This window comes from Pan paniscus, chromosome 12 (genome assembly GCF_029289425.2).
Source record: "Pan paniscus chromosome 12, NHGRI_mPanPan1-v2.0_pri, whole genome shotgun sequence".
NCBI classification, from domain to species: Eukaryota; Metazoa; Chordata; class Mammalia; order Primates; family Hominidae; genus Pan; species Pan paniscus.
In genome coordinates this window covers 63702940-63991297 of record NC_073261.2, presented here as the reverse complement: position 1 = coordinate 63991297, position 288358 = coordinate 63702940, and the positions used below count along the sequence as shown (strand labels likewise).

Genomic DNA, 288358 nt, shown 5'->3' with positions numbered 1-288358 from the left:
ACTGGTATAAACTATTTCTGGTTAATGGCTACATTAACCAGAAAAACATGGTGCTGATACAAAAACAGACATATAGGCCAATGGAACAGAATAGAGAGCCCAGAAATAAGGCCACACACCTACAACCATCTGATCTTCAACAAAACCAACAAAAGCAACAAGGAAAGGATTTCCTATTCAATAAATGGTGCTGGGATAACTGGTTAGCCATATGCAGAAGATTAAAACTGGCCCCTTCCTTACACCGCATACAAGAATCAACTCAATATCGATTAAAGACTTAAATGTAAAACCCAAAACTATAAAAACCCTGGAAGACAACCTAGGCAATGCCATTCTGGACACAGGAACAGGTAAAGATTTCATGACAAAGATGCCAAAAGCAATCACGACAAAAGCAAAAATCGATGAATCTAATTAAATTGACGATCTAATTAAATGTAAGAGCTTCCGCACAGCAAAAGAAACTGTCAGCAGAGTAAACGGACAACCTACAGAATAAGAGAAAATTTTTGCCAACTATGCCTCCCACAAAGGTCTAATATCCAGCATCTATAAGGAACTTAAACAAATTTACAAGAAAAAAAAAAACCTCATTAAAAAGTAGGCAAAGGACATTAACAGACACTTTTCAAAGGAAGACATACATGGGGCCAACAAGCATGTGAAAAAAAAGTTCAGTATTACTGATCATTAGAGAAATGCAAATAAAAACGACAATGAGATACCATCTTACACCAGTCAGAATGGCTGTTATTAAAAAGTTAATGCTGGGCACAGTGGCTCACGCCTGTAATCCCAGTATTTTGGGAGGCCAAGGCGGGTGGATCATGAGGTCAGGAGATCGAGACCATCCTGGCTCACATGGTGAAACCCCATCTCTACTAAAAATACAAAAAATTAGCTGGGCGTGGTGGCAAGTGCCTGTAGTCCCAGCTACTTGGGAGGCTGAGGCAGGAGAATAGCTTGAACCTGGGAGGCGGAGGTTGCAGTGAGCTGAGATCTCACCACTGAACTCCAGCCTGGGCAACAGAGCAAGACTCCGTCTCAAAAAAAAAAAAAAAGCAAAAAACGGTTAAAAAATAACAAATGCTGTTGAGGTTATGGAGAAAAAGGAACAGTTATACACTGTTAATGGGAATGTAAATTAGTTCAACCATTGTGGAAAGCAGTGTGGTGATTCCACAAAGAGCTAAAAACAGAACTATCATTCGACCCAGCAATCCCATTATTGGGTATACACCCAAAGGAATATAAATGCCCCTACCATAAAGAGACATGCATGCATATGTTCATTGCAGCACCATTCACAATAGCAAAGACATGGAATCAACCTAAATGCTCATTAATGGTAGACTCAATAAAGAAAATGTGGTACATATGCATCATGGAATACTACATAGCCACAAAAAAGAACAAGATCATGTTCTTTGGAGAAACATGGATGGAGCAGGAGGCCATCCTCTTTAGCAAACTAATGCAGGAGCAGAAAACCAAATACTGCATGTTCTCACTTATAAGTGGGAGCTAAATGATGAGAACACGTGGACACATAGAGGGGAACAATACACACTGGGGTCTGTCTACTTGAGGGTGAAGGGTGGAGGAGGGAGAGGAACAGAAAAAATAACTATTGGGTACTAGGCTTAGTGCCTGGGTGACAAAATAATCTGTACAGCAAAGCCCCATGACATGAGTTTACCTATATGACAAACTTGCACATGTACCCCTGAACCTAAAATAAAAAGTTTTTAAAAAAGAAAATTCTTGTGCCATGTTTTCTTTCCTTTGGCACTTTAAAAATGTGGGTCCTCTGTCTTTTGGCATTGTGAAAAAACCTGAGGAAATTTGATCTGGTTTTTCCTTCGGTAAATGCTTTTCTACATGGTTAACCACATGAGATTTTCTTTGTCCTTGGTGTTTCATAACTGCAGCAGGATATATCTTGATGTTGAACAGTCTATGTCAATTTTTCTTGGAACATCTATGCCCTTTTCATCAGCAGATTAAAATCATCCTTATTTCAAGAAAGTTCTATTATTTTTGAAATAATTTACACTTAATTTCTTTTATTCTCTTTTTTTCTGGAAGTGTTTATTCTCTGTCAGAAATGCTGGAGATCTCTTTTTTTTTTTTGAGACGGAATCTCGCTCTGTCGCCCAGGCTGGAGTGCAGTGGCGTGATCTCAGCTCACTGCAAGCTGCTGGAGATCTCTTTTACCAGGCTCCCATAAGAATAGTAATTTTCTCTAGAATCATTAACAAGTCTTGAGATTTAGCTGTTGTTGTTTTTTTTGTTTTTTTTGTTTTTTTGTTTTTTTGTTTTTTGTTTTTTGTTTTTGAGACAGGGTCTTGCCCTGCTACCTAGGCTGGAGTGCAGTAGGATTGACTCCCAAGTAGCTGGGACCACAGGCGTGTGCCTCCATACCCAGCTATTCATTTCGTTTTGTGTGATTTCCTGGTTTCTGCCCACCAGATATTGAACTAGAGTCAGTTTTTTTTTTTTTTATTTGACAGTGTTTTGCTCTTGTTGCCCAGGCTGGAGTGCAATAGTGCCATCTCAGCTCACTGCAACCTCAGCCTCCTAGGTTCAAGCAATTCTCCTGCCTCAGCCTCCCGAGTAGCTGGGATTACAGGCATGTGTCACCACACCCGCTAATTTTGTATTTTTAGTAGAGACAGGGTTTCTCCATGTTGGTCAGGCTGGTCTCGAACTCCCAACCTCAAGTGATCTGCCCACCTTGGCTTCCCAAAGTGCTGGGATTACAGGCGTAAGCCACTGCACCTGCTGTCAGTTTTTTTAAATGGTTTTTTTTTTTTTTTGGCTTCTAATGTAGCTTCCATCTCTTGTCATATTTTATTCTTCCATTTTTATCCTGAATTTATTAGCTTGCTTTTTATTTTCTGTCATTTTAGAATCTCTTCTTTGAATTCTTATGTCTTGTCTTTGCAGGCTTTTTCTAGAAATAGTGTTGTCTGAAATTTCTTTGAGAACATGGAGAATTTATCTGAACATATTTTCTGTTTCCTTGGGTAATTATTCTTGCGGTGTTTATTTTTTTATCAGCCTTTTGCGTATATTTCCTTCCTCTGCAATTTCTATGTGTAAGTCCAATATGGTTCCCTGTTGGTTATTGTTTGTCTTTGAATGGGATCCACTACTGGCTGAGTAGCAGTATGAGGAGTGGAGAAAGAGCTAGGGGTGTTGGAGAGAATCTAGGATCCTTCAGCTTCAATAGGTTTTGTTATCTCAAACACCCTTTCAGTTACTTCCTTTTTCTTGGGGGTCATCTCCCCACAGCTTTTGGTGTTCAGGAAGTCCATGTGACCTAGACTTACAGGTCCATGGGTGCAACCTGGTGGTCCCACCTCCACATCCTCCTTCCCCACTCATCCTTCCCCATGACTGCCTTTCTGGAGGCGAGGTTAGCAAGGTAGTTCCTGCAGGCCCCCCTTCCCTGCCATTCTGCAGTGCCTGTCAGCTCTCTACAGGACTTCCCCAGTCTCTGGGGACCAGCCTGTGCTACCATATTGCTGAGATATTAATAGATTCCAAGCATTATCAGCCAAGCTTCTATCACAGATTTTTGGAGTAATCTGTGTCCTACCCTGGGTCCAAGGAGGCACCTGGCATCTCTTTCCTGTTACAGTTCCCATCTTACAGTAACAGCAGGTTTGCTTCATGGGCTCTGGTTTGGTGCTGTAGTTATTTGTCTCATTGAAAATGGAGGCCTTGGCCAGGTGCAGTGGCTCATGCCTGTAATCCCAGCACTTTGGGAGGTCGAGGTGGGTGGATCACGAGGTCAGGAGTTCGAGACCAGCCTGGCCAGCATGGTGAAATCCTGTCTCTACTAAAAATACAAAAAATTAGCCGGGCATAGTGATGCACGCCTGTAGTCCCAGCTACTCGGGAGGCTGAGGCAGGAGAATTACTTGAACCCAGCAGGCGGAGGTTGCAGTGAGCCGAGGTCACGCCACTACACTCCAGCCTGGGTGCCAGAGCGAGACTCCATCTCAAAAAAAAAAAAAAAAGAAAAAGAAAGAAAACGAGGCCTCTTCCCCTATTTTTCATTTGTAGTGCTGTGATCAGTAGGCTTCATAATGGGAGAGTGGAGTAAATATTTTAACAGGAAGTCTTTTGTTTTGAAAGGCTAATTGATATTAATTAATCTATTTATGGCCTGGGAATATTTACATTTGTTATGTTTTTATGTGAATATACTATAAATTATAAATAGGAACATTATTTTTGTGCTTGTTTATATTCTATTTCTCCTACTTTCTTTCTTTTTTTGTTTTTTTTTGAGATGGAGTTTTGCTCTTGTTGCCCAGGCTGGAATACAACGGCGCAATCTTGGCTCACTACAACCTCTGCCTCCTGGGTTCAAGCGATTCTCCTACCTCATCCTCCTGAGTAGCTGGGATTACAAGCATGCGCCACCATGCCCAGCTAATTTTGTATTTTTAGTAGTGACGGGGTTTTTCCATGTTGGTCAGGCTGGTCTCAAACTCCCAACCTCAGGTGATCCGCTCACCTCAGCCTCCCAAAGTGCTGGGATTACAGGCATGAGCTACCGCACCCAGCCTTCTACTTTAGTTTTAAAAGTGTAGTTGGTCATGAACTGCACTCCTTAGTTTCTGTTTGTTTCTTTTCAAAATAAGAATGTCTTCATAACTTTTTATTTATTTATTTATTTATTTTTTTATTTAGTTTTTGAGACAGGGTCTCACTCTGTCACCCAAGCTGGAGTGCAGTGGCGCGATCTCGGCTCACTGCAACCTCTGCCTCCTGGATTCAAGCGATCCTGCCACCTCAGCCTCCCAAGTAGCTGGGATTACAGGTGCATCCCACCACATCTGGCTAATTTTTGTATGTTTTGGTAGAGACGGGTTTCACCATGTTGGCCACGCTGGTCTTGAACTCTTGACCTCAGGTAATCTGCCTGCCTCCCTAGAATGCTGGGATTATAGGCGTGAGGCATCACCCCTGGCCATAACTTTTTTATTATAAAAATAACACATGCTCATTATAAAACACTGAGCAACACTGAAAAGAAAAATCACAGTGAAAGCCATTGAAATGCCACCATCTGTACATAATTGCTATTAAGTTTGTGTGATAATCTTTTGAGACATTTTCTATGTATACATCAATGTGTCAATAATTTGAGAAAATGAAATCATATATGCTTCTTTGTAAAGGTTTTGTTTTATTATATAAGTACTACATGAACACATTAGCACTGAAAAAAATTCAAAGGAGGCAGACAAGCTCTCGCTTACTTTCCCTTCATCCTCTTTCCTTTCTTTGGGAAAATCACTTGTCTCAGATTTCCAGGCCTTTTTTCTATTCATTTACATACACATTTGTAAACACATAGAAACATATACAATTTTTTAAAAAAATTTTTGAGACACAGTCTTGCTTTGTCACTCAGGCTGGAGTGCAGTGGCACAATCATGGTTCACCGCTGCCTTGACCTCCCAGGCTTAAGTGATCCTCCCACTTCCGCCTCCTAAGTAACTGGGATCACAGGCACACACCACCATGCCTAGCTAATTTTTAAATTTTTTGTAGAAACAAGGGTTTCACTATGTTACCCAGGGTGGTCTTGAAGTCCTGGGATCAATGTTCCTCCTGCCTAGGCCTCTGAAAGAGCTGGGATTACAGGCATGAGCTACTGTGCCTAACCACATATACAGTTTTTTAAAAAAACATATATTAGATCACTGAATATGATTGAATTTCTTATTCAGTATATTTTTGGTTACTATTGAGAAGGGGATCTAATTTTATTTATTTATTTTTGAGACAGAGTCTCGGTCTGTCGCCCAGGCTGGAGTGCAATGGTACAATCTCTGCTCACTGCAACCTCCGCCTCTCGGGCTCAAGTGATTCTCCTGACTGAGCCTCCCAAGTGTCTGGGATTACAGGCACATGCCACCACACCCAGCTAATTTTTTTTGTATTTTTAGTAGAGATGGGGTTTCACCATGTTGGCCAGTCAGGTCTCAATCTCCTGACTTCAGGTGATCCACCCGCCTCGGCCTCCCAAAGTGCTGGGATTACAGGCATGAGCCACTGGGCCCAGCAGGGATCTTATTTTTAATTAAAATTTCTAATCATTTTAAAGGAATTGAATTGTGTTTTGAGTATACACTATCTTATATTCATCTACTTTGCTCAACTGTTTTATTAATTCATATGAATTACAACCTCTGCCTTGGATTTTTAAAGTTCCCAATTATGCTTTTAATACTGATATTTCTTGCATATTTTGTTCTAATATTTATTTTCCAGCACCATATTTAAGTAACAGGGGTGATGTAGAGATGTGATTTTCAACTTTAAGATGTGAGTGCATCAAACTCACCTGGAGAGCTGGTTTGGGATAAACTTGACCAAAGATGGGCAAGACCTGTACATTGAAAACTACAAAACATTGCTGAGAGAAATTAAAGAACCAATATGTGAAAAGATACTATGAATTCATGGATCAAAAGACTCAGTATTGTTATGATGTCAGTTGTCTCCATATTCATCTGGTGTTTCAGTGCAATCCCAATCAAAATCCCAGAAGTTTCTTTGTAGAAACTGAAAAACTGATGCTAACATTTGTCCGTAAATTCAAAGAACCTGGAATAGCCAAAACAACTTTGGAAAAAAAAAAGTTGGAGGACTAACACTACCTGATTTCAGACTAAAAATCAAGCTACAGAAATCAAGACAGTGTTGTATTGCTGTAAAAACTGACAAATAGATACCACAACAGAACAGAACAGAGTCCAAAAATAGACTCATACATATATGGTCAATTGATTTTCAACAAAGTTGTCAAGGCAATTCAATGAGAAAAAGGATAATTTTTTTAAACAAATGGTGCCAGAAAAATTGAAGAGATATATGCAAAAAACAAATCTCAATCTTTACCCTACACTATACATAAAAATTAAGATGAAAGACAGGATAGACTGGGGAACTGATTGAAGAAGACTAAGGAGACACAGCAGTGGATGCAATATGAGATCCTGGATTGGCTCTTGGAACAGAAAAGTACATTGTGGGGAAACTGGCAAAATTTAAATTAAGTCTGTAGCTTAGTTAATAAATGTTGATTTCTCGGTTTTGATAATTGTACTATGGTTATATAAGTTGTTAACATTAGGGGAAGCAGGATGAAGGGTATATGTGAATACTTGGTACTGTATTTGTGGCTTCTTTTCAAAGCTAAATTTATTTCAACATAAAGCTTCTTAAAAATTAATTTTAAGGCTGGGCACAGTAGCTCTCACCCATAATCCCAGCATATTGGGAGACCAAAGTGGGTGGATCACCTGAGCTCAGGAGTTCGAGACCAGCCTGGGCAACATGGCAAGACCCTGTCTCTACAAAAAATACAAAAAATTAGCTGAGCATAGTGGCATGTGCCTGTGGTCCCAGCTACTTGAGAGGCTGAGGAGGGAGGACTGCTTGAGCTTGGGAGACAGAGGTGGCAGTGAGCCACGATTGCACCACTGCGCTCCAGCCTGGGTGACAGAGCAAGACCCCATCTCAAAAAAAATAATAATAATTAATTTTAAGTGGAAAATAGACCTAAATTCAAAAATTAAAATTTCTAAAATAAAATTTAGTAGAAAATCTTAGTAGCCTTGAGTTTGGCAAGACTTCTTAAATATGATGTACAAGAGGCATAAATTACAAAATAGACAAACTGGACTTCATCAAAATTTAAGACTTTTGCTCTTCAAAACACATGGCTACAAAAATAAAAAGGCAAGCCAATGACTGGGAGAAAATATTTGCCAAATATATATCTGACAAAAGACTAGAATATTTGAAGAGCTAGAACATATGTATTTTGTTTGGCTCAGGCAGTATTTAAAGATTATTTTGAAAAGATTATGAGCTTTCTCTTTTTAAGGATAAGAGCTTTAGCTTTTTATTTTTTATTTATTTAATTAATTAATTTATTTTTATTTTTAAAATTTTTTTGTATGTATGTATTTATTTATTCCTGAGATGGGGTCTCCCTTTGTCACCCAGGCTAGCATCTTGGCTCACTGCAACACTTGCCCCCAGGGCTCAAGCAGTCCTCCCACCTCAGCCTCCCAAGTAGCTGGGATTATAGGCTTGTGCCACCATACCTGGCTAAGTTTTGCATTTTTTGTAGAGATGGAGTTTCGCCCAGGCTGGTCTCAAACTTCTGGACTTAAGCAATCCACCCACCCCAGCCTCCCAAAGTGCTGGGATTGCAGGTGTGAGCCACCACACCTGGCCTATTTATTTATTTTTTTGAGGCAGGGTCTTGCTCTGTTGTCCAGGCTGGAGTGTACTGGTATGATCATGACTCACTGCAGCCTCCACCTCCTGGGCTGAAACAATCCTTCCACCTCAGCCTCCTAAGTAACTAGGCCTACAGGTGTATGCCACTCACCCAGCTAATAGTTTTATTTTTATTTTGTAGAAATGGAGTCTCACTATGTTGCCCAGGCTGGCTTTAGCTTTTTAGATCCAAATATGAATGTACAGGAAATACAGAAGACAGGAGAGCATGTTAAATGTCACCAGCAAAATCCAGACCGTGGAAAACTCTGTAGGACAAAAGGCCTAGCTTCTTTAACAAATACATTGCAAGGGAAAAAATGGTGGGAGCACAGACCTACAGATTAAAGAAGACTTAAAAATATACCAGTCACTCTCAAGGTGTGGGCTGGGTTTAGATCCTGTTTCAGACACACTATACAAAGTAAAATAATATTAAATAAACATTTTTTGAGAAAATTATAAATTTTAACACTACAGGCTATTTGATGGTAAGAAATTATTGAAATTTTATTTAGTTATTATATGTGTCATGGTTAGAAATAAGAGTTCTATGCTGGGTGTGGTGGCTCACGCCTGTAATCCCAGCACTTTGGGAGGCTGAGGCGGGTGGATCACCTGAGGTCAGGAGTTTGAGACCAGCCTGGCCAATGTGGTGAAACCCCATCTCTACTAAAAATACAAAAATTAGCTGGGTGTGATGGTGGGTGCCTGTAATCCCAGCTACTCAGGAGGCTGAGGTAGGAGAATTGCTTGAACCCAGGAGGCAGAGGTTGCAGTGAGCCGAGATTGTGCTACCACACTTATGCCTGGACGACAGAGCAAGACTCCATCTCAAAAAAAAAAAAAAAAAAAAAAAAGATAAAGAAAAAGAAAGAAAAGAAAAGAAAGAAGAGTTCTTTAGCTGGGCATGGTGGCTTGTGGCTCACGTCTGTAAACCCAGCACTTTGGGAGGCCAAGGTGGGCAGATCATGAGGTCAGGAGATTGAGACCATCCTGGCCAACATGGTGAAACTCCATCTCTACTAAAAATGCAAAAATTAGCTGGGAGTGGTGGTGCGTGCCTGTAATCCCAGCTACTCAGGAGGCTGAGGCAGGAGAATCACGTGAACCCGGGAGGCGGAGGTTGCAGTGAGCTGAGACCACACCATTGCACTCCAGCCTGGCAACAGAGAGAGAGACTCCATCTCAAAAAAAAAAAAAAAAAAGGAAAAAGAAAAAAATATGAGTTCTTATCTTTATAAGAAAATGATGAATTGGATTTACTTCAACATAATTCTGAATGAAGGGAAGTAGGTGGGGTTGTAGATGAAACAAAATCGGCCATAGTTGACAACTGTTGAAACTTGGTGGTGGATACACGGGGATTCATTATATTCTTTTCCTTATTTTTAAATATGTTTGAAGTTTTCATTAATTTTGTTTTTTGTAAGCCTTTAGCAGCTAATAGTAACTTATTTTTTAAGGGGAACTTCCTCAAAAAAATTCTGATTTTAGATTCTCTTGAAAAAAATGGAAAGATGTGGTAACACTAGGCCAGCTTCCACAGTGCAACAACCAGCCAGAGTTGAAAAGGATCACGAGGAAGGCCTGATGCAGCCACAATCCAGACCACTCCCGGGGGCACTTCCACCTGGCCTACTCCTGTGTCTACACTACCCACCTCAGCCTTTAAGTGTTGGGGTCCCAATCCTGATATGGACTGCCTCACATTCCTCCTAGCACTCTCCTAAACCCAGCCCAAGCCCTGTTGTTCAAGTGGGGCTGGCACAAGGAGGGTTGCCTGCTCTTCCTCAATTTTTCATGTTTTTTCCCAAATCTTTTTTTCTGTGCCATGGATCCTTTTTGGTCCCCCAAGAATCTAGGGTTTTAAAACTCAAAAGCCAGAAAGAAACACTTCTCTCTCCTGCCTCCTGCTTTCTGCCATTATGTCCCTTCCCTGAGGGAGTGAGAACAGAACAGGCTGACACTTTGGGGAAACAGGCAGAGATGGGAAGGAAAACCAGGAGAATGTGGTTAAGATGTAGCTGTAGAGCTTATACCTATCAGATTGGCAAATATTAAAAACTTGGATAATATCAAGTACTGCCAAAGGTGAAGGAAAACAGAAACCCTCTGGGAATGTCATCCAGTATAACCTTTCTGGGAAGAAGTTTAGAAATAGTAAGAGAAACTAAATACAGACAGATCTTCCCACCCAGCAGTTCCATCCACTCCTAGATGCTGAGCCCAGAGAAACTCTTACAAAACATGTAAGAGGATGTCCGTTGCAGAATTGTTTGTAATAGGGACGATTTGAAAATACCTAGAAATTTACTAATAGGAAAATAGATAAAATGTGTTATATGCAAATGATGATAATAATTCAGCAGATAAAAGGAATGCTCTGGCCACACCCACTTATATCAACTTGGATCAATCTCAAAAACATAACTTTGACTGGAAAAGGGTGAGAAGCAGAATGAGATGTATACCAAAGACCACTTACACATATTTTTATTTATTTTATTTATTTTATTTTTATTTTTTTGAGACGGAGTCTCGCTCTGTCACCCAGGCTGGAGTGCAGTGGTGCGATCTTGGCTCACTGCAACCTCTGCCTCCCAGGTTCAAGCGATTCTCCTGCCTCAGCCTCCCGAGTAGCTGGGATTACAGACGTGTGTCACCACGCCTGGCTAATTTTTTGTATTTTTAGTAGAGACGGGGTTTCACCATTTTAGCCAGGATGGTCTCGATCTCCTGACCTCGTGATCTGCCCGCTTTGGCCTCCCAAAGTGCTGGGATTACAGGCATGAGCCACGGTGCCCGGCCCACATATTTTTAAAATATGCACAAAATAACACCAATCTCAGACCTGCGTGCAAATCAAACTACGGATTGGGAGGGAAGACACACAAAAATCACAGGAATGGTCCTGTGGTAAGAGGAGAAAAACGAGATTGGGGATGGGCTGAAGGGGGCCAAAAAATAAGGTTAACTAAAATACAATTGAGTCCAGCATATACCAACAAAGATGCCATGCCTTGAACCAAGAAGTATGGCTAATTCATTTTGGGCACATGAAGTCTTCGCAAGCAGAAAAAACTAAACCAAAACAATACATCAGTTAATGTTTAACAGAAGTGGAAACAGAACTCAAGGGAGTGGCCGTGGCTACCCAGAGGTCTAATATGCACCCAGAGGTGGCAGAGGTTGGTCACTGTGAGGTTTGGATAGTGAGGGCAGAGGGTGGCCTCAGGCAACTCCAGGGGAAATCAGGTGACCTGGAACCTTCAGTCCCTGGTGATTACTTCTAAAAGACTGATCTCATTCTGGGGTGACCCCATGTCATGGCCTTGAGTCACTTTACTCACAGAAATTCAGTCTTCCTGAGGCACTGCTGACTGCTTTCAGGGAACTTGATGGTCACAAGATTTTCCCACAAAGATTGTTACCATGGGGTGCTTTCCATCTGTTATTAACCTCAGGCTTCTCCAGCAAAGTCAGCATATCCTGGGAACACAGACTCCTCCCGTCCACTTTTGTTGCCTGCTTTCAGTAACCAAAAGCTGTTTCTCAAACGGCATGTTATAGAACTCAGACTAGGACTGTGCAGCTTATTTTTCACATGGCGGGGACGGGGGAAGTGGTTCTAGCTAACAGCTCTGGTAATGCTTGAAGTCCCACTCTTGGGGAATGAAGGGGAGAAAGATAGATGATGAGTTATTTTCTGTCTCCTGAATCCATCCTTCTCTTCCTTCCTCTTCTCCCTCCTTTCCTTCTCAAACATATATTTACTGCTGAGTACACAACAGGCACTGTGCTAGGCACCATGTGATTTGAGTCTGACATTATCACCTGCCCTCAAGGAGGTTAAAATCTAGTGGGGAGGAAGCAATAATATCAAGCATGATGGAAGCGTAAGGATGCTTTGAGACACGGAGGCAGACAGCTGCATCTGATGGGAAGGTGTCAGAGACAGCTTGGAGGTGGAGCACCTTGAGCTGAGTCTGGAGGAACATAATGGAGTCAAGAAGAATGGGAGGAACCGGGAGAGGTATTCCTGCTGGAGAGGACAGCGTGGGCACTGGCTGGGAGCATGAAACAGCGTGAATCACTGGGAGGCTGACTGTAGTTCATCATGTCTGGATTTGGTGCTCAGGACTGAACTCAGGCCCTATCTTCTCCCTGAAGCCTGCAGCAGGTGCCCCACCCCATCAAGTTCCAGCCCCCACCGCCCCCCAGCTCCACTTACTGACAGTCGCTTGTTTCCCTTCTGTTCTCTCTCTTATGAATTTTTTTGGTGTGAAGTCTTCCTTTCCCAGTCTTAGAGAGGGTCCCAAGAGGCCAATGCTTCTCCCACCCAGTGCTCAGAGCTCTTATTCCACCATGGGGATGTCTTGCCCGATTCTGAGTGGGTACAGTGTTCACCGAGGAGGCAGGCTGAGGCAGTTGGTAGCAGCACTGAATCCCACCCCAGCCCATTGGGTTTTCAGTCTGAGGGGCTTCTCCAGTGTGTGCCTGAGCCTGGCTGACACCTGGGCCAGTAGGCAGGTGAACATTCTTCTGGGAGGGGAACTGAAAGCCTGTTGTAGCCAGTTTCTCAGTGATCCTGATCTCCTGGTTTTCAGGCCCTCGAATGGTCTCCTGCCACATTGTATCAGGGTCGGTCTGCATGACCCACAAGTACAGCAGAAGTGATGGCATATGCCTTCGAGGCTAGCTTAAGAAAGACACTGTGATTAGCCTGCATTAGTTTCTGCCTTGGGCTGCTCACTATGGAAGCCAGCTGCTGTGTTGTAAGGATATTCATGCAGCCCTCTCAGAGGTCCCAGAGGTGAGGAACTGACGCCTCCTGCCAACAGCCATGTGAGGACCCATCTTGGACGTGAATCCTCCCGCCTCACATCAAGCGCTCACGTGACAGCAGCTCTGTTTAATATCTTGACCGCAACCTCATGAGAGACCCTGAACCAGAACAACTCACCTTAGTCGCGTCCAAATTCCTGACTCTAAGTTACCATTAGAGATGACACGTGTTTTGCTGTTGAGGCTGCTGTTTCAGGGCAATTTGTTACATAGCAATAGATAACTCATGCAAAGCACTTGGCAACTCTAGGTGGTTTTTCCCACTGCGTGTTTGGGGAGGCTTCTGGACTGGGGTTTTGCCTCCTCTGCCAGACAGGAAATATTAGGGTTCCCAAAAGATCACAGCAACTCACTCAACAGCTCCTTCCCTCGCTCCTTCTCTCTTCCCAGCAAATTGAAGGTACTTCCCTTTAAGCAACCAAAATCCAACAACAGATGCTTCAACAATAGATGCAAAAAGAAATCTGAATTGGGGGAGGGTGAGAAAAGAAAAATAAGAAAAAAGGGAAGAAAAAGATCCATCCCTGTGAGGTCTGAGAATAAAAGAAGGAAAAGGAAAAAAAAAAAAAAAAAAAAAAGAAATCACCACTGAACCCCTATCTGGCTAAAACAGAGTTTTCTCCTCATCTCCACCCCCAGAGGTCTCCAGTCAGGCAGGTGACTGGCCTTGGGCACTGGTACATTCCCAAACACTATGTAAACAAGCCCCATCAGACCCTTCCAGCCTCCGAAGCTGTCATTGCCTCCCTTTTGCTAAGTTGGTATTTAAACCTTTACCTCTGGCTGTACAGCAAGGTACTTATTACTGAGTGCTCCCACATATGAATAGACCTCGTCTTTTTTCCCGTTCGTATGTCTATTGTGAGTCATTTCACAAACCCCCCCCTCAAACCTAAGTTGGTAGAGGAAAAGACTTTTCTCCCAGCACCCTCAAGTCAAAGAAATTCCCAGGGGCTGTCAAGTGAGAAGTTCTGGAGCCCATTGCACTGAGTATTCTCTCTGGTCAAAATGAACTTTCCTAAGAACAACCACCTCCAATAGGGGAGATGCTGCAGGGACCCCAGATACACCCACCACACCCAGATACAAATGGCCAGAGGCCCTTGGAAACACAGCTCCTGGACCTTAGGTCATAGCTGAGGCACCCTCTGTCATACACAACGCTGCATCATCGCCTGGTCTGCAGCAGCTTCTTTTTGGGTTTTGGCTTCTTTAACAAACACTTAGTGCTTGCTATGAGTCAGGCTCTCTTCTAAGTATTTTAGAAATATGAAGTCATTTAATCCTCACAACAACCTGCCTAGGAAGGTATTTTTACAGATAAGGATCCTGGGGCACAGAGAGGTGAAACAATTTGCCCAAGGCCACACAGTGCATGAGTGGCAGGGCCACCCTGGCTCCATGCTCTGCCCTGAGATGAGAATGGACCCAGGGTCCATTTAGTGAGCATTCTGTGCCACCAGGGCACTGTTTCTTGGCCAGCACTCCTGGGGCTGGACAGGGTTGTGTATGTTGGTTTGGGCTGGGGGGAATCCAGGGGTCCATGTCCAAGCAGGGCATCAGCTCTTGAGGAAGCAAGGCCATGGCCTTACTAGAGAGAACTTTGTCTTCCAGGGCCAATCTCCACAGTCAGCTGAGGGTCTGCCTGAGCCCTGCCCAGGGTAGGAGGGGCTCTTGTGCGCAGGCTCATACCTGCCTCCTCACCCCTGCCAGGTTTGCCCCTATGTTTCCCACCTTCCTGGACCAGTGCCTCTCAACTAAGGGCAGTTTTGTCCCCCAGAAGACATCTGACAATGTCTAAAGGCATTTTTGATAGTCATGACTAGAAGGCTGCTACTGGCATCTAGTGAACAGAGGCCAGAGATGCTGCGAAACAGCCTACAATGCACAGAACAAAGCCTCACCACAAAGAATGGTCTGTCAGTAGTGCCGCGGTGAGAAGCCATGATCTAGGCCCACCTCACGGCATCCTTAAGGCTGAGAACCCCTCCCGTGTGATCTGTGTCTTGTTACAGCAGGGGCCCAGCGTCCTGGGAGGGCCACACCCATCCTCACTTTGGCGTCTCCCAGAGGCTACAACAGAAAGTGAAGGACTCAGTTTGTACTGCAGCCTCAAGTTCTTGGAAATAAAATAAGGATGTTGAGGTCCTGGTAAATGTGGTGGCCATTATTTTGCATCAGGCTCTGTGCTGAGCACTTTATATATTTTATCTTATGTCATTCTCATAAGCCAGTCTGTGATGCTATTATTATCCTTCTTTTATAGATTGGGAAACTGAGGCTTTAAAAAAGTAGCTTGCTCAAGGTCACACAGCTAATAAAACTGGTGACAGTCTGCTTTCTAGCCTAACCAGGCCCTGATATACATACTTAGGAAAGTAAACATGGTGAATGCCCAGGGAGAGCCCACTCTTGGCCCGGCTTATGTCTTCCCCTGGGATCAGCACCCCTCACTCCACAGCACAGTTGCAGCTGAAGCTCTCAGGGCCAGCTAATTCTCTTCCCCTCTCTGGTTCTTACAGAAGGAAGGGGAAGAGTACAGAGAAGCAAGAGTAGGGTTAATTTTTGTGCAGGGACAGTTAAGACAGAGAGGAAGGGGCAGGGAAGAGATGGACAAGGGAGGGAGGCCTGGGAGCTTTTTATTATTTATTATAGCAGGGGAAAGAATGGGAGGTTTGTTTCTAAGCCATAAATACTCTCCTTTGATCCCTGTGTCTATCAGAGATAAATTAGTCACTCTTAGGCCTCAGAAATTAATGACTGTCCTAATGATCACCCTAAGTGACCTTGCAGCATTCCTAATTCTCACCACTCCCTGCAAAGTAGCAAAGTGTCAGGGTTTGACAAGGTTTGGGGATGAGGCAGGACTGAGCGGGATGAAGGTGTAATTTCATTCCTCAGCCCCAGCCTCACTTTGCAGAGATGAAATTGGCCTCTACTCCTAAGGCCAGAGAACAGTCAGAACCAGATCCCAACTTCGGGCTCTGCCCTCCCTGGCTTTGCTTCAAGCGCAGGGATGGGGAGCACTGCCTAAGGAAGCTTCAGGGCCCTGTGGAATTCTGACCTGGGAGAGGGCGGATCCCCTAGGGGTGTGCAGGCCTGCGAGGGGCACCTGAAAGCAAGAGGGCATTTGGATCAAGTTAACATCTGACCTCTCAGCAGGCCCTGCCCATTCAGACTGGGGAAGAGCTTTGAAGTTTCCTTTGTGTGATGTTTTCATGGCCCTGATCCTACTGTACTGGAATTAGCCCGAGGCCCTGCCCCTTCCCTGGAGATTTGTTCCCCAACTGCAAAAGTCTTAGAAAAATACCGCAAGCTCCACCCACCATCCCCACACCACTGAATGCTTTTTCCTTAGGCTAAAATACCAGGGAGGAAAAGGCCTCAGAACCCCCACCAGGAGACATTCTGTGCATGTTTACAGTTTCTCAAGTGGAAAGCAAGGACCCCTGGAACCAGATCTGAGGGCAGGTGCTTCCCAGATAAGCATGTTATGGGGTGGGGAGGATGGAGTAAGGGAGGGAGAAGCAAGATTGTCCCTGGAGGCTTCCCAAGCCACGGGCCAGGTCCAGAACAGCAAGGCTATGGGTTCTGGCCAGAGAGAAGAGAAAGCTGGTGAACCCAGGCCTTCCGGCCGTGCTCAATGAGCAAACCATTGTGCCTAGTGTGGCCAAATATCCATCTCGGGGATCTCTCTCTGAGCACCAATGGCTCCTCCTATACTATTGCTCAAGTCCACCATAAAAGCAGTGTTTAAAAACGAAGGGAGCGGAAGACAAAAGAGAGGAAAGCGGAGAGAGAAACGGGAGGAGACGGAGAGAAGCAAGGAATCCCAAACTAGACTGCTAGATTCTGCTAGATTCGGCTTTTCAGAGTAAAGACCCTGAGCAATAGTGCCATCTTGTGGCTATGAGTAGGAATTACAATTAGTTCTCTCTCTCTCTCTCTCTCTCTCTCTCTCTCTCTCTCTCTCTCTCTCTCTCTCTCTCTCTCTCTCTCTCTCTCTCTCTCTCTCTCTCTCTCTCCCTCCCTCTCCCTCTCCCTCCCTCCCTCCCTCCCTCTCTCTGTCGTCTACTCATAGTGTTTGCAACTGCAGGGGCACAAGCCATGGATTTTGTTTCCACCCGAGACAATTGCCTCTCCCCCAACATCTACACCCCAAACTACTCCAGACTCTGCACCCTCTTCCACACACCTCTGGGGTGAGTCCACATTTGCCCAGTAGAAATACCTGCTATCTGATGTTTGACTCAACTCTAAGACTCATTCAACAAATATTTATTGTGCTTTTATTATGTGCCAGGCACTGTCCTAAGATCTGCGGACCTGACTATAAATAAAAATGTCTCCTTTCATGCACTTTACATTTTAACTAGGGAGGCAAATATTAAACACATACATGTAAAATATAATGGGATGTAGTAACAAGTGCAATAAAGGAAAATAAGGCAGGGGATTCAGGGCTATTTCAGATAGGGTAATTGATGAGCTACAACTTTTTTTTTTTTTTTTTTTCAGAGATAAGGTCTTGCTGTGTTGCCCAGGCTGGTCTTGAACCCCTAGCCTTAAGCAATCCTCCTGCCTCAGCCTTCCAAAGTGCTGGGATTACAGGTGTGAGCCACTGTGCCTGGTGCAGTTGCAACTTTTATCAGCACAGATATCTGCTAATATCTGTGCAAAGGCATAGATGAGGTGAGGGAGTAGGGCAGGTGAGTATCTGAGGGAAAAAGGACCTACAAACACAAAGACCAAAGCCGTCTGTCTGGATCTTCCCTGAGATGTGACTCCAGAGTAGCAGCCAAAGAATATGACACTCAGGAAGTCATCTAGGGTTCGAGGTGCTAAAGCCAACTTTTTTCTTTTTCCTTTTTTGAGACAAGGTCTTTCTCTGTTACCCAGGCTGGAATGCAGTGGCGCAAACACGGCTCACTGCAGCCTTGATCTCACGGACTCAACTGATCCTCCCACCTCAGCCTCCCCAGTAGCTGGGACTACAGGTGGGTGACCCCATGCCCGACTAATTTTTGTATTTTTTGTAGAGATGAGATTTTGCCATGTTGCCCAGCCTGGTCTTGAATTCCTGGACTCAAGTGATTCACCTGCCTTGGCCTCCCAAAGTGCTGGGATTGCAGGTGTGAGCCACCATACCCAGCCTAGAGCCAACATTTCTCTTTTTTTCTATGCTTAGCATCCAAAGCTATCTTTTTCAAAATCCACCTGCTAAAGCCCCAGCTAGGACAGCATGTGGGGAGGCTCTAGGCCATTCTGGATTCAGGACCTTCTGGCTCCATTCTGAATACAAAAGCTGACTTTTGACATGAGAAATCTGACACACTCTTCACTCTCTGAGCCCGGGATTTTCTTTCCCAAATAGCTGGGCTTCTTTCTGTAGCCAGTGGTGATCCCACAAGCTTGCCTTTGCTTATATCAAAGACTCCAGATCTCCAGTTGAATGTCTCCACCAAGACATCAGAGTTGAAATTAAAAAGAGCATTTCTTTCAGAGAATAAGCCCAAGCTTTGGAGATCTGGTTTGTAGCCAGTCCCTGTTCCAGGCCAGCCTGCTCTGTCCCTTGCTCATTCAATTTTCTAGGTTAACAAACAGAGCAAAGTTTCCAGGTGTGCTTGCAGAATATCACCTGGAACATTATTTGGAGGAGAGAGGCAGGGTGCTGAGCTTTTTCTGAAGCTTTTTCTGAAGGCTTATATTCTGTAGGTCAGGGAGCCAGTTACTTACAAGTAAAACTGTCCCCAACAAGATTGCTCTATCAGGGCCCATTTGGGGTTGGCTTTTCTAGCATATGAGTCAACATATGAATCAGGCCAGGTGTGGTGGCTCACACCGGTAATCCTAGTGCTTAGGGAGGCTAAAGGGAGACAGTTGCTTGAGACCAGGGGTTTGAGATCAGCCTGGTCAACATAGTGAGACTCCATTGCTACAAAAAATTAAAAAATCACCCAGGCATGGTGGCACGTGCCTGTAGTCCTAGCTAATTGGGAGGCTGAGGCAGGAGGATTGCTTGAGCCCAGTAGTTCGAGGTTGCAGTGAGCCGTGATTGTGCCACTGTACTCCAGCCTGGGTGACAGAATGAGACCCTGTCTGTAAAAAAAATTTAAAAATTAAAAAAAAAGTATGAATCAAGTATAGCCTGAGTGGACTCTGGGTGGACAAGGGGACTGGTTTCATCTGGTTACTTGACTCAGAAAGTCAAAAATAGGCTGGGCATGGTGGCTCACGCCTGTAATCCCAGCACTTTGGGAAGTCAGGGTGGATGGATCACTTGAGGTCAGGAGTTCAAGGCCAGCCTGGCCAACATGGTGAAACCCCATCTCTACTGGAAATACAAAAATTAGCTGGGTGTGGTGGCACGCCCCTGTAATCCCAGCTACTCAGGAGGCTGATGTGGGAGAATTGCTTGAACCTGGGAGGCAGAGGTCACAGTGAGCCTAGATTGTGCCATTGCACTACAGCTTGGGTGACAGATTGAGACCCTGTCTCAAAAAAAAAAAAAAAAAAAAGTCAAAGATACCCGAGGTCTTTTCTTCAGTGTCTGCATTCTCAATGTTCATTTCATACCCGAGAAGCAAAGCCAGGCAAGGCAGCCTGGTAAATGGGCCCGGATCTTTTCCCAGAGAGCACTTTGTAAACTTGATAACAAGACTCAAATGACCTCTATCAAAATCAAAAACAAAACTAACAAAAGCCCATTTGAATGTTAGAAAACATCTTCACAATGAATCTAGTCTTTCTGTTTTTGTGGTTTCGGCAGCTGCTTTATTTGGGTGTGTTCTTGACAGTCATGGTTTCAGAGGGTTCTTCTATCCAAGAGGAAGTCAGTCCTCTGAAGACCAAATTTGCGTACTGGACAATTTGAGCTGACAGCAGCTGCCAACTCATGCTCGGCTCTTCACGGTGGACTGTCTCTTGTGCAGGTCAGCTTGTCCTGGCAGATGCTATCCATGGCAGTGCTTCCCTGCCTGGGCCTGGGGAGAGGCCCTCCTGGGAGATTCCTCTTCTGGCTGAGCCTGTACCTGGGCCTGTGTGCAGGTAAGGAAGGCAGGTCATTGCTGCCTTGAAACTAATCCAGTGGATGTACCTGGATCAGAAGACAAAATGAACTCACCAAATGTCAAATCATTGTTAACCAGGGCAAAGGCTTACTTGTCCTCTCCCTGCCATGAGAAACAGCTCTGCCAACCACTGTCACATCTCCAGTGAGGGCTCTCATGGTATTTGCAGTGTGTGTGGTTGTTGTTTTTTGGAAGATGGGATCTAGAGAGTAAGAGGGTGTAGGGGTATAGGACTGGCAGCACTGGCAAGGGCTTAGAGCAAGGACATTTGGTAGCTGCCCGTGGGAGTGTAAACATTTCAGGAGGCCAATCTGGCAATGTGTGTCACGCCCAGAACAGTCCTGGCTTATTGTTATTTATTAATTACTATGGATTTTTAATATTATCTTTTTTCACTCTCAAAGAATCCTGCTTTGTAGAATAAATGATATAATCACCCAACCTTTGGTGTGCCTTTAGGGAATGTATCCTAAGAATATGTACAAAGATGTAGATTTAGGGATGTTTACCACAGGGGTACCAGGCTTAAAGAAAAGCTAGAGATAAGTTATGTGGTTAATAACAGAGAATTAACTAAATTAGTTAAATAAATTATAGTACATTCCACACAGTAGAATGCTAGATAGCCATTAAAATGAAATGTGGAAAAATATATAGTTCCATGGGAATATATGCATATTATTAAGGAAAATTACTAAACATTTTTTATATATAACACTATTATATATAGTGTTTAGTAATATATATAGTGTTTAGTAATTTAATATTAAATACTATATATATTTGGTAATTCACTATATATAGTAATTTAACATTAATGATTATATATATATTATCATACAAACCTAGTTTACAAAGAAAAAAACATATGCACTGAACAAAAGACTTGAAGAATATACACTAAGCCATCATCAGTGGTTATCTCCGGGAAGTGGAATTAGAAGTGTCATGTACTTTCTTTTATGCCTTTTCTGTATTCCTACATTTTCTACAAGGAATGTGTATGTTGTAGGCAGAATAATAACATCAAAGATGTCCACCTCGTAATCCTCAGAACCTGTGAATATGCTAGCTTACATGGCAAAAGGGAACTACGTCTACAGATAGAATGAAGGTTGCTGATCAGCTGCCTTTGAGAAGGGGAGTGTATCCTGGATCATCCAGGGGAGTCCAATGCAATGTCAAAGGTCCTTAAAACAGGGAAGAGGGGCCTGGCATGGTGGCTCACGCCTATAATCCCAGTACTTTGGGAGGCCGAGGCGGGCAGATCACGAGGTCAGGAGATCGAGACAATCCTGGCTAACACGATGAGACCCCGTCTCTACTAAAAATACAAAAAAAAAAAAAAAAAAAAAAATTAGCTGGATGTGTTGGTGGGCGCTTGTGGTCCCAGCTACTCAGGAGGATAAGGCAGGAGAATGGCGTGAATCTGGGAGGTGGAGCTTGCAGTGAGCTGAGATCGCGCCACTGCACTCCAGCCTGGGTGACAGAGCAAGACTTTGTCTCAAAATAAATACATAAATAAATAAAATGGGGAAGAGGGAGGCAGAAGAGTGAATATCAGAGTGATGTGATATGATGTGAGGAAGGCTTGACCAGCCATGGCTGGCTTTGAAGAAGGGGCCATGAGCCAAGGCATGTGGAAGCCTCTAGGAGGTGCAAAAGGTGAATGGATTCCAAAAGGAATACAGTCCTGTTGCACCTTGATTTTAGCCCAGAGAGACCCATTTTGGACTTCTGACCTCCAGAACTATGAGATAATAAATCTGTGCTGTTTTAAGCCACTAAGTGTATGATAATTTGTTATAGCAGCAATAGGAAACTAACACAGGCAATTTCCTTTTTAGTCAGAAAAAAAGATAATAAGAAAAGTCATTTTTAAAGAGAGGATTGGGCTGGGCTCGGTGGCTCATGTCTGTAATCCCAGCACTTCGGGAGGCCGAGGCAGATGGATCACTTGAGGTCAGAAGTTTGAGGCCAGTCTGGGCAACATAGCAAGGCCCTGTCTCTACAAAAAAATGAAAAAATTAGCCAGGCATGGTGGAGTGCACCTGTAGTCTCAGCTACTTGGGAAGCTGAGGCAGGAGGATTGCCTGAGCCCAGGAGTTTGAGGCTACAGTGAGCTGTAATGGCACCACTGCACTCCAACCTGTGTGATAGAGCAGTATCTTGTCTCAAAATAATAATAATAATAATAATAATAATAATAATAATAAAATAGAGGATTAGAAATCATTCTTTGTAATCTAACCCAACAGCCATCCAGGGAGGAGGCCTATAATCTGCATGAGGAGCTTCTAGAACTAGCTGGCTGTTGTTTTGTTATTAGCAGAAAACAATAATATTGTCAATAAGTAAATAATCAAGAACCCCAAGCAGATTTAACCCAAAGAAGACTACCTTAAGGCATTTAATAATCAAACTCCCAAAAGTCAAGGATAAAAAAAAGACTCTAAAAGCAGCAAGAGAAAAGAAACAAATAACATGCAATGGAGCCCAAATATATCTGGCAGCAGGCTTTTCAGTAGAAAACTTTACAGGCCAAGAAAGAGTGGCATGACATATTAAAAATAGTGAAGGAAACAAAACTACCCTGGAATAGTATATCTGGTAAAATATCCTTCAAACATGAAGAAGAAATAAAGACTTTCCCAGACAAACAAAAGCTGAAGGATTTAATCAACTCCAGACCTATCCTACCAGAAATGCTAAAGGGAGACTTCAATTGGAAAGAAAAGGACATTAATGAGCAATAAGAAATTATCTGAAGGTACAAAGCTCACTGCCAATAGTAAATACACAGAAAAACACAGAATATGATAACACTGTAACTGTAGTTTGTAAACTACTTTTATCCTAAGTAGAAAGAATAAACGATGAACCAGTCAAAAATAATAACTACAACAACCTTTCAAGACATAGTCAGTAAAATAAGATAAAAATAGGCCAGGTGCAGTGGCACACACATGTAACCCCAGCACTTTGGGAGGCTGAGGCGGGTGGATCACTTGAGGTCAGGAGTTCAAGACCAGCCTGGCCAACATGGTGAAATCCTGTCTCTAGTAAAAATACAAAAATTAGCTGGGTGTGGTGGTGTATTCCTGTAATCCCAGCTACTCAGGAGGCAAGGCAGGAGAATTGCTTTAAGATCATGCCACTGTACTCCAGCCTAGGTGATAGAGCGAGACTCTGTCTCAAAAAAAAAAAAAAAAAAAAAAGATATATAAATAGAAACAACAAAAATTTAAAAAGCTGGGGGATGAAGTTAAGCCATAGAGATTTTATTAGTTTTCTTTTTGCTTGTTTGTTTATGCAGAGTGTTAAGTTGTTATCTGGTTAAAATAATGTGTTATGGCCAGGCGCGGTGGCTCACGCCTGTAATCCCAGCACTTTGGGAGGCCAAGGCAGGCAGATCATGAGGTCAGGAGATGGAGACCATCTTGGCTAACACAGTGAAACTCCGTCTCTACTAAATATACAAAAAATTAGCCGGGCGTGGTGGCAGGAGCCCGTAGTCCCAGCTACTCAGGAGGCTGAACCAGGAGAATGGCATGAACCCAGGAGGCGGAGCTTGCAGTGAGCCGAGATCATGCCACTGCACTCCATCCTGGGGGACAGAGCGAGACTCCATCTCAAAAAAAAATGTGCTATAAGATAGCATTTGCAAGCCTCATGGTAACCTCATACAATTAATACACAAAAAATAAAAAGCAAGAAACTAAATCATATCACCAGAGGAAACCATTTTCACTAAAGGGAAACAGGAAGGAGACAAAAAAGACCAGAAAATAAATAACAAAATGGCAGGAGTAAGTCCTTACTTATCAATAATAACATTGAATGTAAATGGACTAAATTCTCCAATCAAAAGACATAGAATGACTGGCTGAATGGATGAAAAAATAAGACCTATTGATCTGTTGCCTACAAGAAACACACTTCACCTATAAAGACACATATACACTGAAAATAAAGGGATGGAAAAAGATATTCCATGCCAACAGAAACCAAAAAAGAGCAGGAGTAGCTATGCTTATATCAGACAAAATATATTTTGAAACAAAAACCTATAAGAAGAGACAAAGATCACTATATAATGATAAAGGGGTCAATTCAGCAAAAGGATATAACAATGTTAAATATATATGTACCCAACACTGGAATACCCAGATATATAAAGCAAATATTAATTAGAGATAAGGAGAGAGATAGGCCCCAGTGCAATAACAGCTGGAGACTTCAACACCGCACCTTCGGCATTGGACAGATCTTCCAGACAGAAAATCAACAAAGAAACATCAGATTAATCTGCACTATAGGCCAAATGGATCTAATTGGTATTTACAGAACATTTCATCCAATGGCTGCAGAATACACATTCCTTTCCTCAGCACATGGCTCGTTCTCAAGGATAGACCATGTTAGGTCACAAAACAGGTCTTAAAACATCCAAAAAAATCAAAATAATATCCAGCATCTTCTCTGACCACAATGGAATAAAACTAGAAATTAATAACAAGAGGAATTTTGGGAACTATACAAATACATAGAAATTAATATGTTCCTGAATGACCAATGAGTCAATGAAGAAATTGAGAGGGAATTTGAAAAATTTCTTGACATGGATGACAATGGAAACACAACATGCCAAAACCCATGGAATACAGCAAAAGCAGTACTCAGAGGGACATTTATAGCTTTAAGTGCCTACAACAAAAAAGAGGAAAAACTTCAAATAAACAATCAATGATGCGTCTTAAAGAACTAGAAAAGCAAGAGCAAACCAAAACCAAAATTAGTAGAAGAAAAAAAAAATAAAGATCAGAGAAAAAATAAATGACATTGAAATGAAAAAAATTATATAAAAGATCAACAAGACAAAAAGTTAGTGTTTTGAAAAGTTAAACAAAATTGACAAACCTTTAGCCAGACTAAGAAAAAAAGAGAGAAGATCCAAATAAATAAAATCAGAAATGAAAAAGGAGATATTACAACTGATACTGAAGAAATGCAAAGAATCATTAGTAGCTACTATAAGCAATTATATGCCAATAAATTGGAAAATCTAGAAGAAATGGACAAATTCCTAGACACATACAACCTACCAAGATTGAACCATGATGAAATCCAAAACTTGGACAGACCAATAACAAGTAATGAGATTAAAGCTGTAATAAAAAGCCTTCCACTAAAGAAAACCCTGGGACCCTATGACTTCACTGCTAAATTCTACCAAACATTTAAAGAAGAACTAATACCAATCCTAGTCAAACTATTCCAAAAAGTAGAGGAAGAGGGAATACTTCCAAACTCATTCTACAAGGCCAGTACTACCCTGATACCAAAACCAAAGACACATCCGAAAAAGAAAACTACAGGCCAATATCTCTGATTGAAGCAAAAATCAACAACAAAATACTAGCAAACTGAATTCAGTAATACATTAGAAAGACCATTCATCATGACCAAGTGGGATTTATCTCTGGGATGCAAGGATAGTTTAACATACATAAATCAATCAATGTGATACATCGTATCAACAGAATGAAGGATAAAAACCATATAATCATTTCAATTGATGCTGAAAAAGCATTTGATAAAATTCAACATCTTTTCATGATAAAATCCCTAAAAAAACTGGGTATAGAGGGAACATACCTCAACATAATAAAAGCCATATACAACAGACCCACAACCAGTATCATACTGAATGGGGAAAAACTAAAAGCCTCTCCTCTAAGATCTGGACAAGGATGCCCAGTGTCACCACTGTTATTCAACATAGTACTGGAAGTCCTAGCTAGAGCAATCAGACAAGAGAAAGATATAAAGGGCATCCAAATTGGAAAGGAAGAAGTCAAATTATCTTTGTTTGCAGATGACGTGATCTTATATTTGGAAAAACCTAATGACTCCGCCAGAAAACTGTTAGAACTGATAAACAAATTCAGCAAATTTGCAGGATACCAAGTCAGCATACAAAAATCAGTAGCATTTCTATATGCCAACAGTGAACAATGTGAAAAAGAAATTTAGCAAGTAATCCCATTTATAATAGCCACACAAAAATACCTAGGAATTAGCTTAACCAAAGAAGTGAAATATTTGTATAATGAACACTATAAAACACTGATGAAAGATTGAAGATGAAAGATGAAAGATTGAAGAGGACATCAAAAATTGAAAAATATTTTGTGTTTATGAATTGGAAGAATTAATATTGATAACATGTCCATACTACTCAAAGCAATCTACAGATTCAGTGCAATCCTTACCAAAATACCAATGACATTCTTCACAGAAATAGAAAAAACTACCCCCAGATTTATATGAAACTACAAAAGGCCCAATTGCCAAAGCTATCCTCAGCAAAAAGAACAAAACTGGAGGAATCCACATTACCTGACTTCGAATTATATTACAGAGCTACAGCAACCAAAACAGCATGGTACTGGCATAAAAACAGACACATAGACCAATGGAACAGAATAGAGAACCCAGAAACAAATCCACACAGCTCCAGTGAACTTATTTTCAACAAAGGTGCCAAGAATATACAGTGGGGAAAAGATGGTCTTCAATAAATGCTGCTGGGAAAACTGGATATTCATATGCAAAAGAATGAAGCTAGGCTGCTACCTCTCATCATATACAAAATTCAAATAAAAATGGCTTAAAGATGTAAGTCTAAGACCTCAAACTATGAAACTACTTCAAGAGAACATTGGGGAAAATCTCCAGGACATTGGTCTGGACAAAAATTTCATGAGCAGTACCCCACAAGCACAGGCAACCTAAGCAAAAATGAACAAATGGAATCATATCAAGTTAAAAGGCTGCTGCACAGCAAAGGATACAGTCAACAAAGTGAAGACACAACCCACAGAATGGGAGAAAATATTTGCAAACTACCCATCTGACAAGGGATTAATCACCAGAATATATAAGGAGCTGAAACAACTATATAGGGAAAAAATAAAATAATCCAATCAAAAAATGAGCAAAAGATTTGAATTGACATTTCTCAAAAGAAGACCTATGGCACACAGGCATATGAGATGGTACTTAACATTATCAATCATCAGAGAAATGCAAATCAAAAGTACAATGAGATATCATCTCACCCCAGTTAAAATGGCTTTTATCCAAAAGACAAACAATAACAAATGCTGGCCAGGATGTAGAGAAAAGGGAAGCCTTGTACACTGTTGGTGGGAATGTAAATTAGGACAACCACTATGGAGAATAGTTTGGAGGTTCCTCAAAAAACTAAAAATTGAGCTACCCTATGATTCAGCAATTCTACTGGTAGGTATACACCCTAAAGAAAGGAAATCATAGGATATCTGCACTCCTATGTTTGTTGCAGCACTGTTTACAATAGCTAAAATTTGGAAGCAACCTAACTGTCCATTAACAGATGACTGGATAAAGAAAATATGGTACCTATACACAATAGAGTAGTATTCAGCCATAAAAAGAATGATGTTTAGTCATTTGCAACAACATGGATGGAACTGGAGATCATTATATGAAGTGAAATAAGCCAGGCACAGAAAGACAAACATCACATGTTCTCACTAATTTGTGGGATCTAAAAATCAAAACAATTGAACACATGGACATAGAGAGTAGAAAGATGGTTATCAGAGGCTGGGAAGAGTAGTGGGGGGTTGGGGGAATGCCTAATGGGTACAAAATTAGAAAGAATAAGACCCACTATTTGATGGCAGAACATTATGACTATAGTCAATAATAACTTAATTACACCTTTAAAAATAACTTACAAGAGTGTATTGGATTGTTTGTAACTGAAAGGATAAATACTCAAGGGAATGGATTAAAAAATATACAAGTAAATAACCAGAATGGCCCACAGCTGAGAACTGTCCTAAAGCCAGGCACAGTTAATGGGGTGAAAGCAACATGCGCTATGTGACCAGAAGAGGGAGAACAAGGAGAGTGGCTGCTTTTGAGAGTTCTGGGACTAGGCAAGGACAAGAACCCTTTTCAAGTGAGTGGAAATTACCAGGTCGTCCTACTGGTTTGTGCTGGCGAATCTTGTTCTGGCATCAACAAGTAGAAGGGTGACAAGCACACCCGTGGGGAACTTTCCAACCCCACACAGGGGCATGGAGCTGAGCATGTTTGGAGTCTTTACCTTTCCGGATTGCTCGTTAAAACAACATGTTCAGGGTGGAAAGTTGCAGGAGATTCTCTCAAAATTCTTTTTTATTTGTTTTGAAGGAACTCTTAGGGAAACCTTAGACCCTTAGCATTGGCTGCAGTGAACAAGTTATCTGCAAATGGAAACAGCAGTTTCTTTGCTAGTGGGTCTAAAACTACCTCCTGTTTGGTTTAATCTGTTGTAAGACTCCCCTTCCACAGGATCCAGGGCTCTCTGGAAGCAGGTGCTGAGATGGAGTTTGGTGTGGATGGTATTAATTAGGGGTAAACACCTATGAAGGTCAGGCAGCCGCAGTAGGACTGGGCAGAGAGAGGGGCCACACTGTGATTCAAGCTGGATAAAGCCCATCCCATAGGCATGTATGGCCCATTGGTGTTGTTTATGGGTGGGCAGAAGTGTCCAGGCATTTAGATGCCCTTCCCATGATCAGTCACTGGATGTGGGCATGGTCTTGGTGAGGCAGCTCTCAGCCAACCCTGAGGGAGCTGGAGGTTGTCCGCTGGCTGTGGCAAGTCCTTCTTTGAGGGGCAGCTGAGTTGGCATATCTCTGTGTCTACCACACTATCCCCCTAGTGGACCTTGTCCCACTTGCTGGCTTGGACCCACAGACCTGCTAATGTGGTGTGTGCAAGAGGGACTTGGCTCATTTTGCACTGCCCCTGAGAGCAGACATGTGACCATCAGGGAAATGCGCCAAGGAGGCCAACCTCAGCTCAGAACAAAAGGCTTAATCATAAATGTCTCTTTACAATGGGACAGAGCGATAGCAACCAAAACAGCATGGTACTGGCATAAAAACAGACACTTAGACCAATGGAACAGAATAGAGAACCCAGGAACAAATCCACACAGCTACAGTGAACTTATTTTCACTTATATTTTCACTTATTTCACCTTATAAAAAGAGGTGCAGACGTCCTGCACCACTGGAATACTCAAACAGAGCTTGGGGACCTGTGTGACAAGATGGAGAAGGGATTTCTACATTGAGCCTGAGAGTGGACTGGTGCCTTCTGGGGCTCCTTATGTCTCTGAGAGTGTGTGGCTAATGGGGCCATCTCAGGCTGTACTTCCAGGTGGCTACTCTTGGCCTCTGGGGCTCTGTCTGCTGTTGTCACCTCTAGAGGTGATGTCCATTTCAGGTGAGTCCATTGGCTACTTCCAGCATCTTGCCACAGGCCAGGTCCCACTTAGCCCAGACAAGGTCCAAATCTGGTTCAGATAATTCTACAGGCTGTCCCCGTCAGATACCCCACCTCAGAGAATTCTACAGGCATCCCTGTCAGATGCCCCACCCATCACACCACTTGCCTGGCTGCCAGTCTTGGTTCCCCTTCCCATTTGGCCACTTTTGGATTTACCAGCTCCAGCATGGGCCCACACACCCCACGGGACACTGCCCCCACTGGCTGGCCCTCAGCCCTCTGCCTGAAGCCTTGGGCGTGCCACACTGTACTTCCTCTCCCGGGCAGGTCCTGGTGACTTCACCAGCTGGTGATGGCACCTCCTGCCCATCCCTGTCCTGGAGGCAAGAACAGACAGTAACGAGTCCTGAACGTTCATAATCCCCTTGGTACATGAGGTTGCCTTTTATTTGCTCAAGCTGTACTTACACAAATTCCAGAGGTTGCCGCCTTTTCCTTGTATTTCAGAAATTGATAAACAGTCATGTTTATTTTATTCATGCTGCTCATTATTTCATATACATGTTTTAAAATCTTAGTGTATCCTACACATAAAATGATATGCGTTATGTACGTGTTACCATGTCTGAGCACCTACCGTCTGGTGTAAGACATGGAAATTTATCAGTACTTTTGAAATTCCCTGCAGTCTTTTCTCTCCCAGAAGTAGAAGGGGGGCCTGTCCTGAATTTCAGGCGCATCATTCCTTTGCCTTCCTTTACAGCTTACCTCCTATAGCATATGCGATTTGCTTTTGCTAATTTAAAAAATTTATATAAATGGATTCTACTATATTATTCTTTGTGATGCGTTTTTCCCTCCTACTCAGTCGTATGTGTTTGAGACCCAGCCATGCTATAGGGGAATGTGGTTTGTGATTTTATACTTCAGTCAGGCACCTCCTTAGTCTTCCTCTTTCCCATGATCCTGTGGGTTGGAGGGTCCTGGGCTTTCGGCTCATCTTTGTACAACAGTCCCGCAGGAGATCGCCTTTCTTTCTTTGCCTCTTTCTTATTATTCCCCTCTTGTCTCCTTTGCATCTTCCACTATAACCTCCTTCAAGTGCTAGACTATCCCTCCCTCACCACACACATGCACATATGCACAGGATTTCTGGAGACAAATATAAAACCATGGAGTTCATATGGACGTTGAGGATTGCAAATCTTTTACTTTGCTGAAATCTGGACCCTGGGACAGAAATGAGTTCTCTCTTCCTGCTTTAGCAGAGTGAAGCACGTTGCCTTACTGCAACTGGACTGGGCAGGCAATGTTTTGCAAACTTTAGTGAGCACCAGAATTCCTGGGTCTGGGGCCGAGGGCTTGTTAATTAGGCAGATCATGGGACCCCCTTCCCCAGAGGCTCAGAAACAGAAGACGTGGGGTGGGGCCCAGGAATATGCATTTTAACGGATATACTCCATCCAGCGATTCTGATGCAGACCGTCCTCCGGCCACTCTTTTAGCAGACACCGGCCTCTGCCTGGGCCAGAACAAGAGGCACCTGACCTGAAATGTGGTCAATCTCCAAGCATGTCTCTTGGCCAGACATTAAATGAAAGCCTGTCCCCTGAGCTTTCAACACTAAGTCTGAGTAAAAATAAATCTTCACGGAGGCTTGAAGTCCTGGCAATGACTGTACCCCCGGAGAGAAAGGTCAGGCAGCCTTCAGACCTGGTGCTCTAAAACTTGGCCACTCTGTCCACGGTTGAGTGGAGTGGAGTGGAGCTTGCTACCTTTCCACACACACAGCTGGGAGAAGGAGCGGATGCTTGCTGCAGGTGCATGAAATGGCTAAGCCCCCAGGCTGACGCCAGCAGTCCACGGGGCTGGCTCATGACTGGGGGAGCCATAGCAGCAGCAGCAACTGCTGGAGGCACAGAGCCTGGCCCACAGGCACCTGGGAGCCCTCAGATGTGAGTAGGCCCGCTCTGGCGGCAGGCCTTCCTCAGGCATTTTGCAGGCTGGCCAACTTGGTTTGGCTGGGGAGAAGAATTAGCACTAGACATCTTTAGCAGGATCTACTGACGTGGGCACCTGTCTGCACTGCCCCCGTGGGACAAAGATCTTAGTGGTCACACTGGGGTCACCAGTCACTGGGGCCACTGGGGCATGTTGGCAGCGATACCCAGGGAAGCAGCTAAACCATTCTTTTTCAGCCTAATGGAATGAAAAACAAACATTTTGAGCCAAGGGCAGTGGAGAGGCACTGGGTGGTACAGGGGAGCCTGGGACATCTGTTCATCCGTGGTCGATGGGGCTGGGGGAGACATGGGGGCATCATTCAGTGAGTGAGCCTGGCTCTACATGGTGCTGGCACCTCAGTGATGAACAAGAGACGGGGTCCCTGGCCTCACTGAGCTTTGTCTAGGTCAGTGATCATCACAGATGTTTACAAACTGAAGTATCTGCTAGGTCAGTGGGGACACAAAGAGGAGAGATGAACTTGATTTTAGTAGTCAAGGAATGCTCCACAGAGGAAGAGACGGTTACGCCGGGCCCTAAAGGCGGGGTGGGAATCAGAAAGTTAGGAGAGGGCACTCCAGGCAGAGAAAACGTCAAGGACAAAGGCCTGGAGATGGGATTCAGCGGGTCGCAAACATTGCTTCTGAGAATTCTCCTAGAATGCACGTTAAGGTGCCTGGGCTCAGGTGCGGCATGGAGTGGGCTCTTTGGAGAACTGTGGGGAGTTCAGTGCAGCTGGGACCCGGTGGAGGGGGCCTGAGACACAGACCTGGGAAAAGGGCGGTGGGCCGTGAGCCAGGCTTTTCATGCCAGGCTAGGGAGTGAGAAAGAAAAGAAACTTTTCAATCTGAGGAACGTCAGCCCCTTTAAAATACTCGGCCCAGAGAGACATTTAAAATGCGGCTGTAGTCATGTCTCACTCCCTGCATGAGATCAATAATTCCCTCTTGAAGCCACTTGCCATGTGGGCTCTAGACTAACTGACACTCAGTAGCCATAAAATGCCACACTCTGGACACCATAACTCATACCCTATAGTTTAACAATGGTCAACAATGTATAGCCAATCACTAATCAGTGTTATTTCTGAAAACCAATGAGAACTGTCAAAGAACTTCATATCATCCCACTCCTTGTTCCCTTTTGCCTTTGAAAACTTGCTTGTAACAAAGGTGGAACGGAACACTCCCCAGGGCAACTTGGAAGTATGTCCTGGGCAGCTGCCCTCACTTTGGCTCAAATAAACTCTTTAAGGCCAGGCATAGTGGCTCATCCTTGTAATCCCAACACTTTGGGTAGGCCAAGGCAGGAGGACTGCTTGAGGTCAGGAGTTCAAGACCAGCTCTGGGCAACATTGCAAGAACCTGTCTCTGCAACAACAACAAAAAATACATAAAAATTTAAAAATCAAGTAAACTCTTTAAAATGGTGTTTCATGCCTTCTTCCTCTAGGTCAATAGGACCTTGGCAGTGGCAGCCAGGGGAGGGTTTAGTAGGGTGTGCCCTTTTCTTGCATCTTGGGAAGATCACATAGGAGCCCTGTGGAGGGGGCAAGGCCAGAATCAGGGTGCTTCTTAGGAGCCTGTCAGTCTCTAAAGATATGTGGTCCTGAGAGCCTGAAGAGAGAAGAATTTTTTTAAAAGTTCTTCAGAGATAGAAAGAGAAGATATTGACATTATCTATACAACCAGAGAGTGATGAGGCCCCAGGCTGTACTCTGATTTGAAAACTGAATAATGATGTGATACACATCAAAAGAAGGTGAGCCACCTCCTTTAACTTACAACAACCCTGAAATGAAAGATAAAAAACGGGTAGGGGATCCTTTCAGAGTTACCCACAAGAATCTATTCAGAGCCTGGCCAAAATCTGGTCCATAGATGACTGAGAAGCAATTTTCCCCTAAGTAAAGTGTTTCCAAACTTCCACAGTGATAAGATAAAACTGGGGCTGTTAGGCCAGGCGTGGTGGCTCACGCCTGTAATCCCAGCACTTTGGGAGGCTGAGGTAGGCGGATCATGAGGTCAGGAGATCAAGACCATCCTGATTAACATGGTGAAACCCCATCTCTACTAAACATACAAAAAAAATTAGCTGGGCATGGTGGTGGGCGCCTGTAGTCCCAGTTACTGGGGAGACGGAGGCAGGAGAATGGCGTGAACCTGGGAGGTGGAGCTTGTAGTGAGCCGAGATGGCACCACTACACTCCAGTCTGGGCGACAGAGCAAGACTCCTTCTCAAAAAAACAAAACAAAACAAAACAACAACAACAACAACAAAAATCTGGGGCTGTTATAATCATGCAGATTACCTGGTCTTTTTCCTGGAAATGCAGATTCAGGGAATGTATGGCCTAGGAATCTGTGTATTTGACAAATGCCCAGGTGGTTCTTATTTTCTGGTAAGTCTGGAAAACTCTCCTCTCTGGGAAAACATCTTTAGGCCCATGAAAATTAAAGATTAAGTACAGTATAGAAATTAGAAAGTATTTCAAATACATTGGATAGTACTAATTCTTTTTTTTTTTTTTTTTTTTTTTGAGATGGAGTCTTGCTCTGTCACCCAGTCTGGAGTGCAGTGGTGCGATCTCGGCTCACTGCAACCTCTACCTCCCGGGTTCAAGCAATTCTTCTGCCTCAGCCTCCCGAGTAGCTGGGACTACAGGCATGTGTTACCATGCCCAGCTAATTTTTGTATTTTTAGTAGAGGCGGGGTTTTGGCATATTGGCCAGGCTGGTCTCGAACTCCTGACTTCGTGATCTGCCCACCTTGGCCTCCCAAAGTGCTGAGATTACAGGTGTGAGCCACCGCGCCTGGCCAGTATTAATTCTTTTGTTTTAGGAATACTCTACACATAGTTGGCATTTTAAGTACTTATGATGTTTAAGAGAATTTGGTCTATGAGAGGAACAGCTGAGGCTTATAATTTGAATTTTTTTTTTTTTTGAGATAGGGTCTTGCTCTGCCACTCAGGCTGGAGTGCAGCCCCCCAGGTTCAAACAATTCTCCTACCTCAGCCTCCTGGGTAGGTACAGACATGCATCACTACACCTGGTTAATCTTTTTGTGTTTTTTGTAGAAATGGGGTTTCTCCATGTTGCCCAGGCTGGTTTCAAATTCCGGGACTCAAATGATCTGCCTACCTCGGCCTCCCAAAGTGCTGGGATTACAGGCGTGAGCCACTGTGCCAGGCCTATAATTTGAATTTAAAAGTGTAATTGAAGAAGTTAGACTTGTGATTTTAAGTTGAAAGTTTAATAAATTTCTGTGTTGGAAGACTTAGAATAATTTAAGTATTGCTATATTTATCAGTTTATTATATTTACATTTTCAAAAAGTTATTAAGATTTTGTTTAAGTCAGATAATTGAGGTATTTAAAAAGAAATTGCATATATTAAATTTATAAAAGTAGTTTAAAATGTTTGAATGTATATACATAAGCTTATAAATAGGACCAAATATTAACCAACAGCATTCTAAAGATGTTTGCTATAATTTGCTACAGTTATAAATGGGGGGAAAATCTTTCAAAGAACTTAAAATCTAAAGGAAGGTTTTTTACAGATGAATGGATAAACAAAATGTGGTATAACCATACAGTGGAATATTATGCATCCTTAAAAAGGAAGAAAATTCTGTCAAATGCTTCAACATGGATGAACCTGGAGGACACTATGCTAAGTGAAATAAGCCAGTCATGAAATAACAAATACAATATGATTTTACCTATGTAAGGTTAGAATAGTCAAATTCATAAAGACAGAAGCAGGATGGTGGTGCCAGGGGCTGGGGCAGGGGAAGGAGAATGGGGAGTTAGTGTTTAATGTGTACCGAGTTTCAGTTTTGCAGATGAAAAGAATTCTGTGGATGGATGTTAGCAGCGGTAGAACAACATGAATATACTTAATGTCACTGAACAATGTGCCACTTAAAAATGGTTAAGATGGTAAAAAAATATGTATATATATAAATATGTATATCGAGGGAGAGAGAGAGACAGAGAAATGACACCTGAAAGTGCTCAATGCTTAGAACTTTAAAAGCTCTACTTACTGAAAATGTTGCCCAGTAAAGTATAATTATAATTATTGGTGATACAGTCAACAAATGTATGCCTAGTTAATTCTTTATAGTAAATTATTACTGTTGGAAAAAAAGCTAAAGGAAGATTTTTTAAATTGATCATGCCAAAAACTTATATTGTTTTTTTTAAAAAACCAAAGTTATCTTTAATCTTTTCCATGCAGAAAAACCACCTACAAGGACTCCTCAAACTCACAATAAACATAGACTATTCTCATAGGTAAGTGAGGGTTCTAGGGCTCTAACCAAGGAAGTGGAATGATGGATGGAGAGGAGAGGGGCTTATGCGGCAGGTGTCACCCAAGTAGAATGGTACCACTGATGAAGCTATGGAAGAAGGAGCAGATGGCATCTGGGGAAGGGGACACCACATGTTCAGGTAGAAACTGAGCATTCAGTAGCCAGCCTGATCCCAAGGCAGGGCACTCAGAGACACCGGGTAGAGGTAAGGATTTGAGGGCATCGGGAATGGGTGGTGGTAGAAGTCCTGTGTGCTGCAGAGAGGACCCGAGAGAAGTGTGGAGGGACCTTGGCCAAGGACATAACTCTGAGGAGTGCCAACACTTTCGGAGTGGCGGGGCCTGAGATGGCAAGATTCACTTAAATGGTCTAATTTCAGGACCCAGAATTCCTCTGCATCCCTCCTCCACCCCATATCTCTTCCAGGGCTTTGCCATGCCTGGAGTTCTTCAACCCAGGAAAAGTGGCTACAAGACCTTGATGTTCCACTCAGAGGACCAGGGATTATGGTGGGAGAGATGACATAAGGACTGAAATCACACAAAGGTGCAAATGACTAATGCCAGTAGGTTTCTGGAAGCAGGTTCCGTAGACTTGAGGGTGCACTCCGAGGAAAGCTGAGTGATGAGGAAGCACCAGGAAGGAAGTGCTCAGAAAAGGGGAGGCCGGTGGCTGGAGTGGCTCCTGGTCTAGCAGTTCTTCATGTCCATCTTGTTTTCTTTCCAAGGGAATTTCAGCCTTACCTTTGCCCAGGTTTGGGTGGCAATGATAGGGACAGGAAAAGGGAAATTCTGGGCAGAACTGGGCGGGTCTCCAGCAAGGGCCTCACCCTCAAGCCTAAAACTATGGCCCAAAGTGAGAACATTCCTGTTTTCCTGCTTGACTGTTGCCTTTTCCAAAACCACCCATGGCCCGCCCCACTCCTAACCTGTGCCCAAGAAAGCCCCAGGCTCCGCTAGCAGAGAGAGAAGAGAAGAAGCAGCTGGATGTCAGAGACTATGGTTGAATGTCGGAGAGAAGGGGCTTGACTTCAGAGGGACAGTTTGATGGCATAGCTTTGGAGAGGAGTCTGGCCAGGGATGGCCAGACTCCGGGGGAAGATTACCTACCCACTCCCTCCCCTTCTCAGCATCCCTTCTCACTGAGAGCCACTTTCATCAGCAATAAAATCCCCTGCATTTATCATCTCCAATTTGTTTGTGTGACCTCATTCCTCCTAGACCTCAGATAAGAATTTGAGTGTGGGTGCAAAGGGCTGTCACACTGACCCTCCAATGAGCTGTTAACACTTAAGCCATCTGCAGATGGCAAAGCTAAAAGAGCGTTGACTGAAACACTCCTTCTGGGGCTTTAGGGGTTGTGGGCACCCCCCTAGACACTGCTGCAGGGCCAGTACGGAGTTTGTTCCTGCTGGCACCCAAAAGCGCTCTCTCTGGCTCCTGCACCCGCTCACCTGCATGCTCCATCCCTGGAGGGGTTGAGTGTGGTGGATTCCAGTGAGTGGGGTTTGCCCCTGCTAGCACTGAAGTAGCTAGTTCAAACACCCACACTCCAGTTCCCACCCACAAGGGGTCAGGGAAATTTCCTGCTTCAGCAAGATTCCCTGAGAAATAAGTGAGGCGGAATCTCTTTCAGCCTCTGGTGAGGGCTGGTGGGGTGGAGGTGGGGGGTGAGTGGGAAGAAGCCACTCCATCAGCTTTGTCTTGGCCTTTGGTGTTTTTTGATCTTTAATTCCCCCAGTATTGGTTCCATCCCAGCTGTGGTTGGGCATCCCTGCTTCACTGGTTAATGAAGAACAGGTGCATCATTAGTTAATTACATCCTCAGGCCTCAGAGCTGCCCAAAAGGAGGAGGGAGTGGAAGCTTTGTCCCACCTCAGACCACTGCTGCTGGAAGAGGGAAGGGAGCTGTGGTCAGAATGGGGCCCCTGCTCTCCACGAGGCTTTTCTTCCTCCTGGTCTCCTTCTCTTGCCTGATGGCTGGAATGGAAGCTCCCTGAGGGCCAGGCCCAGGCCTACCTCCATGACTAGGTTGCAGGCCTAGCCCCAAGCCTGGCTTGGCTCTCAGGCCCTAAGCCAAAGAGGTGAGTATTCAGGGACTGCCCAGGCTCCATGCAGAGAGTGCCTGGCCTGCCACCCCGTTGCTCTTGGGGAGCCCTGGGTTGAGGGGACCTTCCAGGAGTGGGTGGTGCATGGCTGTGCCCATGTGGGAAGTGAGCTGTCCTCAGGCCCCCAAATTGCATATCAGCATATTATTCGAGCCCCTTTGGATGCCCTCGGGCAAGGGGGAGATGTAGAGGGGTAGCTCCTGGGGCCATTTGCTAGATAAATTAGACGGGCGGTAGTTGAGAAAAGGCCTCTGTGCACAACAGGCACCTCCTATTCCTAGAAGGAAGCACGTTTTTTGCCAGACATCAGGTGGACATTGGGATATCGGGCCCTGAGGTAGTGATGAGTGACGTTCTTGACAACTCCCCCAAGGTGAGCTTTAGCTACCTGCTGCCCACTGTGCCCTTAATCACATTTAATTCTCAAGAGAGCCTGCCCAGGGGGAAGAACAGCTTCCTCTTCTACAAATGTGGCCTCCCATATTTTCTACCAACCAATCAATGCTTTTGGAACCCCTGCATGGGGGCAACCACAGGAGATAGAGACCCATAAAGCTTAGCTCCTGACCTCGGGAAATCCGTCATCTTGGGGGATGCCAGGCAAACACCTCAGGCCCAGAAACCCAGTGACCCAGGCAGAGGAGCTCTTGAAGAGGTGGATGACACTGTAGGGACACAGACAAGTCAGGTACTCATGTTTGTAAAACGGGTAAAAAATCTGCATTATTATCAACATTTTGGGACTTTGGCCTTTGAGGAAATGAGTGAGGAGGGCGTCATCAAATTGTGACACCTCTAAAACCAGGACTACTAATTCTATTCTGGCGTCTTCTTCTTCTTCTTTTTTTTTTTTGAAATGGAGTCTTGCTCTGTTGCCCAGGCTGGAGTACAGTGGTGCAATCTCAGCTCACTGCAAGCTCCGCCTCCTGGGTTCATTCAAGCAATTCTGCCTCAGCCTCTCGAGTAGCTGCGACTGCAGGTGCCTGCCACCACGCTCGGCTAATTTTTTGTATTTTAGTAGAGATGGGGTTTCACCGTGTTGCCCAGGCTGGTCTCGAACTACTGAGCTCAGGCAATCCGCCCGCCTTAGCCTCCCAAAGTGCTGGGATTATAGGTGTGAGCCACTGTGCCCGGCCATCTGGTGTCATCTTCTATGTTTACTCCAAAACTCCGGAAAATCGAGAGGAAATAGAAGTCAGAGTGCTGCAGGCACTGAAGCTGATTGCTCTGTCCTGAGAGGGGCTCTTGCCAGCTTCCCACAATGTTGCCTCCATCCAGACAATGAGACCAGGGTTATGGCTGAGAGGCACCGCCTTTGTAGGAACTCAAAACTGACAACACTATTAAGTGGAGAGATGTAACCTTGAGGTTGGGCCTATGGAGAAGGCTTTGCTCTGGCATTTGATTCTGTTTAAGCGTTTCTTGTCCCTGTATGAGGTTATGTCTCAGAGCTGAGTGATATGCAACAGCCAAGAACCAGGATCATCCTAAGGGCCAGAATGAATGATCCACTAAGGTGGACAACACTGCCAAGTCTACACTGGCATTTCTGAGGGCCTGTTAGAAAAAAAAAACAAAGCAGCTTTTCTCAATTTTGGCTGAACATGAAAATTAACTGAAGATCTTTTAAAATTGTGAGGCCTGAGTCCCACCCCTAGAGAGTCTGACTTAATTGGTTTTGAGTGGAACCCGGCCGTCTGGATGTTTACAAGCTTCCCAGCCAGTTCCAATATGCAGCCGGTGCTGAATACCACCACAGTAACACCTGCGTGGGCACCTGGAGTCTCCATGTGGGGCTGAACCCTGTCTGTGCAGGAGTCTAGAGCAGGCTGTGCTTTTGACATCTGTTGTATTGGTCAGAGGAGAAGGGACGAAGGAGAAGTCTCCTCCTGGTGTGTTTCTGAGTGGTGTATTTCTGTCAGGCCTGGATTTAGATGCTTTGGAGGTGAAGAATGAATTGAATGAATTTTCTACTATTGTTTCCTCCTGTATCCACCTGTATCTGGTGTGTGTGTGTGTGTGTGTGTGTGTGTGTGTGTGAGAGAGAGAGAGAAAGAAAGAAAGTCTTGCTCTGTCACTCAGGCTGGAGCATGGTGGTGCAATCACAGCTCACTGCAGCCTTGCCCTCCCAGGCTCAAGTGATCTTCCCACCTCAGCCTCCTGAGTAGCTGGGACCACAGGTGCACGTCACCACACCCAACTGATGTTTAAATTTTTTTGTGGAGATGGAGTCTATGTTGCCCTAGCTGGTCTCAAACTCCTGGGCTCAAGTGATCCTTCTTCCTTGGCCTCCCAAAGTGCTGGGATTACAGGCATCATGGACTAGTGCAGGCAGGGAATGCTCCATAAGGGAGGAAATACTTGATTTTTGGAAGAATTTAGGTAAGAGGGTTTTTCCCTGAAGGTTAGTGACATGAGGATAACAATAGTAAAGATCAGCTATTAGATCCATGTGATATTTGAAGGCCAACATGCCCATACTCCTTCTGAGTCTACTCCCTGGGTTTCTGTCAATGGAAAGGTGATTATATAGTCCAAACTTCTATAACAAATGGCTCTCCAAGTGAGGTCCTCAGACCAATATCGCCCCATCCCTGGGAACTTGTTAGACATGCATAGGCCCCACATAGACCTAAGGAATCAGAAATTCTGAGCCCAGCAGTTCCTATTTTTGACAAGTCCTCTCTGTGGTTCTGATGCTCACTCAAGTATGAGAACCACTGTCCTGCTTTGCATCCACGTCTGCTAAGTAGACTCTAGTTATTAGGAACAAGAGACATGTTTGTTCTCAGTTACATTTAACTTATATTGGGTTGAAACCTCTCCCTCTAACTACCCCCACTGGTCCTGTGGCCTTATTACTGGACTTATGATTATTTACGTCCATCCAAGTGACACAGTGTCAAATAGTTGACAGGCTCTTATGTGTTCAGCCAACATTTACCGAGCAGCTCTCATTTGCTAGGTACTATACTAAGCCCTGGGAATGTAGCAATGAACAAAATCAAAGTATGTTCTTCCATGCAGCATATGTTCTAGTGGGGGAGATGGTCCATTGATAGAACTACCATATTTTTATGTTTAGGTGATAGGAAGGAAAACATAAGGTTGGGAGGCTATTTTTGATAGTGTTAGAGGAGGCTTCTTTGAGGTGATGTTTGAGTAGAAAGCTGGTTGAAATGAGAAAGCCAAATGAAGGGAGCGTATCCTGGGAAGTGGGAACAGTAGTTTCACATCCTAAGGTAGGAATGAGCTTCACATATTCTTAAGAACAGAAAGGAAGTTAGTATAGCCAGAAGGGAATGAGCAAGGAAGAGAGATGCAGGAAGTAAGGTCCAGGAGGCAGTGGCCAGATCAAGAGAAGCCTTAGAGGTCCTGCATAGGTGTTTAGGGGAAGATAATTTTTTTTTCTACCCTTTTAGGTTCTCCAGCTGGTGTCCTGTAAATGAGACTGGCCAGAGAGACATTAACAGAAGAAAAATAGTTTCCTAACATGTGCATCACACATGCACATATAAGAGCACTCAGTGATAAGTAACCCAAAGGGGTACTTAGAACTTGGGTTTAAATACCTGTCAACTCAAGAATCATGAGGTCCATACATTTGGAAAAGAGAGCTTTATTTCTTATAAAGGGTTGCAGCCTGCAGGCTGGCCACCCTCAGGCTGGGGCGTACTTCGAAGGAGGAAAGGTGAAATGAGAATTTATGCTGAAGGGTTAGCTAAGTATACATATTCAACAGGTTATAGGAGGAGCTATGAACATTCAGAAGGGGGATGTATACATACATACTAAGCAAACATGCATGTTACATACATCCCATGTTCACTCTGGGGGTGGAGACTGAACACTTAAATGCATTAGAATCAGGCTCTCTATCAAAGGGTGAAACAGAGGTCACAGAGGCATCCTGTGCATAGCCTCTGTAAACCAGCCACCACCAGTTCCTGGCTGGTGGCCCCCTATCAGGAGGGAATACTGGCTAGTATTTGTATCAAACTGCAAAAGGGGAGAGGAGTCCTGCTAAAATCAGTGGTGGAGCAAGTCTTTTGAAAGGGATGGCTTTGGTCAAGGTTGGTAGCCCATGCCTGTAATCCCAGCACTTTGGGAGGCTAAGGGAGGAGGATCACTTGAGGCCAGCAGTTCAAGACCAGTCTGGGCAACATTGTGAGACCTTGTCTCTACTTAAAAAAGAGCTAGTTTCTGTTTAGCCCTTAGGAAACTAAGCCTAATGGCAATTAGGGAGGGAAGAGTATAATGGGGTCTGTCTGACCTCCCATCTGGTCATGGTGGGGAACTCAGTTTTTAAGTTTCCTCTGGGGTATGCTTGGCAAAGAGGGGGTCCATCCAGTCAGTTGGGAGGCTTAAGATTTTAGTTTTATTTCTCTTAACAACAACAACAACAACAACAACAACAACAACAACAGGGTTTTAGGCTCTTAGAGAAGGCAGGTTATGGGAAGACGATCCTGAAAAGTACCGTAAGCAAGGGTTGTGTATCAAGGTTTGTTACACAGATTGATGCCTTCTCCATTGAGAAGAGTTAAGAATCCTTCCTTTCCTGGAGGGGGAAACACCTCTACGATGGGAAATTTCCTTTATAAATATAAATTTTCTTTACGATATAAAAACTTGTTTTTAGAGCTTTTTCTGAATCTGCTCGTTCTCAATGACGTTTAGCTGAAAATAATTTATATGCCAATGGTGCACATTTTGGGGTGGCATATTCTGGTACCCCTCAGGTGTCAGTATGGTTTTATGTCACTTTATGACAGGAATATGTTCTGAGCAATGCATCACGTGATTTCTTTCTTGTGTGCATATCATAGACCTACATAAACCTACATGGTACAGACTACTAGGCACCTCAGCTGTATGGTACAGCCTCTTGTTCCTAGGCTACAAACTTGTATAGCATGTTACTATACTGAATGCTGTGGGCAACTGTAACACATTGTTCAGTACTTATGTATCAAAGCATACCTAAACATAGAAGAGGTACAGTAAAAATATAGTATAAAAAATTAAAATGGTACACTTGTATAGTGCACTTACCATGAATGAATCTTGTAGGACTAGAAGTTATTCTGGGTGAGGCAGTGAGTGGTGAGTGAATTTGAAGCCCTAGGACATTACTGTACACTACTGTAGGCTTTATAAACACTGTACACTTAGGCTACACTACATTTAAAATTTTGTTTTCTTCAATTACTAACTTTAGCTTACTAGAACTTTTTTACTTTATAAATTTTTTAGTTTTCTTTTTGATTTTTTGTAATAATACTTAGTTTAAAACAAGTACATACAGCTGTACCAAAATAGCTTGTTTTTTAGAGACAGGTCTTGCTTTGTCACTCAGGCTAGAGTGCAGTGGTGCAATCTAGTCTCACTGCAGCCTTGACATCCTGGGCTCAGGTGATCCTCATGCCTCAGCCTCCTGAGTAGGACAACGGGTGTGTGCCACTATGCCTTTTTTTTTTTTTCTTTTTGGTAGAGATGGGGCCCAAGCAATCCTCTTGCCTTGGCCTCATAAAGTGTTGGGATTACAGGCATAAGCCCCCACACCCAGCCAATGTTTTCCTTATATTCTTCTATAAGCCTTTTTCTATTAATTTTTGTTTTTTTTTACTTTGTAAACTTTTTTTGTTGGAAATGTGGACACAAACATATTTGTCTAGGCCTACACGAGGCTAGTTCATCAAGACTTCACTAGGTGATGGGAATCTTTTAGCTCCATTATAATTTTATGGGACTACCATTGTGTATGCGGTTCATCGTTGACCAAGATGTCATTATGACATGCAAGAGTGTATTTCATTTTGAATGATGGGCCAGCTACTAAAAGGTATTGATATGAGCAGGGTGGTATCTATCTTTGAACAAAAATCACTCTATATAATGGACCATTCCATGAGTATAAGCAGGGAGATGAGTTAGGGAGATGCCAAGTGTGAGACATGGCAGTATGGAGGTAAGGGTGAAAACTAGTTGGATTCTAGATACTCTGGAGGAGGAGTCAACAGGACATGCTCATGGATTAGTCTGGGGTGGAGAAGAGTTAAGCAACTGACTGGAGCCTTTTTTTTTGTAGTCTAAAGTCTTCCCCAAGGCCCCACATCAATAGAGAGGATAGGAACAACATGGAGGGATTCACAGAATCTCTCCCATCCTCTGAGTGCCTCCACTGGCCATCATAGGCTGGCTTGTGTACTTCTCCACAAACATGATTTTGTCCATAACTGGACCATGTCCTCAAGGGCCATATCTTAGGCTTTTCTGAATCTTCCACCCCTACCCACTCCCAATAGAATAAAAACAGTTGTGAGAACATAGGAAAGCATGCTATGGACTAAACCTGGGCTAAAACCCTTCCAGGTAGTGATGACAGCCTTAGAGATGAGGAAACAGACTTGGGGAGTAAAGGTACTTTCCTGATAGTAGCGACCATTTGAGACAACTTCCTGCCTGCCCAACATTGTGCTGGGAATTTGGGCGGCAAATGGCTGATCTGGGTGTTACACCAGCAGCTTCTCAATTTATGTTGCTGCTGAGCAAATGATACCTCATTGTGATCTGTCTGCTGAAGGAGTTCAGAAAATGCCACCCCAAAATATGCTTTGGTGTGCTGATTGCTTTGAACTGAGGGCATTTTGAGAGACAGTAGATGAAGGCAGAGGCTAGCTTTGAGCTCACCTTATCTGCCTAAAGACAATCCTCCAAAAGGAACTCAACTGTCAAGACTTCCCCAGGAACCTCGTCAACCAAGACCAACTCATAACACAGGAGAGGAGACTGAGGTTTGACTCCGTGCCCAGACAGACTTCGTCATAGGCTGTCACCTTTTCTTCTGAGGGCCCACTCATCTTTCCCAGCATCAAATGAAGAATCACGAGGTTCGTACATTTGGAAAGGAGGGTACCACGACCTGCAGGCAGGATGTGGAGCTACTAGCTGAAACTGAAAAGCAAGTGCTCTGAGGGAAAGAAGGATGAGATGGGAATTTATGCTGAAGGGCTAAATACACATATTCAACAGGTTATGGGAGGAGCTATAAATATTAATGAGGGGAGTGAGTGCATGTGTAGTAGGCTAACATGTATGTAACGTGCATTCCATGTTCGCTTTGGGGTAAAGACTTAACATTCAGTTAGACTGTACAACAAAAAGTGAAGTAAAGGACAGGAAGGCCCTCAGTGCACAGCTTCTGTAGACTGACCAGAATCACTTCATGATTGGTGGTCTCTATTAGGAAAGAATGCTGGTCTGTTGCTGTGTCAAAACAGCAAAAGGGAGGGACGGCATTAGGTGATTGGTTGAAATTGGTGAAGAGAGTCTGTGGAAAGCTGGTTTCTGTTTAACCCTTAGGGAAGAAGGCCTAATGGGGGTTGGGTGAAGGAAGGGGTAGATGACAAGACCTATCTAACCTCCCAGCCCATCATGGCCTGGAACTCAGGTTTGTTTTTTGGTTCCCTTGGCGAGAGGGGGTCTATTCACACCAAAACTCATTTACAGTTCCCTAAGTTGCTTACATCACCCTCCAGCCTCCCCTATGAAGAGAGTAAATATGCTTCTAGATCTCACCAGGTTTTGGGGGATATACACTTTTCTTTTATGTGATGTCCCCATGCATGTAATAAATTTGTATTCTTATTTTTACTGTGAATCTGTCTACTGTCAGTTTGTTTCATAGACTCAGCCATCAAAGCCTCAGAGGACAGAGGGAAAGCTCTCCCTCCCCATACTATTCTCAGCAGGTGCCAGAGCTACCTTTTCAATGGCTTCCATGAAGATGACTTCCCTCTGTGAGTGACTTCAGGTGGTTGGACACTAAAATATGCCACCACAAAAATATGACTGAAAAGTTACAATTTTAAGAGAAAGTTATATTAATAAAGGAAGTCTCTGCCTGTAAGAGTGTCTCCCTCTCTGTCCCAGGAGGAGGAGGATGGCTAAATCACCAGACACTTAATGGAGGAGGCATGACTTAAACCTGCAGAACAACCTTACCTTTGTCTAAGGTGCTTTTCCTGGTCTTCTGGTCTTAACAGGGTCTTTCCCCATACTCTTCTTTCTTTATTTCAGAGAACTGATGGTATTTAAACCTCAAGTTTAAACTTTTTCTTTGAAATCTCATTTCTCTGGGTTATCTCCCATATATACAGGAGATATACACATTATCAAACTTCTTTTTGTGTTTTTGCTTGTTAACCTGTCTTTGTTACAGGGAGTCCTGGTTAAGAATTATGAAGGGTAGAAAAGATTATTTTTCTTCCCCTACAAGGTCCTACCCCATTCCCCCCACTCTTTTGAGGGAGCCGGTCCTAGATGTCAGCTGAAGGGAATACCATATCCTATGAATCACTTGTTATGTCTTTTTGCTCTTATTCTTTAAGCCTCTTTCTTCATACCTTCCCCTCAACAACTTGAACGTGCTTGTTTTCTGCCCCAGGCATAGGAAATGTATGCAAAGGGCAAAACAGAAGCTTTGCTGTTGACAGCACTCATATAAACAGATTTTCTTCCCAGTGCCTCCACCTAGTTCTTTCCTTCCTACAGGACTCAGACTCTCTTGGACAGAAATCTTCGTCCCCGTGAAATGCTGCCATGTCCTGAGAGACAAGGTGGGTGAGTTCTCTAACCTGATGATGTGAAGTTGGTTTCCTCTGAACATCTGGTACAAGGGGACCATCTGGGCCGGCCCCCAAAGCCACGTTGTTATTTATGCCCGTGGCCTTAGGGCCACAGGAATCAATGATTATGAGGCAAACCCTGACAAGATCATGTTTCAGGGTGTCTCCCCTGTGATAGAAAGAACATGACCCCATGTTCTTTCCATGCCTGTTGGAACAAGAGAGTACACGTTTCTGCCACCCAGGCTCTGGCTGTGCATGTGGTCTTGCTAGCTGAGGACTATGCTTGACACCGGAGATAAAGCACTGCAGGGGAAGTATCGTGTCTTCTGGGATCCTAGAGCAGATTCAAGGGAAAAGATCATGAAGTCCTGTATTACAAAGTCTCCCGTTCCATTTCAAAGAACCTCCTCCAAACCTGTTAAAAGCATCACTGGTCCAAAAACTGAAATGGAGAAGAGACTTGGGATCTCAGGAACTTCGGTGCCCCACGTGGTTCAGCCAATCTCTCATGTTATTCAGCAAGCATGCACAGAGAGCATCCTGGCCACCAAGTTGCCAGAGACAAGTGAGAAGGATCTTTTGAAAATAGCCTGTTCTTCAACCTCTGTAGAAACATCAGTCTTTGATACAAGGTGGTCAGAAAACTCAGAAAAGAGTACTTTTGCCTGGGCCTCAGCAGAGAGGTCCCTTCCAGCATTGCAAGTTCCATGGTGACCACCAAACTGGCAGCTTGGTCCTCACTTGTAGGATGGAGAAGGCAGGAGAACACTTCAGAAGATGGGCCAGCCTCTGTGGACTCACCAGGCGTGATGGCAGGTACCTATAATTCTAATTCTAATTCAATTAACCACTCAGATTTGGGCTTATGGGAAAGAATGACATCTTGGGAAAGGGAGCTGCTTTCTCTCAGCCCCTCTCAGGAAGTGGAATGCTTCCCAGAAGGTAAAAGCAGCTTCCTGTACAGACAAGCGTCTTGCCTGGTGACACGCCATGTTTCCTATGGGGAGAGCCTGGGGCAGGCTTGGCCACTGAGGCCTGATTGTCTCTGGAAGGCAGGCCAGATCCTATTTCTGTTACCACACAGCCTTCTCTTATCTCCAGTTCTGCTCTTCCTGTGTTCCCAGCTGAGTGCTTTCTGACTGACTTGGCTTTGGTGAATTCCTACAGACATCCCAAATTCTACCATCAAGGGGCTTGCTTGCTCAAGAGCCAAGCTCATCTGCAGTGAGGCAAGAGTCACCTTGGCAGATGCATCTCTGGGTGGCAAAGTGTTAATACCTCTTGCTCTCTCCCATGGCCTTTGAGTGGCTACCTCTGAGGCGAAGTCATATCTTCTCCCTTGGATGGCCTTATCCTCAGCCTTCCCTGAGCCAGGACAGACAGCTAGCCTGCCCCGTGGTGTGATCTCAGAGGGTGTCTCCTCAAAGCACCATAGGAATTTTACAAGAAGAGACTCAATACACACTTCTTGGAGTCCAAAGGGGCTGGCCACAGAATTGCTGGAGAACCTGGCCAGGGTGATGCTGACAATGGCCCCTCAACAAGCTCCTGTAGCCACAACTGCCCCCCAATATGTTTCCCAACCTACACTGGTGTTCCCACCCTCTGCCTACCACAGAGAACCCAGAACACTAGAGGGGGGACCATGGGAATGTCTACAATAGCTTCGTGGTTGCTGTCAGGTTCACAGTTGCTTTCGGATGTCCTATCTGAGACTAGAAGGGAGGTAGATCCCTCCCTCAGCTCTTTAAGTCCAGCCATGCCCCAGGGCTTGTTCAGTCAAGGAGAGAGAGAGGCTGCTGGCAGCTTTTCTGCTGAACTCCTTGGGAGCTGCGATCCAAGCTTTCTGCAGACTGACATGGAGTGCCTTCTGCAGAGCTCAGTGGCTTCTCTGGCTCACTCCCAAAGCCAGGGTGAAATGGAGCTGGCATCTAGAAGTCTAGTGAGTACTTCCTGCCCTGGGCCCAAGGAAGCTGTTCCTAGTGGGACAATAGCTGGTCCTCACTACTTGAGGTCAAGTGGGAAACTGTTCCCAGCTACTTCATACAGCAGAGGCAGCACAGAAGGAGCAGCCTCCTTGAAGGAGGAAGATTGGGTGATGCACTGCATCCCTTTGCTCCTGGGCTAGTTTCTGGGTTCTGGCTTTCTCACACTCCGGCACCCTCCCCTGGATGTGAAGCTCCTTCAGGGCCAAAGACATGTGCGACCGCATGTGGCTGCTGCATTGGTCTTGGAGCTGCAAACTAGCTGGGCAGTGACCTCCTCTGGAGAGTCCCTTGAAGAGCGTACTGACGTGGCCATTCACCCTCCAAAGGGGTTGCTCTAAAGGAAGCTAAGATCTGGAAATCCACCCACTCCCTGGAACAGGTATGGAGAGACTTCACCTGGGATCTGCCAGGTTCCCTTCCTAGCTTTCCAGAGAACCCCCCCTGGCAAAAGGACCCAGGGTGTGGGGGCTTCTGCTATTCCACCCACCCGTCCCCTGGGAAGAGAGTGAATCCTCTCTGGAGACTGTGACACCCCAGAACTACACTGGTGGGTACTGCTTTTTTTCTTATCTGTAAAGAAAGCTTAGTATTTTATTTGTCCACATCCTTCTCTGTATTTCAAGCCATCCTTCTCTAAATGAACTTTAGAAGTTTCATTACAGTTTCTTGAAGGCAGACTCTGATTTTATTTATCTAGTATCTTTCACCCTCTTTCATGACAATTTGTTTCGTTTTGTTTTTTTGAGACAGTCTCACTCTGTCACGCAGGCTGGAGTGCAGTGGCACCATTTCGGCTTACTGCAACCTCCACCTCCTGGGTTCAAGCAATTCTCCTGCCTCAGCTTCCCGAGTAACTAGAATTACAGGTACCTGCCATCATGCTGGCTAATTTTTGTATTTTTAGTAGAGACAGGGTTTTGCCATGTTGACCAGGCTGATCTTGAACTCCTGACCTCAGGTGATCCAACTGCCTTGGCCTCCTAAAGTGTTGGGATTACAGGCATGAACCACCGCACCTAGCCTCATTATAACTGTATTGGGTACATGATTCTAAGTTGAAAACTTTTTCTCTCAACATCTGCCAGAAATTATTCCACTGTCTCTTGTTTCTATTGTGGCTATGGAATCTAACTGACATTTCTTCAAGGTGATCAATCCTGTCTCTGACTTTATTTTAAGATCTTTTTGTCTTTAAAGTTTTGCAATTTCATTATGTCTGTGTCAATTCCTTTTTTATTTTAAATTTTGCTTGAGCATACTAAGTTCTAGGTATTTGTTGGATAGCAAACTGCCCCAAAACTTAGTGGCTTAAAGAAATAACCATTTTATTACCTCCTTTGTGGCTCAGAAATTTAAGCAAGTATCAGCTGGGCAATTCTTCCACCCCACACGAGATTGGCCGCAGTATCTTTGCGGTGTTTAGCTGAAATCTGGGCTGGTCTGGAAGGTCCAAAATAGCTTTGCTCACATGCGTTTACAACATGAACATCAGTGGGGACAGCTGGGAGGCTGGACTCAGATGTGTCCCTCTTCCTTTTTCAAAGTCTTGAGATTTATCTATTCAGATTTCTTACAAGGCCTCTGGCTTTGTAAGAAACAAGAGACAAAGATGGAAACTAAGGCTGGTTCTGACTTAGCTTTGGGAGTCTTAAAGCGTGACTTTTAGGTCCTATTTATTAAGCAAGTTGCTGAGGCCATCCCAGATACAAGGGGAGAAGGATTAGACACTACCCCGCAAGGGGTGGTGTAGGGAAATTTTTATGGCCATCTTTAATGACTACATTGTACATCCTGGACCTGTGAATTCATGTTGTTCGTCAGTTCTGGAAAACTTGTAGCCATCAGATGTTGCTCTTTCTTCCATTTTTCTGCTTTTTCTCTCTGGGACTTCAGTTAGATATCTAAGACTTTCTGATTTGAGCCTTCAAATCTCTTCTTTCATGTTTTTATCCCTTGTCTTTGTGTTAAATTATGAGTGAGTTTGTTGGTTCATGAGTTTTTCTTTTCTCTGACATTTTACCACAAAATTTCAAATGTATGGCTAAGTTGAAAGACCTTTACAATGAACAACCAATATCTACTACCTACATTCTACCATTAATATTTTACTATACTTTGTATCTATATATTCATCTTATTTTTGATGTATTTCAAGTAAATTGCTGACATCAGTATCCATTGGGCTTTATTTCAATTTCGCATTTCTAGAAGTTCATTTATTTTCTAATCTGCCTATTCCTAGTAGTGTTTTTTATTTTGATTATGTTCTTTATTTCTTTAAACATTTCCCACATAACCATCTTCTTTATCTTAAAATTCTGGTAAGTTCTTGGATATAAATTGTTTTTTGTTTTTTGCTAAAAATGCTTTGCTTTTGATCTTAATGTATACTGCACTGTGTGTTTGGGAGATATAAAGGAAGAGAGTGAGAGAGAGGAGGGAACTTAGTGGTTTCTGAGAGCACAGTCGTCAAGGTTGTAAAATCGCATCATTATTGTTAGTCCTTATACTGTCTACTAGCTATTTAAACGAGAATAGAAATAAAGTTAGAAATTCAGTTTCTCAGTTGCACTAGCCACATATCGTGTTCTCAGTAGCCACATGTGTCTAGTGGCTACTGTATTGAGCAGGGCAGATTAGAGTAACTTCCATCATTTATATACACAGCATGACTATATTTAAATAAAACTGTAGTTCCAAAAAACAGGCAGCAGCTGGATTTGTTTCATGAGATATAGTTTGCAGATCCCAGCTCTAGGCCTAAACTGTCATACTTTCCTTTGCAGAGGACTTGCTTTTGCTTGTAGCTTGGTGAGCACCAACCTAGAAGCATACCAGCCCTCCAGGGCTCTCCTCAGGACGAGAGTCCCAGACTTGTTTCCTAATTTTCCTGCTGTCCCAGGGCTTAGTGTCTGCAAGTACCCTCAGGGCAACGGGGCTGTTAGCAAGTTTTTGCTGTTCTAATCCTATCCTGGTTTTCTCTGGAGGGTAAGGTGGGGAGAGGGTCCATAGAGACCTCTTATTTGCAAATAAAACATTTTGGGTACCAGAGGTAAATGTTCTCTCTTACTTTATTTTCCTTCTCACCTCTGGTTAAACTTGGCAATTATGACTTCTACAGGGGAACTGAATAAAACTTTCAGTCTCTTTAGGAAGTTAAAGCTGTGGGCAGCTTTCTTCATGGTGTTCCAATTCAGCACTGTATCTGATGTCTGGGGATTCCTTCATGGAGTGTTGAGATCTGTAATCACTGGAGGGCAGAGATGAGATCATACAGAGCCTAGATGTGGGCCTTGCCTGTTCTCTCCAAGCTGCCGATGCCAGGATTAGTAGCACTGAAAGCCAAGGTGAGAGGCTTCAGAGAACTCAGATGGGGAAGGGTTAAGAAGGATGGCAAATGATAGATGGATGAGGGGGTCTCTATTGACCCACATGCCACCCTCTGAGAGCTCTGCATCAGGATGGCAGAAGGCCCCTTAAGAGCCTGTTGGGGACCCTGCCATGTGTTCCAAGTGTCATTCATTTTCCTGCTTGCTGACAAGCCATGAGTTGGATTAGCCTTCTCCTCTTATCACCTTCCCAGGTCTGGGTCAGTGAAGGAAATGAGATCTTGGCCCTGAGATCTCTGCCCCTGTGTTCTAGAGCAGAGGCTGGAGATGCTGTAAGATCACTTCCCATCCAGCAGGCACTTGAAAGTGCTTGTTGGCAAGTGGGAGACAAGAGCCGGTCCCTGCCATCAAGAAGTGGAGGGTTAGAGACAAATCAATGACAGCCAAATGTAGCATGACTAATGCCATGTGTGACAACAGTCAGCATACAAGTATTTGCAGGGTACTGAGGGCAATCAGAGAAGGGAGGAATTATGGGGAAGTAGAAGAGAAGCTTCTAGGGCTGGTGACATGAGCTGAGAGCCTTCTGAGAAGCCAGTAGCTCTGTTCCATAAGTGTAACTTAAGGCGAGTCTTATGCTAACTTGGGGTTGAATAGGTGGCATTTATAATGCCCTTCTATGACTCAGCTGAGTCTTGTACTAACCTGGTTCCTTCATCTTTCTCCTGTCTGTTCCATCCTTCACCCACAGAGGTGAGACAAAACCTCAGGGTAGTGTATATTCCAATCAGAAGGTGCCGTGTGGTTTTGAAGGATCCATTAGAGGAGCTCTCGCTGCCACAGAATCTATCCAGCCACCTGCCAAACATCTGGTACAACTGGGTCATCTGAGATGGGCCGAGAAACATATTGTCATTTATATCCAAGGGTTTGGTGGCCATAAGGACTGTGCCAAGAGCTCATCTTCCATGGGGTTTCCCCGACTGTGGAGAGGAAGGTCTCACATGCATGTGGACACTTGGGAATCAGGTGTTTGCTGCAGGGCCACTGGCTGGCAACGTGGTGCTGCTTTCCAGGAGATTGACCCCAAGACCCACCAGTGCTGCATTCCAAGGCCAGTACTATGCCTTTGCTGAGCCCAAGAGAGAATCCCCCATGAGCTTTGGTATAAGCAGTTTCTCTCTGCTCTGGCCCCACAGTTTCCATTAGGAACCATCTCAGATCCAAGTGTCGTCCATGTGGGAAACAGAAGGGCAGAGGCTGGGGGGCCCTCTCAAATGGGAAATGAGGAAGCCTCAGAGGATAGAGGGGAGGCCCCCAGCATATGATCCCTCTCTTCCTTCTACCCACTGGAAAAGAAGATCCTTTGTTAATGGATGAAACCTTAGTAGCCCCAAGGCTGCAGCTAAGCAAGACATGGGATGGAGTACAAGGTCTAACAAAATCCCTGTTCGCTACTACTTTCCCCAGACTGAAGGCTAAACCTATGCAGGATGGCTTGGTGAACCATCTGCTGCCAGCCCCTTCAGAATGGCCCTCCATGTCCTCTCTGCTCTTTACACATAAACAGGAGAGAGTGCTGGGGTCCAGAGTTGCCCTTGAAGAGAGGGATGGAAAAGTGGCTCAGACACGGGAAGGGGTGACCAAAAGAGAAAGCCTGGACTCCTCAACTGCCCCGTGGGACATCAGTTCTCTCCAAGAGGAGCCCCTGGATTTGGAAAGTGCTCAGGAAGGCAGGATTGAGCACCAGACTGCCCAGAACCCTCCACCTGCTGGCAGCAGCTAGGCCAAACTCTTGGGTTTGAAGAGTGAGAGTGCTGAGCATTAGGCTGCTCTCTGGCTTTGGAGCCAACCCACTGGGCCACAGATAATCCCTCAGCAGGTACTGTTGGAGACCATACCCTTGTCCCAGCACCAGAGCTCCAGGAACACCAGGACATGAGACATAAATCCACGGTGCTTCATCTCTCTACTGGGGCACTGAAGATCACGACCATTCATCTCAACCTCAGGTCTCAACCTCAGGTATGGGCAATGGCCAGTGGGAAGGCCTGGACACAAGGAGCTGGCATTCTGTTAAGCATGAATGTGGAAAGGTTACCCAAGTGCATAAGGCTGTTCTTGTGTTGCTATAAAGAAATACATGTCTGGGCACAGTGGCTCACACCTGTAATCCCAGCACTTTGGGAGGCTGAGACAGGAGGATCTTCTGAGAACAGGAGTTCAAGACCAGCCTGGGCAACATAGACTGTCTCTACAAAAAATACAAAAAAGTTAGCCAAGCGTGGTGGCGCATGCCTTTAGTCTCAGTTACTCAGGAGGCTGAGGCAGGAGAGGATCACTTGAGCCCAGAAGTTCAAGGCTGCAGTGAGCTATGATTGTGCCACTGCACTCCAGCCTGGATGACAGAGAGAGACACTGTCTCTTAAAAAACAAACAAAAACACTCCCTGTGCTAAACCTGCATGTGAAAAGTCAGCTTTTTTTCTACAGAGATGAACTAAGAAATTACTTGATGGAAAAGAATCCTGAATTTAAGTAAGCTAAATTAATGAACGCAATAGTCCACAATATAGTTTCCTAACTTTACTGTCTAATCTCAGAATCTTTAAAAACAATGTAACATTTCTCTACCAAGTGGTGTTTAGATTGTTTTCTTCTCCTCCCTTTCAAAACATTCCTAGAAAAGATGCTTGTTTTTTTCTCCTCCCTTCCTAAACATTCCTAGAAAAGACGCTGTGAATGTCACGTATGCTTCCTGGCTACACTCAAGTTCTCAAGGAATGGATGTGCCTGATCCCCTGTCTTACCAGATAAGGGCCCTCACTAAGGATGCTCTAGGAACCCACAAGGTGAAGAAGAGGTGCCCCTTCCTTGAAGGTATGGATAGGTCTCTTGGCTGCTGGTGACCAATGGCACGTGCCACACTTGGATTAGGCATGATTCAGCCAGGATCAAGTTGAACTAGGCAAAGTCTCCCGATGCTAGGCCATGTCATTTCCCATGGAGAGCAGACCCTTTCTCAGTCTGCATCATGGGAATGTTATGCTTGTCCCCCAACCCGAGGAAGAATTGGCTATTAATTCATCCATGTATGCAATATATTGTATTGCATTTTACTATGGGTTAGGCATTGTTTGGGACACTGGGGATTCAATAGCAAACCTAAAAGGCAAATCCCTTCCCTCGTGTACTTCACAGTCTAATCAGGAGATAGACCAGATAAACTACAGAGTATCTGAGTTGATATGCTCTATGAATAACAATCAGATAAAGGGGATAAATAGGGCTTTGTGTATGCACATGTATGTGATAAGGCTTCAAAAGGTGGTGAAGGAAGGCCTCCTTGAGAAGATGATGAGGGACAGCCATGTAGCCCTCGAGGGAACAGGCTTCTGGATGGTGCTGAGGCCCTGCAGCAGGGTTGTGTGTGGTATGTTCAAGGAACAGGTGGAGGTCAGCAACAGAGGGGAAGAGCCGCAGAGGAGCCTTTGGGACACCCTGGGAGACTGTCCAGAACAGCCTATTTCTTCTGTCTTTAGATGTGAATGAGTGTGAGACAGGCCTAAAGCTCTGTGGTGATCCTCGCTGCCAAGAGGACTGAAGTCCATGCCCCCACGCAGCCTGGCATGCTGTATGTGCATGCTCCCTGCCCAGGTATCGGTTGCCCAGGCACCCTGCCACTGGCTGTGTTTATCAACTGCTGGGATCTCCTGGAAACCCTGTACCCTGAGCAGGTCAGGGTGGAGCTCTTATTCTCATGCCTTTGGCCACAAATACCAAAGAAAACATTTTCCGAAGGATACGGACAAAGTCCAGGAACTGTTCTAGAACTTGGAACATGTTATAAGGTCGTTTACTATGAGGATGTTCATTGTACTGATTTTTCTTTTGCAACTTTGCCTTTGGAATACTTCCATAGGATGCTATTCCTGACTCTGATCAAAGTAGATGTGAGTAGGAATTAACTTGAACATCCAGTTGTTTCCCCAAGGCTCCTTCGTGACCCTTGCTTTTGTCTTGCTTTTTTTCTTCTTATCAAAGATTATATTGGGCAGGGACTTGCACCGGAAAATCGATGTGAGCTCCTTGTGAGCGGGTCCAGCATAGAGCAGTTGGTAATGAATTAACAGATGCCCTTAGCCTTTTTAAGGACTTACTGCTGGTGATGGTAATTCATTTGGTACAGTTACCTCTGAAATAATGTAACCTGCCTGTGCTGCCACAGGCAGATCAATAGACATGATTTTTATTTCCCATCTTGCTAACTTGCTGTGTGACCTTGGTGCTCAGGTCTTGCATATCCCTGTGAAACAAAGGATTAGACTAGATGTCGAAGGCTTTGTTTAGATCTTTGAATGTTAGATGCTGAAATCCCAGCAAAGATGCCATTTAGCACAATCTTTTTCCACTGAACTCTAAGGGCAGGTAGGTAATCTTGCCATGCTATTTGCAAGTTTTTTTCTTGAGGTGGGGGTTTCTTAGTTCGTATATGTCAAGAGAAGATTGAGTTTGGCATAAAATAGAAGCTCAGTATATAGTAATTCAATTTCTTATGGCTAGAAATCTACATGTAACTGACTATTTAAAATATTTCCATGTTTTTTTTCTTCCCTTGCCCTCCCAAGTGTCCAGATAAGACACTTGACAAGAGTTAAGTTGGAACAGGGTCTGTGAGGCAGTCATCTGGAGGTTGCAGTCATCTAGCTTCTGTGGATTTTGCTTTAAAGATAGTTTCTAGTTCTTTGCATCCATATAAGCTATCTGATGGTAGAATACATTCTGAAATACGACTGGCCTTGTGCTTCTCTGGGTACATGGTCTCAAATGTAACAGAATCTTTTTAAAAATAAACAATTTTTGATATGCATAAAATGAAAAATAATTATCAGCTCTCAGGCAATTTAGATTCAGCATCACAAAGGGATGTTAGGCGTTTTCCAAAGTCAACTCTGTGTGCATGCATAGGGTTCTTGAGGGAGCTATAGAGCAAAAATAGGTGGCGAGCCCTTATATTACCAGGTTCATTTGTTCCAAGTCTGGCTTTGGCTTTTAATCAAATGTTAGCATTTGTTTATTTTCTCAAAAAATACTTACCTGTGATGTGCCTGACAATATGCTAGGGATAGGTATAAGAGCATAAATCTCTGAAGGTGCTTTTGAGAGCCCATTAGGAAGGGGTGTGTTACTTAGTTCCCTTTAAAAAAAAATTCCTTTGTGTTTCAGGAGTTGGATTATCCTTTAACTACCTGGGCCTGCTGATTGGAGTTGCTGTGCTTACTGCAATCTTGCATATGTTAGTATTGGTCTTGTGTGACTCGTAACTAGAACGTACGTGAGGAAGGCAAATTCTCTGGGTCAGAACACAGCATCACTGGAGTGCCCACCTACAGCACCTACTTTTGACCTGAGGAATTTCTTTTTTTCTCTCTCTCTGAGACAGCATCTCGTTCTGTTGCCCAGGCTGGAGTGCAGTGGCAAGACCTCAGCTCACTGCAACCTCCGCCTCCTGGGTTCAAGTGATTCTCCTGCCTCAGCCTTCTGAGTAGCTGGGACTGCAGGTACGCACCACCACACCGGCTAATTTTTTGTATTTTTAGTAGAGATGGGGTTTCGCCATGTTGGCCAGGCTGGTCTGGAACTCCTGACGTCAGGTGATCCACCTGCCTGGGCCTCCCAAAGTGCTGGGATTCCAGGCATGAGTCAGTATGCCCGGCTGACTTGAGGAACTTCTGTAAGCTCCCTCCCTTCACCTCCTGCCAACCTAAGCTGCATGCCAAGGTTCCAGATGGTGCTCAGGGCAAGAAGGTTCATCAGAGCTGGGAACCACAGGTGTGGAGGGAGCAATCAGAGGCCTGCTGCCTCCCTGATGCCTGTCTATAAAGCAGGGTGGGAGAGAGGACCACCTTGTCTCCTGTTGGAGGTGCCATCACGTCACATAGATTCTCTGTGAACTTAGGAAGAAGCAGCTTGAGTCCCATCCTGTGCATCATCCTTGTTGTCTGTGATGTAAATTATGCTGGGCTCCTGACTCTTTCCCTGGGAGAAGGCCTGTATGCTGTATGTTCTGCATCAAGACCCAGCCTGTAGTCCCAACAATGGGCTGAGGTAGACCTCTGGTGACTCAGATACTCCGGTGATGAGTGTGGTCTGCAGGAGGTGTCCAGGGGAGCAGGAGGCACACGGCACCAACTTGGAAAGTTAATGAATGAGTTTAGTGATGGACACACAAGGAACTGTTAACATGTTTTAGAAAACTTACTTGGCCTCAGCACTTTCTTCTCCTTTTAGGCTGGGTGCGGGGTGAGACCTCCTCCTCCTTTTTCCTTCAGCCTCAGTTGTATTTTATTGGATTACAAGTTTGTATTTATTTTGTATTACAAGATCCTGTCTTCTGTTCCTGTTTTGGCCACTGTCTATGCCAGGCTGCTATTAGAGCCTGACAGCTTCACCCTAAATAAAAGAAAACCTTTTATGTGTAGTTTAAAAAAATAAACAAAAACCTCTGTAGATCTTTTTAAAATCTACCAGCAATGTTTGACTCCTTTACTCTTAAAAGTGGGGCTATTCCCATTCCTCTGTTTTAGGCCTACACTTGTCATTTTGCAGGGGAGACCATTGGAGAGGATGCTAGAGGTCTTAAATATGGTTCTCACCCACGGTTTGCTTGCTTTTATTAGACTGAGCTAAAGGGTGGGGGAATTCACATGCCATGAGAGAATAGATACTTGCATGTGCTTGCATCTCATGGAGGTAAGAGTGGGAGAAATTTGTAAAGTAGATCAAGAAGAAAAACTTTGAGTTAGGCAGGGTGGGTCCTGAGTTTCTGGAAGCAGGGCCACATTCTCTGCAGTGCCAGGCATGGGCCTGTTTTCTAGAAGGAACTCTTTTACTTAAAGGAAAGCTTCAGGATGAGGGGTGCCTGTAAGCTGGCCTTAGCGTTTTGAGAGATGCAGAGCTAAATGGGATTGGCAGCTCTGATCTTGCTGCAGCAGCCTCCTGGGCCAGCTCCCACATCTTAACCTCCCTGGAGAGCAGCCTAGTCGGCAGAGTGGAGCTGGGGAGAGCTGGATGGGATGAGGTGCAGGAGGACCCTACTGAGAGGAGGGGAATGCAGTGTCTCCACAGACCCAGCTCTGGGGGTGGGAGGAGCAGATTCCACGCCTGCCTCGTGGAAAGCAGAGGCATCAGGCACGGGGTGCTTTTGTGTGAATCGTGGCTGCATGAAGCATGTACTGGCTTCCATGTTGAGCCCTGGTGAAGGTATGAGGCAAACAGTGTGCAGCTCTGTTCCCACTGCTCCCCAGAATGTAAAAGGTGGCACAATATAGCTGCGGTACAGGGTGGTAGGGCTGCTCACTGGGATGATCCAGAGAAGTGCTGGGCCATAGTCCCCAGGTGTGGTCTGTCACCAGGCTTTCCATCATACTGTAGGTTTTGAAATCTTTAAGGTCCCTCTCTTAAAATGCAAATACTCCTGTGAGGTTTGAGGTTTTATTATCCTATATCCTAGATTTGCCTTTAATAAAACAAAAAACCCAGCTTTATTTATTTATGTATTTATTTATTTATTTATTTTGAGATGGAGTCTCACTCTGTCGCCCAGGCTGGAGTGCAGTGGCGCGACCTCGGCTCACTGCAAGCTCTGCCTCCTGGGTTCACGCCATTCTCCTGCCTCAGCCTCCCGACTAGCTGGGACTACAGGCGCCTGCCACCACGCCTGGATAATTTTTTTGTATTTTTAATGGAGATGGGGTTTCGCTGTGTTAGCCAGGATGGTCTCGATCTCCTGACCTAGTAATCTGCCCACCTTGGCCTTCCAAAGTGCTGGGATTACAGGCGTGAGCCACTGCGCCCAGCCAAAACCCAGCTTTATTGAAGGTCTAATGTGTATATCATAAAATTCATTTTGAGTTGTGCCACCATCACAATCCAACCTTAAAATGCTATCACTCCAGTGATACTCCTACTTGTAGCATTCCCATTCCCATTCCCACCCCGTCCCTGTCCCAGGCAACCACTAATCTTTCTGTCTCTATGGATTTGCCTCTTGACACTTCATATAAATAATACAATATGTGGTCTTCTGTGTCTTGCTTCTTTTGCTTAGTGTAATGTTCTTGAGACTCCTCCATATTGTAGCATAACAGTAATCTGTTCCTTTATATTGCTGAGTAATATTCCACTGCAAATACCACATTTTCATTCACTGATGGTGAACATTTATTTCTAGGTTTGGGCAGCTATGAATAATGCAGCTATGAACATTCATAGCTTCTGTTCTTATATGCACATATATTTGGAGTATGTGCTTATTTTGGGTAAATTACTTTTAAAAACTGGCCGGGCACAGTGGCTCACGCCTGTAATCCCAGCACTTTGGGAGGCCAAGGCAGGTGGATCACCAGAGGTCAGGAGTTCAAGACCAGCCTGGCCAACATTGTGAAACCCTGTCTTTACTAAAAATACAAAAATTAGCTGGGTGTGGTGGTGGGTGCCTGTAATCCCAGCTACTCGGGAGGCTGAGGCAGGAGAATTGCTTGAACCTGAAAGGCAGAGGTTGCAGTGAGCCGAAATTGCACCACTGCATGCCAGCCTGGCTGACAGAGCAAAACTCCGTCTCAAAAAACCAAACAAACTACCAAACTATTTTCCAAGTTAGTTGTACCATGTTACAACCCCATCAGCAATATAAGAAAATTATAGTTCTTCCACACTTTTGACATTTGTTATTGTCTTTTATTATAGCCATCCTAGTGAGTATGAAGTGATATCTCATTGTGGTTTTAATTTTCATTGCCCTAATGCTAATGATTTTGTGCATTTTCTTTTCATGTGTTTTTTGACCATTCATATATCTTTGATAAAATGTCTACGTGGCTGTTCCTTTTTAAAATCCAGAGACAGAGAGATGGTCAATTTCCCTGGGAGGTGTAGAGGTTTATCGGGTTCGCTGTTTGATCCCAAGTGCTGAGTACAAGAGTCAGAGAGTAGAGGGTCATGTATTAGCGTCCCGTGGCTGCTGTAACAAATTGCCACAAACTTGTGTGGCTGAAAGCAACACACATTTATTCTCTTTCAGTTCTGCAGATCAGAAGTCTGAAATCAGTTTCACTGGGCCAAAATTAAGGGGTCAGCAGAGCCTGCAGGGGCTCTACATTTCCTTGCCCTTTGTAGCATCCAGAGCTGCAGTGTTTGCATTCTTTGGCTCTTGGCCTCTTACCCATCTTCAAAGCCAGCAGTATAGCATTTCCAAATCTCTCTCTCTCTGCTTCCTTTGTCATATGGCTTTGTTTGTCTTCTGTAGTAAAATCTTCCTCTGCCTCTCTTTTAGAAGGACCCTTGTGACTACATTTAAGATCCATCTGAATAATCCAGGATAATCTCCCCACTCAAGGGCTTTCAGTCACACCAGCAAAGTCCGTTTTGCCATGTAGGGGTAATATTCACAGGCTCCAGGGGTTAGGACCTGGCTGTCTTTGGGGGCCATCATTCAGCCCACCCAGTCAGTAACCTGTGAAATGCACGCGGCCCCATCAGCTCATGGTTCGGGGTTGGCTGGTCTTGAGGAAGACATGAGGCTGAAGGAAGTCTTCTGCAGGTAGGCCCTGGAGGGAGACCAGAGCCAGTCATGCTAGAGACCTCTCACCTCTTTCTTCTGACTCATCTCCTTTCTAGAAACTATGATATGAGGCGTTTGATAGCACGTGTGAGCCGGGAGGTGCTGAGGCAGCTAGCACTGTTACCAGGGTGGCGGCGGGGACAGGACCAGAACTTGGGGCCTCGCGCCCAGGTCCTCCCGTCCTTGCCTTCTCCCAGCTCCCCTCCAGGCTAACCACCTCCACGCGGGGGCCGGGGGCTGCTGCTGCCCTGAGAGCTCAGCCCCTTCCCGGGGCGGGCACCGCTTCCCGGTCCCGGGCCTCTCTGCTCTCCCGAGGCGATAGCCACCCTGCGATCTCTCGCGCGGCCAGCAGGGGCCAGCATCCCCCGCGGAAAGGGTCGCTGGGCTGGGCTGGCCGATAGCCGGGGATCGGCGACCCCGGGCGCCGCTGCCAAAGCCCCCTGCCGTGCGGGCTGCTGCTTCGCCTTCCCAGCCCCGCAGCCTTTTGTGTCTTTCCACTTCTCCCCTGGCCCGCTGCGCTCTCGCTCTAGAGAAGGCAGAGGCTGCCTTGGGTGTGGCAGCCAGGAGTGGACGGTTGCGGGCTGGGAGGCTGGCCGGGTGTCCTCCCCATCGCGGGCCTGGAGGAAGGGCTGGGTGCGGCGGGTAGGCCCGGGAGGGAGAGCTGAGCCTGGGTTGGTAGCATGGTGAGGAATAGCGGCCTCAGGGGCAGAGATGTCCGTTTCTTTGTGCACCGAAAGCTCTGAGAAGGACATCCCGATACCAGTGAACTTCTAGATTTGGAATGAGCTTCTTACCGAGCATCTCAGATTCCAAAGTGCATCTGATTTGGAAGTCCTCGTGGTTCTACCTTCGGAAGGTGGGGGTGGGGTGGGCTGCCTGGGTGCAGAGGGCTGAGCCAGGCTGGTGGGAACTCCTCAGCGTCCAGCACCTGTGGGGCTGCAGCAAGCTTTTGCTGCTAGGCTCTGAACGAAGCCTGTAATTAAGGCCTTAGTTTAATTGGGTGCGCTCTCACTTTTATCTGTGGCCTGGCCTGAGCGGTTGCCTCCAGCAGCCTCAGCTACCCTCACTGCTTTGCGCTGAACCCAGGAACGGCTATTCCACTGCAAGGGAGCTAAGACCTTCATTTGTCGCACCAACGTTTTCCTCATGGCTTATTTCTCTAGCCTCAGAGAAATCAGAGATTAGAGCCCAGATCTGGGGTCAGAAAAAGACCTGGGTGTTAGATCTGACTTTGCTACTAGCTGGGTGGCAGAAGATGGGGGAACACTTCGCTCCTTTCTACCTGTTTCCTCCCCTTGTTAAATGGGGAGGCTAATGACACTTACTGCAGATGGGGAAGCTAACAGCACTTACTGCAGAGGGTGTTGTGAGGAATCACTCAGCAAATTCTTGTAAAGGGCCAAGGTTAGAACTCAAGCCTTTTAAAATCCCATCTCTTAGTCTGGGCGGATCCCAGGAAGGTGTCAAGTCCAGCTGATGGGCATGGGTGTGGCCGTGAGGCGAGCCTGCTCTTGATGGAGCACGACAGGAAATGCAGCCTGGCCCAGCTGACAGACCTGTCTACAGCGCATGTCCTCACAGGACCAGACCCTCCTGCTCCCCTTGGCTCCAGCTCCGAGATCATTCTCAGCAGTTCATTCCATGTGTAAGTGCACGCCCTCAGTTACTGTAGGAGCCAGACCACGTGGGTTCAATGTCAGCCCAAGATCCACCAGCCATGAGGCTTTGGGAAAGTCACTTCACCTCTGTAGGGACTGATTTCCCCATCTGCAAAATGGGCAGAGCATGACCCATCTCGAAGCATTGTGGTAACGCATGGGGTGCTGCTGAATGGGACTCATTGCACTCTGCAACCTGGCTCTGGCGATCCAGACCATGAATGCTTGGATTTTGATAGTAAGGCCAGAAAATGTTTAAAGGAGAGAACCCAGGATAATTTGGGCCTTCTGGTGAGGTTCTTGCTGCTCCTGGACAGCGTGCCCATCTCTGTAGCAACTCAGGGCGAGGCAATGCTCTGGGGTTCCCAGACATCTGTGAGCGTGACAGCTGGTCCAAAGCTGTCTTGGATGTGTTTGTCCTCTCTAATCAAAAGAGTCCCTCGTGATGCCAAGATGGAACTCTGCAGACAGTTTGAGGAGAAACTAAATTCTGGTTTTGAAGTAAACTTGGCCTCAGTCTTTAAGGCAGATTCAAAATCTATTATGAATAAAGCTGCTAGGAACATTTGTGTACGACTTCATATGGACATATGTTTTCACTTCTCTTGGATAAATATCCAGGAGTATAATTTTTGGGTCATGTGGTTTCTTTGCTTGTAGAATTTCTGACTGAAAATTGTAAGATAGTTGGATAATTGTTCCCTGGAGGGAGACATTTCAGATATGACAGGGAGAATGCCACAGGTATTGGGAGTCAGAGGTGGTTTTCGTGAATATCAGGCAGCATTTCTGTAGTTGAGGGGTCTGCCTTCCACCTTGACTCAGCTCTTGAGGGCAGCAGCTGCAGCTGCAAAGAGGCAGGCCTTGTTGTGACCCTCAGGGGCCCCTTACTTACGTCACTGAAATCCACATCACTTGTTTCTTCGGAATGTCCTGATTATCAGCATGGTTCAAGGAATAGTTGAGGCCTTTGTCCTCAGGTTGGCCTGCGTCATGGTGGCTTGCTGCTCAGGCAGGGCCCATGTTTCTGACCTCCTGACCAAGTTTCTTGACCAACTGATTTGATAGAGCATCAGAATTTTCATTAACTCACTTTCCTGGCTGTCACAACAAGGGATTTTATAAGAAGCTTAACCAGGGCTAATGCTTTTAATCACTACAAACTAACTTATTTTACACACTAACTTATTTTACAAAACAAACTGTAATACTTAATTTTCATGTAGTCTGCATAAGCTCCTAACCTGAGAGAAAAAGAGAATGCATACAATCAACCCAAATGCCATTGTATATTGTTTTGAAATATTGTTTTGCTATAATCATTTTAAATGAATTTATATTTATTCTGTAAAAATAGAGATGGGGACTTGCTATGTTGCCCAGGCTGGAGTATGGTTGCTATTCACAGGTTTGATCATAGCACACCGTAGCCTCTAACTCCTGGACTCAGCTGATCCTCCCACCTTGGCCTCCAAGTAGCTGGGACTGCAGGTGGGCACTTATAATCATTTTTGAATACTAGATTTTTCTCAGGTCCTGATGAAATGGTTTTCCTTATGCAAGCAAAGTAAGGTAAACGTTTCATAAAACCAGAACATAATGAAAATAGGGGAGAGTGGGGCTCATGCCTGTTACTGTGAGTAACTGAATAGTGCCTCTGTCTTCTACATCAGCCTGTAGATAGTTACATATAATTAATCAGGCCAAGGTACTGTGTACTCTGGTCTCAGGAAAAGCATCTACCAGCCCTGCTGTGACCTTATTTAATCCTCACAACAAACCAATGGGTAGGAATGACAGCTGCACACATTTTACAGATGATGGAATTGAGGCTCCATGAGTTGATCAGTTTTCCCTCCTCCCTTTGCAGCAGTTGAGTAGCTGAGATGAGCCATCATAGGGAGCCATGGAGCGCCATGCCCACCCAAGCGTGGCTGCTGGGTCTTTGTCTCAGTCATTGAGCTTCTAGTTTTCTTTCTGCCACGGTGCTCCCACGTTTTTGTCATAAATGTCTCAGGGCCATTAGTTACTCTCACCCACAAACCTTTTACTCCCTTTTTAAAATTCAACATTTCACCATTATGTTCCCTCTCCTGGAAGCCAGTTATCAGAGCTGGGCATCCACCTGAATAGCAGACCATATTTGTATTTTTAAAAAAAATTTTATCCACTGTATGCATAAAAGGTTGCTCAGAGGCTATCCCATAAACTTAAGAACAGGCATTTTAGTCCTGAAGGTCACATTTTTTCCCAGTCATTATTTTTATAAATAGTGAAATAAACTCTGAGATAAAATCCTTTTAATATGGGCTGCACATGTCCCCTCCTTAGCACTTTTGTCTCCAGACAAAACCTTTTGAACTGGAACCCTTGCCTCATTCAATGCTATTTTCGATTTGATGAACACCTGCTGTGTGCCAGGCACTCCGGAGAACAAAGGTGGAACAGCCCCTACTTCTGTCTAGTGCAGGAGATGGACATTCAAATGGCTGGCTAACAAGGTTGTAGAGGAAAAAGCAGGTGATTGTGGCTGGGGAGATGAGGACAGATTTTGGAGGAAGGAACCCTTGAAAGATGGGGATTTGGAAGGCCCATACCCAGTGAGACAGACTGGGACCCAGAGCTATAACTTACAGAGTGTGTGCCTTCCCACAGAGGAACCGAGTCCTGGGCTCTCTGGCCAGCCTCTTGGGCTCCTGTGACGTTTCTTCAACTTGTCCATCTTCTGGAATTTGAGAAAACACAAAGTGCTTTTAGGGTTCAGGTCCTGAACTCTGCTCCCTGATTACCAATATGTTCAAATGAGCTTTGGCTTGGTTGGGATTTAAGGTAAACAGGCCAGGCCAAGGAACGGGGGTTGGAGATGAGTGGGACCTCAGAGACCTAAACAGATAGTGCGGCTTGCCCTCAGCCGCAGGCTCTGCACCTCCAGTTCAGTCCCCCCAGTCTTGACTGCCAGGGCTGGTTTTCTGGTTCCCTGCTAGTGTCCTGCTTGGCCATTCCTGCCTGGTCAGTGGAGGATGCCCAGTCTCTTCTCCCACTGGCCCATCCCACACTGACTGGCAGGGGGTACCAGGAAAATAGCTGTCTTCCTCTCCTTGGCCCAAGGTACCTGGTTTTTTGCAGGGAAACTTAAGAGACCCCGGAGATGGCCAAGTTCCTGTTGGTTAAAATATGGCCCAGGACTAAGGATGGCCCAGAACCCTCTGGGGGCATCAGTTAACAAGGCATGTCCCTGAGCCTCATTCCAGACCCCCTGAACCTGATCTCAGGTGGGCCTGGAATTTACCATCTCATTAGCTGTCCCGGTGATTCAGACTGAAAACCTCGGAAGCAGCCCCACACCTTCATTTTGCATCCAGTGAGTAAACCAGAGCCTGACAGGTGAAGATGCTGCCTGTAATGGCCGAGCTGGGCTGAGAGCCCAGGATCACTGCCAATCCAGAGTTAGTCACTCCACTCAACACTGCTGCCCTGCTCTCTTTCCTCTGACTGTGCAGACCAAAGTCTAGGTCCTGGGCATTCGGCCCTGGCAGTCAGGCCAGTGGGCTGGCATTACTGTAGAAGAGGTGAATTCAGGAATTGGAAACTGAAGTCTGCAGCTGGCCCCTGGAGGCTGTTTCTCAGTGTTTTCAGCCTGTGGCTTCCTTGTGAACAATTCTCTCCTCCATCCAGTACCCCTCTGGTAGGCCTAGCTGTCACCCTTAGCCCTGGTCCCAGCCCGCGCCCCAGCCCTGCACTCAAGTGCATCTCCATAAACACCCACATCACACTCTCTGACCTCCCTTTGCCACCATAGGGGTCTCAGGCCACCCCACCCTCCACTCCCTGCATCAAAAAGTAAGTAAAGATGAATGAGGAACATGTTTGAGCACAGGAAGAGCCCTGAAACCAGCACTGCAGGACCCAAGTTCCAGCCTTGTGTGACTTTGAACAAGTCACTGACCCTCTCTGGACTGTGCACTTGTCCCTTTGGCTTCTCATTCTGGCTTGGTCTACCCCACCCATAGGCCGCAGGGAAGACAGATGAGAAGAAAAATCCACCCCTCCCCACTGGGCTAAGGTGACCTCTGCTTTTGCTTACAATTTCATTCCCAGTACAGTGCTACCCCATGGAAGGTACTCAGTATTTGAATTATAGATAAATGTGAATTTAGAGACACAGAAACACTGGTAATCAGGGGAAGCACTTGAGCTGAAAAGGCCTGTCGAGGCTACATTTCCTACCAATGAGTTGCAGTGAACTCCTTCCCTGAATACTTTCAATAAACCCTACTTTGCACTTGAGGGTCTGATTATAATCAATAAAGCCCTAGAACGTGGTCTTGGCCTCCTCACCTGTAAAATGATAAACTAGATAAGATGGTCCCTCCTGCTTTCTCTACCTTTTCTCTGAAACTTTCTCCCACCCATTCCCACTCGTTATCCAGCTGGTATCTGCCCTCCTGAGCCCTCTGCCCCTCTGTGGAGGCCCTGCCCACATTTTTCCTCTGTCCGGACTTGGGTATGTCCCCACCTCTTTCCTTGTGACCTTGTGGGCTGGGAAAAAGGAAAGAAGCTGGATATTCTTTAGTTTCTACCTCCTCCTCTCAACACAGGTGGCCTTTTCAATCCTTCCAGCTACCAGTCAGTCCACAAGCACTTATGGGACACCAGACCTTGCCTGGAGCAGCCTTGGGGAATCAAATAGGAGCCAGTCCCTGCCCTCCAGAAACTGTGTGCCTGGGGGAGAAGATCACACACAGGAAAATCAAGTGGTGACAAGAGGTGCCATGAGACAGTATATAGTTCACTTCCCCACCGCAAGAGTAAAGGGCTTAGGGTCGGAGGCTTTGGTGCCTGAGTTCTGACTCTGCCAATTATTAGCATTGGGACCTCAGGTAAGTTACAGATCTGAGCTGTAGTATCTTGTCTATCAAGTGGGGAAAACAGGGACCCTCGTAAAATACAAAATCACCATTAGACCAACATTATAGTAATAACTACTGCAGGCAAGATCTGCTGGTGGATCTAAATTCAGTGGACAGGAGTTAGAGAAGAAATAGGCTATTCATAGTCTCAAAGAATCTCCCTCAGGGTGCTTACCAGTTATGAAAAGAAAAACAATAATTTTACTATGGAGAATCCTACCAGATACCACCTTAATCAAGTGATCAAGGTTGACACAACCTGTAGTAAGACAAATCAGCATGAGGTACTTGCTAGTGATAGGGACAGGAGGCAGAGAAATCCTAGGCAGAAAAGAGCGGGTCCCAGCGAAAACCCCACCCTCAAGCTGAAAAGCCTGAAACCATGGCCCAAAGTGAGAATTTCTATTCCTGTTTTCCCACTCAAATGTTGCGTTTTCCTAAATCACCCATGGCCCTGCCCCACCCCATCCTGTGCCTATAAAAACTCCAGACTCAGCTGGCAGAGAGGAGAAGCAGCGGGACATCAGGACTATGGCTGGACGTCAGAGAGAAGCAGCTTAACTTCAGAGGTGCAGCTTGACGGTGTAACTTAGGAGAAGAATCTGACTGGAGACGGCCAGACTTCAGAAGAAGATGACCTACCCCCCCATCCCCTTTTCAGCTTCCCTTCCCGCTGAGAGCCACTTTTATTGGCAATAAAATCCTCCACATTTACCACCTTTCAATTTGTTCATGTGACTTCATTATTCCTGGACACCGGACAAGAGCTCAGGGGCCACAGGTGTGGATATGAAAGGCTGCCACACTGGCCCTTTGCCCTCACTGGTGGAGGGCAGCTGCCCCATGCGACGAGGTAAAGGGCCCACTGAGCTGTTAAAACTTAAGCTGTCCATGGACAGCAGAGCTAAAAGAGCACTGTAACACGCCCTGTGGGGCTTTTGGGGGTCACAGCCCCCATCTGGATGCTGCTGCAGGGCCCTCATACTGGCACCAAAGCAGCCGGCAGTTCCAGCACTCATGCACTCCAGTTCCCACCGCATTCACTTGTGTGCTACCTCCTGTGAGGAGTTGAGCGCAGCGGGCTGAGTAAACGAGGCACCCCTGTCATGAGTCCCACAAAGGGGTCAGGGAAGTATCCTGCTTCATCAATATGACATACCGAGAAAGACAAAACTTCACTTCTGTGGTATTCTTGCCAAAAGTGCATAACCTCCATCTAACTGTAACCGCCCAATGGGTTCACCTTGCCTGCTGCCTAGACAGAGCCAATTTATCAAGACAGGGAAATTGCAACAGACAAAGTGTAGTTCACGTACAGCCGGCTGTGTGGGAGACTGAAGTTTTATTATTATTCAAATCCGTCTCCCGGAGCATTCAGGGATCGGAGTTTTTAAGGATAATTTGGTGGACAGGGGTCAGTGAGTCAGGAGTGTTAATTGGTTGGGCCAGAGATGAAATCATAGGGAGTTGAAGCTATGTTCTTGTGCTGAGTCAGTTCCTGAGTGGGGTAGATCAAGTGAGCCAGTTTATTGATCTGGGTGGTGCCAGCTCATCCATCAAGGGCAGGGTCTGCAAAATATCTCAAGCACTGATCTTAGGTTTTACAATAGATATGTTATCCCTATGAACAATTTGGGGAAGGTCAGAATCTTGTAGCCTCCAGCTGAATGACTCTTAAGCCATAATTTCTAATCTTTTGGCTAATTTGTTAGTCCTACAAGGGCAGTCTAGTCCCCAGGCAGGGAGGGGATTTGTTTTGGGAAAGGGCTGTTATGGGTCTTTGTTTCAGAGTTAAACTATAAACTAAGTTCCTCCCAAAGTCGGTGAGGCCTACAATTAGGAATGAACAAGGACAGCTTGGAAGTGAGAAGCAAGATGGAGTTGGTTAGGTCAGATCTCTTTCACTGCCTCAGTTATAATTTTGCAATGGCAGTTTCATAATCATGAGAAAAACATCAGAAATTTGTGGAGGTATGAGTTAATAGTATTGTACCAATATTAATTTCCTGGTGTTGATAATTGTGCTATATTTGTGTAAGATGTTAACATTAGGGGAATGGTACACAGAACTCTGTACTATTTTTCCAACTTTTCTGTAAGTCTAAAACTTCAAAATGAAAAGTATCTTAAAAAGTGACTCAGCAGCCGGGTACAGTAGCTCAGGCCTGTAATCCTAGCACTTTGGGAGGCTGAGACAGGAGGATCGCTTGAGCTCAGGATGGGCAGCATAGTGAGACCTTGTCTATATTAAAAAAAAAAAAGACTCAGCATTTTGTGAGGAGTAAAAGAGATGACACATATAAATAAGGTGCTTAGTACTGACACAGTAAGTGCTCAAGAAGTTTGTTTTAAAGCCCCATAAATGCTCAAGAAGTTTGACCCTCTATTATTTTTGTTATTTGACTTGAAAAATACTAAGGGTGGCAGGTAAAGTAAAGGGCAATCCATTCAAAAACAGGAGGACTAGCAACAGCAGATACTTAGATGTGGAAAGGTACCCGGTACGTTTAGGTGGGTAGGGGGCGTAAGTTGACCAGACAGGCAAAAGCAGAAGTCTTTTAATTTTTTTAAAATAGGGAAATAATGGGACATGAGGCAGGAAAGGCCTCAAATGCCAAACTGGAGAGCCAGTTTTAGTTGGAGAAAGGCAGTAGGAAGTACCTTTGTTCAAAAGGGACAACAGAACTCAAGAAGTTCCTGCCTTTCAGAAAGGCCCAAATCAGGAGGGGTCCCCACTGCCCTGCAGAGCTCCCTTGTCATTGATAAAGGACAAAGGATCTGAGAGAGAGGAAACCTTCTGAAAAGTTTTCTAGGAGTTTGGAATGTAAAGTTCTTCACCAATGAGTGAAGGATAAACTCCAGCCAGTAGGGTTTGATTCTGCAGGGTGGTAGTGGTGGGGGAGGGGGTCTGTGGCTGGTGCTCTGGGGTGGGAGGCAGTGAAAGCGGAACCTTCCTGCAGGGGCCCCTGGAAGCTGAGCATCCTTGGTGGAAATCCAAGCTCAGCCTGCTTCCTGCCTGCTGGTCCCAGACGCTGAAGCGCAAAAGGGAGAAAATGGATGTTGGGAAACAGTCTAGGAACATTCAGCGTCGGCTGGGAAGTTAAACCAAATGCCATGTGAGTGTGACTTGCTGTGTTCAGAGAGGTGGGAGGCCTACTTGGCCACATGAGGAGACAGAAAATGAGGCTAAGTTCAAGCTCACCATATGGGGGAGAGGGACTGGTCCTGTCTGGAACTTTCTGGAGGTGCAGATGCCACCCTCCCTGAGCTGGCACACTTGGCCCTGGAAGCCTTAGGTAGCAGCCTATTTGAGGGTTCCACCTTTCCAGGCAGAATAGACCAACTGGAGGACCTGGGACTGCAGCCTGGCAGGGCTTTGCGCTGACCCCGCCCATCATCTCCCCTCTGAGAGGAGGAGCTACAGCAGTAGAAGGTCAAAGCAAGTGGGACCTGAATTTGACTTGCTATGTTTGGTGGAAGGTGTGGGTGGCTCAATTGCTCAGTTGCATGCGGGGCCATGGAGAGTGTTTCGTCCAACATTCTCAATCCTGGCTGCATATTGGCATCACCTGGGGACTCCTTTTTCGAAACACCAATTCCATGGCCCCGAGCCCTTAGACATTCCATTTTATTTTATTTATTTATTTATTTGAGATGGAGTCTCGCTCTGTTGCCCAGGTTAATAGGTTCCAGGTGAGACCCAGGAATCAGTGGTTTGGTTTTTCTTTTTTTAAAACTTTTTATTCTGAAAAACAGGGAATGGAATGACCCCACCCTCTTACCCCCAATTTACGTATTATCCCATTTAAACAATTTCAACACTTAGCCAGACCTGTTGCAGCATTTCCCCCCGCCCACGCCTCCCCACCCCTGCACCTGCCCCTTGTTTACTTTGAAGCTATCACAGACATTCCCTGCCCATGATTGCAGGATCCCCAGGTGGTTCTCTTGTGCAGACAGGATTGAGACCCACGGATCTAGTCCAATCCCTTCATTGTGTAGATAAGCAGACTGCAGCCCAGAAAGGAGAAAGGACTTGCGAAAGTCCCACAAAAAGTCCCTTCCTACTTTAACATTCGATGAACATGTGAACTTGGAAGCACTATAGAGACTTCTGAAGTGTCTTTGTCAAAACACTTCTGGGAAAGTTCACCCAGGAGCCAAGGCCTCATAGAGATAGAGTGGGCTCTGCCTCAGGTGCCAACTGAGCACTTGTCTCTTCTGGTTCAGTCCTGCTTTGTTCTGCTTAGTCTCATTGAAAGACTGACCAGTAATGACCCTGTTTGAATCCTCCCAAACTGCGTGTCCCTTTGGTTGAAAGTCAGTGGCTCTGTTTTCTGGCTGCAGGGCCAGGTGGAGCTGTGATGATTCAGGGCTGGGAAAGTCAGGGTTTCTGGCCTAAGGAGCTCCTCTAAGCTCCAGAGACATGGAGGCCAAGTAGTCTCAGAGGTTCACACAGTCTGCAAAGGCCAGGTGGCAGGGCCTGGGGTGGTGGGTGAGCTTCCCTGCAGGAGCATGTGGGCATGCCATCTCTCCTTTTTTTTTTTCTAATCAGACAACAGATGCGAATTGTGAAACCAAGTGTTTGTTGACTCAGGACTCAGGACGTCTTTCAGAGGAAGCAAATCCTCGGGGTACTCAGCATGACCTCTGCTGGGTCTGGTTAGGAAGGCTTGGGGTTGAGGAGTTGTTAGTGGTATAACAGTAGCCCCAGAGTTTGATGTGGCTTTGGCAAATGTGCAGGGGGCTGGAGTGATTCCCTTTCCCTCCTTTAGGAAAGCCCCTTTCCACTTCACCCCTGCTGGGTGAGCCCTGTCCTGGTGCTCTTCCACGTGACTCAACAGAGGCAGCCAGCAGCCTTACTGGCTGGCTCTTAAAGAGGCTGCGGTTTGGCCCAGGGCTGAGCAAAGAGAGAAGGCCGTGTGTGCTCTAGCCTCAGGAGGGCTGGGGGCAGGGTATGCCAGCACATCCCTGGACTAGCCTACACCCTGTCAGGTTTTCAAAGCATGGAAAAGACCCTAAAAATTAGAAGATTGGGACCCCACATCTTCATTTGACATTTAGCCTGAAGTCCAAGGGACAGTCATGTTTGGCCCCTTAAAATATCAGTGACTTCCAGTGGAATTACAGTTGGGGTCCTGACTTGAGCTGTTGATGTTTTTGTCACATCTACGTTTAACCTCTAGATTGCTAGATAGAACTGTGTGTATGTGGGTGCATGTGGGTGTTGGGGGAGAGGGTTGTCACAGTGGACTGAGTGTTCACCACAGAGAGAACTTGGAGACACAGGGGAGAACCAAAGAGTAAAGTCCCAGACTGCAAGACCCTTATGGTTCAGCTGATAAGCAGACAGTCCCATATATGTGCAAGAAACCAAGGATGCTTGTATTTGTGTTTGCCAGCAAGGCCGATTCAGGGGGCTGAAGCCCATCAAGTGTGGCTGTCAGAGAACTGGGGGATGGCTCAGAGGTGGGAGGGGACTAGCTAGAGGCATGGTAGCTAGAGCTAGCAGAGTTTGACAGAGCCAAGTGTTGTCCTTGGAACAAGAACCAAAGGTAACCTAGAAGCCCACATACCCCATTTCTGAATGCAGACCATGGGGTCAATTAGGGTCTATGTCATGTCAGGCCCAGCAATGGCAGCCACCCACCTCTTTTACCCTCTGTCATTGCATCCCCAGATGGCCAAGCCAAACAATACCTTTACTGTTCCAGGAAATGTACAAATGCATTTTATGATATTTCAGGTACACATTTAATTTTTAGTTAGCATAAATGTGTATACTATACAGGCAACCCTTAGTACAGAAGAAGCTACATACCTAAATTGGCTAGTGGCATATTCCAACCTCAGGTTTAGGCCAAATAGAACTGGTTGGGCTTGTGGAGATTGCTAACCTCTTCCCTCAAAGAGGACCCAGGATGGGATCAGGGTGGGATGGGACATGTTATGCAAGGCTGGGAGGTCACCTGACCCCGTCACATGTGTGATCTTGGGGAAGTACAAACTTTGCTGAGACTTTTTACCTTCATTTTCAAACTGCATGGGCTCATTTAGCTTCTTGCCAAGATCTTTTCAGCTCATTCTTTTCTTTTTTCTTTAATTAAAAATCCAGAGATTGAATTGCCCTAGAAAATGCAAACATTCAATGGTGTTGCCAAATTAGGATTTCTTCTCCTCACTTTCAGAGCTCTTTCCAAGGAATTTTATTTAAAGAAAACAAACATTTACAGTTGTTGGTTCATCAGTCTGCCTGTTGCCTGTTGCCAGGTGTTGGGAGGCAAACAGCAGTTTGAAGACTATCTGGCTGTTCTTCTGAGTATAGTTGCTGAGGTCAGGAAGATAGAAGGACAGAAGGAGGCACACTCTTGGCTCCTGAGCATAGGAAAGTGTGCAAGGAGGCCCAGGTGGCTTTTCTGTTGGCTGACACTTTGCAGTCTTTGAGAAGACGCAGTGTCTGGTGCTCTAGAAGCAGGCTGTCTCCTGGCCATCGGCTGCCTGGGCAGCCTGGGTCCTGCTGGCTGGCTGCAAGTTTGTCTCAGGTTGTCTGATCTCTTTCCTTTCTGCAGTCCCTGAGAGAGTCCATCCCCACTCCAGTCCCAGGGCCTCTGCCTTTGTATCCCCATGTTCCCCGGGCCTTGATCCACATGTCCAGCATGTCCTCTCATTTTCCTGGCCCCTAAAGAAAAGTTCACCCCTGAGCCAGCAAGCTGCTCCTTCCTTCAGGTCTTGGAGCTCTAGGAAGACACCCATTAGTTGGTTTGTTTCCCTTTGGCATAATTACATCTTGATTAGTCTGCTTCCTCCACTACACTGATTAATCCTTGGCTGGGGGCACCTTTCCTCTGTATTATGAGCACTTCTCTCTCAATCTCTCCACCCCTAGGGTATAATTCCAAGGTCCTAAAGTTCCTCTTCCAAATCACAGGATCCTGGGGCTGGCTCTGGAGAGAGTTAAATGGGACATTGCACTCAAAGACAAATCTACTGTAAGGTTCTGATCTGAATCCCGAAATCTACATGTTCCCATGCAGAGTTCTCAATTCCTGCTTCCTCAGTTCCCCTGCCTGGTGTGGCTGCCCTCAGAGGGATAAACATTCATGAGCAGATTTGGGCTCATGCCACAGCCTGTAGTATTTCAGGTGAGTGCAGTGTCGATAGATGAACATTTTCACAAGCACAGCTGCCTTCAGCTGGATGACAACCAGCCCTCACCTCCTTGGCCAGAGGCCCAGGCACACAGGGTCCTTAGTCACTCACTGTGGCTGGCCCACCACTGGGGGTGGGGTCCACCTTGAAGCAGCCTGCACAATCCCACCAGCTTCTCTTCACCTTCTTGCATTCTCCCAGCAAGACCACAGCCCCTCACAAACAGCTCCCAAAGAACGGTCCAGGGGAAAATTCAGCTGTCTTTATTATCTCCTGTTCTCCAAATGGCTCATGGGAAAGAGATCAGGTCAACTTCATTTTCTCTGAGGAGGAACACTGCAACCAACACCCTTATTTAACTTAACCACTCCAGTTCCAAGGGCTGCTTACTTGAGCCTGTCTTGAGAACAGAGCCTTTGGAGCAAGCAAAGCCTGTTTGCAAACAGTGAGATGTAGGTCCTCTCCTGGGGGCTACAGGCTGCTGCTTCTCAAAAAGAGGCCACACCAAGGGAATGTGAGCAATGGAGAGGAAGCTCAGCCTCTCTCCAGATGCAGGGTCTGGACTGCGGGTTCCAGGTAGTGCCCTTGGGCCCCGTGACCTGAGGAGCTGAGAGAGGCCCACAAGCAATCAGCAAGCCACTAGTCTTTATTAGGCACTTAATGCATGTGGAGGGTTGGCAGAAAGGCTGTAGGTGGGGAAGCTAAAATGTCCTGGCCCCTCTTGGGAAGCTTAGAACCAATTGGGGAAGTAAGACCAACACAGAGAGCAGTTAGAGTACATAAGGGCTAGTAGCTCACTCTGTGACTCTGGGCAATGCTCTTAACCTCTCAGAGGCTCCATTAACTCGTCTGTAAGTTGGGGATAATATTAACAATAGCCAAGCCAAGGCTGGACCAATCACGTGAATTTTTTGAGCTTCCTTCTGTTTCTAAGACTGATGACTCTGTGAGATCTACACTGTACTTCAAACTTCTTGTTCAAAGGAGTTCGAAGAAGGGTAGCACTTGTGGGCTAAAATGGTCAGAGATTGCTTCCTAGATTGGGAACTCCTTGCAGGTAGGGCTGGGGAGTTTAATCTTTGTATCTCAATCCCTAGTCCACTCCTGGAATTCAGCAGGTGCTCAATAAATGCACCTATCCTGAAGGAGTGCTGGGGAGGGGGAGGAGCTTGGTCTGAATCTTGAAAGATTAGAATTTGTCCGGTGCCTAGGAGAAGGGAGGGCCTTTTGGGCAGGGGGCAAGGCTGAGGCTGGAAGCCAGGGTAGAAACATGGCATGGATAGTGGCTGTAGGCTGGTGTGCCTTGCTGTTTGTTGACAACTTCTGCACAGCAAAGCATTTAATGTCTAAACTCTTCTCCACGGGCTGCTGACTATAGTCGTCTATGGTGTTTCAGCCCATCTGGCAGAGGGACTCTTGGCCCCATTAACGTGCCTTTATCTATATTGGAACAGAGCAAGAACTCAGATGCGGAGTCAAGGACCCTGGCTGGAATGGGGAGCAGCCCAAAGCCCCAGGAGCAGTAGTGCTGAAGCCAACCTTGGCGGGGTTTCAGCCTCGGCAGCAGGTTGCTGAGAGTGTGGGTGGGAATACAGATATTTTGTTCAGGGAAGTGGGAGGAATTTCAAGTTCTTTTTGGAAAATAGGATAGGTTAGCTCATTTATTACTCATCCAGTCTTTTAAAGGATAACACAGACTTAATGCTAATCTAAAAGCATTTTCCAACAAAAGCTCTGAAATGTGAGAGGGACACAAGAAATGTCACAAACAGCTCCCTTTCCAGCAAAAGAAGGGTGGGCATGAAGAACCATAGCAGAGTCTTGGGGCTTTCCCTGCAGCCTGGAATGAGAAGCCCTTCATGGTCCATGTCTATTTGATTACTGCAGACTCTAGGCTTTCCATGCACCACTGAGGAAGTAAAATCGAGGGAGAGAAGGATATTTATTTATTGGCTCTGGCTGGCGTCTCCCCTGTCCGTCTCCCAAATGAAGCTATTTGGGCTCACTCCAAACCTTAGGGAGTGGACAGAGGCTAGTCTGCTGGGGATGGAAGTTTTGCTGGCTGTCATTCCACTCTCCCAACTACCCAAAATCCAAAACAGATGTATTTTCCAACCTTCCTGATCCAGACTCAGATGCTCAAGGTCAAGGGGGTCTCCTCAGTATTATTTCTGGTCTCATGGACACTGGGCAATGGGGTGGTAGATTGCTTTTGGGTTCTCCCAGGTTTTAATGTGTCTCTCAACCAATACCTAGAACTATGTTAGGCATAGTTGGGAGATAAAGAAAATGCACAAGACAGAATTGCTTGCCTCAGGAAGCACATGGAGGTTTAAGATATCAAGATCAACACATTCAAAACAATTAGAAGTAGACTGTGTCAAGGTGGCTATTAAAGGCAACTTTCTTAGAGCTCAGCCATGGCTGGCCTATTTTGGAGACACAACACACACAGAAAGAAACTCAGGAGTGTCTGGGCTGAGAGATTATTCAGGAGGCCAGAACTGCCTCTAGCAATAAGAACCAAACTCAGAGATGGGAAAACTTCAGGATGCAGGAATCACAAAAATCAGGTGGCTTCTCACCTAGAGATGATTTACTATCCCCTCCCTCTCCTCCATTAAGAGAATGTTAAATAATAGCCAACATTTATTATGCATCAGGCACTGTTCTAATTGCTTTAACAGAAGTAGGTCAATTGATCCTCTGAATACCAGTGAAGTAGGTACTATTATTAACCCCTATTTCTGGATAAGAAAACTAAGGTACTGGGAGGACCCAACCACACTGCCAGAACCCAGAATCCAGAGTAAGGTTCCTGATCCCAGGCTCAGCTGCTCCCTGTGGGCCAAGCTGAGGATTTGGCCAGAACTTAGGAGGTGAGAACGTAGTAGAGACTGCAGCAGAGATGGTAGCCTGAAGCAGAGATGGCCCCTTGGAAGTTCTGGAGGGATGCAGAGATGTCCTTTCCTGGGAAAGTAGCCACATCAAAGAACACCCACCCAAGGGCTCTTGGCTGCAGAACCAGCTGTACCCCTCCTCCCCACTCCCTGCTTCAGCTGCTGGGAGTGAGGGAAGCAGCAGAGGATTGCAGCTTCCCCAGGCTTCTTGCTGATGAAATATCTCATCTACACACTTTTCTACTGTTTACACATCATGGTGAGCAGGTGGGGAGACCACAGCCATGCAGATTTTCAGACAGCCTCAGGAATACCAGGACTGGGGCTGGTAGGCAGAGACTGTATCAGCAAAGGACATGTTGGTGGAACTAATGACCTGGTAATTTCCACAAGGGATCACAGAGGGATGCTGGACAATGTGGCAGAGACTCTGCTTGCTTTGGAAACTTTCAGAAGAGAAAGGAGGAAGTAGGTCTTCTTGGAGGATCCCAAGCTTGAACTGATCATTGCAGAAAGAGTGGAAGTAAGAGGGGCTGGGTGTGAGCCTCCTGAACAGAGACGAGAAGGACTCTGCACAGCCACAGGACCATCCATGCAGGGACCCAGGGAGGCCACACTGAGGATGGGGAGGGGCCAGAGTGGTGGGGTGGAGAGGCCTTCACTGTGAGCTTCGGGAGGGCCTGCTTGTCAGGCTTTGGGAGTCCTCAAAGAGCCTAAGAAGGGAGCTGCTGCGTTCTCCACAAACACTTATTTTACTTGTTTTGAATAAAACTGCAGCAAAAAAGGAGAGAGAATCCTGATTTTCCTTTTATAAGAGACAAAACTTCCAAAATAGTTCATTTTTGCAGTCCAGTTGCTTTGATAGGAAAATTGTGTGGAGAGGGATATTTAAATGAGATCTATATCTGTGGTGAGAATAGCTCCATTTCCCTGAAATGTTTGCAGCCACAGCATTCCATGTCCACAGGCTTGCAAATCTCTCCCAAAGCTCAGCCCACAACCTGCTCTTCAACCCACGCTGAAGCTGCGTCTGTCTCTAGAACAAATAATACTATGTCTTTCTCCAGGCCATGAAAGCCCGGTAACATTCCTACATAAAATAGCAGCAGCTAAGGGGCCTTTGTTGAATTAAACAGGAGGCAGCAAATTCAGGACTAGATAATGAACACCTACTGTATGGCAGCTACTGGGGAATACAAACATGAATAAGACGTTACCCCTTGAAGAGGCTCAGAGGGCCGGTGAACCCATGGGAGACACAGCCCAGGGTGCCCTGGGGGCTGGTAGCATGACAGACTTTTCTAGTTTTGGCTCTGAAAATTCCACATCCCAGGAAAACTACCCTAAACCTATATCCCCAGTCCCAGTTAAACTGGGGCTATTATTCATCTTCCGAGGGTCTCTGACTGTTGGAATCTGTTTCCTCATCTCGTTCCTTGCCTCTATCCCACCCCTGCAAACAGGCTTTTGAAATAAGCCAGCATTTAACTTCAGATAATAATAATGATTGATAATGAAACTAAAAACAGCAACAGCAATCTACCCTTGATGATGGTTCACCACCCCGGCTGCCTATTGGAATCACTTGGGAAGCTTTTTAAAAAGATCAGCACGCAGGTCCTATCCTAGAACAATTAAACCTGATGTTCTCCAGGTGCTTTCCATGTGCAAGCAGCAGGAGAAACACTGCCTAGGGTTTAGGATGCCGCAGGAGAAGCCGCAGGAGAAGCCGCAGGAAGGGGGCTGCCCAACCCTGGTGTATTTCCTGGGGTGTTTTCAGCTTCTGAGCCAGACCAGGGCCACTCAAGGATGGTGAGGACAGACCCGGCAGGTCCTAGCACAGATGCTAATTTGGGAAGCAGCCTCTGAGCCGCACCACAGGCACTCCACTGTGTCTGTCCTGTCTTGGGGCACAGCGGCAGAGGCATGCCCACGCAGCCGTGCTCAGCTCCTCTTCGAGAGGGACCGCTGAGTTCGGCTGTCCTCTCCAGTGGGCCCGGGAACCTACGAGAGTCCCTGCCCACCCATTTCCAGCCCCCTGGCCTTGCTTCAACAAGTCACGCCTGGGCTGTTTTCTAGGCTGCTGCTCCCTGGCGGTTCTGGGTTTCCCATTTGTCACCTCCGTGAGAGAAATTAACAGTTTTGCCAGACCCCATATAAACAGGAAGGCAAGCTGTTAACAAGAGCCTCCTGCCCTGCTGCCAAGCCCAGAGCTCACGTTTCCTTTCTCAGAGCCTGTCAATTGTAAAGAGGAGAAAAGAAAAGAATGGGCTCTCTCTGGGCACTGTATGGGTTCTCTTGCGGCCACTTGAATGCCAGTGTCGGGCTCGCTGACAGCTGGGTCTGCAGCTGGCTGGTTTTGTCTGTTTTTTGAGGGACAGTCAGGGATAGCCACTGATTAAATCAGGAACAAAACATGACTACACTTGCGGCTGTGCAGACCAATGCTGCTGAACAGCAGAGAACAATTAATTGCCATGTTGTGGAATGTGTGGATGGGGGCGGGGAGGCAGTTGGCAAATGTAAGAATGTGCAGGAAAATGTCAAGCCAATGCTCGTGTTCATTAGAAGCTGAGGGAGAGGGAGCCAGCTCAATGTGTTCCCAGGACCTACCACGGTGTCAGAGCTCTGGCCACTGCCTGCGTGCCCAGCAAGCAGCCTTCCCACTGGGGGCGGTCAGCCCACTGATGTGCTGCAAGGGGGTCATGCTTTGTCAAATAAGATAGGGAGCCCCTCAGCTCTTGGGGTGGCAGTTGTATCCATTTTCTTGAATATAGGGCACAAAAATGCCCATTTTCTATGTATGTTGTTGCAGAAAAAGGCTGGCTCCCTGCAGGTTTGCTGTGGGCTTCACTCTAAGCACTATGCAGCATCTACTGTGATGCTCTGGAAGCTTGCAGCCTGACTCTTATCCAAAAACCAGACAGGGAGGGCATTGGTGGGAGGCAGCAGTCCCTCAGCCTTCCACTACCACCAGGTAAGAAGATGGCTGCTCTTCAGTGATGCAGATTCACAACAGCTTCTGCAGAAAGACAGGAGCAGGAGGCTATGTGGATACAGGCACTCTTCAGCTTATGATGGAGCTACACCCTGATAAACCCATTGTAAGTAAAAAATATTGAAGTAAAAAATGCATCTGATACCCTGATAAACCCATTGTAAAGTTGAAAAATCCTAAGTTGCACCATCATAAATCAGGGACTATCTGTATGTATTTAAGCTAGGGAAGTGAAATGCATTCATATATTAAAAGAGATGGAAAAGAAGAAGAGCAAGAATGGTATCCAAAGGGGTCTGGAATAGCTGTGAGATGGTTTGGGGCCTGGACAAGGGGAATTTAGAAATTGTTGGATGCTTTTTGACATATCTCTATGAATGTTAAAGACTGAAATTCCTTTTTATAAAAGCTTTATTGCTTGCTGAGCTGTGTATTGGACTTCCTGCTGAGACTGAGCCCCACAAGGCCCTGGCATTTATTGGGGTTACAGAAGAATGTTATCTTTCCTATCCTGTGTCCTCCCTGGAGAGTTGAGCCCCAGATAAGGGATGGTGTGCAGGTGGTTTATTTGGAAGTTCTTTGGGAGGTGATCCTAGGGGGCAGAAGTGAGGGACTGGGGAGAGAGAGGGAAGGAGGGATAGTCAACATACGGTGTGTTATTGAGGCCATTGCTGAGCAACTGCAGCTTAATCCCTCCCAGGACCTTCTCTCACAGCCGGGAGCAGTGGCTCACGTCTGTAATCCCAGCACTTTGGGAGGCTGAGGCGGGAAGATCACCTGAGGTCGGGAGTTTGAGACCAGCCTGGCCAACATAGTGAAACCCCATCTCTACTAAAAATACAAAAATTAGCCTGGCGTAGTGGCAGGCACCTGTAATCCCAGCTACTTGAGAGGCTGAGGCAGGAGAATTGCTTGAACCCAGGAGGCGGAGGTTGCAGTGAGCTAGGATCACACCACTGTACTCCAGCCTGGGCGACAGAGCGAGACTCCGTCTCAAAACAAACAAAAAAATCTCTCAGGGTTGTCTATCTGATGGTCAACCAGAAGAGGCATTCATCTGCAGCTCCCACTGGCCCCTGTTTGAGGGTTACACTGGAGCCATTAACTCCCTCACAGTCAGAGCTGTACATATGCGAGTGCTAAGTGGGCTCCCATTAGTGTCCACAGCATTGTAGAAATCCCAAAATAGAGAAAGCAAAATACATGGGCTGGCTCTTAAGGCAAGAGGCTGTCAGGATGAGGCCAGCATAGACTGCAGTTAGAATCAGGGGTGAGGCTGAGATGGGAGGCAGAACACCAGAGGTATCTGATCTATTATCACACAGAATGTGGGCCAGGCCCCTTCCTGACTTGACCCTTGGAATGACTGAGATACAAACACAGGAAGGGTACGTGGCCTTAGGCCAAGCTGTGGCAGAGAAAACTTCAGAGCATCTCTACATTCCTTTATCTGCTGTCTCCTACCTTGAGGGGCCCCCTGACCTGCAAACTTTAAGGCACTCATGTAGTGGCAGCTCCTGGAACTCCCACTGCTTCACCGCCTTTCTGTGGGGCTCCCCTGCCCTACTGCCTGGATCCTACAGCTCCCCAGTAGTCCCACCAATTGCCATTAAACCTCCCAATCTTTACTGGGAGGATCTCTACTTACTGTTTCAAGGCAAAAAGATGATTAAACTATCTCACATGGTTGTAATTTGGGCCTAAAATAAATGACTCTAGTGGTAGCATTTCATGTAGGCAGGTCCAAGGAAGACAGATTTGTAGACAGAGTTGGGAAAAGGGTCAAAGCGCCAATGAGTCTCCCTATCCTGAGGGATGCCTTGACGGAGCCACAACATGAACTCATGTTTTCCTGAATCCATCTCAGTTCATGTGACAGGATGGAAATGCTTCCTTTCTTAGCCAGTGTTGCTTGTAACGAGTTCCCTGCAGCTCAGGGAAGGGAGCAACATGTACTGCTTTGTTGCTTCCTGTATAGAGAAGGCAGGAATGAGGAAGTTCAGAGAACACTGTCCTGAGCAGCTGCCACAGGAGACCCAGCCCAAGCTCTGCATGCAGAAAGGCACATGGCAAGAAATACCCATCCTGCACACGTGGATGTGATGGACACCCTCACTCCTTAAATTTTGAGGCAACTAGACTGAAAAGGGCTCTTGCTTGATTTAAACAATTGAACTCTTCCTTTTGGCTCAGGCATCTTGTTGCTTCTTGCACTGGCTTTGCCACTGACCTTGGGTAAGTCTGAGCCAATGCTGGATGAATAACAGAAGATGCTGGTCCCATTTATTTCATGTACTATGCTTCTGGTAGGTTGTGGTTAGTGCTGTGGTATTTTTATTTTTCTAGCTTTCTTTATTTAAAAAAAATTAAAAGATAAGTTTTAAAAATTATTATTTTGAAGTTTACCGTAACTATTAGCTCTAGTTCTATCCTAATTTATGCTTCCTTTGAAACAATTCCCAAAGGGTCTTCTTTCCCAAAAAGGAGCCCAAAAGGGAGATTGGGGGGAGTTTAGAAAACTTAGATTCTGGGCTTTTAAAAAATTGACATATAATGATTATACATATTTCTGGGGTACATAGTGATGTTTTGATACATATAATGTATAGTGATCAGGGTAATTAGCATATGCGTCATCTCAAACATGTATCATTTCTTCGTGTTGGGAACATTCGCTATTCTCCTTCTAGCTGTTTGAAACTATATATTATTGTTAACTATAGTCATTCTGCACTGGCAGAGAACACTAGAACTTAGTCCTCCTATCTAGCTGTAATTTTGTATCCTTTAACAAATCTCTGCTTATCACTGTCTTTCCCCTACCCTTCTCAGCCTCTGGTATCCTTCCTTCCACTTTTTACTTCTATGAGATCAACTTTTTCTTAGCTTCCAATATGAAGGGGGACATGCAGGGAGAGTGTTTAACTTTCTGTGCCTGGCTTATTCACTAAACATAATGTCCTCCAGTTCCATCCATGTTGCTGTGAATGACAGAATTTCATTCTTTTTTTTATAGCTAACTAGTATTCCTGATGTATATATACCACATTTTCTTTACCCATTCATCCGTTGTTGGACACCTAGGTTGATTCCATATCTTCATATCTTGGCTATTGTGAATAGTGCTGCAATAAACATGGGGGTGTGGATGTCTCTGATATACTGATTTCCTTTCCTTTGTATAAATTCCCAGTAGTGGGGCTGGGCACAGTGGCTCATGCCTGTAATCCCTGCAGTTTGGGAGGCCGAGGCCAGCAGATTGCTTGAGCCCAGGAGTTTGAGACCAGCCTGGGCAACATGGCAAAACCCCATCTCTACAAAAAATAAAAATAATTAGCCATGTGTGGTGGCACATGCCTATAATTCCAGCTACTTGGGAAGCTGAGGTAGGAGTATCGCTTGAGCACAGGCTGTTGAGGCTGTAGTGAGCTGAGGTCATGCCACTGCACTCCACCGTGAGTTAGTGACAGAGTGAGACCCTGTCTCAAAAAAAAAAAAAAAAAAAAAAGATAAATTTCCAGTAATGGGATGGGATTGCTGGATCATATGATAGTTTTATTTGTAGTTTTTTGAGGAATCTCCATACTATTCTGCATAGTAGTTTTATTAGTTTACCCACTGACAGTGTATAAGGGTTCTCTTTTCTCTGCATCTTTGCCAGCATTTGCTATTTTTTGTCTTTTTGATAATAGCCACTCTAACCGGAGTGAGATGATATCTCATTGTGGTTTTGATTTTTATTTCCCTGATGATTAGTGACGTTGAACATTTTTTTCATGTCTTTCTTTGTTGGCTATTTGTAAGTCTTCTTTTGAGAAATGTCTACTCAGATCATTTGCCCATTTTTTAATCAAAAAAAATTTTTTTTTTTCCGTTGAGATATTTGAGTTTCTTGTGTATTCTGGATATTACTTCTCCTCCATTGTGAATAGTTTGGAAATATTTTCTCCCATTCTTTAGATTGTCCTTTCAGTCTGTCGTTTTCTTTGCTGTACAGAAGCCTTTTCAACTTGATGTGATCCCATTTGTTACTTTTTACTTTGGTTATCTGTTCTTTTTGAGGTTTTACTTAAGAAATATTTGCCCAGATCAATGTTCTAAGTTGTTTCCTCTATGTTTTCTTCTAGTAGTTTTATAGTTTCAGGTTTTAGATTTAGGTCTCAGATCCACTTTTTGATTAAGGGTGAGATGTAGGGGTCTAGTTTCATTCTTCTGCATATGGATATCTGGTTTTACCAGCACCTTTTATTGAAAAGACTGTCCTTTCCCCAGTAAGTGTTCTTGGCCCCTTCGTAAAAAAAATCTACTGGCTATAGATACATGGACTCATTTCTAGGTTCTCTATTCTGTGCCATGGATCTATGTGTCTGTTTTTATGCCAATACCATTCTGTTTTGGTTACTACAGCTTTGAATATTTGCAGGACTGGTAGTATTATGCTTCCAGCTTTGTTCTTTTTGTTGAGGATTACTTTTCCCTGAGGAGGCTATTCAGGGTTTTTTGTGGCTCCATACAAATTGTAAGATTTTTTTTTTCCATTTCTGTGGAGTATGTCATTGGTATTTTGATAGGGATTGCATTGAATCTATAGGTTGCTTGGAGTAGTATGGTCATTTTAACAGTATTAATTCCAATATTCTTCTAAACCATGATCATGAGATGTCTTTTGATTTTTTATTTTTTTGTATTCTCTTTATTTCGTCAGTTTTGTAGTTTTCCCTGTAGAAGTCTTTTGCCTCCTTGGTTAACTTTATTCCCAGGTTTTGTGTTTTTTTGTTGTTGTTTTTTGTTTTGTAACTATTGTAAATGGATTGCTTTCCTGATTTCTTTTTCAGCTTGTTCATTGCATATAGAAACATTACTGATTTTTGAATATTTATTTTGTACCCTGCAACTTTACTGAATTATTTCATCAGTTCTGAGAGGTTTTTGGCAGAGTCTACAGGTTTTTCTATATGTAAGATCACGTTGTCTGCAACTGACTTCCTCCTCTCTAATTTGGATGCCCTTTATTTTTTTTTTTCTCTTGACTAATTGCTCAGCTAGGACTTCCAGTACTATGTTGAATAAGAGTGGTGAGAGTAGGCATCCTTGTCTTGTTCTAGTTCTTAGCAAAAAAACTTGCCGCTATTCCTGGTTCAATATAATGTTAGCTGTGGGTTTGTCACACATGGCCTTTATTGTGTTGAGGCACTTTCCCTCTATACATAATTTACGGAGAGTTTCTGTCATGAAGGGATGGGTCTGGTTTTATTAGTCAGAGTCTAATGAGAAAAACAGAACCCCTTAAAGGGGTGTGTGTGTGTGTGTGTGTGTGTGTGTGTGTGTAAGGGGGGAGCATTTAGCCTTCTACAATTATGGGAGCTGGTTAAAGAGTCTGTGAGGCTATCGTCTTTGTGTCTAGTGATGGAGTTTGAAGTCCTTGGAAAAGATAGTTGGCAAGTGCAGGTGAGAAAAAGGACAAGCTGGAACCTACAAGCGTAAAGTGGAACCTATGAGGAAGGATAGAAATCAGTGTCAGTTCCACCACTGCTGACTGGATGGTTTGTGTGTCCTTCAGAAAAGCTGGCATCCTCTGTCATGGAACTAAACACACATTTAGCCTGGAAGTTGGAGAAGCTGAAGAAGGACCCAGGGGAAGGTAGAACTGCTGTAGACTTGACCACTACTCCTTACCAACAAAGTGAACCAGTGGATAAAGGATAACCTTTGTGAGTGACAAAATGGCTGCTGCTTAACTTCCAAATCTCACACACGAGTTTCTCAATTGGCACAGCCTAACCAGAAACATATAGGAAAGGGAATTCTGTGAAATGTAGTTCAGCCTAGCCAAGCTGACATATTACAAAGCCACCACATGTCCTAAACAAAATAATAGTAAATTATTGTTCGGCAAAATATTAGCTACCATCATTTGAGCAGTGTTCCAGATGCCTTTATATAAGTTATTTAATCTCATCCTCATCCTGTGAGAAAAGTATTCTATCCCTGTTTGACAGGTGAGGAAATGGAGACTGGGAAGTTGTAGTGAGCATGTTGTTATGTACCATCTGGAACCCAAAACCGCTTTCCTGTGGGGAACTCATCCAGTGCAGTTTAAATTATTCAGTCTACCCTTAGTCAGAGGGATGAACATGTATCCAGGCTTGGTCAGTCAGAACATCTTATTCTGTTGGTCACAATGAATGGTCCATCGATAGGCCTTGACCCAGGCTGGGTCAAACAGAAACTTCCCTAGAGCTTTTCTACCAGGGAAGATGTGATCCTTGTCTCCTGAAAGTTGTGAGGTAAGTCTGGGGCTTCTGGTGGTCACCATTCTCAACATGTTGAGCACGCTCATCTGAAGGGTAGAAAAAAAAGATTATTTAGGCCCCTTGATGCAGCCATGCCTGAAGTTTTCTGTGCTCTTGAATCACCCAGGTTGCATAAGCCTATAAACTTTATATTTGCTGAAGCTAGATTGGGTTGGAGTTTCGTCAGTTGCTAAAAAGAGACTAATAAACAAATTGGTATCAGAAGAGGAGTATTGTAAGGGATCCCAAAATGTAGATTCCGTATGCATGGGGAGCAGACCCCTTGGGTTTTCCAAGTACATAAACCAATCAACTTTCAATTCTTCTGAAGAAAATGTAACTTGAAATCAAGAGAGTTATGTCTAATACGAAGGTTAAGTGACTTGCCCAAGGTTACCCAGCTAGTTAAGAGGAAGTACTGGAACTCAAATCCAGGGCTGTCTGATTCCAAAGTGTAGGCTCTTAACTGCTGCATCATGCCATAACCATGCTAATTTAGTCAGCACATCTGGGCTTACAGCAGGCTCTGTCTCTGGAGCTTCTCAATAAAGATGGAAAAAGCTGCTTGAAGGAAAGTTTGAGGGGAGCTTTTCTAATTCCCTTTGGAAACAAAGGAAATTGTGGGGTGAAGCAAAAGTGGCTAGATTTTGAGGTCAAGAGTGAAGGCTTTGTTTTGGGATTACAGGCTCTGTAGGAAAAGGCAAGCAAAGCAAAAACCTCTGGGATTCATGCAGCAGTCCTTCCTTATTTATGCCTGTTATTTGCATTCTCCGTATGGAGGCCTTGAACAGACAAAGCAAATAGATGATTAAGGTGAAGTTCATTCTAGTCAGTCCCCCAAATCCTAAACCCTAGATGTTAAGTTGCTACCTTATTTTTATGTATTTCCCAGGATACTTTTTTTTTTTTTTTTGAGACAAGTTCACTCTTGTCACCCAGGCTGGAATGCAATGGCAGGATCTCAGCTCACTGCAACCTCCGCCTCCTGGGTTCAAGTAATTTTCCTGCCTCAGCCTCCCGAGTAGCTCGGATTACAGGCACGTGCCACCGTGCCCGGCTAATTTTTGTATTTTTAGGAGAGACGGGGGTTTCACCATGTTGGCCAGGCTGGTCTTGATCTCCTGACCTCAGATGATCCACCTGCCTCGGCCTCCCAAAGCACTGGGATTACAGGTGTGAGCCACCACACCCGGCCTACGATACAGATTTGAAAGTGTTCCTTCCCATTCCAGCATCCAGTCACCTCACAAGGAAAGGAGAGTTTCTCTATGACTAAGTTAAAATTTCCTGCCTTAGCTCTTCAAACAAGCGGAAAACATCTGGTCTTCACTCAACAGTTATCACCATTTTAAAGCCTAAAGCCACTCTTCACCATTTTCCCTTCAAAGCTTAAGAAAGTTAATTTCACTTTTATTGCATTTTTCAAAGTTTCATTTCCCAATGATTTGGTTGGTGTCTTTCCAGACCATCTGCAGGGCCCTCTTTCTCTAGAGTAGCACCATCCATTAGAACTTTCCGCAATGGTGGGAACCTATATCTGCGCTTTCCTGTTCCAGGGGTTAGGGGATGTTCCCATTGAACAGTTGGGATGCATATGAGCCTCCTGTCATTTTTAGCATGGGCCCCTTCTCAGGGTTCCTGGGAGCAGCTCCGATTCCAGCTATGCCACACTCTGGTTGGCTGCCATGTTCCTGCTGGACCTACTGTCTTGCTGTCTTTCTCTTATCAGCCACTATCAGCCACAGGAGACTGCTGAGCATTTGAAAGGTGATGTGTGTGACCAAGGAACTGAATTTATACTTTTATTTACATTTAATTAATTTTTAAATTAAAAATGGTCACATGGAGCTAGCAGCTAACTTCCCCAATTACATGCAGTGCACCCATGTTCTGGTCTTGTTTCTAGCCTCCCAAGGATTATCCTTGCTCTTCTAAGACCTGCTGACTTTCGTTCAGTTTGTGGCCCACTAAGACCCTTTATGTTATGTAAACTCTTCATGGTTTCCAGCTTCTATTTGAGGGTTTTGATATGTTCTCATGGCTTCAAGTCTGTATTTGTCACTACTGAAATCCTGTTTTTACTCCTGTTTTCCATATTGTTTGGAATAGTTCAGCTTTGACCAAAATGGATGGTCATACTATAGAGTGAGCTGGTGGAGAATTACATAAAAATTCCTCAGACAAGCAGAATGAGATATAAATGAAGAGCAGTCATGGCTTTCCCAACTAATTCATAATTTTTTTTGTTTTTTGAGACAGGGTTTCACCTGTCACCCAGGCTGGAGAGCAATGGCATGATCTCAGCTTACTGCAACCTCCGCCCCCCAGGCTCAAGGAGTCCTCCCACCCTAGCCTCCTGAGTAGCTGGGACTACAGGTGTGTGCCACCACGCCCGGCTAATTTTTTGGGTATTTTTTGTAGAGATGGGGTTTCACCATGTTGCGCAGGCTGGTCTTGAACTCCTGGCTCAAGTGATCCTCCTGCCTTGGCCTCCCAAAGTGCTAGGATTATAGGCGTAAGCTACCACGCCCAGCTTGATTCATAATGTCTATTGCATCAGAGGATGCCACTGCTGTAAAAGTGGGGAAATGATAACATTGATTAGACTTCTACATTCCCTTATTTCTTCCCCCACTTCTTTCTCCCGAAAACCTACTTCCCTGATTGTCCTGCTTGTATATGTATTATCTTACTCTAGTCTTTGGAAATAATATCTCAAACTGGCCTTTCTAATTCTCAGAGGAGATGATAAAACTTCAACAAAAATATTCATGAAATGGAAGTAGCTCAAAAGGTCTAATAATGAGTATATTTTCCACCACGACTTTACCCTTTTATAGTCTTATTGGCCTGTGCTTTTGACCTTGCTTTATACAACAGAAGAGTGGGACGCAGCTTTTAATATAAGATACAGGTTCTAAGACCCAAGAGATCAGGAAGTATACCTTTAATTTGATTAACACAATGTATCCTTTTAGCAGTTTTACTGCTCAAACTTAGTAAAATGTGAAAACCTACTGAAAGTTGATTTTGGAGACACCAACAGAAGACAACTGGTTATTTGCTGTCATTCTTTGGCACCGCTGAATTATGCTTGTCTCATGTTCAGTGTCTGCCCCAATCAGTGAACGGTGCTCCTGAACAGCCCCAAGAATCCTAGTCCCTCCACCCTCTTGTACAGAGCCAGTGCCTGTGTCATTTCAAGAAGATTTGCACGGAATTGACCTTACAAAGTGAATGTTTAATTTTAAAAACTGTGCTTTTTTTTCCCCCATTTCCATTTTAGTAAGCAGACCAGATGCGTTGCCAAATTTACCCTCAGCTAATTGCATAGTTCAATGTCCTGAAATGTGCCCTTGTTTGCTTAAAACCTGCTGATTTGCAAAAGAAATCGTTCCAGGAATGTGGGTCAGAGTGGACGCTCCTGTGGAAGCTAAATTGACCAGGAAAGAATGGTTCAGGCCTGGATGGGGTGCTGGGTGCCTGTAAATCTGCAGGAATAGGGGACCCTCCAGGGCAGGATTTTCATTCTAATGATAAGGCTGCTGGAGGTGAGGGAGAACTGGGGCCTGAAGATGTGGACAAAAATCAGTTTGGCTCTGATCCACCTTTGGAATTCCCCTCAAGCTTTATATCTTGAGCAGGCTTTGGGTCAAGACTGAAATAGAATGTTAATGCACAGCCAGAGGAAAATAATTTTAAAATCTGGCATTTGCTCTGCCTCTGTCCCTGGAGGCCCTCTGATGAGATGTATGTGAAGTAGGAATGATCTTCCAGCAAGAATAGAGTAAGAATGAAGTTGCTCAGTTACTTTTCCCTGTTTGTGAATCTGGAACCTGACTCACAGAGGTGTTCCTGGGAATTTGGCCCTAGGGGATTTGGTAGACTCTTGGCTAGCTCCAACTCCAGCTAACAGGGAAATTAGTTTGGAGAAGCCTGGAGGAGACTGAAAATAGAGGGAATGAAAAGAGACAAAGTGGATGCTGTTCTAGTGGAAGGGACAGGATGCAAGGATCATCTGCCTACTTTGGTAACAGTGGTGGTGTTCCCATCGAATATATGGGACAGATATGAGCTTCCTGTCATTTTTAGCATGGGCCCTTACTCAGGTATCCCAGGGACAGCTCCAATCCCAGCTACATCACTCTCAGGTTGGCTGCTGTGCTCCTGCCGGACCTGCTGTCTTTCTCTTGTGGATGCGCTTTGCTGACCTACAAGGCAGACACTGGGGGGTAAAGGGGGTGATGTGGGGTCAGGGAGCTGCTCAGTGTATTTCACTCAGCTCTCAGAATCCATCTAGAACTTGTTTCAGTCCTTGGCAGTTCAATCATCTTAATAATTGTGTTACTTTCCAATGGCTATGTAACAAATTACCACAAACTTAGTGGCTTAAAACCATGCATATTTATTATCTTATAGTCCTGGAAGTCAGAAGAACAAAATGGATCTCACTGGTCTAAAATCAAGGTGTCAGCAGGGCTGTGCATCTTTCTGGAGGCTCAAGGAGAATCCATTTTCTTACCTTTTGCCACCACATTCCTTGTTTCATGGCCTGTTCCTTCTTCAAAGCCAGTCATAGCTGGTCGGGCCTTTCTCACATCACATCACTCTGACATTCACTCTTCTGCCTCCCTCTTCCTCATTTCAGTCCTCTTGTGATTGCATCGGATAATCCAAGATACTCTCCTTATTTTAAAGTCAGCTGAATGGCAAGCTCAGTTCCATCTGCAAACTAGATTCCCTTTTGCATGTAACCTATTCATAGTTTCTAGGGATTAGGATGTAGACATCTCTGGGGGATCATTATTCTGCCCACCATGATAGTAAGCCCTCACTTTTTTAAAAGCCCTTTTAAATACCTCATTTGACCCTAAAAATGCCTGTGAAACAGGCGAATGGGTGGGATTATCCCCTTTAATGGATAAAGAAGCTAAAGTATGAGTCAAAAAAATTAAAATAAAAAAATAAAACTTGCACAGGCCCCACTCCAAGTTTACTTTGTTTGTTCGAGACAAAGTCTCGCTCTGTTGCCCAGGCTGGAGTGCAGTGGTGCAATCTCGGCTCACTGCAACCTCCACCTCCCAGGTTCAAGCAATCCTCCTGGCTCAGCCTCTGAATAGCTGAGATTACAGGCTCATGCCACCATGCCCGGCTAATTTTTGTATTTTTAGTAGAGACGGAGGTTTCACCATGTTGGCCAGGCTGGTCTCGAACTCCTGACCTGAGGTGATCCGCCTGCCTTGGCCTCCCAAAGTGCTGGGATTACAGGTGTCAGCCACCATTCCTAGCCCAAGTTTACTTTGAAATAGAGGGTGGAACGGAGTTAAGCTATGGGCCGCGGTGTTCAGTCTATTTCGAGGCTATTGCTCTAGATGACAATGCCTATCAAAGAGGAGGGATGTGGGGAAAGTATGACTTTGTATGGCCAGCTGTCAGACCTGGATTCAGATTGTATGTTCACACAAACTTGATCTACCTTTGGAATTTGTCTCAAGCTTTGTCATTTCCTCTTCTTGAGTCTGTGAGTCCTTGTTTTTGCCTTCCTGGGTGGCTTTGAAAGTGATCAATATGATAATTTTAACACAGATAGCTACTGTAGATAGGTATGACCCAAATGCAAAGTTACTTATATTTATTAAAATGAATGTCATAGAAAGATGCTGAATGGAGAATAAAAACCATGGCCCTGATACTGACATTGTTGAATTTTCCATGAAGGAGGAGTAGACAATTTGTAACAAGCAAGCAATATATGGACAAACTTTTTTTTTAAATAAAGGATGAGTTTTGAAAAAAAAAAAAACTTAGAGAACCTATGATACTTAGGACAATCCTAAAAGCAACTAATAAAGAGGAATTCTGACAGCTGTTATGACTGCCATCCAAACATATAGGACCCAACTATGTGGTTCTCCCAATAAGCTTAATTCCCTCTGCAACTCGACTAGGAAGCTTAGGAATTGGATCTTGAATCTACGGAAATAAAGGAATAAAGAAACAAAAATCTCTAACCTACAAAGAGGCTGGATTTAAAAGGTTTACACTGAGCTGCTGTTTGCTAGCACTTCCTCTCTGTTTTATTCTACTTTTTTTTTTTTTTTGGAGTATAATTAAAAACTTCTCCAACCTTAGCACAGCTTCTCTGCTTAGGGGTCAGATTTTAAAAAAAAGCAAAACAAGACACACACAGGAACACCCTATTGGGGTACTTGATTGACTTTTAGTCAATAATACAGGGATGTAGGCTTTTAAGCCAGGAATTAAACTTGAAAACAATGGTGCCTTCCACGGACACCCTTACCAGGTGACTCAAGGTTGGCAGAACACATCACATATATCCCCTCAGGTATGAAAATGGTAAATGTATCCTGGAGTGGCCCAGCATCTCAGAAAGCAATTATAATAAAATATTCCTAGGATGTGTTTTCCCTGAGGATGAGTGATGACTTTGACTCTTCATCTTCTAACTCCAAAGCACTGCTGTCTCAAATAGTCAAAATGACAAGGGAAGGAATGTTTTCGTTGGAGAGTCTCAACGCTGTTTCCAGCACATTTTTCCATTTGCCTGACTGCTCTTGGCCCTGAATGGAGTCGGAGGTGGAGTTCTTTCTACTGAAATCATAAAAGTCTCTTTATTGGCATGTGTGCATTCAGATATGCTCTTGGTATTGCTCATGTTGTTAGCTGCAGCTGGGTTTGCTGTGAGTGAATTGTTTTTGTCTTTAGTTAGGATCACATGTTGACTCATGACTGCCTGTATCCTGCGATTGGAGTAGGCATTTTAGTAAGGGGCTTAATTATTCTTGTATTTTTGTTTTGTCTTTTTCACTCTTCAATCCATATGCTTATTTGGGCTTGCTTGCAAAAGGAAGAAATATTTGGTTCATTCCATTTTATGCAATAAAGGCAAGAGCTTACTGGGGGCTTGGGAACTGTTTTTATAACATAGGGGGCTGTTTTCATGACCTAGCAGACTGAAGTTTTCAAAATAAATTTGGCAAGCCTTAGGCGTTACTAAAATGTTGTGAGATAAGGAGTGCACTTGTGCCCCAATTTGAACTCTGTTAAAAAATTTTTTAAAAATCAAAAATAAAACAAAAACCTTGCATCAAAGTGTTAATATGTAAACCTGTACATTTGAGCTCCACAGTCTTTACACATATTAAATCAAGAATCAGTCAGCTGGGCGTGGTGGCTGAGGCCTGTAATCTCAGCACTTTGGGAGGTCAAGGTGGGTGGATCACTTGAGGTTAGAAGTTCAAGACTAGCCTAGCCAACACAGTGAAACCCTGTCTCTAGTAAAAATACAAAAAATTAGCTGGGTGTGGTAGTACTTGCCTGTAATCTCAGCTACTCAGGAGGCTAAGGCACAAGAATCACTTGAACCTGGGAGGCAGAGGTTGCAGTGAGCTGAGATGGTGCCACTGCACTCCAGCCTGGGTGACAGAGTGAGATTCTGTCTCAAAAGAAAGAAAAATAATCAATGAGTTCCTTATTATTTCTGTAGGACCAAAAATTGATTTCAGAAAATTAAAGTCTGATGCATGTGTGTATTATTATTATTATTATTTTGCAAGGTCTCGTTTTGTCACCCAGGCTGGAGTGCAGTGGCACAATCCTGGCTGACTGCAGCCTCAACCACCCAGGCTCAAGAGATCCTCCCACCTAAACCTCCCGAATAGCTAGAACTACCAGCATGAGCCACCATGACTGGTTAATATTTTTATTTTTTGTAGACACAGGGTCTCACTATGTTGCCAGGCTGGTCTCTAACTCCTGAAGTCAGGAGATCCTTTCACTTTGGCCTCCCAAAGTGCTGGGATTACAGGCATGAGCAACAAGTCTGATATCTTTTAAAGCCTTATTATAAATACTGAAGTATAAATATGGTAATTTCTCATATTTCGAAGCTTAAAATTTTAAAACACTTTGGATCATAGATTCAGAGGGCTGTGAAGGAGTCAAGAAGTTACAAGTTTGTGGCAATGGTTTTCTTACTTTTTAATTTTAATAAACAGGCCCCTTACTAGAGAAACAGAAAAGTATGTGGGTATCTTAACTGGTATAGAGTGAGCAGAGATTCAAATGGTGTGGTGGCTCACGCCTGTAATCCTGTCACTTTGGGAGGCCAAGATGGGCGGATCACCTGAGGCCAGGAGTTTGAGACCAGCCTGACCCACATGGTGAGACCCTGTCTCTACTAAAAATGCAAAAAAATTAGCTGGGCGCAGTGGTGTGTGCCTGTAATCCCAGCTACTAGGGAGGCTGAGGCAGGAGAATTGCTTGTACCCAGGAGGCGGAGGTTGCAGTGAGCTGAGATGGCGCCACTGCACTCCAGCCTGGGCAACAGAGCCAGACTCCGTCTCAAAAAAAAAAAAAAAAAAAAAAAAAAAAAACCTCTTCAGTGCAGGAACAGTATCTTACTCATCATAGAATCCTGTGCCTGCCACGCAATAGAACCTCAATTAGCTGGGCGTGCTGGAGTGTGCCTGTAGTCCCAGCCACTCAGGAGGCTGAGGCAGGAGGATCACTTGAGCCCGGGAGTTCTGGGGCTGTAGTGCACTATGCTAATCTGGTGTCCACACTAAGTTCGGCATCAATATGTTGACCTTCTGGGAGTGGGAGACCACCAGGTTGCCTAAGGAGAGGTGAACCAGCCCAGGTTGGAAATGGAGCAGGTCAAAAACTCCCATGCTGATCAGCAGTGGGATCACACTGCATGCACTCCAGCCCGGGCAACATAGCGAGACCCTGTCTCTATTTAAAAAACAAACAAACAAACAACAACAACAACAAAAAACCCTCAGTTAATTTGTAGAACTGAGCTGTGTAGGAAAGCTTTGGAATTAGACATGCCTCAATTTGAATCCCAGTTCTGCCAATTACCAGCTAGGTGATCTTGGTTAACTTATTAGAATACTCTGTTTTTCTCATTTTCAAAATGGGAAATGGTATTATAATTATAAAGTTAATATAATATACAAGTGTTATAATACCTTAGAGGAGTAAATAAGATAGCACATGAAAGCACGTAGCATTTCACAAGGACCTACTTCAGCAAATGACAATCTTTTAAATTACTCTACCAAAGGGTTTTCCCATTTAAAAAAATTAATCAAATATACATCTCTTTAACTTTCAGTCAGCTTTGACCAACATGAAATGACTGAGGATAATGCTCTGAGTTAGTGAAATTCCAACCAAAGGCAAAACAAACAAACAAACAAAAACTCCAAAAAACAAAAAACAGACTTTTTAGTTAGCTTGCTAAGCCTTTCTATAGGTAAACGTATTATTAGATTTTTAAAAAACAATGAGAGTAGCTTCTGGACCCCTTTTTGCCACTTTCCTTGGCCCCTAGAAGTCGGAGGGTCCAAGGCTGAGCAATGTTCCTGCTTTGGCTTCTAGATCGGACAGGTCTAAATCAACCTTAATATATCTTTGGAGCATGTGTTTAGAGAGAGGGAGCACTGCAGAGTGAAAAAGCATGATCTTTGGAACCAGACAAGGTTAGGTCTAAATTCTGTCTTCTGTTTACTTGCTGTGTGACCCCGAGCAAGTTCCTTAACTTCTCCTGAGTTTTAGTTTTAGCTTCTGTAAAATGGGAATAAGATCTGCCTTACAGAGTTGTCATGAGAATTGAATGAGATATTGATAAAGTCCCAGCACACCGCCTGGCACATTGCAGGCATCCAATTAAATGGTGGTTGTTATTTCCATGAGTTTTGGGGATCCAGCAAAATTTGAGCATTTATCTTAACATAAAAGTGGTTATTGGTTTTAAGATTAGGTTTCATTTTCATGCCACAAAGATTCAAATATGAGTAAATGTGGCATTTCTATTTTGTAGAAAGTTTATGAAAAAAAGCTGCTATGTATTAAGAACAGGAGGCAGGAGCTCTGAGTCCTAACAACTTGCTTATTCCTTCATCTGTGCATTCAGTCAACATTACTAAGTACATAAGCACTGTCATATGCAGTGGAGATATCATGAATAAGAGTGGTCCCTGTCCCCAAGATGCTCAGTGACTGTAGGACTGTGGGAGGAACAAATATTCAGAATTCCATAGAAGATGTGACAGTTGAGCCAGGCATTAAAAAATAAGTAGAGTTTCACCACATAGATAAGATTACTACTTCAGGCAGACAGAGCAGTTTGGAGGGAAAGTCTGCAGGTAAAACCCAGAATGGTGCACGGGAAGAACTGCAGCTTGAAGGAGTGGGGAGGAGCAAGATGAAGTCAGGCAGGTGGAAAGAGGCCTAATATGCCAGGCTAGGGAGTCTGGGTGTTATCCTGCAGGAAATGAGAGTCCTTCGTTTGTTTGTTTTGTTTTTGATACAGGGTCTTACTCTTGCCCAGGCTGGAGTGCAGTGGTGTGATCACAGCTCACTGTAGTCTCAACTTCCTGGGCTCAAGCAATCCTTCCACCTCAGCCTCCAGAGTGGCTGGGACTAGGGGCACAAACTATGCCTAGCTATTTTTTTCTATTTTTTGTAGAGACAGGGCACCACTATGTTGCCCAGGCTGGTCTCAAACTCCTGGGCTCAAGCAATCCTCCTGCCTTGGCCTTGCAAAGTGCTAAGATTACAGGCATGAGCCACGATGCCCAGCCTGGAAATGAGAGTCTTAACAAATTTTAAGGAGAGTAGTGTCATGATCAGATTTGGTTTTAGATTTCCTGATAAACACAATCATAGGGCTGGTATGGTAAAGTTGAGGAGACATTACTACAACAAGAAAGCGCACAGTGAGATTGCTATCCTACTTGATCTGGTCATTACATTTCTATTAATATGTGCTTATCGTCTCCTAGGACCACCCAGATGTTTTTCCTTGAAAAATAGCACAGAATTATATACTAGTGAACTTTTTGAAAAGTACATGTTGGAGAAGGGTGTGTGTGCGCATGTGTAAAATGTATTTGGATCTGGCATTTCAGCTTGTTAGGAGATTCTTTTGAAATGTGATTGTATCATCAATCAAATTAGCTCTCCCTCTCAGCTTTCTATCATTTTCAAATGTGGCAACAATGACTTATAATGCTGTTTAAATATAGATAGACCATTCATCGCCTACAGCATGAAGTTCAAACTCTTTATAATAATCTATTATTTAAAAGACTGATAACTTCTGACGCCAGTCTTTTCAGCTCATCTCAACCCCTTCTCTTCTACACACCTTATATTTTAATGACACAAAACTACTTTTGGTTCTGTTCAGGCCTTATATTTTTAAATGTCTATATCTTTACCCATGCTGTTCCATCTGTTGAAAGCCTATCCTACCCTCTAGGCAGGATTCATCACCTATTTTCATCTTTTACATAGCTGTATTACAGTCTTATCATAAGGAATTGTGGTTACCTTAAATTTGTCTCCTCTGCTAGATGGCTGGAAGGGCAAGGACTTAATCTTATTTATCTTTTTCGTCCTGGAGTGTCAAAGCATAATGGATGACATATTGTTGTAGCTAATTAAATTGTTGACTTTACAGAACAAAATCATAGCGTACTAAAAATACAGAGCGTATCTTCTGCTGCTCTGCTTTGTAAAGTACTGAACAATCAACAGTTAAATCTCCAGCCTTCTTTAGCAAGGGCTTATTGACCACTGGGAGCAATAGTTTTTAGGATAGCAAAAATTTTGACTCTTAATAAGCTCTCATTCTTTTTAGGAAAACTATTGAAGCAAAGTCCTAAAACTTCTACTTTCTCGAGTGGTCATTTTAGTATTTGTAGGTATTAATGAATCAAGCATTTAAAAATAATTTTTAAATGTGCATATAACTTTAATATCAAATATTTTTCTCTTTTAGGCTATAATATTGAGCAGTGTCTCTAATGTACTTTGAATTAGAATATAAATAACTCAAGATCAGGAACTAAAAACCTTTAAAAATGAATCAATAATACTTTTCTGCCAGCCAAATATAGTGCTATTAGAGTTCTGAAAAATTAAAGACAAAGCCATTCTTGGTTGATTATTGTTTTTAAAAGTCTACATTTTTGGCCGGACGCAGTGGCTCACACCTGTAATCCCAGCACTTTGGGAGGCCAAGGCGGGCAGATCATGAGGTCAGGAGATCGAGACCATCCTGGCTAACACAGTGAAACCCCGTCTCTACTAAACACACACACACACAAAAAGAAAAATTAACCAGGCATGGTGGCGGGCGCCTGTAGTCCCAGCTACCGGGAGGCTGAGGCAAGAGAATGGTGTGAACCTGGGGGGCAGAGCTTGCAGTGAGCCGAGATCGCGCCACTGCACTCTAGCCTGGGTGACAGAGCGAGACTCCATCTCAAAAAAAAAAAAAAAAAAAAAAGTCTACATTTTTAATGTAGCTGAGTGCTAAACATTTAGGTCTGTGGAACAATATATACATTGTGATTGTACACCTTACTAGATTAAAAAGCTCTTTTCAGACAAGAATGTTCAGCTGTGGAATATGTTTAGATAATGCATGTTGATAAGATAAATTTCCAAATGTCTTTGGCTTTTCATAGAATATATGTTCCATGCTGTCCTACGATTTGTATCTTGTTTTCAGGAGTTCCAGCCTGTCTTGACTTGGGTTAAGATGATGACACGCTGATGCCTAGCCTCACTTTCAGAAAGATATAAATCTGTCAGAATACATTTAAATGTTGAGGTTAAACTTATATTTAAACACATTTTTCTAGGACTTGAATATTTTTAAGTGCGTAAACACTGGGGAAAAAAGATTTTTAGAATGATTCTTAGAATGGCCTCATAACTATTTAGTTTTGCTTTTTGATTTAAAACCCCCAAATTAACAGTCTCTTAAAACTAGAATAAAGATATATACCCATAACAAGTTAGTGTTAATTACACTTATAAAATACAGTAGTTCAGTCTCCTGATACATCTTTTCTATGACCAAAATCTAACATATTACATGCTAACCAATTTACAAGGTAAACTCTTCTGTTTGCCGCTTTGTTTTCTGCCTCCATGCCTACTTTGCTATGCAAAAGCTCCATGTCAATTTACTTTTTGAGCCGTTTAAGACCAAACCAAATTATTCCTTCAGCACATTTTAAACAATCCCTTAAAGACCTCTTTTTCTTGGCTATGTTTCCAATCTTGGCTTATCACTATAATATTTCATGCTCCATGCTTCTGAAAAAATTCAATATTCAAGAACAAAGTAATCCAGAGCTTTACTTCATTTCAGTCTTTTTATGTCCTAGGGCTGTCCCAACTCAATGACCCAGTTTTTATTGTGTCACATCTCACTGTCTGTTGCTGACTGCGACCAGCTTGCCTAATCCTTTTCCCGTCCCTTATCAGTTTTCCCTTAATTCAAAAATCTTTTTTTTTATTCTTTCCAGTTCTCCTTTCACAGCTTTTAGATTTTTTTTCTTTCTCTTGAGACTCAGTATTCCTGTGGTAACTACTCAGAAATATCCAAAGACAAATGGGTAACTAAAGTCCACAAATCTGTCCTTGTCAAAATATTCATTGTACTATTTTTAGAATTGTGCGTGGTGAATAGTAGAAAGTGGATGTTTTAATTTGGCAATATGCCCTTAAAAATGTCCATACTCTAGGACCCAGCAATTTCACTTCCAGGAATCTGGCTTATTAATTAAAAGGAATCATCTAACATATGGAAAAAGCTATATGCATGAGATGTTCATTACAATGTTATGTATAAAAGAAAAAGGAAATAACACAAATATCTAATGATAGGAGAGAAGTTAAATAAATTATGGCCCATCTACTTGATGAAATAACACACAATCATTTAAGATGATGATTGTGTAACTATGTAGAAACATAGGTAAATACTTTTAATGTTTTCAGAAAAGCAGGGTGCACAATTATAAGTGCTTATGATCACAATTGTGTTTTTAAAAAGCTATTTGCAAAGTAAAAACATCAAAGAAACATATTTGCTAATAGTTGTTATTTTAAGATGGTGGAATTGTAGATTTTTCTTTACTCTCAAATCTTGTGATCCTATTCCTTTAGAGTTTTTAAAAACTATAATCTTAATTCAAGTAAAGAATCATTAGGTAGGTTATGTCAAATAAAACTTAGATTATTTCAGATAGAGCTCTATTTAAGTCTAATAATCTAATGGCTGGGTGTGGTGGCTCACGCCTGTAATCCCAGTACCTTAGGAGGCTGAGGCGGAATGATCACTTGAGGCTAGGAGTTCAAGACCTATGATTGTGCCACTGCACTCCAGCCTTCGTGACAGAGCAAGACCCAGTCTCTAAAAGACAACAAAAAAATAATAATCTAATAACTGTGGGTGTGGGGGAGATAAGAAAGGCAGTGAGTATTTCATTTTGTTTACTCTTATAGGTCATCTCTGAAAAGATGAATTAGAAAAAAGACCCTCCTAATATCTGTTTTAAAATACAAATTATCTTTAAAACACTATAGTAGGTTCTATTCAAGTTTATTTTATTGCCACTGACTTTATCCAGGCCAGCTTGTTCTCGCCTAACTTACTTAATCACATTCCTCCTGGTATCTCTGCCTCTGGTCCAAACCTTTCAATCCATTTTTCACATTGTCTTCAAAGAGATCTTTCTGAAACCTAATTCTGATTGTGATACTCCACTGTTTAAACGGTTCAGGGATTCAGAATAGAGTTCTGAAAAATTAAAGACAGAATATATTCAAAGCTTTAGCCAGGCTTGCTAGCACCTTCCAAGTTTCTCTGCCTTATTCTGCACCATTTCTTCTCATGTACCCTTCCCACTAGCCTCAACAAACTAGTTGTAGTAGTTGAAACAGAACTCACAGTCACTATTTTTTGTTCTTAACACTGAACTTAATACCCACTCATTCTTTAAATCTCAAGTGTCACTTTCTTTGGGAAGGCTTTCCAGATTCGTCATTCATTTAGATGTCTCTTCTCTGTAATCCTACAGGGCCCCACCACACTGCTATCACTGATTTGCTTATCTGCCTTTTCTACCAGACAGTGAACTTCTTGTTTGCATAGGCAAGTGGGATTGAGTGCGTATTCATTTAACCTGAATACCGCCTACCCCCCTCAGACAATGTGGAGCACAGTGAATGCTAAATGGTGTTGATGTAGGGTTAATGCGCTAATCCTGGGATACTAAGTGCTAGGAACAAAGAGGGAAGATGCGCTGGAAGCCAAGGGCCTGTTACCTGTCAGGTACTTAGCAGGTAGAAACTCAGTGAAACTCATTCAACACACTTCCCTCATAAAGTTACGCTTTTTTACTTTGTCTTAAGGTTGTACAAATGTTTTACCTCCCACATCATATCCCTGAGAACTAGGAGCATGTCTTGTCTATGAACCTTTGACTACTCCTTACATATACTAGTCATTCAAGTGTATGTTAAAGTAATAAGTTTCAATGTTTTAAAACAATTTTGATTTAGGTCAGACTTGGTGGCTCACGCCTGTAATCCCAGCACTTTGGGAGGCTGAGGCGGGTGGATCACTTCAGGTCAGGAATTCAAAACCAGCCTGGCCAACATGGTGAAACCCTGCCTCTACTAAAAATACAAAAAAATTAGCCAGGAATGGTGGCAGGTGCCTGTAATCCCCGCTACTCTGGAGGCTGAGGCAGGAGGATCACTTGAACCCAGGAGGCAGAGGCTGCAGTGAGCCGAGATCACGCCACTGCACTCCAGCCTGGGCAACAGAGCAAAACTCCGTCTCAAGAAAAAAGAAAAAAAAAACAGAAATAAATAAAAATAAAATAATTTTGATTTATACAAAAAATATGTAAAGGACAAAATGTTTGTGAAGTTCAACATTTTAATTAAAAAATTTTCAGTACAGTGTTGTAAATCCTTAGAAGGATATAATATAAATTAAGGATGGATAAATATATTCAAATAAAATGAAAGACTGCCTAACCCCCAAATGTGCTGACATGTTAATATCTCCTCTACCTTGATTTTCATATACTTATATAGGGAACCAGGTATATTCCAATAGAAAATATTGGTTCAGCCTAACACAAAAAACCATGGTTTTATTGTTCAGATGAAAAACAAACAAATGACTTGGTCATGGTCTCAATTTACTATCTTTTTTCCCCCACTGTTACTATATCTGCATTTTAAGCAATATGTTTATTACAGCAAAATTACTTGAAATTTTTGATAAATCAATTTTCTCAAACTTTTTACAGTTTAAAAATTTTTTTATGATTATGACTGACATTTTGTTATTAATCTCTTAATTTTAAAGTTTAAATGTACCAGAAGTTCTGCTATTTAAAATAAAACTCTGGAAACAATCTTGAAATAGAAAAGTCTCCATCATCCCCTAATTTATCTGCTTTGTAGATTTAATTTTATTTTATATTTTCTTATAGAATCACCTACCTAGTCCTATCTGGTAAACAAATGCAAACAAATATGTTTTAGACAACTATTCAACAGAATTCTATTTTAAATTCCAAATTATTAAGAGTAAAACTGGTGACTACTTTGGCATGAGAAAGATTAATCAGCCACTGCATGGAGGGAGAAATATTTGGCTGAACTTTATATATAATCATAAAGAGCAGAAATAATAAAATTAGCATAGTTTGGTCAGGAAGAATCAAGAATGAGTGGGAAGTAAAGACATTTTTTGAAGTTCAGCCAAACAACAATGAATAAGGCAAAACCTGGGAATCCTAAGATAAGCATGAATTGTAGAAAAAGAAAATTGAAAAGAGCAGTTTTTAATGCAGCTACAACTGTCCCTCAGTAAAATACATTATGAAGGCCCATTTCCCTATAGAAAAAAAGAAAACCTGTAATGAACATATCATATCCTTTAAGACAGTCCAACAGTCACTTAAATATAATGTTCAGATACACCCAAGCAACTTTGTTCTTAACCAATTCTCCTGAAATAGATTTCTCCTATTAGCAAGGGAGCATGCTCATTTAGGATCATGAGTATAGTCCCTTTGGCCATCTTAGCTCTCATATGTATTAAGAGGCGCTCTGGTTTCCAAATCAAGCCTCACGTGAATTTAATGGGTATGAAGCAGTTCTTTGGTGAACAAGAACCTAGTAGATGCAATCACAAGTGCTAATTTAAAATGCCTACTACAGTGCCCACTACATAGAAAGTTCTCTAGGATTTGTTTTCCTTCCTTCTCTTGCAACTCTGTAATAAAAAACACAAATCTATAGCCCAAAAGAATTGCACAAGACAAGGATGATTTGGTGCTGATACCTTAAATATTTAATAATTTATTGTAAAAGCATTTTGTATACCACCATTACAAATACTGAATATGGTTTTATGAAAGTTATAATTTTATAACAAAAATATTTCCTAAATACCAAGGCAATCCACCTGTTTTCTTCTTCATCTCAGTATAACAGCTAATATTAGGGTTAGAATTTAACCCTAGCAGACATGAAAATTTGGTCTCTTGTTTTATTTTTTATTTATTTATTTTTTTGAGATGGAGTCTTGCTCTGTCACCCAGGATGGAGTACAGTGGCTTGATCTCGGCTCACTGCAAGCTCTGCCTCCTGGGTTCACACCATTCTCCTGCCTCAGCCTCCCAAGTAGCTGGGACTACAGGTGCCTGCAACCACGCCTAGCTAATTTTTTTTTTTTTTGTATTTTTAGTAGAGGCTGGGTTTCACCGTGTTAGCCAGGATGGTCTCGATCTTCTGACCTCATGATCTGCCCACCTCGGCCTCCCAAAGTGCTGGGATTACAGGCGTGAGCCACCACACCCAGCCGGTCTCTTGGTTTATAAATATAGACAAATACATAGGAACACTGACTGGTATTTCCATGTCAAGAAACATGGTCATATGTACAGACAAGACATGGATAACCAACAAGTTTTAAAGAAATGTATACATCTCTAGTTACAGATTCTAACCAGAAATGCTACAAGAGAGCTGGCAAATGACAACCACCAATACATAGATTTCTACACTCCTGAAAAAGACAACAACATCAAAAAAATTAAGAAATTTGGCATCAGGTGGACAACATCTAGGTTTTAGGGTTAATATACTGTTTCATATACTGTACAAAGTTTCATCATTGCCCCCAACCTTGGAATTTCAGAGTGAGAGCATATACAATTCAAAACACTTGCTTTGTCCCTTTTCTCAGAGCTCTGATATTTTCCTAACTCTTACAGTCTCTAGAATGATCTGTCAGATTTTCACTCAACAACACTGGATCAGATCTCTTCTATACATGACCTCATCCTTCTCATGTCTCCTCTCTTTGCAGAGAGCCGGTCAAAGTCTTGGAGGTGGAAACGAACTGCCAACTGATTAACCATTTTCCTTAAGGTAAGAAATGCTGCAACAACTTGGAAAGCAAGGAAGAGAGTGAAGATGATATGTATCGCTTTTTCCAAGGGCAGATTTGTTAGGCCTTCATTAAAGAGCAAGAAAAGAATTAAAGGTAACTGCAATAGAAGGCTCAAAAGCCAAAAGCCAGCCAACTCAGGAACCTGCAATGACACATATCAAGAGTAATAAAAATCAGTAAAATACAGTTTCTGTTTATACAGATAAACAAGTACTTATCACTACCGTGAACCTACATTATGGGCTCTGTGAGTGATTCCGAAGGAGGATGACATGGTCCTTGTCCTCAGAGAACTTACAGTCTAGATGAGAAAACTAATTTATGTAAAACAATCCTAGAATACTACACTTTAGTGAACAATTAAGTGCAATATTTAGAAGTACAGACTAAATGCTACAAGAAATAAGGGAGTGATTAGGGTAGGTGAAAGAAAGACCTCAGGGAGGTAGGCTTTTTAAGTTGTGGAGAAGAAGGAAGAGGCAAAAAGGTAAGTAAGCAAACACGTGAAATTAGCATGATTGGGAATCAGCACATCAGCCTGGAATGGATGGCTGAGTGAGAAAACAGCAAAACCTACAGTAAGACAGGCTGGGTGTGGGGCCTTATTATGAAGGGCCTAGAAAACCACAGGAATCTTTAGGCATTATCCCTATACTCTGGTAACCACAAATGCTTAGGCAGCATGATGATGCAGAAAACATGGGCCTGGCATAGGAAATGAATTCATAATTTTCCCCCATTTTCTTATTCAGGATCCAAATACACATGTTTAAGTAACCATGTATTTTTAAGACTGATAAGAAGAGGGAAAATATCAATTTTAAGTGTTTACTACATTCATATACTTTACATAAATCATTTCACTTAATCACAACAAACCTGTGAAGTAAATATTATTTTCCTCATTTTATATATGAGGAAACCAGGGCTCAAGAGATTAAGCAAACAGACCACAGTGACAGAAGTGGTAAAGCTGGAGTCAGGCTTTAAATTCAGACCTGTGCTCTTTCTGCCACACCTCACTGCCTTTTACTTGTTATGAAAACTGATTTCATTTATATCTATCACTGAGAGAAAGGAAAAAAGAGCTTACCTTCTCCTGTAGGTTACCCACGTAGCCCAGATACAACCGGATGGCTTCAATTAAGGTTATTAGGATGATAACAGTGATCACAATGAATTTGTAGTAGTCAGGCAAGATTGAATACTAAAAGAAAAGCCAAAACATGTTTGTAAAATCTCATGTATAGTAACATTGATTTAAGATAGAAAAAAATTATTAAGAACTTGAATTTTATTGACATTCTAACAACGTCAGGGCAGCAAAAGTATTAAAGCTTAGATTTTACCTTCATGTGAAGCATCATAATGCTGCTCACCCACCACAGTGGGAAATAGTAGGTATTAAAATAAAGTGACATCTGCAGTGCCAAACTGGAGACCATTTCATTTTCTACAGAAGGAACAGAAAAGGAACAAATGATGAATCTTGGGTTTATGCCCTATATATATATCCTATTCCCTAGAATTAATAACTATAATATTGGCTCAGTAAAACACCAAATTTTAAGCCTACTTATAATCATTGACAGTAAAAGGAATATTCATCCTAATACCAGTTAGGTCAAATATTGGCTATTTGGGGGTATGTTTCATATTTTTCAATTATTTTACCATTTTGCCATTACAGTCTTCTGACTTTTTGGCATATACTACTGGTATAGATTTAATGTAGAATATCAATATAAATCCTATTCAACAGATAATTGTCATTGCCTCTTTTGTAGAATTCTATGTAAATAGCATATAAAATTAATGCATAAAATAAATAAAAATGAATCTCCCACAGATAAACTAATCTTATACAAAAACGGATTACCAAGGTTATAATTAGACACATCTCTCTTTTCAGCATACCCTAATCTTAGCCATTCTTTAAAGTCCAATTCAGTGTCGTCTTTTCCATCAATACTTCCTTCATCAGTTCCCCCACCCCAGCAGAAATACCTTTCCCCTTTAGGTACTTATCACTCTAAACTGTCAATAAGAAGTGCTAGCAAAGAACCACACTCCCCTCCCCAAAAAACAGTCTGGTGTACTGAACAGATCATGGGCTTCAGAGTTCAAGCAAATCCGAGCTCCCCAAACCTCTGTGACCCTGGATGTCAGACTTGACATGAATTATTTAAACTCTTTGAGCTTCTATTTCTTCATCTGTAAAATAGTGAAATTAAAACTTCCTCACAGGCTGTTTGTGAGAATTAGAGCCAATATAAATTATTTCATCCTAGCACTGTGCCTGGCACACTTAGTAGGCACTCAACAAATATTAGTCCTCTTTCCTTCTTCTCTTCTACTTATCTACAGGCTCATTGCAAGCACACACCATGTCCTACCCTAATTTGAGACCCTCATAGAATCTAGCATCTTGCTTTCCACGCAGTGAATATCAAATACACCTAAGAATGAATTAATGAAAGCATACTGTCATAAGGACATTACTAGCATAGCCATTTGTGATACATGAGTTCCATTTACCTAATGTTGATTCCATAACACTTTCTGCTTTTATGTAAGAGAGCAGGGTCCTAAATTAAGAATTTGATTTTTAAAATTGAGCCCTACAAAATACATCCTAAATTTGACTAAATTCTTAAGAGCAGACACATATATTGAAATCAGTTGCTGTACACGTAAGATTTTAAAGGGTCTAAAATAAATGTCTTAAAAACATTATTTTCTCCTTTTCTCCATAGCTGAGTGTTTTTATCTGTCACTTAATAATTTTAAAATATAAGAAATAGTCATGGTCTGTCACAGCAAAATAGTTTCTTTTAGCTCCAAGAATATGCCTGATGATTATGATCTACTTTTACTTGCAACTGTTTATTAAATTACCACTGATAAAGGAATGAATTCTTAAAATCTGTTAAATCTGAAGACAACTCACCAGCCTAGGATCTTTTCGATAGCAACAGTACAAAGCTGCGGACATGGTAATGACATAAACTTGTTATTACAGTACAAATAATCAAACCTACTTCCGATCCACAAAGAAGAAAATTTGGGAAAGAATAATAGATTGGGCAAGCTGAACATTTCAGTACCTTTGAGAAGAAACTGTAGTCAAATTTTGCAAAGAATGGTTTTCATGTTAGAAGTATTGTGTGTTAACATCTTAAAGGTTATGCTATGTCCATATTTCAGCAGATCAAACTTATAATCATGGAAATGAAAATCAAGTTAATATGTAAATGAACCTTAAAAGCGTAAGATATAAACTTACTAAATTTTGCAAAAGTTCAAGTTGAGTTCTGTAAATGGAATTTAAATTAAAACATACAATATAAATCAGGGATAGGTAAACAACTGGCCAGCTGCCTGTTTTTGTACAGTCAATGAGCTAAAAATGTTTTTTCACGTTTAAATGGTTAAAAAAGTAATATTTTTTCCACACGTGAAATCCATATGAAATACAAATTTCAGTGTCCATAAAGTTTTATTGGAACACAGCCCTGCCTATTCAATAACTATTGTCAATGGCTGCCGTGGAGACCATATGGCCTACAAAGTCTAAAATATTTACTATCTGGTCCTTTTCAGAAAACGTCTTTTTACCTTGTATTATCAGACGTTAGTGCTCATTAAGCCTCATCCTTGGAACCAGAAACGTGAAAACCTATTTTTTTCACATTTTTCTCTGTACATCCTAAATCATAAAGGCCTACATTTGGGAAATAGGCAAGTGATCAAGGTGACAAAATGCAGCTTTGGGAACTGCCTTTACTTTTCTCTGTCCCTTTTAAAAATTCTCTTAAACCAAGCAGAGGAAAAGATTGATATTTCCCAGCAGAGTTGAATGATGAAAACCACATGGGTTTGGTTGACAGTGTGTTGTCTACCATCATGATGTAGGAGGAGGAAACTGTTCTGGAGGAAACTGTGTTATCACTTGACATCAAGTTAAAGGACGCAGAAGCATCATGGTATTTTGTTACCTTATGATAAGTGTTACATATAGGGGAGGAGGAGAAGGCAGGGAAGGGGTGAGTTTTGTTGAACGCCCGGCTAGTATGGCACATGCCAGTGGGAGTGGATGGTGGTTTGAAAGGACTCATTAACTTTTTTTTTAATCTCTTCTACGAGAAAATGGCCTTGCTTAGGAACATACTTGTTCTGCTAGGAAAAAGGAAAAGGCAAATTTGTTCCCTGGGGTGGGGGTGGGGACGGGGGAGGTGGGATTGCTTGGGCTATTCCTCGCCATCCTGGACAGAAAAGCCGGGGGCGGGCGCCGCAGAGGAAAAACAACTTGGGCCTTCGCTCTCGCGGCGCGCAGGGGACCAGCCTGTGCAGCAAGGGCGGCTTTTATCTTTTTATTTTGGGGGTTTCTCCGGGACAACGATGGGCCTTGCGCGGCACAGAGATCGGCCCCACGTCAGCCGCCGCGCTTGCAACAAGCTGGCCAGGCAGCACCACGCGGAGACCAGGCCCGGCCGGGGGCGGGAGGCCGCCAGCGCCTCAGCTCCCTGTCCGGCCCGGCCCCTCCTCCAAGGCGCTCTCCCGCACTGCGGAGAACTGGCTGAAGGCGACATCGCCATTTTAGGTACGGGCAAATTCTGGACGCTCCAAAATCCACGCCAAGCCCTCGGCAGGCCACACCCCCTGCACCGGGCCTCGGTCACTCACCCGGACCCTCATTGGACTCTGGACCGGTCCGATTGGAATCACTGAACACGGCCCGGCTGAAGTTTCCCAGCCGCTGGCGCACCGGATCCGGCAGCTCCATGCCTGGGCCTCAGTATCCCTCACCCCCTCAGACACAGGCTAGTCTGCGGGCGCTCCGAGGCTCCGTGGTTCCCACGGCAACCGGGCGGCGCGAGGCCGGCGGGACCCGGGAGCGCGCGGGGCTGCCCGGCTGGGCTGTGTCTCGTCCGGAGCCCGCGCAACCTGGAAGGGACCGGCGCGCTCAGAGCCCATTCCAGGCCCAGGGAGCCGCGCGCCTCGGCCGTGTACAAAACGGCAGATCCCTTAGTTCTGCTTTGAGCTCGACCATCCTAAAAACAAACCTAACTAAGAAATGAGCTGGGGTTGGACTGCGATACAAGGAACCCTCACATTTGCCAGTGGAACTGTAAATCGGTACAACCTTTCTGGAGAGAAATAGAGAACGAATGCAGAGCTTAAAGAATGTCTAGAGGTGTAGGGGTGTGTGTGTGAGAGAGAGAGATCGTGTGACTGATTATTTTTTAATAAGAAAACAGCAATGGGCAACTGATTAAATGTACTGGAGCACATACATTCAATGGAGTATGTTTCAGCTGCTTATAAAATGCTTGCAAAGAATATTGAATGGTATAGTTTAACTTTATGTAAAAATACAGCAGAAATAAAACTAAATGAGAATGAACCTAATTTAGCAAAATTTATGTGTATGAGTGGAGGGGAGGAGAGAGCGTGTGCACACTGGCTTGAAAAAAAGAACTGGAAAAAAGTCCAAAATGTTAACAGTCGTTTTCACTGGATAGTGGGATTGTAGGTGATTCAAAAATTTTTAAACGTCTTATTTTCTAGCTTTCTCTCAAGATATATTACTTAAAAAAAACTAAGTGTAATACACACACAGAAAAATTGTACACCTTTTGTAAGTAATATATATTACTTAAAAATAAGTGTAATATATATACATCGACTGAAATCTGTATGTGTAATCAGCACCCTGTTCAAGAAACTTTACAATATTCCCAGAAACTCCCCCTTCCTATTTCCTTTCAGTCACTAAACCCACTCCTCACTCATAACTGACCTTTCCTGAATTCTAACAGCAAAGGAGAGTTTTGCCTTTTTTTTTTTTAAATCAGAACATTTATTGTGTGACTAATATAAATTTTTTTTTTTTTTAGACAGAATCTTGCTCTGTCACCCAGGCTGGAGTACAATGGCACAATCTCGGCTCACTGCAACCTCCGCCTCCTGGGTTCAAGTGATTCTCCTGCCTTAGCCTACCAAGTGGCTGGGATTACAGGTGCTCGCCACCACACTCGGCTAATTATTGTATTTTTAGTAGAGACAGGGTTTCGCCATGTTGGCCAGGCTGGTCTCGAACTCCTGACCTCAAGTGATCCACCCGCCTCGGCCTCCCAAAGTGCTGGGATTACAGGTGTGAGCCACCGTACCTGGCCTGAAATTCTTAAGATGAACTGGATGCCGCAGCAGCTGTCCTCTTGGGTTTAGGTGGCATTCCTTCACAAAATCCATGCCTTAACCTGCTGTACACAATTTTTAAGTGCCTCATTCGACCAGTCCCACTGGTATATTGTTTTTTAGCCTCGGCACTCCAATTATACTTTATCTTGGCTTGGGAGGGTAGCCGCGTTTGCCACAGGCGGACTTTTGAAGGAGTTAGAGTCACAGGGCAGCACTAGCTGTGCATCTTATCGCACCACTTTCTAGATGATGACACTCCCTTTGTCATCTTGCTTCTGTTTTGCATATTTATATAAAAGCAATCATACTGTAAGTACTTTTTTAAAAAACTGGCTTTGTCTTCAACATTACTTTCATGAAATTCCTTCATGTCATTGAGTGTAGATTCTTTTGCCTTGCTCTTTGTGATCATACCACAATAAGCTTACTCATTCTACTGTTGATGAGTGTCTGTATTTTCTAGTTTGGAGCTGTTGTGTATAGTGCTGCTTTGGGGAAAAGATGCCTCTTGGTGAACATATGCATGCATTTTTGTTGAGTGTATATCGAGAGTGGAATTGCCGTGTCATAGGATACAAAAGACCCAGCTTTAGTAGAGGCTGCCTACAGTTTTCCAAAGTGATCAAACCAATTTCTGCTGCCTCCAGCAATGTGTGAATATTTCCATTACTCCATATACTTCACCAACACTTGTTATTTCTTATCCTTTCCTTTTAGCCCTTCTGATGGGTGTGTGGTAAAAGTATTATTTTTACAATCAAAAGGAAAATTACACATTTATATAAATGCAAGAAGAAGATATGAGTGGAAATAAGTTCATGACTAGAATTTTAAAATAATTACACAAACGTTTATTGCATTCCTACTGCTTATTTGGATATCGTGCTAGGCTAATTAGGGATATGGTCCCTCCTCATCAAGAAGCACAGCTCAGTGAAAGAGTGAGAGACATGGAAACAAGTAAGTGCAAACGCTGTTATTAGACGTGCTCTATTAAAGGACCACTGATGAAGAAGCAATTAATTCGGGTTGAGGATGTCAGGGAAAAGCTGGTGAAATTCTGCTTCATTTCAAGATGGAGTTCAGACCTGAGAATCTCCAAAAAGGCTTCTAGGACCTTCCTGAAATAGCTTAGGTGCTCTCTTCTGTGTTTCCCAAAGCATCTTCCTCTTGTTTCTTTGGTCACAGTGCTGGTCACTCTATACTAAAATTGTCTGTTTATGTGTCTGTGTCTCTTGCTAGTCCTTAAGCTCTTAGAGGTCAAGAATGGACTTTCATCTTTATATCCCCAACACTAGCACAGTGTGGTACCTGGCCATGAGTAGGAGCTGGATGACTGTTGAGTGAGTAAAAGGAAGAAAAAGCCTAATGACCACTCTCTTGTCTTCCCCTTCTAGTTCAAGGACTTAGCTGGCCCTTTAAAAGGTTCACTTTGTAAAATGGTGAATTGGTGTATTAAAACATAGTGAATCATAACAATTTAAAAAACCTTAGCAACAGAGAATCACTTTTCATTTATCAAATGAACCGAGATTTTTTTATAAACGGAACAGTGAAGCAGGAGGCCTCAGGCTCAGCTGTTGAATTATAATTTGGCCAACTGCATTGAGACAAGCAATCGGCAATGTATAGAAATAGCCTTTAAAACCTTCCTGCCTCCTTTAACACAATAAAATCTTAAGACCCTATTTGAGGAAAATAATCATAGAAACAAAGTTTTATACACCAAATGCTTCTCCAACATTATTGATAATTGTTTAGAAAAGAGGGGAATGGGCATTTGAAGTGCCCAACCACAGGGCCTCATTAAGCAGATTACGATATTTATGGCAAGGTGTTGGGCTGCAGTAGAAAGAATGTCCTTGGAAGCTGAGAGGGCAGGGTTCAAATACCCTAAAATTCTCGATGTACCACTTAACAGCTGTGTGACTGATTTCAGATACTCGTTTTGTAAAGTAAAAATAATGATATCTTACTGTTGTGGTTGATGTGAATATTATATCATTAAGGCTCTCTATACATGATAGCTACCATTTACACATCAATTAAAATGAAGTTTGTGAAGAAACAACACCTAGAGTGGAGTCAAATAATGCTTGTATTTTGTAAATTCAACTGGACCTGCTAGGTAATACCTCTGTTGCTTTCCTAATAAAGACAGTGGAGGCAGTTAAGCATTAAAGCACTCCATTATGTTAACCAAAAACCTATGTGAATTCTTATCAAAAACCTAAGTGAATTATTTTAAAGATATTTTCCCCCGGCATTGAAAAAAGATGCAAGATACCTTCTTCAGATTGTAATTATGTTATCAAAATCCTGGAGGAAAAAAAGTGATAGAATTATGGGTATTTTTCCTTCTAATTTTATTATTCAAATTTCCTATATGAGCGTACATTTTCTAGTTAGAAAAAAATCTTGTTAAAAATAAATTGAGAGGAAGAGGCAATGATGATGCAAAAACATTAGAGAAGATAATTTGAGAGGAAAAAAAATGTGGTTTGGAATGAGTCCTGCCATTATTGATGTATCATAAATGGTCCAAGGGGCTCAAAAAAACTTTCCAAATGTTATCTTATTAGTTGATACTCCCAATATTTATAGGCAATTACATTAGAAATACTAAAGGAGATCCTTCAGTGTTTCACTAATGTGATTGCCTATACAGGTGGGCATCCACATTCATGAAAAATGAAGAATTGTATGATTTGGGTTTCCCATCTTATAGACCTACTACTTACTTAGGATCTAAAGAAAGAAGTATGGGCCAGGCACGGTGGCTCACACCTGTAATCCCAACACTTTGGGAGGCCAAGGCGGGCTGATCACAAGGTCAGGAGTTCGAAACTAACCTGCCCAGTATGGTGAAACCCCGTGTATACTAAAAATACAAAAATTAGCTGGGTGTGGTGGCGGGCCCCTGCAGTCCCAGCTACTTGGGAGGCTGAGGCAGGAGAATTGCTTGAACCTGGGAGGCAGAGGTTGCAGTGAGCTGAGATCGTGCCACTGTACTCCAGCCTGGGCGACAGAGTGAGACTCCGTCTCAAGAAAAAAAAAAAAAGAAGTACGGAATCTCTGTACTTAAAATCACGGGAATCATTTTGGGTTAATGAATAGTCCCATAAAGTTTAAACTGCTTAGTTCTTATACCAGTGTTGATGTTCAGAGTAATAGCTGTTTCTGCAATAGTTGTTTAATGTATTTCTTGGGGCTTAATTACATTTATTGTTTGCTTATTTGTTTTCACAAACATTTGGAGACTGATGCAATGATTAGCTTCCCTTTGATAAGGGACCATGTTGTCTGGTAATAATGTATTACCTTATATGACAAGAAACTGATTTGGGGAGTTGTTTATTTATTGAGATAGGGTCTCACTCTGCTGCCCAGGCTGGAGTGTAGTGATGCAATCATAGCTCACTGTAGCCTCAATCTCCTGGGCTCAAGTGATCCATCCACTTCAGTCTCTCTAATAGCTGGGACTACCGGGGTATACCACTGCACCCAGCTAACTTTTTTTTATTTTGTAGTGACAAGGTCTCCCTATGTTGCCTAGGCTGGTCTCCAACTCCTGGGCTCAAATGATCCTCCCACTTTGGCCTCCCAAAGTGCCAGGATTACAGGCATGAGCCACCACACCTGACCTCAGTTATTTAAATTACTCCTTGGCATAAAAAAAAATTCTTTCCACTTGATACTAATAAAGAGTTTAGAAATATTTTTAAGTATGTCATTCAGTTTATTGCTTTAAAATGAACTGAGAGACATTTCTCAGAATCTAGATAAATTTAAAAGATAAATTATATATTTGGGTATAATATATAATTATGATAATGATATGATTCCACATTGGCATCCACATTAAAAAAATCTTACTCTATATTACCTGAAATGTAATCTTAGAATCCTCAAATTGTTAATGGATAATCAAAGATTTTTTGATACAAGTCCCTGGTACAATATATTCTATTCACAGCACTTCTCAAAGGTTTATAAGAAAGAATCAGGCTGTGAATTATACAGAAAGCAAAATCTCATGAAAGGAATTTTTATACTATATTAAGTGATATTTCAAGGCTGCCTTTAATATTTTGTCTTCAGAGACGTCTCCATTGAGAATTTTTATTAGAAAATTCTTTCCCCTTTAAAATACTGTTTATATAATAGTTTTTTGGTTCGGTGGCGTTTCTTTGTGTTGGTCTACCACACTGCTCACCTGCTATATCAAGCAGCTGCTCCATGCGTCAACCATGTGGGAGATGGGAACGTCAAGCCGAGGGAAGAAAATCAGGAAAGCAAAAACCCGCTTAAGGAAACCTCAGATCTGTCAAGTGAATTATGATACTGATTAGAAGCAGGTGGTCATTTTACTGAATAAGTAACATGTTCCATTTTTAGTAGTGATGTCTTACTAAACTAAAAATATTTTATATATCACACTGTGTAAAGTATAAATTATGTTCCCCTTTCTGGAAGAAAATTGACCTGTTATTGACTGTAATAAAATATTGCTTTCCCCACAGTAAATATTGATACGTTGTTCACTGTTCCCTCTGCCTTACTTTAAATTGTGGTTCTGTGCTTTTAACAAATAATATGCTTTGTTTTCAACAGTATACTTTGCATTGCTTAGCTATGTTCAATTTTGATCCTCAATCACATCAAGATTGTAAGAGTAGAAATGTTATAAATAGACAAGTTAGTACTAAAATGAAAGGTGTACACACAGGTAAAGAGTTCAAATACATTTGAATTATTTATTATACTTAGGTAGCTGAATAATAAAATTCTCCAAATTTTCTTGAAGGTGTTTGCTTTGCAAAATAGAAAATCATTGCCATTATTCTTGTATCCCATTTCCTTTCCCACTGCATTATTAGTTACTACAGAATTGTTCTTATTTTTTTTTCCAACACATGGTGTGAAGATTAATAGACGTTCAAGGTGATTGGAGACAAGTGTAATAAGATGTCAACAGGGATGTTCTCTGATCCCTGACTAAGGTTCAAAGCTGTGCACAGAACGGGGTAAGTTCACATATTCTAAGTTGAGAAACCACCTATAGTTAGGCCAGCCTACTAAGAAATGTTGATACAGGGAAACAGTCCTACCACAAACGTTTCCCAAACTACCCCATTTGTACTCATGGAAGTATAAGGAAAGGGTGGGTAGAGAGGAGGTTAGCCTTTTGTGAAGTACAATGTTCATAAGGATAATCTCTTCCCTTCCTTCACCCCATTCTCACTGTAAGGGAGAAGATGGAAGCACTTTTTCCCCTCAAAGTCTAGCAAGGAGCCCTCAGGAAAATTACCTATAACATTTAGAAATGCCCAACCATCCCCGCTCTACAAGGTGGGAGATTGGTGATCATCTCATCTCTGACCTCTTCTGGACCAGCTGACTGCTCCGTGCTTGCAGGGCAAGGAGAGGGGACAGAGAGAGACAGCCTAGCTAAGAGAGGAGGCACCACAATAGCCCATATTCCTACCTCCAAGAGAGGCTGCTAGCTGGACCCCTCACGGGAGAGGTCAAGTAGGTGCAAGGTATATATCTCAAGGAACTGGACAGTGGAGAGGACCCCCAATGACCTTTGCCAATGAGGGAGCCAGTACTTGGATTCCCTCCAGTATAGAAGACATTGAAAGTCTGACAGGACTAACTAAAGAAGCAGGAACATCCTACAGAGAAGAAATTGCAACCTTTCTGGGAAGCCATATGAAATATCTACTTCCCTATTCTTGCCCTAATATCAGAAGGGAAGCAACCGAAAGAAAGAGAGGGAAGGATATAAAGAGCAGAGCACCTGCCACTCCACCTTCACACACACATGCACTCCAAGCCACTAGCAGTAGAAGTCGACTTTTGGACAAGTCTGGAGGTAAAGGAGGAAAAGGAAGGGAGGAAAAAACAGTTTTAAATCCTATTTGAAGCTTAACTTGAACAAAACGGAGCTTTACATGCTGGAATGAGATGATCCTAATAACTTGAAGAGGTTAATAAATGGAATCAAGCCAGGGTGTGATTAAAAGAGTTGACACCCAGAAAAAAAAAAAAATGAGGGTGGCATATAGTGGGTGGATTTTTTTTTTTTTTTTTTTTGAGATGGAGTCTCGCTCTGTTGCCCAGGCTGGAGTGCAGTGGCACGATCTCGGCTCACTGCAAGCTCTGCCTCCCGGGTTCATGCTCTCCTGCCTCAGCCTCCGGAGTAGCTGGGACTACAGGTGCCCGCCACCACGCCTGGCTAATTTTTTTGTATTTTCGGTAGAGACAGGGTTTCACCGTGTTAGGCAGGATGGTCTCGATCTCCTGACCTCATGATCCGCCCACCTCGGCCTCCCAAAGTGCTGGGACTACAGGCGTGAGCCACCGCACCCGACCCATGGTGGGTGGGTTTTAAGAAAATAAAGCTATTTCATATTTATGCCCCCAATGAATTGAGAATCCTCAAGAAAATAGTTACATAATCCATCAGAGTTCTGATTTTTAGAGGGGGATGGCATGATCAATTCTGAGTAACAGACAGATGAGATGGATATCAATTCAAGCAAGGAAATAGAATGGTTTTATTTTTTAAGAAAACATTTTTTTCTTTTAATTGAAGTAAGACATGCAAACAAAAAAGTGCAGAGATCAGAACTGTAGACGTCCATGAATTTTGCTCAAGCGAACCCACCTGTGTAACCAGCACCCAGATCAGGAAATAGAACACTACCAACGCCTCCAAACCCCCTGCTTATGTTGCCTCTTAGTCATCAGCCCTCTCGCACTCCCAAAGTCATAATATCTTGATTTCTATACCTGTAGATTAATTTTGCCTGATTCTATTTTTCTGTAAATGAAGTCCTACATTATTTGCCTTTCGTGTTTGCTTCTTCCACTCAACATTACATTTGTGAGATTCATCCATGCTGTTATGTGTTGCAGTAGCCTGTTTGTTCCATTGCAGCACAATATTCTGTTTGAATATACCATGCATTTTATTTATACAAATGGTAATGGAAAAAAATTGTATCCAGTTTGGGCTACTGCAGAGAGTGCTATTGGACTTGCTTGCTTATATTTTACTTATGACTGTCAGGTTACATTCATGAGAGAGACTGACCTGTAATTTTTCTTCCTTGTGATATTCTTGCCAGCTTTGGGCATCAGGGTTGTACTGATCTCATAAAATTGTTGGAAATGATCCCTCTTTTTCTGTTCTCTGGAAGAGTTTGTGGTAAGGTTGATGTTTTTCTTTGTAATGTGTCTAGAAGAATTCACCAGAGAAGCCATCGGTGCCTGGAGCTTCCTTTGTGGGAAGGTTATGAATTTAATTTTTGTTTATAGGTATATAGCTTCAGATTTTTTTTACCTTTTTTTCCCCCGATCTGATAAATTGTATGTTTCTAAGAATTCATCCATTTCGGCCGGGTGTGATGGCTCACGCCTGTAATCCCAGCACCTTGGGAGGCCAAGGTGGGCGGATCACTTGAGGTCAGGAGTATGAGACCAGCCTGGCCAATATGGTGAAACCCTGTTTCTACGAAAATACAAAAATTAGCTGGGTGTGGTGTTGGGCGCCTGTAGTCCCAGCTACTCAGGAGGCTGAGGCAGGAGAATTGCTTGAATCCGGGAGGTGGAGGTTGTAGTGAGCTGAGATCGTGCCATTGCACTCCAGCCTGGGTGACAGAGTGAGACCCTGTCTCAAAAAAAAAAAAAATTATTCATTTCACTGGCATGCAGTTGCTTGTAATTTCTTATTGTTATATTCTTAATGCTGATAGGATCTATATTGAGGGCTCCCCTTTCCTTCCTGAAATTGGTTATTTGTACCTTCTCTCTCTCTCTCTCTTTTTTTTTTTTCCCTTGGTCAGTGTTGACAGAAGTTTCTCAATTGTATTAGTTTTTTCAAAAAACCAATATTAGGCTTCTTGGTTTTCTCTATTGTATATTTGCTTTCCATTTCATTAATTTCTTTTTTTTAAATTATACTTTAAGTTCTAGGGTACATGTGTACAATATGTAGGTTTGTTACTTATGTATACATGTGCCATGTTGGTGTGCTGCACCCATTAACTCGTCATTTACATTAGGTATATCTCCTAATGCTATCCCTCCCCCGTGCCCCCACCCCATGACAGGCCCTGGTGTGTGATGTTCCCCACCCTGTGTCCAAGTGTTCTCATTGTTCAATTCCCACCTGTGAGTGAGAACATGCGGTGTTTGGTTTTCTATCCTTGCAATTGTTTGCTGAGAATGATGGTTTCCAGCTTCATCCATGTCCCAGAAAGGACATGAACTCATCCTTTTTTTATGGCTGCATAGTATTCCATGGGGTATATGTGCCACATTTTCTTAATCCAGTCTATCATTTATGGACATTTGGGTTGGTTCCAAGTCTTTGCTATTGTGAATAGTGCCACAATAAACATACGTGTGCATGTGTCTTTATAGCAGCATGATTTATAATCCTTTTGGTATATACCCAGTAACGGGATGGCTGGGTCAAATGGTATTTCTTGTTCTAGATCCTTGAGGAATCCCCACACTGTCTTCCACAATGGTTAAACTAGTTTACAGTCCCACCAACAGTGTAAAAGTGTTCCTATTTCTCCACATCCTCTCCAGCACCTGTTGTTTCCTGACTTTTTAATGATTGCCATTCTAACTGGTGTGAGATGGTATCTCATTGTGGTTTTGATTTGCATTTCTCTGATGGCCAGTGATAATGAGCATTTTTTCATGTGTCTGTTGGCTGCATAAATGTCTTCTTTTGAGAAGTGTCTGTTCATATCCTTTGCCCACTTTTTGATGGGGTTGTTTGATTTTTTTCTTGTAAATTTGTTTAAGTTCTTTGTAGATTCTGGATATTAGTCCTTTGTCAGATGGGTAGATTGAAAAGTTTTCTCCCATTCTGTAGGTTGCCTGTTCACTCTGATGGTAGTTTCATTTGCTATGCAGAAGCTCTTTAGTTTAATTAGATCCCATTTGTCAATTTTGGCTTTGTTGCCATTGCTTTTGGTGTTTTAGTCATGAAGTCCTTGCACATGCCTATGTCCTGAATGGTATGGCTTAGGTTTTCTTCTAGGGTTTTTATGGTTTTAGGTCTAACATTTAAGTCTTTAATCCATCTTGAATTAATTTTTGTATAAAGTGTAAGGAAGGGATCCAGTTTGAGCTTTCTACATATAGCTAGTCAGTTTTCCCAGCACCATTTATTAAATAGGGAATCCTTTCCCCAGTTCTTGTTTTTCTCAGGTTTGTCAAAGATCAGTTGGTTGTAGATGTGTGATATTATTTCTGAGGGCTCTGTTCTGTTCCATTGGTCTGTATCTCTGTTTTGGTAACAGTACCATGCTGTTTTGGTTACTGTAGCCTTGTAGTATAGTTTGAAGTCAGGTAGCGTGATGCCTCCATCTTTGTTCTTTTGGCTTAGGGTTGTCTTGGCAATGCCAGCTCTTTTTTGGTTCCATATGAACTTTAAAGTAGTTTTTTCCAATTCTGTGAAGAAAGTCATTGGTAGCTTGATGGGGATGGCATTGAATCTATAAATTACCTTGGGCAGTATGGCCATTTTCACGATATTCATTCTTCCTATCCATGAGCATGGAATGTTCTTCCATTTGTTTGTGCCCTCTTTTATTTCACTGAGCAGTGGTTTGTAGTTCTCCTTGAAGAGGTCCTTCACATCCTTTGTAAGTTGGATTCCTAGGTATTTTATTCTCTTTGAAGCAATTGTGAATGGGAGTTCACTCATGACTTGGCTCTCTGTTTGTCTGTTACTGGTGTATAGGAATGCTTGTGATTTTTGCACATTGATTTTGTATCCTGAGATTTTGCTGAAGTAGCTTATGAGCTTAAGGAGATTTTGGGCTGAGACTGTGGGATTTTCTAAATATACAATCATGTCATCTGCAAACAGGGAAAACTTGACTTCATCTTTTCCTAATTGAATACACTTTCTTTCTTTCTCCTGCCTGATTGCCCTGGCCAGAACTTCCAACACTATGTTGAATAGGAGTGGTGAGAGAGGGCATCCCTGTCTTGTGCCAGTTTTCAAAGGGAATGCTTCTAGTTTTTGCCCATTTAGTATGATATTAGCTGTGGGTTTGTCATACAGCTCTTATTATTTTGAGATACGTCCCATCAATACCTAGTTTATTTAGTGTTTTTAACATGAAGTGCTGTTGAATTTTGTCAAAGGCCTTTTCTGCATCTATTGAGTTAATCATGTGGTTTTTGTCTTTGGTTCTGTTTATATGATGGATTACGTTTATTGATTTGCATATGTTGAACCAGCCTTGCATCCCAGGGATGAAGCCCACTTGATCATGGTGGATAAGCTTTTTGATGTGCTACTGGATTTAGTTTGCCAGTATTTTATTGAGGATTTTTGCATCGATGTTCATCAGGGATATTGGTCTAAAATTCTCTTTTTTTGTTGTGTCTCTGCCAGGCTTTGGTATCAGGATGATACTGGTCTCATAAAATGAGTTAGGAGAGATTCCCTCTTTTTCTATTGATTGGAATAGTTTCAGAAGGAATGGTACCAGCTCCTCTTTGTATCTCCGGTAGAATTTGGCTGTGAATCCATCTGGTCCTGGACTTTTTTTGGTTGGTAGGCTCTGAATTATTGCCTCAATTTCAGAGCCTGTTATTAGTCTATTCAGGGATTCAACTTCTTCCTGGTTTAGTCTTGGGATGGTGTACATGTCCAGGAATTCATCCATTTCTTCTAGATTTTCTAGTTTATTTGTGTAGAGGTGTTTATAGTATTCTCTGATGGTAGTTTGTATTTCTGTGGGATCAGTAGTGATATCCCCTTTATCATTTTTTATTGCGTCTATTTGATTCTTCTCTCTTTTCTTCTTTATTGGTCTTGCTAGCAGTCTATCAATTTTGTTGATCTTTTCAAAAAACCAGCTCCTGGATTTACTGATTTTTTGAAGGGTTTTTTTGCGTCCCATCTCCTTCAGTTCTGCTCTGATCTTTGTTATTTCTTGCCTTCTGCTAGCTTTTGCATGTGTTTGCTCTTGCTTCTCTAGTTCTTTTAATTGTGATGTTAGGGTGTCAATTTTAGATCTTTCCTGCTTTCTCTTGTGGGCATTCAGTGCTTTAAATTTCCCTCTACACACTGCTTTAAATGTGTCCCAGAGATTCTGGTATGTTGTGTCTTTGTTCTCATCGATTTCATAGAACATCTTTATTTCTGCCTTCATTTCATTATGTACCCAGTAGTCATTCAGGAGCAGGTTGTTCCAGTTTCCACGTAGTTGAGTGGTTTTGAGTGAGTTTCTTAATCCTGAGTTCTAGTTTGATTGCACTGTGGACTGAGAGACAGTTTGTTATAATTTCTGTTCTTTTGCATTTGCTGAGTAGTGCTTTACTTCCAACTATGTGGTCAGTTTTGGAATAAGTGCGATTGGTGCTGAGAAGAATGTATATTCTGTTGATTTGGGGTGGAGAGTTCTGTAGATGTCTGTTAGGTTCACTTGGTGTAGAGCTGTGTTCAGGTCCTGGATATCCTTGTTAACTTTCTGTCTTGTTGATCTGTCTAATGTTGACAGTGGGGTGTTGAAGTCTCCCATTATTATTGTGTGGGAGTCTCAGTCTCTTTGTAGGCCTCTAAGGACTTGTTTTATGAATCTGGGTGCTCCTGTATTGGGTGCATATATATTTCGGATAGTTAGCTCTTCTTGTTGAATCGATCCCTTTACCATTATGTAATGGCCTTCTTTGACTCTTTTGATCATTGTTGGTTTAAAGTCTGTTTTATCAGAGACTAGGATTGCAACCCCTGCTTTTTCTTGTTTTCCATTTGCTTGGTAGATCTTCCCCTATCCCTTTATTTTGAGCCTATGTGTGTGTCTGAAAGTGAGATGGGTCTCCTGAATACAGCACACTGATGAGTCTTGACTCTTTATCTAATTTGCCAGTCTGTGTCTTTTAATTGGAGCATTTAGCCCATTTACATTTAAGGTTAATATTGTTATGTGTGAATTTGATCCTGTCATTATGATGTTAGCTGGTTATTTTGCTTGTTAGTTGATGCAGTTTCTTCCTAGCATCGGTGGTCTTTACAATTTGGCATGTTTTTGCAATGGCTGGTACCAGTTGTTCCTTTCCATGCTTAGTGCTTCCTTCAGGAGCTCTTGTAAGGCAGGCCTGGTGGTGACGAAATCTCTCAGCATTTGCTTGTCTGTAAAGTATTTTATTTCTCCTTCACTTATGAAGCTTAGTTTGGCTGGATTTGAAATTCAGGGTTGAACATTCTTTTCTTTAAGGATGTTGAATATTGGCCCCCACTCTCTTATGGCTTGTAGAGTTTGTGCTGAGAGATCAGCTGTTAGTCTGATGGGCTTCCCTTTATGGGTAACCTGACCTTTCTCTCTGGCTGCCCTTAACATTTTTTCCTTCATTTCAACTTTGGTGAATCTGATAATTATGTGTCTTGGAGTTGCTCTTCTCGAGGAGTATCTTTATGGCATTCTCTGTATTTCCTGAATTTGAATGTTGGCCTGCCTTGCTAGGTTGGGGAAGTTCTCCTGGATAATATCCTGCAGAGTGTTTTCCAAGTGGGTTCCATTCTCCGTGTCACTTTCAGGTACACCAATCAGACGTAGATTTGGTCTTTTCACATAGTCCCATATTTCTTGAAGGCTTTGTTTATTTCTTTTTACTCTTTTTTCTCTAAACTTCTCTTCTCTCTGTATTTCATTCATTTGATCTTCAATCACTGATACCCTTTCTTCCACTTGATCAAATCGGCTACTGAAGCTTGTGCATTCGTCATGTAGTTCTTGTGCCATGGTTTTCAGCTCCATCAGGTCATTTAAGGTCTTCTCTAGGCTGTTTATTCTAGTTAGCCATTCGTCTAATCTTTTTTAAGGTTTTTAGCTTCTTTGTGATGGGTTCGAACATCCTCCTTTAGCTCGGAGAAGTTTGTTATTACTGATCGTCTGAAGCCTTCTTCTCTCAACTCGTCAAAGTTATTCGCCATCCAGCTTTGTTCCATTGCTGGTGAGGAGCTGCATTCCTTTGGAGGAGAAGAGGTGCTCCGGTTTTTAGAATTTTCAGCTTTTCTGCTCTGGTTTCTCCCCATCTTTGTGGTTTTATCTACCTTTGGTCTTTGATGATGGTGATGTACAGATGGGGTTTTGGTGTGGATGTCCTTTCTGTTTGTTAGTTTTCCTTCTAACAGTCAGGACCCTCAGCTGCAGGTGTGTTGGAGTTTGCTGGAGGTCCACTCCAGACCCTGTTTGCCTGGGTATCACCAGCGGAGGCTGCAGAACAGCAAATATTGCAGAATGGCAAATGTTGCTGCCTGATCCTTCCTCTGGAAGCTTCGTCTCAGAGGGGCACCCAGCTGTATGAGGTCAGCCCCTACTGGGAGGTGTCTCCCAGTTTGGCTACTCGGGGGGCAGGGACCCACTTGAGGAGGCAGTCTGTCTGTTCTAAGATTTCATACTCCATGCTGGGAGAACCACTACTCTCTTCAAAGCCGTCAGACAGGGACGTTTAAGTCTGCAGAAGTTTCTGCTGCCTTTTGTTCAGCTATTCCCTGCCCCCAGAGTTGGAGTCTGCAAAGGGAGGCAGGCCTCCTTGAGCTGTGGTGGGCTCCACCCAGTTCGAGCTTCCTGGCTGCTTTGTTTACCTACTCAAGCCTCAGCTATGGCGGATGCCCCTCCCCAGCCTTGCTGCCACCTTCGGTTGGATTTCAGACTGCTGTGCTAGCAGTGAGTGAGGCTCCATGGGCATTGGACCCTCGGAGCCAAGCATGGGATATAATCTCCTGTTGTGCCATTTGCTAAGACCGTTGGAAAAGCGCAGTATTAGGGTGGGAGTGACCCGATTTTCCCGGTACTGTCTGTCATGGCTTCCCTTCGCTGGGAAGGGAATTCCGCGACCCCTTGTGCTTCCCGGGTGAGGCAATGCCCTGCCCTGCTTCAGCTCACACTCTGTGCACTGTACCCATTGTCCAATAAGCCCCAGTGAGATGAACCTGGTACCTCAGTTGGAAATGCAGAAATCACCATCTTCTGCATCGCTCACTCTGGGAGCTATAGACTGGAGCTGTTCCTATTCAGCCATCTTGGAACATCTATTTTCTTTTCTAATCTTTATTATTTCCTTATTCTTGCCTTCTGTGGGTTTAATTTTCTGTCCCCCCCACCTTTGGATATGACTTTTTATATTTTATTTTATTTTATTTTATTTTTGAGACGGGGTCTCACTTTGTCACCTGGGCTGGAGTGCAGTTGCTCAATCTCAGCTAACCACAACCTTGATCTCCCAGGTTCAAGTGATCCTCCTGCCTCAGCCCCCCAAGTAGCTGGGGCTACAGCCATGTGCTTCCATGCTTGCCTAATTTTTCTATTTCTTGTAGAGACAGTGTTTCACCATGTTGGCCAGGCTAATCTCAAACTCCTGAGCTCAAGCGATCTGCCTGCTTTGGCCTCCCAAAGTGCTGGGATTACAGGAGTGAGCCACTGTGCCTGGCTGGATATGGCTTTTTAGGTAGATATTATGAATCATTAGTTTTTAGATTTTCTTTTTTAAATATATGCATTAAAGATTATAAATTTTCCTTTAAGTTTGGCTTGTTCTTACACTCCATACATTTTAATATGTAGTATTTTCATTATCATTTTGTTTAAAATATGTTTCAATTTCTATTGAGATATCTTCTTTGACTCACAGATTATTTGGAAATGTATTGTTTTTATTTCCAAACACTAGGAAATTTCTAGTTATCTTTTTTGTAATTGATTTCTAACTTAACTCCATTATGGTTGGATAACATACTCTGCATTATTTCAATCCTTTGATATTTGTTGAAACTTTTTGTTGGCCCAGCATTTGATCAATTTTGATAAATGTCCAGGTACACTTGAAAAGAATGTGTTTTCTTCATTTTTTGGGTGTAATTTCTATGTAAGTTCAATGGGCGATGCATGTTATGTTGTTCAAATCATCTATGGCCTGATTTTTTTTTGTCTACTTGTTGTCAAAGATGTCAGAGATGTGTTAAAATCTTCCATTCTGATTGTTAATTTGTTCATTTCTTTTTTTAGTTCTTTATGATATTTTGAAATTATGTTATTAGGAGCTCGGAAATTTAGAATTGTCATATCTTCCTAGTGAATTGACCCTTTTATAATTATGAAATACACTGCTTTATCTCTAGAAATACTTTAAAGTGTGCTCTGGTTTTTAGCTTTAATAAATATTGATAGTATATATATATATTCCCATCTTTTTACTTTCAAATTCTGTGTGTTCTTAAGATGTGTATCTTATAAGTGTCAAATAGCTTTTTTTCCAATTATTCTGAAAAATCTTTGTCTTTTAATTGGATATTTTAGTCCATTTACATTTTTAATAATTATTGAAATTGCAGGGTTTAAGTCTATTATTTTGCTACTAGTTTTCTATTTGTCCTACTTTTTCTATATTCCCTTTGCTCTCCTTTCTTGGCTCCCCTTTCTTGCTTTCTTAGGATTTATTTTTAATTATCTTATACCCCATTCTGTTGGCTTGTGAATTATACATTATTGTGTTATTCTTTTTGTAGTTATTCTGGAGATAAAATGCCTCCTTGAATCTAATACAGACTAATCTTATGCTACTTCCAAGACAATGTAAGGACTCTGCTTGCCCCTGTTCTGCCTGTTAGTGTTAATGTTGTCACATATTTTAATTCTGCATGCAGTTGAAACCCCACAATATGTTGTTATTATTATTGTTTTACATAGTTAGTATTCATTAGATTTATCCAGATCTTTATACTTTCTGTTGTTCTTTATTCCTTCCTGCACCTCTGTGCTTCTCTCTGGGATTATATCTCTTTGTTTCAGTATCAGTCTACTAACAATAGACCCTCTTGGGTTTGTTTGGGGTTTTACTGTTGTTGTTATTGGTCTGAAATATCTTTATTTTGCTTTTGTTTTTGAAAGCTGTTTATTTTTGAAAGCTGTTTCACTGGGTATCGAATCCTAGGAGGACAATTATTTCCTTTCACCTCTTTAAAGATGACATATATGAAAAGTCAGTTGTCAGTCTTATTCTTTTTTCTTTGAAGGTAATGTGTCCTTCCCTCTGGCTACTTTGAAAATTTTACTTTGTCTTTGGTTTAAAGTGTTTGACTGTGATATGCCTAAGGTGTGAATTTTAATTTTTTTAAATGCAAATTTCTTGAGGTACATAGCACTTCTTGTGGCTTCATATATTTTGGAATTTTGGAAAATCTTGGCGATTGTCTATTCAAATATTGCTTCTTCTCCCATTTTCTCTTTTTCTCTCTCTTCATTTCTGAAACTCCAGTTACATCTAAAAGTAGACTTCTTTACATTTGTATTATGTATGTCTCTTATGGTTTTAAAATGTATTTTTTCTTTTTCTTTTTGAGACAGAGTCTGGCTCTGTTGCCTAGGTTGGAGTGTAGTGGTGCAATCTTGGCTCACTGCAACCTCCACTTCCTGGGCTCAAGCCATCCTCCCACCTCAGCCCCCCAAATAGCTGGGACTACAGGCACACGGTACCACACCTGGCTAAGTTTTTTTTTTTTTTTTTTTTTTTTTTGGAGAGATGGTGTTTCACCATGTTGCCCAGGCTCAAACTCCTGGCTGGCCTCAAAAGAGATCTGCCCACCTTGATGTCCCAAAGTGTTGGGATTATAGGCGTGAGCCACTGCACCCAGCCTTTAAAATCTATTTCCTTTTTTCTCCCCATGCTTTGATCCATGAGTATATTTAGAAGCAAAATTGGTGATTATTAGGCAGACTGTGTTTACTACGAGCAAATTATATCATTCTAACCTCACTTTTTTCTTTGCTAGAATTACCAGATAATGCCTATCATACCCAGTGTTTCTTTCCAGATGAAAATGCCTCATCCACAGCCCTCTGTTCATGGAAGTAGAGTTGGGATATTCCCTGCACAGCAGTGGCCAGTCAGATTAGCTCTCTCTGTGATTTGGAATAGGGCAGTGTAGGAGGGACTGGTGAGTCAGTAACAAAAACAACAAAATAACAAAATAAGATCCTAAAACAGAAGCAGATACTTGAAGGAGGTACCATGTAGGCAATAAACCAGAGATGCAGAGTAGATTTTGTCCAGAACTGCCTTGGCTCCTGGGAGCTATTTAATTCTAGGTATAGTACGTGTAATCTTATGAAAAAAGCCCATTTCTTGAGGTGACCTGAATGAACCTCTCTTCCTTGCAATCAGAAGGGACTAATCTATCCAGGAAATGTGAAAAAAAATGTGCATCTGGGCTTCAGCAAAGTATTTCACTAAGACGTGCAATATCTTATGGACAAAATTCAAAAATTTTCATTAAATGTGAATATATTTAATAAATCAGTTAATTAGAAACTTGTTAAGTGAACATACCCAAAGGATACTAATTAATGAATTGCTTCAGCCTGTAGGGAGGATTTTGTTGTTGTTGTTTTAAATATAAGGTTCTTGCCTTGACCCTGTTCTATTAAACACTGTTATCACCTTTGTTGAAAACAGGCGCTTATCAAATTCACTAATGGAAAGCATATTATTTAATAGGCGCTTACAAGCTGGAACAATGGCTACTTCTTTTTTTGTTGTTGTTGAGACGGAGTCTCACTCTTTGGGCCAGGCTGGAGTGCAGTGGCAAGATCTCGGCTCACTGCAAGCTCCACCTGCCGGGTTCATGCCATTCTCCTGCCTCAGCCTCCCCAGTAGCTGGAACTACAGGCACCTGCCACCACGCCTGGCTAATTTTTTGTATTTTTGGTAGAGATGGGGTTCACCATGTTAACCAGGATGGTCTTGATCTCCTGACCTCGTGATCCGCCTGCCTCGGCCTCCCAAAGTGCTGGGATTACAGGCGTGAGCCACCGTGCCCGGCTGAACAATGGCTACTTCTAACAAGAACACATTTAAAAAACAATTTTGATTATAAAAATAACATATTCTTATTGCCAAATATTGATAAAATTGAGAAAATTGTTTTTATGTCATAGACATCCTCAAATTCTATATCTTCTATAATATAATATTTAATATAAATAGATTAAAGACCAGCTCTTAGGTTCAGGATACCAGTTAGATAACCTCTAGATGGAAGAGTTTTGAGGTTGCCAGCTTCAGTGTGCTTTGGCTGCTGAAAAACTACTGGGATTTTGGGCAACATTAATAAAGGTTAAGTTCCAGAACCAGAGAGGCTACAGTCCTACAGTACTGTCAAAGGGACCAGGCTTCACAGTATGTTTGATTTAGATATGCTTGAGATTATTTATTTTATTGGTTAATATTTGAACAATTGTTGGGCAGAGAGTCTGTGTAATAAAAATAGTCCCTCATCCTCAAGATATGGCTGAGACAAATTTTCTTAGTGATCAAGGCAGATAAAAAGTACAGCTTCAACTGTTCATTTTTATTTAGACTCCTAAATTTGCTTGAGGTTGTCTGATACAAATATCACAGGCATTAAAGTTAAACATTTCTCAGGAAACTTTTGTGCTCTTAAAACCACACCTCCATTTCCAATGGACATAGTCCAAGTTTAGCTAGAATTTGCTTGACATAAAGTAGAGCTTGCTGACACAAAATTCAATGTTAGAAGCATTCTTTTTAAAATCAAGAAGACAAGGCTGTCTACTACTGCTCCTTTCTTTTACTCAGTACTGAACCAGGCAAGAAAAAAAAAAATAAAAGGTATAAAGATTGGAAATGAAGATATAAAAACTCATTATCTAGAGTTGAATTTCATGTGCTTTTAACTTTTTAGTAGCTTCCTAGGCTGTTTCACAGCTACATGTATCACACTTATTCCACATGTTGTGAGGAAATAACTAAAAGAGATTTGCAGGAAAATAACTGTGGTGGCAATGAGGGGACTTTAAAAACCATGGTACATGAAGAAAAGATTTGGGAATATTTCACTTGGGGGAAAAAAGACTCACAGGAGGGAAAAAAAGAGTCGAATTAGTTTGCCTTCAACTATTTAAAAGAAGAATTGTTATTTGAAACAGGGATTATCTACACCCTCCCCCACCCCCCCACCCCAACCCGCCAACCCCAAGGCCCCGGGAACCAGTGTCAACAGACAGGCAAGAGGAAGAGAGATATAAACTCTGGCAGAACTTTAAGAGTCAGAGTAATTCAAAACTGTGATGGGGTGCCTTAAGAGGTGGACAGTTCTTTGTCACTAGAGGTTTTCAGCTAAAGGCTAAGTAACCATGTGGTAGGAATGCTGTAGAATCCTCTAAGGCTTTAGGAACTAAAGAGCTCATTGTTCTTTGTTTGTTTGTTTTGAGACAGGGTCTTGCTCTGTCACCCAGGCTGGAGTACAGTGGTGTGATCATGGCTCACTGTAGCCCTGACCTTCTGGGCTCAAGCAATCTTCCTGCCTCACCCTCGTGTAACTAGGATTACAGGCATGCACCTCCATGCCTGGCTATTTTTTTTTTTTTAAGTTTTTATTGTAGAGACGAGTCTTGCTATATTGTCCAGGCTGGTTTCAAACTCCTGGCCTCAAATAATCCTCCCACCTCTTCCTCCCAAAGCATTAGGATTACAGATGTGAGCCACCATGCCCAGCCACGAGCTCATATTTCTGAACCATGCACTGTCTCATTTAATCATGGCAATCCAATGAGGGACATTATTTCATCCCATTTATCAAATGAAGCAGAATGTTTGACAAAAAGAGTTGTCTGGTATAACATCGCGGATAAGTATGAAAACCTGAGTTCAGGCCCGTGCAGTCTGTTTCCAGAGCTTTGACTCTTAACAGAATTTATTGCACTAAATTGTCTGGAAAGAGTGGCTGGTTTCAATAATCTTCAAGCTTTCTTCAAACCCTGAGACTGTATAATTGTATGGGGGAAAAAGTCATGCCTAAAGGGGTTTGCATTAAAGATAAATTTTGTTGGCAGTGATGTCAGTTCTTGTTTTAGTATCTAAGCTTTAAGTTATGAATAAAATAAAAGTTACTGAAAATCCAATTAATCTAAATTAAAAAAACTATTGGATATTCATACGTCTACCAAGGCACAAATAAGTTGGTAGACAATGGCTGGGATCCCAGTAGATGCTCTTGGGGCTCTGGCAATAAGACTAAGCCTATAAATACCAGATGTAGTATGTCTTACAAAACCAAATATCAGCAGTTTTGAAACATCATGGTACTGGGTTTTTCTTCTAAAGCCAGCAGTTGATGTTAGGCTACTTTTATATCATCTCTAAACAAAGTTGTTTTATTTGGCATTTTTGAATGTTTTATCACTGAGCTATAGATTATATCATACCATCACAGTCACAGAATGTCGTTTAAAATTTGTAGTTAGGTGCATTCTTCTGTATACATATGCAACTCCTTCAAATATAAAAACTAGATAAATATATATAGAAGTAATGTGTGTGCAAGAGATAAGTACAGAGATTGGCCATTTGCCATTGTTATTAGGAAGAAAGGCATGCACACTGAGAGTTTTAACAAATTACAAATGCCAGGAAGAAAATAATATGGCTGTGTTTGAAAAGATCATGCTATTTACTTGACAGGCTCTGCCAGGGCAAAGTTACAGCTGTGGCCCTGCTTTGCAGATCATTTAAACAGGCTTTTCTTTATGTCACTGGCACTTTGGTCACATCCACAGAGCTTTGCCATCAGTAAATAATAATTATTATGTGTGAGAAGATAGCCGACAAGCAGCTCCAGTGTCAACACCACCATAAATGAATCAACAGACGCACACATTCGTTTCAATGGGTTTTGTTTAGTTTTTAATTTATGAACACTATCAGCCTTGTTAGAAGAGAAATAGAAGAAAAATCTATAGATTATAAGTTTGAAAAATTATAGTGATGTATATTACACATATATATATTTGAGTGTGTGTATATTCTAAAAAATCAAGACTGTCTTTTAATGTATTCTATCTAATCCTCTTTTTAATCTTTCTATATTCTTTATATTTGAATGTTTCTCATATTAACATTCCTTATGTCATATCGTCTTTATATTCATCTACCTAGGCAAACACGGGATAGTGAAAAGAGTTGGACAGCCTGATTTTAAACGTCACTACTTCCTAGCTGAGTTACTTGAATTCAGACTCAATTTCTCAATCGAAAATAATACCTACTGAGCAGATGAAAGGAAATTATGAACACAAAGATGTTCTGTAAGCTATGAAGAAAGTATCACACCAAAGTCAGGTCCAAAGGTCCATTTCCTCTAGTTTTGTCTTAGGTGGAAACTCAAAAGATCTATAAACCATTTTTTAAGTAGCTAATGATGGAAATAAGCATGGATATGAATCATGGTACAGCACAATGGAAATATTTCACTGAACTCTTTTCTATTTATCCTTATTTTAGCTGTCATGGTGAACTATGAAGGCTACTGGTTACTGTTATTGTAGTAAAAGTTCCTGTAGTTGTTATTGTAGTCATTTTTCTACTGTTATAAGAAATACTATAATAGAAGCAAATTGTAGTCAGCTAAGAGAAGAAGGGGACAACCTGTGTAGATGTGGTTGGCATTTAATAAACATTATTTAGTTAACACATGCAAATGTACCCAACATTTCCATCTTATGTTAATCTTTGGAAATTTAAGGGAATGAAAAATGGCTTGGCAATTGTTTTGAGGCTTCATTTCTCAGAGCTTATTTGGCATTTTGGCCCTATAGGAGTAGGTGGGGCAGCAAATCCCAGATTGAATTTCTGAAGCATTCTTCTGCCTGAGCGTTTTGGAAAGTCACACAAGGCATTAGTAGGAGGCTCCTGTGGAAAAAAGCTCTCTTAACTTTTTTCAGGATGTGACTAGAATTTCAAATTTCTTTGCTTATAGCAAGTTAGTTGGGTATTCCTTACTTTGCTTTGTACTTAAATAAAGGACACATTGATCCTTTAAAAGCTTTGGGGAAGGACAGAGTTTTTTATTTAACAGTCTGCCACTGGGGTGAGAGACGGGTTCAGGTTTGAATGGTACAGTGCTGTCAGGATTTTTCCAGTCTGAAAACTCTAAGGCGAGAGATGTCATCCCGAGTGGCAGACAGTGATCCCTGCAAGATGCCGGGGAGGCCGGCAGTACATAATGTATAAGGATGGAGGGGGCAAAAGAGGAGGCTGGAGAAAGAGTGGCTTCATTCCTAGTCATGGGGTGGATTGTTCACTTTGTGTTACTCTTCTGTGATGACCAAAATGCTTCTTTAACTCAGCAAGAAGCCTATGATTTTTAGGGAAAAGAAGTGCTTCCAATTTTAACCACACAGATTTGTATGAGGAAAGCATTAGTGCTGTTTGGTTTGTGTGTATTATATGGGTTTGGATTACAATAATTCCTCCCTTTTGTATAATGTTTTGCAGTTTTTAAAGCACTTCATGCTCTAAATCATTACCATAAACACTGATAGGAGGGTACAGATGGCTCTTCACTCACAATGGCTCCAATTTAGACCCCTACTTTTATGACCTTTTTTATTGCAAATATGATCCTCCCAGTTTTGGCTAAATCTCACCACGGTGCTTGCTTATGACTCTCACTTTAGGTGACAGGAAAAATAAAGCTGCTCTTATGTTGATTGGCTCTAGGAGTAAAGTGGAAAAACTTGATTTTATGGATGCAGCTGTAGATGAAGCAAACCTATATGCACTTGAATTAGGCAACACTCTTGCAAAGCCATTGTCTATCTGTATCTATCTTTCAAAGAGCTGCCCCAAGACATCAAAGGCGGAAATTTTTACTGCAAGCAAAAGCTTTTTAGAGCACTTCTGGAAGATGGCAAAACATTAGCTGTTCAGGGAAGAAGCCATAAGAACCAACAGAGTGGCATCAAATAATTTGCCCACAAAGTCTGCTAAAGATGAAGGCTATTGTATGCTATGAGTATTCAGTAATAATAAAATTGGGTGCAGAGATGGGAAGAGGATGAGGAGTAGTGACAGAAGGAGAAAAGGAAGAGGACACAGCAACATGGAAAACTTGAACATTCAAAGAAATGTCTACCCACTGAATTTATGGATAGAAATTTTGGACAGATGGCCCTAATTTTGATCACAGTTTGAAAGCCCTTAGAGCACTGAAGCATTTACTTGCTCTGGGGAGATTTATCCGAAAAATAAAATATCGTTAGTTGGAATTTCTTTGGATTTGTGTTTTTGAAAGCGTCAGCCAGTTAGTTGATAAAGAAGTATCTTCCAAAAGATCATGTACAACGTTGACTTTTTCTTTTTAAACTTAGAAAATCATTGTAAAAGCATATCTTTGTTTTTGCATGATTGATTTTGGTATTTTATAGTGTAAAACGGGTCTCCAGGAATACTATCTTCACTAATAACCTTAGAGATAATAAAGGTTTAACTTATGGAAGCTTAGCTTGTGACCAATATCTAGGAATAAATTAGAGCTTAGGTACCCATCATATTAGCCCCAGTTTATAAATGAGAAACAGATCACGAAGAAGTAAAACAATTTACTGACTTCCCCTAAAAAGGCAGACGAGGTCATGTAATGCCACATTACCAGGCTGAAATGTAATAATGTTTCCCTTTATCTCCCTACCTGAGAAACATGTTTTTCAGACCATGAAGCAAATACTCATATGACATTTGAAGGACTCCAATTTTCATATGTTGGCAACATCAAGTACATTAGTTGATGAACATATTATACTTGTTATCAACTATTACCAATGTTTAAATACCATTAAATTCTAACAGATAAAGACAATTTAGAGCAAGGTAAGTATAAGCATACAGTTGAAGCGGGAAAAGTTCCCTTGTCCCCCTCGCAGGGCGTGAGATGAGGGTGTGACTTGCTTCTTCAGTGCCCCGCTGCACAAGCCTGTAGGGGAGTCTACAGACGGGCAGGGAGCCCCATGGCAGTGTCTAGGGGTGAATGTTTACAGCTCCTGAAGCCCCAATGGGCGTGTGTTACACGGTGCTCTTTTAGTTTAGCCATCCATAGGCCGCTTGTGTTAGTTTAATTAAACCCCTGCCTTATCACAAGGGCAGAGGGCTTTCTGTATCCTGGGGTTCTTGGGTTGGTGTACCGGAAGAATCGGATCACACATAGGCTCAGAGAATGAGTGCAAAGTTTTATTGCGTTGAAGTAGCTCTCAGCAGATGGGGGAGCCGGAAGGGAGATGGTTTTCCCCTGGAACTCAGCAGCCTGGGCTCTCCTCAGACTGCCCCAGCCAAACTCCGTGTCATTCTGCAGGAGTGGTCTGTGGCCTGCTGCAGTGGTTGGTGGCCTGCCGGCGTGCTGGTACTTGTCGGTGCATTCCTCTCTACGTCCAGCTGCCCATGTGTTCTTCTGCTGATGCACTCCTCTTGTTGTCCAGCTGCCTGGATGTCTGCCTGCTAGGGTCTGGGGTTTTTATAGGCACAGGATGGGAGCGTGGCAGGCCAGGGTGGTCTTGGGAAATGCAACATTTGGGCAGGAAAACAAAAATGCCTGTCCTCACCTAGGTCCATGGGCAGAGGCCATGGGGTAAAGCCCTAGCCAGGGATCATGCACTCCTCCCTTCCGTATCATTTAAAGGGACCACACTTCCTTTCCCAGCATTTCCTTTCATGTATCACAGTAATGCTTTGGAATTAACCACCTACTCATCTTGAAAATAAGTAAGTAACCACTTTATTGTTTCAGTGGAAGGCATGTCCCTTCTTCAGACTCAATCTAATCTACCTGGAATCCATCCTTTCCTGCCTTTTCCAGGAAATCGTTATTGTTCCTCACTCTCCCCTACCTTCAACCTCTTTCTCTGTCTACTGGTGTTTATGAGCCTAAATGGTCAGAAAAGGCTCAAGCCTCTCCCACTTTTACACACACACACACACACACACACACACATATACACATACATACACACACCTCATTCAACCAGCTATCTCTTTATCTTTCTTTTACCTCTTAAAACCAAGCTTCCTAAAAGTGTTTCCCATAGTCACTCACTGTCTTTATATCTCTTTTCCCACTAAACACTCAACTCACTGTAACCTAGTTTTTGCTACTTCATTCTTTTTTTTTTTTTTTTTTAACAGTCCAGAGGTCCTTTATTTTCCTTTTTAACACCTATTATGCCATGAATTCATAGGGAATAGATTCCAGCAGCTCAGGCTCCTTCCCATTGGTTCTCACAAAGTGTGCTTCTCTGGGTGGAGCAGGCTGGTGCTTTAGTTGAACCCAGGTACCTTTCTCTTTGGCTTCTTTCTTTTTCTGATCATTTTCCTTCATGCGTTTCAGGAAGCTATCTCGGCTCTTAGAGTGCTTAATATACTCAATACGTACATTAATTCTCTTGGCAAGAATCTTGCCCTTAACTTGTTTGTTTACAACAATGCCAACAGTCAACAATGGGTAACATTGTAGACTCTTCCAGTTTTGCCATGGTAACACTTGTGGGGCATTCCTTTTTGAACAGTACCCATTCCCTTGATGTCTACAATATCACCTTTCTTATAGATTCGCATATACGTGGCCAAAGAACAACTCCATGTTTTCTAAAAGGCCTAGAGAACATATATTGGGTACCTCTCCTCTTTCCCTTTGTGTTTGTCATTTTGGCAAATTACTGGAAGATGGCGGTTCTGGCCGAAAGGTACTTCATTCTTTTACAGTCCTTTTCTCCAAGTCATAAACTACCTTTATATGCTACATCTGATGCCTACTTCTTTATACTTTCTTTTACTTTTCAGTAACATTTGACACTATCAATCATTCCCTCCCTTCCTTTCTCTCTCTTTTTTTTTTGAGACAGGGGGTCTCACTCTGTCACCCAGGCTGGAGTGCAGTGGTACAATGTCAACCTCTGCTTCCTGGGCTCAAGTGATCCTCCCACCTCGGCCTCAGCCCCCAAGTAGCTGGGACTACAGGTGTGCACCATCATGCATGGCTAACTTTTGTATTTTTAATAGAGACAGGGTCTCACGATGTTGCCCAGGCTGGTCTAGAACTCCTGAACTCAAGCAATCCGCCTTGACCTCCCAAAATGCTGGGATTACAGGCTTGAGCAACCATTCCCAGCTTCTTTCTCTTTTTTTCCTCCCTTCCTCCTTCTCACCTATCGGGGAACCTGCCCCGATAGTCACATAGGTTCTTTTCTATTTTCCCTAAGCGTCGGCCGGTTTGATAAATAAAGGGACAGAGTACAAAAGAGAGAAATTTTAAAGCTGGGTGTCTTGGGGAGACATCACATGTCGGTAGGTTCCGTAATGCCCTCCAAGCCACAAAACCAGCAAGTTTTTATTAGGGATTTTCAAAAGGGGAGGGAGTGTGCGAATAGATATGGGTCACAGACATCAAGTACTTTACAAGGTAATAGAATATCACAAGGCAAGTGGAGGCAGGGTGAGATTACAGGACCACAGGACCAGGGCGAAATTAAAATTGCTAATGAAGTTTCGGGCACCATTGTCATTGATAACATCTTATCAGGAAACAGGATTTTGAGAGCAACCAGTCTGACCAAAATTATTAGGTGGGAATTTCCTCTTCCTAATAAGCCTGGGAGCGCTATGGGAGACTGGGGTCTATTTCACCCCTACAGCCTTGACCATAAAAGACGGCCACGCCCAAGGGAGCCAGTTTAGAGACCCACCCCCAGGCGTGTATTCTCTTTCCCAGGGATGTTCCATGCTGAGAAAAAGAATTCAGTGATATTTCTCCCATTTGCCTTTGAAAGGAGAGAAATATGGCTCTGTTGCACCCGGCTCACCGGCGGTCAGAGTTTAAGGTTATCTCTCTTATTCCCTGAACAATTGCTATTATCCTGTTCTTTTTTCAAGGTGCCCAGATTTCATACTGCTCAAACATACATGCTGTACAATTTGTGCATTAATGCAATTATTACAGGGTCCTGAGGTGACATACATCCTCCTCAGCTGACAGGATTAGGAGATTAAAGTAAAGACAGGCATAGGAAATCACAAGGGTATTGATTGGGGAAGTCATAAGTGTCCATGAAATCTGTACAATTTATGTTTAGAGATTGCAGTAAAGACAGGCATAAGAAATTATAAAAGTATTAATTTGAGGAACTAATAAATGTCCATGAAATCTTCACAATCTACGTTCTTCTGCCATGGCTTCAACTGGTCCCTCCATTTGGGGTCCCTGTCTTCCCGCAACACTCACCCACCCTCCCTCTTTTCCCCCCTTCTTTCTCTCTTTTTAAGTATCTTTTACTGGCTGAATAACAATTCCTTTCGTTTTCTTTTTCTCTCCCTCACTTTCATCTACTCCCACTTTCTCTCTCCCTTCCTTCCTTTTTTCCCCCTCTTTCTCTCTTTAAGTATCATTTACTGGCTGAGTAACAATTTCTTTCTTTTTCAGAAGAAAACCCTAAACATACATTTACAGGGGATATTGTAAAGGGTCAATAACAGTAAAGTCTCATTGCTTCCCACACATAAAATAAATGTTGATCATCCTTGGATGCTCCTCCAGACTTTTCCTGTGAAGTTCCTCACTCCCATCTGAGTTTCTTCCCCTGCTAACAAATTTCCTGCTGAACTGGCTGCCACTCCCAATTCTCTTCCCCAGTCTTAGGAAAAGGACATGTGTCACCCAGGCTTCAGGGAGAACTTGCCTTCAACTCTGAGGAGAAGGAATGTATTGCCACTAGCTTTTAAGTCCACTTGTTAAAAGAACTGTGAAATCAATCTAGACTTATCCTTTGCATTGAAGTTTATGGCTGGGCTGAGACTAAAGGGGCCATGAGTGACACTGGAAGATCTTCAGACATTGGAGGCTTGCAGAGCAAGCTGTGGGACAGGGAAGGCCACGTGGCAGCAGGGAAAGGATTTGAATGGGGGGGCTCCTTGGACAAATTTGGGGCCAGAAGCTAGAGCAAAGGATGGTTGGGGGTAAAAGGCATGGGCATGGGCAACTTACTGGGGTGATGCCTCTCCATGCCTCAGGAAATGGGGTATCCCACGTCAGGGTGTGTCTGGAGTTGGTTCCTTCTGGTGGGTTCTTGGTCTCGCTGACTTCAAGAATGGAGCTGCGGACTTTTGTGATGAGTGTTACAGCTCTTAAAGATGTCACGGACCCAGAGAGTTAGCACCAGCAAGATTTATTGTGAAGAGCTAAAGAACAAAGCTTCCACACCATGGAAGGGAACCCAAGCAGGTTGCTGCTGCTGGCTGGGGTGGCCAGGTGTTATTCTTTTATTTGTCCCCACCCACATCCTGCTGATTGGTCCATTTTACAGAGTGCAGATTGGTCCATTTTACAGAGTGCTGATTGGTCCATTTTACAGAGCACTGATTGGTCCATTTTACAAACCTCTAGCTAGCCACAGAACACTGACTGGTGCATTTTACAATCCTAGCTACAGAGTGCTGATTGGTGCATTTTATAATCCTCTTGTAAGACAGAAAAGTTCTCCAAGTCGCCACCCGACCCAGAAGTCCAGCTGGCTTCACCTCTCAAAGGGGGTTCACAGAGGCCATCCCCAGTTTCCCAGAGCCAGGGCAGGGCTGTAAAGGATAAGGGATTCTCATGGACCTAAAGGCTGATGGAGCTGGGAGGAAGCCCAGCTGCCTCAGCTGCCCTGGGGTCTCTGCCAAAGACCCCCACTCCGTGGTCTCAAATGTTGCTGCTGTTGCTGCCACCATCAGGCAGTCACATCCCCGGGGATGTCCACCACAGGATCCACCGTCCCCACACTGGTGGGGGCTGTGGATGCTTGAGAGGCTCCTCGGCTGCAAGATCCGGGAACTGGCTCTGGCTCCAGTGCTGCTCGAGGACAGAGGCCCACCCTAGCTGCTGCTGGGATAGATTCACCCGCTCTTTCTTGAAACTTCCTCCTCCCTGGCTTTCCATGTTGCAAACTTTCTTTGTTCTTCTACCTCTCTTGTCGTTTCTGTCTCCTTGACTCTTCTTCTGCCTGTGCCAGAAATGTTGTTGTTCCTCATGGTTCCTCATAGACCCCTTTCTTCTATGACTGGAAAATTTCATCTACTTCTATGTTGTCAGCTCCCATTAGGAAGAAAACATAAGTTTATACTTCTACCCCAAATCTCTTCTGAAAGTCTAACTTGGATCTTTACTTTGAAGTCCTACAGACACTTACTTTAGTTTGGATTCCCCTACCCTCAAGTAGAGCCTAGGACTATGGCTTACCTGAATGAAGTTTTTCTGGGAAGGTAATTCCAGGAAGCAGGAGTGAGGGAGCAGGAATAGTGACATATGGAAGGAGGAAAAGCCAGTAAAGGGTACATTGCTGAGCTGATAATCACTGTGGGCATAGACTGGTTATCATCATCCATGTCACTCAGAATTGTTTCTCTGGAGGCTGGGGGGCTGGGGTGTTGTTCACCAATTCCCAGCACCCATTGGTTGAGGACTGCCACCAGGAAATGGTAGCTGAGGCACATTTGAGCTATACTTTTGCCAGGTTGAGGGATTTCCCAATTCTGGAGAAAGCTGTGAGGAGAAAAGCAAAAGTGATGGTGTCAGAGTGCAGGGACATGTTCCCCACCGCTGCACTGGCATCAGAGGTGAGCCAACAGGGTAGAAAGCAGGGCACAAAGTGCATTGCTGTACAACATTCCAAAACAGAACCAGCTCCCCAGCATCTGGTTCTCTTTTTGTCACCCTATCTCAAGGGCTGGCACGTCCCCTCAAAACCCTTCAGTGGCCCTCCTTTGTACTTAGAATGGCCAGCTTCTGACTATGGCCTTCTGATAGTTGCAGGAGGCAGATAAGGGTAGGGATTGGTCAGTTAGCGGGGGAAGGTGGTCCCCGGACAATCTCTGACCCACGCCACAAGTGTTTACATCAGATGCTTTTGTGCAGATAAGGGAACCTGTCCAGAGTTTTGTCTGTGCATGCCCGCAACAGACTGGTGACCCACCTGCACACTGAGAGACTGGGGTGGAGCCACAGGAATTTCGCACCTTGTGCAGCGGGGAGGAGCCTGGCCGCTTCAGCCCATGTGTGGTGGCCTGGTATTCAATCAGTGAGGTGGGAGACAGTTAGCATACCCCCTTCTTTTTTCACTGAGAGCTTTCTTTTAATAAATTTCCCTCTCCTCATCTTTCAGTTTATCTGTGTTCCTAATATTTCCTGGTCGTGTTACAAGAACCTGGTTTTAGCTGAACTAAGGAGCAAAAAATACTGTATCACTTCTACCCCCTGCTTACCTCACCATCCTCATCTCTCAACATTCCCCACCCCACTGTCTCCATTCCAGCCTTGCTGATCATTCAGTTCTGTGGGTACATTGTGCTTTCTCTCATATCTAGGTTTTTACACACGTTGTCCCTCATCCTGGAACATTCTCTCTCCAGCCCTCTTTTCCCTTAATTCTTATTTGCCACCTGTTTTCAGATTAGCTGCAACTTCTTGATGATCGTCCATATCTAGATTAGGTGCCCCTCTGTCTCTTCCTATACCATCTTATGCTTTCCTGTCAGAACACTTGCATGATATTATAACAGCCTGTTCACTTGTCTGGAGCCCTCTCTAGACTATGAGCCCTGTGAGGAAAAGATCTGTCTGCCTCCTGTTCACCATTTCATGCCCAATGCTTACCATAGAGTCCTAGACATAGCTGACCCTCAGTAAATGATTGAATCAATATCTCGAGTGTTAATAGAGCATTAATTCTAACTGTGTGGCAGGGTCTCCCAACACGTCTCAGAAAACTTAAGCATTCAGCTGCGTCTTGAAGAGATGTAAAAGCGCTGAGGCTGGATTGTTCAGGATACGATAAAGTTTGGTCGCCTAGAACACACAGTACTCAGTAGAGCATGGCAAAGATGAGACTGGTCTCTCACTTTATGGCCAGATTGCAAAGGGCCTTGAATGATCTTGGATTTTATGGAGTAGACAGCGGTAGAACCATTGAGGGAGTTTTAAGAAGACAGTACTTAGTCATTTGGGTTGTAGAAAGATAGCTGGGTGTGGCTCATACCTGTAATCTGAGCACTTTGGGAGGCCAAGGCAGGCAGATCACTTGAGCTCAGGAGTTCAAGACCAGCCTGGGCAATATGGAAAAACCTTGTCACTGCAAAAAATAAGAAAAAAAACTTCAGCTGGGTGTGGTGGTGCATGCCTGTAGTCCCAGCTACTCGGTGGGCTGAGGTGGGAGGATGGCTTGAGCCCAGGAAGTCGAGGCTGCAGTGACCTGAGATTGCACCACTGCACTCCAGCCTGGGTGACAAAGTGAGACCCTGTCTCAAAAAAAAAGGATAACTCAAGGCAACAGGTTAATGGCCATAGAAAAACAGAGGTAAGAAATTCAGTTAGGTCACAATTATAGTAGATAACAAGATCTGGAAAGCAGTAGCAGTGGGAATAAGGAAGAGGACTGGATTTGAGACCTTTTAGAGGTAGATTAGATAAGGACTCAGTGACTGTTTGGAGACAAAGGGTGAAAAAAGAAGCAGTATATACTGACTTTGCATTTGGATGCTTGGGAAGATGGTGATGTCACTAACAGCTGGTGAATATAGTTCAGTTTTAGATAAAAGTGAGTTTAAAGCGCCTGGGTAATGAGAAAAGTTGAGAAAGAAACTGAAAGTTTGAGTCTGCAGCTAAGGATTGGAGGTTGTAGTAGGCTGAATAATGGCCCCCAAACATACCCAGATTCTAATCCCTGGGACCTGTGGATGTTACCTTACATGGCAAAAGAAACTTTACACATGTGATTAAGTTAGGGAATGTTTTTTTTTTTTTTTTGAGATGGGAGTGCAGTGGTGCAAACACAGCTCAATGCAGCTTCAACTTCCTGAGCTCAAGCAATCCTCCTGCCTCAGCCTCCTGAGTAGCTTGGACTACAGGCGTGCACCACCACGCCTGGCTAATTTTTTATTTTTTGTAGAGACAGGGTCTCATTATGTTGTCCAGGCTGGTCTCAAACTCCTGAGCTCAAGCAATTCTCCCACCTAGGCCTCCCAAGGTGCTGGCATTACAGGGATGAGCTACCACACCCAGCCAAGTAAGGCATCTTGAGATAGGGAGATGATCCTGGAGATCCAGGTAGACCCTAAATATAGTCTCAAGTGTCCTCATAAAAGAGAGACAGAGGGAGATTTGACTACAGAAGAGGGAGTAATAGATGTAACAATGGAAGCAAGAGGAAGGAATGATGTGAGAAGGAATCACAATCCAAGGAAAGCAATAATCTCCCAGAAGCTGGAAGAGGCAGAGAAGGGATTCTCTTCTAGAGCCTCCAGGAGAAACCAGCCCTGCTGATACATTGACTTTAGCCTGTTGGAACTGACTTCAGACTTCTGGCCTTTAGAACTATAAGATAGTACATGGTATTTTTTAACCACCAGATTTGTGATAAAGTTGTTTCAACAGCTATAGAAAACACACAGAGGTATAGGTCAAGGACTAATTGGTAAGGAGCACCAAAGTAGTGGGAATGAGTAAAACTGTCTAGAGGGAGAGGGCCTGTAGAATGAGAAGAGGGGAGGACCAAGGAAGAAACCCTTGAAATTGACTTTTAAGACTCAGGCAGCAGCAGAGGGACTTCCATGTCTGGCAGTATGACAGACTACATACCTTGAATGATAGCTCACTGAAAACAACTACAAATAATTAACAAAGTATTTTTTAATCTTTTGAAGTGCATGTTTATGCTGGCAGAAGTAAGGAATACTCAGAGGTCAAGTATTATATGCAAGTGGAAACCCAGGAGAGATTTCCACAGGAGAGGTTTCCATAGGAGAGGTTTCCACAGGAGAAGTTTCCACTTGGAGACGTTTCTTGGGTTTCCACTTGCATCTAATACTTGACCTCTGAGTATTCCTTACTCCTGAGTATAAGCAGAAACCTGGAGAGGTTTTTGCCTTGAGAGTATCTGCCAAATTCACATGAGTGAATAAGTGAATACAGTGGTCAACGTGTACACAGAGTGAGTCTAATTGTAGTCCCTTCCACTTCTGCTTAGAGCTGGGTCCACAAAAGATTACACTGTTTGTGTAAGGATGGGTTACAAATTAACTTACTGCCTTTCCCCAAGCCCCAGAGTATTGTAAGGAAAATTGCCTGCCTTGAGACTTGACTCTAAATGGAGGGAGAAAAAAACATCTCCCCTGAGAACTCATAACATAGCCAGCACTCACACAGTCTTGCAGCTCTGACTGCACTGTTCTTTAGAGTCCAAAAAATTCAAGTCAAGAATTAAGTTCACAGTAAACCTTATTTTGTAGTTTCCAGGCAACTGACAGAAACAAATGCAAATCTATTCTAGAAGTACCCATCTTCAACACAGGCCTCGATGGCTTCTCATCAATAAATTCTAAAAAAAATACAAGCTCATGGTCAAAATCACAAAATGCAAAAGGAAATAATTGCTCTAGTCAGTTTTGTGTTGCTATAACAGAATACCTGAAACTGGGTGATTTAGAAAGAAAAGAAGTTTATTTGGCTGACAATTCTGGTGGCTGGAAAGTCCAGGTTTGAACATCTATATCTGGCAAGGGCCTCAGGCTGTTTCCACTATGGCAGACAGCAGAAGGGGAGGGGATACCTGCAAAGAGATCCCATGGCAAGAGAAGAAGCCAGACATTAACAACCTGGTCTCTCCGAAATAATTCATTCTCACAAAAGCAAAAATTCACCCCAGCAGGAGGGCATTAATCTATGAATGAAGAATCCACCCCCATAATCTATTAATGAGGACCCAAACACCTCCCACTAGGCTCCCACTCCCAACACTACCACATTGGGAATGAAATTTCAACATGAGTTTTGGCAGGGACAAACCAAACCATAGCAATAATGTAGCATGAGCAAAGGCCAGCATAAACATGAATAACAGAATCAGACTGCAAAGCTTTAGCTATTGAAATTACTAAACACAGAACATAAAATAAGCCTATTAAATATATTAAAAGAAATAGAAAAAAATGAAAATATGCATAAAACATGACCAGAAGATTTGAAGAAGACCTGAAAGAACTACTAGAAGTTTAACAGGTAATATTTCAAATTAAAAATACAATAGACAGGTTTAACAGCAGAATAATCACAACTGGAGAATAGATTCAGATGGATAGATCCAAGAAAATTTCCAGAATGTAGCCCTAAGAGACAGAAAATATGAATGAAAGGTTATAAAACATGAAGACAGTCTTGTGAAAAATATAACAATTATCTAATTGGAGTTCCAGACAGACAGGAGAGAAGGAGAGGGGCAAAGGTAATAACTGAAGAGGTAATGGCTGAGGATTTTTTAGAAATGACAAACCACAGTTTTTAAAAGCCCAACAATCCCAATAAGGATAAATAAAAGGACATTCACACTTAGACATCATGTAGTTGAACTACAGAATACCATAAACAAAGAAAAAAAATTGAAAAGCAGCCAGAGAAAGATAAGACAGATTGGCGTACTTTCAACAGGGCAATTAGACTTCTTAACAATTATAGAAGCCAGAAAAAGTTGAACATTTTCAATGTGTTGAAAGAAAATTACTGTCAACCAGAATTTGAATATTATCTTTCAAAAACAATGACAAAGTCAGACACCTTCAAAGAAACAAAAACAGAGTTTGCCATCAATAGACCCTCACTAAAGGAGATTCTAAAGGCTGCTATTTAGGCAGGAAGAAAGGGAACAAGGAAGGTCAGAGATGAGTAAAAGAATGAGGAGCAAGGAGAGTGCTGAATATGTGCTTAATTGTTAATAAATATTGGCTACAAAGATCAATAATTTTTTTAAAAAATATCTTTTTAAAAAATAATATCTTAAGGGGCTGAAAAAACAAGATAGAAATGAAATACACAGCTGTCAATAGCATGTAACTGGGAGGGGAGGATCAGAATTAAAGTGTTTATTCTGTGGTAGGATGGTAAAGATATTAAGTTTCCAAGTTAAAATTTCTAGCATAACTACCAAGAATATATAACTTTTTAACTATAAAGGGAAAAAGTGGAAAGAGAAGAATAATACAAAGTAGATGAGAATAGAGGAAAAAACAAAATATTGAAGGTTCAAGATACATAAAAAGCACAATATAAGATGGTGAAAATAAATCCAAATGTATCAATAAGTAAAATAGATTACTCAATTTATAAGCAAAGACTGGTGGTATATATTGTGTTTTAAAGAATGCAGGTATATTCTCTTAAGTCACATTTAAAACATAAGGATTCAAAAATGTTAAGAATAAGAGCGTGAAAAAAATTGTATCATGCAGACACTAACCAAGAGGATGTTAGTGTTGCTATATTAGTATCAGACAAAATAACCCTTAAGGCAAAAACCTTCACGAAAGATAAAGAGAACATTTCATAAAGAGTTTCATAAATAAAAAAGGTTCAGGCCGGGCGTGGTGGCTCATGCCTGTAATCCCTGCACTTTGGGAAGCCAAGGCGGGTGGATCACCTGAGGCCAGGAGTTGGAGATCAGCCTGGCCAACGTGGTGAAACCCTGTATCTACTAAAAATGCAAAAGATAGCCAGGCGTGGTGGTGTGCCACTGTAATCCCAGCTACTCGAGAGGCTGAGGTGGGAGAATTGCTTGAACCCAGGAGGTGGAAGGTTCAGTGAGCAGAGATTCCGCCCCTGCACTCCAGCCTGGGTGACAGAGCGAGACCTTGTCTCAAAAAATAATAAAAGTAATAAGAAAAAAAAATAAAAAAATAAAAAAGGTTCGGTCTTCCAAGAAGATGTAAGAATTCTAAGCTGTTAAATACCTAGATAAAGTTGACCAAATCAGTAAGGAGAAAGATTAGAACAACATAATTAACAAGCCGGTGCTAATTAAGTACAGTACATAGAACACTGCACCTAACAGCTGCACAATATAGATTCTTTTCAACCAACATGGAGTATTTTTGAAAACTGATCACATTGCTAGGTTAGAATACAAATCTCAACAATTTCAAATTGGAATCATACAGACCACAGTTTCTGAACCTAATGCAATTAAATTAGAAATCAATAACAAAGGGATAACTAGGAAAGCCCATATTTGAGAAATTAAGATATCCTCTTCTAAATAACATGTGGGCAAAAGAAGAAATTATGATGGAAATTAGAAAATACAATGTGTGAACACAAAGACCCTATAATAAAAATATATTTAATGTAGATAAAGTAAGATCTAGTGAGAAATTACAGCCTTACATGCTTTTATTAGAAGAGATGAAAGACTAACAGTAAGTTAAGAAGTTAGAAAAATAATAATGAAATAAAAATAAGTAAGAGAGTAGAAATAATAAAGATAGTAGAAATTAATAATATGGAAAATAAAAATACAACAGAAAGGATTCACAAGGCCAAAAATTATTTCTTTGGAAAGCCTTTTATAGGTAAATATTAGACCAAAAGAGAGGTTATAATTACAGTTGATGGACACATTAAATGGTTAATTAGGAGGATAATGTACGGCAGGGCTATAAGTTGGAGAACTTAGGAAAATGGATAAGTTCATAGAAAAAATAGAATTTACTAAAACTTCCTCAAGAGGAAATAGAAAATAATATTCCAAAACATAGTCAAGAAAATGAATTGGTTTAAAATTGACCTACAAAGTAAATACCAAAACCAGGTAGTTTTTTGTTTTCTTTTAAAATTTTTTTAATTATAGAAATTTTAATCATGCACAAAAGTAGAGAAAATTGTAAAATGAACTATGTACCCACCATTCAGCTTCAATGATTGTCAGCACTTGCCTTTCCTTTTTATTCAATCTCCACCCTCATTTTAAAAAAATTGTTTGCTTTGAAATAATTTTAATCTTACAGAAAAGTTCAATAAATAGTACCAAGCATTCACATATATCATTCATCCAGTTTCCCCTGTTGTTAACACTTTACATACCTATAGTACAATTAATCATACAGATTTTGATTCTCTCCTAATTGATCCATGGATTTAATGAAGAAGCAAGCACATATACAATTTTACTTATATGAAGTTAACAAAAAAAGTCTTATTTTATTTTATTTTTTTAATGAGACAAGGTCTCACTATGTTGCCCAGGCTGGTCTCAAACTCCTGAGTTCAGGTGATTCTCCCGCCTCAACCTCCCAATAGCTGGAATTATAGGCATGCCCCACGATGCCCAGCAATGTTGTTTTTTTAAAAAAGAACACAAATATATGTGGTAAAAAAATAAAAATAAGGAACATTTTTATTTCCTTTTATTTGTCTCAGAGAGAAATCCATTTATCTCTGAGTGTGAAGGGCTAGGGCTGGGATCAGGAAGGGGCTTACAGAGAACTTAGAAGTGTTTATTTTCCTAAACTAGATAGTTCTTGCTATATCTCTCTTGTGCTGGACATTCTGGGCCTCTGCCCTGGGCCCCAGGCTTTGGAGTGCCTTCCTTGGAATGTTCTAAGTCTCTCTCTGGTGCATGAGATCAGCTGGGGAGTGCAGATCAGTCCTGCACCTGAGCCCAAACCTGATCTCACCTGGGTCCCAGTCCTCAGAAGCGCTTTTCTCAAAAGTTGGTGAGTACTCCAGTGACTAGGACCGTTGTGGACTGGGCGTGCTATCTGGGCAATGTACCCAATACTCAGAATGGGACTCATGGTCCTGGACCTCCATTTCTCCCCAGGGCACATTTCTCCTTTGGGGCATTCTCCGACTCTCTACCAACCCACCTCTTCACCACCATGAGGTCAACCAGATGCCCAGAGGAGCTTTGAGACTCTCCCCTATGAGATGGTTCCTGGGTTCTGGAGGGTGGCCTGGTGAGTAGATCACTCCCACTGGCCAGTGAGATATTTCTTTTGCAGGATTGCTGAGCCACCAGAAAGGTGAAGACACGCTGATTTGGAGTGATTCTCATTCGTGCTGGACTAAAGACAAAGTTAGGCCTTTGGAGTACCCATGTTCACGGGTGTTCCCACTGCAGTGTCACTTCCAGCAAACAGCACCCGAGGGCAGCAGGGATGGCAGTGAGCATCCTGTACCCTATGCACATCCCACCCCTCACTGGCACCCAGGATGGTCCGCAGGCTCTAGGCCACATGTCAGACCATCCCTGTGGGTGGCCTTGCCTGACTCCTTGAGGGATTTAGATGCTGTTGCTCCTCAATGCCAATGGGCCTTTCCTATAAATAACATCATGGTCTCTCAGGTCTATCTTAAGCCTTTCGGGACAAGGATCTGACCTTTTTGTGCAAATGGGACCGATTTTCGGTCTCTGCCCTGGCCCCCGACTTATCATCCCTGCTGGTGGTGGGGTTTGGAAGGTAGAGGTGTGGTCAAGATAGAAAGAGATCACATTGTAGGAATGCAGGAATCACAGAAAATGAGAGATTAAATTGGAAGATATTTTCTAAGTTTTCACCATACATTTCCTATCAGTAAATTTAACATGATTGGAAAACAAATTACAGTTCACATTTTCCTGTATGTGAACTGTAGCCCAGAACAATCTTTGAGTGTTTGGCAGGCCTGCAGCATAATGCATGAGACAGAGTCATGAGTAATGATATCATCGGTATTAAATAAATTATAATCAGGGAATTTCAGAGGTAAGAAGATCTACATTGTTTAAATACAAGCAGGTTTAAAGAGCCGTGACATTGTGAGAATTAAGAGCAGTGCAACTTTTTTTCTGATGTGAAAGATATGAAATTAACCAGGAACAGTTCTTTCAATAAGGAACTTGAAGAGATGGTTCCTGAATCTGAGTAAGAAGAGATGGTGCCTGGACTCTACGAAGAATCTTCATCTGTGCCGATTGAACAATAAACAAAGAATGTCTTTTCTATTAGTTACTTTAAATCTTCATGCATAAATCACCATTCCTCACATTGGCCCATAAATTTTGTAGGGCAATTTTAACATCAAATTGTTCATGTAGACAGGGACCTCACAAAAAAATATTTACTTGTGGCCCCACACACCCTAGGGGCAGCAGTGGATACTTGGATGTTTTTGCATTCTTCATTCATTATCTGTATCTTAGAAATGTTGTTTTATATCTACTCAATATTTAATAAAAACTTCTTTCTAAAATAAGAGACACAAGTAGAGGAAGTGGAGCTAGCAAAGAAGGCACAGAATGAGTAGTTAGAGAGATCAGAAGGGAACTGTGGTACCTAGAGGAATATAATAAATGTTTCTAAATTAATAATGGATTCATGAACCAGGAGAAAGTTGAGAGAAGTTTTGGGCAAGAGATGTGGCCATATTTGTAACTCAGTTTGTCAAAGCATGTCATATTGGTTATCCACAATATGAAATCTGAACTCATTTAGAAAATCCTGCCCCCTTGGACCCAAAGCATCTAACACCATCTATAATACCAATCCAAGGTGTTATATTCCAAACTATAATGTTCTATAATCTGTTTTAAAAGTGAATTTCTGTGTAAAATAAAGGGCTTATTAAATGTAGGGTAATGAAGAAGTCTAGGGGGACCCTGTTCCATAACATCTCCATCATTTAGGAACTATATACATTTGCATTTACCTTAATGGCTTTTCTTTTGAAATTTTTGTCCTAATTTAAGTGACATCATAAAAACAAAAAAATGATGTCTATATAATATTGCTTCCTTTACTTAGCTATTTCACTTTTGTGGTTGACTGTTAAATTGTCTGCTTATGGAAATACTTAATGAATAATTCTGATTATTCTCTCTCTTCAGTAGATTACTAACCCTACTCATCTTTTCTTAAAATGCAAAGAATGCTTAAATGAATTATTTCCTTCATTTACTCCTTGTTATTAGTTCAGGATTTGTTTTTAAGCTTTGCCAAGGGTTGTTTCCACTACAAAATCCTGGTCTCTCCTATATGAGGGGACCCTCAATACCACTATAATCTTTTTGCATGCTCAATAATCTCCTCCTTCATTATCTTCAGTGGCTGTTTCAAACTTGAAGCTCTCTTCCCCATTAAGTCATTCCTTTCTCCCCTTTACTCACAGTAAATCAGTTTTCCTCCCCCTCTTCCCACTACTAATATTACTATTACACAAACACACACACACACACACACCCCTTCCTGATAAATCCCCACTCTTTACCATCAAATTGTCTTCTCCCTTGCTTTCTTCCCATTTCACTGTAATTAGTGTTCTTCATTCTATTCATGATTAAATACTCCAGTGTATGTTGATCAAACCCCTTCTATTCAGAAACCTCATGCTCTCAACCATTCTCTCCCTCTTCCTCTCTCTCTCATGTACACATATGCACACACATACCTCTACAACTTCCTCCTCTCTAACTTTTTCCTACCAGTATACAATCAAGTTAAATCTTACTTAATACTAAACAAATGAACAAACAGCTTTTCCTTAACTCAGTGTCCCTCTTAAAATTAGGCTATCCCTCCTGTTGTGAACTGCATGTCCCAGCAGGCAGCATTCACAGAATCAACACAGTGAATAAAATCCCCTAGGATTGACCATTACACACCTGAGCATCCACATGCAGTGGGCCTCCTCAAATTACCCATTTGTCTCCTTCCCGTTATAGTTACTGGGGAAAAAACTTATGCTTGTCTCTTTTTTCTTACTCATTCCTTAGCTGACTACAGTTGGTGTCTACACCACTAGCTTGATGTAATATCTGGGGCTAAGGTCAATAGTTCCTTATTGCCAAGTCTGAATATTTGTCTGCCTTTATCTTACCCAACTGTTATTTGAAGTTATAGACCAAACGGTTCTCAAAACTCCTCTTTTAACTTCCTTCTTCTTCTGAGGTTCCTTCCTCCTACCTCACTGGATAATTCTCTACAGATTCCTTTAAGGACTTTGGTCCTCCAGGCCCTCCTTAGATGTGGTGTTCTCTGAAGTTGCGTCATAGACTCTCTATCCTCTTGACTTTTTCCAGGTTGTTTAGATGACGTTGCTGAAATACTTGGCATTAGCTATATTGGGATCAAATTTTGAGACAGAGGGTTTTGGGAGTGGGGATGGACAGGAAGGTTGTAAAGTCAAGGGGGCAAAGTATAATATAATCTACCCTTGGAAATCCTTTGAATAGCCCATGGACACAGAATAGCACTTTCTCCTAATAAGTCTGCACAGTTTTCCTCCAGTGTTAGAAGAAAGTATTGAACTTCAGCTAAGCACCAGGTTACATGACTTGACTTAGGTTTAGAACCATGGAATTTTAAGGGGAAAAACAAGCACAGTATCAGCATCATTATTATTATGATGATAATTTTTAGAGACAGAGTCTCATTATGTTGCCCAGGCTGGAGTGCAGTGGCTATTCACAGGAGTAATCATAGCGCCCTGCAGCCTTGAACTCCTGGGCTCAAGCAGTCCTCCCACCTCAACCTCTTGTGTAGCTGGGACTGCAGAACCACTGAGCTTGGCTTGGCACAGCATCTTTAAGCACGAGACCAACACCCAGCATAGGGAGATGTTCAGCCCAGGGAATCTGAAACCTGCCTCTCTTCTCATGTTCATTTGGGGACAGACACTGAGAGGAATGGTGGGAAAAAATCATCACATCATTTTAACTATTGATTTTCTTTCTCCCTATATTATTTCTTTGTTTTGACAAAAACAAAGATGTGTACTTGGATTTGCATAAGCTAAATGTACACGTGCCCTATACTACCTGTATGTAAATAACTCTCCTGTGTCTCCAGTCTGGTCTCCCTTCTGAGACCAGGCCCACATGTTGGAAATCCCTTTTCTAGGCTGATCATCCCTTCATATCAACACTCTGTAGACTAATCTCATCATTTCCCCCTACCTTTATCCCCAGAACTACTCCCCTTCTCCAGTCCGGCCTGGAAGAATGATACCTTTGTTCAATCACCCAAGCCAAATACCTGAGAATCATTCCTGGATCTCCTTTCTGTGAGCATCCACATTCCATCAATAGCTAAATCATATTCATTCTACTCTCTTCAAATTGCTCAAATTCATCTCCTTCTCTACCTCTCCATCCCACTTCTATTGCCTTCACACTCTTGCCATCTGCCATCTCTCCCTAAAATTATTACAGTGACTTTTAACTGGTCTTCCTGCTTCTGTCTTCTTTTTTTTTCTTTTTTTCAGACAGAGTCTCAATCTGTCACCCAGGCTGCAGTGCAGCAATGGCGCCATCTCGGCTCATGGCAACGTCTGCCTCCTGGGTTCAAGTGATTCTCCTGCCTCAGTCTCCCAAGTAGCTGGGATTACAGGTGCACACCATAACTCCTGGCTAGTTTTTGTATTTTTAGTGGAGACAGGGTTTCACCATGTTGACCAGGCTGGTCTTGAATTCCTGACCTCAAGTGATCCATCCAACTCGACCTTCCAAAGTGCTGGGATTACAGGTGTGAGCCACTGCCCCTGGCCTGTCTTATTCTTGCTGCATTCCACAGTTAAGAATACGTGTACAACACTTAGAAATAAGGCCAAGACAGTACAGTAGGTAGGTCCTTTCAATGTGGTGCTGAAGCATTATTAAATAGATCTACTCAATAACAATTTAAAATTGTTAATGTATCTCCATTGAAGTTATTACTGTTGTTATTATTGGAATTTATAAATTAAGGGCTCACACTAGGCAGTTAGTTACATGTTAACTTGTAGATTTTTGCATGGTAGAGATGCAAAGTTTTTTTCGGATAGAAGAGGTAATCCCAATGTTTTATTTATTTTGTTTATTTTATTTTTATTTCAATAGTTTTGCAAGAACAGGTGGTGTTTCGTTGTATGGAAAAGTTCTTTAATGGTGATTTCTGAGATTTTGGTGCACCCATCACCTGAGCAGTGTACACGGTACTACTCACTGTGTAGTCTTCCCAATGTTTTACTGCTCTAACACTAGCCACCAGATCTGTCACTAACTTAAAAAAAATTAAAAGCTGACATTGGGTCCTCTCTTGATGGTGTATATAAACACCCATTCCTTAAGTCTCTTAGCACCAGCTTAACCAAATTACTAGTTTCTGCACTATTTAATGAATTCAATAAAATCTTTGACAATTCTCCATTTTTAAAAAGTTTTATTCTTAATTGATGAATAATAATTGTGTATTTTTATGGGATACAATGTGATGTTTTGATACATGTTTGTACTATGGAATGACCAAATCAGGCTAATGAACGTATCCATCACTGCAAATGCTTTTCATTTCTTTGTGATGAGAAACGACAAAATCCACTCTTTTAGCTATTTTGAAAGATATGATACATTGTTATTAACTATAGTCATCATGCTATGCAGTAGGTCACCAGAATCCATTCCTCCTCTCTAACTGAGACTTTATACCCTTTGGCCAAAGGCTTCACTTTTCTCCTCTGCCCTTATCTCCACCATTCTACTCTCTACTTCTTTGGAATTCACCTTTTTAAGATTTTGCACGTAAGTGAGATCATGCAGTACTTTTTTTTTTTTTCTGTGCTTGGCTTATTTCCCTTAGCATAATGTCCTCTAGGTTCATCCATGTTGTCACAAATGACAGAATTTCCTGCTTTTTAAAGGCTGAATAGTATTCCATTGTGTATGTATACTTTTTTTTTTTTTATCCATTCATCTGTTGTATTTTCTTTTAAAGATGTTCTGGGACTTTCATGTTCTTCACATGTTCTACATAAAATATTGACAATAGATAAACAATAAAGGAAAAGACTTTTAAGCAAAAATCTTCCAGAACTCACAGTACTACTCTGGCCACCACAAAGAAAACAGTCAAGTAAACAAAGGATACTGGAGTTTAACAGTGATTTTTAGATTAATGGTACACTTAAAAAACAAAGAACAAGTCAACCAATCAATTTTCTCTTCGCTATTGAAAGGAAAATAAAAGTGAATCATGGAACTAGATCTTTTGTGTGAAGCAGCTTAAAAAGGGGGGTGGGGGATGCAGAAGAGGAGAACAACTGTTGCTAATGTAGTGCTGTAATGTGCAAGGTCAAGGATTCTAACACATTTCTGAAAGTCTCTAGATATATTACTGAGTATTATTAGAAAATAAATGCATAGGCCGGGTGCAGTGGCTCACGCCTGTAATCCCAGCACTTTGGGAGGCTGAGGCAGGCGGATCATGAGGTCAGGGGATTGAGACCATCCTGGCTCACACAGTGAAACCCCATCTCTACTAAAAATACAAAAAATCAGCTGGGTGTGGTGGTGTGCACCTGTAATCCCAGCTACTCGGGAGGCTGAGGCAGGAGAATCACTTGAACCTGGGAGGTAGAGGTTGCAGTGAGCTGAGATTGCACCACTGCACTCCAGCCTGGCAACAGAGCGGGACTCTGTCTCAAAAAAAAAAGAAAGAAAAAAATGCATAGAAACATAAACTATATGGCATTGAAACATACCCTGCTATATAAACATACAGTATGTCACTTTTATCTCTTTATGCATATAACTGTATAAAGAAATATCAACAGTTTGACCTTTTGCCTGAAACTCTTAAATACTCACGAAATGGTCAATTTGATCTTAATTATTAGCTGAAGAACCCAGGAGACTCCACTGCTATCTAGATTCTAGAATCTAGATTCACACCTAGAGGGCCCCACCCATTAACTAAGCTGTGTGTTCCTGTGCCTCCAGACACAATTAACTGTAACTTGCATAATTAAGTCAATAGGCAAGTTTGAATACTGAGACCTAGCTAGAAAAAGTAGCAGCAAAGACAAACTAAGCTGGAATTCGTTAGACAAGCAACAGGAAGATGTGAAAATTCTTCCAGTTCAAGTTGGAATTAAGGTGGCTGTTAATTTCCACCGACTTTCCCAAACTAGTGATATTTTGCTGTTCTCTGAAAAAAGAATCTATCATAAGCACATTCATTCGAGAAAAATAGCATGTTTAAGTTTTCATACCTATTCCCAAGTTACTTTTAATTTTGTACATTGTTCAAGGGCAGAATATATATTGGTTAGGATGTATTCATTGCTGGTTCATCTCCAAAATACTTTTTATGAGGGCTGCCAGCTTCTGAACATCTTCACTCTTGATGGTACTGTACAGAGAGGAGATCTGTGCTCTTCCAAGGAGAGCATATTGAGTTCAAGAGCTTTTTCAAGAAATCTTTTTTTTATAAAGCACCATCTCCTTTGACATTGCCAGTATGGAATGGACTATTCATCTTTCTCATAATGGAATATTATGAGGCTCTACTGGATGTTCATAGAATCCTTAAGAATTATTAAAAATATCATAAATTATTATTTTAGATTTGATGGAGCTAAGCTTCTCCATCACTGCTGCAGTGCCATCATTCTTAATCTACACCAGGAACAAGCCCATGACATAGTTGCTGAAATACTGTCGCATGTTGTACAAGAAGTTGTTTCCAACATGCACTTTGTATTCCAGGATGGAGGGCCATTATCTGAGGGTGACCCCAGCAGTCATTGCAGATGATCACTACTGTCATCCCAAAACAACCAACATGCTTCTGGGCACCAGCAAAAATCACACCAAACCTGGAAGCATCCACTGCCTTCGATAGAAAGTTTGAGGATATGTGGCAAACCAGTAGTGCTTCCTGAGATCAGATATAAAGTCAGACGCCACTCTGTGCCAGTCATTTGTGCAACATTACACATAGAAGCTGTAAGGGTGAGGTTCCAGGTGTTGAATCTGGAATTTTCATATAACTCCCAAGTTTAGGGTAGCTGATATTCACGATCTCAAACTTCTTGGATGCTTCTGCAGCTTTAGCTGACCAAGCTCCTGTCACCACATAGTTGGCACACCTTCCTGCTTTCAGGCACTTTGGGTTTAAGGGGACAGCACTGAACTGGCCAGACCCACCTTCTTGCACAAAAATGACCTTGTACAGTAGTTGTTTGGAATGGCTAACAATTCCCATACCAGATTCTCTGTGGTATTAATAATTTTAGTGAAATCGGATGGCCTGTTGTTCATTTCAAGAACACTAATGCCAATTCCTTTGTGGTCTAATAATTATTGTTCTATCTCTAACAACACTGAGCTCAGCACCTTGGTGGGCCCAGGGCCGAAGTTGACCACCTGCCTTCATGGTGTGATGGAGGGTAGGGAATCAGCTGGGGGGGGGGACCTATCGTGTGGGCAGCATGCATCCCCCCACCTGCAGTGGCAGGAGCCTGTTGACCAGTGTCCATTCTCTATTAATATGTGACTCATGTTTTTAAACTCTTTGGAAATTATACTTTGACATCATACTGCTACTAATGAATTGTTTCTAACATGCTTATCTGATCATATTATTTCTCTGCTTAAATTCCTTAATGGCTGCGGGTAGCCTTAATAACTGATGCTCATACTCCTTAGTTTGACACTTACATGTCCTTCATGCCTACTTTTCTAGCCAAATCTCTTCCTATCCCCACACAAACACTATATTCCAACCACACGGCACTATTAAATAAGCAATGTGTTTTTCTTTTTGTACCTGCTGCCTTCTTCATCTAGACCTCCTCCTCCCATTCCCACTGCCCTTTTCCTCCTTTCCCTCCTTTCTATCTTATTTATCCTTCAAGATTCAGCCCAGGTGTCATCTCCTCTGGAAGCCTCCCCAGATCACCCTTGCTGGATTAAGGTGTTTCTTTCCTCTGCTCTCCTTGTACTTACACACATCCTGCTTTCTCCAATTCTTCATTTACTTGCCTGTTTCCGAGACTAAAAGCTAGAGTATAAGCTCTTGAGCTAGGAACTGAATTGACCATCTCTGAAGTACTTATATCCTGAATTTACTGTTACAAAAATGAACTATTTGCCTCATCTGTCTCTGTAAATAATCAATTTATATAGTAAAATTATGTTAAGTGTATTGACTGCCAGCGATGTACTAAACATAAGCAGAGGTACATGTAGCCTCTTCCCAATGGCCCTAGCTCCTAAATTTAACCATTATTAGTTAGGCTGTTTTCCTTGATGCATTCTTAATGTTATAGTCAATGAAAAAAAATAAAATTTCAATCATGCTGTTGTCTAATAGAGGTTGTTCCATCCTTCCCCATCAGATAGTCATTAATATTCTCAGAATTTTAACCATACTTAAAACTTGGCCTACAGTCAAACAGTATTTATGAACATAAAAGTATTCCCATTTTCCCCAAGAAATATAAAGAAAATTATCACTTGCTGGATTTAAGCTAAGTCATCCCCTGGTAGATTAAGTGTTCATGGCCCTCTGATAATAGCATGTGCCACAGCCTCACCCAGTGTATTGTGTGGGCCCTTGACTGTACTTTCCTATCAACTACTTCCAACTGTGGGTCATCCACTCAACAGACATTTCATTGTGTGATTTCCTATTGACAAATGTCTTTCTTGTGCTTTTTGTAATGCTGTTCTGTTTGGAGCAAGTTTGTTCCCTTTGGCAGAAAACACTATTCATGAGAAAAATTTTCTCATGAAAAAAATCCTAGACTTTGGTGCTGAGTATCAGCAGCATAAGGAAAAGCACAACTGTGTGAGGATTAGAACTTTATATGTGTAATTGACTTCAGGCTCCAACCAAAGACAGCATCAGGATAAATCCTCTTATGCTTTTACTTGCTCTGAACCACCTCTCAGATGTCCAGGTTCATGGTAAAATGTGTTTCATCTATGCCTGAAGTATCTTGAGGCTCTAAATCTTTGCAAGAGTATTTTATTCCCTCATCCATGTTAGAAAAACCTCACCAGGAAGGCAAACATAGTTACCTGATGGTCTCATGTTAGACTTTTTGTTTATTTAGGTAAGCACCTCTTCCTACTAGTGGACTCATCTCAGAAGATTTCAAAAACAAAAGTCTCAAGTGACGCGGATATTTCCACCTGGTTGTAGTGGGATAGGCTGGATTGATGATTTTTCACACTAAGCTCTGAGTGTTCCAATGAGTTCCTTGGAAGTCTCTCAGGATCAACAGGGGTGAGTGGAAGGGGCTCCCCACTCCAGTTTCAATATGAGATACTCTATTTTTATCCATTTTATATAAGTTGATCTCTAATCTGAATTTCATTTGAAAAAAGTGTTCCACTGCTTAAAGGTAAGTTTAAAAAGAGAACAGAACTAGAATACTTTTTTAAAAATTCAGTAGTTAGCTTACATTGCATACAAATAAAGTAGGCATGGGATATTGATATTGCTGTTAATTCAAAGCAGTAACACATTTAAAAATTCATTTATTCTACAAACATCTATTGAGTTATGATTGCTGCTAAATATGTTCAGTTTGAGATTCTACCCAGTATGATGGGATAGTGTTTTTCACAAGGTACATGGCTCTTTGCAGATGTCCAACACTCTATAAACTACATAGCTGGAAGGGAACCCGGGAATTATCCAGTCTACCATCTTCCTTTTTAGTCAAAGAAACTAGAGTAGAAAGAAATTAAGTAAGTTGAACAATGATACTTCAGGCACCAAGTGGGCAGCTGAAGTAAATCCACATGCAGCCTGCCCTGTGTGTATAAAAATAATGCATCTTGGGGATGACAGAGGAAACTAAAATATGTTCTGTCTTATTTTATATTACAAGACTAACTCTGTTCATGTCAAGTTGCTAAACCATTAATACATAAAATTAAGAAAAAAAGGTACTTTTGTATGTTTGAGAAACATTGTGAGAACCAGTCTCTAAATATGAATTCTTGTCTTCCCTGTTTCACTGCACTATGTGCAAAAATTTGTTTCCAAAGAGATCAAGGAGGCATACACACTGATTTATCCTATGGTTGTTATGAAATTCTGCCTAACCTCAATCTTGCTCCAAGGTCCTTTCCACTGCAGCAGTCAAGCTCATCTACTATCCCAGTCCCACTAGTGCCAATACCTTGACCTTCCCATGAGATGTTAGGAATCTTTGTGGCTGCTGGGATAGGACTGGCAATGGAACAGGGAAAGACTGAGCCAGGCAAGACCATTAAATCCAGCTGTCCCTGGGCCAGGTTCGTGTAAGAAGAGAAATGGCTTTCTGTGGACAGATGCAAAGCTGAGCTGCCAAGAAGTTTGATGGGATGGTAGAGGAGGTAGTTCTGTAAATATTGGAAATCCCAAGCCTGTGGAAGGTGATGGCACATAAGGAAAGACCTCACACTTTGGAGCCGATGGACTTGGCTTTAGAATCCCAGCTACACCTCTTACTGGCAATGAGACTTTGCAAATTTATTTTAATTTCTCTAAGCCCCCAGTTTCCATCTCTGTAAAATATGGTTGTAAAAATGCCATGAAATAATGTATGTAAGGAAATTCATTAGCACAGTGCCTAATAAATTTTAGTTTCTCTTTTCTTTGCCTTAAATTCCTTAGTTTTCTCCCATCTCAGGCTCTCTCTCTCTACGTCTCTATGAAACAGCTCTGCTAAAGAAAGATGCAAACTTTTGATAATCTACCCTTGAAGAAAAGCTCCTTGGAATTTGGACCTACAGTTTGAAAATTTGGCATGCTACACCAACACTACAGTGACAAGGGAAAAAATTGTTTGTGACAGAGAAAAATTACCTGCAATTTACAATACCCAGCTGCCTCCAAAGGAGGTTCTTTGCTGAACAGAGTGATGGGTATGAGGATGCAGGGTTAAGAGAGTTCACCAAATTGTTCTGCATTAGAAAAATCCTGTTTATTCATTTATTGTAGGAGGTAGGCAGGGGTGAGTCAGGGTGAATGGAAAATGAATGAGATCCAGAAGAACCAGGGAAAATGTGGAGCCTATGTGTGGCAAGATTGAAGGGTGGGAAAGTGGCTAAGGGGAACTTTCTGAGGAGACCCCAGATGTTAAACAGGAATTTTTATTAAAATTTGCTATGTGGTGCTCCATATAATCCTTTCATGCCTTTCTCCATAAAACCTACAATAATGTCTATATTTCTTATCACTATTTTGAAGGAAAATGAGTTTGTTCTTGGTGAGAAGTACAAGAACAAATTGAAGCGTTAAGTCCCACTTCAAGGTGTTTGTGACCCCAGGACAGGGCTGCCTACGAGGCCCAGGAACATCTGGGTCCCATTACTTAAAAATCAGCAACCTCTCCTCTGGCTGAAGATATGCATTATTTTTAAAAAGCAGAAAGAAAGAACAAACACCTAGAAACCATTGTCTTGGGGCCTAGGACAATACGGCTCAGCTCTGAAGGATAAAGGTAGAGTTTTACCAGCCAAAGGTACACAAAGTCCAAAAGACTGGCCTTAACTCAGTGATGTAGTTTGGATATTTGTCCCTGCCCAACTCTCATGTTGAATTCTAATTCCCAGTGCTGGAGGTGGGGCCTGGTGGGAGGTATTTGGGTCATGGGGGTGGATTCCTCATGGCTTGGTTCTGTCTTCATGATAGTGAATGGGTTCGCAAGATATCTGGTCATTTAAAAGTGTGCGGCACTCCCCTACTCTTTCTTTTGCTCTTGCTCTGGCCATGTGACATGGCTGCTCCCCCTTCACCTTCCACCATGATTGTAAGCTTCCTGTGGCCTCTCTAGAAGTCGAGTCGATGCCAGCACCATGCTTCCTGTACAGCCTGTAGAACTGTGAGCAATTAAACCTCTTTTCTTTATAAATTGTCCACTCTCAGATATTTCTTTATAGCAACGCAAGAATGGCCTAACACACTCAGAACTTCTCTATGTACCTCACAAAATGGTTATAAGGCCCTCAACTCTTAAACTTTCTGTTGTAAACATTGTTGATATTGAGAATATTTACCTGATGCTGCAAAATTTGTGTGAAAAGTCAAAGAATAAAAGTGTTTAATAAATCCCAAGCCTGAGACTTTCATTTGACTGAGAACTCTTTCCATGGCCGGAGAATCAACAGCAGCAGCTTTCTGAGCTCATCTGTGAAGTAATGGGATAATGGATTAGATTTTCAGAGCTTCCAGCAGAGCTTGTGGTCACATTTAGCTCCATTGCTCTACTTCCCTCGTGATTCTCTTTGCTTTTTCACAGTGGAACAGGGCCTATTAGCAAGCAAGAAGTAGCTTTTAAGAAAAAGGTCACATTAAAAAAAAAAGAAAAGAAAAAGGTCACAGAAAAACACATACCTTGAAAAACTGATAGGAGTAGAAATTGGATATGGAGAAAGATGACAGAGTCCAAGAGAGCATCCAGGAAGCTTTTAAGGTTTGAGAGTGTTACATAGTACACTACTTTGAAATAATAGCTATTCAAATGAATAAAGCTAAGGGAATTTGTTGTGGAAGCTTAACTGCTTCAAGTCATTGGTGAAACATCCAGAACAGCAACCATTTTAACTGGAAAATTGGTTTCTACAAAATGATCAACAGGTACAAATGAATGGATGATGCTCTATTGCAAGGACAACATGAAGATAGCCCTGAACATGCTACAGTGAGCTGCCACATAAACCAGCTCTGAGAATTGAGTATCATAATGTAGAGGAAAAAGTGTAAGATTTAGAATTAGATGGCCTAGATGAAAACCCAAGCTCTAATACTTGCTACTTGCCAAATACTTCTGAACCTCAATATCATCTTCTATAAAGAGAGGTGTTGTACCTCACGTGGTTGTTAAAAGTTCCAGTGAAGAAAAATGCAGATGAAAGCACTTTTCCATTTTTTTCTCATGATGAAAGTAATATATGTTCAATGCAAGCAACTTACAAAGCAGAAAAATGCTAAGAAAAATGCCAAAGAAGAACCCATAATCTTACCAATCAAGGAGAACAGATAGTATTTCAATGTCTTCTCAATTATTTTATATGTATGGGTGTGTGCACACACACACACACATACACACACAAATACACTTCTTTTTAAACAAAAATAGCATCTTGAATGTGCATACTATTTTTGTAGCCTGCATTTCTACTTAGCAATAATATACTGCAAAATATTTCCCATGCCAATATTCTTCTACCAAGTGTTTAGGAAAACACTTAAAACTGTAAATGGCCATTCAAATATCAGTAGTTATTATGAAAATATTAATGAATGAATATTCTCATTTTTCCCTCAATACACACCAAACCTGAAGCACCCAAAAAGTCCCCCTGCATCATTTTATTGGCAGTTTTCTAAATAAGCTATAAGGTGAACAGAATCCTTTTCTTCTATCTTTTTTTGTTTCTTTCATGATCTTTTCTTTTTGATAACTAGGAAGAAAAAAGCTACAAAATGAGATTGCATGCCAGCATATTTTACTTTAAATGCCTTTGATTTATTATCTTCAAATTTGCTTTTCCAACGATGCATGGATTCTGTTGAGATGTGCTACGTGTGCACCCTCATGCTTTCCATTAACATAAGTTACAAATAATTACCCTGAAGTCTGGACCCACTGCCCTTTTGTTTTCCATATCCAAGGTCTTTTGCTCTCATGAAGAATATATACACTTTTTCTATTTACACAAGTAGAAAGTAAATTGCAGCTCTGATTTGGGAGTGGCACAAAAATGATGAGTGGGCAAGTTAATTTGGTATGAGGATGTTTTGCCCATCTCAACTGACCTGGATTGAGATTTGGAGATGTGGGAACTCATTCCGACTCTCATTATTCATGCATCTTGAGCAAACCACTCACCTTTCCTCAACCTTGGTTTCTTCATCTGTAAAATGTCAGGAATAGAGTAGATAATCTCTGAACTTCTAAGATTTTAAGGCCACATTTGGAAAGTCAGGTGTGCATTCTGATGGAACACAGGAGATACAGTGGACAGATATGCCCCAGAAGAGCTCTAACCAGCTGCTTAAACAGTGAAAACTGTGCCACTTTTTTAAAAAACCTTTTAAATGGCTTTATGTGCAAATAGTGAACAGATGTTGTACCCATAAATTCTACTTTCCAAAAACAGGAGCTTTTTAAAAGAAAACCACATAATAACTTTTAAAAGGTGCTGGGATTCCTCCACTTCTAGATCATTGCTAGGCTAGAAAAATAAAGTTTGTTCTATCAGGAATCACAAGTTAGAACTGAGTATTCTCCAAAGTGGAAATTCTAGAGTGTAGTGTCACTCCAGGCAAAGATTATTCAGTTCTCATCCCCAACATCCACAGCTACCTATCAGAAGGGTTAAACCAGGTCAAAACAGTCCAGCATAATTAGGCTTCATCCAACAATGTCATTATGCTCTTCTAAGATACAAATAAACCAAAACAGGAAATACTAAAATTAAAATAATATTTGACACTGTCATACAAATTGTTATTTCCTTGTTGTATCCCCCACTTCTATAACATTAATAAAGGGAATATTTTACTGCAAAGAATATTTTATTTTATACATCACTGGCCATGAATTTTTGCCATTAGTTATTATACAAATGCTGCCTAGTGCCATTATCCAAATGGCATAACCATTTTATGTCCACAATTCACTTCTATAGTTATAAGTAGAATTTTCATGATTTACATAAGTACATCTATCAGTGAAGATTTAACACTGAGATGCAATCTAATGTCCGTAATATGTGACGTTTCGTAGATGGCAATGTAGGAAAGATATATTTTAATCACTTTTCATTTAAGTGACCTTATGTAAAAAGTAAAGTAATAATTTACTAGTTCCATGTCTCCAGAGGGCATTTTCAAATGTACATAAAAGAAATGGTTACAGAGATTTTTTTTTTAAGAAGCATCTTCCATGTCCACATCCTCTTGTAACTGCTGTACCATTTTCTCTTACAACTGCTTTCCTTTGCCTGCAAGAGGGGCTAGGATAAGATGGATGTTTTGCTTGACTTCTTTGAAGTTTCTGTAGCGCTTTATTTTTCTTCAATCTGTTCACTACAAATTTAGCTTGGCGTTTCTGTTTGATCTCTTCAACACTCTTTATTGCCTCAATAGTTTTATTCCATAGCTCTCACTGGTATTTGATAGGTTCATTTCTACGTTTTTCAAATTCAAATGAATTATCCACTGTAAGCTCTTTATCAGCTGCTTTCCAGAATGCTTTGGTCCACCCAACTTTGCGAGGATTGCGCTTCTTTTTAAAGTTTTTATGATATTTAGAGTTACAAAATCTGAACACCTTGCAATTGTTCTGGACAAACATCATGCTGTGGCCAGCGTAGATGGACCCCGAACAGAAATAACACTTCTCGATACACATGTTGAACCCACCAAACAAACGCCAAGCTTGAGAGCCCTGTGCCACTTATTAAATGTACCCCTATTGGAGCTTCCCAAGTGCTCTCACTTCCTAATCCCTCCCCCTTCAACTTCCCTGGCTTTCCCCCTGTATCCCCCATTTGTCTAAACTCCAGCGACTTTTCCAGCTGTCATCCATACTGGTTGGTCAGTGCCCAACTATTTAACGGTTTTAAAATATTTTGAATATCACCCCGGATATAAGAAACTCTTTTGCGTCTCCACTGCACAATACATACCTGCTCACCATAGAAGCTAAATCCTTGTGACTGAATCCTCTGGGGCTCACAAAGTTGGAGACTATGTTTAAAACTGGCCATTTTTATGGAGGTTGCAGTGAACCAAGATTGCGCAACTGCACTCCAGCCTGGGTGACAAAAGCAAAACTCCATCTCAAAAAAAAAAAATAAATAAATTGGCCATTTTTACATGTAATAGGTGAAAGTAAAATGAAAACCTTAACTGGACTGTATGAGTTTTATCAACAAGTGTAAATCAGATATATTTATTTTTCTATGTGTACAGGTGTTTTATTGTTTTAAAAAATAAAGGGAATTTTTGAAAAAACTTTAGTTCTAGACTTTAAAATAACAGAACATACAAATGTGTTCTCTTTTTAAAGCATCTTTATGGAGGTATAAGTCACATACCATAAAATTCATCCATTTAAAACATGCAATTCAATGATATTCAAAGAATTTTACAACTATCATTGCAATCTAATTTTAGAATATTTTTATCCACTCCAAAACCTTAGCAGCCACTCCCTATTCCCTTCTGCCCTCAGCCTCTGGAAACCTCTAATCTACTTTCTGTCTCTATGGATTTGCCTACTCTGTGTATTTCATACAAATGGTGTCATAGAATATGTCAATTTTGTGATTGGTTTCTTTCACTTACCATATTGTATCAAGGTTATGAGTGCATTTTTGACATCTGAATCAAGTTGAAACCAGAAGCAATCCTGGGCAAAATTTGAAGGACACAGTAGTAACATTTGGTTTTGGTATCCTCTGACCTCTTCTTCTAGATCCAGCTCTACCTTACCCCCCAGGCCTTTCCTCCCCACGCAGTTTCCCAATTTTGGTATTATCTCCTTCCCTACAAACGAATCTCTTGTGAAATACCTGGACCTATGGAGATCTGTTTTATCTTAAAACTCCCTGAAAGTAAGGAAACATGAGCAGTAAGGACTCAATGTACTACTCTGCCCAATGGTAATTGCCTTTAGAGGATAATTCCTTAATAGCAATAATAGTTTTCATTTTGGAACCCTAACTAATGGCTGGGTTCTGCACTAAACACTTTGTAATACCTCATTCTTGGTAACTAGGAATTAGGTAATAGGTCATTCTTGCTAACCAGGCAGGAGTGTACTAGTATTTTCATTTTACAGGGAAGACGGTATGGATTCAGAGAAGTTACCCACCCAAAGCAACCCATCTATTAAATGGCAGAAGCAGGATGTCCATCTGGTGTATTTGATTTCATGGTTCATGCTCTTCATTGCTTCATTCACATAGCCCAAGACACGGGTTTTTCACATTTTAGTATCTCTGAAATTGGGATGTTTCTTATAATTGATGATGTCTTATTATACTAGGCCTTGGTTTTTCTTTCTTAGTGGCATATAAAACAGTGATGCATCTTACAGAGGTTTATATCTTTGATTTTGATAAAAGCTGGTACCAAACAATATTGACTTTCTAAAGGAATTAGCCTTTAATAATGGAGTTTTAGGCATTAGTGACAGAGGTAAAGAGAGAAGGAGTTGGGTTTTGAGGGGAAGCTCCTTCCTCAATGTAGCAATGTCTCACATATACAGATGCCTATCTGCTTCTTCTGTGGATAAAAGTGACCCGGTAAGTGCTAACCTCATGATGCCTTAATCACAAACACTGCTCCTTTGAAATATCTAAGTTTTTACATTTCGGTATAGACAGGTGATGGTCTTGCAACATCAGTTTACCATTGGAGTTATTCAAACAAATTGATTTTAATTGAATTTAATTTTGAAAACATCATGACATTCTTAAATGAGAGGGAGAGAAAAGGACTATCATTCACTTGCAATTATTTTTCTCATCCTTATTTTCTCTGTTTCTAATAGCACATATAGATGATAAAGTTCCAACTCTAAAAAAGTTGAGGAATCACTGACCTACAGCAAAGTGACATTAAAATAGATTCATATTTGCAATGCCTCATATGTTTCTCCTCATGTATTTTCTTCTCACACTTTCTGCCCACATTTTTGAGAAAACGATTATAAATAAATACAAATTTTTGTGCCCAAATAGTTCCCCTCCTCACATTTTGCTTTCTGCTTTCTAGCGGAGGCATTTGAAGTGTCCTCGCAAGAGCAGAAAGTGAAGTAGAAGGAGGCAGGAGGAAGCAGGTATGTAAGTATTCACTTGTAGTTTGGTCAGGTTGCACTCACTTGTGAAGGAAAGAACAGGTGAGTACAACCTGACCAAGCTATAAATCACAGGACTGTTGGTTTTCCTGTTCTATATGGACATTCATCCACCTGAGCTGGAGTCAGGGCTTTCTTTTTCTGGAGCGATTCCAAATAGAAACTGAAAAGGAGGCCAGGCATGGTGGCTCATGCCTATAATCCCAGCTATTTGGGAGGCGAAGGCAGGTGGATCACCTGAGGTCAGGAGTTCCAGACAAGCCTGGCAATATGGTGAAACCCTGTCTCTACTAAAAATACAAAAATGAGCTGGGCATGGTGGCATGTGCCTGTAGTCCCAGCTACTGAGGCAGGAGAATCGCTTGGACTTGGGAGGCGGAGGTTGCAGTGAGCCAAGATAGCGCCACTGCACTCCAGCCTGTATGACAGAGAGAGACTCCATCTCAAAAGAAGAAAAAGAAACTTAAAAAGAGAGACAGAGAGAAAAAGAGGGGCAGGGGGGAAGGGAGATTGAGGAGAAGAGGAGAAGGAGGAAAAGGAGAGGGAATGAGAGAGAAAAGAACTATGATTCACTTGCAATTATTTTTCTCATTCTTATTTTCTCTGTCTCTAAAAACATATGTAGTTCATTCAACAGGCATATTTTCAGTGCTAAGGGTCAGGCATTATGCTGAAATCAGGTAACTCAAAGGAGACAGGGCGGATCCAGTTCTGCTCTCTTGGCACTTTCAGTTTAGTGGAGACGACAGACACCAGAAAAATGATTGTACAAATATATCATTACAAAATGTGACAAGTTCTATGAAGATAAGAACATAAGCATGAGCATAAATAATAAGGGGACCCAAAATAGCCTGGGAAGGCCTGCCTTCTCTGAGAAAGTGATATGTTGGGCTGAAAGTGAAGGATGCGAAGATACAGTCCTCTCTCCATGGGGAGAGAGGAATCGAGGAAGACCTTGGAGTGGGAGAGGTGGGTCCTGTTCAAGGAACCAGAGCCCAGAAGGGTCTTGGGAGGGCAAGGATGTTCTGAGAGGAGCTGGAGAACTGGGTCAGACCTGCAGGGCCTTGCAGGCCACATGAATGATTCCTCCCTCTATCTTGTGAGCATTGGAAAGCCACTGAAGGGTTCTAAATGGAGATGGGGAGGGGGCTGGGGGTAACATGATCACACAGTACTTCTAACAGCTCCCTGTGGTTGCTGTCTGAGAGCAGATTGAAGGATTGTTCATGAAGGTAAGGATGAGACGTGGATTCTTGCCCCACTTGCCCAGACACGGGATGACTGAGGCAATGGATTGATGTTCTCTAGTTCTTGGTTTCCTAATGAGGTTAATTGTGTCTGTTATAGCCAGCTTACATGATTGCTGTGAGATTCAGATAAAATGGTGGATAGGTGTTTTGAAGAAGCTCAAAGTGAGACACAAATACAAAAATTAATTTAGAATGGCAAAGCCCCACATAGCGAAGCTTCTGTGGTAATAATTACAACAAAACAGCTACCACTTATTAAACACATATTTTGCAGTTAGTCCTCACAGTAACAATATGAGAAAGGTATTACTGGGCCTAATTTAGAGCTGAGCAAACAGACTTAGTAAGTTAAACAATTTTCCCAAGGTCGCAGCTGCCTAGCATTAGAACTAGGATTCAAACCCAGCTGCGGCTGACTCTTAAACCACATCTCAAATCACTCTTCTTACATCTTCAATGTTTTTCTCTTAATTGATCACATTTATTGTGAGAACTACAGAAAGAATAAGTGCTTAAAATGGTAACTCATTTTGCCCTCACATCCTGTTTATGAATATTCCTTAGCTGGACAACTGGAACGATAGCAGATAAGAGCTGAATGTCAACAAGTAAGCAAGTCAAGCTCTTCCCTAGACTTGAGAGAGACTGGATAATACTTTAGGAGTGAAACAGCTGGTTATGATTATTCTGTGTTATTTACGTGGCACCAAGTAAGTTTGATTAAATAAAAAATTTGTTTCATTTGAATGTTTTGGCAAAAATGCTGTCATCCAGACAAGCAGAATAGGACAGATACCCACACACATACACACATACACACACACACACACACACACACATTCACAATGGAATTAGTATATACATTATAAATACTAGTTTGGAGAGATATATATATATATATCCACAGTGGAACTTGGCCTGGTATATATATATCCGCAATGGAATTGGGTCTGGTTTCTGAGCTTTGGACTATTCATGAGCTTAAATTTACAGCGAAGGGTCAAATATCAGAAATTCTAAGTTGTCATATACTCCTGCTTCCTTACACCAAACTAAGCCAGTTTTGATGAAAAAAAAATTGTATGATGTGGAGTATAGATAAAAGAGCAAACAGACTTCTTTTAATAACATGAGATTTAGGAATTAAACATAGCAGGCAGAAGATCCTGTAGGAATTTCAAGTGATATTTTACGATGGTTCACTAAAGGATGTTTTAAGCCTTGGTTTACATAGCATGCTACTTTATATAGCACTCTTTATTCTTGGGATCCCTGCAAGAGGAGATATTGTATTGATATAGATAATCATCTCTGCTTCCTTCCTATCTGGCCACGTGGGAAGGGAATAAACAAAAATAATATCTAGCTTATAGGAGAAGTAGGAAAGAAGTTTTAGAAGAGTATAAAGGCCAATATAAAAAAGAAATGTGAGGTAGTGAATATTTTGAGTAGGACAATCTTATATTATGGATCTCCTAAAAGATAAATACAAGTTGAAAATGTATCTGAATGTTTTAACAGAACTTACTAAGAATTACTAATGTTATGGCCTTTTCAAGGAAATATCTACCACATTTTATAAAATACCCAAGGGTCTTATATTCATTTATCATTTACTCTTCTTTTAATTATATAATTAGTGGTTGTTCTATTCATTACACATTTATGAAGCATATGCCAGAGACTTTGGGCATTTAAAAGCTACAAAAAGACAGAATTCTTGCCCTTGGCTGCTTAACATTTGGTTGGAGGGGCCAGATATCTAATATGATTACAGGACAAAAGCAATACAACAGCTCAAAAACAAATCCCAGCCTCCTCTGAACAAGGAGGTATAATGGTTTAGAGTTTGTTGTAACCAGATCACTTGCTCTCTAACTTTTTAAATGTTTGTTTCTACTTGAGAGGAAGTACTGATATATATACAGCAGGAGGAATTAGTAACAAAACAAACACCATCTCGTCCTGCTAAAATATAGTCTAAAGCTATTCTGTTATTTAACACTACTTGTATTAATGAAAAAAAAGGGTTTGTTTTTTTTTTTTCCATTTAGTAAGACAGGTGCTATGAAGATATTGGCCATATGACGTTGAGGCCACAAGCTGGGGAGAGCTGAACTGCAACATTTCATAGAGTAAATAATTTGAAGTTCTTGGTTCAATCCAGAATAGAGTGGGTGAAGATAAAGAACAGAAGGAGAGAAGAGCCAGTGAGGTAAAAGGGAGCTGGTGTTAGACTAAGGCCCCTATGATGCTTACATGCCATCTTGAAATAGTTTGCATCCTTGTGACTCAAATTCTTCTTTCTCTCACTCTTCCCCAGGTGCTGTCTGTAGTATTTTACTCTTTTGAAGGATGCTTTGTGCAGAGGAGTAGTTTGTTGTTGTTGTTATTATTGTTTGTGTGCGTAGAAGGAGCTGAGTTTTATATAATGGATCTTAAAGAGGGCACCTAAGGAAGCAGGAGGGAGAGGAGGCCCTGAGAACCTATGGCTCAGAGGAGCTCCCAGAAATGTTAGAGGATCATGACTATGAAATTTTATCCAGGTCTCAGAGGAAAGGAGGAGCAGCTGACATCCAGTTTATACAAATAAAGAAGATATGATCCACATTGATGGTGTGTATGCGTGTGTGTGTGTGCACGCATGCATGTGGTGAGGAGGGAGGCTTAGAGAAGAGGCATTTTCATCTAAACCTTGGAGGAAATGGTGTTTTGGGATTGGCTTCAGGATGGCAGGTGGGCAATAGAGAGAGGCCTAGCATGAATGAGAACATCTGCAGACACACACACACTCTCACACACAGTGTATAAATGAGAATATTTTGACTGCAGCTGGAGATTCACTGTTTTAAGATCTCTTCTTTGCCTTGAAGAGGCATTTTTAATTCTTAATTTTTAATTCTTCTTCAATTTGCTGATGGTTCAATAAGAAATAAGGCCCGAGATCTGTGATATTCAAACTTGTTTTTAAGCAACAGAATCTTATCTTCAAACAAAATCTTATTCCAAACTGCAACATGTAAAACAGATCAACTCAGTTGCCGTGGTTAAGAGGTGAAGGTCTTGTCCTTTTGTACTCCCTCACACCCAACCCTCAGCATTCCTGGGGCTCTATGGAGCACAGCCCCAAAACCACCACCCTAGAACCAGAAAAATGAGACTCTCTCATTGGTCTCCTTTCGTGATTAAAATATGTTGATCTTGCCAGGAGAAATTCCATCCAGAAGTTTGTGCCAGAAAATGAAAAATGTCGATGATATCTAGTGCTGGCAAGGGAATGGGAAAATGGGCACACTCAGACACTCTTGGTGAGAGTATGAATTCATGCAGTCATTTTGAAGACAATACATCAAAATTTAAAATACATGAGTGATATGATCTTGTAGTTCCACTTCTAGGGACTGATGGCATAGACATACTTCTACAAAAAAGTATATGTACAAGCATATTCATTGTATATGACTGTAAAATCAGAAACAAATAGAAGAATGGTTAAATAGATTATGCTACCTCCTTATAATGGAATACTGTAGTCATTAAAATGGAAGAGATTCATATAGGGAGATAGAGAAGGATGTCTTTGATACACCATAAAGTGAAAATGCAAGTTACAAAGAATATAGTTAATATGATCCTTTTTTTTAAGCAAGCAAATAAAACCCAAATTCTATGGAAACTGTGTAAGTAGTTTTAATTTCACAGAAAAAAACCCCTCTAGAAATAAATGGTCAGTCTCCGGGGGTAGGCTTTACTTCTGGAAAAGGGGAATAGAGGTATATAGGTAAAGGGGACATACACTTTTTACCCTATAGATATTTGTATTATTTGGATTTTTTACAAAGGACACACAATAACTTTATAATTTAAAAAGCAGTGATGAGAAAGATTAAAAATAGCATCATAAAATAATTTACTTGTTTTCAAAAATGGATAGGTTTCTTCTTTTCTGTCAGTAAAGTGCAAATAATGTACCCCGTTTCCCTTATTGCCTTGGCTGCCAGGAAATCCAGAGTCAACTTTGAAACCTGAACCTCTCAGTGGCATTGACCTTTAGATCTAGAATATTCACATTCCTTTTTTTTTTTTGGTCCTACTTTTCTATTCCCAGTTAACCAACTTTTTTTCCAAAGCTTTCCAGGCTCTTTTTCCAGAAGAGATAGGTTATAGAGAAAGAAATGAACTCTGAACACTTTACTCTCAGCAGCCTACATTTTTCTGTGAGTACCAAACTCTCCAGGGTCAAGTGTGAGCTAAGTAGTCAAGGATTTACTATTTATACTTCATACTGTGGTTATTCTCACATAGGATTTGAGGTGCCTGAGGGCAAGAATCTGTGCTCTTGTAGCGATAGCAAACAGTTGGCTCTACTTTTGGGTTTCACTTTGCCTATACTCCAAATTTAAGAGCTACAAAGACAGGCAGGAGCCTCATGTGACAAGTCTTATCTTCACCCTGTAGATGGTAGGAAACCACTGAGGGTTTTTAATTAAAGGAGTAACTGGATCTGAATCATGTTTGAAAAAACAAAAACTGGCAGAGGAGAAAGTAGACTGGCGCATGGAAAGGCAGAGATGCTCATTAAATACCTGTAAAGTGGTTGGATAATTGATGGTTAAATGACCAAGGTAATTTAAAAGTCTGCATTTACTGGAAGGGCGTGTGCAGCATTTGTCAGTACTACCCGGGTGGATCACTTGGTCTGAATATAGGCTAGTAAGGCCTATATCATAAGGCCGGTAAGATTCAAAAAAGGTAAAAAAAAAAAAAAACATCTAGTTTCGCAGACTGCAATCTTAAATACAGCAAGCCATTTCATAAAGGAGAGTGTAAACGGCTCAGAGCATAAGACATATTGTGGTTTGAAAAGAAGTGAAGGCAGCAGCTTCCTAGGTAACTTGGCAGGTCGCATCTTTATTTATATAGACAGGGGCCAGTTCTCTTTGCTAAAAGTGATGAAGACACATCTGCCTCACCTCTGACGGAAATGTGGCACCAACAAAGGACACCAGCTTGGGGTCAGCCTGCTTCGGGCCCTGATTCTTTCACTTATTAACTACATGACCTTGAACAACCCCTCAGAGCCAGTTTCTTCATTTGTAAATGGAAGGTGGGAGGGTAAAACTTCCACGGGTGAGAGGGTAAAACAAAGAGAGCATGTTAATCCTCAGGGACAAGTTGACTTATTTTTTATCTTATTTAAAAAAAAAAATAGACTTTGTAACCTCCCTTCCCCTCCCCACCCCCCATTTAAGAATGCGGTTTTTGTTATTTATTAACTCAAATAGCCTGCGGGGGGTGTTTTGGGTCTTCCGCACACTGAACAGCTTGCAGAATTAATAGCTGGTCTGGTTCTCCCTTTAGATCTGGGGGTGGGGGTCAGGCACAGAGACGATAATCACCTGTCCTGGAACTCATACCTCGCAGGGAGTGGGGACATCCCCTTTATTGTCACTGCCCAGCCCAGCCCCTGACTCTTGCCGCGGTCCACAGCTCTGAACCTACCCCCAAAGCATTTGAGGTTGCAGGCCTGGTACCCCTCCCCGCTCCGCCCTGCTCACTCCTGGCCAGCCTTCCTGGGCTGTTGTTGCGGGTAATTCTTGTGCGCTCCGCGGGGGCGGGTCCCCATCCGCCGCTTCAGGCCTGCGGGCTCTGAGGGTCCTGCCCACTGCGGAGCAGGTGTTGCAGGAATCAGTGACTCAAAAAATGTCGCCAAGTTAATATTGATATTATGTATGGATTATATTTTAAATGCATATGAATCAGGGACTTCATGGTTAAAACAAAGTCCATGTTAAACCTCCCTCCACAATGCCTAACAAATATGGGGGTTCTCAGCTCCTTGCTGTCCCTGAGCAGCCCTAGAAGCCCCTTGGCTGGGCGTGGCAAGATGGAGAAGGGAGAAATAATCCAGGTTCTAGTGAAAAATCTTGTCCTTGCGACTGGTAGGTACAGTCGCTGTCAACCCACAGTTCTCCCAAAAGGCGAGGTCCTTCCTTCGGCTCAGCCTGCTCCCTCTCTCCTCGCCTCCCCATCTCTGGGACGCGGGAGGTGGGAGCCACTGCGCTCCCGGAGACGCCGCCCGTGCCGTGTCAGGTTGTCCCCGAGTGCGCTTGCCGTGAGTTTCTGCCGCGTGACTCACCCGTGTCCCTCGCTCTCGGCCATCGGAACAGCAGAAGCGGGTCGGGGAGAGCGCGCTGCCCTGACACCTGCACCCCATCCCCACCTCCAACTCCATCTCCAGAATTTAGCCTTCGCGGAGCCCAGCGGCTCTAGCCAGTCTCTTTACTTGGCGGCAGGTGGTGTGGGGGTGCGAAGGAAGGGGAGATGCGGTGAAATCAAAGTACTTTTTGTAAAGTGTGGTTGTGTGAGTACATATACACACACGCATTTTTCTGGGGCGAGTGTCAAAAGGACCAGTGACTCAAAAATGTTAATAAATTAATATGAATATTATGTGTGAGTTCTATTTCAAATGCATTGAGATCAGGGACTTGATAGTTAAAATAAACATGCCCATCCCCCCACCAAAAAGAAAGAAAGAAAGAAAAAAGTTCATTTAAACCTCTTTCTGGTGGGGTGTGGTGGGTCATGCTTGTAATCCTGGCACTTTGGGAGGCTAAGGCGGGCAGATCACCTGAGGTCAGGAGTTGGAGACCAGCCTGGCCAATATGGTGAAATCCCGTCTCTACTAAAAATACAAAAAATTAGCTGGGCATGATGGTGGGCGCCTGTAATCCCAACTACTCAGGAGGCTGAGGCAGGAGAATCGCTTGAACCCAGGAGGCAGAGGTTGCAGTGAGCCGAGATCAGGCCACTGCACTCCAGCCCAGGCTACACGGCGAGACTCCGTCTCAAAACAAAACAAAACAAAACAAAACAACCTCTTTTCACCATGCCTGACAAATATGGGGGTTCTCAGCTACTTTTCCCTTTTCAAATATAAATCTGTAAGGAGTACCCTTCTCAAAGATCCCCGAGGCCTGTAATAGGTCAACTTTGCCTTTGCTGATGTGTCCTGCTTTAACATTCCTGGGAATACGTATTTGCTGTACACAACAAACTCTATTATCTTATTGCTTTCACTAGCAGATGGGGAAAATGGGGAAGAATGTATATTTATAGGGTTCAACCACATGCCAGGCACATTGTACAGTATCTTTTTTCATCTCTGTATCTTCAATCCCTATTTCACATATGAAGAAATGGAGGCAAAAGAGATCAAATAACCTGCCCCAAGTCACAGTATTTGAATCTGGACCTCAAAACCCTTTGGAGCCAAAGTCAATACCTTTTTTATTCTGCCAAGAGTTCCCTGAGGGGAAAATTTTAATTACTTGTAAAATTCACATTTTAATACTAAAACGTTTTAAGCCCCTCCCCTTTAAAAAGGGTATGTACTGTCTCATAATTCATCAGTATATAGGAGATGGGATCTCGGTACTTCCACTTAAACCCTCTGGTCTCTGGTCTTGCCTCTTCTGGAGATGCCCCTCTTCAGTGGAGCCTGTTCCATGCCAAAGATATGAGACTTGAAGGGTTTTCTACCGCTGCAGGCTGCAGTGGTGGAAAGCAAAGCAGTTTGACATCTCACAGTACCCAGATTAACCTCGTCTAGCGTATCCCCTTGCATGTATGCTTAAGTAGCATTATTAAAGGTCCCCTTCTGTCACTTTAGCCTTGACATATGCCAAGTCTCTGGAACGGGATAGTGGTAAAACAAAATTTGTTTTTGTCAAGTATTTTTTGAAGGAGTGTATGGATATGAGAAAATGGATATAGTGGGAGAGGATGTCCTAACTTTAATCCAAACTCAGAAGCTGGAATTTAGATTTATGTGATGAACTGGTTACGTTGGGTATCTATCCTCATGTGGGAAAAGGGGGTCCTGAGGAAGCCTTTAAGAGATAACATATCTTGAATAAAGAGTGATGCAGGCAAACTTGATCCAGTAACAAAATTTGAGTTGCAGGAAGGGAGGAGAATGTACATCTTAGCATTTGCCACCAGGAGGGACTCCCCTGATGGTCAGTTTGGTTAATATCCAAGAATCTCAGAGAAGAGAGTCATGTCCACCTTGGGTAATAGCTGTCCTACACCAATCAACTCTGACCAAAATATAGGATCATGTAAGAACGTGTCAGCCGTGAGGTGGGCCATGCTGAGGGGCTTCTGGAGAAGAGGAGGAAGTGCTGAGCAGGCAATCTCATAGATGTTTCCCACATTAAGCCCCTAGCAGAAGTCATGCCTGGATCTGAAGGTTAGCTGTCATTGCCATGCCAATGCACTGACTTCATCAGCAGCACATTTGAATAAGTATAAAAGAGGTACAGTTGATTCTAAAAAGGCTGTCTAAAAAAGTTAACAGCGTTCTCAGTTAAGATAGTGAATTGAAGGTATGTACAGTAGTCCCCTCTTATCTGCAGTTTTGCTTTTTGTGGTTTTTGTTACCCCAGTTAACCGCAATTTGAAAATATTAAATGGAACATTCCAGAAATAAACAATCATAAGTTTTAAATTGCATGCCTTTCTGAGCAGCATAATGAAATCTTGTGCCATTTCATTCTGTCCAGCATGGAATGTGAATTATCTGTTTGCCCAGCATATCCATGCCATATATGCTACCTGCCTGTTAGTCCTCAACACCCTCTGCTCCTGACATCCAACCATCAACATCTTCATGACTTAATGATCTAGAATCACCTGAAGCAGATGATTCTCCTTCCTACTGTCAGAAGGTCAATAGCAGCCTAATGCTACATCACAATGCCTACATCAGTCACCTCACTTCATCTCATCATGTAGGCTTTTTTTCATCTAGCATCAAAAGAAGGGTGACTACAGTACAATAAGATGTTTTGAGAGAGACATTCACATAACTTTTATAATAGTATATTATTGCAATTATTCTTAGATATTTCTATTAATCTCCTACCTAACTTATAAATTAAACTTTATCATAGGTATGTATGTATAGGAAAAAATATAGTTCATATAGGGTTTAATACTATCTGCTGGTTTCAGGCATCCACCATGGCTCTTGGAACATATGTCCTACAGATAAGGGAGGACTACTGTATCTAATTTCACTTTCTTCTGACATAACTAAAACCACATTAAATAAATTTTTACAAAAGACAAACATACCAGTATAGGAAAGATGATAAGGAGCAACAAAATTTTGGAAGCTGGAAAGCAGGTGGACAAGCCAAAAAAGCTGAGTCCTAAGCTGGCTTCAAACCACAGAATCTTCAAAAAGCTCAGTAATTGGCAGCATCAGGTATACCTGTGACTTAAATAAGGAAGAAAAAACAACTTGAGAAGCAATTGGATTCCTAGCTGCCTATTTACTCTTTATGGTGCCAGGTGACTTCTTCCCCTGTCCCAGCAGAAGTCTGGAGTTTTTGTGTTTATAGGTATGGCTGACAGCAGGACTTCCTACTGAGGGGAAAAACGAGTTCATATATTCTGACTCCCCACCCCTTTTCTTTCACCTGTTTCTCAGTCAAGCCCTCATCTACCAGGCAGGAGATCAGAAAATTCTCTGGGGAATCTGACCAGAACAAGGGGGGAAAAAAAAAGACACTCACTTCAGGGGTCTGCCAAGAAACTGTACATCTGGATTATCTTTAAGTTCAAAGTCAACAAGCCCTGCCCACTTGTCTAGTGCTTTTAATCAGCTTTTTTAGTGCAGAAAACCAAGGATTACTAGATGATATGGTTTGGCTGTGTCCCCACCCAAATCTTATGTTGAATTGTAATTCCCATAATCCCCACGTGTGGTGGAAGGGACCAGGTGGAGATAATTGAATCACAGGAGCAGTTTCTCCCATTCTGTTCTCATGATAATATGTTAGTTCTCACGAGATCTGATGGTTTTATAAGGGGCTTCCCCCACTTCACTGGGCATTTATTCTTCTCCTTTCTGCCTCTGTGTTTGTTTCTCCTTCCGCCATGATTGTAAGTTTCCTGAGGCCTTTCCAGCCCTGCGGAACAGTGAGTCAATTAATCCTCTTTCCTTTATAAATTACCCGGTCTCGGCTATATCCTATAGCAGCAGAAGAATGGACTAATACACCAGATATCTGAGGACAGTCCCCAGTGAAAAAGATAGAGACCTAAATAAGTACAAAAAAAAAAAAAAAGCAACATGAAGCAATGGAGACTATGCAGGGAGAAGAAAACAAACAAGATTTCTCATATCCTCAGATAATAGACAAATGCTGCATACATGAAAGAAGAATAGGAGTAGAATAGTATATAAAAGGTCATTTAGAGAACAAAAAGAGCTCTTAGAAATTAAAAAAAATTAAAAGACTAGGATGTAAGATTAAAAATTTTCTCAAAGTAGAAGGTTAAGGATTTTTCTCAAAAAGTAGAACGAAGAGTAGACAGAGGAGAGAAAGGGTAAGGAAATGAGAGGTCTGTTCTAGAAGGTTTATTATCCAAATTCTAAGAGCTCCAGAAAACATAAATGGAGCAGAGAAAATTATCAATGAAATAATTCAATAAAATTTCTCAGAACTGATGAACATGAATTGCTAGAACAAAAGGGCCTGTATGGATGAAAACAGACCCTCACAAAGGCATGTTGTAAATTTTTAGAACTCTGGGGAAAAAAGAAAATTATGTAAGCTTCTAGAAAGGCATAAACAAGTCACACAAAGTTAAGAATCCAAATAATTTCAGACTCTCAACAATGTACTATAAACAAGACAAGGGAGCAATACCTTTAAAATACTGAAGGAAAATTATTTCAAAGCTAGAACTTTATACCCAGCCAAACCATCAATCAAACAGGGCTACTGAATTGTACAATTCCAGGGAGCAATATTCAGAATGCAGTGTTAAACAATAAAGTGGCTCACATTCAAGAAAGAGGACAGAACAATGACATTTTCAGACATTTAAGTCTCAAAAACTTATTTCACATGCACCCTTTCTCAAACTACTGGGGAATGTGTTCCACCAAAAAAAGTAAACTAGGAAAGAGGGAGACATGAGATATAGACAGGGCTGACTTTGTGGATATCACCCCATATACTCACACAGGATACTGCACATAGAAGGACCCCATACTTGGTTTAATGCTCTGCTGTTGTCATCTTGAAATTCTTATAATTTTTTAACAAGGGACCCCAGGTTTTCATTTTGCACTGGGCCCCACAAATTGTGTGGTCTGATCTTGGATACAATAAGTACATGATCCATCCCAGGTGAAAGGCAAAAGGAATCCTCATAAGGACATTGAAGAGAGATTCCAGGACAGCTATCAACAGACAGAGGGCAACTGTTTCAGAGAGGAGCATGAGACTCAAGAGACAGACACGTTGGTGACCTTCATAGCCAAGTTTTCACTGCTATTTTACTCTCTTTTTCAACCCCAGGATAGAATGCTTGAGTGAGCTTGTCCAGATTCTTACTGTGTCATGACCTTTTGCTGAAAAAGCTCCAGCTCTCTATTCCATACCCTGCTGCTTGCATCAGTTGAGGACATTCATTGCATCTCACCAAAGATTGTGCTTAAACCTACATCTGAGAGCTGGAGGTGAGTTAGAAAATAGCATCCCCTACCCTCTGACTTTATCTCTGCCTGACTTCAATACCAGGCTCACCTAAGAACATTGCCAGGTGCTCAGACTGCATGGAGCCCTGTGTTTCCTAGGACTGGTGTATGACCTTGGCCACTAACTTCCCCAGAAAGGGCTCCTGTAACTGCTTAAAGAAGCTGATGCCGAGAAATTCTGTTGCATTCATGCCTGAAGTTTCAACTAATAGAACTTTGATATTTTTTTACACATCTACTAAAGAATATATTTTCAAAACTAAAGAATATATTGTTTAGGTATGTAAACATAGGTGGTAAAACCATAAAGCAGGGAATGATTAACGTGAAAGTGCCAATTTTTAAAAAGTGCAAATTAATATTAGCCTCTGGATAACCATGGGTGGGAAGTGAACAGAGGAGAGGTTTTGGGGGCAGGTGCATGGGACTCGTTAATGTTTTATTCTTAAACTAGGTTAGGTAGTGAGTACGTGGGTATGGGGTTTTACAATTTTTTGTTTTTTGGGTTCTTTGTTTGTTTGTTTTTGTTGTTTTTTTTTGATGAGGTCTCACTCTGTCACCCAGCTTGGAGTGCAGTGGTGTGATCTCAGCTCACTTCAGCCTCCACCTTCTGGGCTTAAGTGATCCTCCCACCTCAGCCTTCCAAGTAGCTGGGATCACAGGCATGCACCACCATGCTTGGCTAACTTTTTGTGTGTGTTTTTGGTAGAGACAGGGTTTTGCCATGTTGTCCAGGCTGATCTCAAACTCCTGAGCTCAAGCAGTCCACCCACCTCGGCCTCCCAAAGTGCTGGGATTGCAGCCGTGAGCCACCATGCCTGGCCAGTATTGGGCTTTTAATTCTTCTTTAAATTGTACCTATATTTTAATAAACTCTTCTAAGGGCAGTGAAAAGTAAAATAATGAATTTCAATGCCATTATCATAGGAAAAATTTCATCAACAGCCAATTTGGCCCTTGAGCCACATCAGTCTATATAGTCCTTTTATCATGGAATTTTGAATAAAAGACCTTAGACCAGCCAGTCCAAACTCCTTTTTATTTGTAACCATTATTATTTTAACTGACTTTTGGTATATGCTCTTACTGTATAAGTTGCAATATAAATTTATAAGTTCATGTTGTTTTAGATGTGTGGTGAGTTATTAGACTCTCCTTGTTTCCTGGTGGTGTTTCTGTATTTTTCCTTCATCTGAGTCCTTTAACTTTTCTAAAGGTATGCTCAAGACTTTCTTCATTGGCCTTGATAATTTCATTCCACTTAAATATGGGGGTGGGACTGTGGAGGTGGAGACTGAAGGAGCCAACTCTGTCTTTTACCACCACAGTTCTCCTTCCTTTACTTCTCCCCCAGAATGTATTCATTTGGGTTTACTCAGTTCAATGCAAAGAGTTTGGGAGCCCAGGATCTTTTTGCCAAATTGGATATGAGCTGACTCACTGACATATTTCTCAAGTGACCCATTGGTTCAATGAGTAACATCCTGGAAGAAACATGAGTTATTGTTAATCATAATTATTCCTTCACCTTTCCTGGAATGCCTTTGAAGGCACCAGGCATCAGCAATATCTGTCATCAAAAGCTCTTTTGTCTGCAGTTTCTGTGATTGCATTCAGCTTGTTCACAGCAGAGAGAGGTTTTTTTCCTAAGATGATGGCTTCCCTTCTCTAAAAGGTATCCAATATTTAGCCCGCCTGCAGAAAGGAAGTTGGCACAAGTTCTGAAGAACCAATCAATTCTTTAGCTGTTCTTCTTGAACAAGTGACCCTTTCTTGGTAGCTCTAGAATTTCACCACAATTGCGGAAGCTGAGTAACTTGTCAGCTGGTCATTTGTAACCAATAAACTGAAAAGATTATCCACCTTACATTTTGGGTAAATAGACAAAATTTGTAATTCTGGAATTGTGTCTTCAGGGCTGACTGTACTGTGGAATCACATCTGGACAAGATTTTGCTGTAGTTCTTGGCATTCCTGAACAGAATAAAAGCATGAAGGAATTAGAAATCTAAGCCAGAACCCATGCCTATTAATGTAGTTGTCTTCGTGTTAAAATGAGTAAAACATAAACTGAAGCACTGAGGTAAGAGGAATATTAGTTGTAACTTCTTTTGGCTGCAAAGGACAGAAACTGTGTACAGGCTTAATAGGAAAGGGACTTATAGGGATGCAAGAGAGTCATAGAAGCCAAGGAGAGAAATGTGGTTTGCCCTCAAGATGAGGTTGGAACCAGGAATGAGAAGGACCCAGGGACTCTTTCTTAACTCTGCTCCCCTTTGTGCATGTACATCATCTTTATTCCTCTTTGTAAATCAACTTTTCTTTGCTTCTCAGTGCAACACAGCCACTCCTGTGTTTGTTTTGTTAGTCATGATAGTCTAGGTTATGTTGAAATAAGAAATAAATCCTGGCTGGGTGTGATGGCTCACACCTGTAATCCCAGCGCTTTGGGAGGCTGAAGCTGGCGGATCAATTGAGGTCAAGAGTTTGAGACCAGCCTGGCCAACATGGTGACACCCCATCTAAAAATTAGCCAGGCATGGTGGAGCATGCCTGTAATTTCAGCTACTTGGGAGGCTGAGGCATGAGAATTGCATGAACCCAGGAAGAAGAGGTTGCAGTGAGCTGAGATCATGCCACTGCACTCAAGCTTGGGTGACGGAGTAAGACTCTGTCTCAAAGGAAAAAAGAAATCCTAAACCATGAAGATGTTCTTCCTAACTCGTGTCACAATTTTCCATGGGCTGAGCAGCACTTCTCCATCCTATCACTATACCATTTGGAACATGTGGCCTCCGAGGTCACTGTGGCAGGGAAACAGAAAGTGAAAAGAGATGAGAAATATTTTCAACAGTTAGGCCTAAAATGATCTCATAATCACTTCTGTCTATTTCCCATTGGCCAGAACTTAGTCACATGGCCTCAACCTAACTGCAAGGAAAACTGGGAAATGAGATGAGCATTGGGAAGTTAGTGAGCACTAACAATCTCAGTCACATCTCCAATCAGCAGAAAACCCAGACCAATTAGTCCAAACTACTTATTTCCTGAGGTTGTTTCTATAGGTTCAAACTCTGAATTCCTAGGGAAGAGACTCTTGCCCAGCCTTGGTCAGACTCCTGCCCAGCTCTGATCCAATCTGCTCTGTCTTAGAGGCAGGATCATGTTGCACAGAATGTCTGCCAGGATCCCATCACTTTTAACATATGGTTCAAATGTGGAGGAGAAGGACAGTACTCAGAAGGGGTAGGCTTCTCAGACAATCGTTAGTGTCCACTACATAGAAGCATGTTTTATTTCTGGAGCCTCTGAGAATCAATCTTACACTATTTATGCTGTTTCTCAATAATGGTTTCTGTGTTTTAGGGAAAACCTTATTTTAAACATGCAAAAATTATAGTGAACCTATTTAGAAGAGTTAGGACTTACTGCTTTTCCCTCTAGAAAACTATTCACAGACCTACCTTTGGAAATAAGGTACCTGACTTGTGAGGATGGTTACCAGACACACAAATGTGGAAGCCGTTTTTCCTGATCTCAGTTGAGAGCTGCTACTAGAACACAAAGATGGCACTGGAGTCCTCCCAAATGGACACCCCCCTACTGTGGTAGTCATTAGGGTTTTTCCAAAGAGTCTCATTCTTTTCTCCTTCTGGATATAAGATTGCACACCTCTGTCCCCTTTGTAATTAGATGTGGGGATATGACTTACTTTGGCCAATGAAATGGAAACAGAAGGGACATGTGTCACTGGTAGGCAGAGGCTTGAAGAGCCCCTTCATGATTCATCATACTTTCTTCTCCCTGCTTAGGTGATTGTAGAGGCGTATATTGATATGGAATAGCTCGGCCTGGATCTCCCTGCCTACTCATGCTGGACATCTAGCATGAGCAAACAGTGAACTTTTCGTTGTGTTGAACCACTGAGACTGGGGCTGTTTGTTACTGTAGATAACCTGATCCATTCCAACCACTATATCATCATATGCAGCCATCCATACCACAAGGGACCCCCACCAACATACACAACCATCTGTGGCAATCTTGCTCAATGTAGAGTGCCCTTCCTTCTCTACGCTATCCCTTGGAGGACCAGTTATATGGTTTACACCAGCTTGGCAGTAATTGTCACACTTGAGTTCATTTGCATGGCCCCTTATTGCAAAAGCCATAGGAATGATAGGGCCATTGATATTTTATTTTTTTATATTTCTTATATATATATATATTTTATTTAAGTTCTAGGGTACATGTGCACAACGTGCAGGTTTGTTACATATGTATACATGTGCCATGCTGGTGTGCTGCACCCATTAACTCGTCATTTAACGTTAGGTATATCTCCTAATGCTATCCCTCCCCCCTCCCACCACCCCACAACAGGCCCCAGTGTGTGATGTTCCCCTTCCTGTGTCCATGTGTTCTCATTGTTCAATTCCCACCTATGAGTGAGAACATGTGGTGTTTGGTTTTTTTGTCCTTGAGATAGCGATAGTTTGCTGAGAATGATGGTTTCCACCTTCATCCATGTCCCTACAAAGGACATGAACTCGTCCTTTTTTATGGCTGCATAGTATTCCATGGTGTATATGTGCCACATTTTCTTAATCCAGTCTATCATTGTTGGACATTTGGCTTGGTTCCAAGTCTTTGCTATTGTGAATAGTGCTGCAATAAATATACGTGTGCATGTGTCTTTATAGCAGCATGATTTATAATCCTTTGGGTATATACTCAGTAACGGGATTGCTGGGTCAAATGGTATTTCTAGTTCTAGATCCCTGAGGAATGGCCATACTATCTTCCACAATGGTTGAACTAGTTGACAGTCCCACCAACAGTGTAAAAGTGTTCCTATTTCTCCACATCCTCTCCAGCACCTGTTGTTTCCTGACTTTTTAATGATCACCATTCTGACTGGTGCGAGATGGTCTCTCATTGTGGTTTTGATTTGCATTTCTCTGATGGCCAGTGATGATGAACATTTTTTCATGTGTCTTTTGGCTACATAAATGTCTTCTTTTGAGAAGTGTCTGTTCATATACTTTGTCCACTTGTTGACGGGGTTTTTTCTTGTAAATTTGTTTAAGTTCTTTGTAGATTCTGGATATTAGCCCTTTGTCAGATGAGTAGATTGCAAAAATTTTCTCCCATTCTGTAGGTTGCCTGTTCACTCTGATGGTAGTTTCTTTTACTGTGCAGAAGCTCTTTAGTTTAATTAGATCCCATTTGTCAATTTTGGCTTTTGTTGCCATTGCTTTTGGTGTTTTAAACATGAAGTCCTTGCCCATGCCTATGTCCTGAATGGTATTGCCTAGGTTTTCTTCTAGGGTTTTTATGGTTTCAGGTCTCACATGTAAGTCTTTAATCCATCTTGAATTAATTTTTGTATACTGTGTAAGGAAGGGATCCAGTTTCAGCTTTCTACATATGGCTAGCCAGTTTTCCAAGCACCACTTGTTAAAAAAGGAATCCTTTCACCATTTCTTGTTTTTGTCAGGTTTGTCAAAGATCAGATAGTTGTAGAAGTGTGGTATTATTTCTGAGGGCTCTGTTCTGTTCCATTGGTCTATATGTCTGTTTTGGTACCAGTACCATGCGGTTTTGGTTACTGTAGCCTTACAGTATAATTTGAAGTCAGGTAGCGTGATGCCTCCATCTTTGTTCTTTTGGCTTAGGATTGACTTGGCAATGCGGGCTCTTTTCTGGTTCCATATGAACTTTAAAGTAGTTTTTTCCAATTCTGTGAAGAAAGTCATTGGTAGCTTGATGGGGATGGCATGGAATCTATAAATTACCTCGGGCAGTATGGCCATTTTCACGATATTAATTCTTCCTATCCATGAGCATGGACTGTTCTTCCATTTGTTTGTGTCCTCTTTTATTTTGCTGAGCAGCGATTTGTAGTTCTCCTTGAAGAGGTCCTTCACATCCCTTGTAAGTTGGATTCCTAGCTATTTTATTCTCTTTGAAGCAATTGTGAATGGGAGTTCCCTCATGATTTGGCTCTCTGTTTGTCTGTTATTGGTGTATAAGAATGCTTGTGATTTTTGCACATTGATTTTGTATCCTGAGACGGCTGAAGTTGCTTATCAGTTTAAGGAGATTTTGGGCTGAGACGATGGGATTTTCTAGATATACAGTCATGTCATCTGCAAACAGGGACAATTTGACTTCCTCTTTTCCTAATTGAATACCTTTTATTTCTTTCTCCTGCCTAATTGCCCTGGCCAGAACTTCCAACACTACGTTGAATAGGAGTGGTGAGAGAGGGCATCCCTGTCTTGTGCCAGTTTTCAAAGGGAATGCTTCCAGTTTTTGCCCATTCAGTATGATATTGGCTGTGGGTTTGTCATAAATAGCTCTTATTATTTTGAGATACGTCCCATCAATACCTAATTTGAGCGTTTTTAGCATGAAGGGTTGTTGAATTTTGTCAAAGGCCTTTTCTGCATCTATTGGGAGAATCATGCGGTTTTTATCATTGGTTATGTTTATATGCTGGATTATGTTTATTGATTTGCATATGTTGAACCAGCCTTGCATCCCAGGGATAAGGCCCACTTGATCATGGTGGATAAGCTTTTTGATGTGCTGCTGGATTCGGTTTGCCAGTATTTTATTGAGGATTTTTGCATCAATGTTCATCACGGATATTGGTCTAAAATTCTCTTTTTTTTTGTTGTGTCTCTGCTAGGCTTTGGTATCAGGATGATGGTGGCCTCATAAAATGAGTTAGGGAGGATTCCCTCTTTTTCTATTGATTGGAATAGTTTCAGAAGGAATGGTACCAGCTCCTCCTTATACCTCTGGTAGAATTTGGCTGTGAATCAGTCTTGTCCTGGACTTTTTTTGGTTGGTAAGCTATTAATTATTCCCTCAATTTCATAGCCTGTCATTGATCTATTCAGAGATTCAACTTCTTCCTGATTTAGTCTTTGGAGGGTATATGTGTCCAGGAATGTATCCATTTCTTCTAGATTTTCTAGTTTATTTGTGTAGAGGTGTTTATAGTATTCTCTGATGGTAGTTTGTATTTCTGTGGGATCAGTGGTGATATCCCCTTTATCATTTTTTATTGCGTCTATTTGATTCTTCTGTCTTTTCTTCTTTATTGGTCTTGCTAGCAGTCTATCAATTTTGTTGATCTTTTCAAAAAACCAGCTCCTGGATTCATTGATTTTTGGAAGGGTTGTTTGTGTCTCTATTTCCTTCAGTTCTGCTCTGATCTTGGTTATTTCTTGTCTTCTGCTAGCTTTTGAATGTGTTTGCTCTTGCTTCTCTAGTTCTTCTAATTGTGATGTTAGGGTGTCAGTTTTAGATCTTTCCTGCTTTCTCTTGTGGGCATTTAGTGCTATAAATTTCCCTCTACACACTGCTTTGAATGTGTCCCAGAGATTCTGGTACGTTGTGTCTTTGTTCTCGTTGGTTTCAAAGAACATCTTTATTTCTGCCTTCATTTCGTTATGTACCCAGCAGTCATTCAGGAGCAGGTTGTTCAGTTTCCATGTAGTTGAGCGGTTTTGAGTGAGTTTCTTAATCCTGAGTTCTAGTTTGATTGCACTGTGGTCTGAGAGACAGTTTGTTATAATTTGTGTTCTTTTACATTTGCTGAGAAGTGCTTTACTTCCAACTATGTGGTCAATTTTGGAATAAGTGTGGTGTGGTGCTGAGAAGAATGTATATTCTGTTGATTTGGGATGGAGAGTTCTGTAGATGTCTATTAGGTCCACTTGGTGCAGAGCTGAGTTCAATTCCTGCATATCCTTGTTAACTTTCTGTCTCATTCATCTGTCTAATGTTGACAGTGGGGTGTTGAAGTCTCCCATTATTATTGTGTGGGAGTCTAAGTCTCTTTCTAGGTCTCTAGGGACTTGCTTTATGAACCTGGGTGCTCCTGTACTGGGTGCATATACATTTAGGATAGTTAGCACTTCTTGTTGAATTGATCTCTTTACCATTATGTAATGGCCTTCTTTGTCTCTTTTGGTCTTTGTTGGTTTAAAGTCTGTTTTATCAGAGACTAGGATTGCAACCCCTGCGTTTTTTTCTTTTCCATTTGCTTGGTAGATCTTCCTCCATCCCTTTATTTTGAGCCTATGTGTGTCTCTGCATGTGAGATGGGTCTCCTGAATGCAGCACACTGATGGGTCTTGACTTTTTATCAAATTTGCCAGTCTGTGTCTTTTATTTGGAGCATTTAGCCCATTTACATTTAAGGTTAATATTGTTATGTGTGAATTTGATCCTGTTATTATGATGTTAGCTGGTTATTTTGCTCGTTAGTTGATGCAGTTTCTTCCTAGCATCGATGGTCTTTATAATTTGGCATGTTTTTTCAGTGGCTGGTACCGGTTGTTCCTTTCCATGTTTAGTGCTTCCTTCAGGAGCTCTTGCAGGGCAGGCCTGGTAGTGACAAAGTCTCTCAGCATTTGCTTGTCTGTAAAATATTTTATTTCTCCTTCACTTATGAAGCTTATTTTGGCTGGATATGAAATTCTGTGTTGAAAATTCTTTCTTTAAGAATGTTGAATATTGGCCCCCACTCTCTTCTGGCTTGTAGAGTTTCTGCCTAGAGATCCGCTGTTAATCTGATGGGCTTCCCTTTGTGTGTAACCCGACCTTTCTCTGTGGTTGCCCTTAACATTTTTTCCTTCATTTCAACTTTGGTGAATCTGACAATTATGTGTCTTGGAGTTGCTCTTCTCGAGGAGTATTTTTGTGGCATTCTCTGTTTTTCCTGAATTTGAATGTTGGCCTGCCTTTCTAGGTTGGGGAAATTCTCCTGGATAATATCTTGCAGAGTGTTTTCCAACTTGGTTCCATTCTCCCCGTCACTTTCAGGTACACCAATCAGATGTAGATTTGGCCTTTTCACATAGTCCCATATTTCTTGGAGGCTTTGTTCGTTTCTTTTTATTCTTTTTTCTCTAAACTTCTCTTTTCACTTCATTTCATTCATTTGATCTTCCATCACTGATACCCTTTCTTCCAGTTGATTGAATCGGCTACTGAGGCTTGTGCATTCGTCACATAGTTCTAGTGCCATGGTTTTCAGCTCCATCAGGTCCTTTAAGGACTTCTCTGCATTGGTTATTCTAGTTAGCCATTCATTTAATCTTTTTTCAAGGTTTTTAACTTCTTTGCTATGGGTTCGAACATCCTCCTTTAGCTCGGAGAAGTTTGATCATCTGAAGCCTTCTTCTCTCAACTCATCAAAGTCGTTCTCCTTCCAGCTTTGTGCCGTTGCTGATGAGGAGCTGCATTCCTTTGGAGGAGGAGAGGCGCTCTGATTTTTAGAATTTTCAGTTTTTCTGCTCTGTTTTTTCCCCATCTTTGTGGTTTTATCTACCTTTGGTCTTTAATGATGGTGACATACAGATGGGGTTTTGGTGTGGATGTCCTTTCTGTTTGTTAGTTTTCCTTCTAACAGACAGGACCCTCAGCTGCAGGTCTGTTGGAATTTGCTGGAGGTCCACTCCAGACCCTGTTTGCCTGGGTATCAGCAGCAGAGGCTGCAGAACAGCGAATATTGCTGAACAGCAAATGTTGCTGCCTGATCGTTCCTCTGGAAGCTTCGTTTCAGAGGCGTACCCGGCTGTTGAGGTGTCAGTCAGCCCCTACTGGGAGGTGCCTCCCAGATAGGCTACTCGGGGGTAGGGACCCACTTGAGGAGGCAGTCTGTCTGTTCTCAGATCTCAGACTCCATGCTGGGAGAACCACTACTCTCTTCAAAGCTGTCAGACAGGGACATTTAAGTCTTTAGAGGTTTCTGCTGCCTTTTGTTTGGCTATGCCCTGCCCCCAGAGGTGGAGTCTACAGAGGCAGGCAGGCCTCCTTGAGCTGTGGTGGGCTCCACCCAGTTCGAGCTTCTTGGCTGCTTTGTTTGTCTACTTAAGCCTCAGCAATGGTGGGTGCCCCTCCCCCAGCCTCGCTGCCACCTTGCAGTTCGATCTCAGACTGCTGTGCTAGTAGTGAGCGAGGCTCCGTGGGCATGGGTCCCTCTGAGCCAGGCATGAGATATAATCTCCTGGTGTGCCATTGGCTAAGACCATTGGAAAAGCACAGTATTAGGGTGGGAGTGAGCTGATTTTCCAGGTGCCGTCTGTCACAGCTTTGCTTGGCTAGTAAAGGGAATTCCCTGACCCCTTGCACTTCTGGGGTGAGGTGATGCCTTGCCCTGCTTCGGCTCACGCTCGGTGTGCTACACCCACTGTCCTGCACCCACTGTCCGACCCGCCCCAGTGAGATGAACCTGGTACCTCAGTTGGAAATGCAGAAATCACCCATCTTCTGTGTCACTCACACTGGGAGCTGTAGACTGGAGCTGTTCCTATTCGGCCATCTTGGAACCGCCCCCCTGGCCATGGATATTTTAAATTGGAAAATCTTTGAATGTGGAGGACTACAGGATAGATTATATTTGAAATAAATATTTAGACATTCCTCACTGCTGTCACCTTCCAGAAGGGTAGGCTGATTCACTATGCTTACCACAGACTGCCTGCCACAGACCATGCTTTGTTAGAGATTAGATGAAGATGAAGTGCTAAATAGAGAACAAGGAAGAGCATGAGACATTGCTGTGGTTCAATGCAAACAAAGCCTGCTTGTCTATCTCCAGCAACTGTAACATCCTTCACAGGCTCCAGACTAAAGAGCCACGCTTTAACTCACTTTCTAACAAGCTTTGCTTAAGATGTTCTCAGGTCAAATCAAGAAACAGGTAAGTATGATTACCTGTTTATTATGATTATTAAAGGACCAAATTTTACTTTAGTCACTAAAGATAAGAGACTTAAAGAGATGTATAGCAATAAAGAGGAAATTCTAAGGGTTCCTTCAATACAAGTAGGATGTAGCATATGAACAGACAGAATTTCTAAAAATCTTAGGTAAAGTATTAATGGCACAAGCCAAGGAGTGCTTTGAAGATACCAGAGGTGAAGGCATGCAGTGAAAACTGCCTGAGAGCAGCAAAAAAGCAGCCCTTTGACTGAAGTCCTAAACCTACACACTTGATTATACATCTCCTTCTCAGCATTCCCCATAACGCTTATTCCCCAGCTTGGCTTTAAGACCCCCAAATGATGATATTGGCACTTCTCCAGGAAGGCTTAGGATCTTCTTTGTGCATGCTGTTCCTAACTCTGGCCATCTGTCTCTGGGATCAGCAGCAGGCCTGTCTTCAGCTCAGGGCTCCGGACAACCCATAGCCTGTGTACAAGTGAGAATGGATATCCCATCTTCCTTGCAGATGCAGCCATGAGTCAAGGTGTTCATTCTGGAGAATGGAACACAGACCAGACTTTAGACTCCATTTACCCTCGTGGCCTGACCTTGAGGTACAGGGTCCAACCCAAGTTACAGAGCCCATCCTGCACACCTATACCCAGAAGGCTTGCTCGTTTGCCTGCTACCTTTGAATTCTTTCATTGCTAAGCCTAAGAGTTGCAGCGTACAATAGTTTGGAACTTGGCACACAGTTTCCCAAAAATGCTTTGATGATGAGGAGGAGGAGGGGGAAAAGAAGAATGATAATAAAAATTGTTATAATTATTGTTAATCGTTAGTAATATTATTAATCACTATTGCAATTAGGTTTCTAGCATATTCCGTGAAAGGCCAATTTAATGAATAATATTGATGAACTCTCATACTAATAATATAAGTTTAAATTTTTATTCCTGGGTACAAGGGCTGTAAGCTCAAAACTAAAATGGAAAGAGAAGGAGATGAGGAGGAAGAGCGGGCAAGAGGGCAAAATGTTAACGATCTCTTGCTTGGGCCACATGTTAAAATTAGGGATGTTTGCTTTGGGCATTTTTCTACCTCCTTTCTACACCTTTCCTAGGATGTCCTGTGCTCTGATTGTAAACACATACACACACACACACACACACACACACACACACACACACACCACCCCTCTTCTAGAAGTATGCCATGCTCTAGAATTATCTACTTTTCTTTCCCCAGCAAACAAAATTCTATCTTCTTGGTACAGCTGGTTTGTAAGAAGGAAAGCAATCGTGCTGAACAAAAACCATATTAAGATGAGAATGACTGATGATCACATTGCTCTCCTGGAGGTTTTTTCTTCCTTGTTTTTATGTTTTCTTTGTTGTTTGTTTGATTTCAAGGGGATGCTTACCAAAAAGAAGGCCCATTCCTACCTGGATATTTGCTCCCGAAAACAGCTCCCCAGAGCTCTTCCTGCTTCCTATAATTTCTTTCCTTTCTTCCCTTATGAACTTCTGATTTTCTCAAGCCTCTTAATTTTTTTCTATAATAATTCCCTTACAGGAGAAGCAGGGACCCTGGTGGTGGGGTGATCTTAGGGAGGGAGAAATGGAATTGAGGTTGTGCTCATTTTTTAGTTAGGGACTACACATACTAGGTATAAGGCAGGTTCTGAGGCCAGCTAGGAGGCCTTTGTGTTTATCATACATCCATACCTGACAGCAGAACACACTCCAGGGGCTCAAAATCCTGGCCAAAAAGGGGTGTTTTCTGTAGTAAGTGGGACATGCGTGATTAGATTCAAGTCAAACATGAATCCATGCAGAAAATGAGAGCAGTACAGCGTGCATAATATTACCATCAGTGTATCATTCAACTGACATTGAATTGCCTGAAATTTTACATGAAGGGAAATTAGCTTTCTCATTAAATGACTTTGAGGTGAATAGCATTGTTCTATAGTGAACACTAAGTGAGCTAATGATGTCCCACTTTAAAACAAAGGATGATGTGGGAAGAGAAAGTTGTATTTTAATGGATCCCAATTATGCCTGAGTCACTATTACCAGAGGTTAATAAAGACAGACTCATTCTTAGAATATTGATCCCACAGTTTACAGAAAGCACAAAGATTATGATCCGAAATGTGAGACAAAAGTGAATACATGATTTTAATTCATATTTCAGGACTTCAGTAGGAAATCATTCAAATTACATATCAAAAGACATTTGCTAGATTTTCCCCAGCAACTTGCCTCCCCTTCATTTGCACAAACATAAAAGGAATGTGCTGTTCTTTTTCTTTTTGGTTTAAAAACAGAAATTGGAAGAACTTGTTGAGATTATATGAGACGAGAAAGCTCAAGAACAGTTAGAGGAATTGTCTCCATGAAACCAAGTTTAGTATGGGGAAGGGCTTACTCAGCGAGTCCTGCCACCCCGGGTCCTCAGTGCTCTCCAGAGAGACCAATATCTGCAGGCTGCTCAGTGGGAAGGGTGAGCAATGTCACTGGTCTCCAAGTCCAAACAAAGGAGCCCTTCAGTGGCTATTTTGTTTTCTGCTTTGCCAATTAACAAGGCTAAAGAATATGCTACTCATGATTAATTCTGGAGAAAAAAATTTCATGCAACTAGAATTTTTTCCAAGATTTAAAACAAAACAAACAATATTTTCAACCCATATTCAAAATCTTCTTAGGACAGCTGATATTGTGCAGTGTGGAGAGTGCTTAGGAGAATGTACTATTTGTTTTCACCCTTTTCCAGGCCTAGTCATCATGGCCAACAAAAGACAAATGCGGAGGCGAGGCTGCCCCTGGACAAAATGTGAGTGGGCAGCCCAGAGTGGAACACAGAGGGAGCTGAGGGGTGAAGGAGGCAGCTCATCACTTGTGAGCTATGGGATTCTGGACCAGTAGCTTAACCTTGTGGAGCTCAGTCTCTTTATTTGTAAAATGGGAGACTGGACTAGATTAGGGGTCTCACCCTTCCCCATCAGGAAAGGTAATCAGCCTTTCCTGATTACCCCATTTATTGTTCTACTTCCCTGTCAACACTCCATCTTTTACTCCCTAGCCATGACTTTTTATTGGGCATAATTCTTATTCAATACTTACAGGTTTACATTTTATCAGTAACTGTAGAATTTCTGTCCTGGCATGTGTACATTGCAGATCATTCCTTCTGTGGATAGCTGAGGGGAGAAAAAAGAAATGGAGGTTAAAAATAGAAAAGGAACTAAAACAGAGATGAAGAGATTTTTGAAATGAAAACTTGGGCAGGACCAAGGAAGACAAGCAGTAATAATCCTGGACTTTGAAAGTATTTTCAGTGGCATCTGTGAGGAGGAAAAGGGAGAGATGCATGTTCCTGGCATAGAGTTACCAAAGGCAGATGCAAGCTGCAAAACTCTGGGTATCAGAGGAGATCAATTCTCAGAGGCTTTTCCATCTCAGGCCTCCAACATATCCCTCAGACACAGATATTTAGGAAGCAAGGCCCAGAAGGTGGGAGTCAAAGTGTCTTAGAATGGGGTTCCCCAACATGCAGACTTAAGGATTTTAATGTGAGTATTTTATTTAGACATAATACAAAGAAATAAATGCAGAGTATTAACGCATCATTGCTGTGGTCAACCGGGGCTCAGTCCCTCTAGAGACCCCTGGAACACTGTGAAGCATTCTCTACTGAGTTGGTCCACCTGAGGGGTGAGAGCTGGTACATCCATCCACCAACTCTTTTTTGCTCCTGAAGACATTAACTGTCCAGTGCTTCTAGCCTGTTCCTGACCAAATTTGCTCCTGCAGCTGGAAAAAAAGCCTTTAGGCAGAGTCACAGACACTTGCAGTGAGAGGCCCTTCATGTATAAGGGATATGGGCAGGACAATGGTGTGTCTGATGGAAAGCACCAAGTCATAAAATAAGAAAGACCATGAATGTTCAGAGGAAGACCAATCTCATCAAGAACTCTTCTCACTGTGGATATTTTCAGCAATCCTACAGAATCATTTATACATCTCTTATTGACACTATGGAAAAGAAGGTCCTGAAAAGTACCTTTCTAGTGAGTATGAAATGGTAAAGGGTTGAATATCCATGTTGTAGTCATAATTACTGGTTTAAGATGTATGAAACTCATATTTAGTATAAGAAAACACATTTCTAATGGTTTTCAGAAGTGTACTCCAAACATTATTTCCCCTAAGCTGATTCTCACCATATGAGTTTAAATTCTTGAACCACAAATCCCTGGCCTCAGAGTTCTTAAGAACATGATCTCCATAGTTGAAGAGCACTATTGTATAGCCTTTTGTTATTTCGTTTTTTACTTATATTGTTCAACCCCATTAGAGACTGAATTCTTTCTCTATAATGCTGCGGTTCTCTGTCCCCCTCATAGCACCCAGAACAATGCCTTATACATACTAGTTTTTCAATATGCTTGTTGATGCCATCCTAAATTTTTTCAATAGTTGCACAGTTGTATTTCCACAACTATTAAGGAATGAAATACATTTATAGGAAAAATATATTTTGACAAATAGCCAAAGATACGAACAATCCACACAAGAGGAGGAGGTTCACATAAGAGTAGAAAACAGGCCGAGCACAGTGGCTCACGCCTGTAATTCCAGCACTTTGGGAGGCCGAGGCAGGAGTGGATCACAAGGTCAGGAGATTGAGACCATCCTGGCTAACACAGTGAAACCTTGTCTCTATTAAAAATACAAAAAATCAGCGGGGTGTTGTGGCACATGCCTGTAGTCCCAGGTACTCAGGAGGCTGAGGCAGGAGAATGGCTTGAACCCAGGAGGCAGAGATTGCAGTGAGCTGAGATTGATCCACTGCACTCCAGCCTGGGTGACAGAGCAAGACTTTGTCTCAAAAAAAAAGAAAAACAAAAGACGGAAAACATACCAAGCCTCTCTAATGTTGATAATTTGATTTGGTGGAATCTATTGTTTGGTCTGTTCAGAGCTTGAGACCAGCCTGGCCAACATGGTGAAACCCCGTCTCTACTGAAAATACAAAAATTAGCCAGGCGTGGTGGTGGGCATCTGTAATCCCAGCAACTTGGGAGGCTGAGGCAGGAGAATCGCTTGAACCCGGGAGGTGGAGGTTGCAGTGAGCCGAGACTGCGCCATTGCACTCCAGCCTGGGTGACAAGAGCAAAATTCTGTCTCAAAAAAAAAAAAAAGGGTCTCACTTTGTTACCCAGGCTGGAGTGCATTGGTACAATCACAACTTAACTGCAGCCTCGACCTTCAGGGCTCAAGGCAATCCTCCCACCTCAGCCTATTGGGTAGCTGGGATCCACAAGTGCATGCCATCATACCTGACTAATTTTTTGATTTATTTTGTAGAGACGACGTCTTGCTATGTTGCCCAGGCTGGTCTTGAACTCCTAGGCTCAAGCAATCCTCTCTCCTCAGTCTCCCAAAGTGCTGGGATTACAGGCATAAGCCACCGCACTCAGTCTTATTGAGTTCTAGAATGTAATAAATGCTAAGACCTTTATGTAATAGTAGCTTACATTATTGAATGCTTACCATGTGTTATGCCAGTTCTAAGAGTTTACATATAATTAATTCTCATAATCATATGAGGTGGGTACTATTATTCCTATTTTTTAGAGAGGAAACCATGCCACAGAGGTGGTAACTTTCTGAAGTTCACATGGATGATAAGTGGCAGAGTCAGGATTTAAACACAGCCAGTCTGCCGGAGCTCACACTCTTAGCCATACATTATGTATTACCTCATTAAACTTTGGAAAATGTAACATAAACCAAGCAGATAATTCAAAGGAAAGAAAAGACACATGGATATGTATAGAAGCACTCATTAGTATTACTAAAAACTAGAAAAAGCTCACATTCACGCCTATAGAAAAATAGTTAGACAGCAAGTATGATACATTGATACAATAAAACATTATATTGCTGGTAACTTATGGGACTATAGAAAACAATAGCAGATGAGAAAAAGTACAATTTAGAATGATAAAATATTGGTTCATAACAACTGTGCAATTGTTTTTTATGCAAGCAGTAGAATTGAAGAAGTCTTTAGGGTTTGTGAAAACATAGGAATTTGAGGGTTTTTTTTTTAGTACATGTTGCTATTGCTATTTAGATTTTTTTCCATTGTAAAGTTGATTAAATACCCAATTAAAAGTAAATTTATTAAATATTTAATATTAAAGGAAGAGAGGCTTGTGAGGTTAAAACAGATTTTTTATTAGGAAAGTTTCATTTGAAGACCATAAATAAAAATAATAAGGTACTGCAGTGATGGTTAATTTTGGATGTCAACTTGACTGGGTTAAGGAATACCCAGATAGCTGGTAAAACATTATTTCTGGGTATGTCTGTGAGAGTGTGCCCAAAAGAGATTAGCATTTGATTCAGTAGATGGAATTCAGAAGATCCGCTCTTAACAGTGTAGGTGGGCACAATTCAATTCATTGAGGGCCCAGATAGAACAAAAATGTGGAGGAAGGGTGAATTCACTCTCTTTTTGAGCCGGGACGTCCATTTTCTCCTGTCCTCAGACACTGGAGTTCCTGCATCTCAGGCCTTCCTACTCCAGGACTTAGACCCAGCACAATCCTCCACCCTACCTGGTTCTCAGGACTTTGGCCTCTGATTGAGAGTTACAACATTGCTTCTCTAGTTCTTAGGCCTTTGGGCTGAATTATACCACCAGCTTCCCTAGTTTTTCAGCATGCAGACAGCATACGATGGGCCTTCTCAGTCTTTATAATCCTGTGAGCCAATTTCCATAATAAATCCCCTCTTGTATGTCTATACATATCCTTTTGGCTCTGTTTCTCTGGAAAGCCCTGACTAATACATGTACTAATAAGAGAAAAATTATAAATGAAGAAGGTAAACTCACATTTGCTCACGTGTCCCTGATCTGTTGTAATCCTGCCTGCCCCCTAAAGCCTTGCTCCAGTGCCACCATCCTGAAGCTGTCGACCAGAAGCTTCCTCTGGGCCAATGTGATACTTAATCTGTTTCTCTCTCTCAAGGCACTTGCCTGTTTTCACCTTGTTTTATAGCTGTCTGTGTATTTGGCCTCCTCTTAACCATAAGCCCTGTAAAGGTAGCTACCATGTGTCTTCATTTTTTATTTTTTTACTGTATTCATTCTGAGGCAGACTCTCTGTTGCCCAGGCTGGAGTGCAGTGGGCCAAGATGGCGCCACCTCCCGAGTTCATGCAATCCTTGTGCCTCGGCCTCCCAAGTAGCTGGAACTATAGGTGCGCACCATTATGCCCAGCTAATTTTTGTATGTTTTATAGAGGTGGGGTTTCATCATGTTGGCCAGGCTGGTCTTTATCTGCTGATCTCAAGTGATCTGCCCACCTCAGCCTCCCAAAGTGCTGGGATTGCAGGAGAGGCATGAGCCACTGCATCTGGCTATGTCTTCAACATCTTTGTAGGCCCCAGTTTTGCCCCACATAATGCCTTACACCTGGTGGATGCCGAACATATGCTTGTCACATGATTTAACTCTTTTCACAAAAGTAAATGAAAGACTTCGAAGACACAGTTTTGAACAATAAGCAACTGTGATCAGGGATATTAGAATGGTTGTCCTTAGGAAAGTTCTTTCTTTTGCAAGATTGAGGAGGTAAGTGGTGCAGCTCTGATGGACCCCAGAAGGACAGCAGGAACATAAGGTGATTTTGATTCCATGAGCTCTGAGGACAACATGTCTGTTTTTTTTTTTTAAAGGCATGTTTCCTTTTCTAGCTCCTTTAATCATAGTTCATTGGAATGAACAAAGTGGATTGGACATTCTTTTTCTATTTTTATTTTAATTTTAGATTCAGGGGGTACATATGCAGGTGTTACAAGGGTATATTGCATGGGGCTGAGGTGTGAGCTTCTATTGATCCATCACCCAGATAGCGAACATAGTATCCAGTAGGAAGTTTTTCAGCCCTTGCTCCCTCCCTCCTTTTGGAGTCCCCAGTGTCTACTATTCTCATCTTTATGAATATTCTTTCTAACTAATAGAAGTTTTCTTGTCATGCCAATGACTATATTGGTTTTTTACCAAGTAGAAAATGACATACGGTGTCAAAAATGAATTTTTCAAGGCCCAAGGATTCTAAACCCTCTTCATGCTGATTGCAACCTTGAAGACAATGTAGCTCTGACTTGGATGGCATATAAAATGTCTGATGGTTCTTCCTTCTCTCTCTGTCTGACGTGCAGGAACACCTTGAAAGTTGGAATTGTAACCTCTTTGAGTTCAGTAACTAGGTTATAAATTATATACAATATATGAACAATGCCTAGTTAAATTTTAACTGCTATGATTTTATCTACTACCAGTCACAAAGATGTAAATGCCTCCTTTACCTACTCGTCTGTAAGCAGATAATTCCTCTATCTTGCTCATTAAAATACGTCGAGTCCCCCTTGGAATTTTTCTTTGCGTAGCTTTTAGTTTATTGTCTGTCTTTTCGTCACTAGAATTTAAGTTTCATGAGAGCAAAGATATTGTCTGTTTTGTTCAACTGTTGTGTCCCGAAAGCCTACAACAGTGCCTGGTGCTCAATAAATACTGTATGTTGAATAAATGAATGAATAAGTAAGCATAGTTCTGGTTGTGGATTTAGAAGTCTTTTGTATTACCCTGAATATCTTACATGCACACACACAAATATGACTCTGCTGTGACCCTCCCTCCCCTTCTGCCCTTCCCCACCAGCTCATCACATGCACTAAGTAATTGTTGGCTATGCATAAGGATCCATCTGGCTTTCACTGGAGAAAAAATGAAAATAGTTTGCTTTTACGAAAACTTATGTGGGGAACTTACATCTCAAAAAAGATGTTTGTAATACCAAAATGTATTTTGTTTTATTAAATCCAGATTGTTGGGTGGAGTCCCTTAGCTAAAAGTCACTCTCAAGCAAAATGAATTGCTTGTTATTCTCACAAAGAATTTACAGGAAGCAATTTGTAAAGGTTGCCATCGGGCTGAAGTCATTGTTGGCACTTGGAATCACTGTGTCATCAACCTCAGAGCAATCATTTAACCTGGGTCTGCTCAGAGAAATCAACATAATGCAAGGAAAATTGAATTCTACTGCCTCAGATTACAATCACTTTTACATTATTCCAATTTGATCCTGGAGTTTAAAATATTTGGCCTATCAGTTTCTCTTATCTTGCCACCATGTAGAAATGTCTTTTTACATGTGCTTAACACTGGTCCCGTCATTACCAGCTAGTTCACAAATAGCTTTAAAAAACCTACACTTTCCTCTTTGTGCTCTGGAAGTTGCTGTAGGAATAGCTAGGAAACTAATGGTTTGCCATCTATTCAGGCCCTTTTCATCCAGTAGCCTGCCTGCTGGTTAAATAGCAAAAATAATTCTACTCCTCTTGAGTGAACTATCCTCCAATCTGACAGATGGGAGAATTATTGTAGGTAGGCCTATGAGGGCATCATTATAGCAGGGAAACACTGAATCCCGGCATGAAATGAAGATGGACAGGCCTGTGCTCCCAATTTCTCCCAATGCATTTATTCTCATCACTCTGGGAAAATAGGACTAAAAAGATGGGAACACAGATTCATATCATTAGCAAATGTTAGATCGGTTCCCTATATTTCTAAAACCAGTTTCCAGCACCAAATTGGAAAACAAGGTTTTGACAAAACCACAATGATCATTTTTAAACCTTATCCAAAAAAATGATAATTCATTTACTGATTCTGCAAAAATATATGGAATGCTGTGAGCAATCACCACAAAGTAGACTCTGAAAATAACATAGAAACATCGTACTGCACAGATTCCTCAACTAAGTGATTTTGAATGAGTGTTTTCCTTGCTATATACATTGAGAACAGTCATATACTGACTTTTAGATCCCTTGACTGCCTCAGATGAAAGCTGCAGAACCATCAGGTGTAAGTGCTTCAGGATGTTGCAATTATTCTAGAAGAAGACTGAAGAGAAGTATGTGGTTCTCTCTCTCTCCTCTCCAAACACAACCACAGCCTTCGTTTAGCAGCTGAGATTGCTGTTTAGAAGTCTTGTCATCCAGCCAGTCTGCTTTTTGGACCTCCCAAGTTGAATAAGATTTCTTAATTGAGTCAAGCCATACATCTGCTGACTGTCTTAGACCAGTGTGGCCTGTTGGCTGTTTTCACCCTCCAACAGCTAATGCTTGTGGCGGGACTTGATGTGGCCCGATAACACTTCCATAGCCAACCTGTTGTTCCTATCACTTCTCCATTCCACAGCTGATTAGACAGCTTCCTGTCCATGGTTCTTATGCATCTGGGCCAAAGAAATTAATTTGCACTCATTATTCATAGTTGCAGCTGACTAATTGGACTCGGGTCCCTTTTTTGTCTCATCAGATAATGAAAGTCTACTTAGTTAATTATTGCAATATTTGGTCAACAGATACCTATTGGAAACTTACTATGTACCCAGTACTGTGCAAGGTGAGTAGGATACAACAGACCATACAAGTTCTAGTAGCCTAAAGAAATTAATATACTTCTCTAATTTCTTCCTAGTTTTGCAATTTTTTAATTTTTTTTTTTTTTTTGAGACAGGGTTTCACTCTGTCATGCAGGCTGGAGTGCAGTGACACAATCGTGGCGCACTGCAGCCTCAACCTCCTGGGCTCAAGCGATCCTCCCACCTCAGCCTCCTATGTAGCTGAGACTACAGGCACTCATCACCATGCCCAGGTAATTTTTCTGTTTTTTGTAGAGACGGGTTTTGCCATGTTGCCCAGGCTGGTCTTGAACTCCTGAGATCAAGAGATCTGCCCACTTTGGCTTCCCAAAGTGATGGGATTACAAGTGTGTGCCACCATGCCCAGCAGCTATTTTTAATTTGAATAAATGTTTTAAAAATTATGTATGAAACCATAAATCCTTCCATAAGCTAATGCTTTAAGCTTAAGCAAATTGTCGTCTCTCTAGAGGTTTCATTAACACTTACTCACTGTTGTTGTTGTTTTTTTTACTTACTCATTTATGAGTTTAAGAATATTTACTACCTTAGACATCTGAGATATATTTTGGGATAAGGTATGAAGTATTTGATTTAAAGTAATTTTTTTTTTTTGAGATGGAGCCTTGATCTGTCACCCAGGCTGGAGTGCAGTGGTGCGATCTCAGCTCACTGCAAGCTCTGCCTCCCGGGTTTAAGCGATACTCCCACCTCAGCCTCCAGAGTAGCTAGGAGTACAGGTATGCATCACCGGGCCTGGCTAATTTTTGTATTTTTAGTAGAGATGGGGTTTCACCATGTGGGCCAGGCTGGTCTTGAACTCCTGACCTCAAGTGATCTGCCCGCCTCAGCTTCCCAAAGTGTTGGGATTACAGGCGTAAGCCACCACTCCGGCCATCTAAAATAATTTAATTCCAAGTTCTAATGAATGTCTCCCATAAATGTGTATTTTCAAATCTTCATTATTTTATGTTGTATTTTGTCATTTATTTAATCCTTATGTATAACAGTCTATTTCTGGGGTTTCTCTTCTGTTTCCGTGACATATTGTTATTTCACTTCCTCATTTTCCTTTCTCTTTTTTAGAATATTTTTATCTTCATCTCTTTATTTTCCTAGATGAATATTATAACATTCTTCTAAATTCTAAAAAGAATCTCATTGTGATTTTGTTTGGGATTGAATTCATTTTTTTAAATAACATTGAGTTGACATATTTGCCATATTTTATTCTTCCTGGATATTATGACCCAACAAGTTTTATTATTTTGTTTATATAGCCAAACAATTATTAAGTCTACTTCTCTCTTTACATATTTTATTGCTATTGTAAATTATACCTTTTTAAAATTAGGTTTTTCTAGATTGTAATTTTTGATATTTAAGAATATTAATGACTTTTCTATATTTTATATTTTATCTGGCTATTTACTGTTCTATTAAGCCTAAAAATGTTAGCTGATTCCTTGGGCATTTTGTTAGATACATAATGGTTTTCAAATAATAAGGTTTTTGTTTCTTCCATTACTTATTTTTCTTGGGTTTATATTATCTGTTTTCTTACATTGGCTTGAACTCCCAGAATAATATTAAATTGAAATGATGCTAGATGGCACATCTCTAATTATTTTTCTTTTTTAAAAAATTATAATTTTTTTCTTCTAAAAAAAAAAACAGGATATATGTGCAGAATGTGCAGGTTTGTTACATAGGTATATGTATGCCATGGTGGTTTGCTACACCTATTGACCCGTCCTTTAAGTTCCCTCCCCTCACCCCACCATGCCCCAACAGGCCCTGGTATGTGTTGTTCCCCTCTCTGTATCCATGTGTTCTCATTGTTCAACTCCCACTTATCAGTGAGAACATGTGGTATTTGGTTTTCTGTTCCTGTTTTAGTTTGCTAAGGATGATGGCTTCCAGCTTCATGCACGTCCCTGCAAAGGACTTGATCTCATTCCTTTTTATGGCTGCATAGTATTCCATGGTGTATATGTACCACATTTTCTTTATCTAGTCTATCATTGATGGGCATTTGGGTTGGTTCCGTGTCTTTGCTGTTGCAAATAGTGCTGCAATAAACATACACGTCCATGTGTCTTTATAGTAGAATGACTTATATTCCTTTGGGTATATACCCAGTAATGGGATGGCTGGGTCAAATGGTATTTCTTGTTCTAGATCCTTGAGGAATGGCCATACTGTCTTCCACAATGGTTGAACTAATTTACATTCCCACCAACAGTGTAAAAGCATTCCTATTTCTCCACATCCTCTCCAGCATCTGTTGTTTCCTGACTTTTTAATAATCGCTATTCTGACTGACGTCAGATGGTATCTCACTGTGGTTTTGATTTGCATTTCTCTGATGATGAGTGATGTTGAGCTTTTTTTCATATGTTTGTTGGCCGTGTAAATGTCTTCTTTTGAGAAGTGTCTGTTCACATTCTTTGCCCACTTTTTATTGGGGTTGTTTGTTTTTTTCTTGTAAATTTGTGTAAGTTCTTGTAGATTCTGGATATTAGCCCTTTGTCGGATGGATAGATTGCAAAATTTTTCTCCTATTCTGTAGCTTGCCTGTTCACTCTGATGATAGTTTCTTTTGTTGTGCAGAAGCTCTTTAGTTTAATTAGATCCCATTTGTCAATTTTAGCTTTTGTTGCAATCGCTTTTGGCATTTTTGTCTCGAAGTCTTTGCCCATGCCTATGTCCTGAATGGTATTGGCTAGGCTTTCTTCCAGGGTTTTTATCTTTTGGGTTTTACATTTAAATCTTTAATCCATCTTGAGTTAATTTTTGTATAAGGTGTAAGGAATGGGTCCATTTTCAGTTTTCTGCATATGGCTAGCCAGTTTTCCCAGCACCATTTACTGAATAGGAGAGCCTTTCCCTACTGCTTGTTTTTGTCAGGTTTGTCAAAGATCAGATGGTTGTAGATGTGCGGTGTTATTTCTGAGGTCTCTGTTCTGCTCCATTGGTCTATATATCTGTTTTGATACCAGTACAATGCCGTTTTGGTTACTGTAGCCTAGTAGTATAGTTTAAGTCAGGTAGCATGATGCCTCCAGCTTTGTTCTTTTTGCTTAGGATTGTCTTGGCTGTACGGGGTCTTCTTTGATTCCATGTGAAATTTAAAATAGTTTTTTCCAATTCTTTGAAGAATGTCAATGGTAGTTTGATGGGAATAGCACCGAATCTATAAATTTGGGCAGTATGGCCATTTTCACGATATTGAGAAGGCAAATCTCTATAACAACATCTCAGATACTTCCTCTCATGCCTTAAGCTAATCAGAAACAGTGAGGAAAGAAGAGTAGCACAAAGTTTGGGATAAAACATTGCTATATGGAAAAGTTGGCCTTTCATAAATTTCATAGCTATGACTAAATTTTTCTTCTTAGTGTTTTGGCTATGATCTAGTAATTGTGGTACTATTATTAAAATTGAATTAGAAACTGGAAATGTATTTGTCATAAGCCTTATTCTAAAACCTCAGGTTGACATTGCTATAACTGTCACAAAATTATAGTTTGAATGTCAGGTTTCCTCCAAAAATAGTATTTCATGCTGATTTAAAAGGCAATGTAGCTAGTAAGGAATAAATTATGATTTTGAATAACAATATCAAGAATGTTCATTCTTCTCATGTGCTAGCTTCTAGAAAAGCTACCGGAAGTCAACATTATATGAGAAGCTGACTTTTTCCATAAATATGATGGCATAATAAATTCAGAATTGAATTTATAACTATGGATCAAATATCCAAATTTCCCTAGCAATGACTACAAACACCATATTAAAATATATAAATGTTATATAATATAAAGCTTTGTTAAGGTTATGTGTAAACTAACCTATTAATTTACTAACTAGGGCAACACAGTAACACATCATGTGACTTTAGATTTCCTAGAGTATCATTATGTTTTATAAACATTTCCCATTTTCATTTCTTCCTATTTTAAATGAAGTAAATTAAAATGTGAAGGAACACATTTATCAAGGTCATAAATTGCAGAAGGGCTTCTTTGGAGTGTTGGTTTAGAGCAAGGGCTTAGAGTAGAGGTTTTGGAGTAAGGCATACTGGGGTACAAAGCCTGGTTCTGCCTGTCATTCATTTAAAAGCATTTCGTGGCCAGGTGTGGTGGTCACACCTGTAATCCCAGCACTTTGAGAGGTCAAGATGGGAGAATCACTTGAGGCCAGGAGTTTGAGACCAGCCCGGGCAACATAATGAGGCTCTGTCTCTAAAAAAAAATTTTTTTAAATTAGCTGGGCATGATGGAACGCACCTATGGTCACAGCTACTTGTAGGCTAAGGCGGGAGGATTCTTGAGCTTGAGAGGTTGAGGTTGCAGTGACCTGGGTGACAGAGCGAGACCTTGTCTCAAAAAAAAAAATTAGTGAGTTATAGATGCTGGGGATATAACAATACACAAAACAGAAAATATCCCTGATCTCATGGAGTTTACATTTTAGTACCATTTATTAGTCACTATGTTTAGAAAGACTTTTTTTTATATCTAGGAGCTTCAACTTCCTCATTTGTAAAGTGAGAATAATAGTATTTGCCTCATAGAATCATTTTAAAAATGAAATGAGACAATGTATGTAAAGCATCTAGCTCATGTAAGAACTCAATAACTGGTAGCTGGTTTTTGTATTTTAAACATCTGCTTTTTAGAAAAATTGTTAGAGATACTCATGGTAGAAAAGGATAACATTTAAATAATTTATAATCTTATTATCTAGAGATAACTGCTATCTTATTAGTATTTTAATATTTACTTCTAGATTTTCTACTATGCATATATTTTTAAAGAGACAATCCTATATCCATTTCACTCAATTGCCCTTTAGGAGGGTTGAACCAGTGTATACTCCCACCAGTCATATGTGGAAGTGCCTGTCTCTCTCTGGGGAGATTTAACATCAATTGAAAACTTTTTGAAAGAATGCTGCCCTTATTATACTATGCAAATTTTGCTATAGCTATTGACTATCACTTCCAAGTAAAAAAGACCACCAGGTCTATGTCATAAGTAGAGAACTTGACATAGTGTCCTCCTCCTCCTTTTCCTCTTTCTTCCTCCTCCTCCTCCTTCTTTCTTCTTCTTCTTTTAAGAGAGATAAAGTCTGTATCTCTCTGTCACCCAGGTTGGAGTACAGTGGCATGATCATAGCTCACTGCAGCCTCAAACTCCTGGGCTCAAGCGATCCTAAAAACAGAGTGTCTTCTAAAGCTATGTATGGACTAGAATCATAACCAGAGCCAGAAAACCATCAGGGCACCAAGAAATTATTCTCTCTGCCTCCCTCTCACAACCCTCATCAGCAGACTCATGGCATTTCTGCTTCTCTCAGTGCACCTGCTGACCCCATCTTCCAGAGCCTGGTTTCCAGCTTGCACAAGGCCTGTAGTGGCCACTTCATGACATTTCAGTCCAGCTCTTATGGTTATTTAATCTCATTTCAGTTTTTTCAATTCCAAATTCCTGAACAAGGAGTGTAATTGACCCAGCCTATCTTCTTCTGAATTAGTACATCCAAGTCTGGAGTCACTGAACAGCCTCGGCTCAAGTGCCTATCCTTTAATCTGATCAGCTGTGGCCAGGGGACAGAGTCATGTGATATAGAGCATGACCATTAGAGCATCTGGGGGTGTGGGCAGGGAAGGGCATATGAGAAGTGAGGCATATCTGGAACATTCTAACCAAGGATCTTTGCCAGGATAAGGGGTAGTCTAATAGAAATAATTTCGATGGTCAAATATTTGGAGAATATTTTAATGGTTTCTTCTGGTAATATTTTAGAATATTTGATATGTAAACTGCCCCCTCAAATTGAGAATGTATAATTACCATTTCTAGAGTAAGCAAGGTGTACTAGAAAAAATCATAGACTCTTAAATCAGACGATTTTATAGTAACGTATAGCAAATACTCAATAAGTATTACATACAAATGATAGAAGGTTTAAAGATCAGGTTATCTGTCATTCTGCTGCCTTGAAAATAGATTTTCTGCTTTCTTGAACTACCCATTTCATCAGCAGTAAGAGCTTTCCTTTGTAATCTGAAGTTATGGAGATGACATTTGTCTTTAAAGTGTAGGAACTAATCCTAACTAGTGGTGATTTTTCATTTTTTGATTCTGCTTAGCGTACTGGGTCATCACTGTATCAAAGAGCTTCTGAATGTGGGCTAAAATAATGGCTAAACTCAAAGTCACATAGCCTTGAATATAATCCTCTATCTATAAAATCAAATATCTTCTTATCTTAGGGCCTAGTTCTGATTTTTGTCTTATACAAATGAATTGGTGGGAGAAAATTATTTGCAAACCACATATTCAGTAAAGGCTTTACGTCAAGAATATATATAAATAGCTCAAAACTCAACAGTAAAAACCAAACAGTTCAATTTTTAAATGAGCAAAAAGCATAAAGAAAAATTTCACAGAAGACAGTGTAGGAGAGGCAAATAAGCACATCCCAACACGATCAAGATCATTAGTCATTAGAGAAGTGCAAACTGAAACCACAACAAGGCATCACTACACACATTTTGGAATGGATAAAGGGAAAACATAGTGATAATAACGGAAACTGGCAAGGATCCAGAGAAGATGGGTCATACATTGCAGGTGAGATTGTAAAATGGTACAGCCTCTCTGGAAAGGAGACATTTTCTAACAAAACTAAACATGTAACTCAGCAGTTGAGCACTCTTGGGCATGTATTCCAGAAAAATGAAAACTTATGTTCACACAAAAATCTGAATGTGGGTGTTTACTACAGCATTATTTGTGCTAGCAAAATACTCAGAATAACCCAAATGCCCTTTAATGGTTGAATTATTGAACAAACCCTGGTACATTCATACCATGGAATACCACTCAGCAATCAAAAGGAATGAATTATTGATACATGAAACAACCTGCATAAACCTCAGAGGTGTTATGCTTAGTGAAAAAAGTCAATCTCAAAAGGTTCCATGCAGTAAGACTCCATGTAAATAACGTGTTTGAAGTAAAAACAATTAGAAATTGAGAACAGATTAGCAGTTGCCAAGTGACAAGGAGACAGGTTAGGTAGGGGGTACAAATACAGGCAGATAGCATGAAAGATTTCTTTTGCAATGATTGAACAGCGGTATCTTGATTGTAATGGTGGTTATACAAATTTATATACAGGATAAAATTGCATAGAATTAGGCACACATGCACACACCCATGTACATGCAAATGAATGCAGGTTAAACAATGGTGACAACTGAGCAACATAGCAACTGTGATGGGTACATTAACAGTAATGTGCCTGGGGTGGAGCCAAGATGGCCGAATAGGAACAGCTCCAGTCTACAGCTCCCATCGTGAGCAACGCAGAAGATGGGTGATTTCTGCATTTCCAACTAAGGTACCGGGCTCATCTCACTGGGGAGTGTCAAAAAGTAGGTGCAGGACAGTGGGTGCAGTGCACCGAGCGTGAGCCAAAGCAGGGCAAGGCATCGCTTCACCTGGGAAGCTCAAGAGGTCAGGGAATTCCCTTTCCTAGTCAAAGAAAGGGGTGACAGATGGCACCTGGAAAATCGGGTCACTCCCACCCTAATACTGCTCTTTTCCAACGGTCTTAGCAAACGGCACACCAGGAGATTATATCCCGCACCTGGCTCAGAGGGTCCCACGCCCACGGAGCCTCACTCATTGCTAGCACAGCAGTCTGAGATCACACTGCAAGGTGGCAGCAAGGCTGGGGGAGGGGCGCCCACCACTGCCGAGGCTTGAGTAGGTAAACAAAGCTGCCAGGAAACTTGAACTGGGTGGAGCCCACCGCAGCTCAAGGAGGCCTGCCTGCCTCTGTAGACTCCACCTCTGGGGGCAGGGAATAGCCAAACAAAAGGGAGCAGAATCCTCTGCAGACTTAAATGTCCCTGTCTGACAGCTTTGAAGAGAGTAGTGGTTCTCCCAGCATGCAGCTGGAGATCTGAGAACGGACAGACTGCCTCCTCAAGTAGGTCCCTGACCCCCAAGTTGCCTATCTGGGAGGCACCCCCCAGAAGGGGCAGACTGACACCTCACATGGCCAGGTACCCCTCTGAGACGAAGCTTCCAGAGGAATGATCAGGCAGCAACATTTGCTGTTCAGCAATATTCATTGTTCTGCAGCCTCCGCTGCTGATACCCAGGCAAACAGGGTCTGGAGTGGACCTCCAGCAAACTCCAACACACCTGCAGCTGAGGGTCCTGTCTGTTAGAAGGAAAACTAACAAACAGAAAGGACATCCACACCAAAACCCCATCTGTACGTCACCATCATCAAAGACCAAAGGTAGATAAAACCACAAAGATGGGGAAAAAACAGAGCAGAAAAACTGGAAACTCTAAAAATCAGAGTGCATCTCCTCCTCCAAAGGAATGCAGCTCCTCACCAGCAATGGAACAAAGCTGGATGGAGAATGACTTTGACGAGTTGAGAGAAGAAGGCTTCAGACAATCAAACTACTCCGAGCTAAAGGAGGAAGTTTGAACCCATAGCAAAGAAGTTAAAAACATTGAAAAAAAATTAGATGAATGGCTAACTAGAATAACCAATGCAGAGAAGTCCTTAAAGGACCTGATGGAGCTGAAAACCATGGCACCAGAACTATGTGACGAATGCACAAGTCTCAGTAGCTGATTCAATCAACTGGAAGAAAGGGTATCAGTGATGGAAGATCAAATGAATGAAATAAAATGAGAAGAGAAGTTTAGAGAAAAAAGAACAAAAAGAAATGAACAAAGCCTCCAAGAAATATGGGACTATGTGAAAAGGCCAAATCTACATCTGATTGGTGTACCTGAAAGTGACGGGGAGAATGGAACCAAGTTGGAAAACACTCTGCAGGATATTATCCAGGAGAACTTCCCCAATCTAGCAAGGCAGGCCAACATTCAAATTCAGGAAATACAGAGAAAGCCACAAAGATACTCCTCGAGAAGAGCAACTCCAAGACACATAATTGTCAGATTCACCAAAGTTGAAATGAAGGAAAAAACGTTAAGGGCAGCCAGAGAGAAAGGTCGGGTTACCCACAAAGGGAAGCCCATCAGACTAACAGCGGATCCCTCGGCAGAAACTCTACAAGCCAGAAGAGAGTGGGGGCCAATATTCAACATTCTTAAAGAAAAGAATTTTCAACCCAGAATTTCATATCCAGCCAAACTAAGCTTCATAAGTGAAGGAGAAATAAAATACTTTACAGAAAAGCAAATGTTGAGAGATTTTGTCACCACCAGGCCTGCCCTAAAAGAGCTCCTGAAGGAAGCACTAAACATGGAAAGGAACAACTGGTACCAGCCACTGCAAAAACATGCCAAATCGTAAAGACCATCAATGCTAGGAAGAAACTGCATCAACTAACGAGCAACATAACCAGCTAACATCATAATGACAGGATCAAATTCACACATAACAATATTAACTTTAAATGTAAATGGGCTAAATGTGCCAATTAAAAGACACAGACTGGCAAATTGGATAAAGAATCAAGAACCATCAGTGTGCTGTATTCAGGAAACCCATCTCACGTGCAGAGACACAGATAGGCTCAAAATAAAGGGATGCAGGAAGATCTACCAAGCAAATGGAAAACAAAAAAAGGCAGGGGTTGCAATCCTAGTCTCTGATAAAACAGACTTTAAACCAACAACGATCAAAAGAGACAAAGAAGGTCATTACATAATGGTAAAGGGATTAATTCAACAAGAAGAGCTAACCTAAATATCCATGCACCCAATACAGGAGCATCCAGATTCATAAAGCAAGTCCTTAGAGACCTAGAAAGAGACTTAGACTCCCACCCAATAATAATGGGAGACTTTAACACCCCACTGTCAACATTAGACAGATCAATGAGACAGGAGGTTAACAACGACATCCAGGAATTGAACTCAGCTCTGCACCAAGTGGACCTAATAGACATCTACAGAACTCTCCATCCCAAATCAACAGAATATACATTCTTCTCAGCACCACACCACACTTATTCCAAAATTGACCACATAGTTGGAAGTAAAGCACTTCTCAGCAAATGTAAAAGAACAGAAATTATAACAAACTGTCTCTCAGACCACAGTGCAATCAAACTAGAACTCAGGATTAAGAAACTCACTCAAAACTGCTCAACTACATGGAAACTGAACAACCTGCTCCTGAATGACTACTGGGTACATAACGAAATGAAGGCAGAAATAAAGATGTTCTTTGAAACCAATGAGAACAATGACACAACATACCAGAATCTCTGGGACACATTTAAAGCAGTGTGTAGAGGGAAATTTATAGCACTAAATTCCCACAAGAGAAAGCAGGAAAGATCTAAAATTGACACCCTAACATCACAATTAGAAGAACTAGAGAAGCAAGAGCAAACACATTCAAAAGCTAGCAGAAGGCAAGAAATAACAAAGATCAGAGCAGAACTGAAGGAGATAGAGACACAAAAAGCCCTTCAAAAAACCAATGAATCCAGGAGCTGATTTTTTGAAAGGATCAACAAAATTGATAGACTGCTAGCAAGACCAATAAAGAAGAAAAGAGAGAAGAATCAAATAGATGCAATAAAAAATGATAAAGGAGATATTACCACTGATTCCACAGAAATACAAACTACCATCAGAGAATACTATAAACACCTCTATGCAAATAAACTAGAAAATCTACAAGAAATGGATAAATTCCTCAACGCATACACTCTCCCAAAACTAAACCAGGAAGAAGTTGAATCTCTGAATAGACCAATAACAGGCTCTGAAATTGAGGCAATAATTAATAGCTTACCAACCAAAAAAAGTCCAGGACCAGATGGATTCACAGCCGATTTCTACCAGAGGTAGAAGGAGGAGCTGGTACCATTCCTTCTGAAACTATTCCAATCAATAGAAAAGGAGGGATTCCTCCCTAACTCATTTTATGAGGCCAGCATCATCCTGATACCAAAGCCTGTCAGAGACACAACAAAAAAAGAGAATTTTAGACCAATATCCCTGATGAACATCGATGCAAAAATCCTCAATAAAATACTGGCAAACTGAATCCAGTAGCACATCAAAAAGCTTATCCACCATGATCAAGTGGGCTTCATCCCTGGGATGCAAGGCTGGTTCAACATATGCAAATCAATAAACGTAGTGCAGCATATAAACAGAACCAAAGACAAAAACCACATGATTATCTCAATAGATGCAGAAAAGGCCTTTGACAAAATTCAGCAGCACTTCATACTAAAAACTCTCAATAAATTAGGTATTGATGGGACGTATCTCAAAATAATAAGAGCTATCTATGACAAACCCACAACCAATATCATACTGAATGGGCAAAAACTGGAAGCATTCCCTTTGAAAACTGGCACAAGACAGGGATGCCCTCTCTCACCACTCCTATTCAACATAGTGTTGGAAGTTCTGGCCAGGGCAATCAGGCAGGAGAAGGAAATAAAGGGCATTGAATTAGGAAAAGAGGAAGTCAAATTGTCCCTGTTTGCAGATGACATGATTGTATATCTAGAAAACCCCATCGTCTCAGCCCAAAATCTCCTTAAGCTGATAGGCAACTTCAGCAACATCTCAGGATACAAAATCAATATGCAAAAATCAAAGCATTCTTATACACCAATAACAGACAGAAAGCCAAATCAAGAGTGAATTCCCATTCACAATTGCTCCAAAGAGAATAAAATACCTAGGAATCCAGCTTACAAGGGACATGAAGGACCTCTTCAAGGAGAACTACAAACCACTGCTCAGTGAAGTAAAAGAGGATACAAACAAATGGAAAAACATTCCATGCTCATGGGTGGGAAGAATCAATATCATGAAAATGGACATACTGCCCAAGGTAATTTATAGATTGAATGCCATCCCCATGAAGCTACCAATGACTTTCCTCACAGAATTGGAAAAAGCTACTTTAAAGTTCATATGGAACCAAACAAGAGCCCATATTGTAAAGTCAATCCTAAGCCAAAAGAACAAAGCTAGAGGCATCACACTACCTGACTTTAAACTATTCTACAAGGCTACAGTAACCAAAACAGCATGGTACTGGTACCAAAACAGAGATATAGATCAATGGAACAGAACAGAGCCCTCAGAAATAATGCTGCATATCTACAACTATCTGATCTTTGACAAACCTGAGAAAAACAAGCAATGGGGAAATGATTCCCTGTTTAATAAATGTTGCTGGGAAAACTGGCTAGCCATATGTAGAAAGCTGAAACTGGATCCCTTCCTTACACCTTGTACAAAAATTAATTCAAGATGGATTAAAGACTTACATGTTAGACCTGAAAACATAAAAACCCTAGAAGAAAACCTAGGCAATACCATTCAGGACATAGGCATGGGCAAGGACTTCATGTCTAAAACACTGAAAGCAATGGCAACAAAAGCCAAAATTGACAAATGGGATCTAATTAAACTAAAGAGCTTCTGCACAGCAAAAGAAGCTACCATCAGAGTGAACAGGCAACCTACAGAATGGGAGAAAATTTTTGCAATCTACTCATCTGACAAAGGGCTAATATCCAGAATCTACAATGAACTCAAACAAATTTACAAGAAAAAAACAAACAACCCCATCAAAAAGTGGGCGAAGGATATGAACAGACGCTTCTCAAAAGAAGACATTTATGCAGGCAGCAGACACATGAAAATATGCTCATCATCACTGGCCATCAGAGAAATGCAAATCAAAACCACAATGAGATACCATCTCACACCAGTTAGAATGGCAATCATTAAAAAGTCAGGAAACAACAGGTGCTGGAGAAGATGTGGAGAAATAGGAACACTTTTACACTGTTGGTGGGACTGTCAACTAGTTCAACCATTGTGGAATTCAGTGTGGCGATTCCTCAGGGATCTAGAACTAGAAATACCATTTGACCCAGCCATCCCATTACTGGGTATATACTTTGGTATATACCCAAAGCATTATAAATCATGCTGCTGTAAAGACACATGCACATGTATGTTTATTGCGGCACTATTCACAATAGCAAAGACTTGGAACCAAGCCAAATGTCCAACAATGATAGACTGGATTAAGAAAATGTGGCACATATACCCCATGGAATACTATGCAGCCATAAAAAAGGATGAGTTCATGTCCTTTGAAGGGACATGGATGAAGCTGGAAACCATCATTCTCAGCAAACTATCGCAAGGACAAAAAAACCAAACACTGCATGTTCTCACTCATAGGTGGGAATTGAACAATGAGAACACATGGACACAGGAAGGGGAACATCACACACTGGGGCCTGTTGTGGGGTGGGGGGAGGGGGGAGGGATAGCATTAGGAGATATACCTAATATTAAATGACGAGTTAATGGGTGCAGCACACCAGCATGGCACATGTATGCGTATGTAACAAACCTGCACGTTGTGCACATGTACTCTAAAATTTAAAGTATAATAAAAAAAAACAGTAATGTGCCAATGTCAATTTCTTGGTTTTGATATTATACTATCCCTTTATAAGATGTCATCATGTAGGGCACATGGGACTCCTTATACTATATTTGCAACTTTCTGTGATTCTAAAATTATTTCAAAATAAGAGGTTTTAAAAAATGCATTGCAACCATTATATAGTTCTGATACCTTCTTTCTTTTATCAACTATTTTAAAGGATATTTAAGAATTGGATTTGCCAAAGTTAATGATGCTGCTGTTTTAAAAACAAGCTTGTCCAAAAGGAGTATTATATTTTTAAGTTGTCATCTTGAAAGTTTGACCACTTATGCACATGTCTGGGCCATTGCATATAAAATGTTTTAGAAATCCTCTTTTGTAACCACCTTCAGAGATTAGCTATAGGCAAGTATGAAACCTTTTATTTTATAGGACACTCTTTTAAGCTAAGATGTTTTCTTCCCACCTCCCTTTACACAAATCGGGCACTATAAGAAAAAGGAGAAGAAAGTCCATCTGTTTATTCAAATCCAAAGAAGGTCTTTCGTTTCTTTCAGTAACCAGAAATCTGTGCTGTGAACTTTTCAAATGTGGGACATTGTTCGATGTGATGAAAGATTGTAAATTTTCTTCATGTTAATTCCTTTCGTTGTTGCCAAGATGTGGGGTATTTGAAAGAACTTGAAGCAGCATTCATTCATTTTAAAGCAGTTAAATAGCTAAGTCACGGAAACATTTGATTTTTTTTAATTGACATTCTCTTTGCTCTTTGGTCTCTTGGGAATCAAATGCCCCTAAGAGATGCAGCTCCATCATTGCTCATAAGACTGTATTTTCTTACTAATGGGATCAGAAGCTGAGAAAGGAAAAACAAATACATCATTTATTTGTTCAAGGAAGTACAGATATTGAGACTCAAACTGACCATGTGGATTTTACAGAATTTACCTGAAGCACTCATTCATTTCCTGTTGAAGAGCTACTCTTGGCTTCATGGAATCACAGATTTTGAAGTATCATATGACTGTAGTAGAAATAAAGTCACAACTTCAAAAGAGATTTACAAATTTTGATGACATGATTCATACTATGAGTTTCTTCAATTGCGCTTATATTATAAACTCTAAATTAATAAATTTTCTCTAGCCAAGTTGCTCAGTTTTAAGAAAAACTCATTGAACTAACAGCAATACCAAATCTCTGAAATTTTAGAGGCAAGCATATGAATCCGAATATTATACTAAATTTTATGGCTATGGGACCAATTCTGGCTAACATTTGGATTTATCTGATTGTAAAAAAGTATATCTTTTTTTAAAAAAAACTACTGAAATAAAAGGAAAAAAGTGGCCAGGCACGGTGGCTCATGCCTGTAATCCCAGCACTTTGGGAGGCTGAGGCAGGCGGATCACCTGAGGTCAGGAGTTCGAGACCAGCTTGGACAACGTGATGAAATCATGTCTCTACTAAAAATACAAAAATTAGCCAGGTGTAGTGGTGTGTGCCTGTAATCCTAGCTACTACGGAGGTTGAGTTAGGAGTATCTCCTGAACCTGGGCAGCAGAGGTTGCAGTGAGCTGAGATCCTGCCACTGCGTTCCAGCCTGGACGACAAGAGTGAAACTCCATCTCAAGAAAAAAAAAAGCTTGATGTTAATCTGGAATCCAAATTGAAACCAAATATACTTGTAATTTTAGACTAGATCTGTAGGCTTATACCTGTGTACTTTGGAAGAATAAATTGTTATTCAGATTTAGAACTATGTTTATATTACTGGTCAAAACTCTTCTTTATTCTCTTCTTCCTTCTCTTTCTCCTCCTCCTCCTCCTTTTCCTCCTTTTTCTTATAGCTGTAATCCCAGCACTTTCTTATAGCTAGTGAGAAGCTCAGATACCCTTGGATAAGATGATTGATCTCTATGCATTCTTCTAATTTGAAAGTTTTAAATTCTGGACCACAGACTGATATATTTCAAAGTCAACTAAGCAAACCAGATCAGGAACATTTATTAACCAATGATTCAAGAGTAGAGATTTGGAAATTGCAATTTTCCATTGGAATATGTCACATCACAACTTTTAAATGTTTAAAACTGGTCAAAAGATATAGTTTAAGCAGCAAATGATGTTTGTACTGTAATTATTCATAAGGTAGTGCTGGGTTATACTGGTTTCTTAAACAAAGTTTATGCTCTCTTCAAGAGTTTCATGCTTAAGTAAGAGAACTCTACCATGGACCCATATATGAAGTCAGGTGAAGAGAATCATGTGCTTTTCTGTCATTAGGTCACAGAGAGAGATGAGGTAGCTAAGGGCAGGTCCAGCTGGCTGGGATGTAGTGAGGAACACATGTAAGGCTGGAGGGAAAAAAATACCAGAAGTGTTATCCTGGAAGAGGTCACAGAAAAGAAAACATGAACATTGATTCAGAAGAAGAGATGAATGGTTGGGAACCAAGACAGGGTGAAATCAAGGATGGCTGAGGAAACAGGTAAGCTGAGAATGAGAAGTAACTTTCTTGGAGTGAAAAGGTGGATGAACTCCAGGAAAGGCACTGATGTCTGTGGTGTTGTCCATTTGTGTGGGTGGGCCCAGATCCAAAACAGAATGTGCATCATATCTAAAGTCTCCACTGTTGTTTTGTTCTAGAAAATATACAGCTTTGGCTCTGGTACCAATTAAATCCCTACATTTTGTAACTTTTTTTGAAGTTCACACAAATCCATAAACAAAGTTAGGGTTCAAAATTCCTTGTTTAAGATTTGGGGGAGTCACAGTTTATTTCAGTTCTGCTCAGCTTTAAATGGCAAATTCCCATAAAATATATTTTGTACAATTGACCTAGTCTGTTATATTCCTTTGTATATGTTCATTTTATTTTTGTTGCAAACTAACTCTGTGAATATGGAATTATTTATAGAATATATACATAAACAATTTATAAAGTAGAAAGTGAAAATCTCCAACTACTCACATACATCCCACACCCCACTACAATTTACATACCCATTCTCAAAAGGTAGGCACCGTCAAAGTTTTGACATCTTTCTAGACATTTTTCAAAGAACATTCAGGCACATACGTTATTTCTTTTCACAAAAATAAAATCATACTTTACATATTGATCCATAACTTTATACTTAGTAATTCATCAGACTTACCTCTAATCTTTAAACCTCTACAGAAGTTTTCATTTTATGACTATTTCAGCATCCATTAAATCATTGCCCTATTGTTGGACATTTACATTGTCTTATATTTTTAGCGATTACAAATAAAGTTCCTTACACATATATCTTTACACATTTGTGCAAATATTTCTATAGGATGTAAATCTAAAACTACGAGTTGAAAATATTTTAATTTTGATAGTTATTGTCACATTGTAATAATAGTTATTTGCCAGTTATTTGTCACTCCAAATTGCTTGTCCCAATTCACTCTGTATATGAGTGAAGTATATGAGTTCTGTTCCTGCATATTCTAGGCAAACCTGGACTTTTTTAATGTTTAATATTTGGTAATTTGACAGAGAAAGATGGAATCTCATTTTTAATTTGCATCATCCTAATCGCCAGTGAAGATGAACATCTTTTCATATGCTTATTAGGTATTAGCGTTTTATTCTTTTGTGAACTACTTCTTCATATTCTTTGCTTTTGTTCCTACTGGGTGTTTGCCATTTATTTATTTGTTTGTTTGTTTTGTTTATATTCATTGGAGTTGTTTTATACCAGGTGTAGTAATACTTCTGTTATAAACATCTTTTACAGAAGTTTTATATCTTTATATAGTCATCTGTATGTTTTTTTCTTTGTGGCTTCTGAATTTTGTCTTATTTAGGAAGACCTTTCCACCCCAAGATTGTAAAAAATATTTCCTGTATTTTATTCTAGAACTTTTATAGTTTTGCCTTTTAACATGTAGCTATTTAATACCTTGAATTTAGTTTTTAAAATGTGTTATATGAAGAGAACTCTAATTTTTTTCTTGTAAATAAAAATCCATTCATCCCCAAACGATTTATTAGTCTATTCTTTCCACAAGGCTTGAAGTGACATATTTTTCATATACTAAATATTGAATTTATTTGGATCTGTTTCTGAATCCTCTATTATATTTAATTGCTCTGTTTCTGTACCAATACTACACTATTTTGACTACAACCTTATAGTAAGTTTTGATACCTGAGGAATTCAGTTTCTTTATTTTTATTCTTGTAACTTGCTTCTAATTGTTACTAATTTACTCATCCAAATGAACTTGAGAATTAGTTTGCCAAGTTTCATTTAAAAAATTCGAGACCAGCCTGGCCAACATGGAGAAACTCCATCTCTACTAAAAATATGAAAATTAGTCGTGCGTGGTGGCACGTGCCTTTAATCCCAGCTGCTCTGGGGGCTGAAGCAGGAGAATCAGTTAAACACAGGAGGTGGAGGTTGTAGTGAGCCAAGATCTCGCCTCTGCACTCCAATCACTTAAACCCAGGAGGCGGAGGTTGCAGTGAGCCAAGGTCGCACCACTGCACTCCAACCTGGGCTACAAGAATGAAACTCCCTCAAATAAATAAATAAATAGGAGCTTTTGAATTTGAGGTGACTTAGCTTTACAAATTGAACCCTGCCGTTTATAATCATGGCATGTTTTCCTCTTTATCTGGGTTTTTTTTCTGTTTTTGTTTTGTTTTGTTTTTGTTTTTGTTTTGAGACAGGGTCTCTCTCTGTCACCCAAACTGGAGTGCAGTGGCCTGATCACAGCTCATTGCAACTTCCGCCTCCTGGGTTCAGGAGTTCCTCCCATCTCAGCCTCCCTAGTAGCTGGGACTACAGGTGTGCACCACCACATATCTGGGTCTTTTAAAATACTTTCTAGAAAGTTTTATAGTTTATCTCTTGCATATTTTTGGGTAAGATTGTTCCATTGATAGTTTCATTGTTAATATAAATGTGGTCCCTTTATTTCTTATTGGTTACTATTAGTATCTATTAGTAATTTGTATATTGATATTACACATCTCCTTCTTACTGAAATCTCTTATTAGTTCTAATACTTTGTTGATAAATTCTTTGTATCTTTTTTATTATACTTTAAGTTCTAGGGTACATGTGCAGAATGTGCAGGTTTGTTACATAGGTATACACATGCCATGGTGGTTTGCTGTACCCATCAACCCATCACCTACATTAGGTATTTCTCCTAATGCTATCCCTCCATTAGCCCCCAACCCCTGACAGGCCCCAGTGTGTGACGTTCCTCTCCCTGTGTCCATGTATTCTCATTATTCAACTCCCACTTACGAGTGAGAACATGGGGTGTTTGGTTTTCTGTTCCTGTGTTAGTTTGCTCCAGCTTCATCCATGTCCCTGCAAAGGACATGAACTCATCCTTTTTTATGGCTGCATAGTATTCCATGGTGTATATGTGCCACATTTTCTTCATCCATTCTATCATTGATGGGCATTTGGATTGGTTCCAAGGCTTTGCTATTGTGAACAGTGCTGCAATAAACATACATGTCCATGTGTCTTTATAGTGGAATGATTTATAATCCTTTGGGTATATACCCAGTAATGGGATTGCTGGGTTAAATGGTATTTCTGGTTCTAGATCCTTGAGGAATCACCACACTGTCTTCCACAAGGTTGAAGTAATTTACACTCCCACCAACAGTGTAAAAGCATTCCTATTTCTCCACCTCCTCTCCAGCATCTGTTGTTTCCTGACTTTTAATGATTGCCACTCAAACTGCCGTGAGATAGTAACTCATTATGGTTTTGGTTTGCATTTCTCTAATGAGCAGTGATGATGAGCTTTTTTTCATATGTTTGTTGGCTGCATAAATATCTTCTTTTAAGAAGTGTCTGTTCATATTCTTTGCCCACTTTTTGGTGGGGTTGTTTGTTTTTTTCTTGTAAATTTGTTTAAGTTCTTTGTAGGTTCTGGATATTAGCCCTTTGTCAGATGGATAGATTGCAAAAATTTTCTCCCATTCTGAAGCTTGCCTGTTCACTCTCATGATAGTTTCTTTTGCTGTGCAGAAGCTCTTTAGTTTAATTAGATCCCATTTGTCAATTTTGGCTTTTGTTGCCATTGCTTTTGGTGTTTTAGTCATGAAGTTTTTGCCCATGCCTATCTCCTGAATTGTGTTGCCTAGGTTTTCTTCTAGGGTTTTTATGGTTTTAGGTCTTATGTTTCAGTCTTTAATCCATCTTGTGTTAATTTTCATGTAAGGTGTAAGGAAGGGGTCCAGTTTGTTTTCTGCATATGGCTAGCCAGTTTTCCCAACACCATTTATTCAATAGGGAGGGCTTTCCCTATTGCTTGTTTATGTCAGGTTTGTCAAAGATCAGATCGTTGTAGATGTGTGGTGTTATTTCTGAGGCCTGTATTCTGTTCCATTGGTCTATATCTCTGTTTTGGTACCAGCACCATGCTGTTTTGGTTACTGCAGCTTTGTAGTGTAGTTTGAAGTCAGGTAGCATGATGCCTCCAGCTTTGTTCTTTTTGCTTAGGATTGTCTTGGCTATGTGGGCTCTTTGTTGGTTCTATATGAAATTTAAAGTAGATTTTTCTAATTCTGTGAAGAAAGGCAATGGTAGCTTGATGGAGATAGCATTGAATCTATAAATTACTTTGGGCAGTATGGCCATTTTCACGATGTTGATTCTTCCTATCCATGAGCATGGCATGTTTTTCCATTTGTTTGTGTCCTTTCTTATGTCCTTGAGCAGTGGTTTGTAGTTCTCCTTGAAGAGATTCTTCACATCCCTTGTAAGTTGTATTCCTAGCTATTTTATTCTCTTTGTAGCAATTGTGAATGGGAGTTCACCAGGATTTGGCTCTCTGTTTGTCTATTATTGGTGTATAGGAATGCTTGTGATTTTTGCACATTGATTTTGTATCCTGAGGCTTTGCTGTAGTTGCTTATCAGCTTAAGGAGATTTTGGGCTCACACAATGGGGTTTTCTAAATATATGATCAAGTCATCTGCAAACAGAGACAATTTGACTTCCTCGCTTCCTATTTGAATACCTTTGTTTATTTCTCTTACCTGATTGCCCTGGCCAGAACTTCCAATACTATGTTGAATAGAAGTGGTAAGAGAGGGCATCCTTGTCTTGTGCAGGTTTTTCAATGGGAATGCTTCCAGTTTTTGCCCATTTAGTGTGATATTGGCTGTGTGTTTGTCATAAATAGCTCTTATTATTTTGAGATATGTTCTATCAATACCTAATTTATTGAGAGTTTTTGCATGAAGGGGTGTTGAATTTTGTTGAAGGCCTTTTCTGCATCTATTGAGGTAATCGTGGTTTTTGTCATTGGTTGTGTTTATGTGATCGATTACGTTTATTAATTTGCGTATGTTGAACAAGCCTTGCATCCCAGGGATGAAACCAACTTGATTGTGGTAGATAAGCTTTTTGATGTGCTGCTGGATTCGGTTTGCCTGTATTTTATTAAGGATTTTCGCATCAATGTTCATCAGGTATATTGGCCTGAAATTTTCTTTTTTAGTTTTGTCTCTGCTAGGTTTTGGTATAAGGATGATGCTAGCCTCATAAAATGAGTTAGGGACGAGTCCCTTTTTTTTCCAATGTTTGGAATAGTTTCAGAAGGAATGGTACCAGCTCCTCTTTATACCTCTGGTAGAATTTGGCTGTGAATCCATCCAGTCCTGGAATTTTTTTGGTTGGTAGGCTATTAATTACTGCCTCAATTTCAGAACTTGATATTGGTCTATTCAGGCATTTGACTTCTTCCTGCTTTAAACTTGGGAGGGTATATGTTTCCAAGAATGTATCCATTTCTTCTAGATTTTCTAGTTTATTTGCATAGAGGTGTTTATAGTATTCTCTGATGGTAGTTTGTATTTCTGTGGGATCAGTGGTGATATCCCCTTTATCATTTTTTATTGTATCTATTTGGTTCTTCTCTGTTTTCTTCTTTATTTGTCTGGCTAGCGGTCTATCTATTTTCTTGATCTATTCAAAAAACCAGCTCCTGGATTCACTGATTTTTTTGAAGGGTTTTTCGCATCTCTCTCTCCTTCAATTCTGCTCTAATCTTAGTTATTTCTTGTCTTCTGCTAGCTTCTGAATGTGTTGGCTCTTGCTTCTCTGGTTCTTTTAATTGTGATCTTAGGGTGTCGATTTTAGATCTTTCCTGCTTTCTCTTGTGGGCATTTAGTGCTATAAATTTCCTTCTAAACACTGCTTTAGCTGTGTCCCAGAGATTCTAGTATGTTGTGTCTTTGTTCTCATTGGTTTCAAAGAAGTTATTTATTTCCGCCTTAATTTCGTTATTTACCCTGTAGTCATTCAGGAGCAGGTCATTCATTTTCCATGTAGTTGTGCGGTTTTGAGTGACTTTCTTAATCCTGAGTTCTAATTTGATTGCACTGTGCTCTGAGAGACTGTTTGTTATGATTTCTGTTCTTTTGCTTTTGCTGAGGAGTGTTTTACTTCCAATTATGTGGTGGCTTTTAGAATAAATGCAATATGGTGCTGAGAAGAATGTATATTCTGTTGATTTGGGATGGAGAGTTCTATAGATGTCTATTAGGTCTGCTTGGTCCAGAGCTGAGTTGAAGTCCTGAATATCCCTGCTAATTTTTTGTCTCACTGATCTGTCTAATGTTGACAGTGGGGTGTTAAAGTCTCCCACCATTATTGTGTTGGAGTCTAAATCTCTTCGTAGGTCTCTAAGAACTTGCTTTATGAATCTGGGTGCTCCTGTATTGGGTGCATATATATTTAGGATAGTTAGCTCTTCTTGTTGCATTGATCCCTTTACCATTATATAATGCCCTTCATTGTCTCTTTTGATCTTTGTTGGTTTAAAGTCTGTTCTATCAGAGATTAGGATTACAATTCCTGCTGTTTTTTTGCTTTCCATTTGCTTGGTAAATATTCCTCCATCCTTTTATTTTGAGCCTATGTGTGTCTTTGCACATGAGATGGTCTCCTGAATACAGCATGGTAATGGGTCTTGACTCTTTATCCAATTTGCCAGTCTGTGTCTTTTAATTGGGGCATTTATCCCATTTACATTTAAGGTTAATATTGTTACGTGTGAATTTGACCCTGTTGTTATGAAGCTAGCTAGTTATTTTGTCCATTAGTTGATGCAGTTACTTCATAGTGTTGATGATCTTTACAATTTGGTATGTTTTTGCAGTGACTGGGAATGGTTTTTCTTTTCCATGTTTAGTGCTACCTTCAGGAGCTCTTGTTAGGCAGGCCTGGTGGTGACAAAATCTCTTAGCATTTGCTTGTCTGTAAAGTATTTCATTTCTCCTTTGCTTATGAAGCTTAATTTGGCTGGATATAAAATTCTGGGTTGAAAATTTTTTTAAGAATGTGGAATATTGGCCCCCACTCTCTTCTGGCTTGTAGGGTTTCTGCTGAGAGATCTGCTTTTAGTCCGATGGCTTCCCTTTGTGGGTAACCCGACCTTTCTCTCTGGCTGCCATAAACATTTTTTCCTTTATTTCAACCTTGGTGAATCTGACGATTATGTGTCTCGGGGTTGCTCTTCTCGAGGAGTATCTTTGTGGTGTTCTCTGTATTTCCTGAATTTGAATGTTGGCCTATCTTGATTTGTTGGGGATGTTCTCCTGGATAATATCCTGAGGAGTGTTTTCCAACTTGTTTCCATTCTCCTTGTCACTTTCAGGTACACCAGTCAGATGTAGGTTTGGTCTTTTCACATAGTCCCATATTTCTTGGAGGCTTTGTTTGTTTCTTTTCATTCTTTTTTCTCTACTCTTGGTTTCACACTTTATTTCATTAAGTTGATCTTCTCAATCTCTGATATCCTTTCTTCCACTTGTGTATGCTTCACAAAGTTCTCATGCTGTGTTTTTCAGCTCCATCAGGTCATTTATGTTCTCCTCTAAACTGATTATTCTAGTTAGCAATCCTCTAACCTTTTATCAAGGTTCTTAGTTTCCTTGCATTGGGTTAAAACATGCTCCTTTAGCTTGGAGCAGTTTGTTATTACCCACCTTCTGAAGCCTACTTCTGTTAATTAGTCAAACTCATTATCCATCCAGTTTTGTTCCCTTGCTGGCGAGGAGTTGTGATTCTTTAGAGTAGAAGAGGCATTCTGGTTTTTGGAATTTTCAGCCTTTTTGCGCTGGTTTCTCCCCACCTTCATGGATTTATCTACCTTTGGTCTTTGATGTTGGTGACCTTCGGATGGGGTTTCTGAGTGGACATCCTTTTTGTTGATGTTGATGCTATTCCTTTCTGTTTGTTAGTTTTCTTTCTAACAGTCAGGCCCCTCTTCTGCTGGTCTGCTGGAGCTTGCTGGGGGTCCACTCCAGACCCTGTTTGCCTGGGTATCACCAGCAGGGGCTACAGAACAGCAAAGATTGCTGCTGTTCCTTCCTCTGGAAGCTTCATCCCAGAGGGGCACCCGCCAGATGCCAGCCAGAGCTCTCCTGTATGAGGTGTCTGTCGGCCCCTGCTGGGAGGTGTCTCCCAGTCAGGAGACATGGGGGTCAGGGACCTGCTTGAGGTGGCCGTCTGATCCTTAGCAGAGCTCAAACACTGTGATGGGAGATACGCTGCTCTCTGCAGAGCCGGCAGGCAGGGATGTTTAAGTCTGCTGAAGCTGCGCCCACAGCCGCCCCTTCCCACAGGTGCTCTGTCCCAAGGAGATGGGGGTTTTATCTATAAGCCCCTGACTGGGGCTGTTTCCACTGTGAGAAGAAAACTGCCTACTCAAGCCTCAGTAATGGTGGACGACCCTCCCACCACCAAGCTTGAGCATCCCAGGTGGACTTCAGACTGCTGTGCTGACAGCGAGAGTTTCAAGCCAGTGGATCTTAGCTTGCTGGGCCCCTGGGGGTAGGATCCACTGAGCTAGACCACTTGGCTACCTCACTTCAGCCCCCTTCCAGGGGAGTGAACAGTTCTTTAGTGCTGGCATTCCAGGCGCCACTGGGGTATGAAGAAAAAAAAACTCCTGCAGCTAGCTCGGTGTCTGCCCAAATGGCCACCCAGTTTTGTTTTTGAAACCCAGGGCCCTGGTGGCATAGGCACCCAAGGGAATCTCCTGGTCTGTGGGTGGTAAAGACTGTGGGAAAAGCTTAGTATCTGGGCCAGAGTCCATCATTCCTCATGGCACAGTCTCTCACGGCTTCCCTTGGCTGGCGGAGGGAGTTCCCTGACCCCTTGCGCTTCCCAGGTGAGGCAACATCCCACCCTGCTTTGGCTCACACTCCATGGGCCGCACCCACTGTCTAACCAGTCCCAATGAGATGAGCCGGGTACCTCAGTTGGAAATGCAGAAATCATCTGCCTTCTGTGTTGATCTCTGTGGGAGCTACGGACCAGAGCTGCTCCTATTCAGCCATCTTGCCAGTCTCTAAACATAACATCTGTATCTTTTTTTAGAATATAATCATGGCAGTTTGTTTCCTCTATTCTAATATTCCCTCTCCTTTTGTGTATTAACTGTCTGCAGACAGAGAGAGAGAATTATTCTTCTTTGCTTCATTAGTTAGGGTTTCTAGGACACTGTTGAAAAATATTAAGATGATGCATTTTTGTGTTATACCTGACTCAAACAGGAATATCTCTCTAGTGCTTTAAGATTTAATGCAAAGTTTGCTATTGACATCAGATACATACTCTTTATCAAATTAAGCAAGTTTTATTCTCTTCATAGCTTATGAAAATTCAAGAATTGGTGTTGCCTTTTCTGAATCTATCAAAAGTAGTAAATGACCTGTAATATATTAATATATATATATATTTTTTAGACAGAGTTTCACTCCTGTTGCCCAGGCTGGAGTGCAATATCTGGATCTGAGTTCACTGCAACCTCCTCCTCCCAGGTTCAAGTGATTCTCCTGCCTAAGCCCCCTGAATAGCTGGGATTACAGGTGCGCACCACTATGCCCAGTTAATTTAATTGTATTTTTAGTAGAGATGGGATTTCACTATGTTGGCCAGACTGGTCTTGAACTCCTGACCTCAGGCGATCCACCCACCTCAGCCTCCTAAAGTGCTGGGATTACAGGCATGAGCCACCACACCTGGCCTATATTAATATATTGAATTAAAGTAATAAATGTGCTGATGTTGAACCATTCTTCCATTTCTAATTTTATATTGAATTAAAGTAATAAATGTGCTGATGTTGAACCATTCTTCCATTTCTAAATTCTATTTGATGATGATTTATTGTTTTTCATATACTGCTATATTTAGATTTACTAATATTTAATTTACTAATATTTAATTTAGATTCTTTGTATCTATATTTATGAATGAGACAGGGCTACAATTTTTTCTTTGTTTTTTTCTTTTGTTTTATTTTTGTTTGTTTTTAGTCTAAATATTATGTTAACCTCATAGAAGGGATTTGACAGATTTCTATCTCTTTCTAGTCTCTAAACCAGTTTAAATAACATAAGAAGTTTCTCAAATCTTCAAGGTTTGAGAAAATTTACCCACAAAATCACCTAGACCTGGAACTTTGTGGGGAAGAATATGTTTGACTATCTTAAAAAAAAACCTAAGAATATTGATCTATTTTTTTTTACCTTTTATTGCATATAATTTGACAGTTTTATATTTTCTTTAAAACTCTTCAAGCTGAGCATGGTGGCTCATGCCTGTAATCCCAGCACTTTGGGAGACTGAGGTGGGAGGATTGCTTGATTCCAGGAGTTCAAGACCACTCTAGGCAACAAAGAGAGACCTCATTTCTACAAAAAAATAACAAAAATTAGCAAGGTGTGGCAGCATGCACCTGTGGTCCCAGCTACATGGGAGGCTGAGGCAGGACGATCCCTTGAGACTAGGAGGTTGAGGCTGCAGTGAGCTGTGATTGTACATACCACTGCCCGTCAGCCTGGGTGACACAGTAAAACCCTGTCTCAAAAAAACAAAAGACAACAAACAAACAAACAAAACCTTCTATTTCATCTAGTTTCTCAATATATTGTTATAAAGTTGCATATACTATTCTAATATTTTTCACATCTCCTGACTATAGTTATGCCACTATTCTATTATCAGTGCTGATATTGTGCTTTTTTAAAATTAGAATTAGTAGAGGTTTGTTTATTAAATTGCTCTTTTTAAAGAACCAGTTATTTGGTCCCTAGTTTTATTTATATCAAATTTCTGTTTCTATCTTTACTTTCTTCTTTCTAATTTTTTTTTCCATTTTCTCATATTGAATGCTCTGTTCATCTATAGTCAGACTTTTTCCAATAAATGCATTTTAAAGACTATACATACTACTGAGTAACATTTTCGCCATATCCTACAGCTTTTTTCTTCTTATCTACCTTATGGAAGTATAATTTACATGGCATAAAACTCATTCTAAGTGGAAAATTCAGTTATTTACAGTAATTATTCTAATAAATTTATAGAGTTGTACAACCATCATCATAATCTAATTTTAGACCATTTCCATCATACTAAAAGGAAAACTTCTACCCTTTTGCAGTCACTAGTCATTCCCAAACACTTGATCATTTTTTAAAACACAAGTGTTCAAATTCCACTGCAATGTAAATCAGGATGTGTAAGGATATCGTTCTCACCTGTGTATGTTCTAAAAGTTCCTCAGGTGATTCAACTTTGACCCAGGTTTGAGAACCACCTTGATACAGGCAGAAAGAATTTAAACTGCTTGGTGAGAGAGGAATTAAGGAGAGCTACCAAGTTAAATAATTCATTGCGACACAGTTTAAGGAATCAGAAATTCTTGAAATTACCTTGGTAACACAGGATCCTTGAGTCCAGCGATTGAAGCAATTCATTTTTATATTTCTCACGAAGCCAAGTACAGTGATTTACATAAAGATGATGCTTCAAATATGTTTTAAATATAGAGTAGACTTTATTATATACAGATGTCAAAACTACACAGATTATTCCCTAAAAGTTATCTTTTGACTTAACATTAAAACTTATTTAGAAAACTGTTCTTCTATAAAGTTTTAAAGTTTATTAAGTCTAACATAACAAAATATCATAAGTACTGTACTTCCTAAACCAACACATTTCCTATTAGAAAAAGCCAAATTAGTTTATCATAATGAACGCTATATTGCAAACCCTGTACAATAATTAACGACAAATTAATTGCTATTAATATAAAAATGCATTGGATTTAATTCACTTGCAAAAGTATTATCTGTATATTATAAAGTGAGTGACTGCTATTCTTTGTATAATTATTCTTCAGCAGGAAGTGTCTTTTTTAAAAAGTATTTTAATATATTATTACCTCAATAATATTAAAGCAGCACACTGACAATTTAGTTTCAATATTCCTTTTGAATTAAACATTTGACCTCTTTGAATTATCTGAAATTCTCAAATTAGAAATTGATTTGTAGTTTTGCCATTTATAGATTCAGTATAACAACTCTAAAGTTTTTTCATTGTGGTCAAAACCACAAAATTTACCATCTTAACCATTTTGAGTGTATGGTACATTAGTGTTAACTATATGTATGTTGTTATATAACAGATCTCCAGAATTTTTCATCTTGTAAAACTGAAAATCTACATCCTTTGAACAATAACTCCCCTTTTCTCCCTCCCCTAGACCCTAGCAATCACCATTCTACTTTCTGTTTTGTTTTCTTTCTCTTTTTTTTGAGACAAGGTCTCACTCTGTCACCCAGGCTGGAGTCCAGTGGCACAAACACGACTCACTGCAGCCTCAACCTCCCAGCCTCAAGCAATCCTTATGCCTCAGTTTCCACAGTAGCCGGGACTACAGGCACATGCCACTATCCCCAGCTAATTTTTAAATTTTTTGTAGAGTCAAGTCTGGCCGGGTTGTCCAGGTTAGTCTTGAACTCCTTAGGCTCAAATGGTCCTCCCACCTCAGCCTCCCAAAGTGCTGGGATGACAGGTATGAGCCACCATGCCTGACCTACTTTGTGTTTTTGAGAATTTGACTATTTTAGATATCTCATATAAGCAGAATCACTCAGTATTTGTCTTCTTGTGATTGATGTAGTTCAGTTAGCATAATGCCCTCAAGGTTCTTCCATGTTATTGCATTTGACAGGATTTCCTTCTTTTTATAGCTGAATAATATTCCATTGTATATGTACATTTCCTTTATCCATTCATCTATTGATGGACATTTAAGTTGCTTCCACCTTTTAGCTACCGTGAATAATGCTGCAATGAACATCGGTGTGCAAGTATCTCTTTGAGATCCTGGTTTCAATAATTTTAAATATATGTACCCAGAAGTGGGATTGCTAGATCGTATGATAATTCCATTTTTCCACAGAAAAACACAGAGCTGTTTCCCATAGTGGACACATCATTTTACATTTCCACTAACAATGCCAATTTTTATATAACCTTGTCAACACTTGTTATTTTCTGTGTGTGCATGTGTTTATAGTGGGCATCCTAAAAGATGTGAGGTGATAGTTCATTGTGATTTTGGATTGCATTACCCTAATGATTAGTGACATTAAGCATTTTTTCACATGCTAATTGGCCATTCGTATATCTTCTTTGGAGAAATGACTTTTCAAGTTCTTTGCCATTTTTAAATTGAATTGTTTGTTTTGTTGTTGTGTTGTTGAGTTGTAGGAGTTCTTTATGTATTCTGGATATTAACACCTTATCAGATATATGGATTGTGAATATTTTCTCCCATTTTATAGGTTGCCATTTTAACTCTGGTGATTGTTTCCTTTGCTGCACAGAATTTTTGAGTTTGATGTGGTTTCCTTTGTAGATTTTTGCTTTTGTTGTCTGTGCTTTTGGTATCATATTCAAGAAATCACTGCCAAATCCAATGCCATGAAGATTTCTCTACGTATTTTCTTCTAGGAGTTTTATAGTTTTGGGCCTTACATTTAACATTTTAATGCATTTTGAGTTAATGTTTTTATATGATGTAAGACAAAGGTCTAGCTTCCTTCTTTTGCATGTAGATATAGTTTTTTCCAGCACCATTTATTGAAGGAACTATCCTTTCCCACCTTGGCACCTTTGTCAAAGATTATCTGACCATATATGTGAGTGTTTATTTTTAGGTTTTCTATTCTGTTCCATTGGTCTGTATGTGCATCCTTGTGCATGTACCAGACTGTTATGATTACTGTATGTAGAAGATTGGTGAGAGTGGTGGGAGAAGCTATAGGGAAAGGAGCAGGCTTTCTGAAAGGTCAGAAGGCTCCACATAGCTTCGGGGGAGAATAAGCTGAAGGCAGCTGTTCTCTTACCCTGAGGCAGAGGGCAAGGAGTAGGTACAAGAAAGTGTAGGAGAATTTATCGTAAACAGGCTTGTTTACCTATGTTGTCCAGAAACCAAACTTTGATAATCGGCTGTGACCTGTTCCCTAAAAGGGGAACAATAATGTTAATTACCTGCAGATTGTGTTTGCTCCAGGCTTTTGGCATTATGTTTGTACCGAATAAAAGCAAGCAGCTCCAGCTGTTCGAGGCTGCTCTCTTTTTCAGCCACTAGAGCTGGCAGCCCCCTAACTGCTCTTTCACTGCATACCTGTGTCTGAGTACTCCTTTCATCTGTTGCTCGGCCAAGGTCTATGGGGCAGACCTGGCAACTATAGCTTTGTAATATGTTTTGAAATCATGACGTGTGAGGCACCCAACTTTTTTTTTCTTATTCAAGATTATTTTGGCTTTTCAAGGTCCTTTGAGGTTCCATATGAATTTTAGGATTTTTCTATTTCTGCCAAAAAATAATGCCATTGGGATTTTAATAGGGATTGCATTTAATCTTGTGAATCTTGTGCGTTGTGGATCTCCCATGTTTGTGTAGTATGAACATTTTAACAATATTGTCTTCCGCTCCATGTACCAAATGTCTTTCCATTTATTTGTTTTCTTTTATTACTTTCAGCAATGTTTTGCAGTTTTTAGTGTATAAGTCTTTTGCCTACTTTGTTAAGTTTATTCCTATTTTATTCTTTTTGATGCTATTATAAATGGGATTGTTTTCTTAATCTCCTTTTCAAATTAGTCATTGTTAGTGTATAGAAATGCAACTGGTTTTTATGTATTTATTTTGTTTCCTGTAACTGCTGAATTCAGTTATTGGTTCTAACCGTTTTTTTTTTTTTTTTTTTTTGGTGAAATCTTCAGGGTTTTTACATACAAGAACATGCCATATGTAGCAGATAATTTTACTTCTTCCTTTCCCATTTGGATGCCTTTTATTTCTTTTTCTTGCTTGATTGCTTCAGCAAGGATTTCAGTACTATGTTGAATATAAGTGGTAAGAGTGAGCATCCTTGTCTTATGCCTTAGAGGAAAAACTTTCAGTTTTTCACCATTTACTTCACCATTTACCTCTAAAGTTTTATCGTTTTGATATCTAATGGACATGTATAATCAAAGATTCCCAGTTTATTAGCACCAGTTCCATGAGAGTGAGGACTAGCCACGATCTTAATCAAGGACATGAGAAAAAGTACAAGAGCTGATACACTAGGCAACAGCTCAAATTCAACAAGCTTGTGTTTTACTCCAAGTCAGTCACTAATTTGCAATGTTCCTGTAGGCAAGCTTTTATTCTCCTCCAAGAATCTGTTTTATCTTCTATGAAAAGAAATAATATTGGAAGATAAATTTTACCTCCTAAAGGTACTATGATACTATACTAGCCTAAAATTTGTATGTAAATTACATTATGCTAATTGGTGATAAAAATAACTTTAGCAAAATGTGGGATTACAGCATAATCTTTTTATGGGAAAAGATTATTGAGAGCCTCATTTTTATTCTGAAAAGAAAATTAAACTTTATAAAGATGATAATTTTGGGATTTGCATTTATACTCATCTTTAAAAATCATAATGGCAACTACTAGCTATATATAAATAACATAACTGTATATTTAAGCACAGTGCTTTGAACAAGTAAGCATGCAAGAAAGTCTGTTGAATATCTGTTAAATAAAAAGAAAATTTTTAAATTGTAGGCTTTATTATATTTTCTTTATATATTATATTACCTTTTCTATTACTCATCATCTAAGTATCTAAATCAGGTATGAATGGATGAGGCTCTGGGTATAATCCTTGCTGGGGCACAATTTTTCTTCATCTGTGGACATGTGAAACTAGAAAACAAGTTATCTGCTCCCAATACAATGGTGGGCACAGAATGACAATGAAACATATTCCAGTTCAAAAAACAAGAAAATGGCTCTCCCTCTCCCTCTCCCCACGGTCTCCCTCTCCCTCTCCCCACGGTCTCCCTCTCCCTCTCTTTCCATGGTCTCCCTCTGATGCCGAGCCGAAGCTGGACTGTACTGCCGCCATCTCTGCTCACTGCAACCTCCCTGCCTGATTCTCCTGCCTCAGCCTGCCGAGTGCCTGTGATTGCAGGTGCACACCGCCACGCCTGACTGGTTTTCGTATTTTTTTGGCGGAGACGGGGTTTCGCTGTGTTGGCCGGACTGGTCTCCAGCTCCTAACCGCGAGTGATCTGCCAGCCTCGGCCTCCCGAGGTGCCGGGATTGCAGATGGGGTCTCATTCACTCAGTGCTCAATGTTGCCCAGGCTGGAGTGCAGTGGCGTGATCTCGGCTCGCTACAACCTCCACCTCCCAGCCACCTGCCTTGGCCTCCCAAAGTGCCGAGATTGCAGCCTCTGCCTGGCCGCCACCCCATCTGGGAAGTGAGGAGCGTCTCTGCCTGTCCGCCCATTGTCTGGGATGTGAGGAGCCCCTCTGCCCGGCTGCCCAGTCTGGGAAGTGAGGAGCGCCTCTTCCTGGCTGCCATCCCATCTAGGAAGCGAGGAGGGTCTCTGCCGGGCTGCCCATCATCTGAGATGTGGGGAGCGCCTCTGCCCCGCCGCCCCGTCTGGGATGTGAGGAGCGCCTCTGCCCTGCCGCGACCCTGTCTGGGAGGTGAAGAGCGTCTCCGCCTGGCCGCCCCGTCTGAGAAGTGAGGATCCCCTCCGCCCGGCAGCCGCCCCGTCCGGGAGGTGGGGGGCAGCCCCCGCCCGGCCAGCCGCCCAGTCCGGGAGGGAGGTGGGGGGCAGCCCCCGGCCGGCCAGCCGCCCCGTCCGGGAGGGAGGTGGGGGCCAGCCCCCGCCCGGCCAGCCGCCCCGTCCGGGAGGTGGGGGGCGCCTCTGCCCGGCCGCCCCTTCTGGGAAGTGAGGAGCCCCTCTTCCCGGCCGCCACCCCGTCTGGGAGGTGTACCCAACAGCTCATTGAGAGCGGGCCATGATGATGATGGTGGTTTTGTCCAATAGAGAGGGGGGAAATGTGGGGAAGGGATAGAGAAATCAGATTGTTGCTGTGTCTGTGTGGAAGGAAGTAGACATGGGAGACTCCATTTTGTTCTGTGCTAAGAAAAATTCTTCTGCCTTGGGATGCTGTTGATCTATGACCTTACCCCCAACCCGGTGCTCTCTGAAACATGCGCTGTGTCCACTCAGGGTTAAATGGATTAAGGGCGGTGCAAGATGTGCTTTGTTAAACAGATGCTTGAAGGCAGCATGCTGGTTAAGAGTCATCACCACTCCCTAATCTCAAGTACCCAGGGACACAAACACTGTAGAAGGCCCCAGGGTCCTCAGCCTAGGAAAACCAGAGACCTTTGTTCACTTGTTTATCTGCTGACCTTCCCTCCACTATTGTCCTATGACCCTGCCAAATACCCCTCTTCAAGAAACACCCAAGAGTGATCAATTAAAAAAAAAAAAAAAACTCAAATAGCTCTACCAGGAGCTGTGCCTCCTTGTTTGTGGTAGGAGATTCCAGATGCAGCAATTTGCCTTTCACTTTGAAGTGGTTATCTTGGCATGCCCTCCATCACTGGACCTCTCAAAATGTCACTGAAGCAGCCAGTCCCTGAGTCATCATAGCATTTACTTCCCACGAAGTAATGCTTCGTGGTTAATGCTATGAGCTTACCAAGACTTCTGGTATACAAGCCTCTCATCTGTCCTGTGCAATCAGCACAACGTCACTGATAGAATGGGTCAGTGTCATGTTCTGTTTGATGTCTGCGTGGTCCAGGTTCTCTTTGGACTATATCATGGCAGAAGTTGGGAAACTTAATATAGTCCTGAAATAAACTATAAATGAATAAAAAAAAAAGAAAGAAAATGAAGAAAAATAAGGGGTTACTGGTCCCAAGCAATTTTGAAATCCAGCTGGAGAAACTCCACTAAGTTTCAAGGTCTGGGAATTATCCTCAATGGTACAGAACATTTCTAAAAAACACTTTAAAAAATATTTTTTAATGAAAGGAAGCACATGTTTGCAGCTGTATAATCTTATCAGCCTGTTTCCTGCTTGTATAATTTTTGAAATCTGATCACCTTCTTTCTTTCATACTCTATTTATTTTGGTCCAGGTTGACAGTGTTTCTGCAGATATAAAATTCTCAAGAACCCTGTGGATCTCCCAAGTATGTCACAGGAAGGAGCCTCGTCCACAGATTTCCTAGATAATCTCATCTCTATTTTTAGCTTTTGCTAAAAGATGTCTGAAAGACAAAGTCTTTAAGCTTCCTAGAAGCTCTCTGGTTTGAGATCTATGACTAATACCCTTAATCTTTTTTTTCTTTTTTGAGATGGAGTCTTGCTCTGTTGCCAGGCTGGAGTGTAGTGGCACGATCTCAGATCACTGCAACCTCCACCTCCTGGGTTCAAGCAATTCTCTTGCCTCAGCCTCCTGAGTAGCTGGGACTACAGACATGTGCCACCACGTCTTTAGTAATTTTCTTTTTAGTAGAGACAGGGTTTTACCATGATGGCCAGGATGGTCTTGATCTCTTACCCTTGGGATCTGCCCACCTTGACCTCCCAAAGTGCTGGGATTACAGGCGTGAGCCACCATGCCTGGCCCTTAATCTTTTAAAATAACATTTTGTGTGATTGAATTCTCTGACCTTTTGATCTTTCTGAGATATTAATAAAAGATACTCTAGCCACACCCTTAGCTTTTTCTCTTGCATACACTTCCCTGACAGTGAATCTCTTAATTTTCATGTCTTTTATAATCTGGATCGTCTGAGAATTTCCCAAATTATCAAATCCTGGATTCTATTTGTTTAATTATTCTTTCCTCAGTTTATTTCTTTCCTCTTCATTTCACTATAAGCACAGTAAGAAGAAACCAAGTTGTACTTCAAAATACTTTACTTGGAAATCACCTCAGCTAAATGTCCAATTTCATTGTTTCTAAGTTCTGATTGCCACATAACTGTAGGACACAATTTCTTAAAGTCCATATTTCTACTAACAGTCTGTTCAATCCAATATAGACCTTTTAAAAATCATGATCTTCAGTATACTTCCAGCTTCCACCAACCAATTCCAAAGTCACTTCCACATATTTAGTTATTTGTTACAGCAGCATCCAATTTCAGCTCCCCCAATCTATACTAGTTTTCTATTTTTGCCTTAATAAAGCACCACAAATTTATTGACTTAGACAACAAGCATTTGTACTTTTATAGTTCTCTGAGTTAGAAGTTCAACATGGGGTGGCTGGCAGGATGGCCGAATAGGAACAGCTCCAGTCTGCAGCTCCAAGTGAGATCAACTCAGAAGGCAGGTGATATCGGCATTTCCAACGGAGGTACCCGGCTCATCTCACTGGGACTGGTTAGACAGTGGGTGCAGCCAATGGAGGGTGAGCCAAAGCAGGGTGGGGCGTCATCTCACCCAGGAAGCACAAGGGGTCAGGGAACTCCCTCCCCTAGGCAAGGGAAGTCATGAGGGACTGTGCCATAAGGAACGGTGCACTCCAGCCAGATACTACACTTTTCCCATGGTCTTCGCCACCCACAGACCAGGAGATTCCCTTGGGTGCCTACTCCACCAGGGCCCTGGGTTTCAAGCACAAAACTGGGCAGCCATTTGGGCAGACACTGAGCTAGCTGCAGGAGTTTTTTTTCATACCCCAGTGGCACCTGGGATGCCAACAAAATAGAACCGTTCACTCCCCTGGAAGGGGGCTGAAGCCAGGGAGCCAAGTGGTCTAGCTTAGTGGATCCCCACCCCATGGAGCCCAGCAAGCTAAGATCCACTGGCTTGAAATTCTCGCTGTCAGCACTGCAGTCTGAAGTTGACCAGGGACACTCGCGCTTGATGTAGGGAGGGGTGTCTGCCATTACTGAGGCTTGAATAGGCAGTTTTCTTCTTACAGTGGAAACAAGGCTGCAGGGAAATCCCAGCTGGGCAGAGCCCACTGCCTCTTGGCAAAGCCACTGTAGCCAGACTGCCTCTCTAGATTCCTACTCGCTGGGCAGGCCATCTCTGAAAGAAAGGCAGCAGCCCCAGTCAGGGGCTTATAGATAAAGCTCCCTGGGACAGAGCACATTGGGGAAGGGGTGGCTGTGGGCGCAGCTTCAGCAGAATTAAACATTCCTGCCTGCCAGCTCTGAAGAGAGTGGAGGATCTCCCAGCACAGCACTTGAGCTCTGCTAAAGGACAGACTGCCACCTCAAGTGGATCCCTGAACCCTGTGCCTCCTCACTGGGAGGCACCTCCCAGAGGGGTTGAGAGACACCTCATACAGGAGAGCTCTGGCTAGCATCTGGTGGGTGTCCCTCTGGGACAAACCTTCCAGAGGAAGAACAGGCAGCAATCTTTGCTGTTCTGCAGCCTCCGCTAGTGATACCCAGGCAAACAGGGTCTGGAGTAGCCCTCCAGCAAGCTCCAGCAGACCTGCAGAGGAGGGGCCTAACTGTTAGAAGGAAAACTAACAAACAGAAAGGAATAGCATCAACATCAACAAAAAGGACGTTCACTCAGAAACCCCATCCAAAGGTCACCAACATCAAAGACCAAAGGTAGATAAATCTACGAAGATGGGGAGAAACCAGTGCAAAAAGTCTGAAAATTCCAAAAACCAGAATACCCATTCTCCTCCAAAGGATCACAACTCGTCACCAGCAAGGGGACAAAACTGGATGGATAATGAGTTTGACTAATTGACAGAAGTAGGCTTCAGAAGGTGGGTAATAAATTCCTCCAAGCTGAAGAAGCATGTTCTAACCCAATGCAAGGAAGCTACGAACCTGAAAAAAGGTTAGAGGAATTGCTAACGGAATAACCAGTTTAGAGAAGAACATAAATGACCTGATAGAGCTGAAAAACACAGCATGAGAACTTTGTGAAGCATACACAAGTACCAATAGCCAAATCGATCAAGTGGAAGAAAGGATATTGGAGTTTGAAGATCAACTTAATGAAATAAAGTGTGAAACCAAGAGTAGAGAAAAAAGAATGAAAAGAAACAAACAAAGCCTCCAAGAAATATGGGACTATGTGAAAAGACCAAACCTACGTCTGATTAGTATACCTGAAAGTGACGGGGAGAATAGAGTCAAGTTGGAAAACGCTCTTCAGGATATTATCCAGGAGAACTTCCCCAACCAAGCAAGGCAGACCAACATTCAAATTCAGGAAATATAGAGAACACCGCAAAGATACTCCTCAAGAAGAGCAACCCTGAGACACATAATTGTCAGATTCATGAAGGTTGAAATAAAGGAAGAAAAGGTTTAGGGCAGCCAGAGAGAAAGGTCAGGTTACTCACAAAGGGAAGCACATCAGACTAACAGCAGATCTCTCAGCAGAAACCCTACAAGCCAGAAGAGAGTGGCGGCCAATATTCAACATTCTTAAAAAAATTTTCAACCCAGAATTTCATATCCAGCCAAACTAAGCTTCGTAAGCGAAGGAGAAATGAAATCCTTTACAGACAAGCAAATGCTAAGAGATTTTGTCACCACCAGGCCTGCCTAACAAGAGCTCCTGAAGGAAGCACTAAATATGGAAAAGAGAAACCGGTCCCAGCCACTGTAAAAACATGCCAAATTGTAAAGATCATCAACACTATGAAGTAACTGCATCAACTAGTGGGCAAAATAACCAGCTAGCATCGTAACGACAGAGTCAAATTCACACATAATAATATTAACCTTAAGTGTAAATGGGATAAATGCCCCAATTAAAAGACACAGACTGGCAAATTGGATAAAGAGTCAAGACCCATTACCATGCTGTATTCAGTAGACCCATCTCACATGCAAAGACACACATAGGCTCAAAATAAAGGGATGGAGGAATATTTACCAAGCAAATCAAAAGAAAAAAAAAGCAGGGATTGCAATCCTAATCTCTGATAGAACAGACTTTAAACCAACAAAGATCAAAAGAGACAAAGAAGGGCATTACATGATGGTAAAGGGATCAATGCAACAAGAAGAGCTAACTATCCTAAATATATATGCATCCAATACAGTGGCATCCAGATTCATAAAGCAAGTTCTTAGAGACCTACAAAGAGTCTTAGACTCTCACACAATAATGGTGGGAGACTTTAACACCTCACTGTCAATATTAGATCAACGAGACAGAAAATTAACAAGGATATTCAGGACTTGAACTCAGCTCTGGACCAAGCAGACCTAATAGACATCTACAGAACTCTCCATCCCAAATCAACAGAATGTACATTCTTATCACCACCACATAACACTTACTCTAAAATTGACCACACAACTGGAAGTAATACACTCCTCAGCAAATGCAAAAGAATGGAAATCATAACAAACAGTCTCTCAGACCACAGTGCAATTAAATTAGAACTCAGGATTAAGAAAGTCACTCAAAACTGCACAACTATGTGGAAACTGAACAACCTGCTCTTGAATGACTACCGGGTAAATAACAAAATTAAGGCACAAATAAATAAGTTATTTGAACCAATAGGAACAAAGACACAATGTACCAGAATCTCTGGGACACAGCCAAAGCAGTGTTTAGAGAGAAATTTGTAGCACTAAATGCCCACCAGAGAAAGTGGGAAAGATCTAAAATCAACACCCTGACATCACAATTAAAAGAACTAGAGAACCAAGAGCAAACAAATTCGAAAGATAGCAGAAGACAAGAAATAACAAAGATCAGAGCAGAACTGAAGGAGATAGAGACATGAACAGCCCTTCAAAAAATCAATGAATCCAGGAGCTGGTTTTTTGAAGAGATCAACAAAATAGATGGACCACTAGCCAGACAAATAAAGAAGAAAAGAGAGAAGAATCAAATAGACACAATAAAAAATGATAAAGGGGATATCATCACTGATCCCACAGTAATACAAACTACCATCAGAGAATGCTATGAATACCTCTACACAAATAAACCAAAAATCTAGAAGAAATTGATACATTCCTGGACACATACACCCTCCCAAGACTAAACCAGGAAGAAATTGAATGCCTGAATAGACCAATAACAAGTTCTGAAATTGAGGCAGTAATTAATAGCCTACCAACCAAAAAAAGCCAAGGACCAGGTGGATTCACAGCCAAATTCTACCAGACGTACAAAGAAGAGTTGGCACCATTCCTTCTGAAACTATTCCGAACAATAGAAAAAGAGGGACTCCTCCCTAACTCATTTTATGAGGCCAACATCATCCTGATACCAAAACCTGGAAGAGACACAACAAAAAAAGAAAATTTCAGGCCAATATCCCTGATGACCATCGATACGAAAATCCTCAGTAAAATACTGGCAAACCGAATCCAGCAGCACATCAAAGAGCTTATCCAACAAGATCAAGTTGGCTTCATCCCGGGGATGCACGGCTCGTTCAACATGCGCAAATTAATAAACGTAATCCATCACATAAGTAGAACCAATGACAATAACTTCATGATTATCTCAATAGATGCAGAAAAGGCCTTCAATAAAATTCAACACCCCATTCATGCTAAAAACTCTCAATAAACTAGGTATTGATGGAACGTATCTCAAAATAATAAGAACTATTGATGACAAACCCACAGCCAGTATCATATTGAATAGGCAAAAGCTGGAAGCATTCCCTTTGAAAACCTGCACAAGACAAGGATGCCCTCTCTCAACACTCCTATTCAACATAGTATTGGAAGTTCTGGCCAGGACAATCAGGCAAGAGAAAGAAATAAAGGTATTCAAATAGGAAGCGAGGAAGTCATATTGTCTCTGTTTGCAGATGACATGATTGTATATTTGGAAAACCCTATCATCGGCTGGGCATGGTGGCTCATGCCTGTAATCCCAGCACTTTGGGAGGCTGAGGCGGGCAGATCACGAGGTAAGGAATCGAGACCATCCTGGCTAACATGGTGAAACCCTGTCTCTACTAAAAGTACAAAAAAATTAGCTGGACATGGTGGCGGGCACCTGTAGTCCCAGCTACTCAGGAGGCTGAGGCAGAAGAACGGCGTGAACCTGGGAGGCGGAGCTTGCAGTGGGCCGAGATCGCACCATTGCACTCCAGCCTGGGCAACAGAGTGAGACTCTGTCTCAGAAACAAACAAACAAACAAAGAAAAAACATCATCTCGGCCCCAAATCTCCTTAAGCTGATAAGCAACTTCAGCAAAGTCTCAGGATACAAAATCAATGTGCAAAAATCACAAGCATTCCTATACATCAATAATAGACAAACAGTCAAATCATGAGTGAACTCCCATTCACAATTGCTACAAAGAATAAAATAGCTAGGAATACAACTTACAAGGGATGTGAAGGACCTCTTCAAGGAGAACAAACCATTGCTCAAGGAAATAAGAGAGGACACAAACATATGAAAAAACATTCCATGCTCATGGATAGGAAGAATCAATATCATGAAAATGACCATACTGCCCAAAGTAACTGATAGATTAAATGCTCTCCCCATCAAACTCAATGACTTTCTTCACAGAATTAGAAAAAAAACTACTTTAAATTTCACATGGAACCAAAAAAGAGCTCATATAGCCAAGACAATCCTAAGCAAAAAGAACAAAGCTGGAGGCATCACACTACCTGACTTCAAACTATACTACAAAGTTGCAGTAACCAAAACAGCATGGTGCTGGTACCAAAACAGAGATGTAGACCAATGGAACAGAACAGAGACCTCGGAAATAATGCCACACATCTACCACCATCTGATCTTTGACAAACCTGACATAAGCAATTGGGAAAGGATTCCCTAGTTAATAAATGGTGTTGGGGAAAATGGCTAGCCATATGCAGAAGACTGAAACTGGACTCCTTGAGTTAATACAGAAGTTAACTCAAGATGGATTAAAGACTGAAACATAAGACCTAAAACCATAAAAATGCTAGAAGAAAACCTAGGCAGTACCATTCAGGACCTAGTCATAGGCACAGACTTCATGACTAAAACACCAAAAGCAATGGCAACAAAAGCCAAAATTGACAAATGGGATCTAATTAAAGAGCTTCTGCACAGCAAAAGAAACTATCATGAGAGTGAACAGGCAAGCTACAGAATGGGAGAAAATTTTTGCAATCTATCCATCTGACAAAGGGCTAATATCCAGAATCTACAAGGAACTTAAACAAATTTACAAGAAGAAAAAACCCATCAAAAATGAGCTAAGGATATGAACAGTAACATCTCAAAAGAAGACATTTATGCAGCCAAGAAACATATGAAAAAAAAGCTCATCATCTCTGGTCATTAGAGAAATGCAAATCAATATCACAATGAGATATCATCTCATGCCACTTAGTATGGCAATCATTAAAAAGTCAGGAAACAGCAGATGCTGGAGAGGAGGTGGAGAAGTAGGAATGCTTTTACACTGTTGGTAGGAATGTTATTAGTTCAACCATTGTGGAAGACAGTGTGGTGATTCCTCAAGGATCTAGAACCAGAAATACCATTTAACCCAGCAATCCCATTACTGGGTATATACCCAAAGGATTATAAATCATTCTATTATAAAGACACATGGACATGTATGTTTATTGCAGCACTTTTCACAATAGCAAAGACTTGGAACCAACCCAAATGCCCATCAGTGATAGACTGGATAAAGGAAATGTGGCACGTGTACACCATGGAATACTATGTAGCCATAAAAAAGGATGAGTTCATGTCCTTTGCAGGGACATGGATGAAGCTGGAAACCATCATTCTCAGCAAACTAACACAGGAACAGAAAACCAAACACTGCATGTTCTCACTCATAAGTGGGAGTTGAACAATGAGAACACATGGGCACAGGGAGGAGAACATCACACACCAGGCCCTGTCGGGGGTGGGGGCTAGTGGAGGCATAGCATTAGAAGAAATACCTAATGTAGATGACAGGTTGATGGGTGCTGCTAACCACCATGGCACGTGTATACCTATGTAACAAACCTGCATGTTCTGCACATGTATCCCAGAACTTAAAGTATAATAATTTTTTAAAAAGTAATGCTTTTTATGGCAAAAACCACACAAAAAAAGAAGTTCAACATGGGTCTCACTGAGTTAAAATCAAAGCATCTGCAAGGATGTGTTCCTTTCTGGAGGCTCCAGGGGAGAATCCATTTTGTGCTCACCCAGGTTGTTGGTAGAATCTAGTTCCTTGCATTTGTATGACTAGGGTCTCCATTTTCTTGTTAGCTGTAAGTTGAGGGTTTTTCCAAGCTTCTAGAGGCTGGTGCATTTCTTGGCTCATGGCCCTCTTGCTGTATCTTCAGAGCTTGCAATGGCAGATTTTCAGGTCACATTCCTCTGATTCTCTGATTTCTTATATGTAAAGATGCCATATCACTCATTTCCAATATTCAATGATCTCATCATTTTTCTTTCTTTTTAATCCATGGGGAAATTTGAAGCCTGTTTTTAAGTTTTTCAAATGGTTGGACTTGGGAGCATGTGTGTGTATGTGTGCGTGTGTGTGTTTTAATTGCAATACGGTCAGAGAATGTATCACATGGTTTCAACTTTGAGAATTTTATTGAGATTGTCTTTGTAGCTTAATATATGATCAGTTTTTATAAAAGTTCCATAGATATTTGAAAAAACTATATACTTTCTGTTTATTGGCTATAAAGTTTTATATATATATAAGATTTAGTTTTTGAACTGTATGCAAATTCTCTATGTCTTCATTTATTTTCATTGGTTTAATCTGTCCATTTTTGAGAAAGCTGTCATAAAGTGTGCCTTCTATTTTAATTGTGAATTATGCTACACTTTTCTGAGAAAGAAGAAACACTATATAGACCTAAACTGTGTTCTATTTAACCAATGTTTCTGAGTTGAAATATAACTAGTGAAATCTGGAGAAATTTATTTACATAGGATCACAGAAGCATCCTATGAGGTTTCTGCCATTTTCTCTTTTGGCATGGAATGCAATCAGTTGCATCGACCCACTGACACCCAAGAACTAAATTTGTTCTTCTTTATTTCTCATCAGTTTTCCTAATCATGGGGTACTTGTTGCTTCCAGAGGTCTACAGACTAGAAATTTGGAAAGAATAATGGCAATTCAGGAAACTGGTTAATCATTCTGAGAGTAATGTGGGATTCTATCGCCAATTTAGTCCCCACATCCCAAGTGAGGAAAGGTTAGAGACAGAAAAGCTTCCAGGAGTTATGTCTCTACTGTGCTTGCAAACTTTAATATGGAATGGACTTTCTATTGACTTGTGTCTTGAGTTTGGACAGTAGTTCAGTACTGACCTGATGAATTAATTTTCTATATTTGTTGGCTGATTTTTGTTTTAACTTTAAATCTTTTAGCTTAGTCTAGTGACCACCACCACAAAGAACTATGGGATATAATTTTCTTAATGTAAATTAATATCTCAAGTGCCACCTTTAAAAAACTAAATTTAAAAAAATCACATAATCCTTTTCCTAAATGTTGAGCACTCTACCTTCCTATGTCAAGACGTATTCTGAAGACCTCATGAGGGTACACCCACAAAGAATAGCTCCCATTTTCTTTTAAAGAAAAAACATCCTATAAAATTTGTGGGTTTCCATTATAAAAGTATTTTTTCTTAACTTAATCTTAAGGACCTTAAGTGTCCTATACTTAAATATGCTTAGTTTGGAGAGTTAAGAAAATGTAAAACCTATTTTAAGAACCACACTTTGCTAACTGACTTTTTAGGGAAACAAATTCAACAGGGTTTTATGTGATAATAGGCCAGTGAAGATTTACTGTCTTAGCTGTTTCAAGGACCAAACCTCTTGGTTTTCTGTGCCTTACTAAGCTAGTTACTGTGCTGAACTTTGAACTAAAATAAAAACCATCAGCAGCACAAAAGGAAAGCTGCTGCAATATCCTCTTATCAGAAAAAAGAGACAAGGCATAAAATCTTCAGCCGTAGGAACAAATAGTAAATCATTTATGCAAGAGAGATTTGGGAGAGAAAATGTGGCATCAGGACAAATAAATAAAATACTGACAGTGCAGTATTCAAATGAATTTAGCTGGCATTTAACCAAAGAGTGAAAATAGCCTGGTTTTAGCTTCAGGCTGTTTGAAGAGCACAAACTTCTTAGTCTGCGTACACTGACCTGCAGACAGAATTTTTCTGTCAATTCACATTTCACAGGCTTTCCCGAGAAAAGCAATGTCAAATTTTAGATGCCTCAAGATTGTGGTTCAAGATTGTGGTGATACACATTTCTTCACAGGAAGATATAAAAAAGGTTGCAGTAAAAGTTCACTGTAAACAGTGAGATTTATCTGTCCATGTCCTTTCTTGTCAGCTGCTCATTAGTAGTCGAGCTGTAAAATACCTTGTCTTTCTTTTCCTTTTCTGAACTAGAACTCTGGAGACCCCACAAAAGCTCAAGTGCAAACCTTCAACTTTCCCTGACTAATTAATAAGCCTGAAAAGTGCCCCTGACCTTTCTAGCTGGAAGTGGTCTTTCTCTCCCGCTTTTGAATTTTTGTCCAATTAGTACCCATGCATTTACCCACGTAATCATGTGCTGGCTTGTGATTTTTCTTCTACTGTTTTTGAAAACAATTCTTTACTTCTGTTATGAACTTTTAATATCTATATTTAATCATTCATACTCATTTGTAAATTTCTTGAAGTCACAGTCCATGTATTATTTGATCAAGATGGGAAGGAAGGGGATTGAAAAGATGTTTTACCTCTACCTGCATTAGGGCTCTCAGCTACTGCAAATCCATGATGCCAAAGAAATACATTCTTTTTAAAATGACAATGTATAGCCAGGCTGTATGGGACAGCATGGTCATTATCATGATTACTACTGTCTTGGAGATAACCACCAGTGGTCTAGCAGTCATGTCCTGTCAAATACACCTTGTTCGGGAAGCTAAGGGACAGTAAATAAAAAAGGATAAGGGAAAGGTCAGTAAGGTAGAGTACAGGGGCTCAAAGCCTCAAGCAGAGTCCAGGGGATGGGAAGCAGGGCCAGAGAATAGCTAGTCAAGTGAACAAATAGGAAGTGAGCCTAGGGAACATCAAAGATAAGAATGAGGACAGGGTCTGTTCCCTGCACAGTGATGTGTAACTGGATCAACTTAGATGAAAGAACTAGGGACAAAGCAGACATAACCAACCAACAAAAGCAAGTTCAAGGCTTAAAAAAAAAAACTGTTTCTTCCTATCTACAGAACTTCTATGCTTTAGTTGAGAATAAAATCTATTCCAGAACATATGACTCTCTCAGTTCAGGTACCATTCTGGCTACTAAGAAAGGTCCCTTTTGCTCTTTCTATTCTTTCTGTACTTTCTGCCATCCTTGTACTTCCTCGTGTCCCAGGAATGGTCCAAACTTGTTCCCATCAACTTCATCTTTCACACCATGTCATTTATTTATATGCTCAGCCTTATTTGAATGCTTCTTCCTGTCTCCTCCACATTCAGGCTGCCAAAACGAATTCCCTACTGCAGAGAACTATATTCTCGGGCAATGGTGTGTTGCACTGTAAGGCTCCCAGCTTTTGGTTGCCTTAGCCTGTGTTTGCAATATCAGTGCCTAGGGTGGCTATAAAGCCCTATTCACAGAAGATGCCTTGTCAGACTCCTACACTGACTTCTTTTATTCCAATCCTTTGGGCTATGTTAAAGAGCTTTATCTGTTTCTCCCACTTTCCCTAGCGTTAGCCATGTGCCCATTTCTCCTGGCTATTTGTTTAAGTAGAGTGTACCTGTTTGGTCTGTCTGAACAGGAGTTACGAAGTCCTGTTGATGATGGCTTACAGGGTTACTTGGGGCCTGTACAGACTTACTATTTCTCAAATTATTTATACAGTTTATTTGTCTACATTCTCTTACCTCTGTATCTCTAAAATCCATCTTAATGCAATAAAGCCCTTAGTCCCAAACCAATTTTTTCTAATATATGTTTCCCCTAAAGCCCCAATACCTTCATTCCTTTATTCTGATTTATTGCTGCTGCCTAACCACAGCTACAAGGCAAATATTATAATAATAATAATAATAATAATTTAAAACCCTAGTAACAAACACATCAGGATTAACATACTAGGTCTACATTAAACCACCCAACAATGAACTAACTCATCTTTAATTTATTAGCATGATTCTGATATAAATTCTGAATGAAAAGTAAAAGGTTGTGTAGATTAATAATATTAAAGTTGCAAAACAAACCCCTGAAAAATAGGAAACATTAAACAAAGAGAGCTGTGCCATCTTTAATTCATTGCCCTGTTTCTAGGTAATTCCTTGCATGCAGGAGGCAGACTCATGATTGTGTTTTAAAAAAGAACATGCAGTACCAAAACCATCAGTGAAAGGTATAAATCATCACAGCATACTACTCCAAACTTTAGGGCCTAACTCACATGTATTCTGTGTGATATTGGCCTAAAAAACCTATCATTGTGACCTTTAATTAAGTATCACCTGCTCCTGTAAGTTCTACACAGATAGGTCTATCATTCTAGAGACAAAAATTATAAGTCCTGAGACTTTGCTGAAGTTGCTTATCAGCTTAAGGAGATTTTGGGCTGAGACGATGGGGTTTTCTAGATATACAATCATGTCATCTGCAAACAGGGACAATTTGACTTCCTCTTTTCCTAATTGAATGCCCTTTATTTCCTTCTCCTGCCTGATTGCCCTGGCCAGAACTTCCAACACTATGTTGAATAGGAGTGGTGAGAGAGGGCATCCCTGTCTTGTGCCAGTTTTCAAAGGGAATGCATCCAGTTTTTGTCCATTCAGTATGATATTGGTTGTGGGTTTGTCATAGATAGCTCTTATTATTTTGAGATACTTCCCATCAATACCTAATTCATTAGTTTTTAGCATGAAGCGTTGTTGAATTTTGTCAAAGGCCTTTTCTGCATCTATTGAGATAATCATGTGGTTTTTGTCTTTTGTTCTGTTTATATGCTGGATTATGTTTATTGATTTTCGTATGTTGAACCAGCCTTGCATCCCAGGGATGAAGCCCACTTGATCATGGTGGATAAGCTTTTTGATGTGCTGCTGGATTCGGTTTGCCAGTATTTTACTGAGGATTTTTGCATCAATGTTCATCAAGGATATTGGTCTAAAATTCTCTTTTTTTGTTGTGTCTCTGCCAGGCTTTGGTATCAGGATGATGCTGGCCTCATAAAATGAGTTAGGGAGGATTCCCTCTTTTTCTGTTGATTGGAATAGTTTCAGAAGGAATGGTACCAGCTCCTCCTACCTCTGGTAGAATTCGGCTGTGAATCCATCTGGTCCTGGACTTCTTTTGGTTGGTAAGCTATTAATTATTGCCTCAATTTCAGAGCCTGTTATTGGTCTATTCAGAGATTCAACTTCTTCCTGGTTTAGTCTTGGAAGGGTGTATGTGTCCAGGAGTTTATGCATTTCTTCTAGATTTTCTAGTTTATTTGCGTAGACGTGTTTATAGTATTCTCTGATGGTAGTTTGTATCTGTGGGAATCGGTGATGATATCCCCTTTATCATTTGTTATTGCATCTATTTGATTCTTCTGTCTTTTCTTCTTTATTGGTCTTGCTAGCAGTCTATCAATTTTGTTGATCTTTTCAAAAAACCAGCTCCTGGATTCATTAATTTTTTGGAGGGTTTTCTGTGTCTCTATTTCCTTCAGTTCTTCTCTGATCTTAGTTATTTCTTGCCTTCTGCTAGCTTTTGAATGTGTTTGCTCTTGCTTCTCTAGTTCTTTTAATGGTGATGTTAGGGTGTCAATTTTAGATCTTTCCTGCTTTCTCTTGTGGGCATTCAGTGCTATAAATTTCCCTCTACACACTGCTTTGAATGTGTCCCAGAGATTCTGGTATGTTGTGTGTTTGGTCTCATTGGTTTCAAAGAACATCTTTATTTCTGCCTTCATTTCGTTACGTACCCAGTAGTCATTCAGGAGCAGGTTGTTCAGTTTCCATGTAGTTGAGCGGTTTTGAGTGAGTTTCTTTTTCTTTTTTCTTTTTTTTAATTATTATTATTATACTTTAAGTTTTAGGGTACATGTGCACAATGTGCAGGTTAGCTACATATGTATACATGTGCCGTGCTGGTGCGCTGCACCCACTAACTCATCATCTAGCATTAGGTATATCTCCCAATGCTATCCCTCCCCCCTTCCCCCATCCCACAACAGTCCCCAGAGTGTGATGTTCCCCTCCCTGTGTCCATGTGTTCTCATTGTTCAATTCCCACCTATGAGTGAGAATATGCGGTGTTTGGTTTTTTGTTTTTGTGATAGTTTACTGAGAATGATGATTTCCAATTTCATCCATGTCCCTACAAAGGACGTAAACTCATCATTTTTTATGGCTGCATAGTATTCCATGGTGTATATGTGCCACATTTTCTTAATCCAGTCTATCATTGTTGGACATTTGGCTTGGTTCCAAGTCTTTGCTATTGTGAATAATGCCACAATAAACATATGTGTGCATGTGTCTTTATAGCAGCATGATTTATAGTCTTTTGGGTATATACCCAGTAACGGGACGGCTGGGTCAAATGGTATTTCTAGTTCTAGATCCCTGAGGAATCGCCACACTGACTTCCACAATGGTTGAACTAGTTTACAGTCCCACCAATGGTGTAAAAGTGTTCCTATTTCTCCACATCCTCTCCGGCACCTGTTGTTTCCTCACTTTTTAATGATTGCCATTCTAACTGGTGTGAGATGGTAACTCATTGTGGTTTTGATTTGCATTTCTCTGATGGCCAGTGATGGTGAGCATTTTTTCATGTGTTTTTTGGCTGCATAAATGTCTTCTTTTGAGAAGTGTCTGTTCATGTCCTTCGCCCACTTTTTCATGGGGTTGTTTGTTTTTTTCTTGTAAATTTGTTTGAGTTGATTGTAGATTCTGGATATTAGCCCTTTGTCAGATGAGTAGGTTGCAAAAATTTTCTCCCATTCTGTAGGTTGCCTATTCACTCTCATGGTGGTTTCTTTTGCTGTGCAGAAGCTCTTTAATTTAATTAGACCCCATTTGTCAATTTTGGCTTTTGTTGCCATTGCTTTCAGTGTTTTAGACATGAAGGCCTTGTCCATGCCTATGTCCTGAATGGTAATGCCTAGGTTTTCTTCTAGGGTTTTTATGGTTTTAGGTCAAACGTTTAAGTCTTTAATCCATATTGAATTGATTTTTGTATAAAGTGTAAGGAAGGGATCCAGTTTCAGCTTTCTACATATGGCTAGCCAGTTTTCCCAGCACCATTTATTAAATAGGGAATCATTTCCCCATTGCTTGTTTTTCTCAGGTTTGTCAAAGATCAGATAGTTGTAGATATGCGGTGTTATTTCTGAGTGCTCTGTTCTGTTCCATTGATCTATATCTCTGTTTTGGTACCAGTACCATGCTGTTTTGGTTACTGTAGCCTTGTAGTATAGTTTGAAGTCAGGTAGCGTGATACCTCCAGCTTTGTTCTTTTGGCTTAGGATTGACTTGGTGATGCGGGCTCTTTTTTGGTTCCATATGAACTTTAAAGTAGTTTTTTCCAATTCTGTGAAGAAAGTCATTGGTAGCTTGATGGGGATGGCATTGAATCTGTAAATTACCTTGGGCAGTATGGCCATTTTCATGATACTGATTCTTCCTACCCATGAGCATGGAATGTTCTTCCATTTGTTTGTATGCTCTTTTATTTCCTTGAGCAGTGGTTTGTAGTTCTCCTTGAAGAGGTCCTTCACATCCCTTGTAAGTTGGATTCCTAGGTATTTTATTCTCTTTGAAGCAATTGTGAATGGGAGTTCACTCATGATTTGGCTCTCTGTTTGTCTGTTGTTGGTGTATAAGAATGCTTGTGATTTTTGTACATTGATTTTGCATCCTGAGACTTTGCTGAAGTTGCTTATCAGCTTAAGGAGATTATGGGCTGAGACAATGGGGTTTTCTAGACATACAATCATGTCATCTGCAAACAGGGACAATTTGACTTCCTCTTTTCCTAATTGAATACCGTTTATTTCCTTCTCCTGCCTAATTGCCCTGGCCAGAACTTCCAACACTATGTTGAATAGGAGTGGTGAGAGAGGGCATCCCTGTCTTGTGCCAGTTTTCAAAGAGAATGCTTCCAGTTTTTGCCCATTCAGTATGATATTGGTTGTGGGTTTGTCATAGATAGCTCTTATTATTTTGAGATACGTCCCATCAATACCTAATTTATTGAGAGTTTTTAGCATGAAGGGTTGTTGAATTTTGTCAAAGGCCTTTTCTGCATCTATTGAGATAATCATGTGGTTTTTGTCTTTGGTTCTGTTTATATGCTGGATTACATTTATTGATTTGCATATATTGAACCAGCCTTGAATCCCAGGGATGAAGTCCACTTGATCATGGTGGACAAGCTTTTTGATGTGTTGCTGGATTCGGTTTGCCAGTATTTTATTGAGGATTTTTGCATCAATGTTCATCAAGGATATTGGTCTAAAATTATCTTTTTTTGTTGTGTCTCTGCCAGGCTTTGGTATCAGGATGATGCTGGCCTCATAAAATGAGTTAGGGAGGATTCCCGCTTTTTCTATTGATTGGAATAGTTTCAGAAGGAATGGTACCAGTTCCTCCTTGTACCTGTGGTAGAATTTGGCTGTGAATCCATCTGGTCCTGGACTCTTTTTGGTTGGTAAGCTATTGATTATTGCCACAATTTCAGATTCTGTTATTGGTCTATTCAGAGATTCAACTTCTTCCTAGTTTAGTCTTGGGAGAGTGTATGTGTCGAGGAATTTATCCATTTCTTCTAGATTTTCTAGTTTATTTGCGTAGAGGTATTTGTAGTATTCTCTGATGGTAGTTTGTATTTCTGTGGGAATCAGTGGTGATATCCCCTTTATCATTTTTTATTGCGTCTATTTGATTCTTCTCTCTTTTTTTCTTTATTAGTCTTGCTAGTGGTCTATCAATTTTGTTGATCCTTTCAAAAAACCAGCTCCTGGATTCATTAATTTTTTGGAGGGTTTTTTGTGTCTCTATTTCCTTCAGTTCTGCTCTGATTTTAGTTATTTCTTGCCTTCTGTTAGCTTTTGAATGTGTTTGCTCTTGCTTCTCTAGTTCTTTTAATTGTCATGTTAGGGTGTCAATTTTAGATCTTTCCTGCTTTCTCTTGTGGGCATTTAGTGCTATAAATTTCCCTCTACACACTGCTTTGAATGTGTCCCAGAGATTCTGGTATGTTGTGTCTTTGTTCTCGTTGGTTTCAAAGAACATCTTTATTTCTGCCTTCATTTCGTTATGTATCCAGTAGTCATTCAGGAGCAGGTTGTTCAGTTTCCATGTAGTTGAGCGGTTTTGAGTGAGATTCTTAATCCTGAGTTCTAGTTTGATTGCACTGTGGTCTGAGAGATAGTTTGTTATAATTTTTGTAAAACATTTGCTGAGGATAGCTTTACTTCCAAGTATGTGGTCAGTTTTGGAATAGGTGTGGTGTGGTGCTGAAAAAAATGTATATTCTGTTTATTTGGGGTGGAGAGTTCTGTAGATGTCTATTAGGTCCGCTTGGTGCAGAGCTGAGTTCAATTCCTGGGTATCCTTGTTGACTTTCTGTCTCATTGATCTGTCTAATGTTGACAGTGGGGTGTTAAAGTCTCCCATTATTATTGGGTGGGAGTCTAAGTCTCTTTGTAGGTCACTCAGGACTTGCTTTATGAATCTGGGTGCTCCTGTATTGGGTGCATATATATTTAGGATAGTTAGCTCTTCTTGTTGAATTGATCCCTTTACCATTATGTAATGGCCTTCTTTGTCTCTTTTGATCTTTGTTGGTTTAAAGTCTGTTTTATCAGAGACTAGGATTGCAACCCCTGCCTTTTTTTGTTTTCCATTTGCTTGGTAGATCTTCCTCCATCCTTTTATTTTGAGCCTATGTGTGTCTCTGCACGTGAGATGGGTTTCCTGAATGCAGCACACTGATGGGTCTTGACTCTTTATCCAATTTGCCAGTCTGTGTCTTTTAATTGGAGCATTTACTCCATTTACATTTAAAGTTAATATTGTTATGTGTGAATTTGATCCTGTCATTATGATGTTAGCTGGTTATGTTGCTCGTTAGTTGATGCAGTTTCTTCCTATTCTCGATGGTCTGTACATTTTGGCATGATTTTGCAGCGGCTGATATCGGTTGTTCCTTTCCATGTTTAGCACTTCCTTCAGGAGCTCTTTTAGGGCAGGCCTGGTGGTGACAAAATCTCTCAACATTTGCTTGTCTGTAAAGTATTTTATTTCTCCTTCACTTATGAAGCTTAGTTTGGCTGGATATGAAATTCTGGGTTGAAAATTCTTTTCTTTAAGAATGTTGAATATTGGCCCCCACTCTCTTCTGGCTTGTAGAGTTTCTGCTGAGAGATCCACTGTTAGTCTGATAGGCTTCCCTTTTTGGGTAACCCGACCTTTCTCTCTGGCTGCCCTTAACATTTTTTCCTTCATTTCAACTTTGGTGAATCTGACAATTATGTGTCTTGGAGTTGCTCTTCTCGAGGAGTATCTTTGTGGCGTTCTCTGTATTTCCTGAATCCAAATGTTGGCTTGCCTTGCTAGATTGGGGAAGTTCTCCTGGATAATATACTGCAGAGTGTTTTCCAACTTGGTTCCATTCTCCTCATCACTTTCAGGTACACCAATCAGACATTGATTTGGTCTTTTCACATAGTCCCATATTTCTTGGAGGCTTTGCTTGTTTCTTTTTATTCTTCTTTCTCTAAGCTTCCCTTCTCACTTCATTTCATTCACTTCATCTTCCATCACTGATACCCTTTCTTCCAGTTGATCGCATCGGCTCCTGATGCTTCTGCATTCTTCACGTAGTTCTCGAGCCTTGGTTTTCAGCTCCATCAGCTCCTTTAAGCACTTCTCTGTATTGGTTACTCTAGTTATACATTCTTCTAAACTTTTTTCAAAGTTTTCAACTTCTTTGCCTTTCGTTTGAATTTCCTCCCATAGCTCGGAGTAATTTGATCGTCTGAAGCCTTCTTCTCTCAGCTCGTCAAAGTCATTCTCCGTCCAGCTTTGTTCCATTGCTGGTGAGGAACTGCGTTTCTTTGGAGGAGGAGAGGTGCTCTGCTCTTTAAAGTTTCCAGTTTTTCTGCTCTGTTTTTTCCCCATCTTTGTGGTTCTATCTACTTTTGGTCTTTGATGATGGTGATGTACAATTGGGTTTTTGGTGTGGATGTCCTTTCTGTTTGTTAGTTTTCCTTCTAACATACAGGACCCTCAGCTGCAGGTCTGTTGGAGTACCCGGCCGTGTGAGGTGTCAGTCTGCCCCTGCTGGGGGGTGCCTCCCAGTTAGGCTGCTCGGGGGTCAGGGGTCAGGGACCCACTTGAGGAGGCAGCCTGCTCATTCTCAGATCTCCAGCTGTGTGCCGGGAGAACCACTGCTCTCTTCAAAGCTGTCAGACAGGGACATTTAAGTCTGCAGAGGTTACTGCTGTCTTTTTGTTTGTCTGTGCCCTGCCCCCAGAGGTGGAGCCTACAGAGGCAGGCAGGCCTCCTTGAGCTGTGGTGGGCTGCACCCAGTTCGAGCTTCCCGGCTGCTTTGTTTACCTAAGCAAGCCTGGGCAATGGCGGGCGCCCCTCCCCTAGCCTCGCTGCCACCTTGCAGTTTGATCTCAGACTGCTGTGCTAGCAATCAGCGAGACTCTGTGGGCATAGAACCCTCCGAGCCATGTGCAGGATATAATCTCCTGGTGCTCCGTTTTTTAAGCCAGTCGGAAAAGTGCAGTATTCGGGTGGGAGTGACCCGATTTTCCAGGTGCCGTCTGTCACCCCTTTCTTTGACTAGAAAAGGGAACTCCCTGACCCCTTGCACTTCCCGAGTGAGGCAATGCCTCGTCCTGCTTCGGCTCGCGCACCCACTGACCTGTGCCCACTGTCTGGCACTCCCTAGTGAGATGAACCCGGTACCTCAGATGGAAATGCAGAAATCATCTGTCCTCTGCATGGCTCACACTGGGAGCTGTAGACCGGAGCTGTTCCTATTCAGCCATCTTGGCTCCAACCCCCCCAGGAATATTTTCTTGAGTGAGTTTCTTAATCCTGAGTTCTAGTTTGATTGCACTGTGGTCTGAGAGACAGTTTGTTATAATTTCTGTACACCAATAACAGACAAACAGAGAGCCAAATCATGAGTGAACTCCCATTCACAATTGCTTCAAAGAGAATAAAATACCTAGGAATCCAACTTACAAGGGATGTGAAGGACCTCTTCAAGGAGAACTACAAACCACTGCTCAAGGAAATAAAAGAGGATACAAACAAATGGAAGAACATTCCATGCTCATGAATAGGAAGAATCAATATTGTGAAAATGGCCATACAGCCCAAGGTAATTTATTGATTCAATGCCATCCTCATCAAGCTACCAATGACTTTCTTCACAGAATTGGAAAAAACTACTTTAAAGTTCATATGGAACCAGAAAAGAGCCCTCATCGCCAAGTCAATCCTAAGCCAAAAGAACAAAGCTGGAGGTATCACGCTACCTGACTTCAAACTGTACTATAAGGCTACAGTAACCAAAACAGCATGGTACTGGTACCAAAACAGAGATATAGACCAATGGAACAGAACAGAGCCCTCAGAAATAATGCTGCATATCTACAACTATCTGATCTTTGACAAACCTGAGAAAAACAAGCAATGGGGAAACGATTCCCTATTTAATAAATGGTGCTGGGAAAACTGGCTAGCCATATGTAGAAAGCTGAAACTGGATCCCTTCCTTACACCTTATACAAAAATTAATTCAAGATGGATTAAAGACTTAAACATTTGACCTAAAACCATAAAAACCCTAGAAGAAAACCTAGGCATTACCATTCAGGACATAGGCATGGACAAGACCTTCATGTCTAAAATCTTCAGCCCAAATCTACGAGGAGGGACCAAGACAAATGAACAACTTCTTGATAATGGAAGTGATTTATTGGTTTCCAGTATGGACTCCAATTCAATTTCTCAGTAATAGCAGATTGGGTTTCTGTTCCTCCTACTGAAACTGACAAGAAAGAGTGAAATTGGTAGGTTAATTCCACAAACACCAGAAAATTCTTATAAACAACTTAGGTAATAATTAGCTCAAACATTCTTCCTTCAATATTTACATCTGCAGGTCTCAACAGGACACACTGATATGTTGCAAGCAACTTCATACCAATCATAGTAGAAGTATCAAAGTTCGCAAGTGATTCACTTTTAACAATAAATCCGAGAACATTTAAGGTTATCACAATAATATCACAGTCACACGTTTGCATTTCCATGTGCTTCTTAAGAGAAAAGGCAGGGGTGGGTTACAGAGATGGAGTCAGGAAATGCACATGGGTCTGTGTTGCTCATGCCAACACTGATCTTGTATTGTCACAGAAAAAAAAAAAACAGAGAAGGAGAGAACTGCCTTACATCATCAATTTTCTTGAAACCTTTTATCATATGAAGGTAAAACTAAACCTTGCTCGCTCAACTTCCTAATTTTAGGCAATGATTGGAATTCAGTTTAACTTACTGTCTAACCCTCATATAGCAAGGAATGTGGACCTTGAAGACTTATTCACCGCTAAGGTTTTATGAGTATTGTGGTGAAATGAGGCATGGCATGGAAGAATAGTATAATCTGGACAAACTGTGGCATTCCTGGTAAACCCCAAAGGGTGGCACCACCTTGGTGAGGTCACCTCAGGCCAGTCTTGCAGACTGAGATACTCACCATTGCTAGGGCTCTGGCTCTTTTCAGACTGAGACAACTGACTTGAGCTGTTGTCGAAACTTTCAAGAAGTTGCTGTATAATGTTATTCACTTACAGATGTTATTCACTTAAAATGGAGGATACTTCTTTCCAATTACTAAAGCTGCTTCTTTCCTGATCTCATAATACCCGGAGAATTGAATTTATGATTGTAAGGTTGGGTGGGAAACACGGAGTCAGAGAAAAAAGTGGAGAATGATCTTAAGAATATCGTCCAGGCCATGATGAGGTATGTAGAATTATCCTTGACCCACAAGAGAGAATACTTCTTCAGTTACCAGACTGAGTGAGTTCCCAGAAGCTGAGCACACTCTCCTCTGAAAAGTGCTGGACAAACTTTGCCAATTTCTTACTCTTAGGGTCTCCTTTTTTTGTGCTCTGAGCTTCCTGAGTCCCTTCCATTCAAACAATTGGTTCAGTTTCAGGAAATTACTGTAACAGTTAGGGTTCTGTGGTTACGTATAATAGAAAGTGACTTCAGCTAACTTGAGCACAAAAGTGGAATTTATTGGAAGAAGCTGAGAACTATTACAAAATTGAATGAAAAGCTGAAGTCCCAGATCTTTAAAAGAATCCATGGAGCTGCTCTGAGGATGCTTGCTACTTGGTAGGGGGAAGCAGACACTTAAATAAAAAGAAGTGCGAGGTAGGTGAGTGCAGTGGCTCATGCCTATAATCCCAACACTCCCGGAGGCTGCTGTGGGAGAGTCACTTGAGACCAGGAGTTTGAGACAAGCGTGGGCAACGTATTGAAACCTCATCTCTAGAAAATTTTTAAAAATTAGCTAGGTGTGGTGGTGGAGCTATGATTGTACCACTGGACTCCAGCACTCTAGCCTGGGTGACAGAACAAGATCTCATCTCTTAAAAAAAAAAAAAAGCAATTAAATGTGGTAGTATCACTATAGAAATATGCTAAAAATAAAAGGAATTACAAAGGAGGGATTGGTCAATTGTCCCTGGTAAGGGGTAGGGATAAGTTTCAAGGTAAAGAAAGGCTTCATAGTGGAGGTAATATTTGAGTCAACTCTTAAAAGTAGATTACTTTTAAGTAATCTTATTAGTAGAGTTGATGTTTGCTTGATGGCCAAAGAAAGAAAAGGTATTCAAGGCGCAAAGACACAGAGTTGTGAAAGAGTATGGCATATTCAAAAACATGAATGTCATTCCATATACCTTCAGCGTGGCTTGGTGATGTGGAGTTTCATGAGAAAAATGAGACTGGAGAGGGAGCAGAAGACTGACTGATCACAAAGAACCATGTAGCAATAAACTGTGGTCGTAGAAGAGCAGTATCAGATCCAAAAAATAAGTTTTATGTATAAAACTTCTACAAACAAGAAACTTAAAAAAAAAAAGGACTCATAGAGATTATTTTTCCCTTCTTCCTTCCTTCCTTCTTCTTCTTCACTCTGACAACTGATTCCCTCCCCACCAACCTTCCTGTTCCCCATACACACAAATCTACAATCATCCATGATATTTCATGCCCACAGTTGTTTTTAAAATCTTAGAATAAGGCCATCCTTACAAAGTAATCTCATCAAGACTGATCAGACTTCATCTCCTTGAGAACCATTCTCTGAAAATCTTACCCTGGTAGCAGAAGATTGTGACAGTAATAATTTGAGCAATTTCCAGTAGCTAATTTCCCTTGGTAAGAAAAAATATTAAACCTGCTTCTCTAATCCATACTTGGCCTCCAGATATGTTCAAACTAGTTCTTCCAGCTGGAGCTACAGAGGGTAATTCATAGAGCCAAAACTAAGTCTCAGACTATTCTGGACTCTATTTCCATCATCCTCATGGATATGGTAATGTAACATGTGGCACATCCAGACATAAATAAAACTTGGGAAGGAAGAATTCTGAAGGATTTTGTCCATTCTGGGCACAAGAATCTTGACCATAATAGTGAGTGTGCATTCAGCTCAGGTACCTATGAAATTTTAGAGTCTTTTAATTTTGGAATTTATGAAGACAACCAATGGATTTGTTGAGAACAACTAAGTCCTCTTTCCAAAATGAGAATTTAATACTTAAATATTTTCTCATATACAGTTAAATGTAGTAAAGGGTGTTTTGTATTTAATATATTATTTATTGTGTATTCCGCAGTCTTTGTCCTTTCCTTACTAAGGAACTAGAGAAAGCCCCTAATTAGTATGGCCTAAGAACTGTTCTTGTTCTTGTAGGTTTTAGAAATCCTCTTGTCCCAGCTCTCTGTGCTAGTATTGCACTTCTCTTTTTGAGGCCTTCACTTCTTTTTATTTTTTCTCTTTTATAAAAAGAGACAGGGTCTTGCTGTATTGCCCAGGCTGGTCTCGAACTCTTGGCCTGAAGGGATCCTCCTGCCTCAGCCTCCCAAAGTGTGGGGATTACAGGGATGAGCCACTGTGCCCAGCCCAGGACTTTAGTTCCAATGGCAGGTTTATAGGTTTTGTTTATGGGTTCTTCAAAGTGCAGTCTTTAAGTTTTTGCTGGTTGTTTTCTACAGAAGGCTTTGCTTTCTTTCAAAATGCTCTGCAAAATGCCAGCTGCCTGCTTTATTGATTGGCAGGAATGGTTACATGTTGCAGCAGCTTTCTTTCTATCTGTCTCTCTAACCTGAATGTTCTGGGGTCACATTGTGTCTGTACCAGTTGTGTTCTCTGATATAGAAAATAGGGAGTAGGAGGACTGACTGTCTTTCAACACCGTTGATGTCCCTATTTCCCTTTTTCACATTGCCTCCCTTCCCCCAATAAATAGCAGCTCTTAACATTTTGCCCAATAGGATATAGCATTAATATCTCTGCTAATAGAGAAAATAAATAAAACCAAACACTACTTTTAATTTTGTACATGATTATAATTAAAATCTCTAATAAGGACGGGATTTTTAAGAAGACCCTATGATTGTTTGTAAATTTTGATTCTCCACACTATTTCAGATCCTTATTACCATAGTGCTTTTCAACTGTGGCAGATGGCATTTTCCAAGCATGGCTGCAACAATATCTCCCATCCCACATGTTCTTCTGTAATGTGGCACTGCTACCTTCCATCAAGAGGTGGCTATTTCTCCACCCCCTTGAACCTGGAAGGCCCCATGCTTTCTTTGACAACAGAATACAATGGAAGTTGTGGTGTACAGGTTCTGTGCATAGCCATGAATTGGCCTGGCAGTTTCAATTCCTGTCTCTTAGAAGACAGCTGCTGTGTAAGAAATGTGACTACCCAGAAATCACCATGCTGTGAGAATCACAAACCACACTAAAAGGCTCTGGAGGATGAGATGCCACATGGAGACAGAAAGAATCCAAAGATACCTGAAGTGCTGGACAAGGAAATGAAGAGGCCATCTTGGACATCCAGCCCAACAAAGCCTTCAGATGGCATCATGACTGTTACTGCATGAAAGACCCCAAGCAGGAACTTCCTGGCTAGGCCTAGTCAACCAACAGGACCAAGAGAGATAATAAAGTGTTGCTTTTAGCCGCTAAGTTCTGGGGTGGTGTGTTAAGCAGCAGTTAATGGCTGGAACACAACCCATGTTGTCTACAGTGGATTCTAAGGGGAATCTTCTTCCCAAAGTTTAAATGGAGTAGCTCTGTTTTTAATCTATTTCACATTTTGGGGTTCTTCATAAGAAATTATTTATAAAAAAGTAGCTCCATGTCTCAGAAAGTTTGACTATCACTCCATAGATAATTGAGAGTTGGCTAAATAAATATGGGCCACCCTTGCAGACCATAAAAAGCATATTGTGACAGCAAATATTTCCTGACTAGATTGCTTCAGACAAATATATTTAGGCCATTCTGAATGGATGTGTATTTTTATGTGATTTCTAAAGCCCTATCAAAGGATTCCAATTCCAGTTTCTAACACTCCTCACCATTAGGAAATCCTTTTTCAGAGACTCATAGACTCTCCACTATGCTCTACTGCAACCCCTGCCCTTGTTTGAGTTTAAAAAAAAAAAAAAAGAAAAGAAACTCATGGCATCTCTCTTAGTGATCTGGACTGTAGCTCTTGGAAGAGAGCAAAAACTACTTTCCTTGGTGTCATTGTCTTGTGTTAGGCATAAGATGATGAGAAAATGTGTCTTAATATTATTTTAATTGGAAATAATTTCTTGTAAAATTGTACACCTATGGCCCTGAGCTTTGCCTAAAGCATTTGAAGTGCCCTTGCCAATCAACACCATTTTTACTTCAACACTTAACAATGCTATTTGTAGAAAGATTTCCTTAAAGGCTTTCAGCGTGCTCAGCTAAGAGCGGTGTTTTTAGTCTTGCTACACTAGTGTGCTGGTTCCTTTTATCATTCAGACCATCTGTGATGAAGTCTATTTTGTTAACTCAGAAAACCTCAATTTCTGTGAGACTTTAAAATGAGGCATTAACATATTTTTATGGATTGTGCTACCATTATGGTTTTGGAGACTTCTCATCTCTGTTATTAAAAAGAAAAATCCTGCCATCTAAGCTTCTCATAAGAAACTATTTTTACATTCATAATCTTTAAAGATGCTTATGGAAAGAAGTGCTTTGAACTCTTTCAGTAAGATTTTAGTTCAGCCTAAAGCTTAACAATAATGTAATTTGAGTGAGGGTGGCTGATCCCCACCTGTCAGTGATGCTTCAGGAAGATACATAAATCACAGCCAGCATCTCAGCTGAAACCAGTTTAAAAATTCATGCGGCTAACAGTCATTCCTGTGTGATCTGGTTTCTTAATACCTTATTACACCCTGCATACTGGGATTTTAGGCCTGGAATGTACCTTTAAAATTATCTTATTACACCCCTTTCTTCTATAGATGAGTAAACTGAGGTCACAGATTGTGACTGGAAAGCATACTTTCTTTCCACTATCCCTTTGCTGGTCAAAGTGTGCTTGGACCGATAGCACCGCCTAGGAGCTTGTGAGAAATGCAGGGTCTTGGGCATCCCACCAGACCAATTGCATCAGAATCTCCATTTTTATAAGGTCTCTACATGATTCCTATAAGTACATTCATGTCTGAGAAACCCTGCTTGATACCACATCTGTTTCCCAAAAGCAGTGCAAGGCTCTGTAATCCAATCAATCCAGATTCAAAATCCAGATTTTCCACTTTCTAACTAAGTGAACAAATTACACAACCTCTCTGGTCCTGCTTCCTTGGTAGTTAAATGTGGGTATTAATACCTACTCTGAAAGGTCATCATGGGTTTAAATGAAACAGTCTTTATATAGTTCCTATTCAAGTGTCTGAGGATAGACTGCTCAATAAATGGAAACTGCTGCTATTGCTGCTACTATGACTACAACTATCGCTCCTTTGCTACTATTGCTGCTGCTGCTGCTACTGTTGCTCCTGCTGCTGCTGCTCCTGCTGCTATTACTACTTCTACTGCTACTACTGCTATTGCTACTAGTACTACTGCTGCTACTACCACGGCTCTTTGTATCATTGCTGCTACCACTGCTGCTTCTGCTTCTATCACTAATTCTACTGCTATTACTGCTAATAGCTGCTGCTGCCACCACCATGGTTATTAATATCTCAAAAAGGGAAAGTAACCTTTCAGACATTGACAAGTGTCCAAAGTGAAACTGAAGCCCAGGTACACCTCCTAATTTCCCGTCTGCTTTAAGTATAGCTAAATACTAGAGCCAACATTCTTGTTTAAGGCCTTTTCAATCCTTGGAGTAAAATGTAGAAAAAGGAGACAGCTTTTTAAAGATTTCTATTTAAACCTCCTGGAACAGTAAAGTCAATTTGCTCAATTCCGTGTCTTCTCAAACCATTATAGCTTCAGTGGGTCTGAGTTTCTTCTAGGTGGCAGCTTCTGTTTCCTTTAACTATGGAATACTGCCTTTCTCTAATTTTGCTTCTGGCTTCCAAAATATTTTCCACAGAAAGTTTTACTGGATCTGATAGTACATTTGTTTTCTTAGAAAACAGGATATATGTTAAACTCTGAGGTGACCTACTAATTTCAGTCTTTGTCCTTTCAGCACTCAGCCCTATGCTTAGATGTACTCACTTTTCCTTGCTTACGTGACCCCATTTTGAATAATTGTAAAGGGGGAAACACCCTCATTGTATACAAATAGAATTTTGCCATTTTGCAAACTGAGATAGATGTTGATTTTCTTTGAGGTCCCAGAATGACTTCTAATCCTTGTTCTTAGAACTGAACATATGTGACTCAATTTGAAAACAATGGCTAAAATGTTAACCTCTTAGCTCCAGGTAGACTGGATTCCAAAAAGTTATAGATCCTCTGGGTAGTGGAATAGCATATTTGTTTGGAATGCACCCAAATATCCTAACAAGATTTGTGAAAGCATTTTGCAACCATTGACACCTAACCACAAAATGTCTTCACATGCTCAACTAGTGACGTGTAAACAGAAGAACAGGATTGTGTAGCAGAGCCAGTTTCAGGCAGCCCCACAACAGAAGATAATGCATTTCCACACTTTGTAAGAAATGGCATGGCCTAATATGAATGGACACCATGAAAACTGTGCATCTGAGCACATGAGTGGGCTCTTCAGTACCAGTGGAAATCTAGGATGAAATGGAAAGCCCTTGAACAAGCCATGGTAGAAATGATACAACCCAACCTGTTACGGAGGTGAAAAAGTGCTGGGCTTTCCATCCCTAGGAGGCTGAGACTGCTTGGCTACTGCTGGGAGAGTACAGCGATGGGTATCTCAGCATGGGGTGGCATCCTGTGCTTGCTCAGTTTAGCAAGCACTGTGCCTTGTGCTTGTAATGAACACTTAAGCATTTGAAGGATCTAAATGAATCAGAAGATCTAGTATATATTTCTCAAAGCCCTCCCCCTTGCTCACTTACAAATTGGCTAAATTCACAAACAAGCTGCTTTATCAATTCAAGGAGACTTGCATGACTCCAAGTGAGCTACAAGTCTTAGATGTAAATAAGAAGTTTAACATTTTCTGAGTGGGAATATAGATATAGAAATATACTGTGCTGTCCTGAATTCCAAAGGTGGCATTTCCCACTATCAAAAAAGGTTTAAATTATTTAAAAAATAATTTAAAATTATTTATTTATTTACTTATTTATTTTTAAGCACTTACATGATACTAACCAAACATTATTTTAAGCACTTTACAAATATTAATTCACTTAATACTCACAGTCATCTTTACTAGGAAGGTATTACTCTTGTCATCATTCTATAGAGGGGAAATAAAGTCATAGACAGTTTAAGTAACTTGCCCAAAATTACACAGCTAATAAATGCCAGGATTGGAACTCAAGCACTTTGGCTCTAAAGTCTATGCTATCACTTACTATGCTACATTATGAGGTTATTATTTTGGAATTTTCTTTATACTTAACTAGTAGATAAAATTTTTAGCTTGCAATACTAATGAAACCGTGATGGTGAATTCAACAGTTGAATGTGCTAATTATTGGAGCTCTGCATATATAATATATAAGCTATAGGCTATATTTTTAATATCAAAGTCTTTATTCGCTAACTTTTTCAGTTTACAAGATTATGATAGCTTTTCCTTTTAGGATCATGTGTTATTATAAACTAAAAATATAAAAAGCAAGCTAAGCACTATTTTAAAAAACATCCTAAAGGTACAATGCAAGGGACCAGGTACAAATGCCCAGAACCTGCTAGAGATTTGTAAGAAATCATTTAAAAGAGACTGGAAATACATTATTTGCCTGTTGAACACCTCAGTTCTTCCTTTCCATGCTGCTATTTGCATGAAAATTTGCTGCTTAGGTCAGGGCTTATGATAGGTTAGAAAAGTTTCCAATAGCCGAACACAAACCCAGGAATCAAAGTCCCCCAAATATACACAAAGGAAAAAACACACACACAACCTACCTAATCTGTAGCCAGAGTGCTTCTGGGCCATGGAACCACCCCATTGTGCCTTGGCCACTCCAGCTTAGAAACCAGAGTGTTGCCATGGTGGCAGGGACCCAACCGTGAGGGCTGGTTTCAATACCCAGCAGCTGTTCACTTCAGAAAAAGCAGGATGGCAGCCCACTTCTGAATGAGCATTTTTCTCTAGGCTTTGACCTGACCTGAATATTGTTTCTCATTGAATTTCCTTTTATTTATTTCTTTTTAGATATCAACTTTCCTTGAACTTTTCCTGTCATTTGTGTTGCAGTTGGCAGAACTACAGAACTTCTCCCTTCTGCAAAAAATGTGTTTTTTTTTCTTTAACCATTTCTAAGTTTTTCCCTGTGTTGTCTTTATCTCCCCCACTTCTATATTTTACACACACACCTGTGCCTCATTATATGAAGACCCAGGACAAATTCATCAGGTTTGTTTATTCCAAGAAGTGTGAAGGCCCCAGGTAGCCCCCTAAAAAATCCCTCCATGACTCACCTGACAGCAGAAATTTGTCCTATGAAACTTTGGAGCTGGATTAGAAAATATGACCCTTTACTCTCTTCATTCTGGCCATGGTCATAGAATCTGTGTTTAATCCTAAACACATTCTCAATTCACACTTGATTCATAACCTGCTTTTTTCTTCTCTTTGTTTACATGTTGGCAAAACATAAGGAATGTAAAAATATAAAAACTATTATGAATTATGAGCCCTGCTCACAAGGATTGTAGAAAAACTGTTCTTGATGCAAAAAGGAGCTGCACTATATTTAAGGTGAATTTATCACCCTCCAGCTCTAAAGGAGTTTGGAATAATTTATAAATGAGGTTGTACTGCTGTTGAATATTTTTCTTAACTAGAAACAATTTGTTTACAAGTTGTTACTAAAGACTGTCAGAAAAAAATGCTTGTGGACATGGTATCCAAAAGGCTGACAGAACCCAGAACTTGCTTGGTATTCATTTGAGAGCTCATCCAACATTATCCTGCACAGTGTATAATTACTTGCATGTTGGGAGCCAAAAAAGGGAATGTAACCCTGTGAGTGTGTGTTTATACTGAAAAGTTGGAGAAGCAAAACAATTCAGCAGCATTCTTCATCCCAACATCTGGGAATAATTAATTTGCTTGCTATGATGTATAACATGAAGTTGATAACGTTGCTTGAAGCTCTGCATTTAGACCATTTGCCTTATTTAAAGCTTTCTGCTTTAGGGTTTAACACTGTGGCTAATTTTAGTAAATCTTTTTCTTTTTATTCCTGAAATGCTGTGACAAGGAGGAACCTTCTGCTTATAGTTTCTTGATCATTTTCTTTTTGCTCTTATTGTCAATGTGTTCAGGAAGCTGACACTCACAAACTTTGCCTCCTTCTTCCTCTGCAGTGCAATGCTGCAAGAAAAAGTTCTAGAAACTGAGGCCCTGGAAAATGTCATTGGGTTTTTACATCTCTCTCTCTTCTCTCTTCTCTCTCTCTCTCTGTCTCTCTTTCTCTCTTTCTCTCTTCTCTCTCTTCTCTCTCTCTCTCTCTCTCCTAAACACATATTTGAGCTCTGAAGAGTTTCTCTGGAATAGAGAATGTGTTTTTGTTCCATTTTACAAATCTTAGGCTAGGATACTGGAGACTGTCATGTGAGACTCTCAGTATATTACATATGGAAGGTATTGTGACAAGTTCTGATGGTTTATGTTAGGTGCTACATTCCCTTGATTGTGACTTTTAGAAAGAAAGCACAATATAAATACAATGTCATCTTATTGAATCTAACAGTTCAAGGTGGTACAGGGGGCTTTTCAGTCCCAGGGCTGTCTCCTCCAGTTTCTCACTGAGGCATGCTAGAGTGAAACACAGTTGTTACTCTGACCTTAGTTTGTTTAATTTGGGATTTCAGAATAAGAGCAAGTATCTTATTTTTATTGGCTGAGTGCTCCCAGCTTTGAACAGTACTAAAAGTTTTCTATAGCACTTTTGAAAGCTCATATTTCACAACATCCAGCTATTTTCTTTGGAATCCTGGTGAGAAACAAACTGAGGAACTCCCAATATAGTCAGGCTGAGACTATCTCATTCCCCTCTGTCTTTTCTTAAGACTTATCGCCACACTTTGACAACTGTTTCACATCACTTGTGCCCTGTATTTTGGGATTCTTTGGACTAAATTATATGTTGTTGTCCTTCATGGTGAAAAATGATAACTTCTAGAAAAATGATAATTTTCTATTTATATAGATAGGGGTTGTACTCACAAAGAGTAATGGCCTGAGGGCTTGTCCTCAGCCCAGCACGCTCACTGGCCCGAGGGAGAAGATGCTTGGGCAGGGTTGCTGCTTTTGCTCATCTGCTTCTACACTCACAGTCTCTGCATGTTGTGACAGCTTCCTGCTTCCTCCTTCAGAGCTTAGAAGCAGGGACTGGACCTTCTTATCGGTGTCTAAGTAGTCATGCCATAGCTTCCAGATGCCTGTGCATGGGCCAGTGACTGGGTTGACACTGGTTGGTTATGAGGTTTCCATGACCTGTTTTCTGATACAAAAGAAAGAAAGAAAGAAAGAAAGCTCCCTGAATACAGGGATCTTCCCTGTCATGTTTACCACCTAGAAAAATTTCTGGTGCATATCACTTAATAAATATTTGGCTAATGAATGAAAAAACAGATAAGTGGAAGAGTAAGGTGAGTTTTTCCTGATACTGAATGTATTCATTTTCAGAATATAAACTTCTGATACTGTGTCCTTCCTACCTTTTTGCTTTTACAATTTATTTATTTTTGTTAACAAAATGATATAAGTCTAAAGAGTTACTAGGAAGATTTTGGGCAAAAAGGAAGTATTAAGCAACCTGATGTCAGTTTCCAAAATTCTTGCACTGGCCTATAAAATTCAAAATTTGGAAATCACTGCCCCATGCATGCTTTTTCTTGCTATTGCCTTGTCTTTCACAATGTACATTTTCTTCATAACATTTGCCTATGAAGGGAAAATAAAAGGTTAATGCCTATGAACCAAAATGAAAAACATAATTCTAAATCCATATCACTAACATTGAGCATCCACTTTGTGCCAGGCCCTGAGGTATGCACATTCACACGCTGTCCCACAAAAGTCCTGAGAGGCATGTGTTATTACTTCCCTTTTACAGATGAAGTGACAAGTGAGCCAGATTTGGGATGATCCAAGGAAGTTATGGGTGGCGGAGGAGATCCAGGAGAGGTTAATGGAAGATGTGGGACTGAATTGAGTCTTGCTAGTCAAAGATAATTTGGCTGAAGAAGAGGATGGCATTCTGGCAAGAATAAAGATGAGGAGAAGGAATGCGCACCACATAATTTAGAACAGAGTCCAGACTGACCTGAATGGAAAGCAAGCTGCAGATAGGAAGACTGTGTGCACATAGATAATTGGACAAGATCCTCATTTTGCAGGTATTTGGTTGGTGTCTTAGTCCGTTCAGGCTGCTATAAGAGAATACTATTGATTGGGTGGCTTATAAACAATGAAATTGTATTTTTCACAGCTCTGGAGGCTAGGAAGCCCAAGGTCAAGGCACCACCAGATTCAGTGTCTGGTTCATAGACCGCTTCGTTGTGTTCTTACATAGCAGAAGGTGGTGAGGGTGCTCTCTGGAGCCTCTGTTATAAGAGCGCTAATCTCATTTATGACAGCTCCAGTGTCATGACCTAATAACCTCCCAAAGGCCTTATCTCTAAATGCCATCACACTGGGCATTAGGATTTAACATATGAATTTTGAGGGGACAAAAACATTTAGTCTATTTGTCTAAAACTTGCTGACAATTTGGCTTCCCATTCAACGAGTCAGTGTCCTTAAAGACATATTTGTCTCTTTGAATTTGTTTACTTGGCTGTTTTGAGCTCCAGTGATGCTGCCTGGGAATATTCAGAAGCTGGGTGATTGTGCTCTTAACTGCCAAGCATGTTTTCCTATAAGGAAGATTCTCTTCAGACCTTAGTACACAATCTGAGGGTCTTTAAGCATAATCAGTCAATAGCTCTGTTGCTGAGTGTGCAATGTGTTCTTAGTTTTCTACAAGAGCTCAGAACTTTCCCAAAGGAGCAGAAGCCTAGCCTATTACAAGTTTCAACCCCACTAATGCATGCATAAGCTTAATATAAATATTGTGTGAGGCCGGGTGCAGTGGCTCACCCCTGTAATCCCAGCACTAGTACTTTGGGAGGCCAAGGCGGGCAAATCACCTGAGGTCAGGAGATCAAGACGAGACTGGCCAACATGGCAAAACCCCGTCTCTACTAAAAATACAAAAATTAGATGGTCATGGCTGCAGGCACCTGTAATCTAACTATTCAGGAGGCTGAGGCACAAGAATCGCTTGAACCCAGGAGGCAGAGGTTGCAGTGAGCTGAGATTGTGCCATTGCACTCCAGCCTGGGCGACAGAGCCAGACTCCGTCTCAATAAATAAATAAATAAATAAATAAATAAATAAATAAATAAATATTGTGTGACACTAATCTTACTAGAAAGTCCTATTTTTTTCAATGGTGATAGCCTATGCATTTAAGGATATGCTCACCATATTAACTCTATGTCATCTCACTCATTGAAGAATGAAAAGTTGGTAAACTTGGCAAGATATGTATTTGTAAAGCACCTAGCTCAAAGCCACATGGTAGGTGTTGAAGCTACAATAGATTCCTATTATTCATGGATTTCATATTTAGGGATTTGCCTACACACTAAAAGTTATTTGTGGGCCAGGCGTGGTGGCTCACGCCTGTAATCCCAGCACTGTGGGAGGCCGAGTGGGGGGTGGATCACGAGGTCAGGAGATCGAGACCATCCAGGCTAAGAAGGTGAAACCCCATCTCTACTAAAAACACACAAAAAATATTAGCTGGGCATGGTGGCGGGCACCTGTAGTCCTAGCTGCTCAGGAGGCTGAGGCAGGAGAATGGTGTGAACCCGGGAGGCGAAGGTTGCAGTGAGCGGAGATCGCATGCCACTGCACTCCAGCCTGGATGACAGAGCGAGACTCTGTCTCAGAAAAAAAAAAAAAAAAGTTATTTGTAACCCCAAAATGAACACTCATGGTGCTTTCATTGTCATTCATGGACATGCACAGAGCAGTGAAAAATTTTAGTCATCTGACATACACATCCCCAGCTGAGGTTAAACAAGGTGATGCTGTGCATTCTTGTTCCAGCTCTCATACTGTAAACAAGTGTCCTTTTTGCAGTCTATTTAATGCCATGTTTTTCACATTTGTGTTTTTCTTGATAGTTTTGATTTTTTTTTTTTGAAATGGACTCTTGCTCTGTTTCCCAGACTGGAGTGCAGTGGCACAGTCTTGGCTCACTACAACCTCTGCCTCCCAGGTTCAAGTGATTCTCCTGCCTCAGCCTCCCGAGTAGCTGAGATTACAAGTGTGTGCCACCACGCCTGGCTAATTTTTGTATTCTCAGTAGAGATGGGGTTTCACCATGTTGGCCAGGCTGGTTTCGAACTCCTGACTTCAAGTGATCCACCCACCTCGGCCTCCCGAAGTGCTGGGATTACAGGCGTAAGCCACTGAGCCCAGCCGATTTTGCTTTTTAAGATGGACCCCAAGTGTAGTGCTAAAGTGCTATCTAGTGTTCCTAAGCACAAAAATCACCTTACAGAGAAAATATGTGTTAGATAAGCTTTGTTCAGGCATGAGTTACGGTGTTGTTGGCCATGAGTTCAATGTTAATCAACAATATATATTAAAGTAAACAAGGCATCTTTAAACAGAAACACACATAAAACATAATTATGTATTGATTGGTTAACAAAAATGTGACAAGAGGCTTGCAGGAATCTAATCCTCTATATTCCCTAGGGGTGTTGGCTTACTATTTGCTAATCAGTGTTGTCAGTGACTTTATAGAACATAACTATTATGAATAGTAAGAATCTACTGCATTTATTATTATAGTAGTTCAAGAAAGCCAAACTGTGTGATTGCTCCCTAAGCCTAATCTAGAAAGCATGTTGATGATATTGTAAGGTTATGGCCAGGTGTGGTGGCTCATGCCTATAATCCTAGCACTTTGGGAGGCTGAGGTGGGCAGATCACTTGAGGTCAGGAGTTCGAGACCAGCCTGGCCCACATGGTGAAACCCCGTCTCTACTGAAAATATAAAAATTAGCCAGGCATGGTGGCAGGCACCTGTATTCCCAGCTACTCAGGTGGCTGAGGCAGGAGAATCACTTGAACCTGGGAGGCAGAGGTTGCAGTGAGCCAAGATTGTGCCATTGCATTCCAGCCCGGGTGACAAGAGTGAAACTCCATCTCAAAACAAAACAAAAAAATTATATCAGGTCCTACCGTCTTTCTTCTGCTTCTGCCTTACCTGTTTCACAAAGTAATGTCTCTTCACAGTTCCCATTCAATGTAATATTTCTTCAGTTCTTGAGCTAATCTTGACTAGGGCAGAAAGTTAATAATTCCTTGGGGCTACCGTTCATTAAGCTTGTCATGAAGTCAGAACCTCCAGCCCCACTCTTGTCAGACCTAGAGGCCCATCTCAGTGATGAAGCTGTCAGGCCAGAACTTTCAGGTGTACATCACAGTCCATCATACTGGGGATCTGTGTCCAAAGATGATCCCTGAATGTCCACATCATCATTGAATCTCATTACCTCAGCATTTCCTACAACTGAGCACCCACTGTCTAACCGGTATCAACCTAGTCAAGTTTGTACTCTCACAGGGGAGACAGACCAATAATCAGATGCACTATAATGTGTTCATTCGTGTGCAGATGATGCCGTGAGAGTATGAAGGAGCGGTATTAAATCCAGCAGGAAACCTCAGTAAAGGTGGTTTTAGAACATAGTCTGGAAGAATAGGAGTTGGCCAGGCAAAGAAGAGAGTGAAGGGTATATAAAGACGTCTCAGATAAATGGAACAGCATGAACAAAGGCATGGAAGCATGAAACAACATGGATTATTCTGGAAATCACAAACATGTGAGTATTACTGGTTATAAAATGGAAGGAGATGAGAGATGGGAGATGAGGCTGGCTGGGGAGAAGCCCTGTCATGTGGCACTATTCATCATGCCACTGTCAGGAAGCCAACAAAGCAGGGTAACCCAAGATACATGATTAGATTTGAATTATACAAGGACCATTGTAGTGTGTCTGGAGAATGAGTTCGAGGAATGTCAAACTGGAGATGAGGAGACTGTTTTAAAACTTTTCCACTAGTCCTGGTGGGAGATGTTGAGGTCCTGAGCTACAGCAGCAGAGATACTGTAGAGGAGAAGTTGATTCAAATAATATGAGGTAGTAAAATCAACAGGATTTCGTGATTGTACTAGTCAGGATGAATTGGATTATGCTATGGTAGTAAATGATCCCATCTGAGTGGCTTAACACAAAAGTTTATTTCTTAATCATGCAGCATCTGCTGCAGGTCTAAGCATCTCTCCAAGGCAGCCACCCTCCATGACTGCTATCCAGGCTTCTTTGATTCGGTGATTCTACCACCTTAACATAACATCTCTGCATTCAACACAACAGTAGAAGAGAAAAGTCTCAGATAAAGAGAATCAAGAAAGAGCTTTTCACCGCCTTAGACCAGTAATAATAAATGAATTTCCATTCACATTTCATTGGCCCAAACTAGTCTTATGGCTCTGCCTAACTGGAAGTGGGTCAGGAAGTAGAGTCTCTTGTGTGCCCAGGAAGAAACGAAGAATTGGATATAGGTAGGCACTGGTGATGTCTACCACAGCCCAAGAGCATCGTGGAATAGAGATGGGCTAATCACCAGAGTGATAATGCACATGGTGGATAGAGAGGTACGATGAGACTATGATAACCCTCAGCTCTCTAGCTTCAGTGTCAGTCGGTAAAACAGGGAAGACTGGAGGAGCAGTAGATTCGAGGGGGAAATGATGGGTTTAGGGCACATGAAACATCCTAGAGTAAACGTTATATCCAGAGATGAGAAGCAAAGGTAGAGTGGGGTGGAGGGTAGTTGTCAGGCAAAGCTGAAGGCAGGTACAGGGTTTGAATATTTTAGGAGGGGCAGCAAACAAATCATGGTCATGAGTGGCAGGCAAAGCAGACAAATAATCAGGAGAGGGTGTATGGGAAGAAATGTAGACTGATGCTCAAGCTACTCTCAGCATCAGGTATACATTTGCCTGATGCTGTATTTTAAAATGTGTTGTTGAATGCCTGACCCTGCTCACAACTTTAGCTAGTAATGGGAGCCCTAGTGTTCTGTCTCTCTTCACCTATTCAGCCTGGATCCTGCTCCCGTAAACAAGCCTTCTGTCTGGAGCCTGGCCACATGTAGGCAACCTCCATTCATCCCTTACCCCCAATCTAATCATACCTTGGAATATCTTCTGCCTTTCACTAGCAAAGACCACACCATAAGACAACTGGCTGCATCCTTTAGACTCTGCTTTAGACCCTTGTCCCAGGTCCAGATTCTCATATAGGAAAGTTCCTCCAAACTCCATCCTGAGCCCCTACACACATGACTGGGCCTGGCCCTCACTCACTAGCCTCCCTGCCAACTCAAGAGAGCTGTGGTCCCAGCTTGTCATGCCGTTGGAAATTCAAGAAGGTCAATAAAAGCAATGGTTTCATGTGTTTTCCCCCCGAAAAACAATGTGTCCTTACTACCAATAAAGGATGAAATTTCTCTTAGACTTACAGAGTGGGAGGTAAATGGCATATAGGAACCACCCTAGAAGCATTAAGGCAGTCAGTGTAGGATTAAGTTTGCTCCCAGCTAGACATGAGGCTCCGTGTCCAGAGTCCATGGCTGATATTACAGAGGGACCTAGACTGGGGAAGAAAGAGTTTCCAGGAAACTCATAGTGGCTTTAGGCAATAGGTCAGAACTGCATCCTCATCCCCACTAGGAGGAAGCTGAAAATCCAAGATCAAGTCTATAGAAAGACTCAACAGGTCCCATCAGGGTCCAGGGAGGTGAAGCAGTGCCATGACCCCAGGAATGCCAAGTGTCATGGTCACACTGACGAACAACACTGTTCCAGGAGTTCTTGTCTGAACAAGAAAGTGTTAAGATAGATAGAGTCCTGCCTCCCCAACCCTTTTTCCGGGAAGATTGGCAGAAGCAAAGCAGCAGGCAAGGAAAACCCTGTTAGGGGCATGGTGCAGGGCAGATCTTCTCCAACGCATGTGAAACTTTGAGACCCAGGCTTGAGGGGATCAGATAGGCAGGCTGGCTGTTCCAGAGGCTGCCTAAGGGCAACCCTACCTGACAGAACCCCTGAAGTCTTTGAGCCTCTCTCTGACCTCTAAGAACAACTTATTCCAAGCTCCCACTATTGCCTGGGTGAGAGTGGCTACACTGGTTCAATGCCAGTGTGCTTGAGAAAAGCAGCCTGCCTGTGACTGGCAGCTCCCTGAAAAAACCGTGACAGGGGCAAGGTGTGGGTAAGAGCTAAGATGAGGCCCTGTGATAACTGCCAAAGCTGACATCTAATTATTTGTTCCAAAAGAGTAACATATCTACAAACCATCCCAAGAGTGTTCAAGTTTATACCATTGCTTAATGCAATTAAAAAAAGGTAACAAATATGAAAACACATTGTATACTATAACACTTTGAATAAATGCAGGGTATCAAGACTCTTTAAAAGTTAGTCATGTAAAAGTAGGCTTTATAGCTCAAAATTATGGAGAGGCACTGCGAGAAGTATTTTATGTACATTATTTTATTCAATTTGCCCACAACCATAGGAAGTAGGTACTGTTATTAGCACAGAGTATCCAACCCTAGTCATGCAGCTAATTGGCAGATGGCAGAGCCCATGTTCAAGCCCATATATGTGTTGATCTAAAAAATCCTCTGCAATAAAAAAAATCCTCTGCCATGTACCATGACCATGTACTTTCCCCAAAGACTAAAAACACTGCCATTCTTTGTTTCAAACATCCAGCTGAGCTGTCTCTTCACTTACTGGCTGCAGAGGTTATTCCTGCATCACCAGCTCTGGCCTCCACTCTCAGCCTAAGAGCAGCCTCTTGGGGGTGTTGAGGAGGGCCTGATTCTAGAGGAGGGCTCTTTCCAGTACTAAGTCCACAGTCCCCTGCTCTGACTGCTTCAAGTGCTGGGGCTTATCTGGCAGCCCTCACATTCCTTCTAAGTTCCCTAGGCAGGACACATTCCTGACTGGGTGGAAGGAAGAATTCCTAGCATTCTTCAGCCACTGTCCTCTTGGAGCTCTGAAACTCAAGTGGGATGAAGGAAAAGAAAAAAGAAAAAACCAACCTTCATTTCTAATGTTTGGAATTAATCTGAATTAAGTCCTGCTCTCCAAGCCATGAGAAGGAAAAAAAGAAAGGGATTCAGGAACAATGAGACATGTACTTGCGGAATCAGGAATTCTCAACTCTTTCTCAGTAGTTTGTAGGTCCTGTGCGGTCTTTGAATTTGACCTTCACGGTTGACAGTTCGGATTGTTTGTCATTATTATAAACGATTGCAACCCTAATTTCAGGCATACTTTGTAAACAGAACAGTCAAGACGCTTGTGTGAACATTTCCTCTCTGCGACAATAACAGATAATACTTTTATAAATGGATTTATTTATTTATCACTTACATTATCTCATTTGATCTTCACAAGAAATCTATGAGGTTGGTATTGTTATAGTCATGCTTTGCTTATCATTGTGGACAAGTCCTGAGAAATACATCATTAGGCCATTTGTCATTTTATAAACATCATAGAGGGTACTCACACAAACCTACTACGCACCTTGGCTATGTGGTATAGTCCATGGCTACACACCTATGCAGCATGTTTGTATACTGAATACTGTAGGCAAATGTAATACAATGGCAAATATTTGTGTATCTAAACATAGAAGAGATACAGTGAAAATACAGTATTATAATCTTATGGGATCACTGTATTATGCAGTCCATGACTGACCAAAATGTTGCTATCAGTGCATGACTATATTTTCATTTTTCAGAGGATAAATGTGAGCTGACAATTGAGGTGATTTGCCTGCTGTCAAACAGCTGGCAAGGCAGAGGTGGTCTGTGACCAGGTCTTCTGACTTCCCTCCACCATGTATCACTGAAGGCCTCCCATTATGTCATCACAGATACTCCAGGGTGTTAACTGGGAGGCTCCCCAGTTTGTGGGTGACATCTGACTCTCCCTCCCCAAAGAGAGACTCCAGCGAGAGACTGGGGATTTGGAGGTCCAAGTCATGGCAGAACTGGGTTGCTTGCTAGGACACAAGGTTAGCATGCCCCTGTAGCAGCAATGTGAGAATCAGAAAAGGTGACTGTGCATCTCAAGAAGCCGAATCAAAAAGCCAAGCCAACCACCTAACCAGTGATTTTCAAGGTATGAACTGGTAGGCCACAAGCATCCTCCTAATGTTCAAGAAGCATCCCCAAATATGTCTTTTCTTTGGATCTTACTAGCAAATGGTCCTTGATAACCTAGATTTTCATGTGTGTGTATGTGTGTGTGTGTAAAAGCTACTTAATAACTGCTGAGTTGTTAATGGTAGTATTTCATATTCATAAATAAAAATTTAGCATGTAACTAGAGTTTACTGGGGGCTTACCTGAGCATTCACCTGGCTGCTAGGCAATACTTGGCAATATTTGAAGAGCTCCCACTAAAAACATGCATGAGCAGATTGTTGAAATATCCTCAATTTTGGGGAAGTTTGCTTTATATTAGCATCAGTGCTGTATCGAGTTGGTTGTGCTTTTTGGTGGTTTCTATTCCTGCTTTTTAATTACAAATTACATTTCATTTACCTTCATCACCCTCTATGTTGTTTGAAGTGGGTTGTTTGGTTAACCCTACAGTAGGATAGTGATGCCTGTATAAGTTGACACAATTTATGATCTATAAGTTTTCTATGATAAAACTTTAAACCAAATGTGGATTGTAGTGCACATAGGAATCATCTAAACCAATATTGCTAAAGCAGATATTCACATAATCCTCACAAAGTGTGTTTGTGCAGCAACAGTTTATTGTTATCAGAGAATTTTTTGAGGAAAAAAGCAGGAAGGGCTGGAGTATATGAGTCTTAGAGCCTTTCTTTAATTTTTATTTTTAGAGACAGGGTCTCGCTATGTTTTCCAGGCTGATATGAAATTCCTGGCCTCAAATGATTCTCTTGCCTCGGTCTCCCAAAGCACTGGGATTCCAGGTGTGAGCCACCATACCCAGCCAAGTCTTAAGAGCCTTCTGCTGACCTAGGTTAACCTTGGTCAAAAAAGTTTGAGAATTAGTGGTCAGAGAGGGAGAACTTGAGTTCATTTCAGTGGGATTTCAGTGGGATGGAGAGAACTAGAGAGAACAGAAGAGAGTGAACATTTGAAGGAAATCTGGGAGGCAGAAACTGGAGAGATTTCTGGTGCTGAAGAAATGATGCCCACAGTCTCTTTTCAGATAACTGTGGCCTCAGGCATGCTTAGAAAGGAGCCATTAAAAGTGAGCATGTCTCCAGAGTAGCCTGTAGGGTAGTCTGTGCCCTGTGAAAAAGTGCCCCTCCAGATAAGGGTTAAAGCCCAGCTGTCCTTCACTGACCATGAACCCTAGTGCCAGGGAAGAGGAACCTGTTTGTAATTCATCTGCCTCTACAGAATGCATTTTACTAAGTGACTTTAAAGTGTCTATATGTGCAAGTCATGGCCCTTGAGGTACTCTAGAAAGTCTTAGAGTACTGCTTTTTTGTGAATATACTGAAGGTGACAACCTCCTGCTCCCAACCACAGAAAATGGCTGAGTATGCAAAGGATAATGAAAAGGCATTGAAATAGTCTTGAAACTTTGAGGAGAGCCAAATAGTGTGTTTCCATTTTTGGCAAAGTTAGAACATGGGGAAAAAAGGAAGCCTAGGGACAAAATAAGGCCTTTCTTCTGTTTCTTGAAATACTCCCAAGAAAAAAATTTTCAATGCTGCAAAAAAAGGCCACATAGAAGGAAGAACCCATGGAGAGGTATCTTCCTGTCCTGGGAATCTTTGAGTTTGAATTCATGCAGAAGGAAATTGTCTGGTTATTATTATTATTGTTGTTATTATTTTGAAATGGGTCCTGACTGGAGTGCTGTGGCGCAAACGGCTGGAGTGCAATGGCACAATCTTGGTTTACTGCAGCCTCCACCTCCTGGCCTCAAGCGGTCCTCCCACTTAAGCTTCCCAAGTATCTGGAACGACAGGTGCGTATCACCATGGCCCACAAGTTTTTTTTATTTTTTGGTAGAGAAGGGGTTTCACCATATTGCCCAGGCTGGGCTTGAACTCTTGAGCTCAAGTAGCCGGCCAGCCTTGGCCTCCCAAAGTGCTGGGATTACAGGCGTGAGCCACTGCACCCGACCTCGTGATTATTAAGAATTAAAAGTTTCTTAATTAAGCAAGCCAAAATAGAGCTGCCCTCTTCAAAAAGCATGGTTATGAATCTATCCTTAATTAAGCAGGCCAAAATAGAGCTGCCCTCTTCAAAAAACATGATTATGAATACTTTCTTATAAGCTTTACACCGTAGTTAATCATTGTGCATGTCCCATTTCATGAAGTGATAATTGTCTTAAAGTAAACCTTAATGACTAGTAAGATATCACTGAAGATACAGATGTAAAATATTTCATTTGGCTTTTAAAAGTTACTCATTTCAGTTTCTTGCCTAGTAACTGCTGAGGGAGATGAACTGACATTGTGCTTTATTTCACAAACACATTTTTGCTGACTGAATTGCCATATTCCTTTCAGAATTTACATTTAAAAAATGGCCAGTGATGGTTACCTAATTTGATTCACTCTGGGGGACTGTTTATTTGGTGTGAATAAAGCCACGGGTTAGCCTGTGTCTTTGACACACCAGCCATGATCCTGCGGGACTGTGTAGCTGGGAAATTCCCACATGGGGGTTGTCAAATTGTATAAGCTTCATTATTTTCGTTTTCTAGGGATTTATCAAGCCACAAAAGACCAAGCCATTGTTTTGCTGGAAAAGCAGGCAGAAACCATATTCCTTTTTTTTTTTTTTAAAGGGCCTTCACCGGTCAGTGGAATTTAAATTCCCAAGGGCTATGGCCAAGTGCCATAACTTGCTTCCTTAAGTTATGGATGAGCAAGTCTACAGCAATCATTGTTTTTCTCAGTTCTTAACATGAGCATAAGGGGATAAAGATCTCTAATACAGAAGCCTTTGAAGGATAGCCAGGTGTGGTGCATCATGTCTATAATGCCAGAACTTTGGGAGGCCAAGGCAGGAGCCCAGGAGTTCAAGACTAACCTGGGCAACATAGTGAAACCTTGTCTCTACAAAAAATTTAAAACTTAGCTGGGCATGGTGGCACATTCTCGTAGTCCCAGATACTCGCAGTGGTCGGGGAGGGACAGGTAGAGCTGGAGGGCAAGGGGAAAGAGAAAGATCACTTGAACTGGGGAGGTTGAGGCTACACTGAGCTGTGATTGTGCCACTGCACTCTAGCCAGGTTGACAGAGCAAGCCTGTCTCAAAACAAACAAACAAAAAACCTTTGACGAATAAAGCCAAAACAGTAGATGAATACAGCATTTCAAAGACCCAGGTGAAGTAAGAAAATGGAAATACAGTAAAAGTAATATTCATTGCCATTTCCCCCCCAAGCATGTTGGTTTTAAATTTTTTTTAATTTTAATTTTTAGTTTTTGTGGGTATACAACAGGTGTAAATATTTGTGGGTTACATGAGATATTTTGATACAGGACTGCAGTGCATAATAATCACGTTGGGTAAATGTGTCCACCGCCTCAAGCATTTATCCTTTGTGTTACAAACAATCCAATTATACTCTTCTAGTTATTTTTAAATGTACAATTATTTTTTACTATAGTCACACTGTTATGTTAACAAATACTAGATCTTATTCATTCTTTCTATTTTTTTGTACCCATTAACCATCCCCGCTTCCCCCTACCTACCCCACTACCCATTGCAGCCTCTGGTAACCATCCTTATACTCTCTATGAGTTTAATTATTTTAATTTTTACCTCCCACAAATAAGTGAGAACATGCAAAGTTTGTGTTTCTGTTCCTGGCTTATTTCATTTAACATAATGACCTCCAGTTCCAACCATGTTGTTGCAAATAACAGGATCTCATTCTTTCTTTTGGCTGAATAGTACTCCACTGTGATTAACTACCACATTTTCTTTATTCATCTGTTGATGGACAGTTAGGTTGCTTCCAAATCTTGGCTATTGTGAACACTGCTGCAATAAAGTTGGGAGTACAGATAACTCTTTGATATACTAATTTCTTTCCTTTGGGGTGTATAACTAGCAGTGGGATTCCTGGATCATATAGTGGCTCTATTTAAGTTTTTTTGAGGAACCTCCAAATGTTCTCCACAGTGGTTGTACTCATTTGTGTTCCCACCAACAGCGTACCTGTTCCCTTTTCTCCACATCCTCACCAGCATTTGTTATTGCCTGACTTTTGGATAAAAGCCATTTTAACTGGTGTAAGATTATGATATCTCACTGTAGTTTTTTCATTTCTCTGATGATCAATGATGTTGAAAATTTTTTCATATACCTGTTTGCAATTTGTATATCTTCTTTTGAGAAATGTCTATTCAAATATTTTGTCCATTTTTGATAGGATTATTAGACTTTTTCCTATAGAGTTGTCTGAGTTCTTTGTATATTCTGGTTATTAATCCCTTGTCAGATGAGTAGTTTGCAAATCTCTTCTCTCATTCTGTGGGTTGTTTCTTCACTTTGTTAATGTTTCCTTTGCTGTGCAGAAGCTTTTTACAGGTTGTGTTTTATTTCCCCTTTTGATTTATAACCTAGGGCCAGCATTAGAGAATAATAACAGTAATTAGTACTTTAGAGTTTATAAACTGTATTCATATACATTAGCTTATTTGAGTTCCAAAATAGCTGTTATTATTCAACTCATTTTTTTTCAGGATCTGGTCTTTATTATTAAAAGTTATAATTTTAAAAATTTCTCAACATCATTAATACATGGTCAAAAGAAAAATTCAGAAAATCCACAAAAGTTAAAACAGAAATAAATATCCCTGTACCCAAATATCTATTGACCTTTGTCCTACCTTTTATATATTTGGTGCTCTACATTTTTATTACATGTATATTTACTAAAAACAAATACTTTGTCTTTTTTATAACCCATTTCTTACTCAGAATTTTTTCATATCCTTAATTATTATTTTAAATTATTTTAAAGCCATGTTAGAGTAATTTTAATTTATTTTGTTTTATTTTTAACTACTCTTACTATCATTCCCAAATATTAAAGTAATTTTAATACAGAGAACCCTGAGTCTTAGAGAGGCCAAATGACTCACTCAAGGCAGCTCAGCTAGTAAGATACAGCCTGGACTCCAAGCCCCAAAAACTTGGACTCCATAGCCTATGCTTTGTATTTTATCAGCATAATCTAAAACAAATAGTGTCTTTTTTAAATTTGACCTCCCACAACAATTTAAACTGGTTTATTGATCCCCAAATAATGGAAAATTGACTAAACTTTAACATCAATATCACACCTATAGTCAGTTCAGGAATCCAAAAATCTCTTGGATAGTTCTGCTATTTTTATAACTCACATAAATACCATAAGCTTGACAATACCATAGCCTCTCCAGAAAGCCAAGAGGACATTAACCTAAAATCCGGCCCATTAGTTTTTCCTTATCCCCTGCAAATATGACATCACTGGTATGTGTACCCGATTAATTTTAGCACTTTTTTGTTCCTGTAATAATCAGTTTAGCATTTATATTTTCATTTAGATTATTTTTGTTTGCCACCTATCTTTTATCTCTCCCCACCCCCATAATTGGCTCTCCTAATATTCCAGTTTCTTGTTCTAAGGTCCTAGTAGGCATCTAGTACCCGAAGCAAGGATCTTAGAAAATTTCATGCCTCTTTACTATTGGGGAAAAAATAGTTGCAAATTTCTCAACGGTAATAAAAGACTTAAGACAGACTCTTAGTATAAAGTCTAAAAGTTGGCAAAAAAATTTTTAAAAAAATAAAATGGCATTGGCTATTAGTCTAGACAAAGATTTGGATCATTTAATTAAGTAACCACTTGACTTCAAGGTTAAATCCCAAACCATCACCAACAAGGTGTGTTGTGCCAAGTGTTTAGAGGCCTGGAGCAAAACCACAGCTAAGCTGAGTCTTGGGCTACATTTTGGGCTTGGCAGACCTAAGGTGAAAGGGCAAGGCATGCTTCATCTGAGCGTTTATCTAGAGCGTACTTAGCATGTTAATCCCCAACTCTCCCATTCAAATTCAGGTAAAGAAACTTAAGGAAACTTTTCTCCCAAATGTGAGGGATTTGTCCTTCCCTTATAATTGTTTATCAATCCAGGAAGAAGAACCTAAAAGGAAAACATTATCCAAACTCATGTCTTCTACATGAACGCTTTCACTGAGTTAAGGGGAGATCACCATATAGGAAAGGAAAGTTCTATTTTTAGCTGGAGAGCTACTCCTATACAAAGACTGGCTGGAACAACATGTCTCCCATTTGAATGCAGAGTTCCTCCCCTGTCATTTTCAGTGCCCCTTGGCTTCACCCTCATCCCTCACATTGTTCTACCCTCCCCTGTTCCTCAAGTTATTGAATCTGAAGATAAGTGAATTACCAGAGGCAAAGGAGAAAGTGAGTAGGAGTCCTACAGGTAATGAGTTTTAATTTTCTTTTTAATCATTACTCACTGTCAGCTTATGACTTAAAACTTATCTTGCCCTTTCTTGCAATGTTTGATAAATTGAACTTCTGATTCCCATCAGCAGGTTGAAGGGGGGAGGGGGGAAAAGGGAAGGTGGGCACTTAAAAATTATTGTTGCATTGCAGTGTTTGCTCATTTCAGAATCAGTTTTGCATAAAACAGGAGGGAGGAGAATAAAGCCTTGGAATCTAATGAGATCACTGGACTCTAATAGTCAGAAATATGGGTTCTTCTAGGAGTGAAGAGAACTCCCTTTCAGAGAGCTACTCAAGCAGTAGTGCTGTCTAGAGGGAATATGAGGCTATTTAGTGACAAAGGACAGTAGCTATACAGAAAACAAGACAGCAATCTGAGAGTCAAGATTCGTGGGATATAAGTCCTATCTCTACTACCAACTCGTTAGAACCTAACTTTGGGGGAGTCATTGAGCATCATCTGCAAAGTGAAGAAAATAACATGTTGCCCTGCTTTCCTTCCAGCATGGTAGCTTTCCTACCCTATCATACTGGGAGGAAAGGAGAGTAATCTTACATGTATTCATTTTTTGAATATCAAACAAGATAGGAATGAAAATACTTTATAAATATACAAAAAACGGCCGGGCGTGATGGCTCATGCCTGTAATCCCTGCACTTTGGGAGGCTGAGGCAGGTGGATCACCTGAGGTCAGGAGTTTGAGACCAGCCTGGCCAACATGGTAAAACCACATCTCTACTAAAAATACAAAGATTAGCCAGGCATGGTGGTGGCCACCTGTAATTCCAGCTACTTGGAGGCAGGAGAATCGCTTGAACCTGGGAGGTGGAGGTTGCAGTGTGCTGAGATCATGCCACTGCACTCCAGCCTGGGTGATGGAGCAAAGCTCCGTCTCAAATATATATATATATTTGTATGTGTGTGTGTGTGTGTGTGTGTGTGTATATATATAATGTGTATATATGTATATATATATATAATGTGTGTATATGTATATATATATACACATACAAAAAACTGAATACATGTAAGATAGAATGACTGAAATGACTAAGCAGTGGTCTAAGTTAAACTGCTAAAGAGGCTTGCAATAGCACAATTCCATACTATTGAGAGGCTTGATGATCTGAAGCCTGACAAATTTATTTGCAGAAAATCTGGCTTTGCCAGAAACATTGACAGGCCATTTATAGCCAACCCTGTTTTGTTCAGGAGGCTAAAACTATTATGGGTATAAAATACTGAAAAATGTTTTTCCCCCTGTTTTTTAGTTTTGCACCTGGAAGGAAATAATGTAGCTTCTGCATGAATACTAGTGGTATATCATGGGAGACTGTATCGTATCATAAGGGGAAATTAGAAGTCAAGAAGTTAGGGAACTTGGGCCAGGGTAAGGAAGGAGTGAAGCACCTGAGTGTATTTATCCCAGAGAAAAAGTGTGATGGAAAGAACACAAATGCTGTCATAAAATATTGGAAAGAGCCATTACAGAGGAGATGATTAGATACTCTGTTCTGGAAGGCAGATCACTGGGCACAAAATGAAGTTATTGGATTGAATGATCTCTAAGTTCCCCTAAGTAAAATTCTGGTGCTCTAAAGTTAGAGGAGAGAGGCTGTGGCTCAGCACAAGGGGATACTTTCTGTAAAAATGAGTTTGCCTTCAATGGACAGAGACCTCAATCCCTGGAGACATTTTGACATTCAGAAGGAGGCTGGATAGCCATTTAGGAAGGATGTGGAGGACATGCCTACATTGTCAGGGAAATCAAACTCTATGACAGCAGAGGACTTTCCAATTTAAGATATCAAATAAAAGATATTTAATTGTTTCCTAGGGTGTGTTATAAAAAGTGATAAATAAGGGATCTTATAAATTGGGGGTCTATCTGTGTGTCCTTCATTGTCAGTGGGAATAGATACGATTTAAGTGGTGATCGTTGTCATTGTCTTCTTTTCTCTTGCTTGGAAAGTGCTAGGAAGGAGCTTTTCTAGTACCTTTGGATTAATAGTCATATTTTCCAATTTATTGTCCTTTTTGTTCGTTATAACCATCTGTGAACAGTTTTTATAGCAGCTACACAACCAAAGTTGCATACTAGCTTGCACCAAGAAAATCCTACACTCAGCCTGGAATGAGGATATCATTGGGTTCTATTTTGCAGATAGTATGTGATAAACTGATTGACAAAGTCTAGAAATAAACCAGGATCATCTTGACATTTAAGAACCTGACAGACAGATGGTACCAGCACAATATTGAGCTCTTAACGAGGTCATAAGCCTATAACAAGTTCTGATGATTTCTGACCTTCCGAGAAGCTATACTGCCTGACTCTAGGACAAAACATTGCTGGATTTTGGAGAATATTTTCATTATCAACCAACTGTAAATTCTCCAAGTCAAAGAATAAGATTAGTAACAGTAATCCCACTGCACCCTCCACTCACTGACATTGAAGTGAAGTTCATCCCAACACAGTTATGAAATGGCTAAACATGTAAATTTAATACACACAAATTAAAATAACTATTATACGTTAAGCAAGAGGTAGAAGAAAGAAAGGCCAGAAGAAAAAAATGGCTATATTAGGATGCTTTCAGTTGCAAGCAGCAGAAAATTTATCTCAAAATGGCCTAAGCAAAGGGAATTTATTGGCTTATATACTGAAAATTTTAGGCTTAGCTGGCTCCAAGGAGGCAGCTACTGTCAAAACAACGGTCCCACCCTCCTATCCCACCTTGATCTCTGTATCTCTCAGCTTGGCTTCGTTCTCAGATTTCCTCTGCCTGGCATCCCCCAGAAGCTCCAGGTTTACATTCTCCCAATTTCAAGTCAAACAGAGACAATACTCTTTCCCAGCAATTTTATCACAAGTTCCTAAGTTGAATTTCATTGTCTTGGCTTGGGTCATGTGCCCTTTCTTTCACTAATGGTAGAGACCTAAAGATGAGTAAGCAGGCCGGGCGCGGTGTCTCCGCCTGTAATCCCCGCACTTTGGGAGGTCGAGGTGGGTGGATCACGAGGTCAGGAGATCGAGACCATCCTGGCTAACACGGTGAAACCCCATCTGTACTGAAAATACAAAAAATTAGCTGGGCGTGGTGGCGGGCGCCTGTAGTCCCAGCTACTTGGGAGGCTGGGGCAGGAGAATGGTGTGAATCCGGGAGACGGAGGTTGCAGTGAGCTGAGATCGCGCCACTGCACTCCAGCCTGGGCGAAAGAGCGACGAGACTCCATCTCAAAAAAAAAAAAAAAAAAAAAAATGAGTAAGTAAGGTCAGCACCTAAACTACACAGAAAGTGGAAAAACTAGGAAAGAAGGGGGAATTAATGTCAGGTGGGCAAACCACAGATGTCTACTTGCCTAGAACAGCTCAAGAAATGTGGTGACACCATGGATGGCTGTGGAACTGCTAGAGCCCACAGACCCAGGCAGCGGCAGGACCAGAGTTTGCTGTTTTATGAACCGAAGCTTCAGGCTCACCCACCATGGATGAGGATGCAGCAGCTCTAAGAATATCAAGCAATTCTGGCGTCTGGATAGTCTTTAGTCCAAGAATAGGTGTCAGGCACACTTGGCAAAAGAAGATCCCATGTTCTCAGAGTGGCCTGATCAAGTGTAAGTGCACACACGTTGGAGTTTATTATATTATAGTATTGTCATCTTAGGAAACAAAGGACAACTCTGTGAGAGTATATGGGTGTGCACAGATGTTCATATGCAAGTGCCAGTGACCTTGGTGCTGTATCATTGAGAAAGAAGCCCTTAGAACAGCAAATATAACGCCAAGCAATGGTCCTGGAAATACATCCTTCACATAGCAATGGGGAGAAAAGAGATGCGACAATAAGTATCAAAGAGAGGTAGACTCCTTTCTGAGTGGAGGGATGGGGGTAGAGTGGGGGAGGTAAAATTACTCCTTGGGAAAGAAGGAGAGATACTAGAACACTGCTTCTGCTCCATTTTGGAGATGAGTGAATAGGTCTGGGCAAAGTAAAGCTTTTCAGCAAGTTGAAAAGTCGGTTCTTCAAGGAAGGGAAAAAGCCAAAGTGGGAAAAACAAGGGTAAAATTAGGTTTCTTTAAAGGCCTGAAATGAGCCATTGAGTTTTAGGAGCCATGGATTTGATTTTAAGCACATGAAGTGGGCACTGGCGTGTGTGTTCCTTGGGGCAACCCCTTTTGCCCATTATTACCAGCATTTGTCAAAATAAGGTGTGGATGTGCTTTAAAACAAGCATTTGTATTTTTTCATGCTAAAAAATATTAAAGCCCATCAATGGCTTAGAAGGAAAATTATGTTCCTATCTTCCAGCTCCTTTTCTATGAAGTCCACCAGAAAAAGAAGGAAGAAAGGAAGGGAAGGAGGGAGACAGGGAGGGAGGGAGGGAGAGAGGAAAAGAAAGAGAGAACGTTTATGTATTAGTTTGCAAGGGCAGCCATAACAAAGTACCAAAAACTGAGTGACTTACATAGTGAAATTTGTTGTCTCACAGCTCTGGAGGTTAGAAGTCTGAGATGGACTCACTTATATGTGGAATCCAACACAATTGAACTCACAGAAGCAGAGAGCAGAACAGTGATTACCAGAGGCTGGGGGTGCTAGGGGGAATGGGGAGATGAGAGTCAAAGGGTAAAGAACTGTTAGATAGAAGGAATAAGTTTGATTTTTTACAAGGTATATTGGACAGTCTCCCAAATATAGCTAATAATTGAGTACAGTACATTATAATATCACAAAGAGAATAAATTTCAAATGCTCTGTCATCACAAAAAAGATAAATATTTGAGGTAATGGATATATTAAGTAGCTTGATTTAATCATTCCACATTGTATTTATAAATTGTAACATCACTTTGTACCCCATAAATATATACAACTATAATTTGTCAATATATAATAAAAATAGAAAAAAAGAAGTCTGAGATGGAGGTGTCAGCATTGTTGGTTCCTTCTGAGGGTTATGAGGGAGAATCTGTTTCATGTC

General features: G+C 41.5%; 3 protein-coding genes, 1 long non-coding RNA gene and 1 pseudogene across 15 annotated transcripts in view; 2 read left to right on the top strand and 3 right to left on the bottom strand.

Moving 5' to 3' along the window:
* The first annotated feature begins 81080 nt into the window (after window positions 1–81080).
* On the top strand, window positions 81081–163131 carry LOC117979162 (uncharacterized). The gene is made up of 4 exons (XR_004669847.3): window positions 81081–81300; window positions 105714–105775; window positions 159538–159710; window positions 161137–163131. It is a non-coding gene; the product is annotated as an uncharacterized LOC117979162 (long non-coding RNA).
* Window positions 104654–113721, bottom strand: TMEM17 (transmembrane protein 17). The gene is made up of 4 exons (XM_003830878.7): window positions 110484–113721; window positions 107147–107250; window positions 106891–107004; window positions 104654–105939 (listed from the first exon to the last, which is right to left on the bottom strand). The coding sequence occupies exons 1-4, from the start codon at window positions 110581–110583 to the stop codon at window positions 105661–105663; spliced, it is 597 nt and encodes a 198-aa protein (XP_003830926.1). The 5' UTR covers window positions 110584–113721; the 3' UTR covers window positions 104654–105660.
* LOC117979163 (uncharacterized) lies at window positions 140037–265681 on the bottom strand. 7 transcript variants are annotated; one of them, XM_055108347.1, is made up of 10 exons: window positions 265635–265676; window positions 264922–264960; window positions 194967–195043; window positions 178689–178833; window positions 166115–166242; window positions 162476–162606; window positions 142898–142990; window positions 141836–141926; window positions 141103–141405; window positions 140098–140866 (listed from the first exon to the last, which is right to left on the bottom strand). In XM_055108347.1, exons 6-10 carry the CDS (start codon window positions 162567–162569, stop codon window positions 140602–140604), a joined length of 846 nt encoding a protein of 281 aa, XP_054964322.1. In that variant the 5' UTR covers window positions 162570–162606; window positions 166115–166242; window positions 178689–178833; window positions 194967–195043; window positions 264922–264960; window positions 265635–265676; the 3' UTR covers window positions 140098–140601. The 7 variants fall into 7 exon arrangements, 2 of the variants coding, with proteins under 2 accessions (XP_054964323.1, XP_054964322.1); XM_055108348.2 differs by lacking the exon at window positions 142898–142990 and having other exon boundaries at window positions 140037–140866; XR_008624451.1 differs by lacking the exons at window positions 141836–141926; window positions 142898–142990 and having other exon boundaries at window positions 140037–140866.
* On the bottom strand, window positions 165354–165837 carry LOC100974873 (probable ribosome biogenesis protein RLP24; annotated as a pseudogene).
* Window positions 265682–276771: 11090 nt separating the features above from the next.
* The window catches only part of EHBP1 (EH domain binding protein 1), a 369744-nt gene continuing 358157 nt past the window's right edge, over window positions 276772–288358 (top strand). For 5 of the 6 annotated variants that reach the window (XM_055108346.2, XM_055108338.2, XM_055108331.2 and 2 more), the window contains exon 1: window positions 276785–277012. The gene's annotated coding sequence lies outside the window, so the exon portion shown is untranslated. Of the gene's footprint in view, window positions 277013–288358 lie in introns of all 6 variants that reach the window. The other variant, XM_055108336.2, reaches the window with a different exon arrangement.

What these genes read in the sequence shown, in the direction of transcription:
- TMEM17 (XM_003830878.7), bottom strand. Translation starts at nt 110,583, where the DNA reads ATGGAGCTGCCGGATCCGGTGCGCCAGCGGCTGGGAAACTTCAGCCGG. An exon ending in AGAGTCCAATGAGGGTCCGG is followed by an intron (nt 107,251 to 110,483) that starts GTGAGTGACCGA and finishes TTCCTTCTGTAG; the next exon opens with AAAATGAAATGGTCTCCAGT. An exon ending in TTATGATGCTTCACATGAAG is followed by an intron (nt 107,005 to 107,146) that starts GTAAAATCTAAG and finishes CTTTTCTTTTAG; the next exon opens with TATTCAATCTTGCCTGACTA.
- LOC117979163 (XM_055108347.1), bottom strand. Translation starts at nt 162,569, where the DNA reads ATGGAAAGAGTTCTCAGTCAAATGAAAGTCTCAGGCTTGGGATTTATT. An exon ending in CACAAATTTTGCAGCATCAG is followed by an intron (nt 142,991 to 162,475) that starts GTAAATATTCTC and finishes TATTTTTTGCAG; the next exon opens with TGACAAGGTTTTTCCATATT. An exon ending in CCCAGAAAAACTTCATTCAG is followed by an intron (nt 140,867 to 141,102) that starts GTAAGCCATAGT and finishes TTTCTGGCACAG; the next exon opens with GCAGAAGAAGAGTCAAGGAG.